The following is a 235,504-nucleotide window of genomic DNA, read 5'->3' on the forward strand; positions in this document are numbered from 1 at the left end:
TTTTTTCACAGCTGCATATTATTCCATGACCTGGGTATATCATAATTTGTTAAACCCATCTCTTGTCAATTGACATTTGGCTGTTTCCAATCTTTTTTTTTTTAATTAAATTTTATTGGGTGACAATTTTAGTAAAGTTACATAGATCCAATCTTTTGTTGTTATTAAGAATGCTGCATTGTATGTACCGGGGGGTGCCAAAAAAATGTATACACATGACTTGTATTCATCTTTTGGTATCGGTGTATATCGAGTATTACAATTTAAATACAGTTTTTTCCTTTCTTAAAATGTGTATACATTTTTTGAGACCCTCTGTATATCATTTCAAATGATTGCAAATAAAAACCAAAGTAAAAAAGATACAATATGAAGAAATTAAATTACTTTTAAAAATTTGTAATAATTTTAATTTTAAAATTATGTATCACAGATAATTTTTACTTTTCCGAAGGAAGAGTTTATTTATGCATGCATTCATTTAAGCAATTTGAGCTCCTACCACATAATAACCCCTTTTCTAGTTTCTGGAGATAGCATTGCAACCAGTCAAAAATCCTACCCTTGTGGCTCACAATGTGCTATTGAGTGATGACAGCATTGTGAGATCACTGGGCAGGGAGGGACTGGCTGGTAAAATACGGTCATTTATTATGCTGTACCTATTCGCTTGTGTTTTCTATAATAAACATTTTTGCTTTTGTAGATTAGAAGAAAACCTAATTAAATTTTTTTTTAACAGAGGGAGACCTACAAGCAGGTCAGAATGGTGGAAGGAAGATATTCTGTGGTGTCAGACACACCTGGATTGGGTTCTAATCCTTGGGCATCTTAGCCTTTCAGAGCTTCAGTTTCATAATCTATAAATGGGGATGATATACAATGGGGGGTTTCAGAAGATTAAAACTAATGCATGTAAAATGTCAAGGAAATTATGAAATAAATGGTAATTATTACAAATCTTGCAAATTATTTGTATTATTACAAATTATTATAAATTATTACAAATATTACTTGGGATACTTTTAATACGATGTTATATTTGTGGTGATAATCTGGCCTTGGGATATCTTCAGAGGAGGGAGCAATGACTTCAAATTGGAGACTGTTTGGGAAGATGTGGAAGACTTCTTAGATAAACTGGGTTTGAACTGGACATTAGCAGAGGAGGGGAGAGACCGCAGGGAGACTGGTAGATGTTAGAAAGAAGACTGGGAAGAGGAGGGCATGGAAAATGGTGTGACGAATTTCCTTTCCTCTCTTGAGGTCTGTCTTGGCATGTTTCAGGAATGTTTAACACTGACTCCTGTCATTATCTGAACTAACCTGTGCTACATGCATACAATCACCATAGTCCTAGGAGACCTGCCATGGGACAATGGGGTTGTTCTAACTTAGCTGACCTCAGTTTATTTGTCACAGCCACTACAGTGACTTTTTCTAAGGTCAAAAGTGAACTCAACTTTGTTGCTTTGTTTCTTTGTTTATTTGTTAAACAAATAAAGAAACAAGAACTCATAGACAAAGACAATAGTTTAGTGCCTACCAGAGAGTAAGGGGGCAAGGGAGTGGTGGATGAGGGTAAATAGGGTCAAATATATGGTGATGTAAGGAGAACTGACTCTGGGTGTTGAACACACAATGTGATATATAGATGATGTATTACAGAATTGTACACTTGAAACTTACGTAATTTTTCTAACCATTGTCACCCCAATAAATTTTAATTAAAAAAAATAAATAAAGTAACTGAAGTGGGTCCTGTAAAAAAAAAAATGAACTCAGCTGCAGTGAAATGGAAAGAACTGGATGAGTAATATATTTCCTCCTATTTTCCACAGCATAGTTCTGGGCAAACCTTACCAAAAAACAAGACAGTTAACTAAACAACAGAAATGTTGGATTCTGGCTGTCACATACATGATTCTTTTTCATACACTCAGCTCCAGCTGAAATGAAAGCTGTCAGCTGGCTTTGAAGAATGATTTGGTTTCAGAAAACCATAGTAACTCTTTCTTTGTAATAAAGATTACTGATTTTAAAATTTTGAAAATTAAAATATGAATACATCCCTTTTTTCAGTAACTTGTTCTCTAGGTCTTTTCCCTCACTTTGATTCTTTCACTTGAATGATGGTAACTCCTTGTGTTCTTTCTCTTAACTAGTTAAGTTGTTCATGCTTACATGAAATGATTTCATAAATTGGTAGTGATTCAGCATATTGACCAAATCTGGGTCAACTCTTCTATGAATGATGCATAAATGTCAGCTTTTTCTCTTGACAGTGTTTATGTGCAGACCTTCTTTTGGGGAGAGACACATACTTGTTGTAGTTCTGACTAGCTTCCCAGGGCAGCCTAGGCATTTTCTCATAGATAAACTGGGTTTGCCTGACAAAATACAGTATAAATACATCCTAATATTACATAATAAAAATTTGTTATTTTTCTGGAATACTGTACCTTTATTTACTAAATCCTCCTCTGTGTTTTATGCAGAGGGCTCCCTTCCTGAATATCACCTCACATGCTCTGTATTGCTCTCTATTGTTCTGGTGTTATTTAATGAGGCTCTTGATACTCAGTAGATCTAAGCCTCTAGTGACCTAGGATAATCGCAAGAATAATCAATTAATTAAATATTAAAGACTGTCACACGATTCAAAAGGTACAAAAAGGTATTTGTTAAAAAAATGTTTCCCTCCCAGCCCTCTCTCTAGTCATAACATATATTAATGGTTTCTTTATAATGGCTTGTATATTTTTCCAGAGATATTTAATGCATTTTCCAGCAAATTCATTTTGTATATTTCCTCACCCAATTTCCTTTTCCCACAAATGGTGAATACCAGGCACACTGTTCTGCACTTTGCTTTCTTCATGTAATAGCAGGTCCTAGTATATACCAGCATGTGGAGAGCTTTCTTCTTTCTTCTTCACAAATGCAGGGTGTTCCATGATATGGGCAGACTAATTTGTTAGCCAGTTCCCTGCTCTCAAAAGTTTGGTTGTTTCCAGTCTGCTTGTTAATATCAATATTGTACTCAGGAATAACATAACATGCATATGATTTCATAAATGTTAAGTGTGTCGGTAGAATAAATCCCTAGAAGTAGAATTGCTGGAATGTGCATAGTGCCATATTGCCCTTCATAGAGATTGTACCAATTTACTTACACTCTCATCAGTGAGGCTTGAGAATGCCTGAGTACCTATATTCTTACCAATATAGGGAAGCATGGAAGTGTTTTCATATACTTGTATAACAGTCTTATGGGTGAAAAAATGGTATCTGTTAGTTTTATTTTGTGGTCCTCTTTTTTGAGTGAATTTGAACATCTGTTGAGATATTTAAAATGTGTTTATATTTTCTGTGTTCTCTCTGTTCATGGACTTTTTCTATTGGATGGTTATTAATTTGAGGGCACTTTCATATATTGGGCAAATTATCCTGTGTGATGTGAGTTGCAAATATTTTTCTACATTACCACATCATTCCTGAATGACTAGCTGGGAGCCTCTACGGGATATGTCCTGACCCCAGTTTGTCATCCCTAGTACACTTGTAAATTTCTAAATGTACTGAGATGCTTCTAGAAGGTGGGGAAAGTGAGGAGTCTTATACTCTCATAAAGGCTAAGTGTGGATGGGGAGGGAACATAAGGGTCGGTGGGGACAATGTGATGTGAATGGAACTAAAATCTACCGTAACACACTAACTAGCAACTCATAGCAAGGTTCTGACACACTCATTAGGAAGCCCTTATACCAGTGTGCTGACACCTTTGTTATTGTATTTGAAATAATAATAAAATGTGGAGACCAGACCTCCCAGTACTGGTTTTTCAGCCTTGAGCAAATCAGTGAACTTTTTGAGCCTCAATTCTATCATTTCTAAGGCAGAGATAATAATATTGCCTGGGTTGTTGTGCAGATCACATTGAAGAAAGTGCCAGACAAAAATAAAGCACTAATGTTACCGTATTTCATTGAGCCTAAGATGCCAGTGATTGTAAGATGCATCATTATTTAAATACCACTAAGGAAGAAAATATCCCGTCAACTATCCCATGGCACATCACTTTCTTACCATTTAAAATATTCCCATGTATTGGAAGAGATTTCTTTAGGCAGATTTTTATCATAAATCATTACTGTGCCTATATAAAAAGGAACTATAAGTGAATATAAATTAAGGAGGAAGTTTTACAATCTTAGTCCATTTCTGCTGAATCACTTGTCAAGGTAGTTAACAGTATCTGTGTGTTTTCCACACAAGGTTACCTCTGTGCATCATGAGCACTAGGGGTGCAGCATTTCTTAAAATAGTTTCATATTGTCTTCCTTCCAAGCCTCTGACACCAGCTCCGCACAGTATGCATGGCAATTATTCCCTGCCCAGTGTTTGGCCAACTTGAGGCATCCTGATTTTAGAGATGGTAAAGTATGAAAATATTTACATGTTAGAAACAATGAAATAAGGTAGTATGATTGATTCTATCTTATTTCGTAAGTTTGGGCTTGTAAGGGGAGAATGCATGAAACCTTTTGCCTCTTCTTAGGAACTGTACTTGCTATTTGAACAAACTCCAGGTGGATGCCTTGCCTGGGATATGGCCCCTTAACGTGCATAAATGATAAAATAATTTTGTATATTTCTATATTCACCTGTTATTTTTTTCCTTCCTTTTTATTTTGTTTTACCTTTGAGGTTCTTGAGGCCAAATCTGGCTCATCAAAGGAAGCCTGCACCAAAGGCCTCCCAGGACATCCACCGAAGCTTGCCTCCCCCATTTCTTGAGGCAGAATGGCACCCACCACAGGTGCTCTCTGTCCTTTGCTGCTGCTGGTGACCATTGTAGGTAGGAAACAATTACCCTGAGACCCCAGTGTCACACTGGAGCTTCCTGTCTGGCTTGAGCAGCTCAGATCTACCTGAAATGAAGGTGCTATGTGTTTGCTTTCTGATAGAAGTATTTTACATATAAAAGGCATGAAAGATAGACCTCATGCATGAGTGCTTTCTGGAAACAGGAATTTAAATTGTTTTTTTTTTATTATCATGACTGTTTTGGGGAAGATGAAAATCACATTTCTTATATACTAGGAAAAAATTATATTTATGTACTTAAAAGAATTGAATAGTAGATCTTTTTGGAAAGCAAATGACCAGACTCTCTTTTTTTTTATTTATTTTTTTTAAAGATTTTATTGGGGAAGGGGAATAGGACTTTATTGGGGAACAGTATGTACTTCCAGGACTTTCTTTCTTTTTTTTTCCAAGTCAAATTTTTGTCCTTTCAGTCTTAGTTGTGGAGGGCGCAGCTCAGCTCTAGGTCCAGTTGCCGTTGCTAATTGCAGGGGGCGCAGCCCACCATCCAGGAAGTCGAGGAATCGACTGGCAACCTTGTGGTTGAGAGGACGCACTCCAACCAACTAAGCCATCTGGGAGCTCAGTGGCAGCACAGCTCAAGCTGCCATGTTCAATTTTAGTTGCAGGGGGCGCTGCCCACCATCCCTTGTGGGACTTGAGGAATTGAACTGGCAACCTTGTGGTTGAGAGCCCACTGGCCCATGTGGAAATCGAACCGGCAGCCTTTGGAGTTAGGAGCATGGAGCTCTAACCACCTGAGCCACCGGGCCGGTCCCAGACTCTCTTTTATCATAAGTTTTTATTTTAATATACTGTTTGCTTTATAGTGGACACTCACATGGCATAAAATCATTCGTGAACATTGTTAACTTAAAAATAAAAAGCCAAAGTGAGAGGCAATAGCATTTATTTGAGATCAAAGAATTACAGTCTGGGGGCTCAGATTCAGGCAGAAACCTAAATTGTATCCCAATTTCAGGGTGAAGGCAAAGGGTTTTTATGAAAAAAAGGGAGGGAAATACATGTAAAGAAGGAATGAGTTTCCATTGGTGTTAACAAGCTGAGTTATTCTTTAGCTATAACTGGCTATTACTAATTCTAAAGAATGTCCAAAATCATCAGCTCTTGTGGTCAGGAGGTCTGCTTTCCTGTTAGCTTTACAAACTAAGTTTGTAAGACAATGTTGGTTTGGCTCAGTCCCGAGGTATTTTCCCTGTTCAAGCATTCCAGGGATTCAAGGAGTAAGACATGCAAGGCATTCCTCTGGAATGGCTGCCCTAGTTCCATTTTAAAATAGCTCCACTTATGCCAACTTTTCACAGCATCAGTTCTGATGATCCAAGCCACGGCTAGGCCATGCAAGCCCCTTTGAACTAACCAGGGACTGAGGATGGAGATGTGGTCAGGGAAAGTGATTTTATATCCAGGGTTTATCAGCATGTGGTGAAACTGTAATGAGGCTTACCTGAGCGCCACTCTTGTTAAAACATGGTTTCCTAGGCCCCATCCACATCTACTAAATAAGAACTTCAAGTGGGTGTGGCTCAGGAGTTAAGAAGTACTGAAGATGACTCTGAAACATCTAAATTTTGAGAAGCACTGTTTTAGATGATGCAAGGTCCACTTCAGGAAAGCCTTGTCATTCTGGTAGATTGCTCTGTGCACCCCATCATCCACCTTGTTAGACTCATCACTGCAGAACACACTGTTCCTGTATTCCATGCTTAATGGACTCTGCTCTGGAAAATACTGTCATTAATGTTTGACTAATTTTTTTTTCCCCCTCACACCCCCATTTTTTAACTCCTTTTTGTCTTTTTCTTGTGTGGTATTTTCCATTCAAAATTCCTGAATTATTGAGCCCCAGTAATGTCATTTGCAGTTTGCCTATCCTTCCCTCTCTATCCCTTTACCTTTGACAAAATGCTAACCAGTGATTTTACTGATTTTTTCACAATCATGGAGTGTCTACTAGGTTCATGGAGACTAGGAACTTGTAGAGCATACAAACATAGGTGAGTGTTCTCTGTCTTTTCAAGAGCTTACTTGACTGACTGATGGATTCTGAAGTAATTGTGGCAACCTGGCCCAAAGGAAGAATGGTTTAGTTGTAAGGAACCCACCTTCTCAAATGTCTTTATTTAGCCTTTAGATCTTTGCTTGAGGTAAGTGTTTCTGAACCACCAATTCAGGTGACTTTTGCACAGCAAAGGGATGATCTGCCTCAGAGGTGTACGGAGGTCTCCACTTCCAACCTGACTGAAAACTGCTTTACACTTTGTGTTGAAGGTTTCTGCCATGGAAAGCCTCCTTACCTACTTGTAATCATTTGCTTGCTCTAGGATCACAGCTTTTTACCTTTATTTGACAGTTTTACAAGTTGGCTTTGAGCTTTCAGATGGCAAAAACCAGAAATGAAACATGATAATTCCCATGAATCATTGCCCAAAAGGAGATGACCCAACAGCTTTTCAAGGGAAATAAAGCCATTTGTGTTTGAAAAAATTTCTAGTTTGGGTCTTCATTTAAAGGCCACTCAGGGATGTAGTGGTATTGTTACAAACAAAGGCAATTTTTTGGAGAGTTGGGAACTGGAGATTACCTATCTCTCTGTAGTACACCTTTCATCATCTCTTGACCTTCCTTAATTGGAGACTCTATTTTGTTATGTTCAGCTGGAGGTGTTTTTTTAAATTTATTATTTTCTCCATTTCTGAGATTAAGCTTTTCTTTAGAAGGTAAAAGCTAAAACTATTACGGTGATTTTTGAAAAGTAGATTTGCATTTGACAAAACGTCATTTCAGTCGAATTAGAGTAGTCTATTGCTAGCTTATTCACTGAGAAAGATGCACATCTGTTAAATCTAATTCCTATTAAAGTGGACCAGTTAGGCTCTCCTAGAGTCAATGTTTGGCACTGAATGATTCTTAAAAATTTATGACGATGATGCACAGGCAAAAATAAAGATGATAGTTATACTGTATTTAACCATTTCTTTTGCCTCCAGTTAGAAGTAATCTGTCACTATGAAAAAGTAACAGTTGTTAAAAGAATTATTAGTGATGAGCGCTGACTTGGAAAGAGATCTGTTACCACTGTGAGTTCTGTGCAGGATTCTTACACTGCTTTTCAAAGTGCATGTGGGGAGGGACTAATTTATTTTTATTTCCCAATTCAACACAGACTGATTCTTTTATAAAATATCAACAAGCAAGAAAGAAGTGATTTTGCACTTGGGTTCCCTGCGCCACAGGTTGGCAGACCACACTGCATAATGCCACTATAATACCTGCTGTATTTGCCATTAGTTCATTATTTAGAATCTTATTAGAGATATTTGTTATTGATCTGTATTGAGGACAAATTTTTCTCTCCCTTGATATTTTCCTATTAATTGATCTATCATCAGAATAGATCAGTAAGATTTCTAAAAATATTCAATTAACAATAGCAACAATATGATGTTGTTCCTAAAGAAAACCTTTATAACTGAATTTTGGGTGAGGAGCAAAACATTATAAATAATACAAAAATAATACACACGTGGAAAAGAATGCTGCTGTTCACTGAGTAGAGAAACATTATATGGAGAGAGAGGCTAGAAGGTTACATGGACAGGGGAAGAATCTGTGGATGGATGGGTGGATGGGTGTGATGATAGATAGGCTGTAAGATGACACTGTGGACTTTTATAGGAAGTGTGGTCGTTAATTTGCTTGCTGGATAGCATCTGCCTCTCTTCCTCATTGGACAGCCTTGTTTGCAGGTTGTTCTGCTACCAAGTGCAGTGAGGGGAGGACGTATCCCAATGCAGTCATTTTACCTAACTTGGAAAACTGCCAGAATCATGAAGGTGCCTCAAACCACCTCCATGGGGGAATGCCCAGCTGCTTGCTGTGAGGTGTCCAGCTGTGAGGTGTCCCAGCTGTGATGTAGCTTGGTGGTTTGAGGACCACTGCTACCTGGTGAGCTGCCCTTACAGAGAGTGCTGTGAGCCCAGGAAAACAGGCTCTATTAGGTCTTCTCTCACCTTTGTGCTCAGGCCTGCCCAGAGGCCTGCACAGCAGCTGGACTATGGGGAAATGATGCTGAACAGGGGCTCCCCACTGGAACCCAGGGAGAATCACCTGAGGATATCAGAAAGCACTTTCCCTTTCTGGGCAAAGATTGGGGCCTGGAGGAGCCATCTGAGTACTCAGCTGACTATCGGGAGCTGGCGCAGGAACTATTCCAGACACTCAGCAAGCAGGAGGCCAAGGGAGACACTGAGTACACTGCCTGGGGCTCGCTGCTGCGTGGCCAGGGACATTTCAACTCCTCTGCTGGAGACAGCCTGCTGGTTTCAGCCGAGTAGCAGCAGGAGGACCCAGAGCTCCGTAAGCCGAATGAGTCAGCATGGACTCCAGCCACAAACACTCTCTCCTTAGAGGAGTTTGTTGCTTCCTTTGGTGATTGCTTCATCTTCAGGAGAGGTATTGGAGAAAGAGACTTTTCAGCTCCAGGAACAATCCCGCAGCAGGTCTAGAAAAGCGGTGGGTGTGGTGGGTCTGTCCATGAGGGGGTGGGAGGGCTGAATTTACTTTTTGGAGCCAGGCACTCATTAGGTGTAGGATCACAAGTAGGTTCCTCTGAAGAGTACATGTCTCAGTGTTGGCAGGAACGATGACCCTCAGAGCCTTCCAGGAAACAAAGCATCTTGTATTTCTGCTGTGCTCTCATGAGCAGAGTTTTTAAAAGAACAAATAGTTGTTCTGCCTTTACAAGTCAGCCACCTAATGCTGACTTAGCTCTTCTTCCTAGAGATGTCTTTAATTTAACACCATTAATCTTTAGGGAAATGTAAATCAAAGCCACAGTGAGATACCTCTTCGCTAGGGTGACTAGAATAAAAACAAAAAACAGAAACAGAATAAGTATTAGTAGAGAAATTAGAACTCTCAGACACTGCTGATGGGAAAGTAATAGGTGCAGTATTTGTTCCTCAAAGTGTTAAACATAGTTACCATACTATCCAGCAATTCTACTTTTAAGTATCTCCCTATGAAGAATAAAAACATATGTACATACAAAGACTTGTACATAGATGCTCATAGCAGCATTATTCATAAAATACTGTAATTGAATAGGACAAATCCAAGGAATTTGAAACAAATCAGGATTGAATTTATAGAGAATAAAAGATACTTTCTGCAGTTTTGTTTTTCAGTGGACAAGACTGACAAAATTCAGCTTAAAACAAGTTGTTTCAATAGTAAATAAGAGTAGAGAAAAGAAAGAAGAGTTATTTGAGACTCTTATGGACTGTGCCAGGCTTTAAGTCAAAGGGCAGAAATGTGGGTGGTGTTGGGGATGGGGGTGCTGGTGGTCAGTTTCTCCATAGAGGACCCACTTTTGTCTAGGTGAGATGTCATCCTGATAACTAGCAAGGAGTTCTATGTGGAGGTTTTGGAGAGAGAAACTGAATAGTGAAGGTAAAGAATTGGCCTGTTGTCGCGTCCAGCGCATACAGGCAGTGAGTGAATGAGAAGGAGAGGCCAAAGGGTTAAGAAAGAAACAGAATTATGAAAGTTATGAAATGGGCTAAGGGTCTCACAGCCTCAAAGACTGAGAGCCTCCAATCAGGCCTCCTTGTGGCTTTTATGGATGCACACACAAGAAAGCAACATTGTTTTCTCCAAGGTCTGTGAATTTCACACATTATACTAAGAAACTGGTTGGAACTAATTACCCTTGCCTGCAAGCAGCAGAACTGTCAGTTTCAGGATATACCTCCCCAAGGGACAAAACCTTTATGCTGAAACTTACTGAAATGGATAGATGGAGAACTGATGTTATTACATCATTGAATCTCTTCCCAAGCAGGTTGTGGAAGGAATGCAGTCACAAAGGCAGAAGCTCTCCTTAGTGGGGGGGCAGGGGGGAAGGTGGGGGTTCTATGCACATCTCTATCAACCCTGTGGGTTCTCCTGTTGGTACCCACTAGCTGTGCTGGGCTTGAGTTGTCCCCCTCCACCCTACCCCCCCCACCCCCGTGGGGAATCTTACCCATCATTGGCTAACCAGTCACCCCTGGGGCCAAACAGGGAGACATAAGGTGTAAGCACAAAGGTGAAGCAAAGTCCCTGAAAGGATTAGTCTCACAGACTCTCCTTTCTTTAGGGGTAGTACCAGGGGACAGACGGGTAGGCTGCTGCGTGGCAACAACCTGTGACTCCAGCCTAGAGAGGCAGCACAGTGGGAAAATGAATGTTCCCGGGAGGAGGCAGGAATAGGGTTTTCTTTCAGTCATTGGCGACTTGGAAACCTTGATCAGAGATGCCTTAATTTTTTTGACCACTGTTTACAGACTTCCTTCTTTATTTCAACTTGGTATATCTTTTAAGACTCCGTAAAATTAAAATAATCCAGTGTATCCTGTGGAATTTGCAAATCTACCCTCCCCTCATAAAATGCAATGAGCACCTATTCTGCAGCTCTGATTTACAGTGGTTCTGGATTTCACACTGTTCAGAGAGCACAGATGCAATGAACAGCCTCATATATTAGCACTCACTTCACAAACCCAGATGCCTGAAACTTCAAGGAAATCGAGGGTCTTAAAATTATGGTTGACCTAGTACCTGATTTTTAAATGTTGCTCAATTAATTTCTCTTAGTCTGATCACTGTATTTTCATATTAAAGCTTCATCTTCTTTTTGCCTTGGTTCCTGAAATTGTTTGCTGAAAGTTTTACCTGTTCCCTAGTAACTACCTGGAACTCAGTGGGTATTGAAATTGAGTTAATATTAGTAGTGATGTCAGTTATCAGGTCTCCAGACACAAAATGTGTGCCATCTCCATGCCCACCTTTCTCAGCTGCAGAAGAGTAGCTGAGTTTTCCCTAACACCAGTGGCCCCTTTAGTTGCATTTGAGTTACAACTTTTATTTCTGTAGGTTTTCATTACCAGCTTCCCTTTGGGCAAGCTGTAACTCTTCTTAGCTTGGGTTTTACGTACTTGGCCCCACACCAGTCACTGGCACGTGAGGTTCAGAAGAGCATTTTATTATCACATTATGAGACTTTTCCCCTGGCACATAATTTAATTTAAAAACTTTAGTTGGCTAACTATAACTTCAAGTTATAGTTATACACAATGAGTTGTATGAATAGACATCATATATTCTGGAAGCCTGTTTACTATTGAATTATTGAAAACTGTTTACTGTTAAATTGTCATCAATTATTGGCCCTACGTATTAGTTCAGGGGCTACTATAATTACTCTTTCTCTCTTTATCTTGTGAATGTTTTTTTGTACGGTGTATGTGTTTGCCTATACTGATTGTCCAACCAACAGTTGCCCTTACATTTTTTAATAGATAGCAGAAAGAATATTTGAAAAGATGGTCTAGAGTTCCAGAGTTTTTCAATATTAGACATGGAATTTCAAATGCTACTGAATCTAATTATGAAAAGCTCTATGACATTGTGTTGGCTTGAAGAGTTCACAATCTTTTTTTATTTTCTGTAACAACTTATCCTTGCAATTGATCTCCTAGGTTCCAATACCTTCCACAATCCTTCTCTAGCCAGCATGGAGAAAAGCCCAGTTCTCACAGTCACCCATGGAGCACAGAGCATAACATCCCAACCCTTCCCACTAGCATCATTCCATTGAGCCCAGTCCATCTGAGCAACCTGTATCTGCTACCACTGCTCCCATCACACGTAACTTAAAAACAAAACAAAGCAAAACAAAAACCTGGAAGAAATATATTGCTATAGAATATAGTCATGACAATTTTTTAAGTTGACTCATTCCCTCCAGTCACATTTTGAGCATCTATCATGTGAGGAAAATGGTGCTACACATTGGGAACAAAAGATGAATAGACCTTATCTTTTTCCTCAGTGACTCTATAGTCCAGGAGATGAGACTGACAGGTAAACACATGGTTTGCTACAACATGATAAGTGCTGTGAGAGGCTGCTGTGTGAACAGAGAAAAGGGATACCCTGCTGGACCCACTTGGAAGGGCCAGAGAAGCCTTTCCAGAGGCGATAATGCTAGGATAGAGTGAGCCTAAAGTGGAGTCAGTATGTTGTCAGATGGAGGAAGCAGTATGTGTGATAAATTATGATTTTACTGAGCACCTACTGCATGCCAGGCATCGTGATCAGCATTCCCATCCATTATCTCATTCATTGTCTGTGCAAGAGAACAGAAGCACGAGAGCCATGGGACATTTTGGGAGAACTGTAAGGAGTTCAGTATGGTTGGAACTGATCATGTGAATGGAGTGGCAAGCTATGACCCTGGCATGGTAAGAGGGCACAATTTTGAAGGATCCTGTATACTATGCTGAGGAATTTGTGCTTCATTGGATGAGAATATGTGACTGGTTTTAAGGAGGAAAGTGGGATGACCAGATTAGTACCAAGAAAACAGTGTGGAGTTGGCTGGAGGCAAGAAAATGAATTAAAAGCTAGTGAGTGGTTGTAGGAAAGAAGGAACCAGATTCAAGAGCTAATAAGATATCATTAGGATTTGATGGGTTGAATGTCAGGATAAAGAAAATGGACCCTAAGGTATATTAACATATGGAACTGAAAATTAAATGATCTGTTGGGCTGAAGATAAAGGACCAAGAATCATCAGTGTCGAGGTAATTGTTGAAGACTTGGGGCACATGAGACCACCCAGGGAGACTGGTTGGTGAGCTGGGGAGAAGCCTGGGGGCTGGACCTTTGGCGACATTGTTATATTAGGAGCTGGGAGAGCAGGAGGAGCCTGCAGAGCCGATTGAGTGGTCACACCATAAGTAAGAGATGAGGAGGGCATGGACTAGAATGATAGAGAGGAGAGAATTCCAAGTTGGAAGAATACTCCAAGAATGAAAGGTCCGTGTGTTGCCGAGGTCATGGTAAGGACTGAAAAACTCCTATTTGATCTCCTAACAAAGAAGTTTTTAGAGACTTTGAGATTTCCTGAGTCTTTCTGTGGGTGATGTCCTCTGAGGGTTGCTCTCTGGTTACTTCTATCTGGGCTTCAGTAAAGGGAAGAATAATGGTGGGGAGAAGCTGTGTAGCATGTTGAAAAGGAAACTGGTCTGGAATTAAGGTCATTGGGTTCTAATAGTACGTGTTGCATAGCGTTGTTAGAGGATTAAATACGTTGATAATTTTAAAGCCCTTGAAATGGTGCCTGCTGGCACAGTTTAATCTGGTATATAAGTGGTTGTTGAAATAAATACGTTTAAATTAATGACATATTGGTGGATCTGTTGCTAATTATCCAAATGGCCTTGAACAACTTATTTTGCCTTTCTAGGGCTCAATTTCCTCATTTGCAAAATGATAGATTTGGACCAATGTCCCTTCTAGGTCCACAGTTGCTCACTTTCAGGCAGTCAGTGAAAGTGACAGGAAAGGGGCTGGAAGGGCAGCAGGGCCTCTGCAGCTGGTCTAGGCCTTGCTCCAGGCACTGAGTGCTGACTGAGAGGACAGAAGCAGGTATCAACGAGCCACATGCCCCTCTAACCTTTCTAAGCAGCCGAGATGTCTAGAGAGCACTCAGCTTTTTATTTTTTTAAAATCTTTGTTTTTTCTCTATGTGGTATCTTGCCATATCTCAATTGTATTTACACGTGAAACTAATGTCCAGATGAATCAAGTCTGTTGAATATATCAATGTAATCCTAGTTCTAGAGAAAGTAAAGGAGCATTGTTCTGAAAGCTGATTTAGTGCATAAGCACTTTTTTTCCAGATGGTTTATAAAATTGATTAAAATTGAGAGTCGTTTGATCTTCTTGCCCATGAGCATCCATCTAACTGCTTTTCAACAGGTCAGCTGTATGACTGCTGCGATCATAAATGCCCTTGAAATCTTTGAACATAACGTCTTCCTTTGTTTAAAAACTCTTTGCTCCAGACCTTGTAGCCAACCCAACTCTTCATAACTCTTTGCACCTTTATATTAAAGACCTCCAAAATCTGTACCCCAAAGCATGCTGTCCATGGGTAAAATGTGTATCCAGTAGCAAAAAAATAAAGCCAGGTCCAGATATGTCAGACCTCAAGTCCACCACTTCAACTTCAAGCTAATTCTTTTTAGTGCCTGTCTGCCCGTGGCTAGGGTGTGATGCTTGCGCTTCAGGATCTGGGAAGAAATAGCACTTTTGATGAGCGTGAATGATCCTACTGCTTGAGTTAAAATAGCCTATTTATATTGAGGATGACTGGATTTCTCTTGGAAAGGTTCCAAAAGGAAGGTCATCAGCAATCATCCATGAAGTTGCAGTCAGAGGAATGGAGTGTTGTGTGACTAATGATACAGAAACAGTTATGATTACATGCATTTTTTTTCTATGACTGAAAATAGCACATACCAGGAGTCAAGAAAACCTAGTAGCAATGGAGAAAGTAGACCCAATTCATAGTCCCCCATCTATTTCACACAACTCTTGCCACCCAACTCTTCGCTCAGTCAGTCTGATTCATTATTTTCTTCACCATGCCAACTCACATAGACAGTTTCAAATTTACAAAGTCTATTCTGCAGCATAATGTAGGATGCAGTTACTAGGAAAGGAAAAAAGTGTCTTAGATAAAATCACATGAAGAATTATTACAAAAATATGTTATTTCATGGATACTAAAAAGAAATCTATCGTAGCACAGTAGTATAATATCATTATAGTATATAATAGAATGTACTATTTCTAATTAACTTACTTACTAGTTAACTTAAGTGAAAGAACTCATGGTGTCTGCTGGAGATAACCTAATAATAACTTGAACCAGAAATGAAGTTGAGCTGAAGGCTTTTGTTGTGCCAGCGCCACCTGCAGGTGAGAGTATGACTTTCCTCTGTGACCAATAGGAGCTGGTTAACTGGTGTCCTTCACAAGTCTTTACCGGTTTACATCGATTCATTCTTACAACATTGTGTGATGTCACAAGTGAAGGTTCTGGAGTGGATGACAAGGCTTTGATGATCATAAGCTGTCGCGTCCAGCACAACAAGAGCTGTGGGAAACAAGAAGGGCGGCACAGGGTTAGAAAGACAGTAGCCAAGAATAAAGTGTAAGCGGGGCCAAGGGACTCAAGCCTCAAGGACTGAGCCCCTAATCGCAACACATAGCTTTTATTAGTTAACAATTGAGGAGGTAAAGCTTGTTAATCTCAAGATCTGTGAGTTACGTGCCTGCTGGCTGTTTCCCTGAAAGTCCCCATTGTGCTCCAGCACATACTGTGCCTTCACACACACACGCACAACCCCATGGGATGGAGTCATTGTTCCGAAACCATCCATTGAAGGGGAGGGACCGATATCATTCCATCAGGCCTCAGTTTGTTGAGACACTCCCTTGTGATATCCTGGGAAAGGCACGGGAAAAACGGTTTGGCAGCTGTAAGGCAACAATAAGCATTACAGTTTATTGAAATAGTTTTAAAAGGAGTAAGAGGATAGGAAATGCAGTACAGTATATATCCTTTAGTGGTCAGGATGAAAAGTCATACATTTCTGATGATGCAAAGCAGAGTGATGTATTACAGCAGGAGAGGTTTCCCCATACCAGAGTTTGACCTGTAATAACCCACGAGCCTGGGAAGATATTTGTTAGGAGAGGGAGGTAGGGTGGGCACAAAGGTTTGTTTGCAGATATTGAGGGGTTGATGACATGGCTCTGAGATTCTTAGGACTACCCCACACCAGCTGTTCAAATAGTGTTGTTCAAAATGCTCTTCTTCTACTTCAATACTCTGCTATTTAGCAAACATTTGACCTATCCCTGTGACCTGTCAAATGCATTCTTCCTTAAGGTACATTCCTTCTTAAGGTGTTTTAATGTTTCTTATTCAGGTAGTTCTTTTATTCAATTTTTTGCTGTCACATGTGGATCAAAATTTAAGCAGATGAAAATACTTGGTATTTGCATTTTAATCCTTTCAGTTGAGATAACTCATATTTTAAACTACTAGTATCTCAAGGTAGAAGACACCTTCATCTTAATGTAGAGAAGTTTAATCCATTTTTATGTCCTTAAATAAGCCCCTACAACAGATGAAATAGTTAGGTCAGCTATGGGCATGGTCAAAGCCGTCAGGAGCCAAGTCATACCCCTCTGCCAAGTCAGACCCCTCCTCGCATGACGGAAACTGGGGCCCCTGTCGTTTCCCAGAAAAGACAGCAGACCGCTGGTGCGATAAACAACTCTGGATGCAGCCGCTGGCACCTGATCTGCGCTGGGAGGGCCTGCTCATCTGCCACCTCACTCAGCCAACCCCCACCCCAAAAATTGCATATATGCCTCCCTCGCTCTGCCCTGGGCGCGACTTCACCAGCCCCGTCTGCGGACCGGTGACCTCGCCCATGAGCGCAGAATAAAGCACTCATCTTTCTCAACCCACCTGACTCTCTTAGCTTCATTATCTCGCTGAAGCCTTACAGAAATAAATTGAAATCTCCTTGCCTTTATTAAAAGGAGAAAAAGTACTGTGGATTTTACTATGTTAAAATGTGTATGTATAGTCAGATATACTACTCTGGAAGGAAAGTCATCAAATGCTAGCAGTGAGATTTTTTTTTAACTTTTTATATTCTCTGAATTTTCTAAGTTGTATATTCTTATAACAAAATATTTTTACATTAAAAAGATATAGAGACATTGTTATTCCTTATTTGGGTAATAGTTGAAAGATGAGTTCAGTATCTAAAGTAATCTTTTCTGGGGAATGATCCAAGACGGCAGAGTAGATACATGTTGTGCTTGACTCATCCTGTGAACACATCAAAATTACAAGTAAAATTATAGAGCAGTCAACCTGGAGAACCATCTGAAGTCTAGCTAAACAGAAATTTTATAATTAAGGATATAAAGAAGCCATTGAGACTGATAGGAGGGGCAGAGACATGAAATAGGCTGACCCCAAACATCCATGTGGGCGGATCAAATTGGGAGGGATATCTTGGCCACAAAGGTTCCCCACGGAGGAGTAAGGGACTCTAGCTTCACACCAGGCTTTCCCTTCAGAGTACTGGTGCTGGGAAAAAAGCCCCCAACAATATCTGGCTGTGAAAAACACTGGGGATTCTCACTGTCTGGGTGGGACAGAAGGCTTTGGGAAACCCAGACATCATCTAAAGGGCGTATGCACAGACTAGCTCATAAGCACTCACCCTGGGCTCCAGCGGAGGGACGGTGACTCGGGGAGCATCAGAGGCATATGGGGAGGGGGGCAGACTAAGATGTGTGGTTTCAGAGAGCCCTGGAAGACAGTTGGCAATTTCCCTGTTTGGTTCTTCCTCCCGTGCAACTGGCAGGCGGGTGCCATCTTTCCTGTGTTGAGCCCTCCCTCTTATGCTTATGGTCAAATCTGAATCTGATTGGCCTGATGAGCTCCATAGCTCCTCTCTGCTGACTCACTGACACCCTGCCACACCCAACTCCATACTGTAGGAGGCTTTATGAGCAGCTGAACCTTACAGGAGCCAGCAACTGGCAGTGGGCAGCAGCAGGCCTCTGTGTGTCCTGGCTTTTTGTGGAGCTACCCCAGAGCCAGTACTGGTGGTAGCCATCCTCAGTTCACAGTGTGGCCTCTCCCACATGCCTCCAGGTCCAGCACAGGCAGTGACCAACCATGGATCGCTTTATAGCTCCTACCAGGTAGTCCCTGGCCAGTCACAGGCAGTGACTGACCTAGGCCTGCACTGGAGCTGCTTCCAAGAGGCCCAAGAACCAACATACTTGGAAGTTGGCTTCAGACGACAGCAGAGCACCACCTAGTTAGCCCCACACACAAAGGGTGGCCTCAACAGGAACCAAAGCCCACAGGGCTGTGTGGTAAACCTCCCAGCACAGCAGCCTGTAAGCTGTGGATGTGGCCAAACCCACAGCCAATCAGCCTGAGGATCAATCCTATCCACTGATGTGCCAATAGCAATCAAGTCTCAATATAACAGGAGGGCACACACAACCCACACAAGGGAACACCTGGAGCACCCAGATCAGGAAACCAGGAGAATATGCCAGGGCCCCACAGGACACCTACTATGTAAGGCCACCTGGCAAGAGACGTAGCAGATCTACCTAACATAGAAACAGAGAGACAGACAAAATGAAGAAAACAAAAAACTACGTCCCAAATGAAAGAACAGGAAAAAATTCCAGAAAAAGAGCTAACGAAATTGAGGCAAGCAACCTACCAGAGACCAATTCAAAACAATGGTTAAAAGGATGTTCAAGGAACTTAGTGAGAACTTCAACAAAGAAATAGCAGGCATAAAAAACAACAACATAGAAACCATAAAAAAGAATCAGTCAGAAGTGAAGAATACAATAGCTGAGATGAAAAATGCAATAGAGAGAATCACCAGCAGACTAGATGATGCAGGGTATTGAATCAACAATTTGGAAGACAAGGTAGCTGAAAAACACCCAAACAGAACAGCAAAAGGAAAAAAGAATAAAAATAATGAAGAAAGGTTAAGAGACTTCTGGGATAACATGAAGCATAACAACATTCACGTCATAGGGGTACCAGAAGGAGAAGAGAGAAAGCAAGGGGTTGAGAATATATTTGAAGAAATAATGACTGAAAACTTTGCTAACCTGGCAAAGGAAGTAGACATATAGGACCAGGAAGTGCAGAGAGTCTTAAACAAGATGAACCCAAACAGGCCCACACCAAGACACATTATAATTAAGATGGCAAAGGTTAAAGACAAAGAGGGAACCCTAAAAGCAGCAACAGAAAGGCAGCTAGTAACTTATAAGGGAGCTCCCATAAGATTGTCAGCAGAAATTTTGCAGGCCAGAAGAGATTGGCACAAAATAATCAAAGTGATAAAAAGCAAGAACTTACAACCAAGAATACTCTATGTAGCAAGGCTATCATTTAAAATCGAAGGACAGATAAAAGAGATTCCCAGACAACAAAAAGCTAAAGGAATTCATCACCACCAAACCAGTATTACAAGACACTGTTAGAGGGGCTTCTTTAAGATGGAAAAAACTATATATATGTATAATAAAATGGCAATACTTACATATCTATCAATTTTCAGTGTAAATGGGTTAAATTCTTCAATCAAAAACATAGGGTGGCTGAATGGATAAGAAAACAAAACTCTTACATATGCTGCATACAAGAGACTCACTTCAGGTTGAAAGACACACATAGCTAAAAGTAAAGAGATAGAAAAAGATATGTCATGAAAATGTAAAAAAGAAAAAAAGCTGGGGTATCAATACTTAACCAGACAAAATAGACTTTAAAACAAAGGCTATAACAAGAGACAAAAGAAGACCGAGTAATCTCACTTCTGGGTATTTATCGGAAGAAACCCAAAACGCTACTTCTAGGGGACATCTGCATCCATATATTCATTACAGCATTGTTTACAATGATCAAGATGTGGAGGCACTCAGGTGTCCATCGATGAGAGAATGGGTACAAAATGGAATATTGCTGGGCCATGGTTGGGATGGGTTCTTGCCATCTGTGGCAGCATAAATGGACTTGGGGGTATTGTGCTGAGTGGGGCATGTCAGGGAAAGACAGATGCAATGTGATTTCACTTACATGTGGAATCTGAAGAACAAAACAACGAAACAGGAACACAATCATAGATACAAAGAACATTTTAATGGTTGCCTGATGGGAGGGGAGTGAGTGGGTGAAAAATTGGAAGGGATTAATAAGTACAAATTGGTTGTTACAAGTAGTCATGGGGATATAGGGTATAGTAGAGGAATGTAATCAATAATATTGTAATAACTATGGTGTCAGATGGGTACTATATTTATCAGGGTGATAGATGGAAGGGGTGGTTAGGGGACAGGGTGAAAAAGGTGAAAGGATTAAGAAATACAAATTGGTAGTTACAAAATTATCATGGGGATATAAGGTAAAGAATAGAGCTATAGTCAATAATATGACAATATGCATACTAGACTATTCAGGGGAATCACTTCTTAAATTAATACAAATGTCTAACCCTTATCCTGATGCCTGAAATTAATACAAAATAGTATTGAATGTTAACTATAATTGAAAAATTAAAAAGGGGGGAAAAGTGAAAGGGAATAAGAGGATCCAAATTTCCAGGTATAAAACAAATAAGTCATGGGGATGTAACCTACAACATGGGGAATATAGTCAATAATATTGTGATAGCTTGGTAGTGTCAGATGGTTGCTGGACTTATGCTGTCTGACACTTAAGTTTGCAAACTTGTTGCAACGATGCTGCTACCTGATTTTGACATCAGAGAGATTTATTCATTATGAATTTGTACCAACTGGACAAACAGTTAACCAATTTATTTTTTAAAGATTTTTATTGGGGAAGGGGAACAGGACTTTTATTGGGGAACAGTGTGTACTTCCAGGCCTGTTTTCCAAGTCAAGTTGTTGTCCTTTCAATCTTAGTTGTGGAGGGTGCCGTTCAGCTTCAAGTTGTTGTCCTTTCAGTCTTAGTTGTGTCTGGCGCAGCTCAGCTCCAGGTCCATTTGCTGTTGCTAGTTGCAGGGGGCACAGCCCACCATCCCTTGCCGGAGTTGAACTGGCAACCTTGTGGTTGAGAGGACGCGCTCCAACCAACTGAGCCATCCGGGAGCTCAGCGGCAACTCAGCTCAAGGTGCCGTGTTCAATCTTAGTTTGCAGGGGGCGGAGCCCACCATCCCTTGCGGGACTCGAGGAATTGAACCGGCAACCTTGTGGTTGAGAGCCTGCTGGCCCATGTGGGAATCGAACCGTCAGCCTTCGGAGTTAGGAGCATGGAGCTCCAAACGCCTGAGCCACTGGGCCGGCCCCCAAATTTATATTTGGAAGTATTGAAAAGGCTGTGTGAAAAGTTAGACAAAAACAACCTGAACTTTTGACCAACAATTCATGGCTCTTACATCACGACAATGCGCCAGCTCACACGGCACTGTCTGTGAGGGAGTTTTTAGCCAGTAAACAAATAAATGTATTGAAACACCCTTGTAATAATGGTGAGCAGGGAAAAGAAGGAGGAGGGACACATGCTAGAATGGGGCTAATTAATTTATTTAATATCTAATCAATTTATTTAGTAATATGTAATAGCAAAAGATAATTGGCAATTAACAGAATGTACTAATGACAGAAAGTAAAGGTGATTAGGACTAAACTATATATATCGATAACAATATCATGTCAAAGGAGTATGTATACATATAAGTTTAAAGATCCCAACACATTTTTACTATTGATCGAAAATTACTTGGCTAAATATACAAATAACATCAGTAAAGAGTATCCAAAAGCAGTAATAAGCTTTAGAGGATAGTAACCATTATAGGAGATGCCAAAAGCTCACCAAACTGTGTGGGTGGGTGGGTGGGGGGGAACAACACTGGAAAAGTCATAAATCGAAACCTTGCCAGATCTGTAGCTGAGAGAAACACAGGCGTCTCCCACACCGATGCTTGCTAGTTCCCAAGAATGTTGTTGTTGGCGTTGTTGTTGTTGGAAGTTAGGAAGTCTTTTGATACTGCAAGCTGCAAGCTGCATGCAAGTTCCCAAAGATGCTAGAATGATGACAATTCACCAACAAAAGAAGTCTTTACTGTCTATTGAGGCAAGTTCTGATCTCTTACTCTGAAACAATCCAATCCTGAAAAGCAGTCCTGAAACAGCAAATCTTCTGAATAGCAATCTCTTGAAACAACAATCAATCAATCTCAATCCACCTGAAGTCCGTCTTATGTATCTTTTTAGATGTACCCCAGAACCAAGTTTTGTGTTCCTGCCTCCCCTCTCAAGGAATAGCCAGTTCCGGGAGGGTCCGGCAGTCAATGATAAAAAAAAAGAAAAGAAAATATATTCCTTACCCAGCTGAAGGGCTCGTTCATCTGGACAAGGAATATCTACTGTTCTTGCTTGGGACCATCAGCCCAAGGTCTTCCAAAGCCTGGCAACGTGCCTGTCACATCGTCCTGATATAACTTAGCTAGTTCTTTACTTTATTTGTTGATGTGGGCAAAACAGACAGAACAAAGAGGGAATTCTCTCAACCCCTGATCAAGAATTTTTTTAACCCTAAGCTAACTATCACCTCACAGCACAGACAGAACAGCAAACATCATCTCATATCTCCCCTACTCGGGAGAATGAGACTAAAGGGTGAATTTACTCAACCCCTGATTTCTGTACTCAACAGTACAGAAATCACCTCACATACAGAAACAGATAAAAGCTAATAGACAAAAGCTCACATCAATCAATGAAGGCAAATTTTCTTCAACATCTTCCCTACAATTACCCTCCCTACTCACCTGATCTGGCCCCCAATGACTTCTTTCTTTACCTGAAGATAAAGAAAATATTGAAAGGAAGACATTTTGATGACATTCAGGACATCAAGTGTAATACGATGACAGCTCTGATGGCCATTCCAGAAAAAGAGTTTCAAAATTGCTTTGAAGGGTGGACTAGGTGCTGGCATCGGTGCATAGCTTCCAAGGAGAGTACTTCAAAGGTGACCATAGTGATATTCAGCAATGGGGTACCGAATTTCCCTGAACATAAGACCTAGCTGGACAATCAGCTCTAATGCATCTTTTGGAGCAAAAATTAATATAAGACCAGGTCTTATTTTACTATAGTAAAATAAGTAAAATATATAATACCAGGTCTTATATAATGTAATATAAAATAAGACCAGGTCTTACATTAATTTTTGCTCCAAAAGACAGAGCTGATAGTCTGGCTAAGTCTTATTTTTGGGGAAACACGGTATGTAGCACTTTTTCTAGAATGAGTTCGCGAACTTAATTGTTCAACCTCCTATCATGGTGATCACTTCTTTAGGTATATAAATGTTGAACAACTATGGTGTACACCTGAAACTGATATAATATTGTATGTTAACTATATTTTTTAAATAAGAATCTTAAAAAAATAAAGTAATCTCTTCTGGTTGGATTGAAGGCTGTCATCTCCTTTCCTCTGCCTAGATTATTAAGTGACCTTTCAGAATTTATAACTACTCATATTTCTTTTTTTCTCTCAGAAACAACCTACAACTATGAATGGAGTTTATTAAGCCATCCTGCAGACTACCAAGGTGAAATAAAGCAAAGACACATGCAAACTCTTAATCTCTCTCAAGTAAGTAACTGGAGACTGGCTATATTATTACAGCAGACCATGGAATTAAATTAACACCATCTCTGTTGAACCCAGAATCTCTCTTATCATTAAGATCTAAAGAAGGATATAAATGAATCAAGTTTCAACCATGCAGGTAGATGGATAGATGGTTAAATAAGTGGGCTTTCAGATAGCTTTTCTTTACTTGGGTTATTTGGTGTATTAACTGAGGGGCTAGAGGTTGGGTTCCCAGGGGTCTGTGGTGAGGTTGAAAAGTCTGTGTTCTAAGTCTTGCTTTCCTGCAGTGTCAGGGATGTTCTGGTTATCTCTGCTTCTCAATCAGGCCCATTTCTAGAGTTACCAGTAGTTCCATTCCAGTTCCCAAGTGCTGTGACTGTCACATACTGCTCGAAGATGTGTGCACCCTCTTCTTGCTCATAAAGATAAATAAACTGACTGAACCACTAGTCTGGTTTTCTATCAGATGGTTATGTTATCTTCATCTGAGACTGCTCAACTAATAGCTTGTATCACCCCCATGTCACTGAGCACTGTTTCTCAAAAACAGCTGACTCACCAGAACTACTTGGTAAAAACATGTGATTCCCATACATGCAAGTTTGAAAATGGCTGCCTTTTGCTGGTTCATCTCACGTATGCCCCTCTAAGGCCATGAATATCTGTAACTAAGCTGAAGGCCTTTCTGGGTGACCTTCAGTGTTCCTGAGCTCAGGCTCAAACATGTAGCAGTGTCTGTACAGACCCAAATGAGATTTCTCCTGCCCCTTTTCTATGCTGACTTTAGGAAGTGGCTTCTGGGATATTTTAGGCTTCTCTGGGCCATAGACCCATTATGTCTTCTGCATGTTTACCTGTGTAACTTTGTTTATGTTGCAGTTGTCAGTAGGATTTTATGCCTTCAAAGTTACAGTTTCTAGAGACAATGTCTTTGGAGAAAGATTTGTAAATGTCACTGTTAAGGCAGGTAAGCCTGTATAGATAGTGGCAACCTATTGTATAGGTGTGTCTCTGTTTTTGGTGCCTGAGTGACAGGATAATGTATTTTTTTAATTTTACATTAGTCTCTATTATCCTTCTGCTTTTGGTATAACTCAGGACTCACTTATGCTGCTGTTTAAGGTTACATTCAAGGTTATTGCTTATTGTTCCTGAGTGGTGGCTTTCCCTGCCTGATAATTGCTCTCTGCACTCTTCTACCTCCATTCCCCACAATTCACCTTTACCTTAGGTGAAGGGGCATTTTAAATACATTCCGCTGAGCAGGTAGGGGTCAGGGGAAACTGTGTGCCATGGGCTTTCACGCCCACTGGTCCTTTTGGGTCACTGTTAGCCCATAGATCAGTGTATTTGTGTGAATTAGAAACAGGTGGCCCCTTGTCTGAGTGGGCACAGTCCTGGCTGAGTGAGTGGAACATGGGCTGGCCTTGAGCCGCTGCTGCCCCCTCAGCTGGGTTGTGGGTACAACCTGAACAACTGAGGTGGGCCACCTCTATGCCAAGTCCACCTTCCAGCCTTTACCTCTAGGGCTGACAGCTCCGCTTTTTGCTGTCATTTTGCCTAATTAATATCATAGCTAAAGCATGGTGATGGTAGTGGCAGGGTACCTTCAGTCAAAGATCCAAGATACAGTTAGTCACAGGAACTGGAACTGTTCTCCATCGTTGCTTTTCTGCAGTTACCATTCACATTCTACAACTAATCCCTTGGTTATTATTACACATATTCACTGAGCCTGGGCTTTTGTACAAAAATGTAAACCTGTAGACAAGCTCCTAAAATTTATAGGAAGGTTCCAAAACTTTAAACAGTACTCTCCATAGTTGCGGCCTGTAGGATAAATGCTTTCTTGACAGGATGTTTATAACCAAATTTAAAAAGCAGGTGATTTTATGTGGGTAATGACATGTGCATACATCACGTAGGCTCAGTGAGTGTCCTCTTTCCTGTCACACAGCCAGGAGAGTCAACATGCTGCCCATAGCAGTTGTGTCTCCTCAGATGCAAGAACTCACTCTGCTTTTGACGTCAGCTCTCATTGACGGAAGTCGTGCGTATCTGTGATACTTGAGGATTCTTTTGCCTACATAGTACTGATTTTTTTTTATTTATTTAAATTTATTGGGGTGACAATTGTTATTAAAATTACATAGATTTCAGGTGTGCAATTCTATATCACATCATCTATAAATTACATTGTGTGTTCACCACCCAGAGTCAGTTCTCCTTCCATCACCGTATATTTGATCCCCCTTACCCTCATCTCCCACCCCCAACCCCTTTACCCTCTGGTAACCGCTAAATTACGTTCCCCAGATTAAATTTCAAACCCCGTGGCCATCCTGTGGTCACCGACTGCCCTTCAATCCCTTCACCCGCCCCCCACCCCGCCCATCTAGCAAACCTCAGTTTTTCCTCCTTGTCTCCAACACTGTTTCTGGTTAGTTCATTCACTTATTCTTTTCTTTAGATTCCGCAAATAAGTGAGATCATATGATACTTATCTTTCTCTGTCTGACTTATTTCACTTAACATAATGTTCTCTAGGTCCATCCATGTTGTTGCAAATGGTAAGATTTCTTTCTTCTTTATGGCTGCGTAATACTCCATTGTATAAATGTACCACAGTTTCTTAATCCAGTCATCTACCGATGGGCATTTTGGTTGTTTCCATGTCTTGGCTATTGTGTATAGTGCTACAATAAACATAGGAGTGCATAAAGATTTTTGAATTGGAGTTTTGGGTTTCTCCGGATAGATACCTAGGAGTGGGATTACTGGATCATAGGGTAGTTCCATTTTCAGTTTTTTGAGATACCTCCATACTGTTTTCCATAGTGGCTGCACCAATCTGCAATCCCACCAACAGTGCACAAGCGTTCCCTTTTCTCCACATCCGCGCCAGCACTTGTTGTTTGTTGATTTATTGATGATAGCCATTTTGACTGGGGTGAGGTGGTATCTCATTGTGGTTTTTATCTGCATTTCTCTGATGGTTAGTGAGGTTGAGCATTTCTTCATATGTCTGTTTGCCATCTGTATGTCCTTTTTAGAAAAATGTCTCTTTAAGTCCTCTGCCCATTTTTTAATTGGGTCGTTTGTTTCTTTGGAGTTGAGTTGAGTGAGTTTTTCATAGATTTGTGATATTAATCCCTTATCAGATATATCATTGGCAAATATCTTTTCCCATTCAGTAGGATCCCTTTTTGTTTTATTGATGGTTTCCTTTGCTGTGAAAAAATTTTTAGTTTGATATAATCCCACATGTTTATTTTTTCTCTTACTTCCCTCGAGCGAGGGTATATATCAGTAAAAATCTTACTCCGGGTAATGTCTGAGAAGTTTCTTCCTATGTTTTCTTCTAGGTATTTTATGGTTTCAGATCTTACATTTAAGTCTTTAAGCCATTTTGAATTTATTTTTGTATATGGTGTAAGGTGGTGGTCCAGCTTCATTTTTTTGCATGTGTCTGTCCAGGTTTCCCAGCACCATTTATTGAATAGACTGTCTTTACTCCATCGTACATTCTTGCTTCCATTGTCGTAGATTAAATGGCCATATAGGTGTGGATTTATTTCTGGACTCTCTATTCTGTTCCATTGATCTATGTGTCTGTTTTTATGCCAGTACCATGCTGTTTTGATTACTGTAGCCTTGTAGTATAATTTGAAGTCAGGTATTGTTATACCTCCCACTTTGTTCTTATTTCTCAAGATTGCCTTTGCTATTCGGGGTCTTTTATGGTCCCATATAAATTTTAGGATTATATGTTCTATTTCTGTGAAAAACGACGTTGGTAGTTTGATAGGAATTGCATTGAATATGTATATTGCCTTAGGCAATATGGACATTTTAACTATATTAATTCTTCCTATCCATGAGCATGATATGTGTTTCCATCTATTTATATCTTCCTTCATTCCTTTCTTCAGTGTCTTATAATTTTCTGAGTACAGATCTTTTACTTCTTTGGTTAAATTTATTCCCAGGTATTTTATAGTCTTTGGAACCATTGTAAATGGGATTGTTTTTTTAATTTCTCCTTCTCATGTTTTATTATTGGTATATACAAATGCAACTGATTTCTGAATATTAATTTTGTATCCTGCTACTTTACTAAATTCATCTATCAGCTCTAATAGTTTCTTAGTGGAGTCTTTAGGGTTCTCTATATATAGGATCATATCATCTGGATACAATGATAATTTTACTTCCTCCTTACCAATTTGAATGCCTTTTATTTCTTTTTCTTGTCTGATTGCTGTGGCCAGAACTTCCAGCACTATGTTGAATAGAAGCAGAGATAGTGGGCAACCTTGCCTTGTTCCTGATCTTAGGGGGAATGGTTTTAGCTTTTCCCCATTTAGTATGATGTTAGCTGTGGGTTTGTCATATATGGCCTTTATTATGTTGAGATATGATCCCTCTATTCCCACTTTCTTAAGGGTTTTTATCATAAATGGCTGTTGGATTTTATCAAATGCTTTTTCTGCATCTATTGATATGATCATGTGATTTTTATTTTTCATTTTGTTAATGTGGCGTATCACATTAAATGATTTACGGATGTTGAACCACACTTGCATATCAGGGATGAATCCCACTTGATCATGGTGTATGATCTTTTTAATGTATTGCTGAATTCTGTTCGCTAATATTTTGTTGAGGATTTTTACATCTATGTTTATTAGAGATATCGGCCTGTAGTTTTCTTTTTTTGTGGTGTCTTTGTCTGATTTTGCGATCAGGGTGATAGTGGCTTCGTAAAAAGTGTTTGGGAGTCTTCCTTCCTTCTGGATTTTTTGGAAGAGCTTGAGGAGAATAGGTGATAATTCTTTTTTGAACGTTTTGTAAAATTCAACTGTAAAGCCATCTGGTCCAGGGCTTTTGTTTGTTGGGAGACTGTTGATTACTGATTCAATTTCCGTGGTGGTAATCAGTCTATTCAGGTTTTCTGTTTCTTCTTGAGTTAGCCTTGGAAGGTTGTGCGCCTCTAGAAAATTGTCCATTTCTTCCAAATTGTCAAATTTGTTGGCGTATATTTGCTCATAGTAACTTCTTACAACTTTTTGTATTTCTGCAGTGTCCGTTATCACTTCCCCTCTTTCATTTCTGATTTTATTAATTTGGGTCCTCTCTCTCTTTTTTTTAATGAGTCTGGCTAAAGGTTTGTCGATTTTGTTTATCTTCTCTAAGAACCAACTCTTGGACTCATTGATCTTTATATTGTTTTTCTGGTTTCTATTTCATTTATTTCTGCTCTGATCTTTATTATCTCCTTCCTTGTGCTCCCTTTGGGCTTATTTTGCTGTTCTTTTTCCAAATCCCTTAAATGTGAAGATAAACTGTTGATTAGTGATGTTTCTTGTTTCTTTAGGTAGGCCTGCAAAGCTATGAATTTCCCTCTTAGGACTGCTTTCGCGGCATCCCATAGATTTTGGGTCGTCGTGTTTTCATTTTCGTTTGTCTCGAGATATCTTTTGACTTCTTCCTTGATCTCCTGCTTGACCCATTCATTATTTAGTAAAAAGTTATTCAGCCTCCATGAATTGGTGTGTCTTCCAGTTTTTTTCCTGTAGTTCATTTCTAATTTCATAGCATTGTGATCAGAGAAGACAATTGGTATGATTTCAATTTTCTTAAATTTATCAAGACTTGTTTTGTGGCGTAACATGTGGTCTATCTTGGAGAATGTTCCATGTGCGCTTGAGAAAAACGTGTATTTTGCAGCATTGGGGTGAAATGTTCTGAAAATATTGATTAAATCCAAGTGGTCCAATGTATCATTTAAGGCTGTTGTTTCCATATTGATTTTCTGTCTGGAAGACCTGTCCCTTGTTGTCAGAGGTGTGTTGAAGTCTCCTACAATAATAGTGTTACTGTTGATCTCTGTCTTTATGTCAGTCAGTACCTGTTTTATATACTTAGGTGCTCCTATGTTGGGTGCATAGATGTTTACTAGGGTTATGTCCTCTTGTCGGATCGATCCCTTTATTATTATATAGTGTCCATCTTTATCTTTTAGTATGTTCTTCATTTTAAAGTCTATTTTGTCAGATATAAGTATTGCAACTCCAGCTTTTTTCTCGTTTCCATTTGCATGAAATATCTTACTCCAACCCTTCACTTTCAGCCTGTGTGTGTTTTTTGTTCTGAGGTGAGTCTCTTGTATACAGCATATACAAGGGTCTTGCTTTCTTATCCAGTCAGCCACCCTATGTGTCTTAATTGGAGCATTTAGTCCATTTACATTTAAAGTGATTATTGATAGGTACATAGTTATTGCCATTTTTAAATTTGTAGTTAGGTTGTTTTGATCTTTCTTCTATTTACAGAAGTCCTTTTAGTATTTCTTGCAATGCTGGCTTGGTTGTAATAAATTCCTTTAGCTTATTTTTTTCTGGAAAGCTCTTTATCTCTCCATCAACTTTAAGTGATAGCCTTGCTGGATAAAGCAATCTAGGTTGTAGGCCTTTGTTTTCCATCACTTTGAGTATCTCCTGCCACTCCCTCCTCGCCTTCAATGTTTCTGTAGAAAAATCATTTGATAGTCTTATGGGAGTTCCCTTGTATGTAACCCTCCGTCTTTCTCTTGCTGCTTTTAGGATTCTCTCCTTGTCTTTAAGCTTTGCCATTTTAACTATAATGTGTCTTGGTGTGGACCTGTTTGGGTTAATCTTGGTTGGAACTCTCTGCACTTCCTGGGCTTGTATGTTGGTTTCCTTCATCAGGTTGGGGAAGTTTTGAGACATTATTACTTCGAATATGTTCTCAATCCCTTGCTTACTCTCTTCACCTTCTGGTATTGCTATGATGCGCATGTTGTTGCGCTTGATGTTATCCCAGAGGTCTCTTAAGCCATCCTCATTGTTTTTTATTCTTTTTTCTTTCTGTTGTTCCGTTTGGGTGATCTCTGCTACCTTGTCTTCTAAGTCGCTGATTCGATCCTTTGCTTCATCTAACCTGCTGGTAATTCCTTCAAGTGAGTTCTTAATTTCGGTAATTGTGTTCTTTAGTTCTAACTGGTTGTTCGTTATGATTTCTACATCGTTCTTTATGTTTTCTCTAAGCTCGTTCATTATGATTTCTACATCCTTCTTTATGTCTTCTCTAAGCTCCTTAAACATTCTTATGACCAGTGTTCTGAACTCTGTCTCTGAAAGGTTGGTTACGTTTGCTTCATTTGGTTCCAGATGTGGAGGCTTCTTCTGTTCTTTTATTTGGGACGTGTATCTTTGTTTCCCCATTCTGGCTGACTGTTTATTTTGATATATTAGGTAGATCCCCTAGAGTTCTTAGATCTTGCTAGGTTATCTTATGTAGTATGTGTCCTTTATATTTGACTCGCACAGCGTCGTCCTCCTCTGCGTGTGCTCCAAAGGTGACTCTTGTGTTGTGTACACTGTCCCGTTCAAGAAGATCTTTAATTGCTTTTTGCTTATGAGTAGGTGGGGTTAACTCCTGGGCTGACCCGTTGTGAGACTTGGCTCTGCCCCCCGCAGGGCGCTCTGCTGCGTGAAGGTTGACCACCCAAATGTGATTTGGCCTCTATGGGTTCCAGTGCCTGCAGAGAACCCCCTCTGGGTGTGTGACCTGGAGGTCAAACCCGGCAGCACTCCGGTTTGGTCTGGAGTTGGCCCCTGGATATGCTGAATCCCGTGCCTCTCAAGCTGGGCCTCAGCAGGACAGTTTCAGCACAAAGCAAATCACCAAGCACAACAGCAACGACAACAGCAAAGAAAAAAATCAAATACATTCACATGCAAAAAACAGCCGATAACCCCCACTCGTCACAGGCAAAGATATCAAAGATATAAAGACAAAGCAAAACAACACAAAACAAAGCAAAACAAAAAGCAGCGACAGTCTCGGCCTGAGCCCACCAAGCAATGTCCAGGTTGTCCTCTGCTGTACCAAAGAGCCCCCTGCTTATTGCGCAGGCAGAGCCGGTCACCTGGTGCCCAGAGTGACTTTGGGACTGCAGACTTAAATGCGTGGGCCTGAGGGGTCTGGACGATAGTTTTTACAAAGTCAGTGCCGTTTCTGCCCTTGTCTGCACGTATGCACACTGAGAGTAGCCCCACCAGCCCCGTGTCCAGTACTCCTGAATCTCAGAGCACTTCTTCAGTGTGTGTGTGTATGGGTGCGGGCGGGAGATTTCTGATCTGCTGACCGTGCCTCACAAGCTGAGCCCCGGCAGGGCAGTTTCAGAACAAAGCAAATCACCAAGCACAACAGCAACGACAACAACAAAGAAAAAAAATCAAATACATTCACATGCAAAACCACCAGATAACCCCTACTCGTCACAGGCAAAGATATTGAAGATATAAAGACAAAGCAAAACAAAACAAAACAAAGCAAAACAAGAAGCAGCGACAGTCCAGGCCTAAGCCCACCAAGCAATGTCCAGGTTGTCCTCTGCTGTACCAAAGAGCCCCCTGCTTATTGCGCAGGCAGAGCCGGTCACCGGGTGCCCAGAGAGACTTTGGGACTGCAGACTTAAATGTGTGGGCCCGAGGGGTCTGGATGATAGTTTTTACAAAATCAGTGCAGTTTCTGCCCTTGCCTGTACATATGCAAACTGAGAGTGGCACTACCGGCCCCGTGTCCAGAACTCCTGAGACTTAAGGCCCTTCTTCAGTGTGTGTGTGTGAGTGCGGGCGGGAGATTTCTGATCTGCTGAAAACCCAGAGCTGCGCCTGCCTCACTGCTGATCTCCAGGTGTGTCTCTGCAGCTGCACCCGCCCCGCCCTAGGCAGGCCAGAAAGGGTGGGGGCTGGGGATGGAGGGGTCTTCACTCTCCCAACCCAGCCGCGCGTCGCCCTCTTCCCGCAGGCCAGAAAAGGTGGTGGTTGGGGGTGGAAGAGTCTCTTCTCTCCCAGCGCAGCCAAAATCACACACACTTCCCAGTCTCCCTGGGCCAGGGCTGCCCGCCAGGCCTCCCAGAGTCTGAGCTTCACGGCTCCTCTGCAATCTGCCGCCACTCCTCAGTTCAGGGGCCGGCTCAAGTCTCTGGAAGGGCGGGGTAGGACTGGAAGAGCGGGGCGGGGGAGGGGCCCAGGTATGGAGACTGTGTTCTTTGTCTGCCCTCGGGCGACTCCGTCCGCCCTCCCGGCGGGAGAGATCAGCCGTGGGACGCAGGGAAAGAGCCCACCTCCCGGTCTCTGCGCTCTCCGCTCCGCCCTGGGCTCCTGTGCGTGCCCGGCACAGCGGGTCTCACCTCGGTTCTCGGTTTTCGCCCCCGCCAGCTGAGGCTCCCTTGCGGGCTGGGATCTCCCGCCGCTGCCGGCCAGGAGCTTTCACTCCGCTCCTCTTTTTCCTTCCCCTGCTCGCCCTATTAGCGCAACTTCAAGTATTCCTTAGCTTCAAGTAAACCACGAATCTCCCCGCTGTTCTGTGCGATGAGCAACAAGTTCCTTGATGGGTTATAGGTCTTGTTTGCAAGAAGATCCGGAGGAGAACTCAGAAAGTGCGCCCTGCTGCCGCCATTCCTATAACGTCACCCCAGTCTTATTTACAATTGATGATGCGGCCGGTCTTCAGTGATCCTGAAGCGCCTACATAGTACTGATTTTAATGGGGGCTCTCTGTCAAGGCTGGGAGGACTCCATTTTGCAAGGCTGCAAATAACGAGAAATGACATTGACCTGACCATTTGCATCTATGCAAATATGGATATCCACATTTCCCCCTTAACAGCATGAAAATAAATCATGTTTTAAATGAAAATATTTACATGAGAAAATGCACTTCATTTTGATTTTTCTAATTCAGTGTGACTTAGTTAAAGGAAGCTGTTCAGGATTTTAATCTGTAGCATGAACTTGTTCTTTCCTTAAGTGAATTAGATGAAACTGACACTTTTCCCGGTCTAAATTTCCAGGATCCTCTGTGGCATATTTTGTTTGCTCTCTTTATGTAGAAATGGGAAATTTTCATATAGGATACTACCTTTTTCTAGATTTAGACCTTATTAAGATAATAATAAATTATATCTTATTTTGTTTTATAAATTATAAATAAGCACCTCTTAATTCTTTATGAATCTGTGAGTTCTGATACCTATTGAAAATTTTCAGTAGGAATGATATGCTGTAGATGAGGTGAGAAGAGGTAGCATTTCATTGTGCTGTGTTTGGTTGACCCGTTTTTAAAAAAGCAATAACACTGTCACTGTACTTTTCAAGTTGAAAACTGAGTAGGAACAACCTCATTCAAACCTGGTAGAAATCCAGGAGAAAAATAGTGATGATCATTTAGGAAGGAGGAAAAAAAATCCTTCTAATGCATAATACATATGTATCCATTGAAATCTATGCAATTCTATAATTTCATATATATAGAAATTTAAACATTCTGTAATATAAATTACAAAGTTTTTCTTTTAACATTCTTACATTTCATTCTATTTTTCATTTATTATTTAATCTTTCTAGAAAGTACAGATGATACTAAAATGGTGAGTTATCACTGGGAAGAAATTAATGGGCTCTTCCGAGAAGAGAAGACCTCAGCCAATTCTGCTGTCTTGCATTTGTCTAATCTTGTTCCTGGCAACAATACTTTCAGGCAAGTGGGTTCCCCACCTTTACTGTGCTTTTCAGTACTTATATTTTGACTACTTTCCAAAATTGATTCCTATAAAATACCATGCTTCTTTTCATTTTGGTTAAGAGGCAAGGCAGATTTGGTTTCCTTGGGGGTTTTGATTGGCAACCACTTTAGCTTCTGATATCCTCATCAATTAATAGGAATTGCAGGTGCCTGTTTATTGGGAACATTTGGTTTAGGTTGTCAGGAATAATGTGGAATGGCAGCATTTGCTGTATTGACTTATGTGAAAGAAAGTTGGTATCTTCAGACTCAAAGTGAGGCAGAGTTGTATGATTGTTTCTTAACTTTTTTTTCCCTACAACCTTTTAAGGTATAACTGAAATATAATAAACTGCGCATATTTTAGGCATAAAATTTTACGCATAAAATTTTGACATGTGTATACACCTGTGAGACCATTATCGCAATCAAGATAATAAACATTTCCATCATCCCCAAAGGTTTCCTCATGCCCCTTTGCAATCCATCTCTCCTTCCACTTCTGTTCTCTGCAACCACTGAACTGCTTTGTTCCTAAAGCACTTTCTAGGATTTCATACAAATGGAATTGTATGGGATGTAGTCATTTTTGCTAGGCTTATTTCACTAAGCAAATTATTTTGAAATTCATCCATGTTGTTGCCTGTATCGTTTGTTCCTTTTTTATTGCTGAGTATTATTCCAATATGTGGATATACCACAATTTGCTTATCTTTTCATCTACGATGGACATTTGGGCTGTGTATAGCTTTGAACTGTTATAGATATGAACTGTTATAGATAAAGCTGCCATGAACATTTGTGTACAAGACTTTGTGTGGACACATATTTCCATTTTTCTGGGGTAAATACCCAGAAGTGGAAATGCCAGGTCCTGTGATGAGTTTATTTTTAATGTTTTAAGAACTTGCCAGACTCTTTCCCAAAATGGATGTACCACTTTACATTTCCATCAGTGTATGAGAGTTCTAGTCTCTATATCCTCACTAATACTTGGTGTAGTCGTTCTTTTTAATTTTATCTAATTTGAATCTCGTTATGGTTTTAATTTACATTTTCCTGATGACAAATGTTAAGAATATTTTCAGGTGTTTATTGGTCATTCATTTAACTTCTTTTGTGAAGTATCTGTTCAGCTCTCCTTCCTATTTTAAAAATTGCATTGTCTATCTCCTTATTTAGTTGTAAGGGTCTTTATACATTCCGAAACAAGCTCTTTATTTGATATATGTGTTATGGATATTTCTTCCCAGCATATGACTTGCCTTTTTGTTTTCTTATTGGTATCTTACAAAGAGAAAAAGTTTTAAATTTTGATAAAGTCTATTTTTTTTCTTTTTGTTCCATGCTTTTTGTGTGGTATCTATTTTTTCCCTAGAAATCTTATAGTTTTAGGTTTATTATTTAGATCTATGATCTATTTTGAGTGATTTTTAAGTATTGTGTGGGATTTTTGTTAACTCAACCTTAAATCATTTAATAAGGTTAAATCATTCCTGGGATAAAATTTATTTGGTCATAACAGCCTTTTTATAAAGCATTGGAGTCAACCTGCTAATACTTTGGTAAGGATTTTTGTGTCTGTCTCCATGAAAGATATTGATGTATGCCTTTCTTCCCCCCGCCCCCCAATATATTTGTCAAGTTTGGGTATAAGGATTACACTGGACTAGTAAAACAAGTTGAGCAGTGATCCATTCATCTATATTCTATGAAACATTTATGAAAAACTGGTAGTATTTTCTCCTTGAATGTTTGATAGAATTCACCAGTAAATCATCTGGGCCTGGAGTTTACTTTTTGTGATGCTTTTTAAAATTATTATTTTCAGGTGTAGAAAACAACATAGTGGTCAGACATTTATATAACTCACAGTGATAACCCCAATAAGACTATTACCCATCTGACACTGTACACAGTTATTACAATATCATCGACTATATTTCCTATGCTGTACTTTAAATCCCTGTGACTATTTTTAAATTATAGTTGACATTCATTATTATTTTATATTAGTTTCAGGTGTACAGTATAGTGGTTAGACATTTATATAATTTATGAAGTGATTCCCCCGATGAGTCTAGTACCCACATAACACTGTTCATAATTTCAATACTGTTGACTATATTCCCCATACTGTACTTTACCTCCCCATGACTTTTTCATAACTACTAATTTGTACTTTTTAATCCCTTTACCTTTCTCATCCAGCCTTCTAACACCCCTCCCGTCTAGTAACCATCAGTTTGTTCTCTGTATCTATGAGTCTGTTTCTGTTTTGTTTGTTCATTTGTTTTTTATATTTCACATGTAAGTGAGATCATATGGTATTTGTCTTTCATAGTCCGACTTATTTCACATAGCATAATACCCTCCAGGTCCATCCATGTTGTCGCAAATGGTAAGATTTCATTATTTTTTATGGCCGAGTAGTATTCCATTGTATAAATGTATGACAATTTCTTTTTGTTATTTTATTTTAATTAAGTAATTAGTTAATTATGTACTTATTACTTTTTTAATTAACAGTTTCAGGTGTGTAAAACAATATAATGATTAGACATTTATACTCTAACAAAATGATAACCCCCCTCCCAGTCTACTATCCCTCTGACATTGTATATAGCTGTTACTATACCATAGACTATATTCCCTATGCTATATTTTACATCCCATGACCATACCGTATTTCCCCGAAAATAAGACGTAGCCAGACAATCAGCTCTAATGCGTCTTTTTGGAGCAAAAATTAATATAAGATCTGGTTTTATATTATATTACATTATATTATGTAATATAAATCCTGGTCTTATAGTAAAATAAGACCAGGTCTTATATTAATTTTTGCTCCAAAAGATGCATTAGAGCTGATTATCCAGTGAGGTCTTATTTTTGGGCAAACACGGTATATATCGAGTGTGCCAAAAAAATGTATACAGGTGGACACTTTGGTCAGTGTTGCTCAAGCAGTAGTTCACCGTAATTAGAAGTGTCTGGACACTGATGGTAACCACTTTGAGCACCTCTTGTAATTTCAGTAGTCAAACGTGACTTGTATTCATTTTTGTTATTGGTATATAGAGTTTACAATTTTAATATAGTTTTCCTTTTTTAAAATGAAAAAGGCATCCTCTGTATATATATATAATTATAGTTGACATTCGATATTATTCTACATCAGCTTCAGGTGTACAGTGCAGTGGTTAGGCATCTACACAATCTATGAAGTGATCCCCCGATAAGTCCAGTACCCATCTGGCAATCTACATAATCTATACAATATTATTGATTATATTCCTCATACTGTAGTTCACATCCCTGTGATTATTTTGTGATTACTAATTTGTATTTTTTAATCCTTTCACCTTCTCCCCATTCCACAAACCTCCTCTCATCTAGACAGCCATCAGTTTTTTCTCTGTATCTCTGAGTCTATTTCTGTTTTGTTTGCTCATTTATTTTGTTCTTTAGATTTCACATGTAAGTGAGATCATTTGGTATTTCTCTTTCTCAGTCCAACTTATTTCGTTTAGCTTAAATTCTCTAGGTCCATCCATGTTGTTGCAAATGGTAAATTTTTGTTCTTTTTTATGGCAGAGTAAATACTCCATTGTATAAATGTACCACAATTTTTTTATCCAATCATTTGTTGATGGTCATTTTGGTTGTTTCCATAGCTTGGCTATTGTGAATAGCACTGCAATAAACATAGGGGTGCATATATTTTTTCAATTAGTGTTTTGGATTTCTTCGGATAAATACACAGGAGTGGAATTGCTGGGTCATAAGGCAGTTCTGTTTTTAATTTTTTTGAGGAGCCTCCATACTGTTTTCTATAGTAGCTGCACCAATTTGCAATCCCAGCAACGGAACACAAGGGTTCCCTTTTCTCCATATACTTGACAATACTTGTTGTTTGTTTATTTATTAATGATGGTCATTCTGACAAGTGTGAGATGATATCTCATTGTGGTTTTTATTTGCATATCTCTAATACTACTGATGTTGAGCATCTTTTCATATGTGTATTGGCCATCTGTATATTCTCTTTGGAGAAGTGTCTATTCAGGTCCTCTGCCCATTTGTTAATGGGATTGTTTATTTTTTGGGTATTGAGTTGTATGAGGTTTTATTAATTTTGGATGTTTATCCCTTATCAGATTTGTCGCTGGCAAATATCATCTCCCATTCAGTCGGATGTCTTTTTGTTTTGTCGATGGTTTCTTTTACTGTGCCTAAACTTTGTAGTTTGATGTAGTGCCATTTGCTTATTTCTTCTTTTATTTCCCTTACCCGAGGTGATATATCAGTAAAAATATCACTAAGGGTAATATTGGAGAGTTTACTGCCTGTTTTCTTCTAGGAGTTTTATTTAGGTTCCAGGTCTTATATTTAAGTCTGTAATCCATTTTGAGTTTACTTTTGTATATGGTGTAAGCAAGTGATCCAGATTCATTCTTTTGCATGCATCTGTCCCATTTTCCCAACACCATTTATGAATAGGCGTCTTTACCCCATTGTATGTTCTTGCCTCCATTGTCATAGATTAAATGACCATATAGGCGTGGGTTTATTTCTGGGCTCTCTTCTGTTCCATTGATCTATATATCTGTTTTTATGCCAATACCATACTGTTTTGATTACTATAGTCTCATAGTATAGTTTGATTTCAGGTTGTGATACTCCAACTTTACTCGTCTTTCTGAAGAATGTTTTGGCTAATCGGGGTCTTTTGTGGTTCCATATAAATTTTAGGATTATTTGTTATAGTTCTATGAATAATGGCATTGGTATTTTGATAGGGATTGCATTGAATCTGTAGATTGCTTTGGGTAGTATGGACATTTTAACTATATTAATTCTTCCTTTCCATAAACATGGTATGTGTTTCCATTTATTTGTATCTTCTTTAATTTCTCTCTTCAATGTCTTATAATTTTCCCAAAATAGGTCTTTTACTTCCTTGGTTAAATTTATTCCTCGGTATTTTATTTTTATTTTTTGATGTAATTGTAAACGGGATTGTTTTCTTAATTTTTCTCTCTCTCTTTTAATTAGTTTCAGGTGTACAAACCAATGTAATAGTTAGACATTTAAACCCCTCACAAAGTGATAACCCCCCTCCCCCAATCTACTACCTCTCTGACATCATATATAGCTGTTACAATTCCATTGTACTCCACATCCTGTGAAATATATATATATATATATATATATATATATATATATATATATATTTGACATTCAGTGTTATTCAGCTTCAGCTTCAGGTGTACACTGCAGTGGTCAGGGATATACACCATCCATGAAGTGGTCTCCCTAATAAGACAAGTGCCCATCTGACACCCTACAAAATCTTTATAACATTATTGATTATATTCCCCAAATTGTCTTTCATATTCCTGTGGCAATCTTGTGGTTACCAATTTGTGCTTTCTAATCTCCTCACCTTCTCCCTCATCCCCATCCTGTCCCATTTAGCAACCCTCAGTTTTTTCTCTATATCTCTGAGACTGTTTCTGATTAGTTTGCTCATTTATTCTATTCTTTAGATTCCACATATAAGTGAGATCATATGGTATTTGTCTTTCTCCATCTGACTTATTTCACTTAGCAAAATGTTCTCTAGATCCATCCATATCATTGCAAATTGTAAGATTTTATTCTTTATGGCTGTGTAATACTCCATTGTATAAATGTACCACAGTGTCTTAACCAAGTTGTCTACTGACGGGCATTTTGGTTGTTTCCAGGTCTTGGCTATTGCATATATTAGGGGTGCATATATTTTTATGCACCCCTATGCAATAAACATAGGGGTGCATATATTTTTTCGAATCAGCATTTTGGATTTCTCTTGATAGATACCTAAGAGTGGAATTTCTGGGTTAATTTCTCTTTGATAGTTTGTTATTGGTATATAAAAATGGAACTGGTTTCTGAATATTAATTTTATATACTGCTAGTTTATTAAATTCATTTATCAATTGTAGTAGTTTTTCGGTTGAATCTTTGGGGTTCTGTATGTATAGTATCATGTCATATGCAAATAATGACAGCTTTACTTCTTTTTTTCCAATTTGGATGCCTTTTATTTCTTTTTTCTTGTCTGAATGCTGTGGCTAGGATTTTTAGTACTATATTGAATAAAAGTGGACATCCTTGTCTTGTTCCTGATCTTAAGGGGAATGCTTTTAGCTTTTCCCTGTTGAGTATGATGGTAGCTGTGGGTTTGTCATACATGGCCTTTATTTTGTTCAGATATGTTCCCTCTATTCCCACTTTGCTGAGAATTTTGATCAAAAATAGATGGTGGATTTTGTCCAAACACTTTTTGAGGGGAGCTAATGCAGTGCTGATACATAAAGAGTTAAGATGAACAGAAAAAGTCTAAGCAGGGACTTGGCTAATCAGGAGGCACAAATAGAGAATTCCCAAGGGGAACTTATCTAAACTAAAGAAACAAGTAGAAACCATCTGTCCTGGGAACAGGGATTTATCTAAAGCTTGGAGGACAGTCAAGGCCTAACATTAGACACTACAAGGTTACTTTACATTTACTGTCTCAGTCTTCTGATGTAACCTTCCTGTCTTTGTGCACATAAAAGAGAACTGTAAAATAAAGCAGGGGCAGCAGTCTAATGAGAACTGCTTGCCCTCCCGATCCCATCTTTGTCTCTTGTCTTCTTTTTTCTCAATCCTCGCTCCCCACTTCAGGACCGTTCGCCTTGTCGGCAGGCTCCGACAACTTTTTCTGCATCTATTGATATATTTATATGATTTCTATTTTTCTTTTTGTTATATGGTGTATCACTTTAATTGATTTGCGGATATTGAACCAACCTTGCATCCCAGGAGTAAATCCCACTTGATCATGGTGTATAATTTTTTAAAATGTATTGCTGAATTTAGTTTACTAATATTTTGTTGAAGATTTTTGCATCTATATTCATCAGGGATATTGGCCTATAGTTTTCTTTTGTTGCAATGTCTTTGTTTGGTTTTGGAATCAGGGCAATGGTGGCCTAGTAGGGTGAGCTTGGGAGCTTTTCCTCCTCTTCACTTTTTGGGAATAGTTTGAGAAGAACGGTGTTAATTCTTTTTTTAATGTTTGGTAAAATTTACCTGTGAAGCCATCTTATCCAGGCCTTTTGTTTTTTGAAAGCTTGTTGATTTCTGATTCAATTTCATTAGTAATAATCAGTTGGTTCAGATTTTCTGTTTCTTCTTGATTCAGCCTTGGAAGATTATATGCTTCTAGGAATTTATCCATTTCTTCCAAATTGTCCAATTTGTTGGTATATAATTGCTCCTAGTGTTTTTTTAATTTTTTTTGGCATTTCTGTGGTGTCTGTTGTCACTTCTTCTCATTCATTCCTGATTTTATTTATTTAGGTCCTCTCTTTTTTTCCTTTTTGAGTCTGGTTAAAGTTTTATCAATTTTGTTATCTTTTCAAAGACCAGATCTTGGTTTCATTGATCTTTTGTATTTTTTTTTAGCCTCTATTTTATTTATTTCCACTCTGATCTTTATTATTTCCTTACTTGTATTCACTTGAGCTTTGTTTGCTATTCTTTTTCCAGTTCTTTTAAAAGTAAAGTTAGAGTGTTCATTTGAGATTTTTCTTGTTTCTTTAGGTACGCCTGCTATGAATTTGCCTCTTAGGACTGCTTTAACTATGTCCCATAGATTGTGGGTTGTTCTGTTTTCATTTTCATTTGTCTTAAGGTATCTTTTGATTTTTTCCTTGATCTCATTGTTGACCCAATCATTGTTTAGTAGCATGTTATTTAGCCTCATGTGTTTGTGTATTTTTTCAGTTTTCTTTTTATAATTGATTTCTAGTTTCATACCATTTTGATCAGAGAAGATGCTTGATACAATTTCAGTCTTCTTAAATTTATTGAGACTTGTTCTGTGGCCTAACATGTGGTCTTTCTTGGAAAATGTTCCATGTGCACTTGAAAAGAATGTCTATTCTGCTGCTTTGTGGTGAAATGCTCTAAAAATACCAATTAAATCCATCTGGCCTAGTGTGTCATTTAAGGCCACTGTTTCCATGTCGACTTTCTTTCTGAAAGATCTGTCCATTGGTGTCAATGTGGTGTTAAAGTCCCCTACTATGATTGTGTTACTGTCATTCTCTCCCTTTATGCCATTCAATATTTGTTGTATATATTTAGGTGCGTCTATGTTGGGCACATAGATTTTTTTTTTAAGATTTTTAAAAATTAAAATACAGCTAACATACAATATTATATTAGTTTCAGGTGTACATCATAGTTATTCAACAGTACCCACCTAGCACTATACATTATTTATTTTATTCCCTATGCTAAAGAAGTGATTACCATGATAAATTCAGTAACCATCTGACACTGTACCATGCTATCACAATATCATTGATCTTCCCCCCTTTTAAATTTTCAGTTACTCTTGACATTCAATATTATTTTATATTAGTTTCAAGTGGTTAGACAATTATATAATTTAGGAAGTGATCCCCCTGACTAGTACCACCAGGCACTATACATAGTTATTACCGTATTATTGATTATATTCCCTATATTTGCATCCCCATGACTATTTTGTAACTACCAATTTGTATTTCTTATTTTTAAAATTTTTTATTGGGATATATTTGGGAACAGTGTGTTTTTCTAGGGCCTGTCAGCTCCAAGTGAAGTCATTTTCCTTCAGTCTAGTTGTGGAGGGCACAGCTCAGCTCCAAGTCCAGTCGCTGTTATCAATCTTTAGTTGCAGGGGGCACAACCCACAATCCCATGCGGGAATTGAACCAGCAACCTTGTTGTTAAGAGCTTGAATTCTAAGCAATGAGCCATCCAGCTGGCCCCAATTTGTATTTCTTAATCCCTTCACCTTTTTCACCCTGCTCCCAATCCCCCTCCCATGTCACCCCAAGAGATCTAGTACACATCTGACACTGTACATAGTTATTACAATATTGTTGACTATATTCCTTTTGCTATACCCTATATCCCCATGACTACTGTGTAACAACCAATTTGTACTTCTTAATCCCTTCCCCTTTTTGCCCATCCCTAACCCCCCCTCCCATCTTAAAGAAATCCGTCTAAGATTCCTTGTAATACTGGTTTGGTGGCGATGAATTCTTTTAGATTTTTCTTATCTGGGAAGCTCTTTATTTGTCCTTCAATTCTAAATAATAGCTTTGCTGGATAGAATAATCTTGGTTGTATGTCATTGCTTTTCATCACTTTGAATATTTCCTGTCACACCCTCTGAACTGCAAAGTTTCTGTTGAGAAATCAGCCAACAGTCGTATGGGGGCTCCCTTGTAGGTAACTGCTTTTCTCTTGTTGCTTATAAGATTCTCTTTTTTGTCTTTAACCTTTGGCGTTTTAATTATGATGTGTCTTGGTATTGGCCTCCTTGGGTTCATCTTGTTTGGGACTCTGCGCTTCCTGGGCTTGTACAAAGTCAGACAATTAAGTTCACAAACTTATCCTAGAAAAAGTGCTGCATACGTCATTACTGAGTATCACTACAGTCACCTTCAAAGTACTCCCCTTGGGAAGCTATGCACCATTGCTAGCACTAAGTTCACCCTTCAAAGCAATTTTGGAATTCTTTTTCTGGAATAACCAACAGAGCTGTTGTATTACCTTTGATGTCCTGAATGTCATCAAAATGTCTTTTTTTCAATATTTTCTTTATCTTTGGATAAAGAAAGAAATCATTGGAGGCCAGATCAGGTGAGTAGGGAGGGTGTTCCAATACAGTTATTTGTTTACTGGCTAAAAACTCCCTCACAGACAGTGCCATGTGAGCTGGTGCATTGTCGTGATGCAAGAACCATGAATTGTTGGTGAAAAGTTCAGGTCGTCTAACTTTTTCATACAGCCTTTTCAGCACTTCCAAATAGTAACCTTGATTAACTGTTTGTCCAGTTGGTACAAATTCATAATGAATAATCCCTCTGATATCAAAAAAGTTAGCAACATCATTGCAATAAGTTTGCAAACTTAATTGTCCGATCATGTGTATCTATTTCCTTCATCAGGTTAGGGAAGTTTTCTGTCATTATTTCTTCAAATAGGTTTTCAATTCCTTGTTCTCTCTCTTCTCCTTCTGGTACCCATATAATGCGAATTTTGGTATGTTTGATGTCCCAGAAGCCCCTTAAACTCTGCTCTATGTTTTGGATTCTTTTTTGTTTTTGCTGTCCTGGTTGCATGTTTTCTGCTACCTTATCTTCTATGTCGCTGGTTTGATCCTCTGCTTCATCTTATCTACCGTTAATTCCCTGTAATGTATTTTTCGTTTCCGTTATTGTATTCTTTATTTCTGACTAGTTCTTTTTCGTTTTCTATCTCCATTTTTATGTTTCCTGTCTCTTTGTTAAAGTAGTCCCTGAGATTAATTGAGCATCCTTATAACCAGTGTTTGGAACTCTGCATCTGATAGATCGATTGTCTCATTTTTGTTTGTTCTTTTTCTGGAGCTTTGTTCTGTTCTTTTATTTGAGACATGCTTCTTTGTCTCTCCATTTTGGCTGACTCCCTTTGCTTGTTTCTATGTATTAGGTAGGCTGCTATGTCTTCTGGTCTTAGTAGAGTGGTCTTATGTAGTAGGTACATAAAGTTTGTTTTGTCTGACATAAATATTACTCCGCCCAACTTTTTCCTTGTTTCCATTTGCTTGAAATATCTTTTTCCATCCCTTGACTTTCAGTCTATGTGTGTCTTTTGATCTGAGGTGGGTCTCTTGTAGACAGCATATGATGGGTCATGTTTTCTTATACATTTAGCTACCCCATGTCTTTTGGAGCATTTAATCCATTTACATTTAAAGTTATTATTGACAGATACATAGTGCTGTGGGGCTCTACATAGTCTATCTGGTCCCCTGAGCCATGTACTCCAGGTGTGTCCCTTGTGTGGGCTGTGTGTGCCTTCCTCTTGTAGTTGAGCCTTGGTTGATAATTGCATATCAATGGGAGGGAGTAACCTTTGGGCTCACTGGTTGTGAGGCCTGGCCTTTACTACAGTGGAAGAGTTGTTATGCAGGGGATGACCCTACAGAGCAGGATCTGCCTCAGCAGGACTTTGGTGCCTCCCCAATCTGCCCCTTGGGTGTGTTGTTCTTGGAAGTGGCTCAGTGATGCTCCAGCTCATTTTGAAGCTGGCAACTGGGGGTGCCAGCCCCGGGACCACCTTGGAGGGGATCGGCTGTAGGTCAAGTTCAGCCACAGTCTGTGCCCTACCTGGGATCAGCCAGCAGGAGCCACAGAGAAATCTGCGGATGGCTGCCGCCTGTGCTATGCTTGGAAGTGCCTTGAGAGGCCAAGGCATGAACCAAGGCTGGCTGCTGCTAGTGCCACACTTAGGGCTGTTCAGCCAGAGGTACAGGACATGCTCAAGCCAGATGCTGCTTGTCTGAGTTCTATGAACCTTTGAGACACCCTAGTAAAGTCTGCAGCATGAGCTAAGGCAGGCGGTTTGTATGAAAAAGCCACTGGAAGCTGCTTAGGTGTGCCCAAAAGTTGGCATGGTGAATGAATGGCAGAGACTCAGAGATGGCAGCTGCCTGCATCCGTATGCCGGGAAGGGGCAGGCTCAATAAAGAAACAATGGCCTCCTCCAACTCCTCCATCCAGGATAAAGCCGCCTCTCCAGCCTCCATCCGAAACCAGACAACTCAGTTCCCCTCCACATGGGTCATGTTTTCTTATCCATTTAGCTACCCTATGTCTTTTGATTGGAGCATTTAATCCATTTACATTTAAAGTTATTATTGATAGGTACATAGTTATTGCCATTTTATTATTCTTATTTTTAATCTTCTTTGTTTTTCCCCTTTATCTTCTCAAGGAAGTTGCTTTAACATTTCTTGTAATACTGGCTTGGTGATAATGAATTTCTTTACCTTTTTCTTGTCTGGGAAGCTCCTTTTCTCTCCTTCAATTTTAAATGATAGCCTTGCTGGGTAGATTAGTCTTGGTTGTAGTTCCTGGCTTTGTCATCACTTTGAATATTTCCTGCCAATCCCTTCTGGCCTGTAAACGTTCTGTTGAGAAATCAGCTGACAATCTATGGGAGCTCCCTTATAAGTAACTAGCTGTTTTTCTTGCTTTTAGAATTTTCTCTTTGTCTTTAACCTTTGCCAATTTAATTATAATGTGTCTTGGTGTGCGTCTGTTTTAGTTCTTCTTGTTTGGTATGCTCTATACTTCCTAGCCTTGTATGTCTATTTTCTTCACCAGGTTAGGGAAGTTTTCAGTCATTATTTCTTCAAATAGGTTCTCAATCCCTTGTTCCCTCTCTTCTCTTTCGGATACTCCTGTGTTGTGAATGTTACACTTGATGTTGTCCCAGAGGTTCCTTAAACTATCTTCATTTTTTAATATTCTTTTTTATTTCAGTGTTCCAATTAGGTGTTTTCTGCTACGTTGTCTTCTAAATCAGTAATTCGACATTCTGCTTCTTCTAATCTGCTATTGATTCCTTATGGTGTAATCTTCGTTTCAATTATTGTATTCTTTATTTCTGACTGGTTCTTTTCTATGTCTTTCTTTATGCTTCCTATCTCTTTGTTGAAGTTTTTACTAAGTTCCTTAAGCATTCCTATAAACAGTGTTTTAAATTCTGTTTCTGGTAGGCTGGTTGCCTCTGTTTCATTTAGTTTTATTTCTGAAGAGTTCTCCGTTCTTTTATTTGAGGCGTGTTTCTTTGTTTCCTCATTCTGGCTGCCTCTCTGTCTTTGCATCTGTGTATTATGTAGAGATCCTATGTCTGTCAGTCTTTGTCAGGTGTCCTTATGTAGTAGGTATCCTGTGTGGTCCAGTGGCACAGTCTGCCTGATTACCTGTGTGTGTGTTTCTGGAGTGTCCCTGTGTATGTTGTGTATATTCTCCTGTTGTACTTGAGCCTGGATTGCTTTTGGTACATCAGTGGGTGGGATTGACTCCCATGCTGACTGGCTGTGAGGATTGGCTATACCCACAGCATATGAGCTGCTGTGTGGGGACTGACCCCTCAGAAAGGCATTTGCTCCAACAGGCTGTTGTGCCTGTTGAGACCCCACTTTGGGTGTGCCACTTGTGGGGCTAATTGGGTGGTGCTCTGGGGTGGCAGAGGCCAGCCTCTGGGTGTGTTGTTTCTGGTGCCTCTTGGGAGGTGATCCCATGCAGGTCAATTTCAGCCTTGCCTATGATTGGCCGGGGCTAGCTGGTAGGAGCTACAAAGCTATGTGCAGTTGGTTGCTGCCTGTGTTGGATCTGGAAGCATGTGGAGGTTGCTTTGCTGTGAACTGAGGTTGGCTGCCACCAATATCAGGCCTGGGGCAGCTTAGCAAAAAGCCCAGGGCCCCCTAGGCCTGTTGCCACCTGCTGGCTGTCTGTAAGGCTCAGCCACTGAAAGAGCCTCCTTCGGTGTGTGGGCATGGCTGGTTGACAGTGTCCCCGCGATGCCACTTGAGTTGGGTGGGGCAGGGTCCCAGGTAGTCACAGGAGGTGGCTGGTTGTTTTTACAAAGATAATGCAGATTCAGTTCTTGCACCAGCACTGAGCCTGTGGCCACTCTGCAAAATGCCCTGAGAACATTCCAGCCAGCTGTTGCTCACCTCAGGGCCACAGAGCCTTGAGAGTCACCCAAGAAAGGCTACCGTGTGAGCTGGGGCTGATGAGCTGCCACCAAAAATTTTCCAGGCTACTGCAGGGTGTCTGTTGCTGTAGAAGCCTCCTGCTGCTTGAGGGGGCAGGGCTGGCCATCCAGGAGCTGAGCGTGCTCTGGAGGATGCTATGTTAGCTGGGTGGAGTGGGGTCCCAGGGAGTCACCAAGGTGGTGTGGGTGTGGATTTTACCAAACCAAGTAGGTCTCAGATTTGACCCTGTGGGTGAGAGCTCAACACAGGAAAGATGGTGCCCTCCTGTAGGTTACACGTGAGGTAGGCTCCAAACAGGGATAATAGTGATTATCCCTCCAGCCCTCATTCTGAAGCCAAACAGCTCAGTCTTTCCCCATATGTCTCTGGTGCCTCTTGAGTTGTCGCCCCTCTACCAGAGCCCAGGGTGAGTGCTTGCAAGTGAGTCTATGTGTGGGCCCCTTAAGAGGACATTTGGGTTTTCAGCCATTTTCTGTCTCATAGTATGGACGGATGGAATCCTCACTGATTTTCACTACCAGATGTTGTAGGGACTCCTGTTCCTGGCAGAGGACCACTGGACTGGGGAGCCCAGTATGGGGCTGGGACCCTTCACTTTTCAGGAAGGACCTCTGCCACATAGATGTCCCTCCTGGTGCTCAACCACTACCTGTGGGTTTGGGGTCAGTCTGTTTTGCATCTCTGCCCCTCCTATTAGTCTCCATGTGGCCTCTTCTTTTTTTAAATAAAACAATTTTATTGGGGAATATTGGGGAACAGTGTGTTTCTCCAGGACCCATTAGCTCCAAGTCGTTGTCCTTCATCTAGCTCCTTGCTGCTCAGCTCCAAGTCCAGTCACCGTTTTCGATCCTTAGTTGCAGGGGGCACAGCCCACCATCCCATGCGGGAATTGAACCTGCAACCTTGTTGTTGAAAGCTTGCGCTCTAACCAGCTGAGCCACCCAGCTGCTCTAACCAGCTGAGCCACCCAGCTGCCCCTCCAGAAGCTCAGCTGCAGCTCCTTGTCTTCAATCTAGTTGTAGAGGGTGCAGCTCACTGGCCCATGTAGGAATTGAACTGGCAACGCTGTTGTTCAGAGCTCGCACTCTAACCAACTGAGCCATCTGACCGCCCCATTGTGGACTCGTCTTAAATCTTTAGTTATAGGTGTTCTGTTCAGCTAGTCCTCCAATGATTCTTGAGGGAGTTCTATAATTTAGTTGTAATTTTAATGTGATCATGGGAGGTGGCAGATGTAGAGAGTAAATGTTTTTACTCCCTTTGGGTAAATAGCAAGGAGCATAATTGCTGGATCGTATGGTGAGAGTCTGTTTAGTTTTGTAAGAAACCGCCAAACTCTCTTCCGTAGTGACTATACCATGGTGCATTCCCACAAACAATGAATGAGAGCTACTGTTGCTCCACATCCTCACCAGCATTTGGTGTTGTCATTGTGCCAGATTTTGGCCATTCTAATAGGTGTGTGGCAGTAGTTATTGATTCAATTTACATTTTTCTGATGATACATGATGTGGAACATCTTTATATTTGCTTACTTGCAATCTGTGTATCAGATGAGGTGTCCGTGCACTTGTTTTTAGTATACCAGTTTGGCAGCCATACTCAATCCAAACAAAATATAGGTTTCCAAAGAAAACTAACAATGTAATAATGCGGGAGTTAAAAAATAGTTTTATTTTCTTATAGTAAGAATAATGCATGTTTGCCATAAAAATAAAAAACAGAATATATCTATAAGCAGAAAGAAGGAAATTAAATATCTCCCATAATTCTACTGCCTGTAAATAAACAGCATTAAGTGTTTGGTATTTATGTTTTTGGTTTTTTCTATGCATACGTAAACTTAAAACATTTTTTTTCTTATTTGGATTAAAATGTATAGGATGTTTTACAAGCTACCGCCTATATTTTCTTCTAAAATTTTTATTTCTTTCAAAGTTTTGTCTTTGATGGTTAAATTTTTATTCATCTTGAAGTGATTGTATTTCTACTGTAGTTAGATCTAATTTTATTTTTCCCTATTAGCTAATCAACCAATTGTCTGAGTACTATTTATTGCTGAGTCTATTTATTCCCAGTCTGCAAGGCCACATCTCTCCTGTTTCAAGTTTTCATGTATGTTTTTGGATTCTCCATTTATCATGAATATCTATGTCATTAAATATACTGCAGCATTGTTTATGATGCTATGCCAATGCATTGTAGTTTATTAATTCAGCCCCATTTTTCAATGTCTGGGTGAACATCCTTTGTTAAATTTTGGAGTACAAGTAAAATTTCTGGTCAGAAGCATGTGTATGTTTTTAAGGCATTTGATACATGTTGCCAAATTATTGTCTCTTTTTTATCTGAGGATTTTGTTAAGGTGCACTTGTGGGAACTTTGAGATATAAAAGCCTACTGGGACTTCAGAAAAAATGTTATTAAAAATTGCTCTGTAGCACTTCACTTATGTATTGGGGTAAAATTTATATGTAGTGAAATGGACTTTCTGTGGTGTTTTGACTCATTTTTATTTAATGACTCTTCACCATCTGGTTGAAGTTAGTTATTGATGCTGTCTTCATTTTACCAGGAAGAAATTCCATTAAAGGCCAGAATGTGTCCTCGCCTGATTGGGGAGGAAGGACCTTAGGTGTTTGGTTTGCTGTCAGGGCCAGATGTGGAGTTTGAACCTGGGTTGTGTGGAGCCTGTGGGACAGTGTGAGAGGAAGCTGAGCATACAGGCACCCTGTACAGGTACTTTACCTGCAAATGGGCCTGTTTTTCCCATAGCTTCATGTCACATTCCTGTTGACATCTGGTTAGCATGCATTGCTGCTTTGAACTAACATCTTTACATAAGGATGAAGTGACCTTATTTCACTGATCCAATGGCACATCAGAATCAGTTTATTATGAGTGTGAGAAAAGTTTTCTTTATCTTCTGTTTTTATATTTAGAGTATCTTTTGAAAGTGCTAAATCCTAAGATTGCTTTGAAGAAGTGTCCTAAAAACATAATTATTATAAGTCCTCTAAGAAAAAATTGAAAAATCCAAAAGCTTTGTACTTGAAAACTCTTGAGTGATTTACTCTCTCTGTGTGCTCAGGCCTGAAGACAGGACTTAAACTGATACAGTCTTAGTCCCAGTTATTAGAGAAGCTTCTGTGTTGGCTGAGGATGGTTTCTTCACCCAGCATCTTAAAGACTAACCAGAAACCCACATAAGATAAAACTGTCATGTGAATTTATAACATGACTAGGTGAAAATAAAACAAAGCAATAGCAAAAAATATAAAAAACCCTCAGGTCTCTTTTCTTTTCTCAGCTTAATTCTTAAATTTCTCTTTATACCTGTTCTGAGAACTTACCATGGATGAACTAAGCTGACCTTTTGCCTTAAGATGTGGCATATTCTTGCAGCGTAATGGCTTCCTCTCCTTTTTGTAGGTTGACTGTTACAGACTCAGATGGAGCCACTAACTCCACAACCACAGCCCTAATAGTCAACAGTACTGTGGACCACCCACCAATTGCCAATGCAGGACCAAATCAGACCATAACTTTGCCCCAAAACTACATCACTTTGAATGGAAACCAGAGCAGCGATGATCATCAGATTGTCCTTTATCAGTGGTCCCTGGGCCCCAGGAGTGAGAGCAAAAAGCTGGCTATGCAGGCAAGTTCTCCATCCTGCCTTGTGACGAGCCAGCCGTCACGAATCGAACAGTACCTGAAAAGGGGAGTGGGAATGAAAAAAGACACTCACACAAAATGATGATGCGGCCGGTCCTCAGTGATCCTGAAGCACCGTCTTTATTCACTACCACCGTTTATATACCCTTTGAGTACGCGCAGTTTAACAATCACAAGTGTGCATTACCTCACAGAAAGTAAATTTTTAACTTCTACCCAGAAACTTACAAAATCACTAAAGAACTCCCCAAAAGCAATTATCCCATGACAGAATCTATCCATTATCCTGATAGCCATCAGTGATCTGTGTCCGAGAAACTGGCCGTTCCCACCGCATACCTCAGCAATTTGCAAGCACCCTCCAGGTGCAGGCAAGACAATGCCTCAGGAGCAGAAACAAGTTAATCATAAACTGAGCCAGTTTTCAAGGCTCCAAAGCATCAAGAAATCATGGCTCCCCACACTGCCTTCGGACTTTTATTTGTTTATCTGTCTATCCATCACTTTGTCCATCCACCCACCTACTCATTCATCCATTCATTCATTCATCCATCCATCCATCCATCCGAAGTATTGGTATGTGGGGAACAGGTAAATCCAGAAAATATATTTTATAAAATTGTCTGTTATATTACAACTATTAGAAAAGCACCTTAACTCACAAATCTTCCAGGTTTATGTCACTTCCCCTCACCCAGTCTAGATAAGCACAGAACAGCAACTAAGCAGGTTTTGTGCTGAAAAATTGACCTGGAGGTTAGTTTGGGACCCACATTTGCTACAGAAATATTATTCTAGTATTAGTAGAAACCTTAGAAATAATCTAACCTATACCTCATTATCAGAAAATTCTTCCTTATTTTGTTTCTCCTAGTTTTAGAAACTCCATGTTATTTTTTCTGGATCCAGGGGTCTCTTATAAGAGTCTTTTGTATTTACCTTTAGATTTGTTTAAATCTTATAAATATACCGTGTTTCCCTGAAAAAAAGACCTAGCTGGACCATCAGCTCTAATGCATCTTTTGGAGCAAAACTTAAAATATAAGACCCGGTCTTATTTTAATAAGACCGGGTCTTATATAATATAATATAAGACCGGGTCTTATATTAATTTTTTCTCCAAAAGATGCATTAGACCTGATGGTCTGGCGAGGTCTTATTTTCGGGGAAACACGATATTTGTCTAAAGACATAACAACTGGGCAGCCAGTTGGCTCAGTTGGTTAGAGTGCAGTGCTCATAACACCCAGGTCACTGGTTCGATTCCCACATGGGCCAGTGAGATGTGCCCTCCACAACTAGATTGAAAACAATGACTTGACTTGGAGCTGATGGGTCCTGGAAAAACACACTGTTCCCCTATATTCCTCAATAAAACTTAAAAAAAAAAAAAGACATAACAACCTTGAAACTTTGCTGTGTGTGTGCACATGAGTGTGTGAGCTACTTGCTTATTCTTCTTTTGGAGATGGCCAGAACTATTTGTTTTTGTTGCTAACCAGCTTGGTACTTTTGAAGTTTTGTTGCTTTTGAAAGTTTAATGGAAAATAGATAGGATCTTACATTGCCAGCATCATCTGTTCCCTCAAACTCCATCTCACCAGTCCAAGATAAGTTTCTCATTAGTATTTAAGATGAAATCAGACATCCCATGAAAGTATACCTACTTTACTTTCTGGCATTTCTGGAAAGTGCTGTGCAATTATCATGAATTAAAAATGACTGATTTGGTTTATGACACGTGAAAGAGCCATGAGTCCCCTGGATATCCTTGGAGAAAACTCATGGCCATTTCTACCTAAGGGTGTGGCAAGTGCTGTATTTGCTGCTGTTATGTTAAGAATTCTGATTCAGAGGGGGTTGGTTACCAAACGGGAAGATGGGATATTTTGTATTTCTTTGGTTGAAAAAAATCTTCCAAATTTTCTTTCCTTTAATTAGTGAGAAACACAGCTAATCCCCCAGAATTCATCCATGTCTCCTTGACATGTGTGCAAAAGAAGTCACTGAGTGCTGGGCCACAGGGCAGCCTTGCTTCTTTCCACAACTACCCATCTGCTGCAGACATCTCTCCCTTCCTTTCCCAGAAGGTTATCGACAGTAACAATGTTACTGCGTTGTGACTGATTGATTAAGATGTCAGAAGGGGTGATGCTTTTTATTAATTAGGGTGGTCAGAAAGGTGAGCTCTGTAAACTGGGGTCTTTTACATTAGTCTAAAGGTTGTGCAGGCAGCCTGCCGAGGCTCTGTTCTACACTGAAGCCTGTGCAGTTACCTGAAACATACGGCTGCTTTGGGGATGCTCAGTGGCATTCTTGTTGTGTGCATAAGCATTCATGTAACCATGGTCATTTTGAGGCCAGTAATAGGAAATTATACTATCTCTGTAGAGCTTTTCAGAGGAAAGTACTTTGCTCTATTTAGTCAAGATAGGGAAAAACACTTTTTAAAAAAAGACTTTAAAACGATGTATTTCAAATTTCAGAAGTTCTCCTTGTGATAACACAATTGATTTTCTATCAATCTTTTTTCAATTTTCATTTAAAACCTTTAACAAATACATACAGATATTCTTATCTTGAAACAATCTTGGGATCTGTAAAAATAAGTTAATTATAATAGGATTTAAGATTTAAAATATTTTTCATGATGTGATGAACTTCAAACATAGGCAATAATTGGAAAGGTTACTACCAACAGCACAGCAGCAACACAATGAAGGGGATTACCTGGTTAATAAACTTGGAGGGAACAAGTGTAGCTATTACATACTCCATTGAAAAAATGCCTTATTACAGCAAAAAAAACCATCGACAAAATAAAGAGGCAACCAACCGAATGGGAGAAGATTTTTGCAAATAACGTCTCTGATAAGGGGCTAATATCCAAAATATATAAGGAACTCATACAACTCAACAATAACAAAAAAACAAACAATCCAATTAAAAAATGGGCAGAGAACCTGAATAGACATTTCTCCAAAGAAGGCATGCAAATGGCCAATAGACAGATGAAAGAATGCTCAATGCCACTAATCATCAGAGAAATGCAAATAAAAACCACAGTGAGGTATCACCTCACCCCAGTCAGAATGGCTATCATCAGCAAGACAAATAGTAGCAAGTGTTGGAGAGGCTGTGGAGAAAAAGGAACCCTCATGCACTGTTGATGGGAATGCAGATTGGTGCAGCCGCTATGGAAGGCCGTGTGGAGGTTCCTAAAAAAATTAAGAATAGGGCTGGCCTGGTGGCTCAGGCGGTTGGAGCGCCGCTCCTAACGCCGAAGACCGCTGGTTCGATTCCCACATGGGCGAGGGAGCTGCACCCTCTAAAGTTAAGATTGTGAACAACAGCTCTCCCTAAGAAGCCAGAGGTCGGGGTGAACTGCCCTGTGCTGCCGTGGGCTGCTGTGTGCTGCCATGAGTGGCCGGTGGCCAGCATGAGTGGCTGGCAGCCAGCGTAAGTGGCCAGCAGCCAGCTGTTATGTGCTGCCATAGGCTACCGTGTGCCTCCATGAGTGGCCGGCAGCTAGCGTGAGCGGTTGGCAGCCGGCGAGGGCTGCTGTGAGCTGCTGTGAGCTGCCAACTGACGACTGGTGAGCGAGTGCCTGGGGCGGGGGCAGAGCGGAGCAAGGCTCATAATACCAGCATGGGCCAGGGAGCTGTGTCCTGCACAACTAGACTGAGAAACAATGGCTTGAACTGGAGGGGGGGGGGGGGAATAAAGAATAGAATAACCGTGTGACCTAGCAATTCCTCTCCTGGGTATCCTCCAAAACAATCTGATGAAAATATTTATCCGTAAAGATATATGTGCTCTGATGTTCATTGCAGCTTTATTTACGGTGGCCAAGACATGGAAACAACCAAAGTGTCCTTCGATAGATGATTGGATAAAGAAGTTGTGGCATATATACACAATGGAATGCTACTCTGCCATAAGAAAAGATGAAATAGGACCATTTGCGACAACATGAATGGGCCTTGAGATTATTATACTGAGTGAAATAAGTCAGACAGAAAAAGTCGAGAACCACAAGAGTTCACTGACATGTGGTGTATAAAACTGAAAACAAAAGAACAAGACAAACAAATGAAGAAACAAAAACTCATAGACACAGACAATAGTTTAGTGGTTACCAGAGTGTAAGGGGGGAGTAGGTTGGTAGACGAGGGGAAAGGGGATCCAATATATGGTGATGGAAGGAGAACTGACTCTGGGTGGTGAACACACAATGTGATATACAGATGATGTCATACAGAATTGTACACCTGAAACTATGTAACTTTACTAACAGTTGTCACCCCAATAAACTTTAATTAAAAAAAAAAGAAAGACAAAATATCTTATTGGAAATTTTGTTGCCTTAGTGTTTAAAAACATAGTTTTGATTATAAAAGTAATATGTCAATTGCTTCTTGTGGTAAAAAAAAAAGTTTAGGTAAATTCTAATAAAGTGCAAATATACATTGACCTCATCCAAGTCTATTTATTGGCAATAATTACTTTTATCAGTTTAATGTGTGTACTTCCAAAGTCTTTTCTATATGTGTAAATATGTGCTATATGTGCATGTAGTAAAATTACATATTACTCTGTATGCATTATTCCATAACTGTCTTTTTTTGGTTTATAATATGTTGTTGACACCTTTCCATTTTAGTATTTATAAATCTATTTCTTCCTTTTAAACTATATATCGTGGTAGGTTGGCCAGTCACCTGTTGATGGACTTTTAGATTGTTTCCACTTTTTTTGCTGTTATAGGCAACACTTCAGTCAGCACCTGTGTGCTCACTTTCTTGCACACATGCCATGTCTGTAGTGTAGGAACTAAGAAGTAGAATTACTGGGTTGAAGAGTGTACATACGAAGATACACACTGGACTTTAGATTGCATTTTCCTGGGGACATGCACTTTTCTTTGTCAAGCAAGTTCTCCATAGTAAGTAAAATCATTAGTTTTTCATTATGCCGTACTATTTACTCATGCTTTTTTAATATTTTTCTTTTCTTTTTGTATTTGCTGTTACTTAGGGAGAAAAGACACCATACCTTCATTTGTCTGCAGTGCAGGAAGGAGATTATATGTTTCAGCTGATAGTGACAGATTCTTCGAGACAACAATCCACTGCTGTGGTCACTGTGACTGTACAGGCAGGTAGGTGACATGGAAAAGGGATTTGGCCTCAGATCTTACAGCAGAAATGACACCTGGTCTTCTGACAAGACAAATTTGGTGGCAAATTCTCTAACTCTTTCAACTATCAGGAAATCAGTGCTACAGGAGCTGAATCTTAATATAAAGCCAGTTTTCTTTGGTAGTTCTGAATCTTATCTTGACTATGTCTCTAAACTATGAAACAAGGACAAAAGGAGAGTGATTCTCAGACCCACTTGCAGCCTCTGATTGCTGTGTAGACACTCCCAAATGTGTACCCACTCTGCTGCCAAGCCCCAGGGGTCTTCAAGTTCCATTGTGTGGCCAGATACTCAGGTGGCTCATGGCGAGATGTTGGAGAATTGACTCCGGTTCAGCTCATGGTCCATTACTGGTTCCATGAAAACCCAGGACTTTGTCTTCCTCCAGATTGAAATAACCTTAAGGATAGTTAGGCTTTTACTTGACAAGGATCTTTGCTTTAGAACTTTTCTAGAAGTGGCCTGCTAGTCCCAGAAACTGACCAGTGTCCTAGCAATGAGAACATATTTACCTTACAGACATACATTTATTGATTCAGCAAATATATAATAAGTGCTATTGCTTAGGCCTGGGGATGTGGAATAAACAAGATAGACTTCTCTGGCCTTGCAAGGCTCATGAACGAGTGCAGCAGGTCCTTGAATAATGTCGTTTTGTTCAAAGTTGATGAGATGCCACAGGAACTTAACTCTTATTTCTGTCAATTAGACTGTGGTATTGTGACATGGCCCAGACATTGAATCATGGCTGCCTCAGTTTTTGACTACATGACTTTTTGGTTTTGTTACATGTCGTTTCCCTTAAAGTCACAGAACTTATCAACAACACTAAGTGAGGATTTACTGTACTCATAAAACTACGGGATCATTGCTTTTCTAGGGGCAGGTCAAGGTGCTACAGTAGACCAGAAAGGGCTTGAGGCATCTGCAATGAGCTCTTGCAGGAACTAAGGGTTGAAGCCTGAGTTGTAGTTAGCAGGTGAAGAAGCTGAGGGTGGCAGGTAAAGGGATAGAGGATGAGTTTTTTAGGAAGAGTATGCACAAAGACCATGGGATAATAGGGAGTCTGGTAGTTGAAAGAATTAAAAGGAATTTAGTGTGACTGGAGAGAAAGAGGTGAAGATGTGGGAATGTGAGGGGCAGGGATTAGAATGACAACAGATGACCTGGAGGGAGGCAGGGGCTTTGTAAATATGTGGTCACATAAGTATTTTATCCTATGGGCAATGGAAAACCACTGAACTTTACCGAGTAGGGCAGTGAGCTTGTGACATGGCCCAGACATTGAATCATGGCTGCCTCAGTTTTTGACTACCTGACTTTTATTTTTTCCCACAGAAATTTTGTCTGTTGATATCAATATCTTTAATACTTTGTATCTTTTACTTTCATTCATCATTTAACCAACATGTTATTTACCAGGTACTGTGTTAGGCCTTGGGTCTACAAAGACAAAAGGAAGTAAGCCCTAACTGACAAAGCAGGTCTCTTCTCATAAATGTCAACTAACTTCCTCTTCCTTCGTCTCCCTCTCCCTCTCTGTCTTTCTCTCCCCTCTCCCTCTCTCTCTTGCCCTCACCCTCACCCCATCCTTTCTTTCCTCCTCCCATTCTTCTTCCCTTCCCTCCTCCTTTGGCTCCATGACTTTTGAGGCCTTCTAAAGAAACCAAAGGTATATAAGGGACCAGAACTTCTTGCTGTCTGTAATGCTAGTCTCATACTTGGAATGTTTAACTCCTAGGTCAGCTAGGAGACTGCAATGTTTCACCCTGGAAGTCCCGAGGGACACGGCATGCTCTGCTAGCTACCTGGTCTGAATATGAGTAATTTGCTTAAGTCAAGAAATTGGGGTTGCAGACTTAAGCAAAAAGATAATACTTTTCCACACCATTTCTATAATTCTAGAAGACAACAGGCCTCCAGTGGCTGTGGCTGGCCCCAGTCAGGAGTTGGTCTTCCCAGTGGAAAGCACTACCCTGGATGGCAGCAGGAGCAGTGATGACCACAGTGTTGTTTTCTACCACTGGGAGCATGTCAGGTAGTCCATCTCTGTCAATAAGCTACTGGGTTCATGCCCATGACTGAATGATAATGTTACTCTTCTCAGGAGTGTCTGAATTAAACAATCAACTTGGACTTGTTGAGGAGTGAGAATTTAAGCATGTTTCTGGAAGTGGCAGGGCACCATTGGTTAAAGAATGTACCAAGTGTGGATGGACAAGGTAGACATTCACTCACAGTGAAGGGAAGTGGAGCCAGGGTGGTGGACAGCCTGGGTGTGAGGTGGACTTGATGACACAGGAGGTGCAGGGAAACCTGGGTGGTCCTCACGAGGCCTCTGCCCACACTCACTCAGACCATCAGCAGTGGCTGTCAACGATGGAAGTGTAGCATTTAAGGGGATACCTGTGTTATCTAGCATTTTCTGTGCTTTACGTGCTTAATCTCATAGAATCCTATGTCAATTCTTAAGAGGTAAATAACAATGTTCCAATTTTAAAGTTGAAGAAACTGAGGCCTGAAGAGAGCAGCAAGATCACACAGCATAAGTTTACCCAGATAGTAAAAGAAAGAGCCGGTCTTTCTGACTGCAAAGCCCACTGTCTTAATGACTATACAGTAATTCGTCTCTTAGAAGATCAATTATCTGGCTCTCTCCTTCCTCCTCCATACTCTTTGTAAAGATAGATGAGGATTTAACCTAATTAAAGAAGAACTTGGAGTAGTTTCTAAGCCTCAATTTTCCAAGGATAGGTTATTTCACTGATAGCTCAATTTTTGAAAAGCTAAAACTCTTCTTCCCCAGAGTCCTGCAGACTCCATCTGAAATAGGTTTTAGCTTTTGACTTACACTGAACTAGAGAATGTAAATGAATAAAAAGTCATCTTAAAATTCTCTATGTGGTATATATTATAGCTGCAAAAAGAAGCATGTGTAAGAACACAGATGTCATGCTGGCCATAATCAGAATCCTGTGCCCTACCTTTTGTTAATCACTTTCCTCTTTGTAGAGGCCCCAGTGCAGTGGAGATGGAAAATGTCAACGAGGCCATGGCCACTGTGACTGGGCTTCAGGTGGGTACCTATCAATTCCGTTTAACAGTGAGAGACCAGCAGGGACAGAGCAGCATGGCCACCGTCACAGTGACTGTGAAGGAGGGTGAGTCCCAGTACACTGGCAGTTGGAGCTGCTGGTGAGGGTCTGGGCCCGTCTGCTTTTCCATCTCATAGGATCCTTAGCCAGGCAGTGGTTATTCAGAAATGTGGGTGTTTGCTTATTCATTCACAGCAGATGCTGAACTCTGGTTGACAAAGAAAAGCCACTCTTTTTCTGCCCAAATGTGCTGTTTCCAAGTGCCCCTCTGCAGGAACCAGCATTTCTTTCTATTTGTAGAGTGTTTCTTCTAATAGCTTTACTCTCCTGTGACAATTGGCAATTAAAGCCCCATGACCAACGGACATCATTATACTTTGTTTTCTCTCTTCCGTAGAACTCGAAGAGCAGAGATGTTTTCAAGTTCCATCTTGTTTCTTATTGTGAAATCTGTGGTCTAGTCAAATGCCATTGTGCTTTAGGTACTTGTCTCTTTGTCTTTTCCGTTTGACTGTGAGCTGCTGAAGGACCTTTATTTCAGATTTCTGTGTCTTCTATGTGGTGCAATCTAGACTTATGGCAAATCATAGCTGTTGGATGGATGGATGGGTGGGTGGATGAATGGTGGATGGGTGATTATGATGTGTTGAAGCTCAGAGGTGTATCAGAGCACAGCTGGATGGAAAAAAGTCAAGTACTATTGACTGGCAAGAATGTGGGATGCGTTGGGGAGAGTGGCTGAGCCAGGGCAGAGACTCAGCCATGAGGTTGTATGTGTTGTGAGTCATGCTGAGGAGTTTGGACTTTATCCATTTGGGCAGTTGGGAGAAGCTGACAGTTTCATCAGCAAAGTGACAGAGTTGAGTTTTTTCAAATATTTTATTGTGGAAATTTTCAACTATGTATAAAAATAGAATACCCTTAATGGACCATCATGTACCCATCCATCACCCAGCTTCAACGATTATCAGTGTTTTGCCAATATTGTTTTAGCAATCAATTCATATTTTCTTTTATTTTGGTTGGAGCATTTTAAAGCAAATCCTGGCATTATGTCATTTTACTTGAAATATTTGGATTTTTAAAACACAGTGGATGGATGGGAAGACAGGCTGAAAGCAGAATAGTTAGAAGGCCATTGCAATAGTCTGGATAAGACAGGGTATGTGCCCCATGTGAGGCCAACACAAGGAGAAAAGGAGGAAAAGATAAATGGAAAGACGTTTTAGAATTCTCAGGACTTGATAACTCAATGGATCTGCAGGGAAGAAAGCAGGTGAATAAGACGACACCAGGAATTTTGAATTCAGCACATGGATGGGTGATGATATGATTATCTGAACTCAGGATCACCAAAGATCAGTAGTAGGTTTGGTGGAGGACTTAAATTCAGAGTTGGATATAGAGTTTGTGGTGATGGAGTGTGTGGACAAGGTGTTTCGGGGAGCATCATGACTGGAGTTCAAGAGTGTGAGGACATGAGCATAAGTATGAGGAGTGGCTGTCTTAAGATCCAGTTTTGAAGCTAGACAGAGTCTAGATACTGTTTTTTACAGAAGGATTTTTGTGCTAGTACTCAGTTTACTGCCAGTCTATTTCTATTCTTTCTAGTTTTTCCATTTATCCACAATGGAATTAATCCTACTTAACACTAGATTCTTCCTGCCCCAAGTCTTCCCCAAAAGAGAGTGTGGTGAACAAAATGGGAAAAGCTAGTAATGGCATCAATTGTCTCTGCTCCAATCTCTAGTGTCTTTTCTCAGGAAGAAAGTGGCTAGTGACCCATTAGATGTTAATTACTCCTTTGGCTCAACATTGGACTGTCCTCACTGCATTTTCTATTGCTTCACTTGTTTATAAGGGGAATTTTTGAGGGCTCAAATTGGGTCCCAAAGCTCCATCTGACCAAGCAGAATTTGCCTCATAGCTGCTTCATCCCCAAATTGGGGCTTATTGTGGTCTCCCCACCACATCTAGTCTGGCTAGATTCTCCCTGGCCCCTCTCTCCTGAGGCCATTATATCAGAAATAGCTCTTACATTGTTCATTATATTTAACACCCAGTCAGAGGAGTGAAGGTCTGATTTTTGACTCTAGTTCTTTATTTCACTTAGACAGGCTAGGCTTGGTACTACTAGAAATGAAAATATTTCTGAGGCCAGATAATATAGACTAGTACAAAATTATCTAGAGTATATTTTAAACTGAAATATTTTCACTTTCTGAACCCTGAGGTTAAGTAAGATCATTATTTCCCTTTTTCAAAAAGAAAAAAACCATAATGATATTAGAAAAATTCCCAATGTATAGGCTGCCAAATTACAACAAGCTAATTGCAAATAGAATTTTTAAAAAGTCTATATATTTATTATCTTATGGGTATTTTGGACAGAAAATAATGCCTTTTGAATGTTTTAAATCTACATGTTTCCAAGATAGAAGAGTCATGGATATTTTACTCGTATGACACACTTCTATCACCAGTGTTTTAAATCAATCTCTTTGCTTTCATTTTTGCTGTATTTGACTTAGAAAATAATAGTCCTCCCAGAGCCCAGGCTGGTGGCAGACATGTTCTTGTGCTTCCCAATAATTCCATTACTTTGGATGGTTCAAGGTCTACTGATGACCAAGGAATTGTGTCCTATCTGTGGATCCGGGATGGCCAGAGTCTGGCAGCAGGAGAGAGTACTTAAAAGAGACTTGTCCCTGAACAACTTATCATTACATTTGCATTAGGTTGCTAGGGCTGCCAGAACAAAAATACTACACACTGGGGGCTTAAACAACAGACATTTAATTTCTCTCAGTTCTGGAGGCTGAGAAGTCAAGGTGTCAAGGTGCTGACAGATTTTGTTTCTGGTCAGAGCTCTTCCTGGCTCGTAGAGAGCCGCCTTCTCGCAGTGTCCTCACATGGCAGAGAGGGAGAGAAAGCTCTCAGGTGTCTCTTCTTATAAGGACACTAATCCTATGGGATCAGGGCCCCACCCTTATGACCTCATTTAACCTTAATTACCTCCTTCTAGGCCCCATCTAAATACAGTCCTATTGGGGTTTGGGGCTTCAATGTATGAATTTGGAGGGGACACACTTAAGTCCAGAGTGACATCTCTATTGTGATCTCATCACCCTTTCCATGTTCCCACTAAGATATTTATGCTCCTAGGTTTCCTGTGAGGGCTGGAGGCAGTAGGCAACTGTTAGGTTTAAACAAAAGCTGAAGTCCTTTCTGACTTCTTCTCTGCTTGGACTTGGGTCGGGTTGGAAACCACGCCTGGAGGGACTTTGGAGCCAAATCTTCCTGCAGGAACCATTCTGCTCCTCAGCTTCCCCATCATTCCTATATTGGTCCAAGTGGATTCTTTCCTTCTCCTCACATTGTACCAGATAGGCCAGTACGAGGTGTGACAATTAACATCGTGAACTTGTTGCAGTGGTGTTGCTAACCTTTTTTGATATCAGAGGGATTATTAATTATGAATTTGTACCAACTAGACAGTTAACGAGGTTTACTATTTGAAAGTGCTGAAAAAGCTGCGTGAAAAAGTTAGATAACCTGAAGTTTTCGCCCACAATTCATGGCTCTTGCTTCATGACAATGCACCAGCTCACACGGCACTGTCTGTAAGGGAGTTTTTAGCCAGTAAACAAATAACTGTATTGGAACACCCTCCCTACTCACCTGATATGGCCCCCAATGACTTCTTTCTTTACCCAAAGATAAAGGAAATATTGAAATGAAGACATTTTGATGACATTCAGGACATCAAGGGTCATACGACAACGGCTCTGATGGCCATTCCAGAAAAAGAGTTCCAAAATTGCTTTGAAGGATGGACTAGGAGATGGCATCAGTGCATAGCTTCCCAAGGGGAGTACTTTGAAGGTGACTGTAGTGATATTCAGCAATGTGGTATATAGCACTTTTTCTAGGATGTGTTCACAAACTTAATTGTCCAGCCTCGTAAGTCAAGGAATGCTCTTCCTTTTTCACGTGTACAGAAAGTGAGATGCAGAGATGGAAGGTGACGTGGCCAAGGTCAACTAACTCATCCTTAACCAAACCAAATAGTCCAGGTTTTCAGCTCCTGGCAGGCATTTCTTCCCATTATGTATGCATATCTTTAGCTAACCCACCACCTTCATTCCTTTTCAGCCTGTCCTTTAGAATCACACATATGTTAAAAAGACGAGACACTGAAGTTTGGGATCATCAAAGGCCCAGAAATTGGGAACTGAGTATTGAATCATGAATCGTGTGATTTTGTGTGATTTCGCAGGATGTCCTCGGTGGCTCTGAACGCAGTGCAGTCCTACAGCTTACCAACTTGGTGGAGGTAGTCTACACTTTCCACTTGCAAGTATCTGACAGTCATGGGTCCTCAGACATGGATACTGCCACTGTGGAAGTGCAGCCAGGTATGCTCATGGGCTTTTGTGCCTGGGTTAATGGTGCTGATCTGTGATCTGGGTGGTCAGCCTTTAGGGATTTTTGCAGTTGACAGGGAAACCCAGTGTGGGAGGTCTCCTGTGACTGGCTTCAGCTCTTTGAGACTTCTCTGCATTTTGTTGTAAATCAGATCCAGCCTCAAAACTCAATAAGGAGCATTGGATCTGCAGCAATAAACTCATTTCACTTCTATATTTTCGACAAAAACCTAACATGAAGTGGATACAGGGCTTCACTGGGAGTGCTGAGGGAGGTCAGCTCCAATTAGGTGGCCACAATGACCCCATTGGAAATTGGACTGGGCAGTGCCCAAGCACTGTGGGCCTGGAGACTCAGTTCTCTTTCTAGGCCTGGGAAGTGTGTGAGGTGCTGAAATTTCAACTTAGCCCAGAGGCTCATTAGGTACACCTAGTTATCTTCTGGAAAAAAATTAATAGACAACAAACTGGGGTAAAACAAGGAAAAAAGTACTCTCAGATAGGACCTCTGTGGTGTTTGGAAAATTTAATCTGAATCCTAAAACCCAAATATAGTAATTACACAGGGGTCATTTAAAACTCTTTAAACTCTTATAGGCCTTGTTCCTTACATTGTCAAGCCTATGATTTCCAAGTGGAAACCCCATATCTTCTCTCTCCCAGACCCTAAAAAGAATGGTCTGATGGAGCTGATCCTGCAGGTTGGTGTTGGGCAGCTGACAGAGCAGCAGAAGGACACCCTTGTGAGGCAGCTGGCCGTGCTGCTGAACGTGCCATGCCGTACTTGGACATTAAGGTTCAGAAAGTTCAGGCCCACTTGGATCTCAGGTATGAGTCACAGACCAGGCCAGCATGAAACTGGTTATTTCCTCTTTTGTTCTGTATTTTTGCACACACTCTTATCAATTTATATACTTTTTTTCCTCAAAGGGCAGCAGTAAGGACATCATCATTCCAGGTCCTAACCACAAGTCTCAGTAAATGTGTTTTTGTTAAGAATGTTCTGAATGAAGGAGTTAGGTAACATCAGAAGGAGCTGATGGTATCTTCAGAGGGTGTGCAAATGGCCAGGGACTCATACAGAGGCTGTCTCACAGCAAGACTTCATCCTTGCCCCTGTTCATGGGACTGAGGCTTGTCTCAGTGTGAGAAGATCATTGATTTCCCCTGCTGTACTCTGGAAGTCTGTAAGGCTCATCCTCTGCTTTTATTTCTTATAAGATATATATATTTGGGCCGGCCCGGTGGCTCGGGCGGTTGGAGCTCCATGCTCCTAACTCCAAAGGCTGCCAGTTCGATTCCCACATGGGCCAGTGGGCTCTCAACCATAAGGTTGCCGGTTTAACTCCTCGAGTCCCGCAAGGGATGGTGGGCAGTGCCCCCCCTGCAACTAAGATTGAACATGGCACCTTGAGCTGAGCTGCCACTGAGCTCCCAGATGGCTCAGTTGGTTGGAGCATGTCCTCTCAACCACAAGGTTGCCGCATCAACTCCCGCAAGGGATGGTGAGCTGCGTCCCCTGCAACTAAGACTGAAAAGACAACTTGAAGCTGAACAGCACCCTCCACAACTAAGGTTGAAAGGACAACAATTTGACTTGAAAAAAAGTCCTGGAAGTACACACTGTTCCCCAATAAAGTCCTGCTGCTGCCCTTCCCCAATAATAATAATAAAAAAAATCGTATTGAAAAAAAAGATATATGTATTTGATTGAGTTTTTATCTTTGAACTCTTACACAATCTATGAATAGTAGGGCGGGATGGGAAGGGAGAGAGAAAGTATATGGGAATCAAAACCTACCATTCATAGTAAATCCCTTTGCCAGTTATTGTCAGCTATCCTATTTAGGTTTGTATTTCAAATAATTGAAGTTTACTTAGAAAAGTACTAAATTAAAAAAAAAAAACTTTTTATAAAACTCTTTCTAAAATGGATCATACATTTATTTCCCTTACTTATAAAATATCAAACACTGAACCAAACACATGAAAATCAACAAAATCAAAAGTTGTGTTTTGAAAGATCAACAAAATTGATAAACCTTTACCTAGACCAAGAGGAAAAAGGGAGAAGACTCAAATTGCTAAAATCAGGAACAAAAGGGGATATTACTATTGACCTTATAGAAATGCAAAGGATTATATTATGAACAGTTGTATGTCAACAAATTAGTTAACCTAGATGAAGTGGACAAAATCCTAGAGAGACACAACTGTGAAAACTGACTCAAGAAGAAATAAAAAAATTTAATTGAATCAGTAATCAGAAAACTTCACATAAGGTCCAGGACCAGATGGCTCACTGGTCAATCTACAAAGCACTTAAAGATTTAATACCAGTTTCACAAACTCTTCAAAACAGAAGAGGAGTGAAAACATCCTAACTCATTGTGTGAGGGCAGTTTTCCTCTGATATTAAAACCAGACAAAGACTTCACACACAAAAAAAATCATACAAAACTACAGACCAATATTCCTTATGAATATAGAAACAAAAATTCTCAACAAAATACAATAAAAATGCATCCAGAAACTCATTTATTTGTGATATAATTGCCATATATTATATAAGTTAAAGATATATAATGTGTTTATTTGATACATTTATATATTGCAATTAATTACCACTGTAGCATTAACTAACACATACATCACATCACATAATTACCATTTCTTTTTTGAGATGGGAACAATTAAGATCTAGTAGTCTCTTATCTCCCTCGAAGTATATAATATAGTATTGTCTATAATCATTCTGCTGTGCATTAGAGCTCCAGGACTTATTTATCTACTGATTGCAAGTTTGTGCCCTTAAATATCATCTCCCCAATCTCTCTCCCTGGTAACTACCATCCTACTCTGGTTTTTCTTTCTTTCTTTCTTTCTTTTTTTTTTAAAGATTTTATTGGGGAAGGGGAACAGGACTTTATTGGGGAACAGTGTGTACTTCCAGGACTTTTTTCCAAGTCAAGTTCAAATTGTTGAGCTTCCAGCTTCAAATTGTTGTCCTTTCAGTCTTAGTTGTGGAAGGCGCAGCTTAGCTCCAGGTCCAGTTGCCTGTTGCTAGTTGCAGGGGACTCAGCCCACCATCCCTTGAGGGACTTGAGGAGTTGAACCGGCAACGTTGTGGTTGAGAGCCCACTGGACCATGTGGATATCGAACTGGCAGCCTTCGGAGTTAGGAGCACCGAGCTCCAACCACCTGAGCCACCGGGCTGGCCCCCATCCTAGTCTGTTTTTGCGAGTTGGCTAGATTCCACATATAAGTGAGATCACACAGTATTTGTCTTTCTCTGACTTATCTCACTGAGCATAAGGCCCTCAAGGTCCATCCATGTTGTCACAAATGACAGGATTTCCTTCTTTTCCATGGCTGAATAATATTCCATTGTATGTATATATGTACCACCTCTTCTTTATCCATTCGTGCATTGATTGGCACTTAGGTTTTTTCCATATCTTGGCTATTGTAAATAGTGCTGCAATGAACATGGGAGTGCATATATATATATCACTTTGATATCCTGTTTTCATTTGCTGGATCCATCCAGTGGCATATTAAAAGGATTATACACCGTGGCCAAGTGGAATTTATCCCAGGAATGCACAGATGAGTCAGTTTATGAAAGTCAATAAACGTAGTAAACAGGTTAATAGAATAAAGGACAAAACCCACGTGATCATCTTAATAGACACATTGAAAAGTATTTGACAAAATTTTCATGATAAAAACACTTGCTATAGGTTGAATGTGTCCTCCCAAAAGATGTATTCAAGTCCTAACCCCTAGTACCTATGAATGTGACCTTATTTGGAAATAGGGTCAATTGTAGATGGAATTTGTTAAGATGAGGTCATACTGGAGTAGGGTGCACCATTAAACCAGTGTGACTGTGTTCTAAGAAGAAGAGAAGAGAGAAAACCATGTGACAATAAAGGCAGAGATTGGAGTGATGTGTTTACAAGCCACAGAATGACAAGAATTGCTGACAAGACTGGAAACTAAGAGAAAGGCATGGAACAGATTCTCCCCTAGAGCCTTCAGAGAGAGGATGATTCTGCCAACACCTTGATTTTGGATTTCTAGCCTTTAGAGCTGTGAGACAATAAATTTCTGTTGTTTTAAGCCATGCACTTTGTGGTACTTTTTCATAGCAATTCTGGGAAACTAATATAGATTTGAATAGAAATTTCTTAAAGAAGATATACAAATGGCCAATAAGCTCAGGAAAGGATGCTCAATGTCATTAGCTATTAGGGAAATGCAAATCAAAACGACACTGAGATGCTACCTCACACCTACTCGATTGACTATTATCCAAAACTGACCATAACAAATATTGGTGAGTATGTGGAAAAATTGGAACACTCCTACAGTGCTGATGGGAATGTAAAATGGTGCAGCCACTGTGGAATACAGTATGGCAGTTCCACAAAATGCTAAACAGAGTTTCCATATGACCCAGTAATTCCAGTCCTAGGTACATACCCAAGAGAAATGATGAACATTACGTCTGCATAAAATGCACATGTGAATATTCATAGTGTTATTATGTAGCCGAAAAGTGGATACAATCCATATCTCATCAACTGATGAATGGAAATAATTTGAGATATATTCGTACAGTGGAATATTATTTGGCAACTAAAAGGAAGGAAGTATTGATGCACCCTACAACTTGTATGAACTTTGAAAACATGCTAAGTGGAAGAAGCCAAACACAAAATACCTCATGTATATTCCATTTATCTCAAATGTCTGTAATAGTCAAATATGCAGAGACAGTGTAGACTGATGGTTATTAGGAGCTTGGGACATGGGGATGGGGAGCAACTGCTAATGGTTGTGGAGTTTCTTTTTGAGGTGATGAAAATGTTCTGGAGTTAGATGATGGTGACTATACTAACAGCCACTGAATTATACACTTCACAAGGGTGAATTTTATGGTAAGCAAATTACATATCAATAAAAAGCTAAAAATAAAACATACCAAGAAGTTCTGTGCATTGTTGTGTCTGTTTGCACATATATCCACATTGCTCCTTTATCTAAAGGTCTATCACCAGCTGTATTCTGGGCCTGAAGAGCTTTTATTTGTGAACACAAACAGATCAATTCCTTGGCCTATAGGGTACGCCCTGTGTTCTCACCAAGCCACAGAGCTGTGGCAGTCTACCTCCTTACCTTCACAGGCCAGGTGGCTGGCATGGACACATCATGTCGGTCACACTTGACTGTGTATCTGTCCTCTCTCATTGTCTCCTCTGCAGCACCGTGATTGTGTTTTATGTACAGAGTGGACTGCCATTCAAAGTCCTCAAAACTGCTGAAGTGGCCCGAAATCTGCACAGACGACTCTCGAAGGAGAAGGCTGATTTCTTGCTTTTCAAAGTCTTGAGAATTGACACAGCAGGTATGTTCCCTATAGAAATATTTTATTTATTTATTTATTTATTTATTTATTTATTTATTTATTTATTTATTATTTTTTAAGAGTACAAGTAATATAGATATTTAGTTGTATATTCAGAATTGGGTACCACTGAGCTAGACACCCCATCAAATTAAATGCAATGAGAATCTTATAGAAACATAAATGATTGCCCATTCAGATGAAAGTGAAAGATTTCTTGGAGGAGGTGAAGTGTGATTAAGTTCCATTATGGCCACACTGCAGTCAGGTCTCACAGTCTTTTTTGATTGAGTGAGGATTAAGTTGAATATTTAATTATCTTTCTAAATTAGAAATTAAATATTGGAGGTAATTCCTATAGGAATATTACTGGGGGTTATTCCTATGGGAATATTCTAAAAGAATCTGACTAGACAATCAAGGCTAAGTTTTACTGGCACGGAAAGAGGAGTGCTGTGTGAGCATTTCACTTTAGCATCCAGGCACTTGTTTGCATTTATTTCTCCCCAGTAGGTTTTCTGCAACATTTGACATCTGTTCTCTGTCTGTGAGGGACACTAGAGAGCAACAACAGTCATGGGTCAGTATTTAAAACTGTATACTCAGATAATGGTCATTGTCAGAAATTTCATATTTAAACTGTCAGAAGAGTGTTAAAGACATAAGTATTCTTGGCCAGAAAAGTGGTGTTTGTATAACTTATTTACCTTGGACATCATGCCTTAAGTTGTGATATAGGCTACTGAAAATTTAAGACAGCTTATAAGTGCTTCCATTTACTTCTTTTCTTAGCTTCTTGCTTGTCACCCCTTCCCGGCACCAAACTGATCCATAGGTATGGATGGAAACATCTTTGTCTAAGGTTTCTGTCCTTACCTTATGACAAACATGATCCCTTATTATATTAAAATGGTCATTTCAATAGATACGGGAAATGTGAGAGTTACAAGGGACATGATAATGTTTGGGTAGTAAAATTTAATTTGTTTTCCATATATATCTACCCACAATTGACTGTCTCACCTATAATACCTTTTTATTTTTTATTTTTTTGCTTAAACAACAAAAATTTTTCTCACAATTCTGGAGGCACTAAAAGTCTAAGAGTGAGGTGTCACAAGGTTGGTTTCTTCTCCTTTTCCTGTAGATGGCCATTTTCTTTGTGTCTTTACGTGGTCTTTCCTCTGTTCATGTTTGTGCCCTAATCTCCTTTTCTAATCAGCCATCTTGGTCCCTCTCTGGAGTAACTTAATTTTTAATAACTTCTTTTTTCTTAGCTACTGCTACTATTTATTTATTTTAGGAAATTTGTAATATCCAGAAGGGCGAACATTTTAAAAATAATTTTCTAGATTCTAGAGTCTAGAATTGCCCCCATCCAAACTTAACTTATGTTAATATTCTGATGTATTTTCTTCTAGTTCCCCCATTTCTGGAAACATTTAATACAATCAGGATAATTTGATATATATTTTTTAATCTGAGTTTTGACTTCAAATTATAGTATCATTTTGTCAAAGCTTTTAAAATCTCTCATTCAGCAAGATATGGCTGCATAGTATTCCATCCTACTATGTAAATTCCACAATTTATGCAACCTGTCCTCTACTCATGGATTATAAAGTTGATTTTAAGTAATGTTACAATGTAGATAAATCTTTGTGCAAATCCCCAATTGTTTTCACTGGATAAATTCTTAGAATTTATCTTTCTTTGCCAGGTGGTGCTATGTTTTTGCTACATTTTTAAGGCTTTTGTTATGTGGTATGGATTGGATTGTTTCTGCCATTTGCTTCCTGATGAGATTTTCAATGCTGACTGACTATTCCTGGAACCCCTCTCCATACTGTAAGAGGCTCTTGATTCAACAGGATGCATCTGTTCGGGGCCTAAAAGGTGAAAACCCACAACAAGCAGAAGCCAGGGATCCTTTTCTCCATGGTGACTTCTGCCCACGTGCCTCCCTGTAGGCTGCCTTCTGAAGTGCTCTGGTCATGGCCACTGTGACCCCTTAACAAAGCATTACATTTGTTCCCGGCTGTGGATGGAGAATCTGATACAGTGTTACATCCACTATGGGGAGAGCAACTGTGGTGAGTCCTGAGGCTGTGGTGGCTTTGGGTGAGGACAGCTCGTTTTGAAATATCTGCCAGGCTTTGCAGCTGTAAACATTCTACCCTTTTTTCACAGACGCCAAGTGAAGCAGTTCACTTGGTAGACGCTGAGATCCTCACACATTTCACCTTTGGGGTTGTGTTTAGGCTTTTTCATAAAACTTCCTGATGAGGAAATTCACTTTGGCAGAGCTGATGGGATAACCATCTCTGGTATTGCTAAAAGAGGCCTCGTGGGCCATGTTTCCAGATTGCACCTACCTTGGCTTGGGCTCAGTGTGGCCTTCTGGTGAAGTGGCCCCTGGTGGGGACCTGCTGGAATCAGTTGAATAAGAGAACTGGCCCACGCTTCCAGGCTGTCTGCAAAGCAGCCACCATGAATTGGAGCCACCACCCCAGCCTGTGAAGCTGGGCCTTTCCATCTCTTCTGGGGAGGAAACTATATTTTAATGCCAGTCTGTTTCTAAGAGTAAACGTGTTCTATTGGGGATCCAGATGGACATAATTGGCAGGAAAAAATTGTAAGGGCTGATTGCCAAATTATGTTCCCACTCACTCTACATTGAAATTTGAGGCTAGTCAGCCCTTGGGTCACTAGCAGTATATAGAAGATTTAGTAGAGTTAAACCTTGTGTCTTTGCTCCCTTGGTTTCTCCGTTTCTGAATTGCCATTGCAAAGCTTTCTACAATGGATTCCTGCAAGGATGTGGAAGGAATGAAGACCAGTTGTTTTCTGAAATGTTGCCTGGCTCTGTGAAGTGTCTTCATGTCATAGGCAGCCATATAAATATGTTATTTGCTTTGTTAAAACCAAACCAGAACTATTTGAGGGGGGAGGGTTGTGATTCTGGAATGAGTCTTTTGATGTGCTATACATGGGTGTTTAAGAAGCATTATTTCCCAATTGATTAATTGTAGTTTTTTAAATATTATTCTGTGCTCAAGTCAGCATGAAATATGTGCTCCCTGAGCTCCCTGAACCAAATGGACAAAAGTAGGACAATTTTAGGTTGTTCTTGATTTATTTGTATTTTACCTTGCTTGTGCTCTGCTACCAGCCTGGCAAGGGGTTATCAACACCACAGATGGCCTTACAGGACCCAGAAGTATTCACTGCGAATCACTGAAATAAAGTTGTTTTGCAAATGGTGTGTCCACTCTGGTTTTCTTGTTTTTTCAGCATGGAGTGTATTGTACGTGACAGTGCTGGCTGTCACTCTCACAGTGCTGATGGGGGGCTTCGCTTGGCTTTGCATCTGCTGCTGCAAGAGGTATCAGTGTGCTTGTTTCCTTATCTGAAATAAAGACACATCAGTAAATGGGGTATGATAGTTTTAATGGCGTTTGCTTGGGTTTGTTAAACTGCTAACTGTTTGACAATCACTCTTTTTATGAAGACAAACTAGACTTTAAAAGTACTTTATAATGTGCTCTCCCCACAATGCATGTGTGCCTGGATAGATGGAATAATACTGGAGACAGCTTTCTCGTTGCAACTCTCATATTTTCTAGAAGGTTCAATGATTCTGTTTCACATCTAATGTTATTTTGTGTCAGTCTCACATTGTGTTCACTAGAATACTACCTAAGTGGGCTTACTTACCGCTCTCGCTAGAGGAAGGAGTTCCAGAAGTATACTGATACAAACTGTAGGTTTTGATTATTTTACTTGTGTGAAGCAACAGTTGAATTACCTGAAGTCTACTTAATAAATGCAAAACTTTAAGCAGGATGATACCATCATCAAAGAGAAGTTTTGCTTTGGGTTTTTCCATCTTTCTTTTTCCATGGAGCTGACCTCTGAGAACCCCAGACCTGCCTTACAGTCCTAATCTCCCAGAACCAGATGCTTACCCTCTGGGAGGAGATTCATAGGATAGTGATTAGCCCTTAGAAGACAGCATTGGAGCCACTTTCCTATGTGAAACACCATAATTGCTCTCCATAGAGGACATGATAAAAATATAATGGTACCATACCATAATTAATAGTTATTTTTCAGAAACCACTTATAAGTTATTTTACTTTTATTTGTGGTTACTTTCCCAAAGTTAAGGCTGGTGAAAGAGGGCACAGGCCCAGGTACTTCAGAGGACTGAATTTTATTGTTTTCCCAGAACTACCTGGGATGCTGGTCACACTACTGTGCTTGACTATTAAAATTCTGCAGCTTTGTGACATACGCGATATACGCGTATGTATCAAGTGATGAAGATAGTGATTGTGAACGTTTATTGTTTGCCACTGTGATTAGTAATTCTAAGTGCTTTGTATGTATTATTTTATTTAGTCCTCCATCAACTACGTGTAAAAGGACCATTCTTACTCCGATTTTCCTGGTGCAAACATGGAGGCACAGAAGTATCAAAAAATTGTCTCAAACTCACCCAGCTAGTAAACCTAGGGTTTACTCGTAATCACCAAACTATCGGAAAATCGTCTTTGTTCTATGAGACTACTGTTTGTTCTCTACATATCTTAACATGGTTTTAATGTTTGTTTTCAAATTATCCTCTGAAACAGAAGATGAGGCACATGTTTTTATGTGTTGTGAATAAATGAAAGACTGGGTTTTTGCTCATTAATTTTGCGAATTTATTATAATTTATGTTTTTTTCTGATTGCTAGTTTATGTCATCTTTTTATTTCTGCATCCCTGGGTATTACAGGGTAGTGTAGGATCAGGGGAATAATTGCTTATTCAGATTTTTCTGAGGGAAGAATTGCTCATGGAGAAAAACTCCCTGGGCCAACACACAGATATTACAATTATTGTAAAGGTCTCTGGCACCTCAAACTAAAGCTTGGTGAGAGCCTGCAGGTCTCTGGCACTGCAAACTAAAGCTAGGTGGGCGATAGTGGTGGGCCATGTCTACTTGTTTCTTCAAGATGTGTGATGTACTTCAGTCCCGCTAGTGTGTTTGTCTATCATTTATAAAAGGTGCCAATTAATAGAATGTAATATTATTCTAAAGGCAAGCATTTCCTTTAGTGTCCTCCATGCATTTTAAATCCTGGATCCCAGTTACCTTTCTGAGATGAGTTGAGTTTTACATTGTTCCTTTCAGACGAAACAGGACTAAAATAAGGAGGAAAACAAAGTACACCATCCTAGATGACATGGATGACCAAGAAAGGATGGAGTTGAGGCCCAACTATAATAAGATGTTCTCCAAGATGATTCCCTGGTGCCTTTACATTATCTAGTCCAGGTATTTGCCTGAGAGTTTCCTGGGGTGAGGGGAGAACAGGCTGGAATCAGCACTTTAAAGGAGAAGGAAGAGTCAGCTTGGGCTTCTGTGAAGAAAAACCGCTGCTTGGACTGAGTCCGAGTTGTTTCAAGATTTGTGCCTGAGAAGCCGCAAGCCCAAAGAACACACCAGGTGGCTGAGTTTAGGTCCTAGGTTTATTGAGTCTTACAGACCAGGGAGAGTCTCCGGTGGTGGTGGCCAGAGGGGTAGTGATCCGCATGCAGGCAGAGAAGCAGCAAGGTTGTATAGGTCCAGCAAAACAAAGAGTGTTCCCTGGGAGAAACCACCTTGCAGGCCCTGCAGGCCGCTCTCATGCACACAGCATCCCATGGGGCCGGGAGATCATGGCCGCTGCCCACTCAGCTGCCTGTGGGCCAGGCCTGTGCAACAACCTACCTCAGTCCCAAGGACATGTGGACTGGAAGACAAGAGTCTCATAAATTTAATGAAATTTTTGGCAAAGTCCCTTGTGTCCTTATATGAAACAGCTGTTGTCAGCTGTGTACCCTGCAGCTAAGACTGCTTTTCATGCAGGTGTCCCCAGTGCCTATCTTTTCTCTACTCCTCGGTGGGGGTGCAGGGCCTGCAATGCCATTTCACCCCAGCTCATCCCTGAATGCTATTCCCTTTAGGTCTGTACACAAGAAATGCAGCAAAATAATGTTTGGACTTCAAAACCAAACATTTCCCAGCAGCTGCATTAGCTGATTAGCTATGTATATTGATGGACACAATGGCTTCTACAGAAAATTGACATTGTTGACCAAGCGAATAGATCTCTGTGCTTAGAACTATCTCCTGCCCACCTCAGTTGACTCCCAGATTCTCAGTTACTAGCTCTTGGACATGTATACCTTCTCTGGCTTCTGAAGTTACTTACCACTGATTCTGTGGATTTTTTATAATTCTGGGTTTATAACTAAATTAATTCTTACAGAGGGATATAATCACCTTTAAAGTTGTGAGATGCTAAACGTTATCCATAGAAATGTTGGGTGCCTGTCCTATTCACAGACACCAAATCAGGCCCAGGAGATGGGGCGGGGAATGGGTAGACACTCCCAGCCCAGGGCAGAATAATTACACCTGAGTCAGAGTCCTGTGGAAGCATGGACTATGCCCTGCAGGAATACAGAGGCCCATGACTGATTGTGTGGAGAGTGTAGTGAGGGGCGCTGGCAGGGAAAGCTTCACAGGAAATACAAATAATAGCATGCCCTTACCAGGTGATCACCACTTGCACGACATAATTTAATACCAGGGATGTTATAAAGCCACTTCATACCTAAGAGCTCAAAGTGATTCGGGCTGCATTATCTCACCTACTTTCCTCCTAAAATACTCTCATCCTCTGACATTCCTGTTCCTATTCACAGAACCCCATTCTTCTTATAACCAGGTCCCAAGCCTCAGTCATTGTCCTCCTCCAGCCACCCCCATCTTGCCTAGTCTCCTGTCCTCTTTCCTCATCATTCTCATCACCACCACCCTTGCTCAGACCCTTATACTCTCACCCCTAAATTAACAGACCAACAGTAATAGTTATCAGGTGTTTAGTGTTTAAGATGTACTAGGTACTGTTCATTTAATTCTAATCCTACTCACAGCTCTGTGAGATAGGTACTATGATTAGCCCCATTTGACAGAAGAGGAAACTGAGGCAAAGAAAAGTTGAGCAACTTGCCCAAGTGACATGTGGTGAGCACCAAAGGCGGGTGGACAAGTGGTGCCCCAGAGCCTGTGCTCCCTTTGCATCCATTGCACCGCTGTGTGTGGGGGAGGCATCCAGTCACCTCTCTTCCTTCTGTCCTGCACACGGTGCTATTAGTAATGTCTTGAAACATTTTAATCATGTCACTCCTTTGCATATAGGATAAAATCCAAACTTCACGGCTTACCTTGTATTCATGTGCTTTTCTGTGAGCTCTCATCTCTCTCTCCAGGCTTTTTCATTATTTCCTACATGAATCATTTCCTCCAGACTATTTTCTCCAAATATTTCTGGATGCCTCTGCATACTCCATGCCCCTCCCCATCCTCCTATGCAAATTCTCTCCTCTCTTCAAATCCCATCCTATGTGAAACATCACTGAAGTCATGCCAGCTTATCGGTGTGTACTTGTCTCTTCTTGATTCATGAGATTTACTTTTAAAAATTTATTGCGTGTTATGAAGCATCTTCTCATGAGTTTTTGTCTTAAATCCTTAGACACTATACATTCTTTGAGAGCAGGAATCATATCTTATACCTGTCTATCTCTTGTTTTAACCCCCAACAGTTACAACCAAAAACGTGATTGAAATAGATGGTAAAATCGTAACAGCTTTCATTTATTGAGTGCTTACTGAGAGCTAAATGCTGGGCAAGAGATTTACATGCAGTATTTCACTTAACACTCATATAAACCCTTGGAGTAGATGCTTTGTTTTCTCCCAATTTATTTATTTATTTATTTATTTATTTATTTATTTATTTATTTTTTTGTTTTCTCCCAATTTAATAGAAAGGAGACTGAAAGCCCAGAAAAGTTATCTATCTTGCCCAGGGTCACAAACTGGTAGTGTCAAAGCTCAGACTTGAGTTCAGGTGGGATTCTAAAGCCCCTGTCATTATTCACTAGGAGACCCAGACCTACTTGCTGTGCTGTGAGTGATTTCTGTGAAAGTGCAGAGGGCACAACTCTGCATGTCACCTGTCACCTGCAGCCAGAATGACAGACAAGGGAGAGTTTCCCTCAAGATGCTCTGTCTGCTTCTCCCTAGGTATTAAGCACCGAAGCACAGAGCACAACTCCAGCCTGATGGTGTCCGAGTCTGAGCTTGACAGTGATCAGGGCACACTCTTCAGCCGAGAGAGGACGGAGAGAAGAGACTCAAAGGTCTCCATGAACAGCTCTGTCAGGAATGGAGCTTCCTTCAGCTATGGCTCCAAGGACAGATAATTGAGCCTCTGTAAAATGGAGGGACGCCACAGGAATCCTTAATCCAGGATCAGTCACTGGGAATTAAGGCACCAAACTAACGCTTGTTGAAACAGTGCATTGATATCTTTCAAATTGGGCTGGATGTGTGTCCCCATATTTAAAAAGAACTGTTTTCTTGGAGTTTTCAAGACACAAAACAGAACAAAAACACTGCTCTTTTAACAGAGATGCTTGTTAATAGGATAAAGGCTGGGTAAAATGCTAAGGTATATATATTATGCTTAAACAGAGTTTTGTGTTTCTGTAGCTGGCACAGTATTGCCTCTGTTTAAAATTTGTCTCTGTTAACACCTGTTTTTATCTGCGGACCCCTAGGGAAGGTGAGTTAAAAAAAGATATAAAGAAGGCTGATTTCTCTCTTAGGAGCTGTGATTACAAGGACGACTTTCTGAACATGGCTTCTCTGGTAGGACCCATAAAGGCAGGTGGGTGCATATGTTAAAATAGTTCACCCAAGGTATGGGCTGTGTTCTGTGCAATAGGTTTTCTGTGCTGAGTGTGACACCCATACAGAGCAAAGCCCTCCTGTTCTTACTCCTTTGCTCCAGCCAACCACCATTTCTGCGCTCTCTCTGGAAAGCAGCTAGCTCTTGGAAGTTCAAGACTTGTATTATCAGGACCAGAGGCAATAGAAAGGGAGCTTTAATGAGCAGCCGTTGAAGGCAGCATTTTAACATTCTTTACCTTTTCTTTCTCCAAGAAAAACACACTACACTGAGGCCTCTCTCAGACCCATTCTCCACAATAGAAGTGATGATTAATTCAGTAAACAATTATTAACTATGTACTACAGGCCATGCATTTGGACTGCAACAGACAGGGTGATGACTCAGCAACTTTGCATCTATTCCAAAACTCTAATACAGTCTTAATTATTTTAGTGGGCTCTTGATACTCTGGACCCTTACAGGTACTTTCCACAATAATAACTTGACATAGTCACTTCATATGTTTAAAAATACATTTATTAAGCAGTTTTTCTACTAATAAGGCATTTTGAATATATGAAAAAATTAAACCATCCCCAACCACAAAGCAGCACCCCAGAGCAATGAGCTAGAGTAATTGTAATCTGACAAGTTCCCCGTGGCTCATGATCCTAAGGCTGGTGGCCTGGGTGATGCCCTTGGCATTCTTTGTGGGAAGACTAGAATGACAGGTGGGGCCATCACAGATAGAACCAGTGTTGTGGCATCAAGCGTGACCACACCTAAATAATACCCTGTTGCACAAGTTTCTAAAACTAGGATTGCTTTGCTATGATTAAGTGGAGAAGCAAGATTAAACCACTAGGTTTAAATCATTGGGGCAGGAGCAATAGAGAAAAAAATTTCTGTGGGCCTTTAAAAAGTTAAGCTTTCAGGTACTTTGGTTATCTCTGGTAATATTCATCCTCATGAGATTATCTTGTTTTTAATTATTGTACTTTAGAGGGAATGGCAGAACTACAAAGTATAGGAGTATGATTTTATTTTAGAAATAATTTCTTTGCTTATGCCTACACTTTCTGTATTGCTAGCCAGTTCAATACTATCTATGATGTTAGAAGGAAAATGTGATGCTTTTTACACCAATAGTTACCTTCGTAAACTTAAAATCTACCCAACCTAGTGAGTAGAGTTATGTTACTTTCGTGCACAATAGGAAATTTCTGGCATAGAAGATGGCAACCCATCTTCTGGTGGAGACGACTGGTTATTATTTCTAAAATAAAATCATATCATGATGAAGGGAGTGTCATCTGTTAAGTGCTTTATGTACATAATACATGTTTTACATACTCAGTTGATCCTTACACTCATCTTTGAAAAGTAGGTGTTATCCTCTTGTTAGAAAATGATGTGAAGGCCCAGAGAGTTTAAGTAACTTGCCCAAGGTCACAGCCAATACACATGGATCTGGGAATTGAATGCAGAATTTTTAGACTTCAAATTCCATGCTTTCTACTTCCTTACTTCTACTACACAAAGAGCTCCTCTTCCCCACCCCCCGTTGGAGGGCAAATTCTGGTGGACCTGTTGGACCATCTGTTCCTATGACTAAGAGGAATGCTTTCTGCGGTGAGAGAAAAAGAAGAAAGGAGAGGAGCTCCCCAGATGTTCCCGTTGGGTCACACCCAGGCCACCCCTCTGGTCTGCAAAGTGCTGCTTCTGCTCCTTCTCTGCCTTCTCAGCCATCCTTTCTGCTCCTTCCTCCACAGGAGGATCTTGAGTTGAGTAAATCAAAAATAAACATCACACTAGTGATCAGAAAGTGGGTCCTCTCTCATCCCCTCCTCATCAGATGAGCAGAGTGGGAGGTGGGATGACAGCAGCATTCTTCCTCCTGTGTGCTCATCATGAAGGGCCTTTGGAAGATCACGTTCCCCAAGAGCTTTGCGCAGATGAGCAAAGCAGGCTCTGGCATTAGGGGAGGGCACTTGGGGGACTCACAGGTAAACAACATGCTTTGCTGCTATTTTAAATTCAGTGAATAAGGATTCAAGACCACAGTATTAAGAGGTCAATCATATTTGTGACTAAAGAATCTCCTGACAAACATTTACTGAGGTAAGAAACACACCACACAACAAACCAACCTCGTTGATGGGGAGGGAGGAGTACCACTCTTTTTGTGTTTGACCAGGTTATCATGGACTTTGGCTTAAATCTTGGTTTTACTTTTTTAAAATGTATTATTTCCCCCATGTACTGACAAGGCATATTTCTAATATAACACTATTAAACTTATGTACTAATCTGCATACAGGTGTCTCTATTTTTTTGTAAAGTCCAGTTGTTGTTGGGGATGGGGGGATCTTTTTGTGTATGTTTCTGTGTAGAGTGATTTTCCTTGAGTAGAAGTCAGCAAACTGACCCACAACCTGTTTTCGTGTGGCCTGCGAGCTAAGAATCGTTTTCACATTTTCAAATGGTTGAAAAAAATTGTAAGAATATTTTGTGACACGTGAAACTTACATGAAATTCAGATTTAAGTGTCCATGAAGTCTTATTGGAACACATGCACGCTCATCCATTCACTGACATATAGCCTGTGGTTGCTCTGTGCTGTAACAACAGAGATGAGTAGTTCCAACAGAGACTGTAGCCCCAGCTTAAAATATCTACTATCTGGCCCTTTACAGAAAAAATTTCTGAAGGCTCGAGTAACACCCCTGATTCCCTCCATCCTGTGGGAGGACAGGAATGTGGGAGGCACTGAGCATGCTCAGTTCTGTGTGCCTCCTCTCCTCGGCCAGAGGGTACCCACCAGCAGATTCTCTGACATCAATGGGCAGTATACTCACGGGGGGTGTGGGGGGGTGCAAATTAGATTAAGGGGAGTGTGTCCCTAAACTACATCCCCTAATCTAGTTTCTATCAGTAATAAAGCTAACATTTTGTGTTCCATCTGCATAACTCCTGCATCACTTTCTCAGCCTCCAGGTTGGGAAGAGTGTGGTGTCACCTGTTGAGTCCTTAAAACCTCACAGCCATGCCTATCTGTTTTAAGGGTGGCCTCCCTATTAGGAAGCTAATGGATTGAAAGAACTGGGTTGTGTTAAAAGTCTTGGAATTGAAGCTAGGTTGACAAAAAAATGGACTCATAATAAACTGCATACACTTACAGCATACAATTTGTTTTAATGTATGAACAACAGTGAAAGTATCACCACAATCAAGATAAACTTTCTTTGTGACCCCTTGTAATCTCTCCCTCCCCAGGCAACTACTAATCCACTCTCACTATAGATTAGCTAGAATTTTCTAGAGTTTCACATAAAATGGAATCATTCAATATGTATCCATTGTTGATTTTTTTCATCCCTAAGTCATTTAACCTGCCTCATTAGCAACTTTGTTGAGGTAAAGATACTGTTCAAGCGAGTGGGGTGACTGTAGTTAGCAACCTACTTAAATGGCTCCTGGGTCATCCTCAGTCCTGTAAGAGCTTTGTATTTATTTACTGAGAGACCAAAGCTGCACTTTATAAACTAAATGGATCAAATCTTTGTAATCTCCAGTGGTGACTTTCCATTACTTAAAAAAAAAAAGTTCTGAGTTAAGTTTGAGTTTGTCTAAGACTTACCATAAAACTCCTATTTTAAAGTTTCCTTCAAGCCAAAGTATTTTCTTTTTGATCTCAGAGGAACAGTGAGATATTTCGAGAACTTAGCCCTCAAGAGAGAGACTTATACTCCAAAGACTTCATTAAAAAGAAAGTCACTGGGGTGGCCAGTTAGCTCAGTTGGTTGGAGCGTGGTGCTGGTAGCACCAAGGTTGCCGGTTCAATCCCCATACAGGCCACTGTGAGCTGCACCCTCCTTTAAAAAAAAAAAAAGTGAGTCACTCTAGAAGGGGCACAAGTAGGGGCTGGCAGTGTTCTGTTTCTTGCTGTGGGAGCTGGTCACAGTGTGTCTTCCATTTGTGAAAATTCAGCATGTTGTTCACTTATTCACGTATGTTCTCTTTTCTGCATGTGTTACACTGAGTGAAAATTTAATTAAAAAAAGAAACCTTGCCAAGAGACTTTACTATCAAAGCCAACTAACAATAAAGCAGCACAAGGAAATTCCTTGGTAGTGATTCCTTGGTTCTGTAGCTTGGTTGTGGTGGTGGCTACACAAATCTACCTATTGATTTGATAAAACTGGGTAAAACTACACACACACACACACACACACACACACACACGCACACAAAAACTAGTGAAATTGGCATAAATCTTGTATTTACAGTATTGTACTAATGCCAATTTACCTGGTTTTGGTACTGTTGGTTCCATAAGATGTTAACACTGGGAGAAGTTAGGTGAAGGGACACAGGAACCTATTTGGTTCCCTCCTGTGAGTTTATATACTTTTCTGCATAAAAAAACTCCCCAAACTTTGGGAAAAGTACATAATGGTTAATAGTGGAGTATATAGAAGAGAGATTAGAAAATTTGAGAAAGCTGGAGTATATGCCTTTCTCAGACAGCCACATTCTGCAAAGCAGGTAAGTTTAGTTCAATAAACATTTGATGAGCAGGAACCACGGAACAAGCCCTACTGTAGGTGCTAGGGTACAAAATTTCACATGCAGGCTCCTGGCCCAGGGCATTCACTGACTAGCAGCTCTCTGGGTAGGGAGCACCACTTACACATGTGTTAGAGGAAAAATAATTTTCTCTCTACCCTTCCCAGTGCTTGGCTGGAACCCTTGTAATAAAAGACAGATTAACAAAAGAAAAACAGGTTTATCAACACATATACTTCCTGTATTCCTTGGAGGTACCCAGGGAAAAATTAGTAACTCAAAGAGGTGGCTTAAAATGCCAAAGGTTAATGACAGAGAATCTTAAAGCAGCAAGAGAAAAACAGTTACCTACAAGGGAGCTCCTGTAAGATTATCAGCTGATTTCGCAACAGAAACTGCAGGTCAGAAGGGATTGGCACGAAATATTCAAAGTGATGAAAAGCTAGGATCTGTAACCAAGATTACTGTACCCAGCAAAGCTGTCATTTAGAATTAAAGGACAGATAAAGAGCTTCTCAGACAAGAAAAAGTTACAGGACTTCATCACCACCAAACCAGTATTATAAGAAATGTTAAGAAAAAAAATAAAAAATATGAATAACAAAAGGGCCATAACTACATACCTATCAATAATTACTTTAAATGTAAATAGATTAAATGCTCTAATAAAAAAGTGGCTGAATGGATAAGAAAACAAGGTCATTAACATATAGTACCTACAAGAGACTCACTTCAGGTTGAAAGACACACAGACTGAAAGTAAATGGATGGAAAAAGATATTTCAAGAAAATGAAAAAAATAAAAAGCTGGAGTAGCAATACTTATACCAGACAAAACAGACTTTAAAACAAAGGCTATAACGAGACAAAGAAGGATCTGTAATTCCACTTCTGGGTATTTATCCTAAGACACCCAAAACACTAATTCAAAAAGACATGCATCTATATGTTCACTGCAACATTATTTACAATGGCTAAGAATTGGAAGCAACCTAAGTGTCTATCAATAGATGAATGGAGAAAGAAAAAGTGGTACAGATACACAATGAAATATTATTCAGCTACAAAAAAGAATGAAATCTTGCCATCCATCTGCAACAACATGGATGGACGTACAGGGTATTAGGCTGAGTATAGTCAGACAAAGACAAATGCCACATGATTTCACTTATATGTGGAACCTAAATAAATAAACGAACAAACAAAACTGAAACAAACTCATAGATACAGAGAACAATTTGATGGTTGCCAGATGGGAGGGGGATTGGAGGGATGAGTGAAGAGGGGAAGGGATTAGGGTTAAGAAGTACAAATTGGTAGTTACAAAATAGTCATGGGGATGTAAAGATAGCATAAGGAATATAGTCAATATTGTAATAACTATGTATGGTGTCATATGGGTACTATTATTTATCAGGGTGATCACTTATATAAGTGTCTAATCACTACGTTGTACACCTGAAACTAACATATTGTATGTCAACTGTAATTGAAAAATAAAAACTTTTAAAAAAGAGGTGGCTTACAACTCTGGCTTACATAACTTCTTCAAGAAAGATCAATATATTTGTGGAGAAATGACAGGACAGAGGAAAGCAGTTGTAGGCTTTTAAAGGCCTAGTTAGTGAAAAAGGCCTAGTTAGTGAAATTTGTTACATAGATTCCTCTGGTGCCCTCTCCAGGGTACAGTGTTGTCTCTGGGGATTAACCTTTGTCCTTCATGGTGGAGGGCAGAGGAGGGGCACCTTTGTAAACTTACATCCTGCTTTTAGGCAAATAGGGGGAGGGCAGAGAGCTTTTCTTGTATTTCCTTCTTCTCTGTTGCCTTCAGCTCACAATAATCCTTTATGCCAATGTGGCATATTTTGGGGTTGCATATTCTGCTACCCTTCATACATATCTGAACTAGTCTAATAATATCCAATACAAACTCAAATGATGACCTGGCAAGAAAAAAACTGCCAGCAGAAACTTCATCACAGAAATAGGAAATTGTGTTAATTCAACATTTATTAATTACACACACAACTCTGCTGACAAGACACTTACACATCTACACAATTATCAAAACCTAGAAAAATGGTATGTGCACATTTAAAAAACAAAACACACTTCCCACTACACTTATTCCCAAGTTTTATCCCAAAAAATATAGCACAAAAAAAAACAGGGCAGGCCAGATTTGCCAACCCATGGGCTAATAACAGTCCTTTTCTACTTCATGTTGTAATACATATATATTTTTATATGTCCCATCCATCACATATGGTACCTTACTGAAAAATAACCAAAAAAATGTTCATTTAAAAACACTTCTCTTCCCACAATCCAGAACAATTTTACTACATAGTAAGCAATTTCCTTTTGAATTATTTTAATTAAAAAATTAATCAAATATATTACAGTGAGTCTCTGGCCCTGATTTATGTACCTGGTGAGCCAAATATACAGGAAAACTCAAAGTCTGCCACCTAGCCAAGGAATCCACTGGCTGACAAAGTTACACATTTATTTGAATATATTCCTCCAACTTCTCCAAGCATCAGTATTCTAGACATCTAAAAAATAACAGGGCATTTTTACTGCTAATAGAAAACACCCAAATATTAAGCAATTAGAATGTTGTATAAAACAACCTGAAAACTACAAAGTAGGAATTAACTGTCAGTGTGCTGCATGTATGATTCTTGACAGGGCCTGGGCAATGTATGTCACCAGGAGGCAAGTTTCAGCGCTTTCCTTCTTTGGGCCCTAGGGACACGGCCGGTGTCATCCAGGCCAAATACAAGGAGTTCCAGGACTGGCTATGGTCACTTCCCTGGGCTCAGTGAGGAATGCTAAGTGCTGGGTGAGTTCAGGAGCAATTGCCTCCAGCACTGATTTCATTCACGCTTTCCTTCCATGACTGGGAATATCCACCACCGGGAATATCCACCACCGGAATATCCACGGACTATCAGTGGTTTCTGCACACAGAGTGGGAAAGGAAGGAGCTTCATTCCACCAGGAACAGCCCTTATTCCTTTTCCTCAGTGTATCGGTGGATGGGAGATATACCCAGATAAGCCTAGAATTTTCTTAATCAGTTTTTCTTTTAGAATGACAGGAAATACCAGTCATAGGGTGTTTTGTTTTTAAATGATGAACTGTGGAAACTCTTACTGGATAAAAGGTGCCTGAAATTCAAGGCCTCATGCCTTCCCCATAAGATCGATCGGCAATTGTGAAAATTCTTCCTTTTGTGATTATTGTGGTGAAAGTGCTTTGGCTCTTCTGGAGGGGAAGGAGCAGCACCTCCTGAGGACAGAGTGAGCAGGCTACCGGTGACAACCACACTCAGGCTCAAGGGAGCACACAGTTGGGCACTGCCGTCTTGGTCAAGCCCCTGCCGGCTGCCCAAGGGGAGCGATACTGCTCATAATAATAAGACTGACATTAGCGGCTCCTGTATTACCATCAGATCGGCATTTTTTTTGCAAACATTTTCACTTTCTCTTAGGCTCACGATACCCCATTGAGCTAAGTAAGGAATATACAGAACCCCCACTCTACTTGGGGGATGGAATTGTTGACCGGCCTGTCCATGGGACAAAGCTACTGCTCAGTGAAGGAACCAGGCCAAGCTATTATGTGTTTGCCTTCCACTCAACCAAGCTGTTCTGCTGTTAGCTTTACACTTAGGCTCTTTTCCTAAAGGAAACAAAATGAAATGGAAAACAGGACAGAAATGAAAATATGATCTTTAAGCAGTAAATTTAGGACAATGAAGACTTCAATTTTAAAAACTGGTCCAGAACCAGGGAGAGGTGCGCCTTCTTTCCTCACTGAAGCACAGGCAATTCTGTGCTATTTCAGAAGTCTTAAAAATGATTAATTCAGCCTCTACAGCAACCTCCAATTACTTAGCAAGTGTCTTCAGTGCTGTGCCCCTCTGACCAGCCTGTCGGTCATACTCAAGGTTCTCCTCTGCAGGGAGGTCCCCTCCTTTCGGTCTAAGTGCCACGGCCAGGTGAGAGATGCTGAGTCAATGCCCAGGCAGGCATGAGCCTTTGTGATGGGGCCACTGGGGCCAGTCTGCCTCCCACTGCACTTTGCTCTGCGGTAGATGGTGCTGTCTGGTTCCTGGGGAGTCAGCGGCCACAGTACCATGGCACCTACAGGTCCCTTGTTAGGTAAGGGGCAGGGTAGGAGTCACATCTGCTTAAGATTAGGAGGGCTGGATGAGCTTTAAAAGATTAATAATTCAGATATCCTATTGGTTTATTTAAAAAAAAAATGGATGGCATGTCCCCATATATGTAGGTAAGCTTCCTTTTTATATTTTAAAGAACTAAAAATCCTATAAGCCTCCAAAACACACATATTTGAGCTCCAGATATTCATCAATGCCATATTTGGAGCCCTCTCGCCCAAGGCCAGACTGCTTCACCCCTCCAAATGGGCACTCCACAGAGGAGATCAGTCCTTCGTTCACGCCCACCATGCCAACTTCCAACTGTTCTGCCACCCGCCAGATCTGGGCCGGGTCTTGAGAGTAAAAATAACCTGTCACAGGTAAAGGACACAGATGGCATGCAAAATAGTCATTAAAGATGTCATTTCTAAAGCTGAGGATGTCACTAACGACTGTCTGCCTAGTCGCTCGGGCCTGGAATCCACCCGGCCCCATATAGATCCCCAAGTTGGTTGTGTCCATTGCTTCCCCTCAAATCCTTTAGACACCATCTTTCTGCTTCTGTTTCCACTCTTGCTAGTGCTTTCAGCATCTCCTCTCAGGACTATAACCATAACGTCCCAGCACCTGTGATCTACTATTCAATCAGTCCTGCATACCTCTGTTAGATTATCCATGTGACATTTCTGCCCAAACTGTCCAGTGACTCCTTGTCATCTATAAAATGAGGTTAAATTCCTAGTGGATATTCAAACCTCCCTAAAGTGGTTTTAATCAACACTTTCAATGTTACCTTCCATTATTCCAGTCACCAACCATCTTCTCCAAACTCATCAACCAAATTCTCCTTGTCCTTTCTTACTTTAATTCTTAAACCCTTGGTCCCCTCTGTCCAGAATCTCTCTCCTCCAGTCTCTGCACAATCAGAATCCTGCACATATTTATGACCTAGCACAGGGCCTGGCTTCCCATCATCCCATTACAAAGGGAAGAAAGGAACACTGAACTCAGTGTTATGGGGTCACTTGTGCACACACTGTACCCCAGCTTCATGATAACGTTGAGTAGGCAGCATGGGGTAAGGGACTCCACAGCACGCATATCCTCCCTTTTATTATAAATAGTTCTTTTACACCTAGAGGGGAAGCTCCTATAGAGCTAGAGCTCTATCTTTATGTCTTTGTGTCTTCCTCAGTACTTCACTCACTGTAGATGCTAAATATAAATTTGTTGCATACATTTGTGCACATACAATTTTATCAGGGTGATGGAGTACATAGTGTGGCCACCGTTCTTTTAGTTTAGAAATGGTCAAGGATGCTCTCTGCTCCGTCTGTGCTGCCTCTCTGTTCAACTCTAGGAGCCAGGAAAATGGGAGAAGCACTTGGAATTTCCAGGCATCAAGCCCCTGAGAACAAGGGTGTGTGCGATTTCCCCACCTAGAACAATCTGCACTGCCTCTCCTCCCACCACCCCCTTGCTTCTCGGAAAGCAACGGACATGTGTTCCAGTGAAGTGTCCTTCTCAAAACCCAGGGCTGTGTCTAAAAGGAACACTCCAGCACCAGCCTGAGAAATATTATGACTGCCACTGAGTCGGGATGGACACCTACCTGCTAATCCAACGTCAGTCGCATTAGCAATCGCCACAGCCTCCTCCTCTGAGTCGAACCTGCCAAAGTTAATATGGTCATCAGTATAACCTGTAAAGGGGCATAAAGAAAATGAGCTCTCTTTCCTGCTGATTTATTTCCCCAATAATGGCAAGAGGTAAACAGGAGTTTTGTAAAGAGATCCCAGAACAGAGTACAGAGGAAAATGGCACCACTCGCTGTGATGACTCAGCATTCAAGGCCAGCGTGCTCAATCAACCCAGCTCACATCTTCTAAGACAGCAAGAGACAAGCAGGCTGACGTGCAGGGAACTGTGGTATATCCACAATGTCAAACAAAATGCTGTAAAAAAATGGATCAGTGCTGTTGTTACCTACTAAGAATACACACATTAGAAGCAAAATGTAGTAGAAAGAAAACCATCCAGAGGAAGCCAGGCCCGGAGTTCTGATGTTGGCTCTACCACATATGCTGCTTAACAGTGTGAAGGCACTGAGTCTGTTCTCTGAAAGAAAGTGTGGTAGGACCAAAGCCCCATGTGGGCTCTTCCAGCTTTATCATTTTATTTCTGGAACAAGATTTGAGAGGCATTTTCCTGTTGCCCCAGAATTGTAACTGGGACAATATGTTCAAGCACCCTAATTCAGAGATCTGCCAGTAGTGGGGGCCCCCATGTCTCTGGGGGCACTGGGCAGAACTGGCTGGGCTCCCCTGGGTCCCAGTTCATATGTGGGGAAAACTGGGAGAGAAAAAGGCAGCTCTGGGGGAGGGAAGGTCAAGGATGGTAGCCCTGAGAGAATCAATTGTTCAGAGGATGACACTGGTCTCCTAGAGCCATTCTATTTACTAGAGAACAGGAAAACAGCATTGCTGATGTCCTTACTTTGCACCCATCCCTCAGAGATACAATCATGACATCATCAGTCACAGTGTCATTGAGGATCTACACCTTTCAGGTGTACATGCTAATATCGGAGCTGTGTGGGAGACGAGAGCCCACAGGTAACAGCTGAGTCCCCTCCTGGCCCTAACGTTTTTAGTGTACAGCAACAACCATAATGATATCAGGCTGTATGCTAAGCACTTTGTGCACGTCATGTCACTTAAACCTCACACCTCCCCTGGGAGGCAGGTACTACTTGTATTGCTTTCCCACATGAGGGTCCGGAGGCTCAGAGAAGTTAAGTCATCCAGGGGACACAGATGTGAAGTAGCAAAGCCTGATTTGCATCCTTCTGGTTTCCTGAGAAACATCAAGTTCACATTCTAGGTAAAAATTTTCACTAAAACCAAGATGAAAAAGTTCTTTAAGTGGCAGAATAATATATAAACTTCATTAGCAAGATGGTAACAAAGCCGGCAAAGTATATGATTAGAAAGATTTCTGTCCTGGATAAAATGGCACAGGCAGCACAGCTGCCAGCTCTCTTTGGGAACCTGATGTCAGAGGAGAGAGAAAGAGAATCATGGCTCAAAAACCTCATCAGCAACTAATACCAAAAATGCACAACACCTGTAGAGGCCAAAAAGTGATTGGATCTTGGGGACAATGACAGCCTCAAGTGGGAGAGCTAGGGATCACCCATGGAGGGGATGGGAAGGGACAGAGCTCCATGGAGCCCGTGGACATGGGGCTACACCTCCTTCATCACGCCTGTGAATTTCAGGTGATGTTGCCTATAGACCTGGCTCCCTGGATTAATGCTATGTTGCCACAGGGCAGAAAAGCAGCAAGGCCAGCTTAGGGCAGTGGGCCCAGGCAGTACTTAAGCCCAGCTGGCTTAGTGAACCATCCAGAACAACCACGCCTCTTCTCCCCAACCCATTACAATAGAGGTAACTCAAAATGCCTCAGGGGGCAAAGGATACCTGGGTCACAGGGAGTTGTATAGAGACTAGATTTTAATAGTAGAGGCTCCCTCCCTGAGGCTCAACCCTCTGCCCTCTAAATGTATCACAAGAAGCACAAACTAAGGTCTAAGATTTTTACCACAATCCCAAGGAGGACGTCACTACTAGCCAAGGCTGCTAACCATTCAAGGGGCCAAAGATGAGTTACAAGAAAATGACAAGGCATCTGAGGGCTCCAGGACTAAGAACAATAACAAACAGAACAACCTGTACCAGGGGAGGCAGAAACAGTGGAAGAGAACAAAAGCATAGGAAAAGGATAACTATCCACAGCAAAATAGGGGAGAATAATGAAGCAGAAAGAATCAGTTATGGGGAAGAACCACTGGAGAGATCAAGGATGAAAAAAATAATTGTCGCGATAAAGAATGCGGTGGATGTGTTGGACGGCAAAATGGGTGTACGTGAAAAGTGAAGTACTAGGCTGGCAAGTGGAGGAGGAGTGTCTCAGGAGGCACCAGGAATGGATGAAGAGATGGAATGAATAAACAGGAGTTAAGAGCAGTGGAGAACGGAAGTAGATGTAACTCTATAATAGAATCTTACAAGGCTGGAAAAGGATACATGGAGGGAGAGAAGCATCTGGAGAAATAACCACCAAGAATTTCCCAGGACTAAACAAACACTTTATATATTAAAGGAAGACGTGAGATCTTCAGAATGAAAAAGCTCACAGTGTGCCACACCAGTAAAATTTAAGAACGTCAAAGACCATGAGAAATTTCAAAAATCTCCAAAAAGTAGATCCCTTTCTATGGAACAGGAGCTAGACACCAGCTTTCTCAGGATGTAAACAGACAAAGGAGTTATATTTTCAAAGTGTTGAAGCTAGAATTTTATCCAGGAAATTATTATTTACTTGCAAATGTGAGATAAAAAATCATGTAAGAACACAGAATATTCATTTCCCACAGACTCCCTTGAAAGAACTCTTGGAGGATGTACTCTGTGAAGAATAAAAATGAGTTCAGCACAAAGCAAAAAGTAAGAAAGCAAAGTACAGAATTTGGTAAATTTTGTGATCTAAGTAGGCAATAGTAAAAACAAATTTTTAAAAATCATAAAGGGAACTTGCCTCTTCAATTGACACAGCACAGCTCCCTGACTCTCTAATCCACCCCCTCCCACAACCAGGCCTCAAAAAGCACATGTACTGGATTTTCTCTAGGTTTCCTTTTCCTTTCCTATTCTTTCTCTTGTCTTCCTACCAGCTAGACGATCTTACTTGATAACTGGTGCCAGAGGCCCAAAAGTCTCCTCATGAGAGCAGAGCATATCCTGGGTGACATTGCTGAGCAGGGTAGGCTCAAAGAAATTTTTTCCAAGTTGATGCCGCTTTCCGCCTGTCACAACTGTGGCCCCTTTGGAAAGTGCGTCACTCACGTGTTTCTCTACCTGTGTGATGAGAAAGAGAAGAGCCATTGGGAAAGCTGATTAAGGATACCTGGAAGATGACACAATCTTTCAGAATGTTTAAACTGCAGAAAAGTGTAACTGGTTTTCTTTCTTTCTCAAATAGGTTTAAAACAATGTACCCTAGTTCCTTTGGGTAGAAGGAACCAAATATGCAGGGATACAGAGGCAGTAAGAGGGTGCATGGTGGTACAGCACTGGCCCCGCCCTTCTCTGTGGTTTGTGGCTGTCTTACCATTTGTTGACTGGTCTGATATCACTGCTGTCTTTCCAGGCCTGATGCTCAGCTGTTTTCCTTGGATTTGCTCTCACTGCACTCCTACGTGTGTTCCAAGATCTGGGATTCCACATCATCCTCTTTCCTGGACTTTGCTTTCATTTTGTTTTCATATGTTCTCAAGTAGTTTTTCTGAAAAAGTTGCACTGAAAGTGGTTTACTTTCTGAACTTTCTGACACTGCATGTCTGATGTTTTACTTTGTACTCCATCTGATCAATAATTTGGTTGGTGATAGAATTTTGATCCAATAATTTTCCTTCAGTACATTGAAGGCACTTCTCCATTTCTAGTGTTGCTGATGAAAAGTCTGATTCAATAAGGCTTCTCTCCCTCCTTTGTGAGTAGCTTTTCCCCTTCTGGAAGCTTCTAGGATCTTCTTTTGTGTTCCTGACATCCTAAATCTGTTTGTGTGTTTTGTTTTTTTTCCCATTCATTCTACGTGACACTTGGTGAAATATTTCAATCTGAAGAATTATTTCCCCCCAGCTCTAAGAAACTTTTTTCTATGATTTATTTAACAATGCCATTTCCCCCATCTTCTCAATTCTTTTTTCTACTACTCCTATTACTAAAATGGATATCCCCCTCACCTCAGATTAATTCTGATTTCTTTTTGCATTTCTGCCATGTTTTTCATCTCTTTGTCTTAAGAGATCTCCTTGATTTTGTCTTCTGTCTTCATCTACTAATTAAAAAATTTTTTGACCATGATGTGTTTAATTTCTACAAACTCTTTCTTGTTCTCATTGCTTCATTTTCATAGAAACTGCTTCTGCTTTATAGATGTACTGTCTTCTCAAAACACTTGGAGGACACTCTTAGATTCTTAGAGAATTCCTTTCCGTTCCCAGATTCATTTACTTCCTTGAGGGTAGCTGTTCTGTTTGTTCTTAACTGACCCTTCCTCCTTCGTGCTGAGGATTTGTCATGATCCTTGGTGGTTCATCTTTCTAATGAAGGACTGGGTTGATAACTTAGGTGGGTGGCCTTTGCTGTTTCCAGTCTACTCCCTGAAAGGGAGGGACAACCACAAGCTCAGATTTATTCTGACCTGGCAGACTTGTAGGAGAGCCCTGTTCTGGTGCACCTCCCTCACTCTCGAAGCGGCAGCCCTCGTCAGTAGGCTGCTAAATTTCCTCAGAGGTATCTGCCTACCTGGAGCAAATGCCTCAGTTGTCTTGTGCATACTAGTGGTGGTGGTGGGGAGTGCCTGGGAATAACCCAGAAAACTGCAAAAGTTTAATCAATTAGCCATTTCTCACTTCCTCCCATTCCTCCCTTTATTGCAGCCAATTCTAGAAAGGCTCCATCCTAAAAAATGGCACCATTTCCTCTGCAGGCCTCCCCTTGGCATGCTTCATCTGCTTTGGCCTTTTTGTTCACACAAGCCTTTCTGCCTTCCAGAACTTCGTCACAATCTTTGGTCCCATTCTCAGCTGAATGATCTATAGCATTTCAGAAGAGACAGATATAGGCTTGGGCATTTTGCCATCCATTCTGCCTCATCCCCTACAATGCTCTCATAGTCCACTGTTTGCAATAAAACCCATTAGCCAGGATGGTTTACTTTCTATGATTTACATCTCTAATAACTATATTTAACATAGTTAACAAGAGCCTACCTCTTTGTCCCCAAATAGAATCTTCTCTGTTCTCTTCTTGTCATATTAAATGTGATACGCAGTTTTTCCCCCTGGAATTCAATCTATCACCGTATGTACACTAAAGTCAACGGGATGGATTGTTTTCAAACAAGGTGCTTTATACTAAATCTCCACTCAAAAGAGAAATCCTCACCGGCCCGGTGGCTCAGGTGGTTAGAGCTCCGTGCTCCTAACTCCAAAGGCTGCCAGTTCGATTCACACATGGGTCAGTGGGCTCTCAACCACAGGATGCCAGTTCAATTCCTTGAGTCCTGCAAGGGATGGTGGGCAGTGCCCCCTGCAACTAAGTTTGAACACGGCACCTTGAGCTGAGCTGCCGCTGAGCTCCCGGATGGCTCAGTTGTTGGTTGGAGCGCGGGCTCTCAACCACAAGGTTGCCGGTTCGACTCCCGCAAGGGATGGTGGGCTATGCCCCCTGCAACTAGCAACGGCAACTGGACCTGGAGCTGAGCTGCACCCTCCACAACTAAGATTGAAAGAACAACTTGACTTGGAAAAAAAATCCTTCAGCTGTAGTTGCTTGAAGTCCTGGGAAACAGCGCCCTCTCTGCACCTTCACTTTGGCCAAAAAAAAAAAAAAGAAAAAGAAAAGAAAAAAGAAAAAGAAAAACCTCTAGGACAATGGTTTCCTGGCCTGGCTGCAAACTAGCATTAACTGCGACACTTCAAAAATACCAGTGCTTCAGCTGTACTCCAGACAAATTCACACCCCAATCTCCTTGGGTGGGACCCAGGCATCTGTAGCTGTTAAAGGCACAGAGTGAGTTGAAAACCACCACTCTGAGATATACAGACCTAAATTGTCTTCACTGGCTGAGCGAGTTCCTAGGCTCCAAAGTCACCTCAAAAATGCAGATCGTACCAATATAAACTTTAATGTATGTTCTCTATCTAAAGTGAACCCAAGGCAATAACTAGAGATTTAGCAGAGCTCTCAAACCTCAGTGCTGCCCTTGGTTTCTACCGGGGAAGGCAACAGCCAGGGTTCAGCCCTGGATTGGGGCAGGCATTCCAGGGCATGGCCCTCAGCAGGCTTATAAACACTGGTCAGGCTGTGCTGCCCACCGCAGTGATGACCTGGCTCTAACTTGATTCAGGTTCCTCAGGTGACACCCAGGAAGCTGGCTATGCCCCCTTCTGGCCACCTCTCCCACACTCAATATCCAGCCTCCATTTTCTGGTTAATATATATATAAATTATTCCATTAAAATCCTTTCTACTAGTAGACATTTATCTAGGGAGCATATTCCCTAGAGCAATATCATGTCTGGTATTATAAGAAAGTTCCTTGTAAGCAACTCTGAAAAGGATTATTTTTTTTAAAAAAGCAGAACAAAGAGTGAAATCTCAACGAGCTAGTAGACTAGATTGTGACATTTTTTGAACACATTTTTCCTATAAACAGTTTCCCCTTTCCACTGCCATCTCTAAATCTTCAACGTGGCCTCTGCAATTCTACATCTCGCTGCCAGGATGTTTTTGTCAAGGATTCTTCTGGAAGGGCATTTTGTTGTCAATGCCAGCCAGCATTTCAGCTAAAACATAAACGATCTCAAAAACAAAGCTGGTCTTCTTTTCCTTTTAGGTGTTCAAAAAATTAAAGAACTTCGTATTTTAACATCTTAATTCCTGAGGCAGCAAGGGATGGAATTATCACCACTTTAAGAGAAAATTTAGGGCGTACAGTAAAGATCTAAAGTGATGGATCTCAGGGGAACTGTCATGACAGAGTTTTAAAAGCTTATGACTAGATGATACCACACAACTCAAACAAATTGGCAGAAATTCACTTTTTTATGACTTCTCCATTGTTTCCAAAATACCCTTGTTGGGTACATTACCAAAGTGTTTTTTGCTAGTTAAGCTTTTGATATCACAACTACGAAATTTAACAGATAATAAAACAAACTTACCTTTTCTACTGCTTTTTCGTTAATTAATGGGCCTTGAGTAGTTCTCTCCTCAAATCCATCACCCACATGCAGATTCGTTTTAATTGCCTCCGCAAATTTTTTCACAAAGGAATCATGGATACCCTTTTGCACCAAGAAACGGTTTGAGCAAACACAAGTCTAGACAGAAAAAACAAACTCCGGTAGACAGTTTGTAGGAAGCTATTGATCTGATCAATAAATGTGTGACTGCTGCTCCCTCTGAGTGTGAAAACATTTCCCCAGGCATCCTCATCAGGTGTCCAACTTGCTATTTTCCTGTCCAGGTGGGCTTGGCCCTAAAGATAAGTGCACTGAAGCGCACATTCCTCTCAAACCCCTTGCACAGCTGGCATACCTGTGGTTAAACATGTATGCAAGATAAATATCTGTGTGCAAAAAAAAGAAAAGAAAGTCATAACTCAAGTTGTTTCAAATGGCTTGAATAAGTCATTATGAAACAAATAAGGCAAAAGAAGCAACACTAAAAACTAACCCGCTGAGAGGCTGTGATGCTCCACCGACAGAGGGCCGAGGCTAGAGGAACGTGGTCAAAGGCTAGCTTACATCCTTTAGCTTAAGTCTCCCAAGTGTTTGCAGAGTCTGACATTTTGAAAATGGACACAAGACCATTCTTCCACGTTAGTCTAAATTATTGAAAGTACCCTTGCTTATTTTTTCTAGTTAGACCTAATATTTAAAAATTATAAAATATAACCACACTGCAGGAAATAGAGAGTTATTACTGATAAACTTTCTTCTTGTATTTTTTAAAAAATTTATTGGGGTGACAATTGTTAGTAAAATTACAGATTTCAGATGTACAATTCTGTATTACATCATCTATAAATCCCACTGTGTGTTCACCACCCAGAGTCAGTTCTCCTTCCATCACCATATATTTGATCCCCCTTACCCTTATCTCTCACCCTCCACCCCCTTTACCCTCTGATAACCACTAAACTATTGTCTGTGTCTATGAGTTTTTGTTTCTCATTTGTTTGTCTTGTTCTTTTGTTGTTTTTGGTATATATACCACATATCAGTGAAATCATATGGTTCTCTGCTTTTTCTGTCTGACTTATTTCACTTAGCATTATACTCTCAAGATCCATCCAGGTTGTCACAAATGTTCCCATATCATCTTTTCTTAATGCCGAATAGTATTCCATTGTATATATATACCACAACTTCTTTATCCATTCATCTATCGAAGGACATTTTGGTTGTTTCCATGTCTTGGCCACTGTAAACATAGCTGCAATGAACATTGGAGCACACATGTCTTTATGTATAAATGTTTTCAGATTTTTTGGGTAGATACCCAGGAGAGGGATTGCTGGGTCATATGGTAATTCTATTCATAATTTTTTGAGGAACCTCCACACTGCCTTCCATAACGGCTGCACCAGTCTGCATTCCCACCAACAGTGTATGAGGGTTCCTTTTCCTCCACAGCCTCTCCAACACTTGTTACTATTTGTCTTGTTGATGATAGCCATTCTGACTGGGGTGAGGTGATATCTCATTGTGGTTTTTATTTGCATTTCTCTGATGATTAATGATGTTGAGCATTTTTTCATGTCTATTTGCCATTTGTATGTCCTCTTTGGAGAAACTGCCCATTTTTCAATTGGGTTGTTTGTTTTTTTGTTGTTGAGTTTCATGAGTTCCTTGTATATTTTGGATATTAGCCCCTTTTCGGAGGCACTGTTTGCAAAAATTTTCTCCCATTCAGTTGGTTGCCTCTTTATTTTGTCGATGGTTTCTTTTTCTGTGCAGAAGCTTTCAAGTTTCATATAGTCCCATTCGTTTATTTTAGCTTTCACTTCCTTTTCTTTTGGAGTCAAATTCATAAAATGCTCTTTGAACCCAAGGTCCATAAGTTTAGTACCTATGTTTCTTCTATGCAGTTTATTGTCAGGTCTTATGCTTAAGTCTTTGATCCATTTTGAATTAATTTTGGTACATGGTGACAGATAGCAGTCCAGTTTCATTCTTTGGCACGTGGCTATCCAATTCTCCCAGCACCATTTATTGAAGAGGCTGTCTTTTCTCCATTGTATGTTTTTAGCTTCTTTGTCAAAAATTATCTGTCCATATTTATGTGGTTTTATTTCTGGGTTCTCAATTCTATTCCGTTGGTCTATGTGTCTGTTTTTCTGCCAATACCATGCTGTTTTGATTATTGTAGCCTTGTAGTACAAGCTAACGTCAGGGAGTGTGATACCTCCAGTATTGTTCTTTTTTCTTAAGATTGCTTTGGCTATTCGGGGTGTTTTGTGGTTCCAAACAAATCTGATGATTTTTTTGTTCTATTTCTTTAAAAAATGCCATTTGGGATTTTGATGAGGATTGCATTAAATCTGTATATTGCTTTGGGTAATATGGCTATTTTAACTGTGTTGATTCTTCCAATCCATGAGCACGGAATGTCTTTCCATTTCTTTGTGTCTTCTTCAATTTCTTTTAAAAATGTCTTATATCTTGAATTTTTTTTAATCATGTATTTTTCTAGTGGAAACAAGTACATAGATAATTTTGTCTCCTATGCATTTTTATTGGCTTAAAGGAACATACCCCAAAATTGTAGCTTTATAGTGTAACTGAAGGTTTACAAACACCAACATTTTGTATTTTTAAAGGGAAACATCTTTTTCTGAAACAACTAAGCGTATTTAGGAAAAACTAACTACCAAAGGATGAAAACTATTTAATATAGGATGCTACACATTTCACCTTTTTTTTTTTTTTTTTACAGTGTAACATTTTAGGAGTTTTCATTCTGTTTCTGGAATGCATTTAAAACTGTTTATTGATGATACTTTAAGACAAAGTGCTTAAGAATATTTTGTAAGAAGCCAGGATCCTGACAACAGCTTGGATAGAACTGGGGAGGTAGGACCCTAGGTTCACAGTCCCAGCTCCTTAGCAGAGTTGGGACTGTGACCCAAGGATGTATGACCTCCCGTCAGTTAGTCTTTCTAATCTCATTTACTCATCTGTAAATGCAAGATTTGTATCAGATAACTTTGAAGGACCCTGCCAGATCTAACATTCCAGAATTTCCTATGAAGGTGTGAGTGAGCTCAGGTGACCACTCTCCCAGTGACAACCTGGATAGCCTGTGGGCACACTGATAGTCTCCAGGCACGTGCCCTGAAGTGGGTGCCAATCATGCCCCCTCCATCTCAGAAAGTGTGAGACAGCAGCAGTGTTTTGAGTTTTCCAAGGCACTATCTCAACATTTTCCTACTTTATTTCCTTAAGACTACGGGCCTCTGATACTAACTATTTAGGCTGTTTTGTGTCAGAGGAGATGATTGTACCTGTTCAGTACAGAAAAGCCCAATGAGGGAAAACTGTGAACATAACCAAATTCAAAGAGTAGGGGAAAGAAGAGAGAACAATTTAATTAAAAGACATCTTCTGTTCAGGAAATTCCTTGAAGCCAGAAACTGTATTTCTCTTGGGATCTCCATGCCTAGCCATCATCCCTAGCAAAGAGAGAGTATTTTCTAAGTATTGGCTGAAAAAATGAGGGGAAGGATGGACAATGGAAGGAACCCAAAAGTTTCCTTTGAAGAGATGAATAAGACTGCAGGACTTTTGTAAAATACAGACACATACAAACCCTGGAAAACACTACAGGACTCACCTGTCCAGAGTTCCTAAATTTAGATGCCATGGCCCCTGCCACTGCCTGGTCAACATTGGCACTGTCAAATACAATGAATGGGGCATGGCCACCCAGCTCCATGGAGACTCTTTTCACAGAGTTGGCTGCATGGTGCAACAGTATCTGTAAGCAGAGGACAGAATGCTGTGAGCCTTTGTTTCAAAAAACTACCCAATGGTGAAAAAAGCCAGCTATACCATAGTGTATATTGGATGATATTTTGTATAAGAAAAGGGGAAAGCAAGAATACATATTCATATTTGCTTGTATTTGACAAAAAAACACTGGGAAGATAAGAAAGTAAAAGTAATAATAAAAGGGGAAGGGAGTAGGGACAGGGGTGAGGGTGAGACTTCATGTTTATATTGTCTTGATTTTTTAACCACGTAAGTGTATTACCTATTCAAAATATTGTATGATAGGCTTAAAATCATAATATAGAGGTAAGTTAATAAAATCACCCAGAATTCCAGAACCCATAGCTTACCACTGATAACATTTTAAGGTATACACATCCAGAATGTGGCAATGCAGGTTTATGTATATGTACTTTTTTTTTGTTTTAAGAAAACAGGATGGTAGAGTTATGTAGTTTTGCAACCTGCTTTATCTTCCCAATTCACCACATATCTGGAACATCTTAACATGTCCACAACATGTTATACCTTGTTCCTTTAATGAGACATTAATACGTGAAGATTCTCTCATGTCAGCACACATATTTCTACAACATTCCTTTAGATGCCTGCATAATATTTCATTGCATGACTGTTCCATAATTTATTAATTCAGCCTCCATCTGTTGAAAATTTAGGTTGTTTCCAATTCCTTGCTGTTAAAAAATAATACTGCAATTATTGCCTTATGAGAAATACAATAAGTAGAATTGCTCAATGCACAATTGAAAGCCTTTTTGAGACATGTGACTATTAGGCTTTATATATCCAGTAAGAGATTTTTTATTGCCAAGAAAAGATGCCCAAGGATGTTTAACTGCTTTATAACAAATAGTAGGTCTCTGCCCAGTCACAGCTATAGGAAAGATGGAATGGCTTGGATTGTTCAGTGAGACAGACAGTAATCACAAGTCCAAGGTTACTATAGAAATGGCCCCCAGTGATGCATACCTTGAGGTCGAGGGTTTTGTGATAGGGCTTTTGGTCAAAATTCAGAATGGCTGGACAAATGTTTCTGTGCCAGTACTTCTCTATACACCCAGATGTTAATGTTCCAGCAACTAAATAGTAGTAACGATCTTCTCACTGAAATGTTACTATTCAACAAAGTGGTACAAGTTTTAAGATTAAACATATTTCTGCATTGGACTCAAGATAGTTATTTCTGTTTTGAAATTTTAAGAAATGCTCTCTGCCAGGCCACTGATCTTCCTGACTTTGTTCACTTTGGGTCTCTTGACTCCACCCAGCCTTGGGCACAGGACCTGTCCTGAGGCATCTTCCTTCTGCGCGCACTGACTCTGTGTCCTCTGACCATGTGTTCTTCCTTTTAGTTCTCAGGATCATGGACTGAACCTGGCTTTGGCTGCCATGAGCCTGCAGTACAGTCTGCACTCCTGTCACCTTGTAAGGAATCCCTTCCATTCTGGTTCCCTCTGCTGATCTTCTCAGAATCTCAGCTTCTAAAGCCCTGGAGAGGGGCTGTGACTGCCTGGATCATCTCTCTATGCTAGGTCACTGGCCAGCTTATGAGTCTGTTTTCCTCGGGTCAGATGATCACTCATCTGTTCAGATGATCAGTTCTCTGTGTGGGAAGAGATAAGGTGCTATATGCTATAAACATGGCTGCTGTCCCTCGGCAGCCCCAGAGGGGTGGTCTCCCTGCAAGGGAGTGAGGGCGGGCTAAGCCTGTCTGGAATAGGCTTACTGTCTGGGGCTCAGTTAGAGGCAGGATTCTGTCTGAAGATCAGGAGCCCAGCCATTGATTCTCCATAAAGATCAGCTCGGAAGAGGCCCCTGATATATGGAGTAGTTATTCCTTCATAAGTGATTCCGGTCACTCTCCCTTTAAGCCACTTGAAGTGAATCCCTGTCCTGGGTAAATAATTTAAGAGGCAAGTTAGACTTGGCAGGAACATGGTGGGCATTGTCCTGGGGGCTGTCAGATGGTGACAGTTTGCTGAGCAATGTGAGGAAAAATACTGAGTTGCTGGCTCAGCATCTCTGGCTTCAATGGCAAAGGTTTTATAACACTTTCTCTCAGGTGTCTCCTTTCCTCTAACTATTTCCTAGTGACCTTTGAAGTCCTCTGAGAATAAGTCTGCATTGTAAGACACACTTATCAAGGCTGTAAAGTTCATGGATCTAAAATTCCTGCAGCTTATATAGATGAATGGCAGGCTCCCAGAGTACCACTCCCTGACTGCAACTAAATTTATGGCACAACAAAGTGATTATGTTTGGGAGTTATTAACTTGCTTTATTCCTTCCTGCTTCTCATGGTGTCTAGAAATGACCAGTTCCACAAAAACTTTCAGATTAGATTGATGTTATTTTTATCTGATAAAGGTTCATGTACATCTCTAGCATGAGTACACACACACACACACACACACACACACACACATATATAAATATATATTAGCAGAAAAACTATACTATTTGGATAGAAATACCATAAGTAAAAACTTTTATTCTACTCTGTTTTTTTGCTCTTTTGAACATTTGGAAGCATAAATAAAAATCCTCTCATAGGTGCACACATAAAGTTTTGGGGGAAGAAATTTTCAGTTCTTTCAAATAAAGAAAAAAGAACTTTTTTTTCTGTAAGTTCCTTTATAGTAAATACAATTTTTGTTCAGTTCTAAGACATCCATTTCAACATCAGTTGTGTTTCAAATCTTTAATTCTATATTAAGAAAAAAACTTGCATTCCAGAATTGAGGAAATAAGATGGCTAACTTTCAGCCACTTCACATAAAACAAGTAATGGAAGGGGGGATTTCCAGTCAAGATGGCAGAGTAGGTAAATACTGTGCTTGCCTCCTTTTCATGACTGCATCAAAATTACAACTAAACTACAGAACAATCACCACTGAGAATAGCCTCAAGTCTAGCTGAACCGAAAGTCCTACAACTACGGTCATACAGAAGTAGCCACCTTGAGACTGGTAGGACGGGCAGAAATGTGGAATGGGTTTGTCCCACACTTGTGTGTGACCATTAAAAATCAGGAGGCATACCTCAGCTGTGGAGGACCCCCTAGAGGAGTGAGGGATCCCAGCCCAACACCAGGCTCCCCAGCCCAGGGTTCCAGTGTCAGGGAAATAAGTCCCCGTAACTTCTGGCTGTGAAAACCAGCAGAGATTAAGGCTGTGTGACACGGAGTGTGGCTGGAGTCATAGGCATTCCTCTTAAAGGGCCCACACGTGGTCTTACTCGCTGACGGACTAACTTGCTCTGAGGTCTAGCACTGGGGCAGCAGCTCGAAAGGTGCCAGAGACATATGGGGAGGAAGTGACTTGTCTGGCTTCAGGGTGAGGGCTGGAGGGGCAGAAGTGCTGGTAGAAGCCACTGTCCTCTGTTAAACCCTCCCCATTCATAGTGCACAGATGCAGGTGGCCACCATATCTGAGTCTCCATCAACCTGGCTAACACAGTTCACCCAGCCCTGGTGATTCCCTGAGACCCTGCTCCACCCAACTTTCAGGCTTCCCAAGCTGCTTCCAGTGTCTTTTCCTTACAAATGGCCTGTCTTGGCTCACGCCTAGAATCTCTCAAAAATTCACAAACCCCAAACAAGCAGCATCTGGCTTTGGTGTACCCCGTACCTCTTGCTCAGCAGCCCCAAGACCAGCACTAGCAGCAGCGGGCCTCAGTTCACAGCTTAGCCTTTCCCAGGCATCTCTATGCCCAGTGCATGGGGCGGCCTTCTGTGGATTGCTTTGTGGCTCATTCAGATGGCCCCGGGCAGGGTACAGGCTGTGGCTGAACTTGGCCTGTGGCAGGGCCCCTCCTAGGAGGCCCTGGGGCAGGCACAAGTGGTGGCCAGCTTCAGACTGAACTGGAGCACCACCCAACTGCCTCCTCAGACAACACACCCAAAGGGCAGACTGGGCAGGCACCAGAGCCCTGCTAAAGTGAATTCTGCTCTGTAGGATCAGCCCCTGCACATTAGCTCCTCCACTGTAGTCATGGCAGGCATTTACAACCAATCAGCCTGAGGGGTCAATCTCTCCTATTGACGTGACAACAGCAACCATGGCTCAACTAGAACAGAAGAGCACAACTAGAACAGAAGAGAGACAACAAGCAATTAAAAACCTATTTGACAAAATAATGACAGAAAACTTCCCTAACCTGGTAAAGGAAATAGACAAACAAGACCAGGAGGTGCAGAGAATGCCAAACAAGATGAACCCAAAGAGGCCGACACCAATACACATTATAATTAAAATGCCAAACGTTAATGACAAAGAGAGAATTTTAAAAGCAGCAAGAGAAAAGCAGTTAGTTACCTAAAAGGGAGATCCCATAAGACTATCAGATGATTTCTGAACAGAAACTTTACAGGCCAGAAGGGATTGACATGAAATATTTAAAATGATGAGAAGCAAGGACCTACAACCAAGATTATTTTACCAGCAAAGTTATCATTTATAATTGAACGAGAGGTAAAGAGCTTCCCAGACAAGAAAAAGCTAAAGGAACTCATTACCACCAAACCAGTATTACAAGAAATGTTAAGGGATTTCTTAAGAAGAAGGAAAAAAATAATCAAAAATATGAATAATAAAATGGCAATAACTACATACCTATTAACAATTACTTTAAATGTAAATGGATTAAATGTTTCAATCAAAAGACACGGCAGCTGAATGGATAAGAAAACAAGACCCTTTATATACTGCCTACCAGAGACTCACTTCAGATTGAAAGATACACAGATTGATAGTAAAGGGATAGAAAAAGGTATTTCATAAAAATGGAAACAAAACAAAAATGCTAAGGTAGCAATACTTATACCAGACAAAATAGACTTTAAAACAAAGATATAACAAGAGACAAAGAGCGACTCAGTAATTCCACTTCTGGGTATTTATCGGAAGAAACCTAAAATACATGTTCGAAGGGACATGTAAATCCATATGTTCACTGAAATATTATTTACATTAACCAAGATATGGAGGCAACCTGGATGTCCATCAATTGATGAATGGATAAAGAAGAGGTGATACACACACACACACACACACACACACACACACACACACAGGAATATTAGCCATAAAAAAGAATGAAATCTTGTCATCTGCAACAACATGGATGGACCTAGAAGGTATTATGCTGAGTGGAATAAGTCAGAGAAAGACAAATGCCATATGATTTTCCATATATGTGGAATCTAAAGAACAAAATAAACAAACAAAACAAAAACAAACTCAGATACAGAGAACATTTTGAGGGTTGCAAGATAGGAGGGTGGTTGGGGGTGTGGGGGGAAAGGATTAAGATGTGCAAATTGCCAGTTATAAAAATAGTCTTGGGGATGTAAAGTACAGCATAGGGAATATACCATATTTCCCTGAAAATAAGACCTAACCGGAAAATAAGACCTAGCATGATTTTTCAGGATGCTCGTAATACAAGCCCTACCCCAAAAATAAGCCCCAGTTAAGATCATCAGCCAGATGGACACATTTAGTACATCCATCGCAACACACAACGGATGTACTGAATTATAAAATACTATTAATATATAAATATAAATAAATAATATTATTGACTACACTTAAAATAAATGATAATAAAAATTATAATTATTTGTAAATACCCAAATGGGAGTCTTTGGACGAGAGGTAAATGCCTATGTAAACAGATGAACTCGAAACTTACCACCGAATGACCAATCGGAGTAGACACAATACACGAATAACGTGCACACTTGATAACGAACGGATGTGGTTTTGTCTAATATGAATCTTCATAATTCAGTACATCATGTGTTATAACGGACGTACTTAATGCACTTGTGTGAAATAAAGAAACGTTTTCTGAATTCTGGTGCCTGGTGCCTGCAATTTTTCGTCGCTTTTGTGTGGACCATCATTCTTAACTCTCATTTTTGTTGCCACTCCTGTCTCAATTAACACTTGATTTAATGGTAGATTTAAAGGAAATAATATTTTGATGCCCTCGATTCCATCGAGTATAAGAAAGGAATCGTGGAGGACTCCTGGGGCAAAAATCTTACGGCTTTCTGCAAAGAGAAGAAGTTGGATCTCCGAATGGTCCAAAAATGACAAGCAGAATAAGATAACCTCAGTCAACAGGTGGACGAGGGAAATGCTAAGAAGCACAAGTGTGGATCAGGTCGGCAACCATTATTTCCTGAGCTGGAAGACATCACCTGTGAATAGATTGCTGACAGGAGAGCAAATGCTTTGGTTGTGCGCAGGGCTGATATTCAAGCATTTGCCTTTGCAATGGCACCACAGTTAAAAACATCCCCAGAAGAATTCAAAGCATCACAAAACTGGCTGGATGGCTTCCTTCAGCAATATGAACTGTCGTTAAGATCGACAACACTGTTCAAGCTGAAAGATACTGAAGTTATTAAACGTGCACTTGCATTCAAGTCCTTTGTCGATGGCATCGACTTTCTAAATACCAACTCTCCAACATGATTGCTATGGATGAAACTGCAGTGTTTATGGGTCAAGGATCTCAAACGACAATTGATCAGAGGGGTGCCTCGTCAATCCACATTGCCTCCACTGGTTACGAAAGTGCACCTGTTACCTGTATTTTGGCAATTCGTCTGGATGGAAAGAAAGCCCCACCTCCAATCATCACTAAGAGCAAGGAAGATAAGGTTGAAAGTGTCTCAGGCATTTATCTTCTTGAAACCAAAAAAGCCTGGTGCACACAAGCAGTTATAAGGAAGTGGGTCGATTTAATGCCGCCACTTGTTTTGCGAGGTGGCCAACGAGGTCTGCTAGTCTGGGATTCAGTCAGCACTCACCATGCTAAAGATATGAAGACCTTCCTTGCAGACAGAAGAATAGATCAAATAATGATTCCTGCAGGAAAGACTGCCTATCTCCAGACTCTTGATATTACAATAAATAAGCCATTGAAGGACAATTTGTGCATGGAAATCAATGACCACATTGCAAATAGAATGGAGAGAAATCAGCGTGGAAACCATGTGAAGCCTAGCCTGCAAGAGGTCGTGACTTGGATGAAGAATTCATGGGATAAAATCACTGACAGCTGTGTTGCCAGTGCACTACGAGCAGGCTATATGGACAAGACGTGCTCATAAGGAGAGCTCTGTTGCTGGACATGAGAGATTGGGGCCAATGGTTTTACAGGAAATGGAGCCGCAAGAAATTCAAGCCAGGAGAGTGACGTCATAGGAATGGCAGCAGCAGGGCGCACTTTCTGAGTTCTCCTCCGGATCTTATTACAAACGAGACCTATAACCCATCAAAGAACTCTTTACTCATCACACAGAACAGCTAAGAGACTCGTGGATTACTTGAAGTTAAGGATTACTTGAAGGTGCGCTAATTGGGCGAGCACGGGAAGGAAGGAAGGGAGCGGAGTGAAAACGCCCGGCCGGCGGCGGCGGCGGCGGCGGCGAAATCCCAGTCTGTGGCGGAGTCTCAGCCTGCGGCGGCGAAAACCGCGGTGGCACCCGCAGTTCCGGGCACGCACGGGATCCCAGGGCGGAACGGAGAGCACAGAGACCAGGAGGTGTGCTCTTTCCCTGCGTCCCACGGCTGATTTCTCCCGCCGGGAGGGCGGCTAGTGGGCCCTAGGGCGGACAAAGAACACAGACTCCATACCTGGGCCCCCCCCTTCCAATCCTACCCCCGCCATTCCAGAGACTTAAACTGACCCATGAACTGAGGAGTAGTGTCAGATTACAGAGGAGCCGTAGTAACGCTCAGGCTCTGGGAAGCCTGACAGGCAGCCCTGACCCAGGGAGACTGGGAAGAGTGTGATTTTGGCTGGGCTAGGAGAGAAGAGACTCCTCCACCCCCAGCCACCACCTTTTCTGGCCTGCGGGAAGAGGGTGACGCGTGGCTGGGCTGGGAGAGAGAAGACCCCTCCATCCCCAGCCCCCACTCTTTCTGGCCTGCCTAGGGCGGGGCAAGTGCAACTGCCGAGACACTCCCAGAGATCAGCAGTAAGGCAGGCGCAGCTCTGGACTTTCAGCAGCTCAGAAATCTCCCGCCCGCACCCACCCCCATATACACACACACTGAAGAAGTGCCCTAAGACTCAGGAGTACTGGACACGGAACTAGTGGGGCTACTCTCAGTGTGCATACGTGCAGGCAAGGGCAGAAATTGCACTGACTTTGTAAAAACTATCATCCAGACCCCTCAGGCCCACGCATTTAAATCTACAGTCCCAAAGTCACTCTGGGCACCAGGTGACAGGCTCTGCCTGCGCAATAAACAGGGGGCTCTTTGGTACAGCAGAGGACAACCTGGACATTACTTGGTGGGCTTAAGCCAAGACTGGCACTGCTTTTTGTTTTGCTTTGTTTTGTTTTGTTTTGCTTTGTCTTTATATCTTTGATATCTTTGCCTGTGTCGAGTGGGGGTTATCGGGTGTTTTTACATGTGAATGTATTTGATTTTTTTCATTGTTGTTGTTGTTGCTGTTGTGCTTGGTGATTTGCTTTGTTCTGAAATTGCCCTACCAGGGCCCAGCTTAAGAGGCACAAGATTCAACATATCCAGAGGCCAACTCCAGACCAAACCAGAGTACTACCAGCTTGGACCTATAAGTCCAACCCAGAGGGAATTCTCTGCAGGCACTAGAGCCCATAGAGGCCAAACCACATTTAAGTGGTCAACCCTCATGCAGCAGAACGCCCTGCAGGGGGCAGAGCCAAGTCTCACAACGAGTCAGCCCAGGAGTTAACTCCACCTACTCACAAGCAAAAAGCAATTAAAGATCTTCTTGAACAGAACAATATACACAACACAAGAGTCACCGTTGGAGCACACACAGAGGAGAAGAACGACGTAGTGCAAGTCAAATATAAAGGACACATACTACATAAGATAACCTAGCAAGAACTAAGAACTCTAGGGGATCTACCTAATACATCAAAACAAACACAGAGAGTCAGTCAGAATGGGGAAACAAAGATACACGTCCCAAATAAAAGAACAGAAGAAACCTCCACAACTGGAACCAAATGAAGCAGACGTAACCAACCTTTCAGAGACAGAGTTCAGAACATTGATGATAAGAATGTTTAAGGAGCTTAGAGAAGACATAAAGAAGGATGTAGAAATCATAACGAACAACCAGTTAGAACTAAAGAACACAATTACCGAAATTAAGAACTCACTTGAAGGAATTACCAGCAGGTTAGATGAAGCAGAGGATCGAATCAGCGACTTAGAAGACAAGGTAGCAGAGATCACCAAAACGGAACAACAGAAAGAAAAAAGAATAAAAAACAATGAGGATGGCTAAAGAGACCTCTGGGATAACATCAAGCGCAACAACATGCGTATCATAGGAAGACCAGCAGGTGAAGAGAAGAAGCAAGGGATTGAGAACATATTTGAAGTAATAATGTCCGAAAACTTCCCTAACCTGATGAAGGAAACCAACATACAAGCCCAGGAAGTGCGGAGAGTTCCAACCAGGATAAACCCAAACAGGTCCACACCAAGACACATTATAGTTAAAATGGCAAAGCTTAAAGACAAAGAGAGAATCCTAAAAGCAGCAAGAGAAAGACAGAGGGTTACATACAAGGGAACTCCCATAAGACTATCAAATGATTTTTCTACAGAAACATTGAAGGCCAGGAGGGAGTAGCAGGAGATACTCAAAGTGATGGAAAACAAAGGCCTACAACCTAGATTGCTTTATCCAGCAAGGCTATCATTTAAAGTTGATGGAAAGATAAAGAGCTTTCCAGAAAAAAATAAGCTAAAGGAATTTATTACCACCAAGCCAGCATTGCAAGAAATACTAAAAGGACTTCTGTAAATAGAAGAAAGATCAAAACAACCTAACTACAAATTTAAAAATGGCAATAACTATGTACCTATCAATAATCACTTTAAATGTAAATGGATTAAATGCTCCAATCAAGAGACATAGGGTGGCTGACTGGATAAGAAAGCAAGACCTCTGTATATGCTGTATACAAGAGACTCACCTCAGAACAAAAGACACACACAGGCTGAAAGTGAAGGGTTGGAGTAAGATATTTCATGCAAATGGAAATGAGAAAAAAGCTGGAGTTGCAATACTTATATCTGACAAAATAGACTTTAAATTGAAGAACATATTAAAAGATAAAGGGATGGATCCGACAAGAGGACATAACCCTAGTAAACATCTATGCACCCAACATAGGAGCACCTAAATATATAAAACAGGTACTGACTGACATAAAGACAGAGATCAACAGTAACACTATCATAGTAAGGGACTTCAGCACACTTCTGACAACAAGGGACAGGTCTTCCAGAAAGAAAATCAATATGAAAACAACAGCCTTAAATGATACATTGGACCACTTGGATTTAATCGATATTTTCAGAACATTTCACCCCAATGCTGCAAAATACACGTTTTTCTCAAGCGCACATGGAACATTTTCCAACATAGACCATATGTTAGGCCACAAAACAAGTCTTGATAAATTTAAGAAAATTGAAATCATACCAATTGTCTCCTCTGATCACAATGCTATGAAATTAGAAATGAACTACAGGAAAAAAACTGGAAGACACACCAATTCATGGAGGCTGAATAACTTATTACTAAATAATGAATGGGTCAAGCAGGTGATCAAGGAAGAAATCAAAAGATATCTCGAGACAAATGAAAATGAAAACACCAAGACCCAAAATCTATGGGATGCCGCGAAAGCAGTCCTAAGAGGGAAATTCACAGCTTTGCAGACCTACCTAAAGAAACAAGAAACATCACTAATCAACAGTTTATCTTCACATTTAAGGGATTTGGAAAAAGAACAGCAAAATAAGCCCAAAGGGAGCACAAGGAAGGAGATAATAAAGATCAGAGCAGAAATAAATGAAATAGAAACCAGAAAAACAATACAAAAGATCAATGAATCCAAGAGTTGGTTCTTAGATAAGATAAACAAAATCGACAAACCTTTACCCAGACTCATTAAAAAAAAGAGAGAGAGGACCCAAATTAATAAAATCAGAAATGAAAGAGGAGAAGTGACAACGGACACCGCAGAAATACAAAAAGTTTTAAGAAGTTACTATGAGCCACTATATGCCAACAAATTTGACAATCTGGAAGAAATGGACAATTTTCTAGAGGCGTACAACCTTCCAAGGTTAACTCAAGAAGAAACAGAAAACCTGAATAGACTGATTACCACCACGGAAATTGAATCAGTAATCAACAGTCTCCCAACAAACAAAAGCCCTGGACCAGATGGCTTTACAAGTGAATTTTACAAAACGTTCAAAAAAGAATTATCACCTATTCTCCTCAAGCTCTTCCAAAAAATCCAGAAGGAGGGAAGACTCCCAAACACTTTTTACGAAGCCACTATCACCCTGATCCCAAAATCAGACAAAGACACCACAAAAAAAGAAAACTACAGGCCGATATCTCTAATGAACATAGATGCAAAAATCCTCAACAAAATATTAGCGAACAGAATTCAGCAATACATTAAAAAGATCATACACCATGATCAAGTGGGATTCATCCCTGGTATGCAAGGGTGGTTCAACATCCGCAAATCAATTAATGTGATACGCCACATTAACAAAATGAAAAATAAAAATCACATGATCATATCAATAGATGCAGAAAAAGCATTTGATAAAATCCAACAGCCATTTATGATAAAAACCCTTAAGAAAGTGGGAATAGAGGGATCATATCTCAACATAATAAAGGCCATATATGACAAACTCACAGCTAACATCATACTCAATGGGGAAAAGCTAAAACCATTCCCCCTAAGATCAGGAGGAACAAGGCAAGGTTGCCCACTATCTCCGCTTCTATTCAACATAGTGCTGGAAATTCTAGCCACACCAATCGGACAAAAAAAGAAATAAAAGGCATCCAAATTGGTAAGGAGGAAGTAAAATTATCATTAAATGCAGATGATATGATACTATATATAGAGAACCCTAAAGACTCCACCAAGAAGCTATTAGAGCTGATAGATGAATTTAGTAAAGTAGCAGGATACAAAATTAATATTCAGAAATCAGTGGCATTTGTATATACCAATAATAAAATATCAGAAGGGGAAATTAAAAACACAATCCCATTTACAATTGCTCCAAAGACAATAAAATACCTGGGAATAAATTTAACCAAAGAAGTAAAAGATCTGTATTCAGAAAATTGTAAGACACTGAAGAAAGGAATGAAGGAAGATATAAATAGATGGAAACACATATCATGTTCATGGATAGGAAGAATTAATATAGTTAAAATGTCCATACTGCCTAAAGCAATATACATATTCAACGCAATTCCTATCAGACTACCAACGACGTTTTTCACAGAAATAGAACATATAATCCTAAAATTTATATGGGACCATAAAAGACCCCGAATAGCAAACGCAATCTTGAGAAATAAGAACAAAGTGGGAGGTATAACAATACCTGACTTCAAATTATACTACAAGGCTACAGTAATCAAAACAGCATGGTACTGGCATAAAAACAGACACATAGATCAATGGAACAGAATAGAGAGTCCAGAAATATATCCATGCCTATATGGCCATTTAATCTACGACAATGGAAGCAAGAATGTACGATGGGGTAAAGACAGTCTATTCAATTAATGGTGCTGGGAAACCTGGACAGACACATGCAAAAAAATGAAGCTGGACCACCTCCTTACACCATATACAAAAATAAATTCAAAATGGCTTAAAGACTTAAATGTAAGATCTGAAACCATAAAATACCTAGAAGAAAACATAGGAAGAAACTTCACAGACATTACCCGGAGTAAGATTTTTACTGATATATCCCCTCGCTCGAGGGAAGTAAGAGAAAAAATAAACATGTGGGATTATATCAAACTAAAAAGTTTTTTCACAGCAAAGGAAACCATCAATAAAACAAAAAGGGATCCTACTGAATGGAAAAAGATATTTGCCAATGATATATCTGATAAGGGATTAATATCACAAATCTATGAAAAACTCACTCAACTCGACTCCAAAAAAACAAATGACCCAATTAAAAAATGGGCAGAGGACTTGAAGAGACATTTTTCTAAAAAGGACATACAGATGGCAAACAGACATATGAAGAAATGCTCAACCTCACTAACCATCAGAGAAATGCAAATAAAAACCACAATGAGATACCACCTCACCCCAGTCAAAATGGCTATCATCAATACATCAACAAACAACAAGTGCTAGCGCCGATGTGGAGCAAAGGGAACGCTTGTGCACTGTTGGTGGGATTGCAGATTGGTACAGCCACTATGGAAAACAGTATGGAGGTATCTCAAAAATCTGAAAATGGAACTACCCTATGATCCAGTAATTCCCCTCCTAGGTATCTATCCGGAGAAATCCAAAACTCCAATTCAAAAATCTTTATGCACTCCTATGTTTATTGCAGCACTATACACAATAGCTAAGACATGGAAACAACCAAAATGCCCATCGGTAGATGACTGGATTAAGAAACTGTGGTACATTTATACAATGGAGTATTACGCAGCCATAAAGAAGAAAGAAATCTTACCATTTGCAACAACATGGATGGACCTAGAGAACATTATGTTAAGTGAAATAAGTCAGACAGAGAAAGGTAAGTACCATATGATCTCACTTATATGTGGAATCTAAAGAAAAGAATAAGTGAATGAACTAATCAGAAACAGTTTTGGAGACAAAGAGGAAAAACTGAGGGTTGCTAGATGGGTGGGGGGGTGGGGGTAAGGGGGAAAGTGAGGGGATTAGAAAACAATCAGTAACCACAAGATGGCCACGGGGTTTGGAAATTAATCTGGGGAACGTAATTTAGTGGTTACCAGAGGGTAAGGGGGGTTGGGGGGTGGGAGATGAGGGTAAGGGGAATCAAATATATGGTGATGGAAGGAGAACTGACTCTGGGTGGTGAACACACAATGTAATTTATAGATGATGTGATACAGAATTGCACACCTGAAATCTATGTAATTTTACTAACAATTGTCACCCAAATAAATAAATAAATAAATACATAAATAAATAAATAAATAAAAAGAAATTCAAGCCAGAATTTGGGGTTTGGAGAGTTACGACGATGTTCCAGAAGAAGATGACAGGACTGTATTTGAATAAATGTAGACTGTTATACATGAATAAATGTAGATTGTTGTACATGAAAAAAATAAGACATCCCCTGAAAATAAGCCCTAATGCATCCTTTGGAGCAAAAATTAATATAAGACCCCGTCTATTTTCTGGGAAATACGGTAGGCAATATAGTAACTATGTATAGTGCCAGGTGGGTACTAGATTTATTGGGGTGATCACCTCATAAGTTATATAAATGTCTAATCACTATGCTGTACACCTGAAACTAATATAATATTATACGTCAGCTCTAATTGAAAAATTTTTTAAAAATTATTAAAAAAGAAAGCCAAGGGGCAGAAAAAACCAACCAAAGAAAAAAAACGGAAAACAAATACTGGGAACTTTGCCCAACTCCTTCGGTCTTTTTTTTTCCGGTCAACTAGGAACCTATGGCATGTCACAATGAGGAACACTACCCAAAATATATCCAGAGGATGTCAGATATTACTGTATTTGACAGAGCTTTTAACACTCTGCTGGATATCCTCCTATAAATGGTAATCAAGATGAAATTGTATTTTCATACTCTACAAAGAGAAAATATTAGAATTATATGTTTCCTTTGAGACTTAAGTCACATACCTTTCCGGTAGCTGTTGAACCAGTGAAGGAAATTTTGGATACAAGAGGATCAGTGCAAAGTGCCTCTCCTACGTCCTTGGCCTTTTTCTGGGAGCAGGGAATAACGTTGTATACTCCTGGAGGAATTCCAGCCTGGTTTGCGAGCTATAGAGTGAAACAGCAAATACGTGGCAGCAAATGAAAAAACAGAAAAGAGAAATAAATAGATGTTTTAATCCAAAAAGTAATGGAAAAAAACTAAGCTGACTTTGGGAACAGAATAAGAATATACTTGGAACTGAAATGAGATTTATTAGTGCTAATGTGATATTAATGTGTTCTTAAACATCATTAAAATAAAATTTCTTGGAGTATGAGTTTCAATGCCACCTTTGTTAAAAAGAAAAACCAACCTTGGATTTCTCCCCTAAGAAAAACCAGAGGAGAGTTCAAGAATAAAGTTATCTGGTTGACCTATAAAATCAAGGGCAGAGAGTAGAGAGAGAACCTACTATGTGCAGGGCTGTGCATGCCTTTCCACTGGTGGCTCCTGTGTGGTGGTAAGGAAAGGCAGGCCTAGCAGGGAAGACTTGTGCCACAGCCATACACAGGGGAGTAACAACCAGCAGGGTAACCCACAGCTGCTTGACCTGAAACCCGTGCTCTTTCCACGGCGATTCTCTTTGGATACGGTATATCTGGGATTATTTTAACTTCTGAATCCCATCAATAAGGAACTTATTGCATAAATTTGGCGATTCTGGGAAGATGGTGGGAGCAGCAGAGTTTTTAAATTTCTCTAAATCCGTTCATAAAAACAGAGAGAACAATTATATAGCCAAACCAAAATATCAGAGACAATATTTATAAGACTGGATGTTGTAAGAGCCTAACAGCTGTTGTTTTAATTTTAATGCAAGGACCTGACTTCAGCTTTGATTACCCAGGCATCCACGTTAGATGGCTATTTGAAGTAAATATATGCCAGCCACAATGACCAAATAAAGGGCCAGGCCACCCTCCCTCTGAAGTTTTGTTTTGTGTTAGAGATCTCTGGTTGACTTAGAAAACTGACCACATGGCCATTTGTTTTTGCCTTCGTGCGCTTTAATTCTGCTCTATTTTAAATCCACCAATAAAGAACAAACCTGTAAAACCTCGTTGTGTGACCCTAAGTATGCCACGTACCTTCTAGGACCTGTGAGTAATCAACCTTGTCTTTCAAAGTTCCCTGATAGTTATTGCTGAGGGCATCTTGCAATCATAATAAGAACCACCAGGGATGGTCCCATTACAGCATTGGTTCTGAAAGCAGGGATATCTGTAGTAACTCAATGAGCACCCCCAGGCATTTCTATCTGATAGTGCTATTGATAGGCTGACATGGCACAAAACATTGACTGGCAAGTATCTCCACAAACTGCAAATTATAAGTGGGTGGGGACGTACCACTGACAGCTGGGGAGCATCAGTAGCTTCTTGAGAAGACAACAGGCCATTCCATGGACCTAATAACAGAGAACCCCAAATAGCCCACAGGTATTCATGAAACACAGGGTAAGCCTACTTGGAATAACAGTTGGAACTGCCCAATGCAATAAACAGTACGTGAGTACAAGGGACTCCCTATGCAACGAAGACTGAAGGACAAGGACATGAAGGGTACAGCCTCTGAGAATCGTGTGATGGAAGAAAAGAATGGAGCCAGGCAATCTCAGAAAGCAAGACACTGAAAGGTTTTCTGTGAAGGTAGAGAAGCTATCTCTATCCAGGCTTCCTTCTAAAAGTTTAGGAAAACTAACTTCATATAAAAATAAGCTAAATCTCAGAAAAACATGGAAGTGAAATCCCATACAAAGTTATTAAAAGAGAATAAAGAGCAGAAAAGTATCCTCAGAGACGACAAAGCAGAAACCAGAAAGACATGCCCACAAAACAGACCAAAACTGCGACTTAGTATGAGGTAAAAGATGGTAAGAAAATTGTACCAAGTTCAAAAAAAACAACATGAACCAGAATTCGAAAAATTTAGAAATAAGATGAGGAAACACAGTAAAGAGTTAGAAATAGAATAAAGAAATAATTTCAGAAATGAAAGTAAACTAGGAAGAACATAAGAACGAATAAACACAACAGATAATGCTGTAAGAAAAATAGAAGGTGAAAAAGATAATTTTAAAGATTAGGGAAAGATGAAAAGGATACACAAGAAAGTGAAGAAAACAAAAAGATTCAACACACAGATAACAGGAATTGCTGAAGAAGTAAACCAAAGCAAGCATAAAGAACAAATCCTGAAAACTTTTCGGATTTCAAAAAAAGATCTGGATATACAAATTGAAAGAGCACACTGCAAACCTAGAGTATTTACCCAAAATAAATATCACAAAGACATACTCCAGTGATATTATTGGTCTTTAAAGATAAAGGGAAAAAAGCCACTTTTGGGAATCTCAGCAGAAAGAACAAGCTGACTTATAAAGGCAAGAAACTTAGATTATCATCAGACTTTGCAAGAGCAACGCCTTATATTATAAGAAAATGGAGAACATATTTAAAATAATCAAGTAAAAAAATGTGAACCAAGGATTTTATATCCAGCAACAGCACAATGGGCATAGCCTGTTGTCAATACTTAAGAACCAGGATAGTGTTCCGCGAGCCCTTCCTGGAGAATCACCAGGGAACCAGGCTCATACAATCAAAGTGATGGGGAGATACAGCATAGGCACTGGTGGAAAGTAGTAAATACATAGCTGCTTATTGAGTGGAAAGTATAGTATGTGATGGTTACAGCCTCAACAGTGTAGAGACACAGACAGGGTCACTACTTTAAAATATGTGGAAATTGTTCCAGCTAAGAGAAGCCTAAAGAGACATGTGATGTGGTGTCCTGGATGGGATCCTGGGACAGAAAAAGGACATTAAGTGAAAACTAAGGCAATCTGAATAAGGTACAGACTTCGGTTCATAATGATGTATAAATACTGGTTCATTACTTGTAACAAATGCACAATTCTAATGTAAGGTAAGGTAAGATGCTAATAGCAGGGGAAACTGAGTACTGTAGGACTATTTTGAAGATGAAGACACAAGGCAAGCAGGGTTAACTGCCTCGCCCATGCTATGGAGAAATCCTCGGAGTTTCACTAAGAATCTGTTATTTTCTGTAGGTCTAAGAAGCTGCATTTTTCCTTCTAATCTCTCAGTTTATATAGATTTTTAAAATTGCGGTCCTTAATCTTTCCAATCAATATAGATGTGTGCTTTCAAATAAATTTCATAAGCTGGTGGGGTCAGTGCTGGCTCTAAGCATTAGAATTCGTAGGAAACACCCTGCTAATTACACCTACGCCTCAGGCGTCTAATAAGAAAGTTAACTTACACACATGACACAGATTTAAGAACTATTAAAAGGGAAACTATAATAGCCCATGTAAAAAAAACTTCCTCCCCTCTCTCTTCCCTCTCTCCCTCCTTCCCTCTGTCCTTCCTCTGTCCTGCTTCCTTCTCTCCCACAAACATTTCCTGAGCGCCTCCTATGTCCAGCACTCTTCTAGGCTTTGGCATACAGCGGGGAACACAACTGACCCAAGTCCCTGTCTCCACAGAGCGTATATTCTTGTGGGGGCAGATAATTATCAAAACAACTACATAAAACATCTGGAAGCTTAGCTGGTGCTATGTGCTTTGGGAAGAAAAACAAAGCAGAGAATAGGGTCAGGAGCACAAGTGACTTTCAAATAATGTGGCTGGGGGAGGACTCACTGGGAAGGTACCATATGAGTAAAGACATGAAGAGAGAGTCATGAGCGTATTTGGGGGAGAACCTTCCAGACAGAAGGAAAAGTGAGTGTAAAGCTGAGTTACAAGTGAGCCTGGCATGGTCCAAGAAGTGGCAGGGGTCAGACCGGCCAGAGCAGATGAGTAAGGAGCTCCGGAGTGACAGGTAAGAGCAGAGGAGGACAGGGGGTTGGGCAGGTGGCATCTTAAAGAGCCTTGAAGGCCACTGTAGGAAGTTTAGATTTTACTCTGAGTGACATGAGAAGCCATTAGAGGCTTTAAACAGAAGAGTGGTAAGATGTGACTAAATGCAGATTGAACCAGAGAAGGGAGAGGTAAATGAGAGTTTCCCTAAATTTGAGAAATGCCCATGTTTTAGTCATATTACCAGGTCTGCCTACTTAATAAAAATGATGGATCGGTATCAGTTGTAAAACACATACTACCTACAGATGTCAGAAAATCCTCCATCAATTGTTTTGTCTAGAAAGAGCAACATCTGACTTAAAATAATTGCTGGTAAGTTAGAACAACACCATCCAGCACGAGATGCAAGCAAAGGTGGAGGCTTCCAAACTGCTTCTTTCTGCACTGGGTCAATATCCTTGTTTGGACTTTGCTCACACTGCTGGAGCATGGAGAGGCTCACCTCGGCCAGGGCAAGGGCTGAGAAGGGTGTGTCTTCGGCAGGTTTCACCACGACGGTGCAGCCGGCTGCCAGGGCAGCCCCCACCTTGCGGGTGATCATGGCGCTGGGGAAATTCCACTGGGGGGAGAAGAGCAGAGGAGGCTGTGAGAGGAAGCATCACCCCAAAGTCCACAGGCAGGACGCCAGCCAGCAAATCCCGTTGCACAACTGACAGTTCACCGGTTCCTGCACAGGTGAGTCCTCAGAGCTCCGACACTGTCAACTTGAGGGACTCAGGGATAAAGGCTCATAAAGACAGGGAACATTTTCAGAATTTAAAATAGTACAAAACTATCTATACCTGGGGTTGGTAAACTTGTTCTGTAAAGGGCCATACAGTAAATATTTTAGGCTTTGTGGGATGTACAGTTTCTGTTGAAACTACTCACCTCTGTCGTTGTAATGTGGAAGTAGCTACAGACAATATGTACATGAATGCACATAGCTGTGTCCCAGTAAACTTTATTTACAAACACAGGCAGCAAGATGGATGTGGCCTAAGGGTCATAGTTTGCTGACCCTTTGGAAGAAAATATCAGCAAAGATGATTTTGAAAGTAGCAGGTGATTTATTACTTCCCTTTCTATAAAGATAGATATCTATAGGCATCTCTATATTTAGATATATAAGGATATCTATATCTAAACAGTGTTTTGTTTTATTCTATTGTGACAAATACCTGTATAGTGCTTCTTCTGTGCCAGGCATTGTTCTAAGCACTTTTAAATTACAATTAATTAAATCCCCATCACAACCCAAGGAGGTCGCGATTATTATCCTCACTTGCAGGTTTGGGGAAACTGAGACAGAGCAGATAAGTAACTTGCCCAAGGTCACACAGCTAGTAAACAGTGAGCTTTGAATCAAACCTAGTCAGTCTAGGCAGTAAGGGGTGTCTATCTGTAACTGTGCTGAGTAGGGAAAGAACAGCGGTCTGGAAATCAGCTGTCAAACACTGTAGAGAAGAAAATATGGGACCTCGCAGAGGTAGGTCCAAGAAAGGCTGGTCATCGAGAGAAAGCTGGGTGTCCCACAAGTATACTGCAGCCCCATCCAGGCTGAGACACTACCTTATTTCTTAGACTTTTTACCTCCAGACCCTGGCTCAGTGTCTGCGGTATGTACACAAATATCAACTTCCTGTTGATGATAACCATAAATTAAGCATAAAGTGTTCTCAAAACTATGGTACAATAAAAAATGTGTACCATCTGAAGTCTTTTTAAAAAAATGATAAATACCAGATCTTTTCAGACGTGCTAGGCAATGTTAAGAAGAAGCCTTTATGCCAAGTCAGAAAAGCCCCTGGGTGGTTCCACTCACCACTCCCACACCTCCCATTATCACAGAAGACCAGGAAACACCTCCACATTCCACAAAGGAATCAGGAAACCAAGAACAGGTGACAAAGCTAACAAGATGACACACCTCTTCCAGAGCTCCTCCTACCCTAGGATCCTGCTGATCCTGCCACGTACCGGGGTGATGACTACGGCCACACCAAGCGGCTGCTTAAGGACCAGGGCCCGCTTTTCCTTTGCGGGGGTATAGATAATGTCTCCATAAATGCGGCGGGCTTCCTCTGAAAACCACTCCAGGAAAAGGGCGGAATACATAATTTCTCCCTGTGCCTCCTTCAGTGGCTTTCCCTAAATTCAGTCAAAAAAGGACACATTCATTACCTTCCAATAACAAAAGCATGACTCTCTGGTTCTAAATTCTTCAAGGCTGCAAGCAAAGTAGAAAAGTCTCCCATTACATACTAGAGTTATGGGGGCAGGGTGGATCACTTCATAAATTATAAATGTCTAACCACTGCTCTGTACACCTGAAACTAATATAATATAGAATGCCAACTATAATTAAATATATAGACAGATGGTGCCAAAAAAAAGTATACACATTTTAAGAAAGGAAAAACCTGTATTAAAATTGTAATAATATATACCGATAACAAAAGATGAATACAAGTCACGTTTGACTTCTGAATTATAAGAGGTGCTCAAAGTGGTTACCATCAGCGTCCAGACACTTCTGATTATGGCGAACTACTGCTTGAGCAACACTGACCGAAGTGTCCACTTGTATACAGTTTTTTGGCACCCTCAGTATATTCATGGGATGTAAAGTACAGCATAGGGAACACAGTCAATGGTATTGTAATAGTTATGGCTGATGTCAGATGGGTAGTAGACTTGCTGGGGTTATCACTTTGTGAGGTGTGTAAATGTCTAATCATTATGTTGTTTTGTATACCTGAAACTAATAATAATAAAAAAGAAAAGTCTCCCATTACAAAACCCACAGAAATTTCTAACCTTAGTGTGGGTCTTACAAAGCAGAATCACAAATGGTGATGAAGATAAGCTAGTCAGATGTACCTGAACCACAATAGTTATTTGCATTTTCAGTACATTTACAAATTAGAAGAGACAGAACTGCATCTGCTGATTTTTTCCTTCTTCTAATATCTTCTAAATGTTGTGACCATGGTGTAATTTATTATAGCTACGGATAAACTATTGGTACATTTAAAAATGTACAAAAATAATATGAAAAATCAACCAAAACAGTCACATAGAACAAAACTGGAATGGTGAAGAAGTCGTATTCACATAGTTCCACTCAAAACCTATTTCTTGCATATTATTAAAGAGTAAATTAGAAGGTAACATTTTGTTTTAGCAAATATGAGTGCCTGGCTTAATTAAAAAACGTTGTGCCTGGCATAATAATTAATTGATATCTGATCATTAGGCAAGGAAGTCACAATTTTTAGCTACAGAGCAGCACTGAAGTTAGCGGCTACCCCAAGCTTTAGTCTAAGAATTCCTGGATGATTTGTCAGGGTAGCGAATTAGGACACTTAACTTACACTTTCAGCGGTAATTATCTTGGCAAGGTCATCCTTATTTCGAATCATTAAATCATACCATTTCCGAAGTAATGAACTCCTTTCCTGAAAAATAAATAAAAAGGTAGAAAAATAGTGAAAGGCCAAGTATAGGAAAGGCTATTAAATAATGTTCAACTTACTAAAGTATTACCCTTGTGGTCTCATTCCTGAGAAGACATACATTGACCTTTGTTTGATAAATAATAACAAAGATCCAATTTCAAGTTGCATCTAAAGGGATGTACTGAGTCATAAATTGTAAAAGAGAAAAAAAATTTTCTGGAAACAGCTTATTGTTTATGGTAAATATGAATAACTTTAATTTTTTGTTATTTTTTAATTGCAGTAAAATACACATAAAATTTACCGTCTTCACCATTTTTAAGCTGCAGTTCAGTGGCATTAAGTAGTCATATTGTTGTGCAACCATCACCACCGTCTGTCTCCAGAACTCTTTTCATCTTGCAAAACTGAAAACTCTGTTTTGCTGAACACTAACTCCCCACTCCTTCCAGGCTCAGACAACCATCATTCTACTTTCTGTCTCTAAGAATTTGACTACTCTAGGGACCTCATATAACTAGAATCATACAGCATTTGTCCTTGTGTGACTGGCTTATTTACTCAGCATAATGTCTTCAAGTAGAATTCTTATTTTAACAACTCCCTGGCACATTTAATTTATCTCTGACTTGGGGTGTGTGAGGTGTAAGGAAGGGTTTTACACACTTAAGAAGGCCCAGGCACAACACTGAATGCATTTAATGCCACTGAAGTGTACACTTACAAATGACTAAAATGATAAATTTTATGTTATGTATACTTTACCACAATTAAAAAATATTTCCAAATAATAAAAATCAAATAAAATGATTGTCATGCAGGGACTCTTGTCCCACTCCCCGCTCAAGAATGTAGGATATAGGGAGGCCAAAAAGGAGCACCAAAGGAGCCATGGATAGGGGTTCATACCACTATATTCTCGCTGGTGGCTGTGTTGGAGATACAGGAAGCAGGCTCCACACGATGCACAATCTGCCGTCCACTTCCCTGCCAACCCCCTAGCGTAGCCACAGCTAATGGCTAACTGGTAACAGCTGATGGCCACCCAGCCACAGCTGATGGCCATCTGATTACAGCTGATGGCCATCTAATAACCGAGTCAGCACCTTACTACATGAGGCCGAGAGCCTGGAAAGTGCTCTCTGGGACTCTGTCCCCACACTCCACTCCTCCAGGGTCTCGCCTCATAATCTACATGACAAACATCTTTCACGAGGGGCCCTGTGCCAGGAACCCAGCTCACGAGAAAAGTTTCAGTCCAGTTCAAGTAATGTCCCAAGGGGTGTCCCTCGATGTCTACCTACCTTCTGGGCACAGCCAGGGTTTCTAAGGGTACCGACAGTCTTTCTGGGCATAGCCAGATTTTCCTGGGCACAGCCAGGGTTCTCAAGATACCACCAGCCTTTCTGGGCACAGCCAAACTTCCTGGGCACAACCAGGGTTTCTCAGGGTACCATGCTGGAACAATAGTGGCTCACAGCCAAGGTGCTTACATATTCTCGATGGCAGCCGATTGAGACACAGGAAGTAAACATCTGCCTGTCCCACTAAATGGTGGTACGTTCCTAAGCAAACAGTCAAGTGGGCCATCAAATCAGGGATGGAAGGCAATTCCCCATAGTCCACAGTCATTCGCCAGGGCTGTGCGTTGGCCTCCCAATACATGCCCTCTCCGCAGGGCGAGGGCTCCAAGTTCTCCCCAACCTGGGGGTGAGGGACGACCTTGACCTCACTCGCATTCTCCATCGAGGACTCAGCAAGCCTTTCCTCCTGGGACTACAAGTCCCACATCTGGGCTGCCTCAGCAAACACTTCCCAGCCCACACGGCAACAATGACCTTCGCTTTCTCAGGCTTATGCTGGTTGGAGAACCGTCCACGTCTTCTCACACCTTCACGGGGATCCAGCTCTCTGGCCGCTGCACGGCTCCTTCCACACTGGTTGGGAGCCATTCACGTCCTCTCTTGCTCCTGGTCCCACACCTCCTGGTCCTCCTGAGACTGAGTGTTCCTATGCACAAACTGCTCCACCGCCCCTCGGAGAGCTTTGGCCAGCACATACCCTGCTCGCTGCGCCATGTGTCATGCTGGGACTCAGCTCCCACTCCCCGCACAAGAATGTAGGATGCAGTGAAGCCAAAAAGGAACACCAATAGAGCCATAGATACGGAAGTCATACCACTATATTTTTGATGGCAGCTGGTTGAGACACAAAAGCAAACATCTGTCAGTACTGCAATGACGGGTCTTCCTGCACCCCAGTCTCACTGGCAGGTGGGCGAGACACAGGGACTAGGATCCACACGATATGCAATCTACCATCTGTGCTTGCCAATCCCCCTTGCTAGCCACAATTCACCGTCCGCTTCTCCACCAACCTACCAACCCCCTGGCATAGCCACGGAAGTTATATTAGTGGGCAATGGCTAACTGGTTACAGCTGATGGCCAACTAGTCACAGCTGATGGCCATCTACTACCTTTCCTCATGAAGTTGAGAGCCTGGAAACTGCTCTCCTGGCTCTGTCCCCACTATGTATCATGCAGGGTCTCTGGTCCCGCTCCTAGGACAAGAATGCAGGATACGGTGAGGACAAAAAGGAACACCGATGGAGCAATAGATAGGGGAGTCATACCACTATATTCTCGCTGGTGGCTGGGATGGAGACACAGGATGCAGGAGACACAATCCTCCTGTCCGCTTCTCTGCCAACCAACCAACCAACTTGCCAACATAGCCACGACAGTTATATTAGTGGCTAATGGCCAATCAGTAACAGCTGATGGCTAACTAGTCACAGCTGATGGCCATCTACTACCTGAGCCAGCACCTTTCCACGTGAGGTTGAGAGCTTGGAAACTGCTCTCTGGGACTCTGTCCCCACAAGGATAGACTGGGTAATTAAGGATATTATGGAAGAAATGGTTTCTTAAAAAAAGAAATAAATATTTGAAAAAAATCACTTATCTAAAACCATTTAAAAAAAAAGCAGGTCCAGAGAGTCCCGCTTTGTGGTCAACCAGGCCACATAGAGGTCCTCTAAAGAAAGATGTGCCCCAGAGCTCCAAACTCCTGTAACTGAACAGCTGTATCTGAAGCAAAGAAGAGTCTTAGTTTACTCTTAGCTGCTTGCTGGGCTGCCTACAGCAATGAGCACACCTGCCGTGTCATTCTGACGTTTTCATCCATTCAACAGGTGTAAGATTTTCATTATTTTCTCATTCCACCGATGAGCAGAGAGTGAAACCTGCGCAAACACCACTCATGGTCTTTCTCTGGGTTCTTTCCCTTCTGTATTTTGGATAACAAGCTGCGTGATCTCACCTCTTAAAGGTGTTGTTGAGACAAAGGCTTCTATATCTCCACCCCCAAGAGAAGATGTATGGACATTTCTTAAAACATCACCACAGTGAATTCATTTTGTTTATCCTCGCTCTGCACAGCACCAGGTAGAAATCTCACAAACATAGCCCAGGATGCTGTGGCTTATCTGGGGTGATAGTTGAAAGGCTAAAATCTATGAGGCCTGGCTCAGAGAGAAAATTAAGTATCTGAGTAGATGGCCTGCTAGGAATAAAGCCCCATACCTACTTGAGAGTGAGAAAAGAACATGAACCAGCCTGAGAACTACAAGAATAAAAAGTATATTCTGCAGGAAACACAATGTTCAGGCTGAACACAGAAACCAGCTGTGGGGACAGAGTCCCAGAGAGCAGTTTCCAGGCTCTCGACCTCACGTGGAAAGGTGCGGGCTTGGGTAGTAGATGGCTATCAGCTGTGACTAGTTGGCCGTCAGCTGTAACCAGTTAGCTATTAGCCACTGATATTAACTGCCGTGGATACACTGGGGGGTTGGTTGGTTGGCAGAGAAGTGGACTGGGGATTGCAGCTAGCAAGGTTGGTTGGTTGGAAGAGAAGCAGATGGCGGATTGTGCATGATATGGAGCCTTCTTCCTGTATCTCCAACCCAGCCGCCAGTGAGACTATAATGGTATGACTCTCCTATCTAGGGCTCCGTGGGTGTTCCTTTTTGGCCTCACCCTATCCTGCCTTCTTATGTGGGGAGCAGGAGCTGACACCCCGCAGGACATCAGCATAGGCAACACATCACCCTCAGTATGCAAAGCCCGTGTTATGGGTTGTGTCCCCCCAAAAAAGATATGTTGGGGTCCTAATCTCCAGTACATCAGACTGACCTTATTTGGATATGGGATCTTTACAGAGGTCATCAAGTTAAAATGAAGTCATTAAGGTGGGCCCTAATCCAGTATGACTGGTGTCCTAATAAAAAAGGGAAATTTAGACATGGAAACAAGACAGACACAGAGGGAAGGTGATGTAGAGAGGCACAGGGAGAAGGTGGCCCTCTACAAGCCAAGCAGAGAGATCTGGGACAGATCCTTCCCTCACAGCCTCAGAAAGAATCAACCCTGCTGACACCTTGATTTTAGACTACTAGCTTCCAGAACTAAAACAATAAATTTTTGTTGTTTAAGCCACCAAGTTTGTGGTTCCTTGTTATGCAGTCCCAGGAAATGACTACAGCCTTTGAGAGGTGCCTTGCGAATGTTCTAGACTCAGACAGGGAGGCTCAAGTGGATAGAGTCACATGAGTCTCCAATCCCAGATCCCCTGCTTAAGCAGGAGTGAAATGATGGATGGTAAACTATGAGCCCCTCTCAGCCAGTCTCCTCATCCACAACATCATCAAGTGTCTACCTTTACAGGGCCACTGAAAGGATTAAACAAAACACAGCTAAAGCACCAAGAGCAGGACACAGCTGGGGCAGGCTCAAAGATGCCCTCATCATAATCCCTGGAACCTGTGAATATGTTACTTTATAAGGCAATGGGGATTTTGCAGATGTCATTACGTTAAGGATCTTGAACTGAGAGTATCCTGAATCATCCAGGTGGGCCCAATGTCATTACAAGGATCTCTATGAGAGAAAGGTGGGAGAATCAGAGAGGTTGGAGCAATGTCAGGCCACAGACCAATGAAGCCGCTAGAAGCTGGAAAAGGCAAAGAAAACTCTGAAGAACTTCCAGAAAGAACGCAGCCCTCCAGAACTATAAGAACCAATTTGTGGTGTTGTGTTGTTGTGGGGAGAGAGTCCCAGAGAGCAGTTTCCAGGCTCTCAGCCTCACATGGGTAGTAGATGGCTCGGGTAGTAGATGGTCATCAGCTGTAACTAGTTGGCCATCAGCTGTTACCGGTTAGCCATTAACCACTGCTGTGGCTAATATAACTGCTGTGGCTAAGCTATCAAGCGCGGATTGAGGATTGCAGAGAGGCGCAGATTGCAGTTAGCAAGTGAGGTTGGTTGGCAGAGAAGCGGCCAGCGGATTGCACATCGTGTGGCTCCTGCTTCCTGTATCTCCAACCCAGCCACCAGCGAGAATATAGTGGTATGACTCCCCTATCTATGGCTCTGTGGGTGTTCCTTTTTGGCCTCACGATATCCTGCATTCTTATATGGGGAGCAAGAGCTGAGACCCCGCATGACACCCTGCATGACAGTTGTGTTAAGTCACTAAGTTTGTGGTAGTTTGTTGTAGCAGCCATAGGAAACTAAGGCACTAGCTTGTAAGGTGTCAGTAAATTCCCTTCTTTCCCTGAACTCCTCCAGGGGTTCACAAAGTGGAGAAAAAGAGGTCATAAAACATGTAAGAAGAAAGACGTGAGGCAACACAGTGTCAAGGGGAAGTGCGAGACAAGGTGTGTGGGCTGTGCTAGGGGTTCAGAGGAGGGAGAATAGGGAAGGCTGTGTGGTCTGACAGGCTTAAGGCAGAAGTTACACATGAGCTAAAACTCAAGACTGTGTAGGACATGAATGGGTCAAGAGAAGGGAGCAGAAAAAGCTGGGGAGGGGGAGCAGCAAAGGCCTGGGGGCAAGAGAGTTGCCTTCTAAGCTGTGTTTGCACCCCACCATCTCCTAGCACACAGGAGGATTCATTTTCCTGGGGAGAGCTTATTCCACCACTTGCTTAGGAAGATGCTCCAGGATCCTTTCAAAAAGGAAGGCTCCCTGTAGGACAGACGCTGACATCACATTAAGGTTCAAGGGCACAGACATTAGGATGGGCGGTGTGATCTCAGCACAGGTGACAGTGCAGAGTCAGTGACAGGTCCCAATACCAGCCCTTGGGCACCAACCAACCACTGAAGCAGAGACAGGGCTAGAAGAGCTCCCCAGACACCTGTGACACCACTGTATGGTGGCTTGTCACTTGTGGGACTCCAAAATGATGCCAGAGGCTCCATCGACCCACTCCCTTCCTGTGGTCTCGTCATCCCATCGCTGTGAATGCACACACATGATCCCACATTTACATGTCTCCCTCAAGGTCCCCTCAAGCTCCAGACTCAGGTAGCCAACAGCCTACTTCACATCCTCACTTGTATGTCTAACAAACATCTCAGACTCAACATATCCAACGCTGAGCTCTGAGTTCTCATCCCCATGCTGCTCTTCTCACCCACTTCTCCATGTCTTTTCTTCCAGGTATTTGAGCCAAAAGCCCTGGGTTATCATTGACTCCTCTCTTTCCTATACCCCATGACCGTCAGGGAATCCAGTTACCTATACCTTCAAAATATATTCTTTATCAGCCCACTCTTCATCACCTGTACTGCTACCACCTGAGTTCCAACCATCACCACCTCCCACCTGAATCACTGCAATGACCTCCTAACAGCTGTGCTTCACCACTGCCCCTTCTTCAGTCTCTTCTCAGCACTGAGGCCAAAGCAGCCTCTCAAAATGCAAATCAGATCACTGCTCTGCTTAAAACCATGAACTAGAACCCACCTTCCTCAAAGTAAAATCCAGGTCCTTAGAATGGCTGTGTCCCACTTGATCTAGCCTCTCCTCCCATTGTCTCTGTGACCTCCTGTCCCACATCTCTTCCCCTTGTCAGTCCACTCGAGACACTCAGCCTCTTTGCTGGCCTACAAGTACATCATGCATGCTCCTGACTCAGTTTTGCTCTGAGTTCCCTCACCTCCTTTGGTCTTTGCATCTCATATCCTCAATGAGGTCTCTTCTGATATTATGGCCTGAATTATGTCTCCCCACCCCAATTCATATGTTGAAGTCCTACCCTCAAGACCTCAGAATGTGAGTGTATTTGGAGATAGGGTCTTGAAAGAGGTTATTAAGGTTAAGTGAGGTAATTTGGTCAGTCCTAAACCAATATGACTGGTGTTTTTACAAGAAGAGATTAGGACACTGGCAAGTAGAGGAAAGACCATGTGAAGACATGGAGAAGACAGCCATCAGCAATATAAGGAGCGAGACCTCAGAAGAAACCAACCCTGCCAAGACCTTGATCTCGGTCTTCTAGCTTCTAGAACTGTGAGACAAATTTCTGTTGTGTAAGCCTCCTAGTCTGGTACTTTATGGCAGCAAACTAATACACCTGCCCACACTTTGTATTGCATCTTGCCCTGTCCCTCTGGCCTGATCCTCTTATCCTGCTCTACCTTATTACCTTGTAGCATTCATCACATCTAATACACTTATCTGCTAGATATTGTTTTATTTGTAGGTTAGATCTCCCCTCTGCCCAACCCCATATGAGCTCCGTAAGGGCAGGAATCTCTTTTGTTGACTGATGTACCCCAAGAACCTCCAACAGTGCATGATGTACAGCAGGCACTCTGATGAGTGACAGTGTTAGGATTCCCTTATACTTGGACCTCATTGCTGGATGTGAGTCTTCAGAAGGAGAATGCTGAAGGACAGGGTGGAAAATGATTTCACTAGGCTGGCTCCAGGTGCGATATAATATATGAAGGAGGAAAATGTCTTATAGTTTTATTCTTACTCTATTCTCCTCACCTAACATCACCCACCCCCAATTCTCCAGTGTCTATGTCATTTTATAGCAGTATTTCTCTCTCTTATAAGCTGAAAACCTGGAGAAAGGTCTCGGACTTCTCTTTCCCCTGCACAAAGCCCAGTTCTTTCTACAGCTCTCCCCATTCCGGATGACATGATTCCTATGGGGTCCAGGGCACTCAATCCCAAGCCTTCCCAGAGAACATGTAGCAGCGTCTTGCACGGTCTCCCTTCAGCCTGGGACACTTCCCCCCAACACACACAGTCAAGTTCATGTTTGGTCTCCCGTACTGGGCAATTCCAGTTTTAGGGGCCAGGTCGTGTCCCCAGCACCTGGCACAGTGCTTGGCACGAAGCCACGCTCCAAACTTATTTGTTGATCATCTCTTCTTGTTTCTGTGACTTTCCGCATGGCGAATCCCGGAGAACTGCGGAGAGGGGTTGGTTTCATTGCGGCAATAACCCCCTGCCCCGGGAGCACTCACCTTGGCCGAGACGCCCCTCCAGTTGCAGAAAGCCTCGTAGGCAGCGCACACCGCCGCGCGGGCCTCGGGTGCCCCGCAGTCAGCCACCCGGCCCAGTTCGGCGCCGCTAGCCGGATCGAGCACCGGGAAAGCGGCGGCAGCCGGGATCCAGCGGCCGCCCACGAAGCTGTTGGTGCGCAGCAACGTCGTGGGGAGGCCGCCCCGGCCAGGGACGTAGGTACGGAGCGGGGCCCGCCCGGGCGCCCAGCTGCCCGCGACCCGGCAGAGGCCGCGGTCGTGAAGCACCAGCCGAACGTGCGGTGCGCCGCAGCTACGCCACCAGAAGCAGGTCGCCATGGCCCCGGCGGCGGCGACGGCAGGAAGGAGGCAAGCGAGTGCGCGCTGGGGCGGCGGGAGGAGCGCGGATCGGGGGCGCGCTGGGGCGCGGGGACGCGGCTGCAGGTGGAGGAGACGCCAAACAGCGCCCTCTCCCGCAAGCTGCACTGCCCTGCCACGCTCGACCTTATCCGAGGGTAGCGCTGCTCTGGTCCCCGGGGTTAGGATTGGGGTGAGGAATGCACCTACGGACTGTCATCGTCCCCCTCGAATGCTCTGTGTAACTATTACTGAGCTCCCCGATTGCTGCAGGAGAACCGTTCCTTCTCCCCAATTCCCCCAAACCGTTATTCCCACCCTCCCCACCACTCCCCCTGGGATGTGTGCAGGGTCCATGGATGCACGGTATGGGCTCAGCTGCCAAGGGCTCAATCGCGTTCCTTTGTCCCCTCGGCTCTGCGCACCGGGGAAGTGAGAGCAGGCTCACTGATGGAAGGTGGCTCTGGGTACTTCTCTGGGTGTGTGGGTATTCTCTCCATCAGTTGGGAGCAGGGGCGCCCCTGTTATATAACAGTGCCTTTGGAGACAAACAGACCTGGATCCAAACTCAGAATCTATGGTCGACAAACCGTGTGCCCTTGGACAAGTTATTTAACTTCAGTCCTCTCGTGTGTGAAATGGAACAGGAAATTTGTTGTGAAATACCTAATGAGCAGTGCAGTTGCCTCATGAAATTTAGGACAATGTTCAAGGTTATACTAGCTGCCCCAGGTCCTGCCACTACGTAGTAAAATAGAAGATAGGAAGCTAACTAGTCAACGGGGACCATTTGTCAGAATCGAGTGAACCGAAGTGTAATTGCAGTGGGACTTGTCCTGACGTGTTGGAAGCAGCCAGGAAGCTGCAACTTCAGTGAGGATAAAAATGAAAATAGCAGGCCTGTCCTGGAATTTGTAGGTTCACATGAAGCCCAACTCTGAATTGATGTATGATCTCTAGTCTCACCATATCTCCCCTTCACTCCTACTGAGCTGAGAGTCTCTGCTGGCTTCTCCAGAGCCTGTGGCTCTTCACCTTTTTCTAAGACTTACGGTTCTTATTTGCAAAATGCCAAGGCAGTACGTCACATTTTGACTTTGTTTTTTTGCTATGAGTGTCACTCAGTCTTGAGTCCGTCACCTCTGGCAGTAGTGGGAACAGTGGATTTTAACCTTAGGTGTCTGGGGAGTCACTATTTTGTTCCACATATTATGTAAGGAATTGGGGAGAGAGGAGGTCCTGATGCAGAGGTGGCCAGGTGGGCATCACTCCCCCTCCTACGGAGCTGACCTACTGCCTGCAGAGGGAGCTCTACCAAGAGCTGGTTTCTAAGGGCTTGGGGATCAGTTCTGCTGAGGAAACCGAGGCCCAGAAAAGTGGTCGACTGTGGCTGCCTGTCTTGATCCAAAATCAGTCTGCTTATCTTGGTGCTATTTTAAACGGTGTCCATTCCCTTTCCCAGCTGACTTCTCTGTTAGGCACAGTAGGCACAATGCCTAGAGCCCACAATATTTTAGGGCACACAGAAATGTTCGATTTTTTCTAAAATCAGAAAAATGAACTTTTAGGTTGAATATGAATATATTAATTTTTATACCAATGCAGATGTGAATGTGATATTTAGAACTTTATTTCTATGAAGGAAGGGGCCCACAAAGGCAAAAATGCGTACGGCCTAGGAAATTCACCATGTGGCCCTTCCCTAACCGCTCCCCCCCCCCCAACTGTTTTGTGTCGTCTGCAAGTCACCATTCAGAGTGGGAAGATGGGAAGAGTTCCCTCCTGTTTCTTATCTTCTAGGCTGCCCTGATGACCCACAGAGTTGGGCTGGGTGTGTTCACCAGGGCTACAAGGACAAGGCCAGCAGATGACAGGGAACTTTACCCTCCCTTCTCCTGAGCCTGCCCATGTCCCGGGCATCTCCACCTCCTAAGTCTCACCTTTCTCCATCGTCTCCCACATTCGCTGTAAGGACACTATGATGATAGCAACATACTAGATTTGTGTGGAAGTGAGCTAATATTGTCTGCTTTATCTCAAAAATTTCTGGACGTTAAAATTGCATGTCATCTGCACAAGGAGACCCGCCTTCACTTCAAAATCTCCACCCAATTTTGCTTTATACACATATCTAAATTGTTAAAAAAAATGTATGGCTGAACACCTGAGTGTAAAATAATTTTTCTTATTATTTTTTAAATTCAACAAGGAAAGTAGTAATTCAACAGAAATCTAAGGTGAATCTTTTGGAAAGGGAACATTTCTATTAAATGATAATAGTCAACTCTCTTTTTTAAAGAAAGATAGAAATCTAAATTTAAATGCTAATTTTCCCATTTTAAAAAAGTTGGCTTAGGTTTATAAAACACCCTGTTAGGCAAACAAAACACATCAGTTTATGGCCTCTGGCCTCTGATGCCGCAGGGTTGAGGCAGGGCTGCAGGATTCCCTTCCTAAGGCTTTTCAGGTGGCTGAGTTAAGGTTACAGAGGAAAGTTGGCAGATGACTATGGGTCTCAAATCATCCCATCTCCTAGTCTTCCATTCAGCTAACCTGAGAATGAATATCATTTCCTCCCACTCTTTGAGGATCTCCTTTCTTGCTTTTAATGTGTAATATACATAATTTGAGCTCTAAGATCACCATCATTTCCATGAAGAGTTCAACACAGTTTTTCCCCACAAATTAACTGCTATAGATTGGATACTATATGACAGGTATATTCTGAGCCTATGATTTTCCGAACCCTTGTTTCTTGGTCCTAAATCTGTCCCCTGCCCCCACTCCCACAAATGGAACTGGTATCTTTGCTTGGGCTGCAGGAATCTGACCGTGCAACAGACTTTGGATAAAACCTATAGGAAAAAGCAGGGATAGAGAGATCAGGAGTGGCTGCTCTTGTGTAATCCCATACAAGTGTTGGTATCTGTTGCCAAACACTGAAAGAGAAGCTGGTTCCAGCTGATCATCATAAAAGCTTTCCCAGCACTTGAGGCTTGGAGGCCAAGGAGCAGGGTTAGCTGATATATATGTAGAAAGGATGCACAGGCTGGCAGCCCTTGTAAGGTGAGGCGGGCCAATGTATTGATTCTCAGGGCAGACAGGTGAGCCTTTTTTTCTTTTTTTTTTTTTAAAGAAAGCAAAGAATATTTGGAGACCACTTTGCTTGTGTCTTCATACAAATTTAGTGTTAGAAAGAAATTCAGAGGAAACCTCTCTTGGTCAGAAGATGCTGTATTTCCACCTGGAGGCATTTAGATTTCAGTTTCTCACTGTTTTTCTCTCATAGGCGCAGTTTGTTTGCTGTTCCAGTGAAGTTAAACAGTAAACAGTTAACTATCCTGGCAGATGACATTATTTTGAATTGAGGCTTGGTTTCGGTGTTAGTGACATGCTTAGAGGGAAAGCAGTAGGACAGGGCCTGGATTTCAGTCTCGGTGCTGCCAGCTCAGAGCAGTTCCCATCACTAGAGGCGCCTTGAGTGATGAGAGCATGTCTGCTTTCAGGTTCTGGTCTGGCCTACTGATTGCGCTGGGCTCTCTATGCCCCAGAGGCTCACCATGTGGCATCTCAACACACGTAGAAATAGGTAAGTGCCAGCGCTTTGTCATGGTATTAAGGACACTAAATCTGTCAAAAATATTAAGGAAGAGATTGGAAGTCTATCCCATGTGTTGATAACTAGTTTGCCTGCTGTGCTTAGCCACTGGGCAGCAGGGAGGAGAAAGCCAGGACTGGAGTCATCCAGATATGGAGATTGTCAGATGGGGTCAGTGGAGGGGCGGGAAGCAAGAGGGTCCCAAGGGCCTTCTCTGGGTTGGGAAATTATGAGGAGCTGTATAAACCAGAGGTTGCCATGAAGCAGAAGAACTGATAGAGTGGGAGAGGAGAAAGATGGGTGGAATATGGAGGGAGTGAGGAATTTAATTTCTTGTTTTACATTTCCAAGTATATGTAAAGGCCCACGTTTGGTTACGGGAGTGGGTCCCCTGAGTCAAGTGGCTTTAAAGGTGGTTGGCTTCAGGGACAGCAAAGAAGCAAGGGAGTTTGACTAGACCCTGGCATTAGAGGTGCCCAGAATAATGACAGGAGTTGGGAAGAACTGGGGTACAGTTAGCCGGTGCCCACGAGCTCAGGGGTGAAAGCAGAGTGATCTGGATATGGGTGAAAGGTAGCACCAAGATGTGGTTCTTGTATGAAGTGTATTTGTAATGTTTTGTTAACTCATGGAAAATGTGAGCCAATTTGTAATATAATTAGATATGATTACATTCCACAGCAGTTTTCACATTAATTTCAGATGTACCTGACATGTGAGTCTTCTTCAATAAAAACAGTAACAGTTTTTTATGGTCCAGAAGGTATAAAGCAGAACAAGATTACAAATAAAATATGAATTTATCAGTGCAAAATAGACCTAGGTATTGAGTTTGGCAGGCAAGAATCAAATCACACAATTTTATGATTTGAAGGGACACTAGAGGTCACCGAGTCCAGTTCCTTTATTTGACAAATGAGGAAATTGATCCTAGAATTACACGTCCTGACAGCTAGTCCAGTGTTCTTCCCATTAAACCCTTATTGCTAAAAGAGAGTCAGGAGACAATGGAAAAGAGAATCAGACCTAGGTTTTAACACTAGCTCTTCTGTAAACAACATGGATGACTCTGAGCAATTCACTTTCTTAATTCCTCTTCGTAAAATGAGGAGTTAGACCTCTTCTTGAATTCTATAATATCTTTCAAGTCTAGGTTCAATGAAATTGAAATTGTTACCACTATAGAAGTAGAACAAAGATAAACAAATATAAATGGGAATTTTTTTAATCCTTAGAGTTTAAAAATTAACAAGACAAATGAAATCTAAAATTTCAACAAAATCAGATAATTGTTTGCCTTTCTTCAGTAGGTGCCAAAGGTCCTAATAGATCAATAAATATTAAACATAATATATTAATAGATAATATATTAAGCATATATTAAATATATTTATTAATATATTAAACACACATATGTTTATGTGGACATAATTAAAGGCAACTCCTAATCTCCCATTTTGAGGATTTTTATATAAAAGACTAAAACTTCAACATTTATTTACTAATAAGTTAGATGATTTTATAAATATCTTGGTTCACGTTTTCACTTCTTACATAGGGCCTGTATGGAACGGTGACATTTACATGAGTTACTTAATTAAAATTGGTTCCATTCAGTGGTTTTGGTCTAAAAATCATGGAATCCTATGTACAGGTTATTTGTGTGGGCTGTGAACATATTTCTTATGGTATTATTGCTTATAATTTAGTAGTGGCAATATTTTTTTGTTGTATGAATTTAAAAATTGAATGTCATTCACGATAGAAATACCTTTGAATGTCTCTTCATGAGGAATGTTCATTTTCCTGTCGATTGTAAGAATATTCAGGGTGTGGTTGTTGTGTGTGTGTGTGTGTGTGTGTGTGTGTGTGTGTGTGTGTGTGTAGCAGGTGGCCCTCTGAGACAGTGTTTTGTCCTTCTAAAGTAGTCCAATGATGAAAAAACATTTGAGGATCATGGGTTCCATCCACGGTTTAGTCCTTGTATTCTGTTTCCTATTTGAGTTTATCTACCTGAGGAGGTTGTTGAGGTATGATAATTATATGGTTGTATGATGATGATGACTTCTGTTTTTTGAGCTCCTACCATGCATTAGCAATTGTGCTTGTCATAACATTTATTTTCTCTGATTCTCTCAACAAACTTGTAATGTGGGTATTATTTACTCAATTTTACATAGGAGGGAACTGAGAACTAGAGCGGTTAAGTAACTTATGCAAGGTCATAGAGCTAGTTAAACAGGAACTTTACATTATTATGCAAATTTGATAAATATTATTATAATTATATTATACTTATATTAATGTATTTATATTGTCATATAAATATTGTATGCATCTAATTATGGCTGATGAAAATTTCAAGTGAGTACAAACTTAATTTTCATTTCCCACCTCCTTGACAGTTACAACCATAAAATTATATACAAGGTATGATCAAACAATACGGTGAATGTTTAAATAAAAAAAAGTTACTACAGTAAAAGACACATTGCCATTAATCCTCGTAAAAATATCCCCCCTTGTGTCAAACACAGTTATCCCATCGTTTTTGCCACTTTCTGAAGCTGTTCTGGAAGTCCTCTTTCGTGAATGTGTTTAGTTGCACTGTCATGGCTGCCTCCATGTCCTGAATCATTTTGACTTTGGGGAAGAGCCAGAAGTTGGACGGTGCTGGATTTGGTGAATAAGGTGGGTGCAGACACACCGTAATGTTTTTATCTGACAGAAATTGCCATATACCAGAATCTTACAGAATATACAGAAGCAACATGTGACACGGAGTGTTGTCATGGTTGGAGGATGATTTATGACACACTTTAAAATACATCTTCTCTCAACCATAGCTCACACCTGAATGACTGCACCAAACAAGGTAATAAAACTTTTCACATACTGTTACTAAGGCTCCACGTGCCACTTCCCATATTGAGGATCCCTGTTTTTCTGTTGGATGGCAATCGGCAGCAGCATTCACCATACTTTGTGATCACAATGGAAATGCTCTGCTCCATGTCACACATTGCTTCTGGTACAGCAATTTCTGTCAAGTAAAAACATTACAGTTTGTCCTCATCCACCTATTCACCGGATCTGGCACTGAGCGACTTCTGGCTCTTCCCCAAAGTCAAAATGACCATAAAAGGTAAATGTTTTAATCGATTCAAGACATCGAGGTAGCCACGACAGCACAACTAAAGACACTCACAAAAGAGGACTTCCAGAACTGCTTCAGAAAGTGGCAAGAACAATGGGATAAGTGTGTTTGAAATGAAGGGGAGTATTTTGAGGGTCATTAATGGCAATGTGTCTTTTACTATAATAAATTTTTCTAAATTTAAACATTCACCGTATTTTTTTAAATCATAACTTATACTTTCCTTTTAAAATGATCTCTAGGAAGTTCTGTTTTCAGTTATAGTTGAACTCAATTGATTTATGTTTTTATTTCTCTCAGGACACAGAGCTCTAGAGTTTCTCCACCTTCAGGATGGGAGTGTTAACTACAAAGAGGTATACAGTTTGATTTTTCTCTTATTCCATGGGCATTAACTTTCATTGATAGGTGCCAAACAAAGGTCCTAACAGATATTTAAACAGTAATTTTAAGAATTATTTTTATATCTTTATAAACCATTAATATTTTTGGTTAAAAGATATATGTCCCCTCCAGTACTGCTTGAACTTTTTTTGTATAAAATTTAAATAATATCATTGATATATTTTAATTATATGAATCTTAGTTTGGGAAAATATTTGAGAGAGAATTTTTTTAAATGGTACATTTTTTTTGTTTTTATAAAGAGAGGTCATTCCTGAGATAAATTGAAATTTGCCTTCAAACTTCTCCTCCTACCATATTCTTTTCTTTTCTTTTTTTTAACTTAAAAAAAAAAATTATTTTATGTGTTTTTCCAGGACCCATCAGCTCCAGGTCAAGTAGTTATTTCACTCTAGTTGGGGAGGGTGCATCTCACACTGACCCATACGGGGATCGAACTGGCAACCCTGGTATTGTGAGCATTGCGCTCTAACCAACGGAGCTAACTGACTGCCCCCCCCCCCCCCCCCCCCGCTTAATATGTTCTTGGTTGAACTAGCTAATGGCTCATCTTCACCCATCCTCAAATTAGTTGAACTCATTCTGGCCCTATACTTTTTAGATCTATTCTAAATGATACTTTGTGACAAAGATGAAAAGATGTTTCTTAAATACTTAAGTTTGATGCGAGTGGTTAACATTCTCTCATGACATCAGAATTGGATCCAATTATCATCAGTAAATCTTAATAATCTGGTATGGGAAGCAGGACAGTGAAATAACTGATATCTGTTATATCTCCAAACCACTTTTCCTTGCTCACCAATATAAGAGGCCCTCTAGGAAAAAACAGCATTTATATTTAATTGTCATCTTCTTTGACTCTGATAGAAAGTAGGCAGGAGAGAAAGGAAAAGAAGCAAAAATCTGCCTAATTCATGACATGAACACTCAATCCTGATTGTCATAGTGATTTTCTAGTAGAGGATTTAAGCTTGTCTCATTAACTTAATTTAAAACCTGTTAAGTGGACACAGGGCCTTCCCCTCATCATTGGTCCTAATCCACATAGTGATGTCATCATTGGAAATGACCGGGTGCCCCTGAGTAATTACCCTTCCCTTTTTTGACTTATAAAGGCAGATAAGTGTTACTTTACCTTTTATAATGTTATCATCCAATCCCTTTTCAAAGATTGATAATTGATTTGATATCTCCATATGTGGGAATTTACAGTTTCTCTTTCTCCCTACAAAACCTGTTCTTGGGTGACCTCTGGGCTCATTGGTACAGTTTGGTGAAATGATACAGAGGAAAGTGGCCTGGAGGATGCTAATTGGCTATATAGACAGATTCCCACAGGTCAGCAGTATCTCGGCAAGCTCTACCATTTCGGGTCTGAGCTTTATTGGTTCTAGAATTTTCTTCTGTTAAAACACCCTTACGCTAACCAAATTAATAAGGGAATAATGCATAAAGCTGAGAATATCAGTTTATCAATTTACAAGAACTGTAAGGACCAAGCTGACCTCACAGGTCTTTATTGCCCTGATAGTTAATCTCTGCCTAACAAATAAATGGAATGTGGTGTGTTAACCAGGAAGCCATAACAATGGTAGTTATCTGGCTGGTTGCAATCCCCCCTCCCTGCCCACAGAACAGGTTTTGACTTTACTGATTATAAAACTGATAACTCATTGTAAGAACAGGTTTTGACTTTACTGATTATAAAACTGATAACTCATTATAAAAATTCTCAGAGAAAACCAATGTTAACAGTTTGCTTCATATATTTCCAGTCATTTTTCTGCATTTATAGCACTTTTTTTTCAAAAAAGATTACACTCTACACACTATTTTGTAACTTGCTTTTTTTTCATTCACTATATCAGAGATATCTTTCCTTATCAATTGAGATCTTCAGAATAATTTTTAACAATTACGTATTTTCCTGTTCTCCAAAATGACCCTAATTTATTTAGCCAATTTCCTATTTTAACTGTTTTATTTTGAAATAATTAAACATTGATAGAAATGTTGAAATCCTTAGACATAATTCTCATATGCCCTTTACCCAGTTTCCCAAATTGGTGATACCGTATCATATTTGCCTTTTTATACTCTCTATACATATTGATTTTTCCCTGAGCCATTTGAGAGTTAGTAGCTGATGTAATACTCATTATCCTTTAATACATCGTTGTGTAATTCCTGAAAATAAGAGCATTCCTATGTAACCACAGTATAATAATCACATTCAGGAAATCAACATTGAAAAAACACTATCCATCCGATCCTCAGGCTTCATTCAAATTTCACCCGTTGTCTCAATAATATTCTCTATGGTTTCAGGGCCAATTCAGGATCATGTGTTTTATTTAATTGTTGATGCCCTCTGATCTCCTCCAACCTGGAACAGTTCCTCAGGCCTTGTCTTTAATGACCTTGATATTTTGGAAAAGTATAGTCCAGTAACTCTGTAGAATGTACCTTAATTTGGTTTTATCTGATGGTTCCTCATGATTAGATTGCCCTGCAGGTATTTCCTGGCAGAAATATGGTATAACATTGAAGTGATGCTATATACTCATTGCATCATATTGGAAGGTACACAATGTCAATCGACTTCTACCATTTCTGGTGATGTTAACTTTTATTTCAGCTATTGCATTTTTCAGTTCTAAAATTTCCATTCAGTTCTTTATATCTTTTATTTAGTTTTATATATTTTTAGTTTGTTTCAAGTGTGTTTGTTATTGTTCGCTGAAGCATTTTTATGATGATTGCTTTAAACTAATTGTGAGAAAATTCTAACATTTTGCCATCTGTGTTGGCATCTGTTGATTGTCTGTTTTCAGTCCTTTTGAGATCTTCCTTTTTCTTGGTGTGATGAATGATCTTTGATTGAAACCTGGACATGTTAGGTATTAGGTTATGAGACTCTGGATCATATTTAAACATCCTGATTTAGTTGGCATCTTCTGATACCACCTCATTAGGGGGACACTGCCTCCTAACTGCCAACTGGAGTAGAAGTCAAAATTCCCCACTGGGCGTCCACTGATGCCTTTTTGCCTGGGAGGGGTAGGAGTGTCTGATAGCTGCTCCTCACCTCAGCCTCTACTGATGTCAGAGACAGGGTGGCCTCTTACTGCTAGGTGGTGTGAATGCCGTGGTCTCTCCTAGGCCTCTTCTGACACCATTCCAGTGGGGAGTGGAGTGGTGCCTCCTTACTGACAATTAGGATTAGATGTCTCTGCTCTCCTCATGGTCTCCACTGACACTGATGGGGTGGGGGTGGGGGGGCAGGATCACAAGGATGAAAGACCTGGCTCCCTCCTTGGCCTGACTCCATTCCAGCAGGATGCTGGGCACCTCACTACAGCCAGGTAAGGAGAAAGTCCAGGCTCCCCACTCAGCTTTAGCCAGTGTGCGTAAGGGTGGAGGCCACAGTTTTTTCTGCTGTGTTCAGCTGGAGTAGAGAGGTTATTGTCTAAGAGTTTTCAGTCTTTATAGGCTGTCTCTTTCCTGGTCTTATGGCATTACAGCTAGAGAGAACAGGCCGTTTTTTCATTGTTTTTTTTTTTGGACTGCACCCATTAGTGTTTCCAGATGGCTGGCTGGCTCTTCCAGTATCCAGTTTGGGATGTACAAGCAAAAAGAACACTCGGAAAACTCACCACAGTGTTATTCTTCTGTCCCAAGTTCCCTGGTCAATGTGCATACTTACCTCCACCTTTCAGAGTATCTTCCGTTCATGTTGTATACAAAGTCCAGGGTTTTTCGTTGTACTTAGCAAGAGGAGCAAGGAAAAGTGCATCTATTCCATCTTCCTGGAAGCAGAAGTCCTAGTAATGGTCATTTTTATCTCTTGGTTAAGATGGTGTCTGCCACATTGTTACTCTGGAATGTGTTAATAAGTATTTTCTACTTTTTAATTAATTAGCAAGTAAATATTTTGTGGAGAGATATATTGAGGTAATGTAAATATCCTGTTTCTCATCAAACTTAGCATCCGTTGATTCTTGCCTGAAATAATTATTATGATGGTTGCCAAATTGTTTATCTGATTCCATCATTCCTTCCACATTAATTATTCGGCATTCTGCTGCAAGGTAGAGATTTTCCTTCTTCCCTATTTATATATTTATATTAATCTACATTCAGGAAGTCCTATTTTAGTCAATGGTTTATATTTCGGTGCTATCACTACTTAACTTGATGCTCAAACTGTCCCAGACTTTGCTTCAAGTTGGTGTTTTGTGTCTGTCTCTCTCTGTGTCTATCTATCTACCTATTTAAAACCATGAGATCATACAAAAATAGCTCCAGTTGTAATCCATCACCTTAAGATTTATTCTAGTCTTCTTTGGGTCCATATCTGTAATTCTTTTCTCCAACAGTGAGAAACCTGGCATACACACACACACACACACACACACACACACTCACACACTCTTGCATGTTTCGTCTCCTCGTGTATGCTCATCTCCTGACCAGGCGTGGCAAGTCCCTTCAGCTCTGGTATTGTTGGCGGAATCCCCTTGGCCCAGAAACAATGAAAACACAAAACAGGGACGACATATATGACCGAGGAAGGGTTAATATTCTTAATTCCTCATGAATTTCATTGAAATTTCTTGATAAGTATCTTCAGATTTAGAAACATAAACCATGAAAAACTTTTTATTTTTTCCAATTTGGTAGGTGAAAATGGCATTTTGTTACAGGTTTAATTAGCACTTTATTAATTATTAATGAAGTTAAATATATTTTCGAGTGTTTATTGACTATTTCTATTACCTCTTTTATGGCTCGTCCATGTCTTTTGCTCATTTTTCTATTAGGATATTGATCTTTATCTTGATGTGTAAGAATGGCTTATTTATTAAAGATATTAGCCTGTCATCTATCAAATGATACTTGTGGTTATTTTTCTCTTCCATTTGTTTCTGGTGATTATTATCTGAAGAAAACTTAAATTTTTGTGTACTTAAGTTCATCAGTCTTTTCTTTGATGGTTGTTGCCTATACGTTTTGCTTACAAAAAAGCATTCCCACTCTGAGATTATAGAATTATCCATGTAAACTTTGTCTTGTTAATTTTATGGTTCCATTTTTGACATTTAAATCTCTAATTTATCTTGTATTGATTTTGGCATAAGCATGATAGGGATCCAGTGGCTTGTCATTAGTAATATTAATTTCTAGTCAGTGTCTCCTAAGCTATGAAGCATGGATTTCCATGCAAAAATGGAATACTCATTGCAATGGGGTTGTGCCCATACCATTTATTAATTACTCCATCCTGTATTCCTCTGTATCATACATTAAGTGATTATGTATGCTTGAGTCTGTTTTTCTTCTTTATTCTGTTTTATTGATCTTTTTCTTTTGGTTCTGATATCACGCTGTTTTTATTTCTGTAGCTTAAAAATGCATTTTTATATCTGAAGGATAAATCCTCCTTCTGTACTCTTTTTCCCCCCAGCAGTTTTCTGACTATTTTGATGACACATTTACTTTTCAAAATTTACTTCAGAATTCTATTTTCATGTTAAATAACAACATCTACCTCACTGGGAGATTAAGATTCAACAAGTCTTGATATATATAAAATAACTAGAACAATGGCTGGTGAAGTAAATATTCAGTTATTTATTATTAAATGACAAAAGTCCAACTCGAGTTGTCTTTAGAAAAAAAGGAGACTTTATGGGTTGATGTAACTGACAGCCCACGGCAGAGCTGATCCCTGAAGTCTAGGTAGTGCTGTCTTTCTCCATGTGGAGGACACTGGCCATGAAGGACTCAGCCTCCAAACTGAAAATCCCCAAAGGGAAGAGGGTGTCTTCCCCAGGGCTCTAGCTGAGAGGTCTTGGGGAAGTTTCTAACTGAACAAGCTTTCATTTAACGTGCATCTCTGAGCCAAATATCATGGTGTGAGGACATGCTGGCCTCATACCTCCACCTGTGGTCATCCCCACCTGCTCAGCATGGAAAGTTCCCCTTGGGAGAGAGGGATTCTGTGCATAGAAGACTGCGGTGGGATACATACTGGTTGGAAAAGCAACAGCAAAAAGCAGATGACACTATATTTCTTATGCTTTGAGTCCTTTGTGGTAATTCTGCATGGCCTCCATGTATGATCCACACTATTATTGAAAAATTTAAAAGTTGGGTTGCCAATCTTTGACTTTGCTCATCATATCAATCAGAGTTCACTTGTAGATGATGGAAACCCCTCTGGGTAACTTATGCTGAGAGGAGCTCAGTACGAAAGAGTAGGGCATTCAATGCTGACAGGCTGAGAACTGGAGGAGCTGGACCCAGGCTGAATGTCCAAAAAGGATGCCCATAACCACACACACAACTAAAGACACTCATGAAAGAGGACTTCCAGAACTGCTTCAGAAAGTGGCAAGGACAGTGGGATAAGTGTGTTCAAAGCGAGGGGCAGTATTTTGAGGGGGATTAATGGCAATATGTCTTTTACTATAATACAAATTTTTTTATATAAACATTCACCGTATTATTTGATCACACCTCATATATGTTTGTATTTTTGTCATTTCACTGATTCTCAGTGGATCATTGAGAATCTTACACACACCAGTTCTGGGTCATGAAATACCCTTAGGGAAATCCTGCTCTACTGGGTGGACAGAGAAAACAAAAGGAGGTGAAATTCAAATAAGTGATGTTTGCTACTTCTTAATTAGCCTTTCTGTGTTTGGTAGGAAAGAACCCAAAATTACATATTGTGTTGGATTATGCATGAATTTTATGTATTTATTTATGCCTGCCTTCCTGCCTCCTGACACCCTTACCTCACCCCTATCTCCGTTTGTCCCATCACTGGAAGTTACTGGACTTGCTCTTCCCAGACTGTTGACTTTCCCCCTTTAATCTCTACATTTTCCTGCTCCCCAGCTGTTACTTGAACACCAGGATGCATATCAGGCTGGAACCGTGTTTCCTGATGCATTCTATGCCAGCATCTGCAGAAGCGGTAAGATGATTTGCAGACCAAACTATGTCACATTTACTCGGTCAATAGGAATCTCTGTGACTTAAAAAACATCAATACCACATTATATTTTCCACTATTGTTGGTCCATGACTTAGTTCACAGTTACATTTTCATTTCACCAAAACTTACGTGCTTAGAAATTCTGAGAGTGTAGAAATTCTGAAAACTTTAACCCTCACTTGCACTGCTTTGAGTCAGAAGATGTTTCCACCTCTATAACATGGTCATGATAGTACCTGCTTACTGCTTTACTGGATTTTTGTTGACATGAATGCATATTATTTTGTCAAGTGTTATGCAAATCTAAGGTAGTGTTATGTTTTGTATCAGCCAGGGCCCAAGCTGGACACAGAAGGTACACTCAAATTGGGTCATTTAATGGGAGTTTTATAAGGGGACTGGTTACAAAAATATGGTCAAGATGGAAGAAATTGAAAGGGATGGTGCAAGGGAGAGAGTGTTTACTATAACTGCAGAAAGAGAGTGAATTGTGTGGAGAAGGTCTCTTGATGGAGGCCATGACCTTCCCTCAAGGGACACAGCAAGCCCACTGTAACCCTACAGAACGGAAGCTAGGAGAATGAGTACCCCAACCTTTTCTCTTCCTTTTCTGTACGTCCTGTTGGTTCTTCCTACTGGCCAAACTCAACCCAACTCAACCAAAGCAAGAGGGCAAAGAAGCCAGTGTAAGTAGGTCACCTCAGAGGCACTGCATAGGGTGGAGAAGGGTGGAGAGTAGATCTGCAGGGAGAATGAAAGACATCCAGGACACTGGGTCATCATGTGAACCATTTTTGGAATCTCAGGGTCATCAGCCATTATCTCATATTAAACACAGTGATGCCTTTAGAGTCAGTGAAATGTTTAGGGCTATTTGCTCCTATAGTTATGATCCCAGATGACTTTTGTATTTCTCATATTTGTAAGTTGCTTTTCTGTTTCCCTCTTAGTCTGTAAACTGTCATTTCTCAGTCCTATTATTTTTGCCTGCTTGTTACAGTCCTCCCTCTTTCTAACTGTTATTTCTAATTTAGCATTTCCCAAACTATATTCAGGGGGCTTTAATTTTAACAGTTCCTTGATATCTTACCTAAAAAAGAAAGAATAAAAAAGGATTGCTTTATAAATTAAATTTGAGAAACATTGCTTAATATGTGCCAGTTTTAGATACAGACAGAATACACAATAATAAAGATTCTGAGAAGAGTAGAAAAGGAATGCAAACTCCAGCTTTTTTTTTTTTTTGTAAAGCAATAGATATCCCCTTATCTGGTGTAAAGATTGCGACCAGTGTATGACCAATGAACCAAAAAGTCAGTTGGAAAGAATAAAAAAAAATATATAACAATTATAAGGAATTTGAATGCAGAGCTCTCTTAGATTTTTATGAGTTTTTCCAAATTTCACCTTTGTCTCATATCTACTTTAACAGTAGATTTCTTTTTTTTTCTTTAGTGATTCACTTTTATTGCATCCTTCAAAAGGACTTAACTTAGATATTTAGTTGCCAAAAAAAAACACCTCTGTTTCTTGTACGCATATTTCGTCAGTTTACCTAATAATGAATTAAATTCTATAATTACAATAATAAGGACAACTGGCTTAAACAAAGTTAGAAACAGACCTGGCTGGCCCTCCATAAATACGGCACAGCTGTGGGGACAGAGGTGTCTGTGGATAGCAGCCCGCACACCCTGGGTTGGGGTGGAGGGGTTTCTTTTACTTCCAGTCAGTATGATTTACAGAGGGAAAGAAGAACTCTGGTTAATCTGGTATTTGGTTAAATGGAGGTGTGTCAGAAGAGCTCCCATATATGTAATTCTGGATTTGTACTGTATTCTGTGGAATAGGAATTGTAAGTTTATCTCTAGGAAAGCTGTCAGAGCAAATCAAATTTCTTAGCAAATAACTTCTTTGAAAATCATTTTCAGAGAAACCAATGATTTAAAATGTGTTAGGTTATTTCTACTTTAGCAACAGTGTAACAATTTGGAACTGAGGGATCTGAATTTTGGGGTTTTGCTTTCGGTTGCCCCTGTGACGTGTGACACTCCATGAAGAATTGTGGCATTTGGAGGTTTAGAATTAGATGCCAGTTCTGTCTTTCCTACCCCTCCTGTGGGAATAAAGAGGTACCTGTCCAGGACCCTTATTAACCTACTAAGGATGCTTGGGGGCCTGTGCCATTTTGAAACAATTATGATAAATTTAAAAGCTTGGAAAGTCTTTAGTGTATCTGCTTTTGTCTTTTGTGCTTTTAGGGAGGCTGACTGTGGTGGACAAGAAGATTAAAAAAACCAACAACAGTTTATCTCCTTAGTTTTACGACACAGATTTGAAAACACTTTTGTCTGGCACCATACATAGTTATTATAATATTATTGACTAATTCTCTATGCTGTATTTTACATCCCCATGACTGTTTTTATAACTGGCAATTTCTACTTTTTAATCCCTTCACTATTTTCACAAAGGCCTCCCAAACTTCCACCCATCTAGTGACCATCAATTTGTTCTCTGTATCTATGAGTTTCTGTTTTGTTTTTGTTTTTTTTCAGATTCTACATATAATTGAGATCAAATGGTATTTGTCTTTCTCTGTCTGCCTTATTTCACTTAGCATAGTACCCCCTAGGTCCACCCATAAATGGTAAAATTTCATTTCTTATGGCCAAGTAATGTTCCATTGTAGATATGTGCCACATCTTCTTTATCCTATCATTTTTCAGGGTGATCACTTCGTAAATTGTCTAATCACTATGTTGTACATCTGAAACTAATAATATTGTATATCAACTGTAATTGAAAATTAAATTTAAAAAATTTAAATTATTCTATCATAAACTAAATGTTGTTAAAAATATTTATGTACATATTTAGACATTTATTTAAAACAATTAGAAGTAAATACATCAAAATGTTCATTGTGGTTGCCCCAAGATGATGCAATTATGGATGATTGTAGCTCTTTTATTACTTTTGTAATAATAATTATTAAAAAGAAACTTTAGTTACTTCCTGTCAAAATAATAAAAAAAAAAAGCACAACTTCCAACCTCTATTGCAGCACAGATGATACGCAATGCCATGAACCAGCTTAAGCTCCTTTCTCTTTTGGTGGCTCTTCTGTTCTAGAGGCTTCCTTTGAATTCACAGAAGAAACTAAGAGGTTTGGAGGGAAGAAGAAGGGACTCAGCAGGCAGTGGTGAAAGATTTAATTGGGAACCTCCTACTTTTTAAGAAAGAATCCTGAGTTCTGCCTTTGTTTTGTCAGGACAATTCCATGACGTGTCTGAGAGCACCCACTGGACTCCATTTCTCAATGCGAGCATTCATTATATCCGAGAGAACTACCCCCTCCCCTGGGAGAAGGTAGGCATGGACCTCTTACCCTATTTCTGCACCGGCATTGACCCCATTTGTACACACACACACCCCAGACTCTGTGAGGGTTGTTCACCACTGTACCTTCAGTGCCAAACACAATACATGGGACATAGGAGATGGCTAGTTAATACTTGAATAAATTATATATTTTTTTAAGTTTGGGTTATGTCACTTGGTCATTTTGCTCCAATAGTAATTAATCTTCCAAGGCACTCCAAAACATGTCAAAAAGTCCTTTGTGTTTTTTTTGGTAACTAGACACAACAATGTGCATGCCTTTGATTTTTTTTTTGTTAGTCTCAGTAATGGAAATGAATTCATATTTATTAAAACTTTATATAGGATTATTATAAAATAACCCAAACACATGACTGTAACCTAATTATTTGGCAGGACACAGAGAAGTTGGTAGCTTTCTTGTTTGGAATTACATCTCACATGGTGGCAGATGTCAGCTGGCATAGCCTGGGCATCGAACAAGGGTTCCTGAGAACAATGGGAGCTGTGAGTACATGTCACTGAGGCTGATGACTTCATGGGGGTGAAACCATCATACCCAAGATCAAAACTGGACCTTTTTAAAGGAAATGAAAATGTTATTCAGGTGTCACATGGAAATAAGATTTGCTGCCCAAAGCGTATTTGTTAGATTTCCATCTTGTCTGATTAATTCCTCTTACTCTTCTTGGTACCTGGGTAAATTCGTCCCCATGGGCAAAACAACTAATGTGTACTGAACACAATGACAGACGTGATGTCCTGCTTTAGTCATAAATGATATTTTAGAAATTTTATGTTTTATTCAAGCCGTGTACCTTAATAAGGATATGAATACCTACTACTTGGTTCTATTTAAAAGTAATAGTTCTGTGTGTTTTTTCTCCCTTTTTAATGTTTTATATGTATATGTGCTGCCGAAGCGAGCACTAAATTTTCTATATGAAAATGCCATGTCCCCAAGCTGAACACTGTGATCTTACCTGGTGACTTAGCTTCTGGAAGTCCCCTCTGGTCATTCACTGATGCTAATACGATTCTGTGAGAAGCTTAAACTTGGACTCAGTAGAGATTTTGTAGTATCTTTATCTGTTACCAGACATTAAGTATACAACTCAGCTGCCAATATAATTTGTTGTAACAGATGAAATAATAAAACTAAATGTTTTTTGAAAATTGGGTTCATCCACTATGCATCCTCAGCAGTTCATTGGGTTAGGCTGTCATTTCCCCACTACTTGCTTGCTTGTGGTGTAGGGGTTGGGGCTACAATTTACTATATGTATCAGATAGTTCTTTCTTTCTTTCTCAGATTGATTTTCACGGCTACTATTCTGAGGCACATTCAGCTGGTGATTTTGGTACTGTTTATTTATATTTGCCAAATTTTCTTTTGTGGTAGTTATATTTCATGTGTAATGAAGTGACTACTGTATCTTAAATATGTATTGTTTTTATCATACCAGTAGTACATGCTAACTGCTTTCTATTTTAGTTCATTTAGAGTACAGGCATATGTCATTTGACATAGACATATTCTTTTGAAAAGTTGTGTATGTGTGTATTTTTTTGTTAAATCACATTTTATCATTAACTTGTATCATAATTTTAGAAAACCTTTATTTTTATGTCATGTTAAAATTCATTACTTAGTGTCTGCTAATATATTAGCTTTAAATTGGTAAACTCCATCTTTTTTTTCTGTGGTAAATTACCTTTAAATGTACAAACTAGATGGTGAGTAGTATTTATTTAAAAGAAGACTTATGGTCCAGCTTTCCTTAAAATAAAAAACACTTTGGTTATATGAGTGATTCTTAATTCATATTTTACTAGCTAGGATTTTAAAAGATCACTTTTCTTAATATGAACAATGTGAAGAACTAATAAACTGGGTTGTGCAAATTTGTGTTGAAAGAAGCCTGCTATGAGTGGTCACTAACTACAACATGTAAATATTTTTCTCACACCACAGGAGGAGATGTGTTGAGCCAGTTTGAGTTTAATTTTAATTACCTTACGCGGCACTGGTAAGAGCAATGTATATTTAAATGCTCGTATTTTATGTATATTAAGCAATATATATTGGTATATATATATTGCACTGGTAAGAGCAATGTATATTAAAACGGCATTTAGATACCTTTTTTTTTTTCCTTAGAAAATATAACTTACAATGCTATTAGGAGTCTTCTGCATTTGTAAATTTTGAAAAGTAAAACTGCAAATTGGAATAGGCAAAATAGATTCTTTAAATATTTGTGAATTACAACAAACATAGTAAAGAACGTATATTTACAAATACAAAAAAATAAGATGATATACACCTGTGTAGCTACCATTCAGTTTAAGAAATAGAGTATCATTGTATCTTAGGAGCTCCTTGCCTTCCCTCTATCCCATCGCCTTCTCTCCCCCCAGGGGTATCCACTACTCTAGGTCTCCTGTTAATCATTTTTGTTGCTTTTCTTTCTAGTTTTACTACATGTGGATGTATCCATATGTAAAATATTGTATAGTTTTTTCATTTTCAATAAATAGAATTACACAGTATGTGCTGCAAATTTTTGCTTAAAATTATGTTTCTGAGATTTAACTATATTGATATGTTCGACTGTAGTTCATTTATTTTTATCACTATATGGTCCTATTGTGTGGATGCACCAATACAACCAACTCTATTTTAATGTGGATGGATATGTAAGTCATATTAAGAGTTTTTGTGTTACACATAGTGTTCCTATGAACTTTTTTTTTTTAGATTTTTTTGGGGAAAGGGAACAGGACTTTATTGGGGGAACAGTGTGTACTTCCAGGCCTGTTTTTCCAAGTCAAGTTGTTGTCCTTTCAATCTTAGTTGTGGAGGGTGCCGTTCAGTTTCAAGTTGTTGTCCTTTCAGTCTTAGTTGTGTCGGGCGCAGCTCAGCTCCAGATCCAGTTGCCGTTTTCTAGTTGCAGGGGGCGCAGCCCACCATCCCTTGCGGGCGTTGAACCGGCAACCTTGTGGTTGAGAGGACGCACTCCAACCAACTGAGCCATCCGGGAGCTCAGTGGCAGCTCAGCTCAAGGTGCCTTGTTCAATCTTAGTTGCAGGGGGCGGAGCCCACCATCCCTTGCAGGACTCGAGGAATGGAACTGGCAACCTTGTGGTTGAGAGCCCACTGGCCCATGTGGGAATCGAACCGGCAGCCTTCGGACTTAGGAGCATGGAGCTCTAACTGCCTGAGCCACCGGGCCGGCCCTCCTATGAACATTTTTGTATGTACATTTGTACACTAAAGAGGACTCTTTCAACCTCCAGAAGTGGAATAGTTAGGTCATTGGACTTATGCATATTTCACTTAACTAAGTGATCCCAGACTCTTTAAAAATGCTCTTCCCAATTTATTCTCTGATTGGCTTTGTATAATAATTCTGCTGCTTCTGCATTCTCCAATACTTGGTATTGTCCAACTTAAACCCGTTTGTCTAACTTGTTTGGTGTCTGATGGTATCTCATTAAAATTTTGATTTATATATCCCAAATTACTAATGAGGTTAAACATTCTTTCATAATTTATTAATCATTTATGTTTGATTTTAAATGAAAATCTTCAGTTTTTAGCTTATTTTTTTTCTTTTTTTCTTTTTATTGGTTTCAGATGTATAAAACAACATAATGATTAGACATTTACACACCTCACAAAGTGATAACCCCAACAAGTCTACTACCCATCTGACACCATACATAGCTAGTACAATACCATTAACTATATTCCCCATGCTGTACTTTACATCCTGTGACTATATATATATATTTAAATTATAGTTGACATTCAATATTATTTTATATTAACTTCAGGTATAGCCTATTTTTTCTATTGGGTTGTTTGTTCTTTTTATTTGTGTTTTTTGTCTATTAGGGCTTCTCATCTTTTGTCAGTTTATCATTTGTTACAAATACCTTTTTACAGTTTATGGTATGTTTTTACTTATTTCATGGTGTATCTTAACAGAATTTGTTAATTTTAATGTATTTGCACATATCAGTGTTTTCCTTTTAACTTGTATTTTTGAAGAAATCCTTCCCTAATTTGAGGGCATGAGGTTATTCTCTTACCCTCTTACCCTCTCTTATAAAAGCCTTCTAAAGCTTTTATAGTTTTATTATTAAAAACAAAGGTATTTGTCTTTAATTTACCTGGAATTAATTTTTTGTATATTCTGAGATAGAATCTAATTTCATATTTTTCTATAGCGATTCACTGATTGTCTCAAAATCATTTACCAGTAGTCTACCCTTTCCTCGTTGATCTATACTGCCCTCTGTGACATAAATGATAATCCCATGTATGTGGGTTAGTTTCTGGGCTTTCAGTTATGACTATCTTTGAGAAATACTGATTTTCTTCAGTTGTGGTGGCTTTATAGTATGTCTTGACATTTGTTAGGGCTGAACTCCCAACCAGTCCTTTTTCTTCAAATGTATGTTGCCTATTTCTTTGCCTTGACTTTTTCAAATCAAGTGGTAAGATCAAGTTGCCATGTTCCTAGGAAAATCTTGTTGGAATTTTTATTAGAATTGTACTGAATCTAGAAGTCAATTGGAAGAGAATTAACAATTAACAATATTTGCAATATTGAGTCCTCTTATCCATTAGTATGCTATATATTTTATTTGTCTTCTTTAATAACTTTAAAGTTTTGTAAGGTTTTCATCAAGGTCTTATACGTTTTATTAGATTTAGTTCCAGAGACTTTACATTTTTCTTTGGTACCATAAATGGTAATTTTTGGTACCAGTTATATTTTTTAAGTGATTGCTGGTATACAGAAATGCAAGAGCCTTTCTAATTTTGATTTTGTATCTAGCAACATACAACGCTATTTTATTAATTCTAATAATTTATCTGGAGAGTCTTTTTATAACCTATAAATTGTGACAATTTTGCTATTCCTTTTCAATCTTTATACCTGTAATTTGTTTTTCTTATTGTATCACACTGGCTAATATTTCTAGTACAGTAGAAGTGGTGATATTGGGCATACTTTTCTTATTTCTGATCTTAAAGAGAATGATTTCAAAATTTCGTCATTAAGTGTAATGTTTGCTGTAGATTTTTATGAATATCTTTTATCAAGTTAAGAAAGTTCCCAACTATTTCTAGTTTGCTAGTAGTTTTTATTAGAAATTAATTTCATATGTATTGAACTCTTATTCTGCATCTGTTGAGATAGTTGTTTCTTAATCTGTTAATACAGTGAATTATAGTAATCTATTTGCTAATATAAAATCAACTTTACTTCCTGGGACAAACCAATTTTGCAATGATAGATCATTTCTTTTATATTTGTTGCATCTATTCTTGCTGCTTAGGATTTTTGCATCTGTATTTTTGAGAGAGCTTGTACTGTAATTTTCTTGTGCCCTTGTTTGGTTTTGGTGTCAAGCTTATGCTAGCTTCATGAAATCAGGTGGCAAGTTTGGTTTCCTTTCCTATTCTCTGGAAGTCTGTGTGAGATTTGAGCTTTGATTTCTTGAATGTTCGGTAGAATTTGTCTGTAAAGCCTGATGTTTTCTTTGTAGGGGTATTTAAATTTGTTCTTTAATGATTATAGGACTATACAGTTTTTCAATTTCTTTTTAAAGAGTTTTATAGTTTTCTAGGACTTTTCCGTTTCATCCAAGTGTTTAAACATTTTGGCATGAGGTTGTTCATAATATCTTTTCCTGTTTTATTTGTACTTATATTCCCTTGTTATCCATGTTATGTATCCTGCCTTCTCTTATGTTTTTAAACAATCTTGTCTAATATTTTCCAGTTTTATTATTATTTTAAAGAATGAACTTTTGGTTTTATTGATTCTCTCTATGTTCATTTTTCCCTTTCATTATTTTTTATTCATAGTTTATTTTCTTCTACTTTTTTTGGGTTCCTATGAAATTCATTGATTCTTGATTTAAGGTCTAGCATATGATCAATTTTTGTAGCTATTCCATATGTTTCTGAAAAGAATGTTAATTCTCCAATTTTAGTTTAATATTATATACAGAGGGTGCCAAAAATATATACACATGTTAACAAAGGAAAACTATTAAAATTGTAATACTCAATGTATACCAACAACAAAAGATGAATACAAACCACATTTGACTTCTGCAATTACAAGAAGTGCTCAAAGTGGTTACCATCAGCATCCAGAGACTTCTGATTACGGCAAACTACTGCTTGAGCAATGTTGACCAAAGTGTCTACTTGTACACATTTATTTGGCACCCCCGGTATATATATGCTTCTTAGCACAAACTTATTAAATGTATTGTTCAAATCAGATTTGTAAGCTATAAATAGTCTTTCTTTTTATTTTTTTATCAGATTGATCTAATAATTACCAAGAAAGAAATTTGTTTAACAATCTCTCTATGATGTGTATTTTTTCAATTTCTCCTTGTAGTTCTGTCAAAGTTTGCTATATATGCGTCTGAAGATACATCATTAAGAACATTCAAGTTTCAAATCTTATTTATCTTTCTGGTGAATTGAACCCTTTATCATGATATCTAGTGACCTTCTTTATCTCTAATAAATCTTGTTGCCTTCTACTTTATCATATATTACTATAGCTACACTGTGGTTACACTGGTTTTTGTTTGTTTTTTTCCTTCAAATGTTTACTAAGCAGTCAGAAGGTGACATGGTCTGTCCCCCAGTCCCAGCCTCAGCCCCTGAGTGTATAGACCAAAGAGAAAGGAGAGCTTGTGGGCATGGCAAATTTCCCACTCCTATTCCTGGTCCGGCTACCTCAGAAGTAAAGGATGTCCAGAACAAGCAAGTCACTTGCAAATTACCTAAGGCCAGTTGACCTTGGATACCCCAGGAAGATGTGGTGACAGCAGCAGCATGAGGGGGTCTAACTCCATACATGGAGCCATCTGCACTGGGTTAGATGCCCATTTCAAATGGCATGTTATCTGGTTTCTGGTCCCCTTTTGGATATATTCTGTGGTGCCTGAACTTGACTTAACTTAACTTAACTTAACTTAACTTAACTTAACTTAACTTAAGTTAACTTAAGTTAACTTGAACTTAACTCCAACTTGAGGTTGGAGTTAGAGCTGCATTTCTCTAGAGAGACTTTGTCTTGGCCTCTGCTGGCTGCTTGGGCTACTACTATCCTATGACCACATTAAGTTACATTCGACTCGAAGTTTTTCTGACTACACAGATTGCATGAATGAAGTACAAAACATTTGTGGGACTGGGTAGTGATTACCAATTCTAGGGGGAGATTGTTTTTCCCCCTCTATCCATTGCCAAGATGAAGTCAGGCAGGTTTCTTTGCTGTTCTTGTTAGTATGTTGGGTTCATTTCTAGCTAGCTGTCCTTGTTAGTATGTTGGTTTTATTTCTAGTATGTTGGGTTTATTTCATGCAGAAGGTATAATTTTTAGTGCAGAGTCTCCTCCAAGATGGCTCATTTCAGGTGATTCCTATACTTTATCTCCTGTCTCCTGCATGCCACACAGCCAGCAAAAAACCTCTAGGTTCCAACAGTTTTGTAGAACCTCAGGGCAAAATCTGGCTTTCCCCTAATCGGAAAAATTGAAACCTTTCAAAGTTTCCAGTTTCAATTTGTTTTTGGCCTTTGGAAAATTTTCACTTTCTTGCTTACTAGTTTGGTGAGTCACCTAAAATATATATTTTTATTTTGTCTAGACTTTTAAGCTATTTTTATTGGAAGGGCCATCTCTGTGCTCTTATAAAAATGCAAAATGGACGTCAATAGATTATTTCTTATAAATATACTAAAATCAGGTTTTATTGGTTGTGATTTCTGTCTGGTATATTCTAATGTCTTTGAAATGAAGATAAAAGGGGACTCAGTATAGATCTAATTTTTAAGATGCTGTTCTTCTTCCAACTGAAAGAACTAATATCTATGATCCAGAAGCCAAAACAATAATTTTTTTTACCACCACACTGTGGACTCTTAGTAGAATGTTGGGGAGAGGAGCATTTTTGGCACTTTAAAAATAATGCTTCTTGAGCATAATTCAATTCAAGAGAATAAAAATACTTTATATTGCTCCTTGAACTCTGAATTGACAATATTAAACATCCCTTTTATACTTTACAATTTCCTGTCTTTGAAAGTACCTTCATAGATATTTGATTAAGGCACCAGTTGCTTGCTGTGCAGTGTTGGGCAAACTCTTTAACTTTTCTGTGCTGCCTTAGTTTCCTCAGTGTGCAGTGGGAATAAGGTACTACTGGCCATGTGGATTTTTGGTAGGATTTTTGGTAGGATTACCATAGTGCATCGAAAGAAACCCTTTTGCGTGGGACTAGCACATAGTCATCATGGGATAACTGGGAGCTGATGTTGCTGCTATTATGTTATTTTCCACTTTAGAATCACACAAACCTTATTTTATTCTACTGCTTTTCTCAGGTATGTGCCAGTCAAAGATCTACTGGGAATTTATAAGAAACTCTATGGCCGAGCAATCATCACCAAAAATGCAATTGTTGACTGTTCATACCTTCAGTTCCTGGAAATGTAAGTGTGGCCCCAGTGGAAAATTTGCAACTGTACTGTGACTTCCTTAGCACGTGTTTTAATGGTTTTGTTTCCAGAGGGTGGATTTTGGATTAATGGATTTTTCATATTCAAAGGCAGTTGCATGATAGTGGATACATGATGATGGAGCTTTTTCTTCATTAGTTGCTTCATTCTTTGTGGAAACCACAATTCACAGTCAAAATTGTTTATGTTGCAGGTATGGTGAGATGTTGGCTGTTTCCAAGGTAAGGCTTCATTCTTCAAGATCTTAATGTAAAGAGTTATAAAGATACCAGGAGAAGCATCTGACTCATTTATTTATTTACTTTTTTTTTTCTCTCTGCCATAGCTTTATCCCACTTATTCTAGAAAGTCCCCATTTTTGGTGGAACAATTCCAAGAATATTTCCTTGGAGGACTGGATGATATGGCGTTTTGGTCCACTAATATTTACCGCCTAACAAGCTTCATGTTAGAGAATGGGACCAGGTGAATTATTATTCTACTTCTCCTGATTGCTCCCTGCTTTGATATCTCCATCCCCAACAGAACTCTCAGGTTTTTCAATTGATCAAATGAAAAGAAAAAGTCTCATGAAGTGCTTGTTTTATCCTAATTGAGAAAAAACCAAAACTCTGCCTAGCTCGCATCTGGTTAGATTTACTGATCTCTCTCAAGTTTTAGAGATAGAGAGGTAGATATTGTATAATTTGTGGTCTGCGAGAAATGGCTCAGGTAGGAAGGAATCAGCTGCCACCCACCACTGGGCTCCATCTGTTTCTTTTGGGAGAACCTATGCTGTGGGCTGGAATGCTTGCTTTCCACAGGCTCCAGCAACTGGGGCACAGCAATCCTCCTCTCCAGCCCAGCTTGTCTCTAGGAGTTTGAGGATTTCAAAGGGTACTTCATGTAGACCCCACACTGTACAATAAAATCAGAATTGAACTCATTTGTAAAGCACAACCTTCTGTTGGAATTTGATATCTAGCCCAGCTGGGACAGCTGTTCAACTTCTAGCTCCTTGTCTGCTCTTTCCCAGCATGCCCAGGATGAGTGTTAACCAGAGACTCGGATGGCAGGAGACCAGGGGAGACTGGGATTACCCCCCCTTTCAGCTGTAGTAGACCTTCAGGTTCTCACAGAATCTGTCCACAGCTGGAGGGAGCCAAGGTGCCTCTCAGAACCCATTTCCAACCATAAGACTGAGTAGGCAGCCCCTTCTGTGCTGCTGAACTGAGCGGATAGAGATGTGGATCTGCATATGGAGCACTAGAGGCAGCACCTGACGCAGAGAAGGGACAGGTGGGATGCTTAAGCAGCAGCCATGACAATGGAAAAGAGGGTCCGATGACAGGAGCTGCACCTGGGCAGCTGTTCCAGTAAGGATATAGGAGGGTTGGGGTTTATAAGTTGAAGAGGCCTATATAGGCGTAGCTCTGAAGTGTTATACACTGAAGGATGTTCCTTTGCCCTTTAAAAACATTTGCTAATATTCAAATAATGTTAACCATAATTATATACTGTATTGATTTCAACCAAAATTCCCTTTGATGACAAATTTGACATTAGCCTGGTAAATAGTGGATTACACTTTTGCAGAGATAAACAGTCCCATACAAATACCATTGTTAATAGTGAAATAAACCTCAACTAAAATCTCCAGGCTCAGATCATTTGAGATCTTGCTCCAGGCATATGTTCTCAATTTGGCTCAAATAAACTCTGATTAAAATTCAAAAAATAAAATAAAATAAAATCTCCATGCTCTCTTTCTTTCAGCAATGGGTTTTTAGGTGCATACAAGTGATAGAAAGGATGGGCTTTGGAATTTGAGACCTGGCCCTCACTACTGGGCCATCCCAAGCAAGTGGCTGAGCCTTCCTAAGCTTTGTTTTCTCATCTGTAAATGCGGACAGTAAGAATTCATCTCTTATTATAGGGCTGTTGTGAGGAGTAAATTAACTCATGTAAATGGTTCGTCACGTAGGAAGCACTTAATAAATGTCGGCTACTGGTATTATAATTATTATTAGACGGGAGTTCAGTTTCTATTGGAAGGATTTATAATACATATCCATGTAAAAGTAAATGACCTACATTTATCTGTTTTATAAAGTCCATGTGTAATGATCCCCAAACTGGAACACATTTTTGGTGTTTGTTTTTGGTTAATTTGTCCAAATAGCTGAGGAAATGTGTGGCTGGACCTTATTCTTTAATTAGGATAAAATAACAGAACAAATCGATTTCTTGTCCTTGATTTTTGCCCTAATTTATCAAGGCAGAAAATTCCATGAATTGATTGCATTTTACACACTATACAAAGAAAGATTAATCAGTTACAGAACTTTATGGGGAAATTTAGAGAAGGTTCCAAAGAAAAACACAAATTTATAACAGAAAGAAAAAATGTACATATTTTCATATTGTAGGCACTTCTTAACTTACTAAGAATAGGTTATCTTCCAAAGCAAATTTGTTACTTGGAACTCATGCCATATTTTCCTAAAGAAACAGTGAAATGATGGTAGTTACATTTTCAGCCAGAACTCTACTTAACTCAAAAAGTAACTGTGGTTCTCACATTGCAAGGCTGCCATCTGCATCCTGGTGGTAGAGAAATGAGAATTCAAGGAAAACCCTTTTCCTCAGCGTAAAAGTGGCCCTAAGAAAGGTTTTTATAGGAAAAGTGTGTCTTCAGCTTCTTCCCAGCTCTCTTCTGAATTTCTTTTCCAGCAACTAGTCCTTCTTGCTTGGCTTCATATGACCTTCAGATTACCTCAGCCTCCAGCAGAGAGCTCCATGCAAATCTTCCTTCAAAACAGTCTTCATTCTGGAAGAAACTCTTCTAATACATACCCACTCCCTTAGTGCTTCTGTTAAGAGTTAGGAGGAAGTTAACCTCTTACGTTGTCTCAGTCAACTTTTCACTTGTAAAAAAGGGATTCTTAGTTACCTATTTAATTATTGAATTTATACATTTGTTTTTAAAAGAATGAGGTTGAAAAACTAAGACATATCCAAACAAAAGTGAGCATAATTGGACAGAGGTGATATAGTTGGGAACCCATTTCATTCACAGTCTCTAACTCTGAGATGGTTCCTGTGAGTGTGAGCGTGGAGCAGCTCAGCAGGTGCAGTGGGGAGGGAAGGGGATAGCCATGAGCCTGTGTTACCATAAGACTCCCTCAGTCAGCTCATCCATCCCCATCAATTATCATTCGGCCCTTTACCAGTCCTGTCTGGCTAAGGAATGCACACCTCTACACTAGGACTTCTGGAGGTGGTTTGAAGTGCACCACCCATTCTCAGTAAAATTTATGCTTGACAAGAAGGTAGAAAAATGCCTGATTCATTTGATTATTTCCCTAGTGGCTGCAACCTGCCTGAGAACCCTCTGTTCATTTCCTGTGGAGGCCAGCAAACCAACACCCAGGGGTAAGTGCATTCTGAAATGATTCATGGAAAGAATCTCACCTGGAGGGGTGCTCAGCAGACATTAAAATCATGTGATTTGTATGAAGACAGACAGAAGTTCAAATTCCAGGTCTGCCATTTACAGCTGGGTGATTTTAAACGGGTTGCTTAATTTTTTTGTGCTACAGCTTCCTCCTTTGGCAAAATGGAGAAACCCATAATTATGGTATGAATTAAGCACAAGAATGGATAGGAAGCAATGAGCACATTAGTAAGTTGCTCAGCAAACATTAAATCATAGTTAATGGTATTATTACTATCATTATTGTTGTTATTACTCATTAACTTTACCCAAATTTCATCCTGAAAAAACAATTATCAGTGAGGCAGGGTGTAGGGAGACCTCTCAGGTAGTTTCTGAGAGAGAGAGAGGCCAGATTTGTATGCTGGGAGGTGGCATCCCTGCTGGAGTAGGATACCAGCCACCAATTTCATAATTGTATTAATGTTATAAATGTTTAGTAATAAAATATAACAATAAAATAGTACAAATAATACTTCTTCATCGTTAGGTTCCAGAAACTAGTTTAGGGGTTAGAGAGCTTGCTGGGAACAAGATGGAAACAGTTCCTGCTCCTGTAGGTGCATGGTCTGATGGGCAGACAGGCACGGACCAAGAACGTGTAAACACCCTCATGTGCTAGGAAGGAAAAATGCTGGGTGCTTTGGGATGTACCACAGCGTGTCCTAACCCAATCACTGGAGAGCTTTCCATGAAGAAGTGATGTTTTCACCAAGATATTTAAGGGTGATCAAGAGTTAGATATTCAAGAAGAGGGCATTGCAACGAAACATCCTGAAGTAAGAGAGAGTTTAGAGCTTCAAAAGAATTGAAAATATGCAGAAAGTGTTCATTTAAGCCCCTACTGTCTTAATTTATTTGAATCAGGTAAGTTTTTTGTTTGTTTGAATTGAATTGAATGCCTTTAGGTTGGGCTCGCAACCTCCTGCGTATCAGAATCTCGACCCAAGCAGGTGTCCCATGCAGGTCCTTTCAAATGTTTCTGCTGCCCAGCTTCCCCTTCAATCATTTTTGAATCCTGTCTGGCTCCTCTAAGCATCTGGCTTGTGTAAGCTGGTAAAATATATGAATTTGAAAATATATTTTATTGTATAATTCTGGCATGTCTTTAAAGATAAATCAGTCCACCAGCATACCACCCTTTCCCAAACAACCATAGACCTATTTTTTGACTGTGTGTATGACATATTAAAATACCTTTGCTTTTTTAGTAATCTGGAAGGAATTAAAATCTTTTACCCTTTAGAACTTTGAAGCTATAGGAAATATTTTTCATAAGGACAGGCCTTTGAACCTTGGAAATGGGTTTACTAAAAGGTTTTTTGGAATCTCCTATGAAGGTTTTTCTAAAATTTTGTTTTTTTGTGTTGCTGTTCCTTCAACATTCAGATGTCAGAATTTTATGAACTTTTAACCTGTGATTAACTTCTTCAACCCAGTTATTTAGGAGGTTTGTTTTCTCATTCTTAACCATTATGTTCTTCTCTCTTTTCAACAGATCACAAGTACAGAAAAATCATTTTCATAGAAATCTGACTGCATCCCTAACTAACGATACTGAGAAAAATATACAATACACTGAAAGAGGAGTGGTCTTTAGTGTGGATTCCTGGACCTCGGTAAGTATTGTCTGCTTTTCATGGAGAAAGAGGACCATGCTGCTTCCTGTGATGTCTTGTTCTGTGGAGTCACTGGCTATTTAATCATTCATCAAAAGTCACCTGGGCATGTGCCAGGCCAGCAAGGACCCTTGACCTCCAAATCTTGAAATGTGAGTCTGGATTTTAGTGGCCTTTAGCAAGTCTGGTGGAGCCCAAGGTGGTGCTGGGCCCGCAGGCCAGTCCAGCTTTGTCCTTAGTGCAGAGTATATCAGTAATATTGTAGGCCCCCTGTGCAGAGCCCCATGCTGAGGGATGCCATGACGTATCCATGAGATCGTCTTTAAGTGTCAGCCACTCACCCAGGGGATGTAAGATGAAAGGGAGATAGACTCTGACCTTTAGAAAATTTCAGTCTATAGAGGTGATAAATACAAAAATAACCGTATGTGAGTAGAATGCAAAAAATACCATGATAATGGGGTGGGGGAGGATACTTAACCTCTATGATAAAAATGATACCCCTACTATCAGAGAAGCCTTCTTGGAGGAGGTAGCATTTGAGTTAGGCCTTGAATAGTAGATAATATTTCATCAGTGAGTATGTATTTCTGGCAGTGGGTTGGAAAAGTTTCAGGATTTTTGAGATAGGTTTTTTCTGTTTTTTGGGGGTTTTTTTTGCCTGGAACACAAGACAGGGATACAAGGTACCATGAGAAAGTTGGAAGGTAAGTAGGTGTTAGATTGTGGAGGGCCACTAACGTCTAGAGAAAGTTTTAGACCGCTCTGCGAGTGGTGTGTCTGGGAGTTGGGTGAGGGCCTGGGCAGGGCCTGTGTCATGGGTATGCAGCCTGTGCAGTCACACAGAAGCCCCGTAATCACACTTAGCAGGGCCTCATCCTTGGCTATATGCTCAGCTGTCACTGCCTTACAATTCTTAAAACTTGAATAAAAGGCTCTGCATTTGCATTTTGCAGTGGGCTTCACACATTATGTCATTATGTCCTGCAATTTTTTGGATCTGTCGCCTGCACAAAAGAAAACGTTATGGAAGAGAAGGACTTTATATTTCCAAGGCCCATCATGGGGCCTGGCACACAGTAGGAGCCTATTAAATGCTTCCCGGATGAGTGAGAGCCAGAGCTGGGAATTAGGAAGAGCTGTCTGTGGGAAGCCTGCCAGAGGGGTTAGAGTGCAGAAATGGAAGGCACAGTCACTTCCTGCAGGGTCCTTCGAACCTATGCCATCCAGGCTGCCCCATGGCTCTGACCTGACTGCTTTGGGGGGCCTGGGCATTCTTGTTTGGTCTCATGCCACCCTTGGTGGACTTAGAGTTGTGTCCCCTGAACTTGGATGGATCTACTACCTGACCAGGTTGTTCAGGGCCGCTCCAGTCTGCATTTGGGTCTCTGCAGTAACCTCTGCATTGAGGATAATTGAGCATCCTAAGCCCAAGGGCTTGTTGTCCCCTAATTCTCTCTCATATTACTTCCAGCACTCTGCACGTGACCTCCCACACGTGCCCGGCTTCTTGGGACTCGAAGCATTTCAATTTGGGTATAGATTGGAGCGTTTTTTTGGCACCCTGGTGTTGTTTTAGTTTATTTATTTGGGAAAAAACCATATATATATATATATATATATATATATATATATAGAGAGAGAGAGAGAGAGAGAGAGAGAGAGAGTATGTATATATGTATGTATATATACACACACACGTATATATGTGTGTGTGTGTGTGTATATGTATGTGTGTATATATATATATATATATACACACACACATATGCATACACCCACACAAATATAATTACAGTTCTAGATTAAATGAACTTGTCTTTAAAAAATTTTAGTCCATAAAAGTGATTTTGTTTGGTTACGTTCTCCACACTGGTACAGACCATCCATCCTCACGTTGTTGGTGGGGGTGAAGGCCCAGCTGACTTTTTGCTGGCCCCGACTCCAGGCCTGTAACTGCCATTGCTCAGTTCATGTGGGGGGGGTAGCGATCTCACTCTCCTAAATGATCTTACCATTTGATGGAATCAACATTTTATTTTTTAGCACTTATAACAGCTCATTTCCTTTATGAAAGTCCAGAGCTTTGATGGGGCATGGTGGCTTTGTTGATGATGCTGTGTTTTTACCTGGCATGATTCTTTCATTTCAGGATTCCCTGTCCTTTATGTACCGCGCTTTGGAAAGGAACTTCCGGACGATGTTTACAGGCAGCTCTCAGCGGCCACTGAATCATGTCCCCAGCCCCTTAGCATCTTACTTCTTGTCAGTCCCCTACGCGAGGCTTGGCTGGTAGGTATGCATTAGCTAATTTCTGAATGTTACCATCAATGTTAATTTCATTCTGTTATTCGACAAATGTATTAAATGGCACCTGTTAACAACTTAGTTTCCAATCAATTCATCATCAACAAAAACATTAACTTAGTGGTTAATGTTAGTGGTTAAGTTATTCTAAAGATAAAAACATCGTCCTTAAAAATTGGTCAAAATGTGTTTAAATACTAGGAGCTTTCACTTTACTAAATAATCACAACAATGAAGTATTAACGTATAGAATATTTGTCAAGCTTCAGTGTTCTTGGGGCTATATTGTTACAGATTTGGGGGGAATTGAAAAACATGAAAATGATAAAAGCAGATAGTCATATGTTCACTGGAATATTGTAGCTTCATATGGCTAAAGCCTAGTACACCTCAGTGATTTTATAAAAGGAATGTAAGGGAGTCCTCTGATTTAAAAATAAATCAATACTGAGCCCAAGGATACAAAAGGAACTATTTTCTGGAGGTTTTGGTGAAATCTCTTCCTTAACTAAACTCCTCACATCCAAATGACATTGCATATCCCTCGTAACACTTTACTGACAGCCCTTCCTCATCAGATCATTCATGTTGGCTCCAGTACAGAAAGTGGGAGATGAATCTGTCTTTCTGGCCATTCACTGTGGTCAGTGACTCTTCTTGGCTTCCTTCCTGAAAGATCCAAAAGAAGGCCCCCTGCTGTGCTGGAAGCCATGTTGGGGGTGAGGGGGTGACGCAGGCAGGCAGCCACGCAGAAGTCCTTCCTGAGGCATCACTGACCTGCATTCTGCCTCAGGAATGAAGGGAACAGCAGCATCATCGTGTGTGTGTGTGTCCGTCCTTCACCAGCCATCCTTTAGAAACTGCTCTTCCTCTGTTCTGCCATTTGTTCTTTATGTAGCCAATAAGAGCTAGAATAAATGACTTTTGGTCTTTTCAGGCCACCAGAGGCATTTGAACCTTTGACTTAGTTTGTCTATCTCTGTATCTAGTAGGTCATGGAATCTCATTTACAAACATCTACTACATATGTAGGACATTGAATTTTTTCCCAGTACAAGGCACTCTCTGTACCTGTGGTAGAAATAAAAAGGTATACTTACCATAACACAGCTTATCTTTGATCAGGTAACAGACTGAAATGCGCAGAGTTGATCAGAAAGCAGCCTGTACCACAGGCTGGAGGGGTTTAGAGGAGCCCAGCATTGTGCTTTTCTGCTCTGGGTTTTGCATACAGAATGTGATGTTCTGTGAGGATGCCTTTCATTTGCTTGGGTTATATGGTCCAGAGATTCCCAGAGGCATTAATTTGTGCAGTATTATTTTTAATTAGAGAGCAAGATTGTGATTCACACACACATAATATAACCTGAGAAGTGAATATTCACAGTGGTCATGCAGGATGCAAAATCAGTGAGAGGAAGTGAAAGTGCTGGATTCTAGAAAGAAAGAAGCAGGTAGATAGTCTTACCCATAGCTCTCAGCAGACACTGCCATGTGTTCTCTCTTCGTCCCTACAGGGCAATGACCTCGGCTGACCTCAACCAGGATGGGCACGGCGACCTGGTGGTGGGCGCCCCGGGCTACAGCCGCCCAGGCCACATCCACGTGGGACGTGTGTATCTTCTCTATGGCAACAACATGGGCCTGCCCCCTATTGACCTAGACCTAGACAAAGAGGCCCATGGGGTCCTGGAGGGCTTTCAGGTGAGGCGCTCATCTTGTATTTTAATGTCAATAAGCCACTGCTCATATTTTGGGGCAAATCTCCAGATGATTAACCAATAACAAGAACAATGAGAGTAACAGCCAGTCGCCTACATTGTGTAGCACTTTTCATTAAAAGTATATTCCCTTTCTTTATCTCACTCTATCATTAACTTTACTCTAATACCCTCCAAAAACACACTATTTAGAACTGCTTTAAGTAGCCAATCAGGATGTGATTTCTTGGTAACACACAAAACCTACTTTTGTTTGTTTATATGTTTTATTTTATAAGAATTTTAGAGTGACAGAAAAGTTGAAAGGATAGTACAGAGTTCCCATATGCCCTTTACACACTTTCCCTATCTTACATAATTATGATAACACTTGTCAAAATTAAGAGACCAACCTTGGTCATTACTATTAACTAAACTCCATACTTTGTGCAGATTTCATTGCTTTACGTGATTATTCATCACCAGAAAAATCGCACAATGACTATGCAAATGTTGTATTAGGGGCCCGGAGAGGTTTCTCTGGGACATCATTGGCAATATCTTTACAGAGCCGTAGGAAAGGCAGACAGAGCCCCGCTGTGAGTCATAGGTGAGTGTGGGCTTTGGTGGCACTGTGTGCTCTGAATATCAAGCACCAGGGGAAGGAACCCTGGATTTGGGTCAGACTGTGGTTCTTGTCCCATGCAGGCCACTAAACCTTTCTTGGTGACATTAATTCTGTGAAAACAAAATAAGATGACGTGCCTGAACATACTTTAAAAAATGTCAAGTACAGTGGTTTATGATCAGCTTAGGCTCTGACAGAAGGAGTCCTGAATCCAAGAGGTGTGAATAAGTTGACTGGCCAGTGCGTAAGTTTACACAGTCCCAGAGGGACAGCATTCTCTGGAACCTTGTGACGCCACATGAGAAAGTTCCAAAATAAATTTACCCACTCTTGTTGCTGCTTCTTCACAAAGCCATTCCCCTATCAGACTGTTGTATGAAGTATAATCCTTTGGGCTCCTGTAGACAGGGAATAAGAGGCAGCTGCTTTCTATGGATGATAAACTCTCCCAGAGACACTTGGAACGAAGAAAGTGGCTCCGTGCCCTCTTCCCCTAGTGACCTTTGATAACTTGGAAAATGGCTAGGTTAAGGCGTGGGCTGGGGATGTCCTGCACTCTAGCTTCAGTCTGCAATTAGCCTTTCTGTGTCCTTGTCTGTAAAGTGGAGGATTAGGATATCTCAAGCGTTTATCTGCTTTAAAATTCTGTGTTTCTTTAGGAATGAGTGGTTAACCCACAGGAGGACTTGAGGGTGTACTGGTGGTGATGAAATGAAACCGTCCTCAGTTGGGAGGATCCCTGCTTTGGTGGTCCCTACCTTGCCCCAACGTGCTTTGTGCCCCAGAGCAAGCCTTTCTTGTTTATCAAGTTACTGCCTTGCAGAAAGGAGCTGCATTTCTAGATGCCATTGCACATGGGTGTAGAGAGATTAGCTAATATGTAATGCGCGTGGTTTCTGGGGCATGTGTGTTATGTGGCAAACATCGCCTTGTGTAAGACAATTCACTGTTACGTAAGTTGTGAAAGATTAGCACAACCTATGAATTACTTTTCGGTCTCAGCTGAATCTAGACTGTAGATCTAGAAAACCTACCTTGGAAGAAAATTGTCCCCAAATGGACTGAGTTTTCCACCTGTAAACTGTAAACGTGGAGGTAATAAAAGTACTGCTTTAGTAAACACAAAGTGCTTAGAACAGTGTCTGCAGCAGTGACTGTCACTCAGTAGGACGTCAGGAATGATGGAAATTTTCTATAGCTGTATTGCTGAGCATGGGAGCCACTGTGCACATTGGCTTTGGGGCATTTGAAATGTAGCTAGTGCAGCTGAGGGGCTGAATTTTTAATTTGTCTAATGTTAATTACTTTAAATTTAAATGTAATGGCCACGTTTAGATAGTGGCCACTGCATTGGACAGCCCTGTTTGCTGTTGTCATGGGATTGTTACTTTGGATACTTTCCAGGAGGAGTTTGGTCTTAATGTGGGGCCTAGTGCACAACAGACCATTTTCTAAAATCCTAGAATGTGCCAACCCTCTCTACTTTCTGGCACCCTTACTTCCCCTTAAGGCAGATGGACAGGCCAAAAATCTTGCGAGGCCAGAACTATCCAGCTGATATGTCTCGGATGTGTCATGGGTTGCTGCAATTTTGTTCCTCAGCCCTCAAGTGAGAGTGGTCCCAGGGCTCTCCACTCCCAGGGAGTCAGCAGTACTCTCTGAAGCTGTGGCTTAGTTCAGGGGAAGTAACTTGTGCCTCTTCAGCCCTCAGGCCGCTTTGGCTCAGCCTTGGCCGTGTTGGACTTTAACAAGGATGGTGTGCCCGACCTTGCTGTGGGAGCCCCCTCAGTGGGCTCAGATCAGCTCACATACAAAGTAAGGCTGCTGCTGGGTGCCAGGGTGGAACAGGGTGGGAAGGATGGTGGGATGGGGTGGGAGGGGAGGAGCCAAGGGGAGGCAGTGCTGGACAGAGCTTCTGGAGAAAGCAGCCAGCCAGATGTGCCCGGCCAACTGTTTGGTGGTAGGTGAACTTGGCCCTCCCATCTGGGTCCTTGATGTGACCTTGATTACCTGGCAGCACCTGTTCCTGCCTCCCTGGCCTCAGATTGGCCTCCTGGTTTCCTAAGTGCAGCAAGTACTCTTCCCCAAGCTCTCCTCCCATGATGCTGAATGGTAGTGAAGGTGACAGAAATTCCAGCCAATCCGTAGCTTCCTTCATCTCAGCAGAGGTGCCTTCCCTGGATCTTCCCTGTCAGGCAGACCCCAACCTTTTCCCTGTTTCCCTACTGACAGCAGAGGGCCTGGGTCCCAGCCCACAACCTTTCTTCCTACGTGTGCTCATACGACAGCCAGGCAGGGACACCCGGCATGTGACTGACTGGAGGTCAAAGGCCCCAACTCACCTCTGACCCTCCCTCTTCACACTCCATTTCTCAACATGTGAACCATTTGTCATCTCCTGACCCATCAGGAGTGACATATCACTTCTTGCAGGGGGTATGTAATCCCTAGGTTAGGACACTTCATTGTCCTCACATAGCATCCTGCACCTGTACCTGTCATAGCCCCTTCCAGGTTGTAGTGTCATAACTTGGTAACTTTTCAGGAGGACCGACATCGGTCTTATCATTACCTACCAAGGATTTGGCTTGTGATGGAAAATAAATGCTTGCAGGAGTAGGAGTGAAAACAGGCAAGTTAAACATAGGAATGGTCCATAACACATACTAACAGCATAGAATGTGTCCTAAGGCCAACGAGTGGTACCTATATGGTATGTTCATGTCCAGAGGCATGATGGCCTGAGCTAGACACCGAGCTGGGCCTTGAAGACAGGAGGTGAAGTCACTTGCAAATACACTGAGCCGTTATGCAGGGCAGACTCTGAGCAAGACACTGGGCAGGCAGATAAAATCGACGGTTTCTGCTTTGGGGCTGTAATAGTCTGATGGAAGTGACACACACACACACAAAACATAAAACCAAACCATTTCAGCCCAGCAATGTACAGGGCAGGTTTGGGCCAGTCATCCAGCTCCTGCCCATGGGGAGCTCTGATGGTGACTTACTTCATTGTCAGTCTACTTAGTCTTGCTATTATTAAGGGTCTCGGGTCGCACCTGACCTTGTGACCACCCCGGGTTTGTCCTCCGCCTAGGGTGCAGTGTACGTCTACTTTGGTTCCAAGCAAGGAAGAATGTCTCCTTCCCCCAACGTCACCATCTCTTGCCAGGTATGTTGACCACCCACTGTGAGCAGACACTAGAATGCTACATCCTAAAAATCGTCAGGGAGGAGTAAAATGGGTTCTCCTGGTTTCCTCCTCAGGACATGTACTGTAACCTGGGCTGGACGCTCTTGGCTGCAGATGTGAATGGAGACAGCAAGCCTGATTTGGTGATTGGCTCCCCTTTCGCTCCGGGTGGAGGGAAACAGAAGGGGATTGTGGCTGCATTTTATTCTGGCCCTGGCAGAAGCAACAAAGGTAATACTTGCTGAGGGGATAGGTGCGGACCTTCGCTGCTCTAGTATGTTGGGAACTTCTCTTGCATATGGGTTTATGTTCTTTTTCCTCATTCCATATCCTTTCACCTACATTTTCTGAGTCTAACTCTTACAGATATTCTGGCAAATGATATGGATAGCTTCACTGAATATACAAAAAGGGACCCAACTTCTAGGTCCAGATTCAAAGGGGACCAGTGTAACAGCAGAAATACCAAAGGCATCCCAGTGATGCTCTGAAGTGTCCAAGAGGGGCTCTTTTTAAATAGCATCCTCTAGTCCACGTTAGTTAGCATCTTCTTTTTTTCATTTATTTGTGTTTTTTCCAGGACTCATCAGCTCCAAGTAGTTGTTTCAATCTAGTTGTGGAGCGTACGGCTCACAGTGGCCTATGTGGGGATCCGAACCGGCACCTTTGTTAAGAGCACTGTGCTCTAATCAACTGAGCTAACTGGCCACCCCAGATATGCATTTCTTACATGATGTACAAGATCCATCTCTAATGTTTGGGTCCTGGGAACAGTGGTGAAGGTGCAGAGAATTCTGGCAAAAACTCAGCAGAATGAACCCGTTTCTCATTAACATACAAAAGGGACCACTCTTTCTACTCCACCAGTGCTCCCACTTAAAGTAAAAAATGGACTGGTTGTCCTTGTGTAGAAAAACTGAACGTGGAGACGGCCAACTGGATGGTGAGAGGCGAGGCAGACTTCGCCTGGCTGGGGTACTCCCTTCATGGTGTCAGTGTAAACAACAGGACCCTGCTGTTGGTGGGGAGCCCGACCTGGAAGAACATCAGTAGGTGAGTGCTGATATTAGGGCCCAGAGACCAGAGTACCAGGGGCAGGTGCCTGCTGCTGTGGGAGCCCCTGAAGTGTGGTGTTCAGAGAAAAGGGCTAAGAAAATCTTACCCTTTAAAGAAAAGCTAAGGCTCTGAGGCAAGGTTGCAAATTCTTAGTAATTTAAAAATAGACAAGTGTATTAATTTGCCAGGGCTGCCATGACAAAGTGCCACAGACTGGGGGCTTAAGCAACAGGAATTTATTTTCGCATAGTTGTGGTGGCCGGAAGTCTGAGATCAAGTTATCGGCAGGGTTGATTTCTTCCAAGGCCTCTCTCCTTGTTTTGCACACAGCTGCATTCTCAGTGTGTCCTCACATAGCCTTTTCTGTGCCCATCTGTGGTGTCTTTCCCTCCGCTTATAAGGACATCAGTCAGATTGGATTAGGGCCCACCCTAATGACCTCGTTTTAACTTAATTGCCTTTTTAAAGACCCTGTATCCAAATACAGTCACATTCTGAGGTACTGGACTTGGGACTTCAATATATGAATTGCAGGGGGACAGTTCAGCCTCTAACAGTGGGCATCCCTATATTTGCTGTCAGTGGGGGGACAGAATGGCAGGCCTTGTGTCTGGAGAGCCTTGAGATTAGGGTCCACTCTGAAAGCCCTCCTCTTACTCCCATGCCTGGGGCCACAGGGACTGAGATCATTCAGGGAGGGGGGCATGAGTGGGTACAAGTATATTGTTTTTCCTCGAATCTTGAGGATCTGGCCAGCTCCTGACCTTGTACACTAAGCCCAATGTGCTTCATTCCAGTCTGGGCTATTTGTTCCACTCACGTGATGAGAAACAGAGCCTGGGACGGGTGTATGGCTATTTCCCACCAAACGGCCAAAGCTCGTTTACCATTTCTGGAGACAAGGTATGGCAACCCTTCCCTCCCCAAGAGAGTGAACACCACAGAGAACATTTTCTTAACTGTACTTCATTGATTTATTGTATTTCACAGGCAATGGGGAAACTGGGTACCTCCTTGTCAAGTGGCCATGTAATGGTGAATGGCAGCCAGACACAAGTGCTGCTGGTTGGGGCCCCAACTCACGGTAGGTCATGAGTTTCCCTGAAACTGCTTTTTAGTTATATGGCTCCTTGATCACGTTGTTTTGGGGGAAAAGGTATGAGATCTGGAGCCAGACAGACCTGAGTTTGCATATTTTCTTTACTCATTAACAGCCAACCCTGTAACCTTGGGATACTTAACCTCTCTGAATGTTAGTATCATCATCTGCATAATACAGATGATAACATCCACCTCAACTCACACATGAAAGTGACTGTGTTTTTAAAGCTTCTCTCCCAGTTTGGAGCTAGAGTGGAGCTCAGCAAATTTTATAAATCAATTCACCAGAAATAGGTCCGCACTGAGAGATGTTAACACAACTTTGTTCTGTTTACTTTATAAGGAAACTTAAAAAAAAATAACAAAAATCTACTCCCTCCAAGATTATAAAAGTGAATCATGCTTACGGTAGAAACTTGAAATACAAGTATATAGAAGAAAAATCACCCCTTATCTAGATATCTAAAAAATTGAAGCTCATACTATATGTAATTCTCATACAATTTTTTAACTTATATCTTGAATGTGTTTTCATGTTATTCTTCTTCTAAAACATGATTCTTGACATCTGAATCACATTTTTTTCCATATGCATATACCAACAGTTACTAACATCATCCTGTTGCTGGAAATACAGGTTTCCAGTTTTTCACTGTTGTGAATAAGGTATTATTGAACTTGCATGTATATAAATCTTTGACTGCCTTTCTGATTAGTTTTTTTGATAGATTCCTGGAGGTGGAACATCTGGACTAGAGCATCTAATCTTTTTTTATAGGCTCTTATATCATCAAATTATTTTCAGAAAGATTTTGGGGGGTTGTAATTAGGTTTTTTTTAACATTATATAACTTCTGTTTCAAGAATATATTTGCATTCAGTTTTGCAATCTTATCTGTAACATGAGAATTCACTGAATGTTCATGACAAGACATTACAATGATTAGGGAGAATCTGTTACATTGATTAGCTATGACTCCACATTTTTAAAAATTGAAGGCTAATTGACAATACAACATTTGTTTCAAGAATACAACATAATATTTGATATTTATATATACTGCAAAATGATTATCAGTTAACATCATCACCATATATAATTACAAAGTATTTTTTCTTGTGATGAGAACTTTTAAGATTTACTCTTAGCAACTCTTAAATATGCAATACAGGATTATTAACTATAGTCACCATGCTGTATATTACATCTCATGACTTGTAACTGAAAGTTTGTACGTTTTGACCCCCTTCACCTATTTCATCCACCTACCTCCCCCACCTATGGCAACCACCAATCTGTTCTCTGTGAGTTTGGGATTTTTTTTTTGTTTATTTTAGATTCCACATGTGAGATCATACGATATTTGTCTTTGTCTGATGTGTTTCACTTAGCATAGGCACTCAAGGTCCATCCATGTTGTTGCAAATGGCAAGTTTCCATTCTTTTATATGGCTGAATACTATTCCATTGTGTATCATGTTTATTCATTCATTCATTGATGGACACTAAAGTCATTTTGTTTTCATGTCCTGGCTATTGTAAATAGTGCTGCAATGAACACAGGGATGTATGTAGCTTTTCAAGTTAGTGTTTTTGTTTTCTTCAGATAAATATCCAGAAGTGGAATTGCTGGGTCATAAGATAGTTCTATCTTTAATTTTTTGAGGAATCTCCATACTGTTTTCCATAGTGGCTGTACCAATTTATATTCCTGCCAACAGTGCACAAAGATTCTGTTTTCTCCACATCTTCTCCCAACACTTGTTTGTTGATTTATTGATGAAAGGTGTGAAGTGATATCTCATTGTGGTTTTGATTTGCATTTCCCTGATTAGTGACGTTGAGCATCTTTTTGTATGTCTATTGGCCATCGTATGTCTTGGGAAAAATGTCTATTCAGGTCCTCTGCCCATTTTTAAATTTTTCTTTTTTTCTTTTGCTATTGAGTTGTAAATTCTTTATATATTTTGGATTATAACCTATCAGATACATGATTTGCAATTATCTTCTCCCATTCAGTAGGCTGCCTTTTAATTTTGTTGATGGTTTCCTTTGCTGTGCAGCAGCTTTGTAGTTTGATACAGTCCCACTTATTTTTGCTTTAGTTGCCTTTTTTTGGTGTCAGATTCAAAAAAATCATCAAACCAATGTCAAGGAACTTGCTGTCTGTTTTCTAGGAGTTTTATGATTTCAGGTCTTATATTCAAGTCTTTAATCCATTTTGAGTTAATTTTGCTGTATGGTGTAAGACTGTGGTCCAGTTTCATTCTTTTGCATGTGGCTGCCCTGTTTCCCAGCACCATTTACTAAAGAGACTGTCCTTTCCCTATTGTATATTCTTGGCTCCTTTGTCACAAATTAATTGGCCTTATATGTGTGGGTTTATTTCTGGGCTATTCTGTTCCATTGACCTATGTGTCTGTTTTATGCCAGTACCATATTGTTCTGATTCCTATAGCTCAGACAGATTTTGTTTCATACAATATGGGCAAGATTTGTATAGTGAGCAGAAATGGACTGGGCAATACAGTGGTTACATTTTTTATTGCATGATTCAGGACACAACATTATGACAACAAAAACTTGCTGAATTAGCTTTGAACTAGTTTTTTTTCTCCCTTTATAGGGAAAAACTCCTATAACACACATTGATTTTATTTTTCTCACCACTCTTTTTACTAGAGTGCTATGAATTAGAGCTTCCCAAAATTTATATATGTATAAATTAACCTTGAGATAATTGTAAATTCACGTGTTGTAAGAAATAAGAGAGATCCATATTACATTTTATCTAGTTTTCCTCAAAGAGATTTTGCAAACCACGTCACAGGTTATCGACATGGATACAACCCACAAATCCTGTTGAGATTTTCACTTGTATTTCACCCACATAATTTGTGGGGCACAGTACAAAATAAACATGTGAAGCCCTTTGTTAAAAGTTACTCAGAATTCCAGGTTGGTGATAGGAGAGCATTAAGCAGCCCAGGGCCTGAGCGCTGGCCTTGTGTGACTGCATACACTCCTTTTGGGCACTGGACAACTTCCTAAACCTGGAAACAGATTAGATACTTCTACCCTCATTTCTAATCCACACTGTTCTTGTGGTACCTACACTTTGTCCTAACTCCTGAAATCCCAGTTTTGCAAAGATAGAACATCTTGAAAGGCATGTCAGGATCTAGTGTTGAAACTGTGAACTGCCTCCTGTAGGTAGTTCATGTGGCATCAGAGAGATGTCAGCGTGTGACCTTTAAAGTTCAAAATTATCTGCAGTGTCCCTGTGAGTTCATTGAAGTGCTGTGATGGATGTGCGGTGGGAATCACAGCTGTTGTAGAGGTTAACCTTCAATTTGAAGAACTGGATCTACTTTCAGGGCAACCCAAGGGTGGTAATCTGGGCTTTGCATATGTCAGGCATGCCCCTCTGTCCTGTCTCTGGCTCAGCAGCATCTGTTTCAGATTGTGGCCACTAAACACAACGAACAGTTTAAATATTTACTGGGGATTTTAGAGTGCTGGTTAATAACTATAATGTACTCTCAGTATGAAAAAGGTAATGCTCAGTGATGGCAAGAGCCTTAAAAATACTCATTCGTTTGGATGCTATATTCACAACTGTGGGGAAGGATGTTTATCACAGTTATTAGTAACAAAACGTGCATTTGGAGAGAGAAGTAGACTCGTGAATCAGACAGATTATCAAATATACGCCTCCTAAAAACTGGATTGGAGAATGTGGTCTAGATGGGCAGGCTTCCACTTCTAATCAACCTTCAGGCTTTCTAATCCTTGTCCCCAGAGTGGACTTTGGGCAACTTTCTCTGAGGAGAGTTTGGGTCTGCGTAGCAGATGGACAGGTGTCAAGGCCCAGCAGCAGCAGAAATGTGGACTCACGCCTGCATGTAGAAGGCAGACCTAGCCGTGGCCTGTGTATGCTCCCACACGAGGCAGAACCAGCACCAATGTGCTCGTCCTGCAGGCATGCAGAGCCAGAGGGAGAAGATACACATCTCCTGCTCCCTGGGGCAGGATGCAGCAGAGGGTAAACAGAGCTCCATGTGTTACTATTATTTTGTCACTCAAGGAGTTTAGGTTCCCTAAAGGAAACGTAAGAAGGGAATAAAGGTTTTCTTTCAACTTTTCTTGATACTTTGGGCTTTTACCCTGAATATTAACGATTGTACTTTATTAAAACACTGTTCCTGTGGAGGTTATTGTATTAGGTCAGGTTGTTTACCCTTATGTTCAAGAGCCTCAGATTGCTGAGCTTTTTAAAGTACCCTTTCTTGTCTCCTGTTTTTCTCTGTAGCTTTTATTTCTAACTGCTATTGCTGGCTCTGATTTGAGCTCAGTTACTTCTAGTTGACAATCGGGTATAAAAGGCATAAGGTTGTCCTGAACAAAGTACTGGTTTTATCAATGGTACTAAGATACTGATGCAAGAGCATCACATTCCCTGGCACGCAGTAAACCTCGCAGAGGACCAACCCCAATCCATAGATGCTACTGATTTTTGGAGAAGGTACTCATTTCTGAAATCAAGGCTATGTTCCATATGATTAAATGTATAGACAAAAATATAGCTTTGTTTAGAAATTGTTCAAAATTCATTCATTCTGAAAACACTTATGTAGTCTTTGTACTGCACCAAGCGATGCACTGTTTTGTGCTAACTGGCTGGGTCCCATCACTTAACAAAAGTGACAGTATGATGCAGGGACACAAGTGAATACAAAGCAGTGCTGCCTTGCGATGGAACTATGCAGGCAGTAGGCACTGTGGCATGGGAGCAAGTGTGAGTGGCAACTACTTTGGACTAGGAAGGTAAGGAAAGGCTTCCCAGATGAGGGGACAGCAGCCAAATTCTACAGGAATTGGCCAGCAGAGGGATGAGAACAGGAAGTGAGGGGTGTAAGGGAAGGGTGTCCATTTCAGACAGGTAGCACATGTTCAGAGGCCTAGATTTAAGAAATATAACAGGCTGTGATTTAAATTTCTGATGGGTGACATATGGGTGAGAAGGGGGAAGCGGCCCCAAACAACACTGGAGCCATAAGTAGGAGTCAGACTCTGTAAGGTCTTGCCAAGAATTTGGACTTTACACAAAGGGCTGCATGAGGTCGGACAAGTAAGTTTGCAAACTCATCCTAGAAAAAGTGCTACATACCTCACTGCTGAATATCACTAAGGTCACCTTTGAAGAACTCCTCTTGGGAAGCTATGCACCGACGCCAGTGCTTAGTCCACCCTTCAAAGCAATTTTTGGAACTCTTTTTCTGGAATGGCCATCAGAGCTGTTCTCATATTACCCTTGATGTCCTGAATGTCATCACAATGTCTTCTTTCAGTATTTCCTTTATCTTTAGTTAAGGAAAGAAGTCATTGTGGGCCCAATCAGGTGAGTACAGAGGGTGTTCCAATACAGTTATTTATTTACTGGATAAAAACTCCCTCACAACCAGTGCCGTGTGAGCTGGTGCACTGTCGTGATGCAGGAGCCATGAATTGTTGGCGAATAGTTCAGGTCATCTAGCTTTTTCACACAGCCTTTTCAGCACTTCCAAATAGTAAACTTGGTTAACTGTTTGTCCAGTTGGTACAAATTCATAATGAATAATCCCTCTGATATCAAAAAAAGTTAGCAACATCATTGCAACAAGTTCGTGAACTGTCATCCTCGTAAGTCAGAAGAGTGACACAGTTTGTGATATAAAAAAAAGATGGTTGTGTGAAGGAAATACTGGAGGGGTAAGACTGGATTCGAACACCTGATTGATGGGATTTCACTAAGCTGATCCAGGGTTTGGGTCTGTGCCCAAGCTAGCTGTACCGTCCTAGCAAGCAGAGTTGACCGGCACTAAAACCATCTGTCCTGTATGACCCTGAGTGATGTCACTTGTGGTATAGAAGCATGAAGAATTTTACTCAGTGTTCTATATCCTATCATTCTTGTGATGGCAGCAGGAACTATACTGTGGTTTATTTCAGATGACGTGTCTAAAATGGGATTCCTGACCATGACCTTGCACCAAGGTGGTGCCACTCAGATGTATGAACTGACACTCAACTCGCAGCCTTCTCTGCTCAGCACCTTCAGTGGAGACCGCCGCTTCTCTCGATTTGGAGGCGTTCTACACTTGAGTGACCTGGATGACGATGGCTTTGGTAGGAAAGGAACAGTGCCTCTGGCCAAAAAGAACTGAGTCCCTTTCCCTAGACTGTCCTCTAATTGAGTCATCTAGGCTCTGCCCTCATAGCTGACAGCACAGTGGCTCAAGGGCCTTTAGATAGATTCTGTGGCAGATAAGGCCAGAGCCAGTGTACAAGAGTGAGTTGTACTTCTTGAAGGTGGTAATGTGAGAGTCACATCAATTATTGATGAACGATGAAATAGGAAACAAAAGCCATTGACTGTAAGGATGAAATCACACACTAATATTATTTGTGGGAGGTTGGGTTAGGATCTGGCAGTGGAATAATGCAAAAGATGACAATGAGGAGTTAGACACTTCCTTCTGCTGGTTTCATTGTTCACAGATGAAATCATCATGGCAGCTCCCCTGAGGATAGCAGATATAACCTCTGGGCTGATTGGGGGAGAAGATGGCCGTGTTTATGTATATAATGGCAAACACACCACCTTTGGCGACATGACAAGCAAGTGTAAATCGTGGATGTCTCCATGTCCAGAAGAAAAGGTAGTGTGCTTGTACAAAATTGGGAAAGGACAGCTATTTGCTGATACCTTGTTAAATCATGTCCTATTAAATCATGTCCACTGTAGAATTCCTACAATTTTTACTGCAACTCCAGAGTCCTGGGGTTATGACACAGTCCCTTGGCTATGTTTTACAATCTGCCTGCATTCCTGCACCTCTGTAGCATTTGCTCCTATAGCGAACATCCAGTTAGACCTGGTGTCACATTAGTCCTTGGTCACACTTGCCACTGCTTGGCTAGGAGCTCACAGCAGAAGAAAACAGGCTATGGCAGTTTCATTAACTCCCACTATTTCCTATTTCACTGCTTTGTTTCCTGGGCCTAAAACACTTGGCCATTATTATTTTCAAATTAAAAAATTGTTTTTTAACTTGCAAAATTAATGAAAGTTATTGTAAAAATTTTAGCAAATACAAAACAGTACAAAGAAAATTAAAAATCATCTACTTAGAATTCTACTCTGCAGAGTAACCTTTTGATGTGTATGTCCTTCTAGAACTTTTTCTAAGAACTTATAACATATCTAATCCACATCAAAGCTATTAGGTAACTATTATGCCCATTTACAGATTTAAAAAAAAAAAGATCAGAAAGAAAGTTGTTCCAGGTCACATTGCTAGGAAATGGCAGAGCAGGGACTTGAACCAAGAGCTGATGCTAACACACTCTTAACCATTACACTCTGTGGGTATATATTTATAAGAACTGTGATCATATTGTATATGATTTCATATACAATTTTACAACTTGATTTTGTTTTACCTACCAAAATAACAAGAACATTTTTCTGTGCTGTCCTACATTCTTACATATTTACTGGCTACCTAGTACTTTATCTGTAGATAAGCCATAGTTTAACAATTATTTAAATGACAGTCGCTTAGTCCACTTCCAATTTTCACTGTTATAAACATTTTTATACATGCTTTTCTGAGCTCAATTCTTGTAAGGGGAATTTCAAAAGGTATGCCATTTTAAAGGATTCTTGAAAAATGCACAAATATGAGTGTAAGGGTGCAATGAAAATTGGTTAAAAACCCCCACATGAACAGTAATAACATTGTCTCCCTTTCTCACCTTTTTCTTTCAGGCCCAATATGTACTGATTTCTCCTGAAGTAAGTACCTCCTGAAGGAATGAAGAAAAGGAAAGCAACAAAAAAATGCCCTTTCCTCTTATTTTAAACATAAAATATTATGGTATGTCTTCAAAGGCCATTAATAGACAGAAACTGTTTTACAGGCAAACTCAAGGTTTGGGAGCTCTATGATCACCGTGAGGTCAAAGGACAAGGTGAGTCCCAAGAATGTACTGCTAATATTTGTTCTAAGGCTGGATTTGGGGATGATATATCATTTTGTTCACACTTTAGGTTTTCTTTTTATTTGAAAAACAGAGAAACACAAAAAATTACATTCACACATACTCCCATCATTTTTTTTGAAAAAAGTTCCCCAATTTCACCCTCTGCAGCAAGGCTGACAAATCACAGCTGTGGGCCAACTCTAGTTGGCTGCCTATTTTTGTACATGTCGCCCATGAACTAAAAATGATTACTACATATTTAAGTGGTCAGAAAAAAACAGCCAGGAGACTACTGAAAGTTCATGAACTTTCTATGAAGTTAGAATGTGAGTGTCTGCAATTTGAGTGTGACATAGCCATGCACGCTCACGTCTTCATGGCTCCTGCTGCACTACAGTAGATAAGTGGCTGCTCCCGACACTGCTGTCCCACAGAGCGCAAAATATCTGTCATCTCGGCCCTTCACAGAAAGTTTGCTTACCCTTGCCATATCGGATAACCATTGCTAATATTTTGGTGTGTTTTCTTCTGGGCTGAGTTTTTGTATGATTTTAGACAGATAAACATCTAAACACACATCCACACTTCTTGTCACTGTTTCACTTTCAGATACTCTATGCTGCCTCTTCCCAGACAGGTACATATAGAGCTATCTGATTCTTTGTAATGCTGCATAGTATTTAATTCTTGAACACCATCTTTTATTTCCTCAGTTCACATTCTCATAGACATTTACTTAGTTATTTCCAATTAGGTGAAATTCTTAGAAGATTGCTAAATCAAAGGGAGTGCACATTTTGAATTTTGATACAGAAGATAAAAGGGTTTTATCTTAAAGTATACCTCTAAACCACTGATTTCATTTATTTATTTGAATGGATATGATATTGTACAGAACTGTGCGAGGCTGTAAGATATAAAGAAAGACACTAAGTCTCTGCCCTTGAGAAAAAATAAGATTAATACATATGGGAAGTTAAATAAAATGCAGATCAGTATAGGAGTAAGTGCTAAAGAGCAGTGTGAATGATAAATACCAACTGTAGGATGAAGGGCTAGGGAAGCCGACAGAAATCTTAAGAGCACATAGGCCGGTCTGAGGTACTGTCACTCAGCTAATGAGAACTATGTTGAAATTGCCCACTAGTGACCCTAGCTTTAACCCATTTATAAGCAAGCCAGATAACAAAAGTTTAGGTTTAATCAACAACAAAAAGAGATGCATTGTTCTTTGTGGGAGGATTCTCAAAAGGTCTGGTCATAGGAATGCTTTATATCATAAGCTTGGCTTGCATTTAAAATTTTATTCATTTTTTTAAAAATTAGACATTAGGAACCTATGTATTTTCTAAAAAGTATATTCATATAACCATTATTTATAGTAACATAGGAGTGTGGTATCTAAAAGTAATTTATATTTGATTCCTTTCTGTACAACACCGCAAATTCACCTTCCTAATGGTCAATATTAAAATTCCTTTACTTTCCCAACACATACCTGGGATTGGAGACACTGAAGCACTCTGAGTTTAAAGATAAATCAGATTAATATATTTAAACAACAGGCACAGACAATATGAGGATGATCACAGTAGCCTTTTACTGAGACGAGTAAATTTTACTTTTCTATGAAATGTGAGCATTAAGAAATGAAACTGATAGTAAACTAGAATTAGGAGGGCTCGGTACTGACTTAAGCAATACTGCCACTGGGTTTCTGAAACTGGGTTTTCTTGTGGGGCCACCTTTAGTCAGCTCCAGAGCTCGGACAGGACAGGGAGTACTGCGTGTGTGTTATGAGCAGTGTCACCTTGGCACCAGAGAGGCAGACAAACCAACCTGAGACTCGGTCCCTGTCCCAGGCACTTACAGATATGGTGTAAATGTTTAACACATGGGGTCTAGCCAACAAGGTCTTATTCATCTTTCTATCTCCAGGCTCCTGGACTAAAGCAGGAACTCAGTAGATGTTATGATGAGTTAATGAATTCTGTCTGTCTTCTACAGAACCATGTTGTCATTGCTGCTGGAAGGAGTTCTTTGGGAGCCCGACTCTCTGGGGCGCTTCACATCTACAGCCTTGGCTCAGATTAAAGATTTTGCTTCCTTTTTCTAATCTGCCCCGCCCTCTCTTGTGCTGAGTCATCTCCAGGGTGAGAATTCTGAAGGACAGAGTGGCACATCCAGTGGAGACTTGGTAGAGCCTCCTACATAGAGGTGAGGCTCCTGGGAGTAAAGACATACTCTAACAGTCGACTATCTGGAAATATGATACAGGAAATTATGACTACATCAGAAGTATGTGAAATCGCAGGCACTCTGGTTATTCATGTCCCCTTCCAGGGTTTACTTCCTTTGCACCTAAACCTTTCCTAACTTATTGCCTATGCTTAAACTTGCTGTCTAGCCTCTTTCCTCTTCCACAGGAATACCTATGTCTTTCTGATAACTGGAAAGGCCTCTCTGTGGTTCTCTTAGGAAAACCTCTGTACACTACGCCTCCTAAATATGCCCCTTTAAAATTGTTGACCCATTTCAATCAGAGTGAAACAAAGTATGTAATATACAGGGGAAAAAAAAAACTGGAGGAACAGTACAGTGAGAAAAGTATGGGGGAAAGGGACAACCTCACAACTCTCAAGTCCCTTGTAAATGATTTGGTCCTTTCTTAATGAGGATTATTGCATTTTCAGTGTTTCACATAGTGAAGGGCAAATATAAAAACTAAAACTTACCTATCACTTGCTTTTGTAGAGAAGGCTGCTCTAACAGGTGATGAATCTAGTGACTCTCCACTAGTTTTAAGTTATCCCAAGAGGGCCTTCGTGACATTAAGATGCCACAAGTTGTGCTGACAGCACTAGAGTAGGAAGGAGAAACCTGCCCTGAGCCAAAGGCTACTTACAGTAAGGATCAAGTGAGGGGCCAAGGAGAGGGAAGCAACTTTGGCTTCCTGTGCTAGTCCTGGTGGAGTGGGTCTCACCTGCCAGTCCTGCAGTGTGGCACATTTAAGGGAAAGGAGTGTACCATGGGGTCTCAGCTTCGCTAAAAATTTGCAGGCATTATTATCTGTAAACTAACTAATTGATTCTGTATTAATCAGGGAAGAATCTTTTTTTTCTGACACTAGTGAAATGTATGAAACGAGAAAGCAAATGACAAGAGCCCTTTTCTTCTCAGCTTCTCTAAGGGCAGATTAGAGACTGGTCAAGGGAAACAGGAATCCAGCTGAAGAGTAAAATTAAATTAGAGATCAAGGAAAAGCTAGAGGGAAAATTGTGAGCACTGTGTAAGTATCTGTAGGAAAACAAAGTAAACAGGAACATACCTAGATAGCACCTCTGGACCACTCCTGGAACTGGCTCATCTTTCTTAAGGAGGTATGCTAGCTGCATGGCTCTCTATGGCACAGCAAAAAACACACAAGCCCCATTTGTTTAGTTTGGGGCAACAATTACCGACAGCTCAACCTATCTGAAGAATTATTTTTAATTAAAAGGAAGTTTACTTTTAAGGGACCATAAATTACTCAGCTGTTTTCATTTATGAGTTGAGAAGTCTGAGTGTAGAACAAACTGAAGATACTGCATTTTAGTAAAGGTCTGTTTCTCTCAGTACTGGATCTTTTTCATCAGAAGGATGTATTCTTTTATACTGCCATTACTATATAAAATGGCTATGTTACCATATTTCGCTAAATGAGAGGGCCTATATTTAAACATGACTATTATTTACCTGAGGATTAATTCTCAATGATTGTTAACATGCCAGCAAGCAGCAGGTGGAGAAGGCTAAAATTTATAAAGTTGGATTCAAGTTTTTCATATAGTACAGTTAACCATATTAACCTTATATTAAAAAATAATGTAAGTTGTACTCCTACTGTTAAAAGTTAACCTACGAGTATGTGACAAATACGTAAAAACCTGGCATACAGAATAAAACTAACACATGACAGTCTAATGTATTATCCCAATAGATTAATTTTCACTCCACTAAGTATTAACTCTATTTCTAAGCACTGATTCTGAAATGCTTAACAAAAATGGAAATCCCTTCTAGAGTTTTACTCTCTAACACAAATCAGAATTTATACAATTTAACTCAAAATTACCTTTATTTCTAGATATCAGAACACATTCATATTTGCAATTTTTGTCTTTCTATTATCTATGAGACAATTTTCTTCAAAGCTGAAAAGATCAGAATTGTTTGATGCCTCTGTATGACAGACCTAACAGACTAAATATGATTTGAAATGAGTTTGGGAATAAACTTAGGTCTCTTGAGTTCCCTGTTCCATGCACCATCTATTAGATCACCTCCAAAGGTATTACTAAAGTAAAGTAAATCCCAAGTTAGTATTACAATTCCAAAAACCAAAGCTGTGTACAGCTCTTGGAATAACTCACCAACTCACTTGGAATAAATAGCTTTTTAATGATATTGTTTAGTGGTTATCAGTCTGTTTATCAAGAATAAACCAAGTGTTAATAGCATCCTAAAATGACGTCTGTTCTGCCACATTTTCTTAGACACCTTCCAAAGACAAAGACAGTCTGTTAAGAGTCCTTGCACTTGTACATGGTAAGCAATGGTATGACTGCTTGCTTACTTATATAACCGAGTGCTTGGTATTCTATCACCTTACGTTCCAAGAATAGTTTATGTGCTCAGTCTATTTTAATTTAAAATTTAAAACTGCTGAACTTTGTATTTTTTTGGCACAGGCTGTTATATTATTTAATAGAACCTTAATATAAGAAGCATCCTGTTATCACCAAAACAGAGTTAGCTAACATTTAAAATCATACTTGATTTAACCACCTTTGAGAATTTTATAAACTATCAGTAAATCCCCTTTATCAGACTTCTGAGGTAGTTACATTTAATTTCCCTTTTATTGATGAGACATGACTCATCAAAAAAACAAAAGAAAATTATTTCACCCAAGTGCACAAACTAACACAAGAAGGAAAAAATGACCAAAACTCTATCCTATGCCCAATCTTAGTCAAATCAAATTTTGCTCTCTGGGTTCCAATTCTTTGTCACATTTAAGTAATATTACCTGATAAGACCAAAAATAGCAACAGAGTGCTCTGAGGCGTGCCAAGGAAGAGTGCCTTGTGAAATCTAAGTACTATCAAACAGGTGTACAATGCCAGAGTGCTGTATAGTCACATGCCAGCAACTACACCACAAAGCGTGCTCCTGACCACAGTGAGTTGCCACATGGGACACGTAGTGCTCTAAGAAAAGCCCAGTCTATGCTGTGCCATCTTCCCTCTAATGGCTTCTCATAACCACACATGAAAGTGGGGAAAACTTCACTTTTAATTTCATCTGTTTTCCTTCAAATCAGCTAGTAGCATAGCATTTTTATTCCTATCACCAAATCACTTGGTAAATGGACCCCTGAACTTCCTCATATGACATCATATTATGGTATCAGGTGCCCCACCACATCATCAGGGTATGTGTATTTATACTTTTATCACGACTACATTTGTAGTGCAAGGGCTGCTCTGGGCCCTCTGGAATCTTCCATGCATGCTACTTTTAGAGGCAAGTATAACTGTAATGTCCTATTGCATAACTGCCTTTTACCTCCAGAAACTATTAAAAAAGATAGTTCAGATGTGAAGGAGGATAGCAGCTTTTAGTCTTGCACATATCAGCTATTTGGTTGTGAAACCAAGGGATCACAGAACTAGAGTTTATGACCCTCCTGTTTTAGGAAGCGTATCTGCCAGCCTCTGAGGAGCGGGCATACAGAGTATAACTGAGCTACACACATTTTCCTTTCTGGGGGTTGGAGTGACACAATTATCTAATCTAAAAATCCGGGAATGACTAAAGAAGCTATAAAACAGTAACAGAATGGAAATACTTTCTTTCAACTCTATTTCCGAAGGCTTTAATTATAGCCAAGCAAAGAAAAAATAGTTTCAGGGGTCAAGAAAGTGAAGTCTTGATTAATTGGAATCCATCTAAAGCTGATGTTAAATTATCATTTCCTTCTTTTTATCCAGCTTCTATAAAAAGGGGGCAAATATAAGAAAATAAGGCCATGTCAAAAAATGATTTAAAGCACAAACTTCCAGAGTTTGTTTTAAGGCTAATATATATTTCGCTAACTTTTCAGTCACCTGAGAGTAAGGAAATTCTCAAGAACATGATTCTCTGTCCTAGAAACTATGGCTACCTGATCTCATAACTGGGTTTGTCAAGCTTCCAGGCTTCATTCAACATGAAATTGCACTTTTCTTCAATTTGTGTAAGATAACATCTTTACAATAATCTATTCTTGTCTTAATAACTCCATGCTCATATGTCTATAAAAACAGCTGTTTAAGTTAGTAGGAAATAGAAGTTTGGCTTTTTACAAAGCAAGCACTTTAGTTCTTAGAATTCTGAAACTGCAATTAAGTTCTAGTATTATACTGCCATGTTTTTATCATCAGACAATATAACTTAAGTATCAGTGATTTTTTTTCCAAGTCTCTGACTCTATAATATAAAGAAAATAATGAACAGTATCAGAAGTTTCTTGTGATACCATAAAAAAATTCTGTTTTCACCAAGTTGTTACTAACGGTTTGTTAGGACACCCCTGCTTGATCCAAGTCCATCCAGCCTGAAGTTGTGTTTCATTTCTATTCTTCTATCTGCCTGAAGAGTCTTTTTAGGTAAAGAGGCCATCTAAATAAAGCAGGAAGAGAAAATAATTTTAGTTTGTGTCCTTCTTAAAAGAAAAGCCACTAGTAAAATGATATATTATGTAACTACTAACTGAGGGAAAGACTGCAAAGCCACATGTCAGAATTTTAAGTACTTATTCCAGTGGTGTAAACTACAAGTAGAAAGATAAGAAAAGAAGGTAAACTATATCTTTTCTTAATGAGAACACTATAAATGTTTTTTACATTTTAATTTTAGTTATGATAAAAATTGCACCAGAATTACTAACATCAGTGTAGATATATAATCCTTGTCACAGTGTTCCACACGAAATGATTATTTCTAACTTATTTAGTATGCCAGGCACTGGGCTAACAAGTGTTTTACAGATCTTACTTAACTCTCCCATTAACACCACCGTGTTTCCCCAAAAACAAGACCTAGCCGGACAAACAGCTCTAATGCGTCTTTTGGACCAAACGTTAACATAAGACCAGTCTTATATTATGTTAGATAAGACCCGGTCTTATTTTGCTATAAATTTTACTTATTTATAGTAAAATAAATTTTACTTATTTATAGTAAAATAAGACCGGTCTTATATTAATGTTTGCTCCAAAAGAAACATTAGAGCTGATTGTCCGGTTAGGTCTTACTTTCAGGGAAACATGGTAAGTAGGTAGCACTAACTTAACTGATAGATAGGAAAACTGACGGAAGCTTAGAAAAATTAAATAACTTATGCAAGGTCACAAAGCCTGCAATGACTTAAGCTCAGAGTGTATGACTTTAGAGCCCATGGTTGTGACCACTCTACCTACTGCTGTGACCCAGACCCTTCATACCATAGGAGGCAAAGGAGCTTCTAGCTGTCGTCCAAGGAAAGACAGCAAACGTCTCCAGATTAGGCCACTTCCCATAAACATAATTCCTGTAATCAGCCAAAACACTCTATGGTCCTAAAAGAGAACACAGTTAATTTTAATGACAAAAGGCTAGGTTCTTACCAATAAAATTTCCTGAACTATTATTGCCACAGAGTTTAAAAGGAGCCATTTGTTATTCCTACAGCTCTTTCCTATAGAGAGGAACTAAGAACAAGTATCTCAATAGCACACAAAGACCAAGAATTGGAAAATAAATCAGAAAAGATTTAAAAGGTTGAAATATTTTTTAATCATCTATAAGCCAAACAATTGCTTTTACTTTGTGTTTCCATCCAGCCTTTGTTTACATGCACACAAATTTTAATAGTTGTATAGAACATACAACTTAATTTTTTGCTTACAGCAAGAGTCCCCAAACTGAGCTGAGGTACCCTGGGCATCACAGTGACATCTGTGGAATGCCATGAGAACTGCTGCTCTTAAGTTCTAACCATTTAACTGCATAAAAGAAACCATTAGGTAACATAAACTGTATATGATAGAAGAAACTTTGGTCTAGAGATGCTGTGAAAAGATTACTAAGATACTAAAAGCATCATGGACCAATCAAGTTTGGTATACATCTCACAGTATACATCTTCCCTCACTATCATTTTCAAAATTATATTTCTACAGTATATTTTGAGCGCATGTATTAATGTACAGAATCACAGAATTTATATTTAATCTCCCACAGGGAAGGAATCCTATCTATAGCTATGCCATTAGTTGGTTATCAAACATGGCTTGATTAGCTCCAAGTGACTAGGCTCTCACTTGCTAAAGGTGGTCTGTGACACAAATGATCAGTTATCAGATGGAAATTCTTGTCACGTAGTAAGCAGAAATCTGCCTTCTTTTAACATGAAGTTAGATGTTATACATAAGATATTAGGAAGACAAGTGCTAACATGAGGTAACTGTTTTTGAACACACTTCCAGTTATCCAGAAAGAGGGCCCTAATTTAGTAAGTGAAAATTCTGTTTAAATGAGATTTAGCATATACAGATTACCGTTGTTCTCAGCTGTCGACTGGTTCTGTAATCACCACTAAATCAAAAGTCTGGGAACGCCAAGATGTGATAAACTTGAAAGGTAAGCAAGTTCAAACTAAGCTCAAAATTCCATGTCGCGTTAAAATACACAGCACAGTGTGGGTGTGAGACCTCTAGGAAATTAAGGGAGAGGACAGTGTCTGAGAGTTAGAGATGTAATGCTCCTTCTGCCTTGGGTGTGCCCTGCAATACTGAGTATTTAAGTACCTACTTTTCAAACACTGGTGCTCTTCATCTCCTCCACTGTTTAATCTATTTATGCACTTAGAAATAGGATTCCTAGAGTATCTTGATGTGCCAAAGGCTAAAAAAAAGCTCTGAAAACTGATGGGGACATGTCGAAAGTACTCAGAACAAAGTATAAAAGGAACAATTTGAGCTTGAAAATAAATAACACTAATGAGGACAGATTAATAAGGACTCATTTACTAAAATAAGACCCCATGAGTCCATACTGATATAAATGAATGAATAATGGGTAGAAAAGGAAATGCTCTACTTTACAACTAATAAATACAGGAGTGATGGAATTAGAAAATCACTGTTGGTAACCAACATAGTAATACTTGATTCAGGCATGAATTGTTTTTTGGATCAATTAGGGGATTCTAAACATAGAGGATAAAAATTTGATGAGTAACAGGATTTTTACATAGTCTTAGGAAGTATCTCCCTACAAGATACTTAATTCCATAGGGGAAAAAAGGGTAATTTTACAGGAGAGAAAGTTGGCAGACACCACCTTAATGATTGAAGTTAATGTCACCAGTAAGGGAATACTGATGGGATTCAATGTAAAGAACACACTGACATATGCATAACCAGAACCTAGTATGGAAAAAAAAGCATCAAGGTTAAATAACTGAACTGCAGTCTTTGTGAATGTCAAGGCCATGAAAGAAAGACAGAAACACTGGTCCCGATTAAATGACAACTACATGCAACACATAAGCCAAGATTTTCTGAGATAAAGAGCTCTCCTGAGACAAGGCACAATCTAAACAAGGGTCTAGAGACTAGAAAATAGCACTGTTTGAAATTTCTTGATTTTGACAACTGTACTGTGGATATGTAAGAAAATGTCCATGTTTCTAGGAAATATATACTGAAATATTTCCAGGTAAAGGGGCATCACATTTGTTGCTTATTCTCAAGAGATTTAAGGAAAAAAGCATGTATATATACTGATAGAATGATAGGGCAAATGTGAAAAATGTTGGTGTCTTAAGTATCTGGGTGAAAGCTATATCGTGAAGACTTCTTTGACTATTCTTGGAACAGTCTGAATTTATCTTAAAAAGAGAAGGTCCAAGATGGCAGATTAAGTAAATGCTATGCCTACTGCATCCCAGGATCACATCAAAATTACAAATAAATTATAAAACAATTAATCTTAAGAATCATCAGAAGACTAGCTGAACAGAAACCCTATAACTAAAGATATAAAGAGGCCACATCGAGACTGGTAGGAGGGCAGAGACGCGAAACGGGCTGACCCCAAACCCACAGATAGTGGCTGAACACGGGGAAGGACACCTCAGGGGCAGAGGTTGCCCTAGAAGAGGGAGGGGCCCCACACCAGGCTCCCTAGCCCAGGGGTCCTGTATCAGAAAGAGAAATTCCCACAACATCTGGCAGTGAAAATCAGCGAGGACACAAATCTGTCTGCCTGTCCTGGTGAGACAGAAGGTGGCTGGAAACCCAGCTGCCCTCTTATAGAGCCCACACACAGACCCACTCGCTTGCAAACACTCACCTGGTCTCTGCTAGAGAGGCGGCAGCTCGAGAGGCCCAGGGATGTGTGGGGAAAGACTGAGTAGTGTGGCTTCAGAGGCAAGAGTTGAAGGACAGGAGCCATTCTTGTCCTTGTGGAGAGCCTGACACACATGTGGCCTACAGGAGGATGCCATCTTTTCAGTGTTGAGCCCTCCCCCAAATGGCTAAGTCTGGGACCACACTGGTCGGGGGAATCCACATGTGTGCACCACTAGGGTGACGCCCTGGGTCCCTGCTCTCCTGCACAGCTGGTGCTACATCACCTGCGACACTCTTGACTGCTGGCCCTACCCCACAGGCTGCAGAAGCCTTTTTGCAGTGGTTGACAGATATGGCGGTCAAGGAAACATTTGCTCGTGGGCGGTGACCCAAGACCTGCACTGCAGTGTCTCCAGTAACTCTCAGGAAACTGGGAGTTTGAGGCGGGCAGTGGTTGGCCATGGGATTATCAGGGCATTTTTGCAGGGAGGTTGCCGGCCTGCCACTGGTAGCCAAGACTGCACTGACTTTGTAGAAACCATGAACTATACCCCTTAGCTCCCTGGAACCTTCCCCCGCCCACCTAGATCTGCAGTGCCAGGGGCACTCTCAGTGCCTGGGTGGCCAGCCTGCTCCACAAGCAGTGGAAGCCTTTTACAGCAGTAGATGGCCCGTGACAACCTGGGAAGCTTTTGGTGGTGGATAGTCACGCAAAACCTGTGCCACAGCCACTCTTGGGCAGCTCTCAGGGATTTGCAAGCCTGAGGCGAGCTGCGGCTGGCTGAGGTGATATCGGGGCGCCAGACACTGGTGTAAGAACTGAATCTGCATTAATTTTGTAAAAACCAAGGACCACGTCTCATAACTCCCTGAAACTCTGTCCTACTAGTACTGTACTGCCAGGGACACTCAACACCGGTCAACCGGCCTATCACGAGTACCTAAAGGTGGCTCTTTCAACAGCTGAGCCTTATGGGCAGCTGGCAGATGGCTCTGGGCCTTTTGCTAAGCTGTCCCAATACTGGTCGCAGCTGGCCGCAATTCACTGCGAGGCCACCCCCACATACATCTACGTCCAGCACAAGCAGCAGCCAACCACGTATGGCTTTGTGGCTCCTACAAGGTAGCAGCGAGCAGGTAACAGGTGAGGCTGAAATTGGACTGCACGGGAGCCCCACCCAAGAGACACCAGAAACAACACACCCAGAGACTACTTCGGACTGCTAGAGGCCCACCTAAAGGGGGGGTCTCAACAGGCACAAGAGCCTGCAGAGGTGAAGCCTCCTATGAGGGGTCAGCCTCCACCCTGAGGGGTCAGCTCATATACGGTGGGCATAGCCAGTCATCACAGTCAGCCACCCTGGGAGTCAATCCCAACAACTGACATGCCAAAAGTTATCAAAAATAGAGAATACACACAAGACACTCAAGGGACACTCCTGGAACACACGCACAGGAGATTAGGGAGACTGTACCATTGGACCACAGAAGACACATACTACAAGGTCTGACAATTAAGTTCGCGAACTCATCCTAGAAAAAGTGCTACATACCTCACTGCTGAATATCACTGCGGTCACCTTCGAAGTACTCCGCTTGGAAAGCTATGCACTGATACCAGCGCCTAGTCCAACCTTCAAAGTAATTTTGGAACTCTTTTTCTGGAATGACCATCAAAGCTGTCGTCATATGACCCTTGATGTCCTGAATGTCATCAAAATGTCTTCTTTTGAATATTTCCTTTATCTTCGGGTAAAGAAAGAAGTCATTGGGAGCCAGATCAGGAGACTACGGAGGGTGTTCCAATAGTTATTTGCTTACTGGCTAAAAACCCTCACAGTGCCTTGTGAGCTGGTGCATTGTCATGATGCAAGATCCATGAATTGTTGGGGAAAAGTTCGGGTCGTCTAACTTTTTCACACAGCCTTTTCAGCACTTTCAAATAGTAAACTTGGTTAACTGTTTGTCCAGTTGGTACAAATTCATAATGAATAATCCCTCTGATATCAAAAAAGGTTAGCAACAGCGTTTTGACTTTTGATTTGAACTGATGGAACTTTAATATACCCATGTTGCATCACCAGTGATAACACGGTCCAAAACATCGTTTTGCCTCTCCAAAAGGTCTTGGCAAACTTCGACTCTTCTCTGCTTTTGTTCATCAGTAGCTCCTTTAGGACCATTTTTGCACATACCTTTCTCATGCCAAGATGGTCAGTTAAGATTTTTCTAACTGTTTCTCTATCGATGTTTACTTGGTCTGCTATGCTTCTCACAGTCAGCTGACGATTTCTGATGCACAATTCGATGAATTTTTGCCATGTTTTCATCAGTTCTGCTTGTTACTGGCTGCCCTGACCTCTCTTCATCAGTGACATGTTCTCCCCCGCAGGAAAATGTTTAATCCATTTGTACACTGCTGTTCTCTTCATGGCATTATCCCTATAAACATGGACTAACATATCCTTGATTTTACTTCCACTCTTGCCAAGTTTAACAAGAAATTTAATGTTTGTTTGTTGCTCTCATTCAAGCTCAGACATTCTTGAGACGGCACAGAAAAACATTCAACAACAATAATAACGCCACTCAGCAAGACACCGCCATACGTCAACATGAACACAGCTGTGAGACACTGATATAGCAAGGTTATGAAACTTTACCAAGCTGTTTGTAGTGCTGCCAGTGTAAGCGCAGTGGCAAGATCGTGAACTGTCACACTTCATGTATAAGGCCACCTAGCAAAGACTTAAAAACACAGGAGATCTACCTAATACATAGAAGCAAATACACAGAGGCAGCCACAATCAGAAAACTAAGAAATATGCCCCAAATAAAAAAAATAGGAGAAACCTCCACAAATAGAACTAAATGAAATGGAGGCTACCAACCTATCAGAGACAGAGTTTAAAACACTGGTTATAAGAACGCTTAAGAAACTTAGCGAGAATTTCAACAAAGACATAGCAAGCATAAAGGACACAGAGACCATGAAAAAGAACCAGTCAGAAATAAAGAATACAATAGCTGAAATGAAGAATACACAGGAAGGCATCAACGATTAAATAAAGCAGAGGATCAAATCAGCAATTTAGAAGGCAAGGTAAGAGAAAACACCCACTTGGAACAACAACAACAAAAAGAACAAAAACCAATGACGACAGTTTAAGGGAACTGTGGGACAACATCAAGTGTCACAACACTTGCATCACAGAAGTACTACAAGGAGAAGAGAGGGAGCAAGGGATCAAGAACCTATTTGAACAAATAATGACTGAAAACTTCCCTAACCTGGCAAACGAAAATACACATACAAGCTAGGAAGTGCAGAGTCCCAAACAAGATGAACCCAAACTGGCCAACACCACAACGTATCATAATCACAATGGCAAAGGTTAAAGTCAAAGAGAGAATGCTAAACACAAGAGAAAAACAGCTAGCTACTTACAAGGGAGCTCCCATAAGACTGTCAGCTGATTTCTCAACAGAAACTTTGCAGGCCAGAAGCAAGTAGCAGGAAATATTCAAAGTCATGAACAAGAGCCTAAAACCAAGGCTACTCTACCCAGCAAGATTATCATTTAAAATTGAAGGAGAGATAGTGAGCTTCTCAGTCAAGAAAAACTAAAGGAATTCATTACCACCAAGCCAGTATTACAAGAAATGTTAAAAAGGACTTCTTAAAATGTAAGAAAGGCCAAAACAAACGAAGATCAATACTATGAATAATAAAATGGCAATAACTATGTACCCATCAATAATCATTTTAGATGTAAATGGGTTAAATGCTCCAATCAAGAGATACAGGATAGCTGAATAAGAAAACAAGACCCATGCATATTCTGTCTACAAGAGACCCGCCACAGATTGAAAGACACACACAGACTGAAAGTAAAGGGATGAAAAAAGGTATTTCACTCAAATGGAAATGAGAAAAAAGGCAGGGGAGTAATACTTATAGTGGAGACTACAATAAGAAACAAAGACTACAATCGAGAAAAAGAAGGACATTACATAATAATAAAGGGATCAGTCCAACAAGAAGACATAATTCTAATAAACATCTATGCACCCAACACAGGAGCACCTAAATATACAAAGCAAATATTGACCAACATAAAGACAGAGTTCAACAGTAATATTAATACAATCATAGTAGGGAACTTTAACACCCCAGACACCAATGGACAAACCTCCCAGACAGAAAATTAACACAGAAACAATGGTCTTAAATGACACACTTGACCAGACGAATTTAATTGATATTTTTGGAGCTTTTCACCACAAAGCAGCAGAATATACATTCTTTTGAAGTGCACATGAAACATTTTCCAATACAGATCACATATTAGGCCATAAAACAAGTCTCAATAAATTTAAGAAGATTGAAATCACGTAAGTGTCTTCTCTGAACACAGTGCTATGAAACTAGAAATCAATTACAAGAAAAAAACTTGAAAAACACACAAACACATGGAGACTAAATAACATGCTCCTAAATAATGAATGGGTCAACAATGAAATCAAGGGAAAAAATCAAAATCAAGATACCTTGAGACAATGAAAATAAAAACACAATGATCCAAAATGTATGGGACACAGAGAAAGCAGTCCTAAGAGGGAAATTCATAGCAATGCAGGTTTACCTAAAGAAACATGAAGAATCTTAAATCAACAGTCACTAATCAACTGTGTATCTTTACACCTAAGGGAACTGGAAAAACAACAGCAAACAAAGCCCAAAGTGAGTACAAGAAAGGAAATAATAAAGATCAGAGCGGAAATAAACAAAATAGAGACTAAAAAAAAACAATATGAAAGGTCAATGAAACCACGGGCTGGATTTTTTAAAAGAAAAAGTGACAAATGCGGGCAGCTGTGTGGCTTAGGTAGTTGGAACGCCAGTTCGATTCCCACATGGGCCAGTAAGCTGTGCTCTCTGCAGCTAAGATGGTGAAAAATGGCTCGATCTGGAGCTGGGCTGCTGTGAGTGGCTGGCGGCCGGCGAGAGCTGCTGTGGGGTGCCGTGTACTGCTGTGAGCGGCTGGCAGCCAGTGTGAGTGGCCGGCAGCCAGCATGAGTAGCCGGCAGCCAACTGCCTCAGTCAGGTACAGCACAATGCTCATAATACCAAAAGGGGCCAGGGAGCTGTGTCCTCAACAACTAGACTGAGAACCACGACTTGAATTGGAGTTGTTATGGGGGAGGGAGGTGGGGGATGGGAAAAAAAAAGTGATAAATCTTTAACCAGACTCATCAAGAAAAAAAGAGAGGACCCAAATAAAATCAGAAAGAAAGAGAAGTGAAAACTGACACTACAGAAATACAAAAATTTAAAGAAAATATACGAGCAACTAAATGCCAAAAATTGGACAATCTGGAAGAAATAGATAAATTCCTAGAGGTATACAGTCTTTCAAGGCTGACTCAAGAAAAAACAAAATCTGAACAGACCGATTATTACCAATGAAATCAAATCAGTAATCAACAAGCTCCCAATAAACAAAAGTCCTGGACCAGATGACTTCACAGGTGGATTTCACCAAACATTAAAGGAAGAATTAACATCTAGTCTCCTCAAAGTATTCCAAAAAATCCAAGAGGAGGGAAAGCTCCCAAGCTCATTTTATGATGCCACCATTACCTTGATTCCAAAACCAGACGAAGACATTACAAAAAAGAAAACTATAGGTCAATATCCCTAATGAACATAGATGCAAATTCCTCAACAAAATATTAGCAAAACCAAATTCAGCAATACATTAAAAAATTCATACAACACGATCAAGTGGGATTCATTCCAGGTATGCAAGGTTGATTCAATTAATGTGATACACCACATAAGCAAAATACAAAATAAAAGTCATATGGTCATTATCAATAAGTGCAGAAAAAGCATTTGACAAAATCCAGCATCCATTTATGATAAAAATTCTTAGCAAAGTGGGAATAGAGGAAACATATCTCAACATAATAAAGGCCATATATGACAAACCAACAGCTAACATCATACTCAATGGGGAAAAGCTAAAAGCATTCCCCTCAAGATCAGGAACAACAGAAGGATGCCCTTTTATTCCACATAGTACTGGGAGTTCTAGCCACAGCAATCAGACAAGAAAAAGAAATAAAAGACATCCAAATGGGAAAGGAAGAAGTAAAACTGTCATTATTTGCAGATGACATGTGTATCGAGAACCCCAAAGATTCCACCAAGAAACTATTAGAACTGATAAATGAATTCAGTAAAGTAGCAGGATACAAAATTAATATTCAGAAATCAGCTGTATTTTTATACACCAATAATGAACTATCAGAAAGAGAAATTTTAAAAAAAATCCCATTTACAATTGCATAAAAAAAAAAAAGAAAAAAAGAAAAAACCACTTAGGAATAAATTTAACCAAGGAAGTTAACTAAGAAAATTATAAGACATTTGAGAGAGATATTCAAGAAGATACAAATAAATGGAACCATACACCAAGCTCATGGATAGGAATAATTAATATAGTTAAAATAGCCATACCACCCAAAACAATCTGAAAATTCAATGCAATCCCTATCAAAATACCAATGGCATTTTTCATAGAACTAGAGCAAATAGTCCTAAAATTTATATGGTACCAGAAAAGACCCTGAATATCCATGACAATCCTGAGAAAGAAAAACAAAGCTGGAGGTATCATGCTACCTGATATCAAATTATACTACAAAGCTATAGTAATCAAAATAGCATGGTATTGGCATAAAAACAGACACATAGATCAACGGACCACAATAGAGTGCTCAGAAATAAATCCATGCCGATATGGTCATTTAATCTATGACAAAGGAAGCAAGAATTTACACTGGGATAAAGACAGTGTATTTAATGCTGGGAAAACTGGCCAAATACATGCAAAAAATGTGGAACTGGACCACCTTCTTAAACCATTATATAAGAATAAACTCAAAATGGATTACAGACTTACATGTAAGGCCCGAAACCATAAACCTTCTAGAAGAAAATATAGGAAGTAAACTCTCAGACATCATCCTTAGTAACATTTTTAGTGGTATGTACTCAGGCAAAAGAAATAAAATAAAAAATAAAAAATTGGTCTACATCAAACTGAAAAGTTTTTTCACAGCCAAGGAAACCATCAACAATACAAAAAGACATCCTACTGAATGGGAGAAGATATTTGCCAATGACACATCTGATAAGGGGTTACTATCCAAAATTTATAAAAAACTCACACAACACCAAAAAAACAAATAAATAATCCAATTAACAAATGGGCAGAATACCTGAATAGACATTTCTCAAAAGAGAACATACAAATGGCCAATAGACATATGGAAAGATGCGCAACGTCACTCATCATCAGAGAAATACAAATAAAAACCACAATGAGATACCACCTCACTTGTATCAGAATAGCTAACACTAATTCAAAAAATATATGCACCCATATGTTTATTGCAGGGTTAATCAAGAAACAAGTACTGGTGAGGATGTGGGAGAAAAGGGAACCTCTGTGAACTTTTGGCGAGATTACAACTGGTATAGCCACTGTGGAAAACAGTATGGAGGTTCCTCAAAATTTAAAAATAGAACTACCTTATGACCCAGCAATTTCACTGGTGGGTATTTATCCAAAGAAATCCAAAGCACTAATTCAAAAAATACATGCACCCCTATGTTTATTGCAGTGCTATTCACAATAGCCAAGATATGGAAACAACCAAAATACCCATCAATAAACGACTGGATAAAGAAAGTGTAGTACATTTATAAATGGAGTATTACTCTGCCATAAAAAAGAATGAAATCTTACATTTGCAACAACATGTATGGATCTAGAAGATATTTTTTTTTTTAATTTATTGGGGTGACAATTGTTAGTGAAATTACACAGATTTCAGGTGTACAATTCTGTATTACATCATCTATAAATCCCATTGTGTGTTCACCACCCGGAGTCAGTTCTCCTTCCATCACCATATATTTGATCCCCCTTACCCTCATCTCCCACCCCCCACCCCCCTTACCCTCTGGTAAGATATTACACTAAGTGAAATAAGTCAGACAGAGAAAGGCAAATACCATATGATCCCACTAATATGTGGTATCTAAGGAACAGACTAAATGAATAAATAAAACAGAAATAGACTCATAGATACAGAGAAGAAACTGATGGTTGCTAGATGCGAGGGGAGTTGGGGGATAGATAAGAAAGGTGAAGGGATTAGAAAGTACAAATTGGTATTCACAAAATAGTCACAGGGATATGAAATACAGTATGGGGAATATAGTCAATAATGCTATAAAGACTACGTAGGGTGTCAGATGGGTATTGGACTTAGATTGGGGGGATTATATAAATGCCTAACCACTGTGCTGTATACCTGAAACTAATATAAAATAACACTGAATGTCAACTACAATTATACACACACACACACACACACACACACACACACACTGGGTGTGCCAAAAAATGTAGTGGAGACTTTGGGCAACGTTGCTCAAGCAGTAGTTGCTCAAGCAGTAGTTCACCGTAATCAGAAGTGTCTGGACACTGATGGTAACCATTTTGAGCATGTTCTGTAATTGCATAAGTCAAACGTGACTTGTATTCATCTTTTGTTATTGGTATATATCGAATGTTTTAATTTTAATAGTTTTCCTTTCTAAAGATGTGCATACATTTTTTTTGGCACCCTCTGTGTATTTATGTATGTGTGTATACACACACAAACACAGTCACGGGATGTAAAGTACAGTATAGGAAATATAGTCATGGTATTGTAATAGCTACTGTGTTTCCCCGAAAATAAGACCTAAGTCGGACAATCAGCTTATTTTACTATAAAACCTGATCTTATATTAATTTTTGCTCCAAAAGACACATTAGAGCTGATTCTCCAGCTAGTTCTTATTTTTTGGGGAAACATGATATGTACGAGGTCAGATGAGTAGTAAATGGGGTTATCACTTTGTGAGGGGCGTAAATGTCTAATTATTATACTGTTTTGTACACCTGAAACTAATTTTAAAAACCCACAAAAATATTTTTAAAAATAAACAGTAAAAAAGAATGTTTTTCCTATCCTAGATTCACCATTGTAAATAGTAACTATATATGAGCAGATTCTTTGACATTCATGGATTTAATAAACATGATTCAGCTATTCTTCCAGAAACCATAAGGTGTGTAATTTGTAACTTGGACAATGCACTGATCTGAATCTTGTTCTGTGGAAACCAATCACCCAGTTACTACTGAGCAGGCCTAGCTCACTACCCACCACTCATATCTCATTATAAGTAGGTTGCTCTGTATTTAGGATTGCACATGCTAGAACTAGAAAGGAATTTGTAAAAAAAATTTTTTTTTGGTAAATAGGCATTAAATGAGAGAAAATATTAAAAGAAGTATAAAATGGAGTTACCTTGTAGAGTATACGTACATAAATATGGTTGTTAACCAAAATGATTTGGGAGAAAGACAGAAACTTGTAGAGTTCTGTAGTCACAAATTGGGGAATCTGCATAGGTCTGGAAGTGCCTTCTGAGAACATCAAGGGTCAGTTTATGTTGCACAAGATATTTTGGTTACTTCTGAACTCTTTTTTTTTTTTTAAGATTTTTATTGGGGAAGGGGAACAGGAGTTTATTGGGGAACAGTGTGTACTGCCAGGACTTTTTCCAGATTAAGTTGTTGTCCTTTCAGTCTTAGTTGTGGAGGGCGCAGCTCAGCTCCAGATCCAGTTGCCATTTGCTGGTTGCAGGGGGCGCAGCCCACCATCCCTTGCGGGAGTCGAACCGGCAACCTTGTGGTTGAAAGGACGCGCTCCAACCAACTGAGCCATCCAGGAGGCAGCTCAGCTCAAGGTGCTGTGTTCAATCTTAGTTGCAGGGAGCGGAGCCCACCATCCCTTGCGGGACTCGAAGAGTTGAACTGGCAACCTTATGGCTGAGAGCCCACTGGCCCATGTGGGAATCGAACCAACAGCCTTCAGAGTTAGGAGCATGGAGCTCCAACCGCCTGAGCCACCAGGCCAGCCCTGAACTTTCTAATAGTCTAGATTTGGGCTAAAAAAAACCTCCAACAGATTCCTATCACACTTAAAAAGAAATCCAAATCCCTACCATGCTTTACCAAATCTCCATGATCTGACACTTGTCTGTCCTTCTGACTTCACTCCCTACCTCACACCAACTGACTTGCCCCCTTTTAACCACTCTGCCTTCTTGCGGGTCCTTGAACAAGCTCAGCTTGTTCCTGCCTCAGACTTTACATGTGTGGTTCCCTATGTTTACCATACTCCCCCAACCTCTTCCCACTTTCTCTTTTCATTCAGGTCCCTCCTCTAGTGTCACCTTCTCAGAAAGACCTTTCTTGAACACCCTATCTCTAAAATGCTCCTCGTCTCACCACCTCCTAACATTCCCCATCCCTTTATCTGGCTTTATTTTTCTTCACAGTACTCCTCACCTAACATACTGTGTATTCTCTCTCTCCTCCACTTTAATGTAACTTCCATAGGGCAGGGAATCACGGTTATATCCCCAGGGCTGAAAGCAGTGTTTAGTATACAAAAGTACCTAAAAAGCATGTTTGTAAGATGGATAAATGAACATATTACATTTATTTTTCTTTTACATCTTATAAGGAACATTAAAAATGAGTAATACAGACTTTGCCTCAGGGAGCTTATGATCTTTTGCGGACTTTGAACAGCAATTGCAAATTTGAGGAACACGGCAAATGGAAAGCATGGAATTATTTGAGCACATATAATGAGTGTAGTTAATTTTATTTGGCTGAGTTGAGGGTTCAATCAGTGAAAATTCTCCTTGGAAGTGACACAAAAGTTGAGACCTGAGAGGTAAGTTAACTGGGGAAAAAAAGGTGGGAGCCAAGGAGAGATGTGTGGAGGCAGCATGAAGGAGAAGAAATACTGATGAAACAACCAACCGTGAGGGTAAGGTGGCTAGAGACAGAATAGAGAGATGGGCACAGCAGACTGGGTAAAGCCCTATCAGTCAAGAAGTTTGCATTTTTATCTTATGGACAATCAAGATCTACTGAATAGTTTTAGGCAGAAGAGTGACCATCCGATTTGCCTGTTTTAAAAATCAATTTTTAAAAGCAAACAGTGGTCCTGATGAGAGATGATGTGGCTTGGACGAGGGTGGCAGCCACAGAGACAGAGAACAGACTTGTTAGATTAATCAGAATCCAGAGCCAGAGCGTGCTGACTGCAGATTCAGATTCATTTCTATATACCTGACAGTAAGAGATGTTCTGAAAATACAAGGCAATAATCACATGAAAAGCTCTGGCAATTCAGTGTCATGTTAATATGGAAAGGCAGAGGAGAAAAGTGGAAAGTGCAAATCTTTGGGTTCAAATCCCAACTCCATTATTTTCTAGTTCTGTGCCCTTGGGCAAATTACTTAAGTTTTTTGAGCCTCACTTTTCTAATCACAGTGTAACTATGTTTTGTCAAACCCTCCCCAGGTGTAGTTATTCTTTGGGAAACATAAGGTAACCAAGGTACACTTCTACCTATGTTAGTACGGGGTCTACCAATACTGCTTGAGTTTTAAATGAATTAGAGTACTTTATTTCACTAGGGGAGTATACATGTGAAGACTTTTTAAAATCCATTTTAATTGATCTTCAAAATATTAGGAAAAAACCCTCTAAATTATTGAAATAATACATTCTCACCTCTTCAAGGGAAGATTCCAAATTCATTCCAAAAGCAACTCCCATTAGTCCAAAGAGTGAGAGAGAGAAGGTTCCCATGGTCAATTGTAGGTTCAACCTCATCATCACATTGCGGTGGCTGGAGAGAACACCTAGTTAGATCAAAGGGCAACTACACACAGCAAATCCACTAAATAATCTATTGAACACAACATGGATTAAATCTGTACCTTAAAAAGAAAAAAAGACATACTTCCACATAGTAGTTATAGATGATAATGATGGTGTAAGTTCTTCCAAAATGACAGTTACTTAAAAGCTTTATTACTTTATAATAATTATTTTATAAAGAAAACACTTACTGATTGTTTCATACAATGCTTTCTTACCTGTCCAGATTGATGAATATAATACTTTGTGAATCATCGATTAGTACCCTAAGTTCCCGAGCTGCATTGGAAAGATCCTCAGCTAATCGGTAGTAGTTTTCCAGAAGCAACTCCATCTCTTCTGCATGGTCAATTCCAGTGCTGCTCTTTTCACTTCAATTATAAGAGTTAACATAATTAACATGTTTTGGATATGTGCATCATACATTTAGTACCAAAAAACTTCCTGAAGTATTACATAATATTCAGCTACTAATGAAAAAACTAGCCTTTGTCTTCTATATTATTGTGACTGAGGCAAATCTGTAAGTGGCTTTGTCATGGATACTAAACACTATACAGGCAACTCAAGGGCATAGGTCCCATCCCTCTACAGGCTAGTTAGCGTCACTGTGTTCCACAGACCCAATTCAAGAGTTTTCTGTGCAAATACACACTACTATTTACAGGAAAATCCAGGTGTATGAATGCTGATGAATCAGTGCATATTAGTACAAATCAGGTAAAACAAAACCAAAACTAAAAATGAACATAAAGAGCATTTCCTTTCTGCAATCTATAGATTCAACACAATCCCTATCAAAATACCAATGGCATTTTCCATAGAACTAGAACAAATCCTAAAATTCATATGAAACTACAAAAGACCCCAAATAGCTATAGTAATCTTGAAAAAGAAGAACAAAGTTGAAGGTATCACATTACCTGATATCAAACTATACTACAAGGCTATAGTAATCAAAATAGCATGGTACTGGCATAAAACAGATACATAGATCAATGGGACAAAAAGCCCAGAAATGAGTCCACACCTATAAGGAAGCAAGAACATACAATGGGGTAAAGACAGTCTATTAAATAAACAGTGCTGGGAAAACTAGACAGACATATGCAAAAAATGAAACTGGACTACCTTATTACACCATATACAAGAATAAACTCAAAATGGGTTAAAGACTTAAATGTAAGACCCAAAACCATAAAACTTCTATAAGAAAACATAGGCAGTAAACTCTCCGACATTGTTATTAATATTTTTTTCTGATCCATCTCCAAAGGCAAGGGAAATAAGAGAAAAAATAAACAAATGGGGCCACATCAAACTAAAAAGTTTTTGCACAGCAAAAGAAATCATCAACAAAATGAAATACAACCTACTGAATGGGAGAAGATACTTGCCAATGATACATCTGATAAGGGGTTAATATCCAAAATTTAAAAAGAACTCATACACAGACCCAGAAACGGAGAAAGCAGAGCAGAGGTCACACTATGGGGAGGACAGTTGGCATTCAAGGATGTGTTCACAGAATTCTCTCAGGAGGAGTGGGAATGCCTGGACCCTGCTCAGAGGGCCTTGTCCTGGGACGTGACGTTGGAGAACTACAGGAATGTGCTCTCCCTGAATATCTCTCCTCCATGTGATCAAGAAATTACAACCAACAACAACCAGTAATACAGGAGAAGTATTCCAAACAGTGAGTGATGTTTGAAAATCCTGAAAGATATATGAAAGAATTTAGGACAAAGACAGGTTCAAAGACTCATTCAATCACATCCCAGCAAGTGGCTGAGTTAGGATTTGCATCCATGGTGTCTGGCTGCAAAGACAAGCCTCTTAACAATGGTGCTACACTAACAACGCGAATTCTCTTCTTCAACTATTCAACATCTGTACTTAATTTTAGGAGTATCTCTTGTCATTTTAAAATGGGTTGTCTGCATAGAAAATTGTGGTTATGGTAACTTTCTATTATGTATATACTGTTATTTCCCAGGCTAATATTAGCAATGAATATTTAATTAAGATAGAGATACACGATTACCACATAATCCTATAGGAAAGATTATTCAAGGTGAAGGTGGATTGATGGAGTCAAGAATAGTTTACTATTAGGATGGCTAAGGAAGACACATTTCCCTTTAGCCAGTAACAAGAGTAAAGTGATACCAACTACTGAGATAACTGCACAATGTGGTGGCTAGCTGAGCTATAGAACCGAAATATGAGTAAGAGATCAAACATTTCAGGGTAGAAAATAAATTATTCTTAATTAAAGATCACATAATTATGTTTATTAATGGAGGGCTATTAAGGGAAACTATTAGAAATATGTAATAATTATTCAATACACTCAAAACACACATGTAACATTGAACTAAAAGCTATGGAAATATGCCCTTTAAATTGATACAGTAGATAGATTTGTAGGCTAGGACTGAAACTGAATTTCAAAAATATAAATGAATTGAAATATAAAAAACTAAAATAAAAACAACTCATGCAACTTAACACCAAAAAAACCAAACAATCCAATGAAAAACTGGGCAGAGGACCTGAACATACAGATGGCCAATAGACATATGGAAAGATGCTCAAGGTCACTAATCATCAGAAATGCAAATTAAAACCACAATGACATATCAGCTCAAACCTGTCAGAATGGCCATCATCAATAAATCAACAAACAACTAGTGTTGTTGAGGATGTGGAGAAATGGAAACCCTCGTGCACTGTTGGCGGGATTGCAAATTGTTACAGCCACTACAGAAAACATTTTGGAGGTTCCTCAGAAAATTAAAAAGAGGACTACCTTATGATCCAGCCTATTCCACTTCTGGATATTTATTCAAAGAAAATAAAACAGTAATTCGAAAAGATACATGCACCACTATGTTCACTGCAGCATTATCTACAATAGCCAAGATATGGAAACAATCCAAGTGCTCAATAGATGACTGGTTAAATAAGAAGTGGTACATATATACTTGGCCATAAAAAATAAAATCTTACCACTCACAACAACATGGATAGATCTAGAGGGTATTATGCTAAGTAAAGTAAGACAAAGACAAATACCATGTGATTTCATTTATATGTGGAATCTAAAGAAAATAAACAAACAAAACAGAAAAAGACTCGTAGATACACAGAACAAACTAATGGTTGCCAAATGGGACGGGGGTTGGGGGACTGGGTGACAAAGGTGAAGGGACTAAGAAGTACAAATTGGTATAGTTACAAAATAGTCTTGGGGATATAAAGCACAGCACAGGAAATATAGTAAAAAATATTGTCAATAACTATGCATGGTGCCAGATGGGTACTAGACTTAATCAGGGGAATCAGTTCGTAAATTATATGAATGTCTAACCACTATGCTATATACCTGAAACTAATATAGTATTAAATGTCAACTGTATTTGAAAATTTTCAAAAAAAGAGTATTTCCTTTCCAAGGTAAATACATGTCATTTTCATATATGAAGAAAATGTTTACGAATGATGTCAATACATAGTTATTTTGCCCCCTTTACCTATACAACTGCCCTAGGTAAGGGAGGATAAGTGGGAATGAAGTACTTAGTAAGATAATTATATTGTAAAGCCTTTTAGAGACAGACTGGCCTAATAAACTAAGCAAACAAAAATTACAAGTATGCTCAAATTTCTGTTACTATATCTTTCTGCTAGAATAGCCCTTTTTATCTTAATGTTTCCTTATTAGAATACAGATTAATTTCTCAAAATGCTTAAAATTCCGTACAGACTGTGAAAATTACAAGTGTCTATTAATTCTGATATTGGTCTACAAAGAACAAAAATGAAATAGTTTGAGTACCTAAAAAGTAAACAGCTGTGCACAAATAGAGAAAATTTCTAAATATGTAGGAGATAAAGGTTTATAAGACGAGCATTTTTATATTAAACTAAACTTAGAGAATATATGCCAGTGTCTTACTCATCTTCCTTCACCCTGTGCTTTCCCTCCCTTGTGTGAATCTCTTTCTCTCTTTCACTGCACCCACTAGGTAAGTTATTTGGGTACGGTAAGTTATTTGGGCACATGTGTGGGCCATTTTCAGTGTTCAGTCTTTTGTTTTAAATTTTATTGGGTAACAGTGTGTTTTTTCCAGGACCCATCAGCTCCAAGTCAAGTCGTTGTCCTTTAATCTAGTTTGGAGGGCGCAGTTCAGCTCCAAGTCCTGTCGCCATTTTTAATCTAGTTGCAGGGGGCGCAGCCCACCATCCCATGCAGGAATTGAACCAGCAACCTTGTTGTTAAGAGCACGCTCTCTAACCAACTGAGCCATCCGGCCACCCACTGGCAGCTCAGCAAGCGCTCAGCTCAAGTCGTCTTCAATCTAGTTGTGGAGAGCACAGCTCACTGGCCCATGTGGGAATTGAACTGGCAACCTTGTTGTTAAGAGCACGCATTCTAACCAACTGAGCTAACCAGCCGCCTGGGGGTCAGTCTCTTGAAGATAAAGGTGATGGTGTGTTTATCTTTATATTCATCACAGCCTAGCACAGTGCTGTATACACAGTATGCATGCAGTATATGTTTATTACACTGAATTAGCTGCAATACAACACAGGAAATAGTACAACTGAGGATGAAAAATGCCTTTATTTGCTATTCCAGAAAAATGTTATGTTCTCTATAAAAAAATCATCCTAAGACAGAAAACTGATCCTAAGAGAATAATAACAAAACATGACTGTACTTACAAGATGTGTGGGTCACTCCATTTAGTTAGACAGAGTTCCTCTAACAACTCTTCTTCATCCAAGATCTCCAAAATTGACTCTTTGAAAATTTTGATATCTGTTTCAAACTCTGAGAGACTGGAAGAGTATTGTACAGAAATGATCAATAACATAAACTTATAAAAACTTGTCACTGTAAGAATAGTGCCTTCTTAGGGTATCTTATTAAGTAGATACACTCATGGTAAACAATGACTTATAAAAAAGTATTTTGAGCTTTACCATGCAGATTAAGAATCAATTCCCAAACCAAAGCTACATTATAGAGCAGGACACAGCATTTCATGCAAAATAGCTTTTCAGTAAACATTACTCTGTATGCCCCTTTTAGCTCAATTTCCACTGATGCTACTTTCCTACTTTGAAAGCACTGAGGTTAAGTCATTACCATTAGCAAGACTAGCTGGCATTTTAAAAACAGGTAATAATCACACTAATTTTGTATCTGAATTTACGCTAAACATTTCACTTTTGAAACTACTAAAAGAAATTTAAGATATTTGTGTCTAAATCACCAATGTTTACCTTTTGCCATTCTGTAGTAAGATGTGTAGTTTGCTTCTGTCTACAGAAGAGTGTTTGGGATCCACTAAAGCTTCCAACGTGTCAAGGATCAGTGGCTGCAAAATGCTCAGTTTTCCCTGAAGGGTGTTGATCTAGATAACAACATGACCTTTCATAAGAATTAAAACAATCTTTTTAGAATACTCAGGGTCAGGGAATCCTGATTATATACAGAAATCTAGAATAGTTAGGGTGGTTGGTAACATTCCAGAACGTGGTCACTCCTGGAATGCCTATTGCAGATGATTCAGAAACTCCATCTCCTGAGTTAAAAGATAACCATGCATTATGTTGTTTCTAGATTCTCATTTGATTGTTAGGGAATTAAAACTACAAGTCTTCCCCCTACAAATACTTGTTAGGAAAGGAATGGGGGACTGATTAATTAAAATAAAATCTGCCATTTTGTGGTTAAAACACAAACTTTTCATTTGGTAAACAATACCTATGCTCTATATAACAGAATACAGTCCAAAATTCCTATGAACAAACTCTGAAAATTGAAACATAACTGGGACTTTAAAAACAAATCACTGTAAAAAGTCTATGTCTTATTATTCAGGTCAATGTGGGCACGGATGATATTTAGTAGGTGTGCACTGATATAGCTGTACCAGTTAAAATATTGAAATACTGCCATACCAGTTGGTAAACAGCGTAAAAGTAACTGAATTAAGCAGTAAAATTAATGAGATAAATTCCAGCATATACTCTTTATCTGAGCATGAGTCCTGTGAGGGCTCACTCAGCCTGTGTAGCCTGTCACTGATCATCATTTGCATCTTTTCTTTCCCTCTCCTGATTTTTCCCTGCTTAGTAACTGTGCTCCAACTAGTCGCCATCTCACTGGCTGGTACTAGCTGATGCTATTGCCTAAGTAACCCAAGCAGGGAATGCAGCCATCTCCTACTCCCTCGGTAGAGCAAGGCAGACAAAAAAGGGAAGGCTATCAGGTTCACCCAATCCCCATCTGCTTCATGTCCCAAGTCCCCTCTACCTTCCTTCTCTTCCCACTCTGCTAGCATGCTTCTAGCGTCAACTTCTTGCATGCAGCCCATTCCTGAATAGTACTATCTTGACTAATAGAGGGAAGAAAAGATAATGAAAGATTTGTAAGGGGCCAGGAAAGAAGTGACAATCCTTGTTCAGGGCCTGACAGGATCCTGACACCCAATGACTATCAATTTAATGGAGGAGTCATTAGAAGTGCACATGGTTCTTATGTCAAAATAGGTCTCAAAAAGAAACCACGATTTAACTGCTTCAAACAAAGGATTATACAAACAAAGGATGATTTGGAAAGTATTAGAATGATTTGTGCTATATTTACCATGCGTAAGCACCTTTACAATACACATACAATGTAATGTAGAGAACAAAATGAAATATATTTAAAACTTCTTTGACATGTTCATTTATATCATATTTAGATAAATATTTTGAATTATCACCCCTGAATACAGGTATTAAAATTATATAAAGGAGAGTCAACTTGAAATGTGCTTTACCGAATGTCATAACATGATTCTCAAAGAGACTCTATATTCTACACCTAGAGATTTCACATCTATCTGATTGGGTCATAAAGTTTAAGAATTAATTACACTCTCCATACAGGACCCTTAGAGATGTTTTTGTCTGGGGTGAGAGTATGCTTAGGGAAAGTGCCATTGAAACAATACCAACTTGTCTTCCTACTCAATAGCATTTTAAAACCAGAACAAATTCAAGAAGCTAAGTAAAACCAGGCTTACCCAATACTGCAGGAGTGCTTCTATTGCTCTAAACTCAAAAGGTAAAGGGTATGTGACAAGTTGGCCTTCTCCAGCCAACTGTGAAGGGAGTTCCCGGAACAGCCATTGCTCTAGATTTAAATTACGATAATCTAATATCAGAAGACATTCCGGAGTTATCACAGCTTTCAAATACTGTAAAAATAAAACAAAGAAATATATATGTACATACACATATACACATGCACATATATATATTACAAGCTGTAGAGTTGTAAGAAAAATACAACATTCATAAAATAAGATTTAATTCTCTTAATTTTGGATTAAGCCTAAACCAAATCACTGTTCATTTGGTTTTTCAAGAAAAAACAAGATATATTTGGTTTTGAAAAAAAATAAGAAACGATAAAACCAAAACATACATACATATATATATATGTGTGTGTATATATATATATATATATATATATATATATATATGTAAAAAGAAAGGAAGCCTTGTTATCTCTAACTCACTCTCAACAGAACTGGAATTAAAGAAATTATGTATTTATTAAGGCTTCCAGAGTAATCGTGAGAAAAACAGGGAATAAAGGAAACAAGGTCTTCTTAAAAGTCATATATTCAGTACACTTGAAGAAAAGATTTAATAAATCATGATTAGTTTGGATGAAATGGGAAAATTTCCCTTTTAAAATATCATCAAATCATATCAAGCTAATTTGGAATTATGAAGATAAAACTTATTAGCCTTAGAACTCTAATTTAGAGCACTATGGACTTCCGGTCAAGATGGAGGAGTAGATAAACGCTGTGCTCGTCTCCTTCCACAACCACATCAAAATTATAGCTAAATTATAGAACCACCCTTGAGAATAACCCGAAGACCAGGTGAACAGAAGTCCTATAACTAAGGATATAAAGAAGCCACGTCATGACAGATAGAAAGGGCTGAGACACAAAATGGGCAGGTTTCACACCCATAGTGCAGCTATTAAGAATCAGGAGAGATATTTCAGCTGCGGAGGTCACCCTGAAGAGCAAGTGGTCCTACCCCCACAACAGGCTCCCCAGCTCACAGCACCAGTACTGGAAACAGGAGTCCCCACAACAACTGGCTGTGAAAATCAGTGGGGATTGCATCTGAATGAGACAGAGGGCTGCTGGAGTTCCAGGTATGTCACTTGAGGGGCCCATGCATGGACTCACTCCTGCACAGACTCACTCACTCTGGGCTCCAGTGCAGGGGTGGCAGCTTGACAAGCACTAGGGACATATGGGGAGGAGCTTCAGGGTGAGGGCTGGAGGAGCAGGGGTCAGGACAGCTCTCTCTGGAGACAGAAGTACTGCCAGATACCACTGTTCACTTGTTGAGCTCTCCCTTCACCCAGCCAGGTGCCAAATTTGAGTCTCCATCAAAGTGGCTAACACTTTCACCCTGCCCTGGTGATTCCCTGAAACCCTGGCCACCCAACTTGCGCATCCAGACCGAGTAGCTTCCAGCAGCTTTTTCACATAAGCAACCTGCCTTGGTTCACATTGCAGATTTCTTAAAAAAATCACTCAAAGGTCCACAAACCTCAAACAAGTAGTGGCTGGCCTTGGTGTGCACTGTATATCTTGCTAAGTGGCCCCAATGGCAGCACAAGCGGCAACTGGCCTCAACTTGCATTATAACTCCCATCAGGTGGCTGCAAGCCTGGCATAAGCTGGAGCCAGTGTTTGCTTGGATTGTAGCTTTAAACTAAGTGGCCACAAACCCAATACAAGAGGCAGGTGGCCTCAGCTCACATTATAGTGCCCACCCGAAGGGTCCCAAACCCAGCACTAGTGGCAGCTAGCCTCGTTTACAGCACAGCCTCTCCAATGCCTGCAAGCCCAGCACAAGTGGCAATAAACTGCAGATCACTTTGTAGCTCCCACCAGGCAGCCCAAGGCCAGGTATAGGTGGTGAATGACCTTGGCCTGCATCACAGCCCCTCCCAAGAGGCTCCAGAACTAAGAGACCTGGTGACCAGCTTCACCATAACACCAGAGCACCATCTAACCACCTACACAAACGACACATCTGAAAGGCAGACTCAGTTGGCACCAGAGCCCCACTAAAGTGACTTCTGCTCGTGAAGTCCATCCTGGCACAACAGCTTGTCCTCCGTAGTCACGGCAAGTCCTCGCAGCTGGTCAGCCTGAGGGTCACTCCCACCCACTGCTGTGCCAACAGCAATCTAGGCTCAACTACAACAGTAAGACACACACAACCCACAAAGGGGACACCCCAGAACACCTGCTCAGGTGAGCATAGAGACTGTACCACTGGGCCCCATCTTCTACTTAAGGCCGCTCTGTCAAGATGGGAGATGAAGCAAACTTACCTAATATATAGAAACAAACACAGGGAGGCAGCCAAAATAAGGAAACAAAAAAACATGTTCCAAATGAGAGAATGGGACAAAACTCCAGAAAAAGAACTAAACAAAATGGAAACAAGCAATCTTCCAGATAAAGAGTTCAAAACACTGGTTATAAGAATGCTCAATGAACTTAGGGGAGGAATCAAACAAGATGAACCAAAAGAGGCCCACACCAAGACACATCATAATTAAAATGCCAAAGGCTAAAGACAAAGAGAGAATCTTAAAAGCAGCAAGAGAAAAGCAGTTAGTTACAAAGGCGCTCCCATAAGACTGTCAGCTGATTTCTTTTTTTTTTTTTTAAATATTTTATTGGGGAAGGGGAACAGGACTTTATTGGGGAACAGTGTGTACTTCCAGGTCTTTTTCCAAGTCAAGTTGTCCTTTTCAATCTTAGTTGTGGGGGGCACAGCTCAGCTCCAGGTCCAGTTGCCATTGTTAGTTGAAGGGGGCATAGCCCACCATCCCTTGCGGGAGTCGAACTGGCAACCTTGTGGTTGAGAAGACACGCTCCACCAACTGAGCCACCCGGGAGTTCAGCGGCAGCTCAGCTCAAGGTGCCTGTGTTCAATCTTAGTTGCACGGGGAGGAGCCCACCATCCCTTGTGGGACTCGAGGAGACAAACAGGCAACCTTGTGGTTGAGAGCCCACTGGCCCATGTGGGAATCAAACCGGCAGCCTTAGGCGTTAGGAGCTGGGAGCTCCAACCACCTGAGCCACCGGGCCAGCCCTGTCAGCTGATTTCTTAATAGCAACTTTGCAGACCAGAAGTGATTGGCATGACTATTCAAAGTGATAAAAAGCAAAGACCTACACCAAGTTTGCTCTACCGAGCAAAGCTATCATTTAGAATTGAAGGAGAGATAGTTTCTAAGACAAAAAAAAGCTGAATGAGTTCATCAACTCCAAACCACTACTACAAGAAATGTTCAACGGAAGTCTTTAAGTAGAAAAAAATAAAAAATATGAATAAAAAATATAGAAAGAAACATTACTCACCGACAAAGGCAAACACTTGGTAAAAGCAGTGGATCAACCAACTATAAAGCTAGTATAAAGGTTAAAAGGCAAAAGTAGGAAGATCATGTGTAATTACAATTCCTCCCCTAAGTTCATTGAGCATTCTTATAACCAGTGTTTTGAACTCTTTATCTAGAAGATTGCTTGTCTCCATTTTGTTTAGTTCTTTTTCTGGAGTTTTGTCCCATTCTCTCATTTGGAACATGTTTTTTTGTTTCCTTATTTTGGCTGCCTCCCAAATAAAGAGACACACACAAAATAAATAAAGAGACACACACAAACACACACAACAAAAGAAGTGAAAAATAATGACAAAAACATAGACGTTGAAGGGGTGAGTAAAAACAGCAGCGATTTTAGAATGCATTCGAACTTAAGTGACCATCAACTTAAAATACACTGCTATAAACATAGCATGGTATATATGAAGCACATGGTAACCACAAGCCAAAAAATCTACAAGAGATATACAAGAAATACAGAAAAAAGAATCCAAACATGACACTATATAATCAACATACAAGACGAGAGTAAGAGAATAAGGAACAGGAAAGAACTACAAAAAAAAATCAGAAAACAATTAATAAGATGGCAATAACTACATATCAATAATTACTTTAAATGTAAATGGACTAAATGTTCAATCAAAGACACAGGGTGGCTAAACAGAGAAAAGCACAAGACATATGCTGCCTACAGGAGGCCCACTTTAGATCAAAAGACACATACAGACTGAAAGTAAAGGGATGGAAAAAGATTCCATGCAAATAGAAATGAAAAAAAGCTGGGGTAGCAATACTTATATCAAACAAAATAAACTTTAAAACAAGGGCTGTAACAAGAGACAAAGAAGGGCATTTCATAATAATAGAGAGACCAATCCAACGAGAGGATGTAACTCTCGTAAACATCTACACACCCAATGTAGGAGCACCTCAATATGTAAAGCAAATATTGATAGATACAGAAGATTGACAGTAACACAGTCATAGTAGGGGACTTTACTACCCCATTGACATAAATGTATAGATCATCCAGACAGAAAATCAACAAGGGAAACAGTGGCCTTAAATGAACATTAATTAGATCAGGTGGACTTAATCGATATATTTTAAGCATTTCACCCCAAAGCAGCAGAGTATACATTCTTTTCAAATGTACATGAAACATTTTCCAGGACAGGCCACATGTTAGGCCACAAAACAAGTCTCAATAAATTTAAGAGGACTGAAATCATACCAAGCATCTTCTCTTGATCACAGTGGTATGAAACTAGAAATAATTACACGAAGAAAACGGAAACACACACATGTGAAGGCTAAATAACATGCTATTAAAGAATGAATGAGTTAACGATATGGGAAGAAATCAAAAGATACCTTGAGCCAAATGAAAATGAAACAACGACCCAAAAATCTATGGGGCACAGCTAAAGCAGTTCTAAGAGGGAAGTTCCTAGCAATATAGGGCTATCTGAAGAAATAAGAAAAATATCAAATAAACAATCTGACTTTACACCTAAAGAACCAGAAAAAGATCAACAAAGCCGAAAGTCTGTAGAAGGAAATACAAGTAATAAAGATCAGAGGAAATAAACCAAACAGTCTAAAATAACAATGCAAAAGATCAATGAAACCAAGAGTTGGTTCTTTGAAAACATAAACAAAACTGATAAACCTTTAGCCAGACTCATTAAGAAAAAAGAGGGCACAAATTAATAAAATCAGAAATGAAATGACAACAAAATATTAGCAAACTGAATTCAGCAATACATTAAAAAAATCATACACCATGATCAAGTGTGATTTATTCCCGGGATGCAAGCTTGGTTCATATTTGTATATTAATGTGATACAGCACTTAAAATAAAGAAAAATAAAAATCATATGATTATATCAATAGATTCAGAAAAAGCATTTGACAAAATCCAGCATCCATTTATGATAAAAATTCTCAGCAAAGTGGGAATACAGGGAACATACCTCAACATAATAAAGGCCATATATGACAAACCCACAGCTAACATCATACTCAATGGTGAAAAGCTAAAAGCTTTTTCTTTAAGATCAGGAAAAAGACAAGGATGTCCACTCTTACCACTTTTATTCCACATAGTATTGGAAGTCCTAGACAAAGCAATCAGACAAGAAAAAGAAATAAAAGGCATCTGAATTGGAAAGAAAGAAGTAAAACTGTCATTAGTTACAGATGACGTAAAACTGTAACTAGAGAGAACCCTAAAGATTCACCTAAAAGTTATTAAAAGTAATAAATTAATTCAGCAAAGTAGGATGCAGAATTAATATTCAGAAAGCGGTTGCATTTTTAAATACCAATAATTAACTATCAGAAAAAGAAATTAAGAAAACAATCCCATTTACAACTGCATCAAAAAAAAGAAATAAAATACCTAGGAATAAATTTAACCAAGGAGGTAAAAAAATTATAAGAAATTTTTTATTTCTGTACTCAGAAATTTTTTATTTTTTATTTTCTGTACTCAGAAAATTATAAGACACTGAAGAAAGAAATTGAAGAAACAAATAAATGGAAACATGTACCACGCTCATGGATAGGAAGAATTAACATTGTTAAAATGTCCATATTACCCAAAGCAATCTACAGATTCATTGCAATCCCTATCAAATTAACAATGGCATTTTTCACAGAACTAGAACAAGTAATCCTAAAATTCATATGGAATTCCAAAAAACCCCAGACACAGCAATCTTGGGAAAAAAAGAACAAAGTTGTACGTATCACATTACCTGATATTAAACTATACTACAAAGCAATAGTAATCAAAACTATAGTAATTAAAACAGCATGGTACTGGCATAAACACATACACATAGATCAATGGAACAAAACAGAGAGCCCAGAAATAAACCCACTCCTATATGGTCAATCTATGACAAAAGAGGCAAGAATATACAATGGGGTAAAGACAGTTTATTTAACAAATGATGTTGGGAAAAATGAACAGATACATGCAAAAGAATGAAACTGGATCACTTTCTTACCCACATAAAAGGATAAACTCAAAATGGATTGAAGACTTAAGTGTAAGACCCGAAACAATAAAACTACTACAAGAAAACATATGCAGTAAGCGCTTGATGTCATCTTAGTAATATATTTTTGAATATGTCTCCTTGGGCAAGGGAAACAAAAAGAAAAAATATACAAATGGGACTACATCAAACTAAAAAGTTTTTGGACAGCAAATGAAACCATTAACAAAACAAAAAGACCAGCTACTGAATGGGAGAAGTTATTTGCCAATGATACACCTGACAAGGGGTTAATATCTAAAATATATGAGACTCATACAACTTACCACCAAAAAACCCCCAAAAAACAAACAATCCAATTAAAAAGTGGGCAGAGGATCTGAATAGGTATTTCTCCAAATAGGACATACAGAGTGCCAATAGACATATGAAAAGATGCTCAAAATTATCAATCATCAGAGAAATGCACATTAAAACCCCAATGAGATATCACCGCACACCTGTGAGAATGGCTATCATTAATAAATCAACAAACAAGAGTTGGTGAGAATGTGGAGAAAAGTGAACTCTTGTGCACTGTTGCTGGAATTGTAAATTGGTGCAGCCACTATGGCAAACAGTATGAATGTTCCTCAAAAAATTAAAAATAGAACTTTTATATGACCCAGCAATTCCACTTCTGGATCTTCGATAAAATCCAAAACAGTAATTTAAAAAGATATGAGTATATGCGCCCGTACGTCCACTGTACCATTATTTGCAATGCCAAGATATGGAAGCAACCTAAGTTCCCATCGAATGGATAAAGATGTAGTACATACATACTATGGAATTATTACTTACAGCCACTATGGAAAACAGTTCAAATGTTCCTCAAATAATCAAAAATAGGAGGTGGCCAGATGGCTCAGTTGGTTAGAGCGCAAGCTCTTAACAACAGGGTTGCTGGTTCGATTCCCACATGGGTCAGTGAACTGCGCCCTCCACAACTAGACTGAAGACAACGAGCTGCTGCTGAGCTTCCTGAGGGGAGGCCGGATGGCTCAGGTGGTTAGAACGCAACCTCTCAACAAGGTTGCCATTTCAGTTCCTGTATGGTATGGTGGCCTGGGCCCCCTGCAACTAAGATTGAAAACCGTGACTGGACTTGGGGCTGAGCTGCGCCCTCCACAACTAGACTGTAGTACGACTTGGAGCTGATGGGCCCTGGAAAAACACACTGTTCCCCAATAAAAATTTTTTTAAAAAATTGCTTAAAAAAAAAAAAAACATGAAAAAAATACTACTATATGACCCAGCAATTCCACTTCTGGATATTCAATAAAATCCAAAATAGTAATTTGAAAAGATACGAGTATATGCACCCTATGTTCACTGTAGCATTATTTACAAAGCCAAGATACGGAAGCAACCTAAGTGCCCATCAAATGGATAAAGACATAGTACATATATACTATGGAATATTACTTAGCCATAAAAAAAAGACTGAAATCTTGCCATTTGTGACACATAGATGGACCTAGAGGATATTGTGCTAAGTGAAATAAGCCAGACTGAGAAAGACAAATATCATGATTTCACTTAGGGTTCCCAGGCAGGAATTACCGCCCGTTCTCAGGAATTTTTTTCACTTTCCCGTTCCCAAATCCCGAGAAAAGTTGGTCGGGAAATCGGGAAAATCGGCTCCTTGAATCTAGTAATACTCACAATGGGAAATAAATGTACTACTCACAACGTATCTCTTAGACATTTTTCCTGTTTATCGCTAGGGTTCTGAGTGGGAATTCCTACCCTTTCTCGGGAATTTTTTCCACTTTTCTGTTCCTGAATCTCAAGAAAAGTTGGTCAGGAAAATTGGCAAAATCGGCTCCTTGAACCCAGGTGGTTGGTAGTATCAGCTGTCACTTTGTGGAAACGATTAATCGTGGAGAACAGAAAACAGTTTATACCTCAGGATTCAGGAATGGGAAAGTGAAAAAAATTCCTGAGAACGGGCGGAAATTACCGCCTGGAAACCCTAATTTCACTTATATGTGGAATCTAAAGAATAAAATAAACAAACAGGGCCGGCCCGGTGGCTCAGGCAGTTAGAGCTCCATGCTAACTCCAAAGGCTGCCGGTTTGATTCCCACATGGGCCAGTGGGCTCTCAACCACAAGGTTGCCAGTTTGATTGCTCGACTCCCGCAAGGGATGGTGGGCTGCGCCCCCTGCAACTAAGACTGAACACAGCACCTTGAGGTGAGCTGCCTCCCGGATGGCTCAGTTGGTTGGAGCGCGTCCTCTCAACCACAAGGTTGCCAGCTCGACTCCTCAAGTCCCGCAAGGGATGGTGGCAGCGCCCCTGCAACTAAGTTTGAACACGGCACCTTGAGCTGAGCTGAGCTGCCGCTGAGCTCCCGGATGGCTCAGTTGGTTGGAGCGCGTCCTCTCAACCACAAGGTTGCCAGTTTGATTCCTCGACTCCCGCAAGGGATGGTGGGCTGCGCCCCCTGCAACTAAGATTGAACACAGCACCTTGAGGTGAGCTGCCTCCCGGATGGCTCAGTTGGTTGGAGCGCGTCCTCTCAACCACAAGGTTGCCAGCTCAATTCCTCAAGGCCCGCAAGGGACGGTGGGCAGCGCCCCCTGCAACTAAGATTGAACACGGCACCTTGAGTTGAGCTACCACTGAGCTCCTGGATGGCTCAGTTGGTTGGAGCGCGTCCTCTCAACCACAAGGTTGCCAGCTCAATTCCTCAAGGCCCGCAAGGGACGGTGGGCAGCGCCCCCTGCAACTAAGATTGAACACGGCACCTTGAGTTGAGCTACCACTGAGCTCCTGAATGGCTCAGTTGGTTGGAGCGCGTCCTCTCAACCACAACGTTGCTGGTTTGACTCCCGCAAGGGATGGTGGGCTGCGCTCCCTGCAACTAGCAACGGCAGAGCTGAGCTGTGCCCTCCACAACTAAGACTGAAAGGACAACAACTTGACTTGGAAAAAAGTCCTGGAAGTACACACTGTTCCCCAATAAAGTCCTGTACCCCTTCCCCAATAAAATCTTAAAAAAAAAAAAGATCATCATTAAAAATAAATAAATAAATAAACAAACATAACAAACAACATACAGAGAATATTTTGATGGTTGCCATATGGGAGGGGTTTGGGGGTTTGGTTGAAAAAGGTGAAGGGATTAAGAAGTGCAAATTGGTAGTTTCAAAATAGTCATGAGGATGTAAAGTACAGCATAGGGAATATAGTCAGTAATACTGTAATAACTATGCATACTATCAGGTGTTTGCAAGACTTATCAGGGTGATCACTTCGTAAGTTATACACATATAAATGTCTACCCACTATTCTGTACACCTGAAACTAATATAATATTGAATAGCAACTGTAATTGAAAAATAAAACAAGAAGGTATTTAAAGCTCTGAGACTACATAGAAAAAATAAATAAATAAATAAACAATACAGAAACAAACCCATAGATACAGAGAACAATTTGATGGTTGCCAGATGGGAGAAGTAGTTTGGAGGGAAGGATGAAAAAGCTGAAGGGAATTAAGAAGTACAAATTGCCAATTATAAAAACAATCATGATCATGTAAAATACAGCACAGGGAATATACTCAATAATATTGTAATGGCTATATTGTATGGTGTCAGAAGGGTGCTAGATCTAGCAAGGCAATCACTTTGTGGGTTATATTAGTGTCTGATTGCTGTGGTGTACACCTGAAATTCATGTAATATTATATGTCAACTGTAATTGAAATATTAAGAAAATAAAATAAAAAAGAACACTGAAATTAGAAATTTATTTGAAGGAGAAAGATGGCATCGTTTATACTAGAAGAGTAACAGAGAGTGGCCTGTGGCCACTGTATTAGTGACATAAAAATTAGGTGTTTTTTTTTACATTTTTTCAACATTTTATTGTAATTTTTACACAGAAATGTTGATAAATTATACAATGAACAGGTATATACATACTATTTATACAACTAAAATTCTGCTAAAGTTGCTTTATTACACATTTCTCTATCTGTTCATCAAAGAAGTACTGTTTTGAAGGGTGCTAGTGACTGATAATAAAAGTGAAGAATGTTTCCTGGAGAAAAAATCACCTGCAAGAAGACTACTTCCATTTTTTAATTTTATTTTTTATTAATTTTAGATAAATGGGCAAAAACCAGCCATCAAAGACTTTTGAAGAAAGCCAAGTCTCATGTCAATGCAGGGCCAATACCACTGAGACCTGTCTGTGACTCCTCATCTATTTCTGAACCGTAAACCTTAGCCCAACAAAATAACTTATGTTCATATTAATTCTAAATCACTAGGGAAAGTCAAATTATATTTGGTGTACTTTGAGTAGGCAGAGGAAGATACAATGTATTTTAAAAAGCTTACCATAAAAATGAAAATATAAATTAAGATTATAAACTTTAAAGCATATTCCTAGGCTATCTGCAAAACCAGAATATGTACTTGGTAGATAAAGTTATACTATAATCACATATAATTGTATACAACTGAAAATGTCCATTATAAATCAAGCTTCTTTCTCTTATCATTTCAGAAGCTAGAGACTAAATGTAAACAGAGAGATGGAGACCATGTCAGAATTATCCCAGCATAGACTAGAGCAGTGCCAAGCCTGCTGAACATATGTATGTAATCCATACAAAATGAGTTCTACTCCTAACAACATGTTACATTATAAAATATCCTATGTTTTACATAGCTCTTTTCATTATAAAATTACTTTTAACCCAGGTATTGATCATGATAGCTAAGGAATTAACTTTCATAAGACTGCAGTGGAGAAATGCAGATGAAATAAAATCCTTTACCTCCATTCTCATGATAATCCTATTGTTTCTGGTGGTGATGCTCATTAAATGCTGAAACCTCAAGTCTCTGGCTTGAAGACCTAATTCTTGATATAAGTCAGTTTTTTTCCTTTCTATAAAAGAAATATTTTCAATAAAAAGTGGGTTAGAGAACCATATGACTTCACTGATATGTGGTATATAAAACTGAAAACAACAAAAGCACAAGATAAACAAATGAAGGAACAAAAACTCATATAGTTTAGGGGTTACCAGAGGGGAAGGGAGGGCTCTAGAAGAGGGTAAACAGGGACTAATAATATATGGTGATGAAAGAGAACTGACTCTGGGTGGTGAACACATAATGTGAGATATAATGTATTACAGAATTGTACGCCTAAAATCTACGTACTTTACGAACACTTGTCACCCCAATAAATTTAAAAAAAAGTGGGCTAAACCACTCAACAGAAGAGTTTAGATTTTTATATCAGAGCACCTCCTCCACTCCTCCACCCCCCGCCAAGAGAATTTTCTATTACTACCAGAAACAAAAGCTAAAATGAGTCTTTTTAACACCCATTTTTACCTCAAAAACATACTCAGATTAAATCTGGTCAAACTCTAATTATTCTTTTCTCCTCATACCCATACTTCAGAAAATTTCTCTGTACTTGGGACCAATATAAAAACCATAGCTATACATTATTAGAACTTAGAGAGTATAAATTTCTAATTCTAGAGACAGGCCATCTTTTTTTAATATGAATTATACAGAACTACATTCTTTTATTCTCACTACATTATCATCTTTAGTATTTTAAATTTGTGAAAAGTTCAATTTTCTTTCTTCTTGGAATAATACAAAAATGAGAAAATAAAGTCAGTTGTCACACTAGATTCTCCAACCTGAAAACTAAATTTACTACCTAAAGCAAAAAAATGATACTGGTTATAGTATTATCTGTACTTATAGCATCAAACCACATCTGTGACAGAACTCTAAGTAGAACAATCTTTTGAAGGAGATACTGAGCAAAAAACACCCAAAATATTTTATTACGATCTCAGGAACAACAGGAACAGGATCATGAAACTGGAAGTGAATGGGAGATCTGAAACCTGCATCTGAGGATGGACAGTAATACTTTGTTTCATTTTAAAAAGTAACTGTCCATAAATCATCAGCAGAGTTCCATCTGACTACCGTGCCTTCTCTCCTGTCTTTTGTCACCCACTACAATGTCAGAGGTATTATGTGATTCCACCTTAAACATGGTACAGAAGATGAATATGAGGACTAGGGCAGTGAGAATAAAGATAAACAAAAGGGATGAGGGTTTCTCTGTGTTCCAGCTGTACTCCAAAATATCCCTTTACATCCTGTTAAAGCCAATGTAGCTCATGACAGAAAAAAACAAAACAAAACAAAAAAAAACTGGGACAATATGCATGACCCAGGTATTGCCAGTTCCAATGAGGACTGATGGACAAATTCTGAAGGAAGATCTCCTTCATATAAACACCCATATACTCAAAGAATATTCTACTCAAAACACTCCAATTTCTTGATTTCCATCAGAATTCACTCATTCACTGATTTAAAAAGGTGATTTAGAAGAAATTTAAAGATACTTACCAAAAGAAGTAACATTTCCTTCTTTGTCAAATTTTGTCTGAAGAGAGATAATAAAAACAAATTTTTATTTTCTCCCAAAATAGTATGCTATTTATGGTATTATAACATATGGCACTGATATCTCCTAAACACTGAAATGCAGATATAAATCCTAACTGCCCTCCTTTAGGTTAAATTCAGTTATGAGTTAAAGGTTTAAAATATACCTTTTTTCCTTTGCTAGGACAAATCTGACCTGGATTAGCTATCTTGGTTCCTCTGGAAATGTGATAAGAGTATTAGTTGTGTTACTAGGCAATATTGCTTACAGTAAAAATGTCCTCTGACTGGTAGACTGCACTGCACTGGCAGGCCGATGAATGAATTACAGACACCTGGTGGGAAGCCATGGGTGCCTTTCTGAGTGGTGGCTCTTGTAACTGGCCATGTTCCTTGTGGGAGCCCTGGATGTGCCGAGATGGTTACAAGAGATACTGGCACTAGAGGACATGGGAATTCTAAGCCAAGGCGGACCTCACACCCACCGGAGAATACTGTCTCATTGCACCTGAGCTGTAACAGAGGGTGCCAGAGTAACCCCTGGATGGCTGCAAGGACTTCTCTTGAAGAGGGAACACCTGATGCTGTCCTGCTGCATTCTCTATCTTTTATCATTAGTAGATTGGGACCAACTCTGGCTTATCCTGTGAATCTAAGTATCTCCTGGAGGCTGTGAGAACCAATCTTTATTGGTTCGGGCACTGCCGAACCAATAAAGATTTCCAGAAAGGCATCTTCTGATAGTTTGAAGAAAGAACACGAAGCAAAAAATGCATTTATTTCCTAAAGCAAAGGGAACTTTTTTCTGTAACACTGTCCACAGTCAAGTTTGAAGATGTCAAATTATAGTTAATGAACCACTATGTGCTAGGCTGTAGTATTAAATATGTATTTTCAGAAAGGTATATTCTTAGATATAGTTGTAGGTACACTCCACATCCTGGGTTATTACTATGGAAATATATTCATGCTGTGTTAATAACAATACAATAATCCCCTACAATATATAGCTGGGTTCTCATCAGTAAAGATGACTGTGACTATATATAATGAGTACCACAAAACCTAAGTATAAATGGGAAATTTACATCAAAGGAAACGTTATGTTTTATGTAATAAACTAGCTTTCCTCCTTAAATTTATTTCACAAATAACATCTGCTGCAGAAAATCTGAAAATCAAGACAAATAAAATTATTCACCTGAAATGCCAATTTTAGAGAAAACCATGCTAATATTTCACTGAATGTCCTTCCAGACCTTTTCCTATTAAACATACAGGGTCAGACAATTAAGTTTGCGAACTCATCCTAGAAAAAGTGCTACATACCTCACTGCTGAATATCACCATGGTCACCTTTGAAAAATTCCCCTTGGGAAGCTATGCACTGACGCCAGTGCCCAGTCCACCCTTCAAAGCAATTTTGGAACTCTTTCTGGAATGGCCATCAGAGCTGTCGTCATATTGTCCTTAATGTCCTTAATGTCATCAAAATGTCTTCCTTTCAATATTTCGTTTATCTTTGGGTAAAGAAAGAAGTCATTGGGGGCCAAATCAGGTGAGTAGGGAGGGTGTTTGTTTACTGGCTAAAAACTCCCTCATAGACAGAGCAGTGTAAGCTGGTGCATTGTTGTGATGCCAGAGCCATGAATTGTTGGTGAAAAATCCAGGTCGTCTTTTTCATGCAGTACTTCCAAATAGTAAACTTTGTTAACTGTTTGTCCAGTTGGTACAAATTCATTATGAATAATCCCTCTGATGTCAAAAAAAGGTTAGCAACAGTGTTGCAACAAGTTCGCAAACTTAACTGTCACAAGTTCGCAAACTTAACTGTCAGACCTCGTATTCATGTTACAGACTTCTTTGCAGTCTCTCTTCAACTTTAAACTTAATATACACTGAATATTTTTGTATCTCAATATTTATCAGTGTCATTTGTAATGGGACTTTTTTCTGCTTAAAAAAAGATCATACAAACTATGTTTTCTTAAAATGTTTATGTAGCAATGTAACTTAATTACCATAAGTGAGATGAATAGCTCACTTTCTAAACTCACGTTATTTCAAACACTGTCAACTGATTTTCTTAAGTGTTAATGGTAGACAATACTTCACCTGCAAAGAACCTTTTCTCAATATTTATCATCTGACTTTGTATTCTTGTTTAAATAAACTGGACAACTCTTCTAGAACACTGAATAACTGATAATTTTTACAGGTAATTCTGGTGATTATCTTCTTCTGTATCATTTATAAAGAAAAGTTCTTAGTGTAATAAGCCTAAATAACAATGATAATGGCTAATATACATTAAATGCTTATCATGTGCGAGACACTCTTTTAAGGGTTTTATATATGTATATTAAACCCCACAACAGTTCTATAAAGTAGCTATTATTCCCAGTTTACAGATGAGAAAACTAAGGCACAAAGATGTTATAACTTGCCCAAGTCCACCCCATTAATAAGAGGCAGAGCTGAGATCTGAATCTAGGAACTCTGACTCAGAGCAAGCACACTTATTTTAAATTTTTAAAAAAAATTTTTCAATTACAGTTGACCAGTCTCAATGTAGCTTCTTCTGTATATGCTTAGTTACAGGACTTCTGTTCAGCTAAACTGTAGGCAATTCTCAATGATGGTTGTTCCGTAGTTTAGTTGTAGTTTTGATGTGGTGCTGAGAGAAGGCAAGTACAGTGTTTACCTACTCTGTCATCTTGACCGGAACACTTCAGCACATTTATTTTTTTAATTAAACTTTTTTAAAAAAAATTGAAAGCCTACAAAAATGCTGCAAGAATATTACAACCAATTACCATGTAACTTTTAAACAGAGTCACCCTTTCTTAACAAATTTTGCTCCAATGGCCTATTTCTCTCTCTAAATGTATGTGTGATACACACAACTCTTACTTTATTAATTTTTGTACTGAACCATTTCAGGGACATTGTCCCTCTATGGTTAATAACTTTCAAGGACTTAATAGATTCATGGGGAAATCCTGAGTACAGGCATACCTGGTTTTATTGTACTTTGCTTTATTGCTATTCACAGATGCTGTGTTTTTTCACAAATTGAAAGCAAGACCTTCCACCAGCAAAAAGATTGTAACTCACTTTATGGCGATGCCTGTTTTACTGCAGTGATCTGGAACCAAACCTGCAATATCTCTGAGGTCTGCTTATATTCAAGTAGGAAGCTCTGAACTGTGATTGGAATGACCTACTCCTGTACTAAAGAGCTGCACAGTCATTAGCAAAGTTTCAAGAGAGCTGTTAAAACAAACCTAGCTGGCACTCACATCACTAGCTAATAAGCAAAACACAAAGACAACATGACTTTTGAGTATAATGATTCACCATAAAACAAAAAATAAGTAATATCTTGGCCAACCAGTCCAACCCAGTTAACTTAATAAGTATAGGAAGTACTTTCTGTTAAGTTATCAAACATAGTATACACACTCACCACAGTAAATACTGGAGCCACACTGGCTAAAGTGGCTTGAGAGACATCAGAAGTTCTAAACCGGTGCATTTCACCTGAAGAATGAATTAGAGAATTCCCTGTGATCATATGATTGGTTTTGCACATACAGCTAAGATACAACTCTCAAATTATGTGGTCTTCAGACTATTTTACTATTTTTTCAACCCTTTTCCTAGAGAAAAAGAAGAAACACTCATTTTAATATTTCTAGGTGGTTACATTAGGTTTAGCAGGGAATGATTTTTAAAAGCAATTGCTTAGGTGAGGCATTAGAATGATTTATGGATTCAATCATCCTTTTTCCTTTGTAATCATTATTGATATCTCAGAGTTGGATGAACAAATGTATAACACAGTGTTCTGAGATTAAAAGAAAATGTCCATTCCTTTTTGCATGATTTAAAAAGGCTCTTCATGTAAATTGGTAGATATATTTTAGAAGATATACATCCCAAGTACCACCTGACCTTTCAGCATGCCAATATCAGGATTATTTGCTTGACTTAGAGACTTTACTTCTTTGTATTAACTTATTTTCCACCGATACACTATACACTTCATAATTAATACTTATAAAATATCCACCTGAACTGGAATGCGGACCCCACTGAATTGGAATGAAGACAAATCTTTACTTGAAAATAAATGAAAAACATGGTTAGACTGAGTTGAAAGTGAGCTCTGAAGTATAACCAAGTAAATTTAATATCTGACAAAAAACAGTTCAAAATACTAAACATAAGAGGAATGAGTAGAAGGTGTAAAAATATTACCCGTTATTTTATGCTTCCAAAGTAGTCCTGCTGACTCACCACATAATGTGCAGATATATTCTCTAGCCTTATTCCTTCTCATTACTTACATTTAATGACTTGTGTAATTTGTTAGCACCTGAAGTTTGTTTTCCTTTTATAAAATACAAACTATATTATAAAGGTCAGCTGAACAGTGGTAAACGTCAGACCTATAAATCAGCATTTGCTAATCAGTTACAAGTTAGATAAAGCATTACCAGGACAGAGATTTTGAATTTAAATATTTGTCCTAAAACATTACACGGGCTGAACCTGGATTGGCAAGCATCATCAAAGGAGGGACTATGGAATGAACCCAATTCAGACTCTCCACTGAATATGGGGCAAGAGATGGAAATGGGGGGTTACTTTGCCAGGCTTTTGAGAGCACAACTACGTATCTGAGGGCAGTACGACACTGAGAAGCCTATACATTTTAACGCCTTTTGTTTCTCAGCAACAGTAGCATCCACATTCTCACATGTGTGAAAATGTTATAAGGTCTTGCTTTATCATTTGATGAAAAAACAATTTAGATTCTTCCTTCCCGCCTCAATCCGAAGATGTGTTTAAGTACACATCTTTCTCAGAGCAACAAGTCTCACTTCGAAAGGACTGCGTTTCTTTCGACCCCCTACCTGAGCAAGTGTGTCCACAAGGAAGAGATAAAAGACAAGGAATAAAAACTAATTAGTATTTCAGGTTGATGAACCCAATTCTGACTTCAGAACTAAGTACGACTAAGGGTGAAACAGGTTTTAAAAAAACAAACCTCACCAGAGCACTTAGGCAGGGAGATATGAACAAAGGGCGGCGAGGAGAGCAGGGCATGGGCCCAGCCGAGTTCGGGACGGGGGCCAGAGCTCGCCCGCGCACCTGGGCTGACAGAACCCCAGGTGAAGACCCGGAGGCTGAAGCTGAGGGTGCAGGGCGGGGCGGCCTGTTACGCGGGTTGGGGCCCCGAGGTCATCGTGGGTCGGCGTCCCAGCGCCGCGGGACAGAGGGGGAGCGGGGAGGGTTGCAGCTTGGGGGGGGAGGGGGCGGGCAGTACCTTCCAGGCGGGGCCGGCGGGGTCTGCACAGAAGCGCAGCCCTGCTCCCTCCAAGTAGTCCAGCGGCGCGCCACGTCAGGCCCCAGGCTAGAGCACAGAGGCTGCGCCGGGGCAGCCCCACCGCGCACGGCAGGAACCGGGGCAGGCTCCGCAGGCATTCCATGACGCTGGAACGAAGCGGAGGCAGCAGCGACACCCCAGACCGTCATGCCGGACTCCGGCGGATCAGCCCGCACTGCGTGACCCCACGCGAACGCCAAGGTGCGACCGTGCCGCGAGTGCGTGCGCCGTAAGCGCAGCGCCTGCGCCTTACTTCCTGAGCGCGCTTGGGAGGGACCTTTGGAAGCGCTCCTTTTGTCGCGTAGCTGTGACGTTGGAGGGACCGGTGGAGGGGTGGGGCGCATTTACCCGAGAGAGCTGGCGAATCTAGATTCGACTTTAGGGCCCTTGAAGTGGTCTGGCTAGCACATAAAGTGTCGGTTATTTCTATTAATTAGTAATAGTTTGTTGACTGTATGGCAAGCCACGTGCATATTCTGGCCTGCGTGCCAAGATGGAAGGGGATCTACTGAAGGGAAAAGAAAGTTAGAACCGTAGAGCTTTATTATAAACATACAGTTCTTCCTGTATGGTTCTCGCATTTACGTAGAGCGGAGAACTTACATAAGCCCGAGCTTCTCCCATAAACCCAACTGTTTGCTTAAAGTTCCAGTTTATCTTTATCAGGTTAAATGTAAAAAAAAAATACCCAACGTATGTGTAATGCTTTGCAGTTTCTGGAGCATTTTCATTCATGTGATAAAGTGTGCAGTTTGGAAGTGAGGAAGTGATGCCCATTGCCAATTCAATTTAAGTGTAATGTAGCAAAAATAACGCACTGTCCTGTGGAATGCTGTATTAAACTTTTGCTAGTGAAGGTTAAGGTACATAAACATACAGGACTTATATTCCATATTTAATCAACTGTAAGATAGTATCTGTTGGGTCTCTGAATGTTAGAGACCTTGACTTAATGTTAGGTCTCTGAATGTTAGCTCTCAGAGACCTTGACTTGCAGACAGAGCCATGGCTGCAAGAAAACAGCAAAATGTCTGTTGGCCTGCCCCTGCGGACAGAGCCAAACTTGTGATAACAGAAAATGCCACAAAACAGTTACTGGCTTGCAGGTAGTCAACATTTTCTGTTCAAACAATGCTACCTTGTCAGCACAGCCCCTATAAAACCCTCCACACCCCTTCCTTCGGGGCTGCAAGTCTCCTTTAGGCAGCCCAGACTGTAGCCGGCTTTGCTCAGTCCAATATACTTTTCTCTCTTACAATAAAGACTTTCTTAACTTGTTGACCATGCGTGTTCCTTTACTGGCTGACCTATCATTTGCCGAAACGCGGGGAGAGTTTAGGCCGGAGAATGCAGGATCGCCTCTTTTCTTTCTCTTCTCCCTCCCACGGGGCTTGATCCCGCTTTCTGGCTACCCTACCAGAACTGCCACGAGGACACCTAGGGACTTTCTCCCTTCCGTTGCTCTCGCCGAGTGAGTGAAACCTCCTATTCTCATCTCGGACCTTCTGACTCTCACTGTTCTACAGTTCTACGAAAGTCCTAGTGTTAGGCCAGAAGGTTCCTGTTGGCCCCCGGGGGGCCAGATCCTCCCTGGGACGCCCAGTCTGTGAATGATCTCTCGTACTCATGGGGGTTGAACACCGGGATTTGGGACGCCTCATCCTCTTCTTTCCCCCTTAATAGGAGGCTCCCTCCTCACCCTTCTCACTCCATCTGTTCGAACCATGGGGACCTCACATTCGGTCTCTGCCAAATCCCTCCCTCTCAGTTATCTCCTCCACAACTTACATGCCCTCAGGCTCAACTTACAGAAGATCCGACCCACATGACTTATCTTTTACTATAACATGCCTGACCCGAATATAACTTCTGTCACCACAACGGAAAGTGGTCAGAAATTCCCTATGTCCAGGCCTTCTTTACTCTTCGAGCTCGAACCTCCCTCTGCCAAACCTGCAACGCTTTCCAAATTCTCCTAGCCCACTCTAAGCCTTCTCTTCCTCCAGATGAAACTCCCTCGTTTGACCCAGCTAATGATCAGGCCCCTCTTCCTCGGCCCCATGCCCTACTACCCTCTCAGCCTAAACCTTCTCCCCCAAACTCCAGCTCCTCATTTCAGAAGGATTTGGTTCTGTAAGTGTTGTCACACAGCAGCCTAGCCGACAGTTCCCCCGTATCTTTCCTTGAGGAAAGAAAAGTCTGTGAGACTGTGCCTTTTTGGGACTTTGCTTATCTCAGTGTTTTACACCTTATGTCTCTTTGTCTGGTCCCCAAAAGATGGTTTACAGCCAAAGACAGGTAAGATATCTCACGTGAGATACAGCCTAAGCCAGGCGGAACAGAGTGGGGACCCCCAATGAGATGCCTTAGAAAATCCGGGAAGGAGCCTTGCTTCCCCTTCCCCCTTGCCTGGGAAAAGCCATTGCTGACTCTGGCTTTCCTCTCTCACCTGATTGTGAGAGAAGTCATGAGGACAATAAAGATCAGCTCTCTCCACTTATCTCAACGGAACTGTTACAGCATGAGAGACTTGCCCCCCAGGGAGGTGCATACCTCACCTAAGTCATCACAAGACTTTCTGCTCCAGCTGCTTGGGGACAAAGATAATTGGTTTGATTCACTTTTGTGACATGATGTATGAGATTCACAGACTGTGGAAAAGATAATGCTACTTCCTTGTGTGATTATCAATAAAAGCCACCAGTTGGCCCGATTCGGGGTTCCAGTCACTGGTGACTGCGAGACCCCCTGGCCTTCTGAGATTTAACTGCATTAAATCTCTGTTTTTTTCTTTCTTAAAACCTAACCCAATGCCGCCCCTTCTCGCACCCTCACTGCCCGTGTTGCGCTGGACGTGACATGTAAGTACTCTGATTTATGTAACTTATTTGTTTTATTTGCCCCTGGTCTGTCTTCATTTCTTTTCCTTTTCTATTTGTGTCTTAGACACCAAACTGATTGGGAACTCTGTATCTATATCTTCTGTGAGCCCCCTAAGTCGTATATTTAAAATTGTTTGGTACACCAACGCCATATGCAGTAACTTGACAAAAGTAAGTCTTAAAAGATTTCTCTAACTCTCAGTACCTTTCAAAGTCTCATGGATAACCTCAAATGTAAACAAAGGACTGCTGCTGCTTCTGCTTGAGGCTGAGGTAACTGAAGAGAAAAAAAAAAGAGGCATTTTTAAACCTAGGTGACAAGTCTCCCCCACTCCTTATTACAGTCTCCTGAAGTTATAAGGACAACTATAAGATCTTAGGTCCTCCCTACAATTGTTGGTGGTTCTGTTTACGTATATAGTCTCTAAGGTCCATACTTGTCTCTGTTTTATATATATTATAATGGTTTTTGCCTCTAGATGGTATTGCCAGTTTATAATATTTGATTGACTAAAAGGAAGAGATTAAGTGCTTATATTAATTAAGGTAATAAAAACTAACTCAACTACTTCTCAGCATCATGTGATCTAACGAAATATTTTATACTAAGGCTGGTTTCTTGGGTTTACTAAGTTGTGTCAAATGATAAAAGTTATTAACTATCTAGGTATTCCAAAATAATGAAATACTGAAATATCAATTATTGGATAGGTCTGAGTTTATTTCTGGCTTCTTGTCACAGGAACATTAAGAGATAAATTAAGATCTGTTAATGAATGCACCATGTATTTCATTACAAAAGCCTATGCTTTTGAAGGTTACAAAATATATTCCTCTATTTACCACGGAAAGTGCTCATTACTTGCTTTTGGTTATCACTAAAAATTAGTGTTATAAAGCTAGTACAAAATTCAAGCTCAGTTTTCTCTCTCTGATAATTAAGACAAAGTTTATTAGACTATTGGTCTACTAGTAATATAAAAAGTTTTCCACCTAAAAAACAAAGATTATGTGTGTGTGTGTGTGTGTGTGTACGTTATTTATTATATAGAAATACAATAATTTCTATATTCTAGGACTACTGGTGTTCATGTGCCCTTCTCATGTCAGATATAAACAACTATTAAAAAACAATAATTCAACTGTTTTTACCAAAAACCTAGATAAGTTAGGATAAATTCATTAAGCTTGGCCTAGTATTTTCCCTCACCTGACAGCAAATTATAGTAATTCTGACCCATTGTTAATAAAAAGCCACACAATCTAGAAAAGGCCAGGAAATTTGTTTAAATATCTTTAACAACCGAAACAGTAAAAACAAGTAATAAAGGAACAGTGAGACTACAGACAAGGCCAGAGACAGGCCAGATTTTTGGCCACAATTATAAACAACCCAGGCTGAAGCCACCTCAGGGCACCCCAGAAACCCCAGAAGAGGAAATGCCAGACCACTGGAGTAAGGAAAATCCTAATCCTCCAAACCAGCAGTGCCCCCTGTGCAAACTAAAAGGGCACTGGAGGAGGGATTGCCTCCTATTCTGAAGGGAACAGGAACCAACTCCCTCACCACAAATGGCTGTGATCACTGTTGGGCCTGAAGTTCCCAAGCTCTTCTCATCACAGGGGTGGAACTGTGGGAGCTTGACGTGGCAGGTAAGTCTGTTAATTTCCTGATTAATATAGAAGCCATTTGTTCTTTCTTGACTGTTCACTCAGGACCTATCTATTTCCTCTAAAACCTACTTGGTTGTAAAGATAAAAGCCCTAATTTGGGCTCATTTTACTCAGCCTATTCTTTACTATTGGCCTATGCCTCAGAAAAAATATAAAATAAACAAATCACACTTAGAAAGGACTCTAGAAAAAGTTTTGTCAGGGGACCTCTAAGCCCTGGCTCTAATTACTGCACATCACTTTGGATTCTGACCTCAATTCTGTTATTTTCTATATTATTAACTTGGGAAAAGGACAACAGGCACTTAAAATATAAGGACTGGCACCTCCCCCAGGCCGACTACACATTACAGCCCCTTAAAGTTGTGAAGTTGTAACGTGGGGACCAAGTACTGTTAAAAGTCTAGAGGGGGAGGGGTCTCTAACAGCCCAGTTAACTCCTAAACAGAAGCGACTCTGCAGTTCTCCCAAACACCTGAACTACTATCAGGCTACAGAGAGTCAGCCGCTGGGTCCCCTTTCCCTTCGAATCAAACCTGTTTTATTCAAGTCTCCACAGGACTCCCCCAGAAAAAAGACTATTGCTTCTTTTCCTATTAGCCAACTGAAGACCTTAAGCTTCTCTTTGAAAAACAAGTCACGCTTCCAGGACTGATAACTACTAATAACTAACCCCAGACTCCTGGAGCTGCTCTTAATATCTTTATCTTAAGAGCTTCAGTTTTCCTCTTTGCTTACACGCCCTCCCCCCCCAATGCCCTTCTCGCTCTTAGGGACCCTAGTTATAGTCCCTTCTCTCACCTTTACTCGTTCCTCTTCTCTTCAGGCTACTCCTATTTGGACCTTGCCTTTTTGACCTTTTTGTCAAGTTTATCTCTTCCAGAATCAAGTCTATTAAGCTACAGATGGCTCTTGTGCAAGGCTTCCAACCCACCCCTGAGAGCGACTCTGTAACCACCTTAAGCCCCTGATTCAGAACTTTAACTTCCAGCTCAACGCCCCTAAGGTAGTTCAGTCTATACACAAGGCTGCCCAGATTTTGGAGGCCTAGTCGTGCCACCATTCCCATTCCTCAGGAGGATCCGACCTCAACCTTCCTAGCCTTCTTGGCTTAGCCACAGAGGACTGACGGAGCCCAGGGCCCCCGGCTCCCTCCTGCATCACAACAGCGGAGCCCAGGTTAACTCTTCAAGTGGCAAGTAAGCCAATCTCCTTCTTAATAGACACAGGGGCCACCTACTCTGCCCTGCCCAAATTTTCAGAGCCTACTCATCCGTCCCATACCTCCATTGACAGGATTGATGGCCTTATCTCACAATCTCTAACTACCACAGCCCTAACTTGCTCACTTCATAACTCGGTTTTTACCACTCATTTCTAGTACTCCCCAGGTGTCCCACTCTCCAAATTCAAAGTCTCCTTTCAATTTCGTCCACCTGATCCTGAACCCACCCTTCTCCTTGCGCTCTCCCCCTCCTACACTCAGATACAGATCCCCTTACCTCCATCCTTCGTCGATCCCGTTGTTTGGAACATCTCCACCCCTTCTATGGCTATACACCACTGTCTTGTCAAGATCAAGCTGTGCGATCCATCCTCGTTTCCAAATCAACTCTTATATGCTTCCTTCTCACATTTCCCCCCTCCCTCCATACCACTCACTTCACTGTCCTAGACCTCAAAGATGACAGTCCTTCCCAAGAGTTCAGGGACAACCCCCCCCCTTTTTCAGCCAGGCCCTAATAGCTGACCTAGCCTCTCTCAACCTCGCTCCCAACATACCCCTACAGTACGTGGATGATCTCCTTTTTTGCAGTCCATCTCACTCACTCTCTCTCCGCCACACCGCTTCCCTTCTTAACTTCCTCAGTAACAAGGGCTACGAGGTATCCCCACACAAGACACAACTCTCTTCCTCCTTGTTTGTCTACTTGGGAGTCCAACTCACTCCCACCCACAGGGCCACCACGGTCGACTGTATCTCCCTTATTAAATCCATACCACCCCTTGGGCCCCCACCTCCCTCAGTTCTTTTGAGCTCATGTATGGCAGACCTTTCCTACTAGTCAAGCTCCCTCCTAATAGCTTACCAATGGGAGACTACCTCCCAGCCTTTAGTCTCATTCGGCAGATCCTTAGGAAGCATGCAGACCCCATTCTTCCCCGACCCCAACATACCGCCTCTTTTTCTGTTTCTTTCCCTAGCCCCAAGAGACTGAGTCCTTCTCAAAGACCTCAACCCTTCAGACTTATGACAATGGGGAAAGAACCCTTCTGGGTACTTCTCACCACCCCCACTGCAGCCAACCCCAGTTTCACTTCTCTAGGCTGAAAAAATGGCTGAACCGCCTGTCCTGCCACTGCACAGGACCGCCCAGGCTCCACGATATCACAGCTCAGGCCTGAGCCCCACCTGGCTTCCACTTCACAGGAAAAACCGAGAAACTCATGAATGGTGACCCCTGCCCCTGCCCCTGTCCTCACTGCACAAACCAAACACCCCCAACCTCACTCCCCGCTCCTTTGCTACCCCTCCAAATCCTATTGGTTACCTCCACCTTTCCCCTTAACCTCCATAGGTCCATTTTAGAGCTCCTTCTCGATGATTCCATCACCTGTCTTCTCAACCCCAGAGGAGACATAAGCTGCCCAATGGTAACACTTTCCCTACCATTACCCCTTGTCTCCTCCGGACCCTCAACCTAATTCATCATCTTCCACATACGCCTGCCTCCCGACCAACTGGACAGATACCTGCACCCTAGTTTTACTTTCTCCAGATATTCAGATTGCCCCCAATAATCAGTCTCTATCTGTCCCCATGTACACTCTCATGCACCAAAAAAGGACCGTCTTCCTTATTCCACTCCTAGTGTCACTGGGCATTTCTGCAGGGGTAGCGACAAGAACAGCAGGGCTTGGAGTCTCCTTACACACTTTCAG

The 235,504-nt window shown here is 40.3% G+C and overlaps 4 protein-coding genes across 11 annotated transcripts; 2 read left to right on the plus strand and 2 right to left on the minus strand.

Annotated features, from left to right (window-relative positions):
• The first annotated feature begins 4,806 nt into the window (after nucleotides 1-4,806).
• KIAA0319 (KIAA0319 ortholog) lies at nucleotides 4,807-78,365 on the plus strand. The gene is given in 26 exon segments (XM_033093440.1): nucleotides 4,807-4,861; nucleotides 8,640-8,707; nucleotides 8,709-8,780; nucleotides 8,782-8,977; nucleotides 8,980-9,290; nucleotides 9,292-9,418; nucleotides 12,414-12,473; nucleotides 12,476-12,526; nucleotides 12,529-12,582; nucleotides 23,901-23,998; nucleotides 24,878-24,965; nucleotides 25,956-26,048; nucleotides 34,438-34,570; nucleotides 51,675-51,903; nucleotides 56,958-57,081; nucleotides 59,028-59,160; nucleotides 60,135-60,283; nucleotides 62,749-62,921; nucleotides 64,497-64,635; nucleotides 65,308-65,426; nucleotides 65,429-65,472; nucleotides 69,916-70,058; nucleotides 72,029-72,151; nucleotides 73,353-73,443; nucleotides 75,241-75,331; nucleotides 78,186-78,365. Coding segments are annotated over 26 exon segments (3,144 nt in total).
• Nucleotides 78,366-80,423: 2,058 nt separating this feature from the next.
• ALDH5A1 (aldehyde dehydrogenase 5 family member A1) lies at nucleotides 80,424-131,081 on the minus strand. 6 transcript variants are annotated; one of them, XM_033094120.1, is made up of 10 exons: nucleotides 130,717-131,081; nucleotides 122,305-122,388; nucleotides 120,908-121,078; nucleotides 119,391-119,507; nucleotides 114,980-115,123; nucleotides 100,049-100,192; nucleotides 96,373-96,531; nucleotides 92,328-92,497; nucleotides 89,191-89,249; nucleotides 80,424-80,613 (listed from the first exon to the last, which is right to left on the minus strand). In XM_033094120.1, exons 1-10 carry the CDS (start codon nucleotides 131,050-131,052, stop codon nucleotides 80,447-80,449), a joined length of 1,551 nt encoding a protein of 516 aa, XP_032950011.1. In that variant the 5' UTR covers nucleotides 131,053-131,081; the 3' UTR covers nucleotides 80,424-80,446. The 6 variants fall into 6 exon arrangements, with proteins under 6 accessions (XP_032950011.1, XP_032950015.1, XP_032950013.1 ...); XM_033094119.1 differs by lacking the exon at nucleotides 80,424-80,613 and adding an exon at nucleotides 87,644-87,949; XM_033094124.1 differs by lacking the exons at nucleotides 80,424-80,613; nucleotides 120,908-121,078 and adding an exon at nucleotides 84,852-87,949.
• GPLD1 (glycosylphosphatidylinositol specific phospholipase D1) lies at nucleotides 130,964-184,746 on the plus strand. 3 transcript variants are annotated; one of them, XM_033094116.1, is made up of 26 exons: nucleotides 130,964-131,082; nucleotides 134,577-134,659; nucleotides 138,126-138,181; nucleotides 145,143-145,221; nucleotides 148,517-148,614; nucleotides 149,023-149,133; nucleotides 149,939-149,987; nucleotides 150,602-150,656; nucleotides 157,058-157,165; nucleotides 157,386-157,413; nucleotides 157,518-157,657; nucleotides 160,541-160,606; nucleotides 162,166-162,286; nucleotides 164,439-164,578; nucleotides 166,111-166,297; nucleotides 168,626-168,736; nucleotides 170,019-170,093; nucleotides 170,189-170,345; nucleotides 171,026-171,167; nucleotides 171,968-172,073; nucleotides 172,161-172,254; nucleotides 178,264-178,440; nucleotides 178,813-178,973; nucleotides 180,086-180,112; nucleotides 180,238-180,288; nucleotides 182,308-184,746. In XM_033094116.1, exons 1-26 carry the CDS (start codon nucleotides 131,051-131,053, stop codon nucleotides 182,392-182,394), a joined length of 2,541 nt encoding a protein of 846 aa, XP_032950007.1. In that variant the 5' UTR covers nucleotides 130,964-131,050; the 3' UTR covers nucleotides 182,395-184,746. The 3 variants fall into 3 exon arrangements, with proteins under 3 accessions (XP_032950007.1, XP_032950008.1, XP_032950009.1); XM_033094117.1 differs by lacking the exon at nucleotides 130,964-131,082 and adding an exon at nucleotides 134,090-134,136; XM_033094118.1 differs by lacking the exon at nucleotides 130,964-131,082 and having other exon boundaries at nucleotides 134,410-134,659; nucleotides 182,308-182,416.
• Nucleotides 184,747-184,958: 212 nt separating this feature from the next.
• Nucleotides 184,959-228,261, minus strand: MRS2 (magnesium transporter MRS2). Its single transcript, XM_033094125.1, has 11 exons — nucleotides 227,946-228,261; nucleotides 226,080-226,153; nucleotides 222,572-222,608; nucleotides 220,954-221,066; nucleotides 209,686-209,859; nucleotides 207,893-208,023; nucleotides 207,329-207,445; nucleotides 202,816-202,968; nucleotides 202,448-202,565; nucleotides 187,830-187,943; nucleotides 184,959-187,005 (listed from the first exon to the last, which is right to left on the minus strand). The coding sequence occupies exons 1-11, from the start codon at nucleotides 228,106-228,108 to the stop codon at nucleotides 186,895-186,897; spliced, it is 1,305 nt and encodes a 434-aa protein (XP_032950016.1). The 5' UTR covers nucleotides 228,109-228,261; the 3' UTR covers nucleotides 184,959-186,894.
• Nucleotides 228,262-235,504: the final 7,243 nt, after the last annotated feature.

Source organism: Rhinolophus ferrumequinum, chromosome 22 (genome assembly GCF_004115265.2).
Source record: "Rhinolophus ferrumequinum isolate MPI-CBG mRhiFer1 chromosome 22, mRhiFer1_v1.p, whole genome shotgun sequence".
NCBI classification, from domain to species: domain Eukaryota; kingdom Metazoa; phylum Chordata; class Mammalia; order Chiroptera; family Rhinolophidae; genus Rhinolophus; species Rhinolophus ferrumequinum.

What these genes read in the sequence shown, in the direction of transcription:
- ALDH5A1 (XM_033094119.1), bottom strand. Translation starts at nt 131,052, where the DNA reads ATGGCGACCTGCTTCTGGTGGCGTAGCTGCGGCGCACCGCACGTTCGG. An exon ending in CAGCCCTTGCCCTGGCCGAG is followed by an intron (nt 115,124 to 119,390) that starts GTGAGCCTCTCC and finishes TTCACTCTATAG; the next exon opens with CTCGCAAACCAGGCTGGAAT. An exon ending in ACGAAAAAGCAGTAGAAAAG is followed by an intron (nt 92,498 to 96,372) that starts GTAAGTTTGTTT and finishes CTCATCACACAG; the next exon opens with GTAGAGAAACACGTGAGTGA.
- MRS2 (XM_033094125.1), bottom strand. Translation starts at nt 228,108, where the DNA reads ATGGAATGCCTGCGGAGCCTGCCCCGGTTCCTGCCGTGCGCGGTGGGG. An exon ending in CCGCCGGCCCCGCCTGGAAG is followed by an intron (nt 226,154 to 227,945) that starts GTACTGCCCGCC and finishes TTCATTCTTCAG; the next exon opens with GTGAAATGCACCGGTTTAGA. An exon ending in TGGAATCTTCCCTTGAAGAG is followed by an intron (nt 187,944 to 202,447) that starts GTGAGAATGTAT and finishes GTTCTCTTTTAG; the next exon opens with GACCATAGAGTGTTTTGGCT.
- GPLD1 (XM_033094116.1), top strand. Translation starts at nt 131,051, where the DNA reads ATGGCCCCGGCGGCGGCGACGGCAGGAAGGAG. An exon ending in CCCTACGCGAGGCTTGGCTG is followed by an intron (nt 164,579 to 166,110) that starts GTAGGTATGCAT and finishes TCGTCCCTACAG; the next exon opens with GGCAATGACCTCGGCTGACC. An exon ending in CTCCATGTCCAGAAGAAAAG is followed by an intron (nt 178,974 to 180,085) that starts GTAGTGTGCTTG and finishes TTTTTCTTTCAG; the next exon opens with GCCCAATATGTACTGATTTC.